This window comes from Chiloscyllium plagiosum, unplaced genomic scaffold, assembly GCF_037043375.1.
Source record: "Chiloscyllium plagiosum isolate Xiang-an unplaced genomic scaffold, Cpla_swu_hap1 HiC_scaffold_10, whole genome shotgun sequence".
NCBI classification, from domain to species: Eukaryota; Metazoa; Chordata; class Chondrichthyes; order Orectolobiformes; family Hemiscylliidae; genus Chiloscyllium; species Chiloscyllium plagiosum.
In genome coordinates, this window is record NW_028270148.1 from 98548078 (window position 1) to 98761468 (window position 213391).

Here is a 213391-nt window from a genome sequence, read left to right on the forward strand (position 1 = left end):
AGGATTGATACTGGCTAAAATGTTATGAAAAGAAATGTGCGCAAATGTCCATGCCTGAAAGAATTACATCAGCGAATCATAAAATTGTTACAGCACAGAGGAGGCCATTTAGCCCACTGTGTCTATGCTAGCTCTCTGCAAGAACAATACATTTAATGCCACTTTTTTCCTCTTCCCCATACCCATACAAGTTTCCTCCCCTTCAGTTAGTGATCACAGTTTCTTTTGATAGTCACCATTGAATCTGAATCCACCAACACATTCTGGCAGTATTTTTCAAATCCAATTGATGCACTGAATGAACAATTAAGTCTGCCTCCTCTACTTCTTGATCCTTCCATCAATGGGAATAGATTTTTGCTATCGCCTTTGTCCAGACTTGGAGAAGAAATGGTTGAGAAGAGATTTTCTGAGGAGAAAAAGCCCCGGCTTCTACAATCTAGCTATAAAACACAAGTTCTTCATCTCTCGAACCATTCTCATGAATCTTTCCTCAATCGTCTATAAAGCCTTCATAACACTGTGAAAATGCAGTGCCCAGAACTGGATGCAGTATGCCACTTGAAGCTAAAGAGTTTTTACAGTCCAGAAAGCAGCTCTTTGCCCATTGTATGCATTAGTCATCAAGCATCTATCCTCACCCCATTTTCCAGCACTTAGCCATGTATAATGTGGCAGTTCAAGTACTCATTTAAATGCTACTAAAATATTTTGGGGGTTCTTACTCCTAACACCTTTTGAGCAATGAGTTCCAAATGTCCAATACCCACCACCCTCTAGATGAAAAGATTGTTCCTTAAATCCCCTCTAAACCTCCTACTTCCTACCTTAAATCTATGCTCCCTGGTTATTGATCCCTCTCTGAAGGGGAAATATTTCTCCACATTTACCTTGTCCATGCACTGCAGAACTTCGTAAACCTCAATCAGATTCCCTTTCAGCCTTCTCGAAGGAAAACAATTTCAGACTATCTAGAATAAAACAAAATTACAGTGGATACTGGAAATTTGAAAGAATCACAGATTCCCTCCACTGTGGAAGCAGGCCATTCAGCCTATACTGACCCTCAGAACAGCATCCCACCCAGACCCACCTCTCTGCTCTATCCCTGTAACCCTGTATGTCCCATGGCTAGTCCAATTATCCTGCACATCCCTGAATGGGCAACTTAGCATGGCCAGTCTACCCAACCTGTACTCTTTGGACTGTGGGAGGAGATCCACGCAGACATGGGGAGAATGTACAAACTGCACACACAGTGACCCAAGGCTGGGATTGAACTCGTGTTCCAAGTACTGAGAGGTAGCAGCGCTAACCACAGAGCCACTACGCTGAAACAATCCTGGCCTGTCTGTTGACTCTTCATAGTTGAACCGCTCCAGCCCAAGCAACATCCTTGTGAATCTTCTCTGCAATCTAGGGAAATTGCATCCTTCCCATAGTGAGGTTAACAGAACTGCACACAGTACTCCAGCTGTACCCTAACTAATGTTATGTACAAGTCTCTTATAACCTCAAATAAAGAGAAATTTCTGGTAAAACGCAGCAGGTCAGGCAGCATCTCTAGGGAGAAAGCAGAGTTAACATTTTGAGTGTCCATCAGAATTGCCTGTAGTTTGGTTAATGCTGAAGACGAGGTTGGAGGAGGAGTGCTTTATAAAATAATGGGGGATATTGATAGAATTAATGCAAAGAGGGAGGTGAGTGCATAGGTGGTGTCCATTGTGAAGGACGAAATTTCTAACTACTTGGAAATGCATGGTAAAATAGGACAAAAGTCGGCATGGTTTCATCAAGGGGAGGTCATGCTTGACAAATCTTTTAGAATTCTTTGAGGAGGTAATGAGCAGGTTAGACCAAGAGGAGTCAATGGCTGTTATCTATATGGACTTCCAGAACGCCTTTGATAAAGTGCCGCACAGGAAGCTGCTGAGTAAGATGAGGGCTCATGGTGTGAGAGGCAAGGTACTAGCATGGATAGAAGATTGGTTGTTTGGCAGAAACCTGAGAGTAGGGATAAAAGATTCTTTCTCAGGATGGAAGCTGGGTGACTGGTGGTGTTCCACAAGGGGCAGTGTTGGGACCACAACTTTTTACTTTATACATTAATGATCTGGATGAAGGAACTGAGGCATTCTGGCTTAGTTTGCAAATGATACAAAGATAGGTGAAGAAACAAGTAGTATTGAAGAGATGGGGAGGTTGCAGAAAGATTTGGACAGGTTAAGAAAGTGGCAGATGACATACAGTATGGGAAAGCGTGAGGTCATACACTGAGAGAAAGAATAGAGGCATGGACTATTTTCTAAATTCAGAAATCTGAAGTGTAAAGGGAGTTGGGAATCCTAGACTAGGTTTCTCTTAAGGTTTCTCAGAGGCTTTAAAAGGCTCTGGTCAGACCATATTTAGAGTATTGTGAGCAACTTTGGGCCCCATGCTTCACAAAGGATGTAATGTCCCTGGAGTCAGTCCAGAGAGGGTTCATGAGAATGGACCCAAGAATGAAAGGCTTTACATATGAGGAACATTTGAGGACTCTGGGGACTATACTCAATGGAGTTTAGAAGGATAAGGGGGGATCTGATTGAAACTTACAGAATACTGAATAGCCTGACAGAGTGGACATTGGGAAGATGTTCTCACTGGCAGGAGAGATGAGGACCTGAGGGCACAGCCTTAGAGTAAAGGGAAGACCTTTTGGAATGGAGATAAGGAGAAACTTCTTTAGTCAGAGATTGGTGAATCTCTGGAATTAATTGCCACAGAAGGCTGTGAAGGCTAGCTTATTGAGTATATTTAAAACAGAGCTCTTGATTACCAAGGAGATCAAAGGTTACAGGGAGAAAGTAGGAAAATGGGGTTGAAAAACCTATCAGCTATGATCAAATAGCGGATCAGATTCAATGGGCTGAATGGCCTAATTTCTGCTCCTATGTCTTATGGTGTTATACTTCACAGAGAGGGAGAGATTTGAAAGGTGTAGGTAAATGAGGGGATTATGGATGGCAGGCCAGGGCAGAATAGAAGCTGAATAAATGATAATGAGATCTGAGGTAGCAGAAAATGGGTAGTCTCTGCTGAAAGCAGACCATGTCATAACAGGACGAGATGTGGGATGGATAAAAAAAAATGAGAAGACAGAATCAGTTTCTAAAGTTATTGAACTCCGTGTTGAGTCCTAGAGGCTGCAGGGTTCCCAAGCAGAACATGAGGCATTGTTCTTTGAGATTGCGCTGAGCTTTGCTGGAACATTGCAACAGGTCTGTGGCAGATGTTGGCATGGAACGCAGTAGTGTGTTGAAGTGGCAAGCAACTACAAGCTAAGAGTCGTTATTGTGGACAGGACATAGGTGTTTTGTAAAGCAGTCACCTAGACTGCATTTTATTTCCCCAATGTAGAGGAGACCACATTGTGAACAGTGAATATTTTGGACTAGGTTGAGTGAAGGGCAGGTAAATTGCTGCTTCACCCTGAAAGGTGTGTTTGGGGCCTTAGATAGTGAGGAGGAAGAATTAAATGGGCAGGTGTTACCTTTTCTGCAATTGCATGGAAACCTGTTGTGGGGCTCCGGGGAGGTGTTGAGAATTGAGGAGGAGTGGAGTAGAGTTTCGCAGAGGGAATGGTCCCTGCAGAATATTGACAAATGAAGGTAAGGGGATGTGTGTTTGTTCGCGGCATCATGTTGGAGGTGAAGGCAATGGCAGATTCCAATCCTTTGGATGTGGAGGCTGGTGGAATGGTCAGTGAGGACCAGGGAGGGATCGAAAAGCAGGAGATGGGATGGACATGGTAGTAGGGAATCTTTGGCTGAGGAAAAAGGTGGACTTTTCTGTGCGCAACCTCACCACCATCACTGCAGAAAATGGTATCATTGGAACAATTACTATGAAGGTGGAGAAGCTGGGAGAAAGAAATAGTGTCTTTTCAGGAAACGTTGTGAGCGTGGATAGTCAAGGTAATTGTGGGAGTCAGCAGGTTTGTAATGGATATTGGTGTTGAGATACCAGTGTCGGACTGGGGTGGACAAAATCAGAAGTCACATGACAGCAGGTTGTAGTCCAACAGGTTTATTTAAAATCACAAACTTTCAGAGCACTGTTTCTTCGTCAGGTGAAGTTGAGGGAGGCACAGAATATATACACAGAGAAAATGGCAAGATAATTCCAGGTAATGGATCCAGTGTGAATAGTTTGTCAACAGTCTGAATAACAAGGGAAGGGAAGTTAAATAAACTTATTGGACAATAACCTGGTGTCGTGTGACTTATAGATATTGGGGACCAGCCTAATCTCAGAAATGGAAACAGATGTCAAGGAAGGGAAGGGAGGAGTTGAAAGTGGACCAAGTAAAGGTGAGGGCAAGGTGGAAATTGGAATTGAAATTGATAAACTTTACCAGTTCAGAACAAGAGGGGGAGGTGGCACCGATATCATCAGTATACCAGAGGAAGTGTTATGGGTGGGGACTGGAGTAGGACTGGAATAAGGAATGTTCCATACATCCCACAAAGAGACAGGCATTAACAGGAGCCCATGTGGGTACCCATGGCCACCCCTTTGACCTGAAGAAAGTGAGGGGAGTTAAAGGAGCAGACTGGGTGACTGCTTTGCAGAACACCTCTGGTCTGTGCACAAGCAGGACTCAGTCAGTCATTTTAACACCGCATTCTTCTCGCTTGCCCCACATGTCTGTCTTTGGCATCGTGCAGTGAGTCACAGCGCAAACTGGAGGAACAATATCTTATCTTCAAACTAGGCACTTTACAGCCTTCTAGACTTAATATTGAGTTCAATACCTTTAAATTTCTCCCCCTTCTTTTACCTTATCATGTCGGGGAGAAAGTGAGGTCTGCAGATGCTGGAGATCAGAGCTGGAAATGTGTTGCTGGAAAAGCGCAGCAGGTCAGGCAGCATCCAGGGAACAGGAGAATCGACGTTTCGGGCATAAGCCCTTCTTCATTCCTGAAGAAGGGCTTATGCCCGAAACGTCGATTCTCCTGTTCCCTGGATGCTGCCTGACCTGCTGCGCTTTTCCAGCAACACATTTCCAGCTCTACCTTATCATGTCGTCCCCTCCCCCTCATCCCGCTTACTGTCCTTTCAAGTCTGGCAGGAGACACACCATTGTTCTGCCATTCTCACATTCTGATCACTTAATCTACACTATCAACAGCTTTTCTTCACTGGCACCCTACACTCACTAACACCAGCAACATGCCCCCACAACCCTACAATCGCATAAATACTGTCTCCTCCATACACTCTCTCCATGGGTGCTGCCTGACCTACTGTGATCGCCATCAGTTGTTTTTAGTGCAGATTCTAGCATCTACAGTAATATGTTCCCATCTGTTATGACATAACTCCCCCTCCCAATCCCCAAGGACATGCAAGTCCTGGGCTGCCTCCATCGCCAAATCAAAGCCACTGCCAACTGGAAGAAGAACACTTCATCTTCTGCCTCAGGACCCTACACCATACAGCATCAACATCAACTTCACCAATTACCAAACCTCCCCTCCCTCCACCTCATCCCAGGTCCAACACTCCAACTCAGCACTCCTGTCTTACCTGTCCATCTTCCTTCCCACCTATCTGCTCTACCCTCCCCACCGATTTATTGCAATTACCTCCCTCCTGCATCCGCCTATCACCATCCTACCTATCTCCCCCCACCCCCACCTCTGTTTATCTCTTAGACCCCTTCCCACTCCACATTCCTGATGAAGGGCTTATGTCTGAAGCATTGACTCTCCTGCTTCTCAGATGCTGCCTTTAGAAACATCGATTTTCCTGCTCGTCAGATGCTGCCTGACCTGCTGTGCTTTTTCAGCACCACTCTAGACTCTGGTTTTCAGCATCTGCAGTCCTTGTTTTTAACTCTGATGCTGCCTGACTTTTTTTTGCTTTTCCAGCACCACACTTTTTGACTATGAGTTTGTCTTAGCATGGCAACCCATTTTGATCCACTTTCAGGTCTATTATCAGATTACATAGAATAAAAAAGTTTAAGAATTGCAGATGCTGAAAGTGAGAAACAAAACGCCAAAATTGCTTAGGAAATGGCCCTTGCAGAGGAAGGACTAAAGAGAGAACTTTTGAATTTCAGAAGTTGGAACTGAAAAGTAAAGGTTTTCTTAAAATGAGGGAGTTTAAACATTCACATCCAGAAGTTGAGAGAGCTTGTGTGCAAGATTCGCACCTGAATTGGCAGATATTCATGAGTTAGTTCATAAATCAAAGTTTGGCTTCTGACATTAATTTCAGTCTGTGAAGGATAGAAATTGGGGAAAAGAGAAATTCTCAGATGGTACAAGAAAAGGATATCTCATTGTAGATAGTAATAATAGTTTACCACAGATCATAAAAGAAGTCCATGAGGGGGAGAAGAGAAGTGTAAAAGACCCCAGGTGTTCTCACTGTAATAAAGTAAAACACATGAAGTTGCAGTGCTGGTGGTTTAAAAAATGGCACTGGGAAGATTGGTGTGGGAAAACAGGAGAAGCCAGAGACTTTTGTTGAAGTTGTAAAGGAATGCACAGTGGAAGCTAAAAAGCTGTGCCAGAATGTCAGGAGTTGGTTGAGAAGAAAGAACTCATTAAAGAATTTACTTGTATGGGTAAGGTTTATTCATGTGCGCCAGGAGGAGCAGTTAAAGAAATTAAGATTATAAGAAATACAGGAGCAAGTCAATCTTTGATGATGAAAGACGAGGAGATATGTAATTCAGAAGGAATATTACCAGAAAAGATGTTACTGGAATTCATGGTGAGAAGAGCAATGTTCCATTAAATAATGTAAGGCTGGAGAGTCCTTTGAAAAGAGTGCAGGTGAATAGTTCCTTGGAAGTAGAGTCGAGGGTAGATAGGATAGTGAAGAAAGCGTTTGGTATGCTTTCCTTTATTGGTCAGAGTATTGAGAATAGGAGTTGGGAGGTCAAGCTGTGGCTGTACAGGACATTGGTTAGGCTATTTTCGGAACATTGTATGCAATTCTGGTCTCCTTCCTATCGGAAGGATGTTGTGAAACTTGAATGTGTTCAGAAAAGATTTTCAAGGAAGTTGCCAGAATTGGAGGATTTGAGCGAAAGGGAGAGGCTGAATAGGCTGGGGCTGTTTTCCCTGGAGGCTGAGGGATGACTCTATAGAGGCTTATAAAATCTTGAGAGGCATGGATAGGGTAAATAGACAAAGTCTTTTATCCTGTGGTGGGGAGTCCAGAACTAGAGGGCATAGGCTTAGGGTGACAGGAGAAAGATATAAAAGAGACCTAAGAGGCAACTTTTTCACACACAGGCTGGTGTATGTTGGGAATGAGCTACCAGAGGAAGTGATGGATGCTGGTACATTTGCAGCATTTAAAAGGCATCTGGATCGGATGAATAGGAACGGTTTAGAGGGATATGGACCAGGTGCTGGCAAACGGGACTAGATTAGGTTAGGATATCTGGTCGGCATGGACGAGTTGGACCAAAGGGTCTGTTTCTGTGCTGTACATCTCTATGACTCTGTGAAGAGTGGTGAAGTAGTGGTAGCAGTAATAGAGAAATTTTCTGTTCCAGAGATACAGCATATCCTCAGTCATGATGTAGCTGGATCACAGTGGAAGTGATGCCTACTGTGGTTGAAAAACCATTGGAAAATTCAAACAATTGAGGTGTTACCGGAAGTATATACTGGGATTTTTCTGACTTTCTGTTAACAAGGTCTCAAAGCAATTGGTTGAAGCAGGAGGAGAAATCAAGGAGTAAAGATAAGAAAGATTGAAGACTAATTATCGGAAACTATGTTTGATTAAATGTTTGAGAAAAACAAGAACAGGTGAAGGACAAAGTGGATATATTTAATTCAGAGAAGTTGGCTTAATTGCAACAGAAAGATGATAAAATGAAGCAGTTGTATCCCAGAATCTTTCTAAAAAATGAAGCCTTCATGAGGAAATGGAGACCATTGTGTATTCAGGCAGATTAGAAACGGGCAGATGTTCATCAAATTGTATTACTGGTGGGTTATAGAAAGGAGGTGTTGCAGGTAGCACATGAATTACCAATAGGATAATTGGGAATAAGGAAAGCTCAAGCCAAATTACAACAACATTTTTGTTGGCCTAGACCGCATAAAAAGCAGTTGAATTTTGCCAGGTATCATTCATGTCAGGCAATAAGAAAACTTCAGGCATTGATAAAACTAGCATCCTTAATATCCACTCCAGCATTTGAGGATTTTGTTTTTACAAGAGTCTTAATTGATTGCACAGGACCTTTCATTGAAAGAGGCCATTACATTTTGCAATATCATGGCTAAAATGATTGTAGAAGAGTTATTCAAGCTTTTTAGTAGAAACGGAAAGAAGTTGGGACGTTATGTTGCAGCTGTATAGGATATTGGTGAGGCCACTTTTAGAATACTGCATTCAATTCTGGTCTCACTGCTATAGTAAAAATGTTGTGAAACTTGAAAGGATTCAGAAAAGATTTACAAGGACGTTGCTGGGATTGGAAGATTTGAAGTACAGGGAGAGGCTAAACAGACTGGGTATTTTCCCCTGGAGCATCGGAGGCTGAAGGGTGACCTTATGGAAGCCTATATTATAAAATCATGAGGGTCATGGATTGTCTAGGTCTTTTCCGCAGGGTTGGTGAGTCCAAAGCTAGAGGGCATACGTTTAAGGTGAGAGGGGAAAGATTTAAAAGGGGCCTAAGGGGCAACCTTTTCATGCAAACAGTGGTGCGTGTAAGGAACAAACTGCCAAAGGAGGTGGTGGAGGCTGGTACAGTTACAACATTTAAAAGGCATTTGGACTGGTTCATGATTAGGAAGGGTTTAGAGGAAAATGGATCAATTGCTGGCAAATGGGACTAGATCAGTTTCGGATATCTGGTTGGCACAGATGAGTTGGAACAAAGGGTCGACTTCCATACTGTAAACTCTATGAGGAGAAAGTGAGGACTGCAGATGCAGGGGATCAGAGCTTAAAAATGTATTGCTGGAAAAGCGCAGCAGGTCAGGCAGCATCAAAGGAGAAGGAGAATCGACATTTTGGGCATAAGCCCTTCTTCAGGAATGAGGAGGGTGTGCCAAGCAGGCTAAGATAAAAGGTAGGGAGGAAGGACTTGGGGGAGGGGCGTTGGGAATGCGATAGGTGGAAGGAGGTTAAGGTGAGGGTGATAGGCCGGAGAGGGGGTGGGGGCGGAGAGGTCGGGAAGAAGATTGCAGGTCAAGAAGGCGGTGCTTTGCTTATGTTTATGTGATCCTGCAATATTGGAACAGTTGATGAGTAGTACTTTGTTAAGTATTTTGAAAGATTTTAAATTATGCTAATTTTTAAAAGTTGTATTTTATCTGTTGTGTCAGAATAAAGTGTGCTTGCTTATGCCTCATAGTTTGATCAATCGAGTTGCACCTGGAACATAACGCCTCACACTTGCCACTAAATAAGTTCACTGGCACAGCTGGAGCTGCAGAGGGTGCTGTTTCTGGAGGACTGGTTATTGTTGCTGTGGTGAAGCTGGAGCTGCAGAGGGCATGAGAAACAAAACCAGAAATTACTGAAAAAAATTCAGTAGTTCTGGCACCATCTGTGGAGAGGAATTAGAGTTGATGTTTTGGGACTGCAATGTTGAATGAGCCAGAGAACCAAGTGGAACTGGGGGGGGAAGTAGGGCTGCTCTGAGCCACCGTGAGGTGGTGCTAAGGGAGAGAGAGTTGAGAGTGTGCAAATGGCAATACATGGCACTGTGTGTGGATCTTAGGACACAGTGAGAACAGCTGTCTGAGGAACATTGCACATCACAGAGATGCTTGTGATCCTGGATTCAAAACACGAAGGATGAAACTTGAGTTAGAATCCATGTGGATGAGTCTATATTGGAGGTAGTCACTGAGGAATTTGATGTGGTTGTGAAAACAGGTTTTGGTAAATATCTTGTCAAACATCAGGAGCAACAGCAAAATTAATGATGGTGAACAAGAAAAATGGTTGGAATGGAAGCCCTGTCAGAGAGAGGAGCAGAACTTTTTCAATGTGGGCCTATCTGGAAGAGATTTGGTAGTGAGTAAACACTAAACAAAATTTCCACATTGTAGGGAATCTAATCTAATCGAAAGACTGGGGTGGCACAGTGGCTAGCACTGCTGCCTCACAGTGCCAGGGACCTGGGTTTGATTCCAGCCTTGGGTGAGTCTGTTTGGAGTGTGCACGTTCTCACTGTGTTTGCGTAGGTTTCCTCCAGGTGCTCCAGTTTCCTCCCACAATCCAAAGATGTGCCGATCAGGTGAATTGGCTATGCTAAATTGCCCATAGTGTTTGGTGCATCTGTCAGAGGGGAATGGGTCTCAGTGGGTTTCTCTTCAGAGGGTCGGTGTGGACTCGTTGGGCCAGAGGGCCTGTTTCCACACTGTAGGGAACCTCATCTAAACTAAAAAAGTGACCCTTCTTCAGGAGACAAAAATAGAGATTGCTACTAAGGCTCAACAGGTCTAGCAGCATCTGTGGAGAGAAATCAGAGTTTACATTTCCTGGAACTCAGCTGTGAGGAAGGGTCACTATCATGATATTCTAAGAGATGAAAGGCTTAACAATCAATTTATCAATGTATCATTTCAGTTACATCACACTGTAAATTTTTGCTATAAATTATGTATTAGGATTGAGCCCTCCACTACCATCTGATGAAGGAGCGTCGCTCCGAAAGCTAGTGTGCTTCCAATTAAACCTATTGGACTATCACCTGGTGTCGTGTGATTTTTAATTTTGTACACCCCAGTCCAACACCGGCATCTCCAAGTCGAATTTGCAGAGGGCACTGTTTCTGGAGAACTGGCCGTTGTTGCTGTGGCGGAGCTGGCGCTGCAGAGGGCACTGTTTCTGGAGGACTGGCCGTTGTTGCTATGGCGGAGCCGGCGCTGCAGAGGGCACTGTTTCTGGAGGACTGGCCGTTGTTGCTATGGCGGAGCCGGCGCTGCAGAGGGCACTGTTTCTGGAGGACTGGCCGTTGTTGCTATGGCGGAGCCGGCGCTGCAGAGGCTACTGTTTATGGAGGACTGGTTGCTGTGGTGGAGCCGGCGCTGCAGAGGGCACTATTTCTGGAGGACTGGTTGCTGTGGTGGAGCCGGCGCTGCAGAGGGCACAGTGTCTGGAGGACTGGTTGCTGTGGCGGAGCCGGCGCTGCAGAGGGCACTGTGTCTGGAGGACTGGTTGCTATGGTGGAGCCGGCGCTGCAGAGGGCACTATTTCTGGAGGACTGGTTGCTGTGGTGGAGCCGGCGCTGCAGAGGGCACAGTGTCTGGAGGACTGGTTGCTGTGGTGGAGCCGGCGCTGCAGAGGGCACAGTGTCTGGAGGACTTGTTGCTGTGGCGGAGCCGGCGCTGCAGAGGGCACTGTTTCTGGAGGACTGATTGCTGTGGCGGAGCCGGCGCTGCAGAGGGCACTGTTTTTGGAGGACTGGTTGCTGTGGCGGAGCCGGCGCTGCAGAGGGCACAGTGTCTGGAGGACTGGTTGCTGTGGCGGAGCCGGCGCTGCAGAGGGCACTGTTTCTGGAGGACTGGTTGCTGTGGCGGAGCCGACGCTGCAGACGGCACTGTTTCTGGAGGACTGGTTGCTGTGGTGGAGCCGGCGCTGCAGAGGGCACTGTGTCTGGAGGACCGGTTGCTGTGGCGGAGCCGGCGCTGCAGAGGGCACTGTGTCTGGAGGACCGGTTGCTGTGGCGGAGCCGGCGCTGCAGAGGGCACTGTTTCTGGAGGACTGGTTGCTGTGTCGGAGCCGGCGCTGCAGAGGGCACTGTTTTTGGAGGACTGGCCGCTGTTGCTGTGGCGGAGCTGAAGCGTGTTGCCTGTCAGATCAAGCAGAGGCTCTAACGGACGTGTGGTGACTGCGGTGGCAGAGCGGGTGCCCGATGGGCGGTGGATCGGTGTGGGTGAGGCAGCTAAGGATGGTTCTGAGGAGGCTCATCAAGTGCTCTCTCCGGGATTACGGTTTCTGCCTGGCTTCGTTGCTGTTGTTGAGTTTAGCCTCGCTGTGTTACCAGCTGAACGGTGGGGCTCCGGCCCTGCTGCTGGAACTCCGCAAGTTTCTGGGTAGGTGCCACGCCGGAGGACCTCCGCATCTCTGCCTCTGCCAGACAAAGCCTGAGGACCGCGGCTTTGTCTGGCCTGCTTTCCTCAGAGGGACCTTGGAGAAGAGTGAGGGACGGGAGGTGGGTGAGGGACAGACAGATAGGGATGGGGAGATGAGGGCTGGTGGGGGGGGGGGGGGGGGTTGAGAGACAGAGGGGTGGGGATGGGGGTGAGGGACAGAGCAGGGGTGGAGATGAGGGCTTGGGGGGGTGAGGATCAGAGGAGTTGGTGGTAGGGATGAGGGTTGGGGGGGTGAGGGACAGAAGGGTAGGTGGGGGTGTGAGGGATTGGGTTGAGGGAGAGGGGTGGGTGAGCGGCAAGGTGTTAAGAGATGGAGGGTCAGGAAGACATGAAGGACAAACAGTCAAGGGGCAGGGAGTGTATGTGTGAGGGTTTGAAGGATGAGGACGTGTGAGGGACATGTCTGACAAATTAGACAGTATAAGGGATGGGGCTGCATGATGGACACGGGTCTGAAGGACAGGGACGACAGGCAGCTGGGAGGAGGGGGATCTGAGGGAGGGGTATGGATATGAGGGGCGGGTAAGAGATGGGGGTGGGTTTTGTGTGAGAGATGGCGGTTCTGTACAACTAGGAGAATGTGAAGGGAGTATGTTGGGAAGGCATGAGGTGTGTGTATGGGGGGGGGTTGTGAGAATAGTGCAGGGGGATTGAGACTACTGTGGTTGGGAATGGGTCATAGAATATTTGGCAGAGAGAGTTAGATGTATCAGAGTGTGAGGGAGAGGGGTGATTTACTGGATACTATGTTTCATTTACTTGTATTTAGTGTGAAGCTCAGTGTTCTTTTAGGAAATGTCGCATTCTTCCTTTTAGCTTAGGAATTTCCAACTGTACTATGTCTAAAGTTTGGAAAGTGATGTTTAAACAACCTCAAACTTAGTTTCCAACTTTAGAGGTGATGTGGAGGGTGGGAAATCATCTCGGAAGCTGAGGAATGGGCTAAAAAACAGTCTGAAAAGATATTAATGGAATCCTTGAGAGAAATGCTGGAAGTGAAAGTAGAAATTAACAATGTGCATCAGTTAGAAACATGAACATGCACATATAGGGGAGAACAGGTAAATTAAAATCACTAACTTTTCATCCCAATGGGCTGTGAAATGTCCTTGCTGATATTTTTAGGACCGGTTGGATTTTGGTCATGTTCCAAATGATTGGCAAATAACATGGATCAATTATAGTCCTACAGCATTGAAGCAGACCCGTCCATCCAATCAGTCTGTGCTGACCATTATCACAAATTAAACTGGTCCCATCTGCTTGCACCTGGCCTATATCCCTCCAAATGTTTCATGGACTTATCCAAATGTCTTTTTAACATTCGAAGTGTACCTGTATCCACCACTTCTGGAAGTTCATTCCACATGTGAACCACTGTTTTAAAAAAAAAATCCTCCTCATGTCTTTTTTAAATCTTGCTCTTCTTATGTTAAAAATCGGCCCCCTGGTCTTGAAATTTCATACCCTCAGGAAAAGACACTAGCCATTCATCTTATCTGTATCCCTCATCATTTTATAAACCTCTATAAAGTCACCTCTCAACCTCCTAACCAGTGGAGCAAGTCCCAGCCTATCCAGCCTCTCCTTATAACTCAGACCTTCCATTTCCAACAACATCCAGGTTAATCTTTTTTGAACCCTGTCCAGTTTAATAATATCCTTCCTATTACAGGGTGACAAGAACTAGACACACTACTCCAGAAGAGGCCTCACCAATGTCTTGTACAACTAAACGCCTCCTTAACAACCCTGTCTACATGTGATGCAAACTTCGAAGAACTATGTATCTGAACCTCTAAGTCTCTGTGTTCTACAGCACTACTGAAGGAGAAAGTGAGGACTGCAGACACTGGACATTAGAGTCAAAAAGTGTGGTGCTGTAAAAGCAAAGCCAATCAGGCAGCATCCAAGGAGCAGAAGAGTTAGCATTTCCAGCTTAAGCTCTTCATCGCGTTGACTCTCCTGCTCCTTGGATGCTGCCTGACCAGTTGTGCTTTTCTACCGTCACACCTTTTACACTACTGAAGGCCCTATTTTTATTTTATAAGTCCTGCCCTTGTTTGTTTTACTAAGATGCAATACCGTGCATTTATCCAAATTAAACTCCATCTGCCATTCCTCAGCCCATTCACTCAATTGATCAAGATCTCTTTGTAATCTTAGATAACCTCTTTAACTGTCCACTATACCACCAATTTTGGTGTCATCTGCAAACTTACTAAGCATACCTTTTATATCCTTACCTAAATCATTTATGTAAATAATAAACAGGAGTATACCCATATCCGATCCCTATGGAGCACCGCTGGTAACAGGCCTCCAGTCTGAAAAAACAACTCTCCACTATCATTCTGTCTCCTGCTGTTAAGCCAATTTATATTCAATTGGAAAGCTCACCCTGAATCCCATGTGATCCAATTTTACCAATTAGTCTATGTGGAACTTTGTCAAAGGCTTTGCTAAAGTCCACGTGAACACATCTACTGCTCTGCTCTTACCAAGCTTCTAGGTTACTTCCTCAAAAAGCTCAAATCAAGTTTGTGAGACATGATTTCCTTCACACAAAACCATGTTGACTATCACTAATCCTTCCTTGACACTCTAAATGCACACAAGTCCTATCTTTTAGAGTCACCTTCGACAACTTCCTTGACACTCTAAATGCACACAAGTCCTATCTTTTAGAGTCACCTTCGACAACTTACCCACCACTGAAATCAGAGTTCATAGTTCTGAGGCTTTTGCAATCCCTTCCTAAACAACAGCACAATATGAGCTAGTCTCCAGTCTTCCGGCACCTCTAAACATCGATTTCAATAAAGGCATTTTGGTAAAGGATTTTGTTGAAGTTCAACAAGAAGCCAAAACATAGAAATCACAAACTGCTTGGAAGATGAAAAACTAAATGTTCATGTTTCAGGTCATGAGCACTGAATGAAGGGCTGGCAAATAACCAATGAATACTCCAGTCATAATAAGTGAATTAATGTGATGAATGACCTGCACATCATTAGAAGAAGAAGGCTGAAATTGAACCAGACCCAGTGTGGAATGTGTTGGAGACAAAGTGTTGGGATAACACAAAATTGACTCAAAAAATGGGGCTGGGACAGATTCAGGGTTGTACTTTGATTAGATTAGAAATCATGGTCAGCACTCTATTCAGGCCATCATATCTGTGTTAACTCTCCAAGATCTACTTAGTGGATCCAATCTCTTACTCTTCTGTTTTTCAATTATTTCTCCATTTCCTTTTTTAAAAATATTTATGGTTTTCCTTTCACTTGTATTTTTGGTAGGGCTTGGCTATCTACTAAGGACACTCTGCTATAACAAATCTCTTGACCTCTACAATGTTCTTTTGACTTTAAATGAATGCTCGCCATTTAGAAACTCATCAGTGAGGGGACTGATTTTGCATTATCAAACTCAGGATTTGGAACATCTCTGTTAAATCCCTCATTCGTTATCCTTACTGAGACCAAACTCGTGCTCCTGACTAACCCTTCATACCCTCCTATTTGGAGTGAAAATTGTCTGAACCCTGACTGATGTGACATTTTCTAAAATAAGGATGGAAAATGAATCTCAGTATTCAAAATGTGTTGAAATCAATTATCATTGAACATTACTGTCACTTTTGTTTTTGTAGGCAGTTGAGAAACCCATTTCTTTAAGTATAAGACCTTGTTCTTTCAACGCTTTGTGCATGAACTCTGAAATCTTGAGTCATTTTCAAATTTTATGTTTCATATACAATTCCTTTTTCTTTGCAGAACGTATCAGTTCATATCTGTTTGTTCAATACTTCATCTAATACCTGTCTACACCATGCAAGTAGTCTGTTAACATTCTCTGTCATCATCATGATTAATTGCTCTGCTTGTTTTTATTTTGTCTGACTGTTGGTTTTATGCTTCCTGTAACTGCATCCTGCTCATTTGTAAATATATAAAAGTACATTTGGTACTTATCAATTGCGATAGTGTGCACATGATTTGGACATTATGTTCATTGATCACTAGAACATGGCAGCACTAATATATATTTGTAGATGCCTGAATCACGACCTGAACTCCAAACTGATTGATCCTATACCTGACTAAGGACTGATTGACGTGAAAAAGGGAAGCTTAGCCAGATAGTGAACAGTGAGACTTCAAAATCTGAATTGCAGCATGCAGGTTCTTCACTAGGGCAGAGGAACTGAATTACTTAATTAATATAACAAAACAAAGAACTGTTGATTCTGGAAATGTGAAACAAAAAACAAAATTGCTGGAGAAAATCAGCAGATCTGGCAACATCTGTGGAAAGCAACCAGAGTTAATGTTTCAAGTACAGTAATTCTTCTACAGAACTGTTCTGACAAAGCTGACACTACTTGACACAGCTTCTGTTCCTCATTATGTTTGCTAGATTATATTCAGAGTCTCCTCGTTCAGTAACCTGAAGAAGGGCCTGTGCCCGAAACGTCGAATCTCCTGTTCCCTGGATGCTGCCTGACCTGCTGTGCTGTTCCAGCAATAAAGTTTCAATTTTGATCTCCAGCATCTGCAGACCTCACTTTCTCCTCGTTCAGTAACCTGTCAGGGCTCCATGTCTTTTTAAAATGTTGAGTTCATCATTATTTCCAGTACAACTTCGTGATATACATTTTAAAATAAGAATTATGGGATATGGGTCTTGCTGGAAAAGCCATCATTTATTGTTTTGAGAAGGTGGCAGTGAGCTGTCTGTATGAACTACAGGCAATGATGGTTACAGTTTGGAGGAGAGTGCCGACATTGGCAAAGGTTGTAACTTTGGAAGGTGTTGCCAGGGAGACCTAGTAGGTTGCTACAGTGCATCTTGTGGGTGGAACACACAAACCACTTTTCATTGACGGTGAACTTAGTGAACGTTGGAAGTGTCAGATAGTGGTTTTTTTGGACATTTTTGGAGTTGGACTCAAACCACGCATTTGGAGAGTATTCCATCACAATTTTAACCTGTACCTTGTAGGTGGTGGACAGCCTCGGATAACCAGGAGATGATTGACTTCATAGCCACAGTGTTTGTTTGGCTGGTTTACTTCAGTATTTGGACAATGGTAACCCCCAGAATATTGATAGTGTGGGATTCAGCATTGGAGATGATCATTTTCTGACACGTGTGGCATTAATGTCACTTGCCACTTCATCAGCTCAAGTCGGAATGTTGTCAATGAGCTTGCTGCACTTGGACATTGATTGCTTATGTATCTGAGGAGTCATTAATGAAGTGAACATTATGCAATCATCAGCGAGCACCCTCATTTCTAACTTTATGATGGACGTTAAGTCATTGATGAAGCAACTGAAGATTGTTGGATCTTGGGCACTACCCCAAGGAACTCCTGCCAAGATGGGCTGGGCTGAGATGGTTGACCTCTGACAACCAATACCATCTTCCTTTATGTTAGACATGACTTTAACCAGCAGACCATTGCCCACCATATCTCTTTGATAGCCAATCATAAATTACCAGACCTGTTTGAAATCTGTTCCATTTAACACAGTACAGTATCCTTGCTGTGAAAATGGAACTTTGTCTCTATGAGGACTGTGCGTTCATCATACCTACAGATATTGTCATGAACAGATGTGGCTACTACAAATGCAGATAAGGTCAAGTAGATTTTTCCCACTTGTTAGTTCCTTCACATCTGTTGCAAGCTCCATCTAGTAGTTACGTCTTTCAGGATGCAGCTAGCCTGGTCAATCACGGTGCTACCATGACACTGTTGATGAATGTTGAAGTCCCCCATGAAGAGTATATTGTGTGCCCTTGCCACCTGAATGAGCCCTCCAAGTGGTGTTCATCATGGTCAAGTATTTATTCATCAGCTCAGCAGCACAGTGGGCGGCGGGGTGGCACAGTGGTTAGCACTGCTGCCTCACAGCGCCTGAGACCCGGGTTCAGTTCCCGCCTCAGGCGACTGACTGTGTGGAGTTTGCACGTTCTCCCCGTGTCTGCGTGGGTTTCCTCCGGGTGCTCCGGTTTCCTCCCACTGTCCAAAGATGTGCAGGTCAGGTGAATTGGCCATGCTAAATTGCCCATAGTGTTAGGTAAGGGGCAAATGTAGGGGTATGGGTGGGTTGCGCTTCGGCAGGTCGGTGTGGACTTGTTGGGCTGAAGGGCCTGTTTCCACACTGTAATGTAATCTAATCACAGTAGAATGTTTCCTTGCCCAAGTTTGACTTGATGCCATGAGACTTCACAGGATCCAAAGTCAGTGTTGAGGACTTTGAAGGCAACTTCCTTCCAACAGTACACCACTGTGCCACCACCTCTGCTCGGTGTTCTGGTGGTAGGACAGATGTACCTAGGAATTCTGATGTTGTCTGGAACATTGTAAGAATGACTGTGTCGGAGTGTTGCTTGACTAGTCCGTGGGACAACTCTCCTAATTTTGGCATAAGTCTTCAGGAGGAAAGGTCATCAGAGGTGTGTGTTGTCATTTCTGTTGTCTTGATTACGAGGCTAAGCAATGTCACAAAGAGCTAAGCACATTTTAGAAGCTATTTAAGGGTCAACTGTATTGCTGTGGATTTAGAGATCTACATTTGGCCCACACTAGTTGAGGATATTTCTAAGGGACATGAATGAACCAAATGGTCTATATGAACATTGACAGTGTTTTGAGTTCATCAGTAGAGTAGCTTTTAATTCCTGGTTGATAAATTAATTTCAGATTTCGCTGTCTATTTTATGGTATGTTTGGAGTCCACGTTCCCAGAGGTGTAACTGGATTACTAGTCTATTGATAATGCTATTACTCCATCACCTCCCCCTAGTTCTGGGCCTTAAATCTGCAGTATAACCAACAAGAATTTGTCAAGACCTGTGACCCTGGCTGTATACAGTGCCTTCTATAGTTTTATGGAATGAACCGTGTTGGCCAAAGACCAGCATTTTGCTGTGGGCCTCAGAAGGTGGTACGAGTGGATTATCTGCCCAGTACCTCTGCCTCACATGGTTGCAAATGCATCAGCTTTGTGAAGGAATGAGCTGGGCTCTCACATTATTGACTGTGAAGATGTTTGTGGAGCTACCCATACTGATTGCTTGTTTAATTGTTCACCATTCACCAGTGGAAGTTGCAGAATTTAGATGTGATTTGTTGGTTGTGACATTGCTTAGCTTTGTGTATGGCATACTGCTTCTGAAGAATTCAGCTATCCTGACTGGATTGCTGTCTTCAAAAGTGCACAAATTGGTGCAATTGACAGATTACGTTTAATGCAGAGAAATGGGAAATAATTCATTTTAGTAGGAAGAGGATAGAGACTTAGGATAAATAGACAAAGTCTTTTTCCTGGGGTCAGGGAATCCAGAACGAGAGGGCATAGGTTTAGGGTGAGAGGGGAAAGATATAAAAGAGACCTAAGGGGCAACGTTTTCACGCAGAGGGTGGTGCGTGTATGGAATGAGCTGCCAGAGGAAGTGGTGGAGGCTGGTACAATTGCAACATTTAAAAGGCATCTGGATGGGTATATGAATAGGAAGGGTTTGGAGGGATATGGCTGGGTGTTGGCAGGTGGGACTAGATTGGTTTGGGATATCTGGTCGGCATGGATGAGTTGGACCAAAGAGTTTGTTTCCATGCTGTACATCTCTATGACTCTATGGCAATAAAGAATATAATTCTAAAGGGGATGCAGGAGCAAAGGGAACTGGGGGTATGTGTGTACCAATTATTGAAGGCAGGGGGACAGAGCTAGAGAAAATACAAATAAAGCATAGCAGCATGGGATTATAATTAAAGGCACAATGTACAAAAGCAAGCAAGTTTTGGTGAGTATTTAGAAAACGCTAGTCATTCTTCATCTGGAGTATTGAGCTGTATTCTGGGCATCACACTTTAGGAGCGATGTGAAGGTACTGCGAGAGGTGCAAGAAAGATTCATTGCGATAATTCCAGGCAAAATTCAGGCCATGAGTAGATTGGTGTAGTTTGGATTGTTCTCCTTAGACAGGGGAGTGTTGAGAAATGCTCTGACGGACTTATGCAAAATTATGAAACACTTAGACAGCATGGATAGACAAAAACTTCTCACCAGTGAAAGGGTTAGCATGGATAGACAAAAACTTCTCACCAGTGAAAGGGTTAATTAAAATTTTGAGCAATTGCCAAACATGAAACAAAACCTTTTTATCGCAGTGAGTGGGCTGGAACTGTTTTCCCTGGAGCGTCAGAGGCTGAGGGGTGACCTTATCGAGGTTTACAAAATTATGAGGGGCATGGATAGGCAAAGTCTTTTCCCTGGGGTCGGGGAGTCCAGAACTAGAGGGCATAGGTTTAGGGTGAGAGGGGAAAGATATAAGAGAGACCTACGGGGCAACCTTTTCACACAGAGGGTGGTACGTGTATGGAATGAGCTGCCAGAGGAAGTGGTGGAGGCTGGTACAATTGCAGGATTTAAGAGGCATTTGGATGGGTAAATGAAAAAGAAGGGTTTGGGAGGATTTGGGCCGGGTGTTGGCAGGTGGGACGAGATTGGGTTTGGGATATCTGGTCGGCATGGATGGGTTGGACCGAAGGGTCTGTTTCCATGCTGTACATCTCTGTGACTCTCTGATTAGGATATAGAATACACTAAGTGTGAGTTTGGGCAGACTGAATTATGGCTTTCAAGAGGGAATTCAATCATTAACTGAGGAAAAAAAAATGCAGGACGACAGGGATTAGTCATAGAGTCATAGAGAAGTACAGCACAGAAACAGACCCTTCAGTCCAACTCATCCATGCTGACCAGATATCCTAACTTACTTTAGTTTTAAATTCCATCTGCCACTCCTCAGCCCATTCACTCAATTGATCAAGATCTCTTTGTAATCTTAGATAACCTCCTTAACTGTCCACTACACCCACCTTTTTGGTGTCATCTGCAAACTTACGAACCATATCTTCTATATTCTCATCTAAATCATTTATATAAATGGTAAACAGGAGTAGAATTAGAGGGAGTCAATTTAAAATGGAAATGAGACATTTCTTCAGCCAGAGAATGGTGAGCCTGTGGAATTCATTGCCGCAGAGCGCAGTGGAGACCGGGACGTTAAATGTCTTCAAGGCAGAGATTGATAAATTCTTAATCTCGCAAGGAATTAAGAGCTATGGGAAGAGGGTGGGTAAGTGGCATCGAAATGCCCATTAGCCATGATTGAATGGCAGAGTGGACTCGATGGGCCGAATGGCTTTACCTCTACTCCTATGTCTTATGGTCTTATTTACCAGCACTTGGCCCATGTATCTCTAGACCTTTTTCTATTCATACACCCATTCAGATGTCTTTTAAATGTTGCAATTGTACTAGCCACTACCACTTCCTCTGGTAGTTCATTCCATACGTGTACCACCACCCTCTGCATGAAACAGTTGCCCCTTAGGTCCCTTTTATATCTTTCCCCTCTCACCCTAAACCTATGCCCTCCAGTTCTGGACTCCCCCCACCCCAGGGAAAATATCTTGTCTATTTACCCTATCCATGCCCCTCATGATTTTATAAACCTCTATAAGGTCACCCCTCACCCTCTGAAACTCTAGGGAGAACAGCCCAGCCTCTTCCTATAGCTCAAATCCTGCAATCATGGCAACATTCTTGTTCATCTTTTCTGAGCCCTTTCAAATTTCACAACATCTTTCCGAGAGGAAGGGATCAGAATTGCATACAATATTCCAAAAGTGGCCAAACCAATGTTCTGTACAGCCGCAATATGACCTCCCAATTCCTATACTCCATGTTCTAACCAATAAAGAAAAACATACCAAACGCTGCCTTCACTATCCTATCTACCTGCGACTCCACTTTCAAGGAAGTATGAACCGAAAGTAAGAACCTGAACTCCAAGGCCTCTTTGTTCAGCAACACTCCCTAGGACCTTACTGCTAAGGGTATAAGTCCTGCTAAGATTTGCTTTTCCAAAATGCAACACCTCACATTTATCTGAATTAAACTCCATCCGCCACTCCTCAGCCCATTGGCCCATCTGATCAAGATCCTGTTGTATTCTGAGGTAACCTTCTTTGCTGTCCACTACACCTCTGATTTTGGTGTCATCTGCAAACTTACTAACAATCCCTCCAATGTTCACATCCAAATCTTTTATATAAATGATGAAAAGTGTTGAACCCAGCACCGATCCTTATGCCATTTTATTGGTCATGGGCTTCCAGTCTAAAATGCAACCCTCCTCCACCACCACCCCCTGTCTTCTACCTTTGAGCTAGTTCTGTATCCAAATGGCTAATTTTCCCTGTACAGTTCTGTATCCAAATGGCTAGTTCTCCCTGTATTTCATGAAATCTAACCTTGCTAATCAGTCTTCCTTGTCGACACCTTACTGAAGTCCATATAGATCATGTCCACGCCTCTGCCCTCATCAATTACCTTTGTTACTTCTTCAAAAAACTCAATCAAATTTGTGAGACATGTTTCTAACACACAAAGCCATGCTGACCATCCCTAATCAGTCTTTGTCTTTCCAAATACATGTAAATCCTGTCCCTCAGGATTACCTCCAACAACTTGTCCACTACTGATGTCAGGCTCACTGGTCTATAGCTCTCCAGCTTTTCTTTACCACCTTTCTTAAATAGTGGCACCACGTTAGCCAACTTTGTCTTCCGGCACCTCACCTGTGACTATCAGTGATCTCAGCAAGAGGCCCAGCAATCAGTTCCCTATCTTCCCACAGAATTCTAGGGTATACCTGATCAGGTCCTGGGGATTTAGTCACTTTTATGCGTTTCAAGACATCCAGCACCACCATCTCTGTAATATGGACATTTTTCATGCTGTCACCATCTATTCCCCACATTCTATATCTTTCATGTCCTTCTCAACAATAGGGTGATCATCCCTTCGTTATTTCTCAGTTCCACCCAAATAACCTCCCTGAATGTATTCCCAGGAATATCCTCCCTAAGAACAGCAGTAATGCTATCCCTTATCAAACCCCCCCCCCCCCCATCCTTCCTGTAGCATTTGTATTCTGGAACATTAAGCTGCTAGTCCTGTCCATCTCTGAGACATGTTTCTTTAATTGCTATGATATCCCAGTCCCATGTTCTTAACCATGCCGAATTCATTTGCCTTCCCTGTTAGGCCTCCAGCATTGAAGTTAATGCAGTTTGATTTATCAGTCCTACCTTGTTCCTTCCCTCCCCGACTGTTTGACTTGCTCTCTTTCCCAGCTGTTCCAGTCTCAGATTGATCTCTTTCCACACTATTTCTCTGGGTCCACGCCCTCCTACCGTACTAGTTTAAATCCTCCCGGCAATCCTAGCAAATCTCCCTACCAGTATATTAGTCCCCTTTCAATTCAGGCGTAATTCTTCCTCCTTGTACAGGTCACTTCTACCCCAGAAGAGATTCCAGTGATCTAAAAATATGAACCCTTCTCCTAGGCACCAACTCCTCAGCCACGCATTCATCTGCTGTATCCTCCTATTTCTACCCTCACTAGTTCATAGCACTAGGAGTAATCCAGATATTACTACCCTTAAGGACCTCCTTTTAAAATTCATGTCTAGCTTTTCATATTCTCCCTTCAGAAACTCGTCCTTTTCCCTCCCTACATCATTGGTACCAATGTGTACAATGACCTCCCGCTGGTCCCTCTCCCCTTTGAGAATATTCTGCACCCTCTTTGAGAAATCCTTGATCTTGGCACCAGAGAGGCAACATACCATTCTGTTCTCTCACTGCTAGCTGCAGAAACGGCTGTCTGTGCCTCTGACTAGAGAGTCCTCTATCACAGTCGATCGATCGGAACCTGACATGCCCTTCATTACATTATGGCCCATCTGGATATCAGAAGCTTGGCTGTTCATCTAACATTCCTCTGAGAGTCCATCACCCCCTTCATTTTCCAAAGCAGCATACTTGTTTGAAATGGAGATAGCCACAGAAGACTCCTGTACTACCTGCCTACCTCTTACCTTTCCTGGAGTTAACCCATCTATGTGACTTTATCTGTGGCTTTTCTCCCTTCCTCTAACTGCCTCACTCATGTAAATTCCTCATTGCCTCTAATTTTCACTCCAGTCAATCCATGCAATCTGATAGGATTCGCCACCAAAGACGCTTCCTGCAGACATAATTGTCATTAACATGTAATATGTCCCTAAATTCTTACATGTGACAAGAAGAGCATTATCACTCTACTAAAGGCCATCTTTGCTCCTTCACAATCTACAGACATAGAAAATAGCACCATCTTTTTGCTCTTCAACAGTGCTCCAGGTTAACTTACTACTTGTGGTTTATATTTTTAAAATTTAATCCAGAGACAGATTTCAATAAAATATATAATCAAGAAAGAATCCACTTTACTCACTACTGTAGACTTACAGCGAAGTTAGCGGAAGAGTCATATTCAATAAACTACTCTTTCAGAGCGTCACCACAGACACAACTTTTTGAATGCCTTCCTATCCTGCAGCCGTCTCTTTATTCCATGAATCCCCATTCATGCCCTTCTGGACTGAACCAGACACAATTCTGATTTGGTATCTGGCTACCTTATATCACCTTATCATGCTTGAGATGTTTTACACCAGAAAGAATTGGAAAAGAGGTCTTTAATTATTGTATTTTAAAGCATTTTGTATTTTTTTTCAAAAGGGACAGTGTACGAATGGGTAGTTTCTGAATTAATAAAAGCTGTTTTCTCTAAAGACTTTACAGGGAGCCTACAGCAATAGATCTTTATCAGTGTTTGTGCTCCACTCAAGCCTCCACCTATCATATTATTTCATCTATTAGTTTCAGTACGTCTGTTTATTCCTTTCTAACTTAGATGCTTGAGGTCACATTGATGTATAGCTAAGTGTTCAGGTCAGGGTAGGATTTAGTATCAGTGTTACTGTAAGCATCCGGGTGATTATGGTTAGAGTTCCTGCATTAACTGTGAAAGTAAACAACTTGAAACAGGTCAATAGAAATGTGCCTTGACGATCTTCGAGCAGTCATTGTGGGAAATCTCTTGTTGCTTCTCACTGCCTGGAATAACTTTAGGAAATAGGATGTATCAAAAATAAATAGTTAATGGGCTATATTTAGGTTATACGTATCTGATCTTGGTAAGGCAGTAATTTTTACCCCAAGCAGTAACACTAATCTTTTTTATGCTCCACATGCAGCATCGAGTGCCAAGCACTCAAAAGTATCGTTACCATTTACCATGAAAGGCTGGCAGTTTATAACTCAGCAAGTTAAATTCAACTATTGAATTTTTCATCTGCCAGGCATGTGGGGACTTTCCATGTAAATATGTTTTTGAAATAAATTTGAATGGTTGCCAATAGCAGCCGTGAAAACAGGCTTAACATTTCCAACATCAATAAGTACTTTTTATAGTTGTACAGTGCCCAGAAGACAATTTGCAACAGCACATGTCCAACATTATTGCAGTGTTCCTCATGCTGTAGGCACAGGGAGAAGGAGGTAACATACTACTATAAATATAAATATCTAAAATAGGAGCAAAAGTAGAACATTTGCCCACCCAAACCTGCTCTATCATTCAATAAGATCATGGCTGATCTGTTTCAGGTTTGAATTCCACACTCTCATTTACCACTTTGATTTCCCAGTCTAACAAGAATCTATTCAGCTCTGATTTAAAAAAAAATTGATGAACCAATCTCCACCACCACCTCAGACAGAGAATTCCAAAGTCTCTCAAATCTCTGGAATGTAGTGCAGCAAGGTATGAAATTGTTCACTTTGGCAGGAAGAATGAAAAGGCATGGAGAACAACTGATTAGGGATAGTCAGCATGGCTTTGTGTGTGTGAAATCATGTCTCACGAACTTGATTGGGTTTTTTGAAGAAGTAACAAAGAGGATTGATGAGGGTAGAGTGGTGGGTTGATCTAAATGGACTTCAGTAAGGCGTTTGACAAGCTTCCTCATGGGAGACTGATTAGCAAGGTTAGATCACATGGAATACAGGGAGAACTAGCCAGTTAGGTACAGAACTGGCTCAAAGGTAAAAGTCAGAGGCTGATGGTAGAGGGTTGTGTTTCAGACTGGAGGCCTGTGTGTTATGAAGTTGAAGGCATGAACTGTACCTTTGAGAGTGAAAACAGAAAAGCTGGCAGGCAACTGTCATGTGACTGACTACAAGCACAAAGTTTACGAGACAGTTTGAAGATGTAATATTTTGCTGTGATCTAGATATCAGTTGTTTTCACAGTAGTTTGAATTTAACCAGTTTAAATTATGCACCAACATACTAAAACCCAATCAAATTTGAATTTTACTGTTTTGACAACATTGAACCAATGAGATGATCCAATGTTTTGGGGTATAAAAAGCTAGCATTTTGGACAGTTAGCCAGAGAAAGAGCACCTTCTGCCATCGAACAACTGCTATTCAAAACACTCTCTAAAAGGTATCTTTTTATATGAAACATTTTTGCAGGAGAAGACTGAAAACGACCCAGGAGGATCGACATTGCTGTCCGGTTTTTGAAAATCGATTTGCTGTAAATTTATTAGGGGCTTTATCCGATCAGTATATTGTTACAGAGTGGGAGGTAGATAACAAATTTTGAAGAGAAAGGGGACGTGGAGTTTTAAATAGTTGTTGTTTAGTATCCTCTTTTAGAGTTAAAGAATAAATTGTTACTTTTTTCTTTAAATAATGGAATTGGGTAGTTTTCTGTCACTCATACTTTAACAGATTACGAGGCGGGGTGAGCTTTTCTGTGTTTGGTTTAATTAGCAGAAGGGTTCACTGCCGTGTTGTAACATGTGGCAGTCCACTGGTCACAAGGATCGGTGCTGGGTCCACTACTTTTCATCATTTATATAAATGATTTGCATGTGAACATAGGAGGTATAATCAGTAAGTTTGCAGATGACACTAAAATCAGTAGTGGACAGCAAAGAAGGTTACCTGACCTTACAACGGGATCTTGATCAGATAGGCCAATGGGCTGAGGAGTAGCAGATGGAGTTTAATTTAGATAAATATGAGGTGCTGCATTTTGGAAAAGCAAATCAGAGCAGGACTTATACACTTAATGGTAAGGTCCTAGGGAGTGTGGCTGAACAAAGAGACCTCAAAGTGCAGGTATATAGTTCTTTGCAAGTAAAGTTGCAGATAGATAGGATAGTGAAGAAGGCTTTTGGTATGCTTTCCTTTATTGGTCAGAGCATTAAGTATAGGGGTTGGGAGGTTATATTGCGGCTGTACAGGACATTGGTTTGGCCACTTTTGGAATATTGCGTGCGATCCTGGTCTCCTTGCTATCAGCAGGATGTTGTGAAACTTGAAAGGGTTCAGAAAAGATTTACAAGGATGTTGCCAGGGTTGGAGGATTTGAGCTATAGGGAGAGGCTGAATAGGCTGGGGATATTTTCTAACCTGGAGCGTCACAGGCGGTGGGGTGACCTCATAGAGGTTTATAAAATCATGAGGGGCATGGATAGGATAAATAGACAAGGTCGTTTCCCTGGGGTGAGGGAGTCCAGAACTAGAGGGCGTGGGTTTAGAGTGAGAGGGAAAAGATATAAAAGAGACCTAAGGAGCAACTGTTTCATACGGAGGGTGGTGTGTGTATGGAATGAGTTGCCAGAGGAAGTGGTGGAGGCTAGTACAATTGCAACATTTAAAAGGCATCTGAATGGGTATATGAATAGGAAGAGTTTAGAGGGATATGGGCCATGTGCTGGCAAATGGGACTAGATTGGGTTGGGATATCTGGTTGGCATGGACAAGTTGGACCAAAGAGTCTGTTTCTGTGCTGGACTTCTTTGACTCAAACTGCATGGTTCCCAAGTGCAAAAGTCAGTGTATGGATCGCAACTTTCAATCTCAATGACTTCGACAAAATAACTGAGTTTGTTCCCAATATAAAACTAATTGGAAATATAAGCTGTGAGGAGAACACAGGCAAGACAAGTGAAGTAAGTGGGCAACATGATAGGGAAGTATAAAGTTATTCACTGAGTAATAAGAATAGAAACATTTTTTTAAAATGGCTTGTAATTTATAAATATTGATGCTGAGAGAAACTTAGATATATTCATACAAGAAAAATGTTAACGTGGACACAAGCAAGGGAAATGACATTTTGATCTTATTGCAAAGAAATTAATGTACAAGAAGAGGGATGCCTCGGTACAGTTAATATAAGGATTTGGTGAAGCCTTATGTGTACTGTGCAGTTTGATCTCTAAACATGGAAAGAAATATTTGCATTGGAGATATTACAGTGGTGGTGAATCTGAGAAAATTGGGCTGTATCCTTCTGAGTTTAGAAGAATGAGACATTCCCAGCCATCGCAAGTTTGTAGTTTAGGGCGGCATGGTGGCACAGTGGTTAGCACTGCCTCCTCACAGCGCCAGAGATCCTGGTTCAGTTCCTGCCTCAGGCAACTGTCTGTGTTGAGTTTACACGTTCTCCCCATGTCTGCGTGGGTTTCCTCCGGGTGCTCCGGTTTCCTCCCACAGTCCAAAGATGTGCAGGTTAGGTGAATTGGCCATGCTAAATTGCCCGTAGTGTTACGTGAAGGGATAAATGTGGGGGAATGGGTCTGGGTAGGTTGCTCTTCGGAGGGCCAGTGTGGACTTGTTGGGCCGAAGTGCCTGTTTCCAGAGTGTAAATAACCTAATCTAATCTAATCATGATCACATTGAAACATAAAAATTTGCTGCAGTTAACAGGGACACCCATTAAGGAATTGTTTCCCCTTGTTGGGTAATGTAGAAAGTTAAGGCACTGTTTCATAGAGTACAGGTTGATCATTTATTACGGAGATGGAGAGAAATTTCTTCCCTTGGACAGTTGTGAATCTTTGGAATTTTCTACTCTAGACGGCTGTGGATGCATGCTTATTGAATATATTGAAGGCTGGGATTAATTTCTGGCCTGACAGAAAAGAAATGGGCGGCACGGTGGCACAGTGGTTAGCACTGCTGCCTTGCAGTGTCAGAGACCCGGGTTCAATTCCCGCTTCAGGCGACGGACTGTGTAGAGTTTGCACGTTCTCCCTGTGTCTGCGTGGGTTTCCTCCGGGTACTCCGGTTTCCTCCCACAGTCCAAAGATGTGCAGGTTAGGTGGATTGGCCATGCGGTAAAAGATTAACAATGATTGCATGAATGGTAGAGCTTGCTTAGGGAACTATATGATTCACTCCTATTTCTTATGCAGTTAGGCCAATGTATTCTGCTCCCACAGTGTTAGTTTCTGGATGAAAATAGTTACACTCAATTAACAAGTAGTGCACAGCAAGGTTGCTTCTGCAAGATGCTGTTTATATTTACTTATTGCCCTCCTAGCTCAGGTAATTTCCAAAATTATGGCAATGTAAGTCATATCCTCCTTCCCTGTATCTCAGCTGGAAAACTGAAAAAAGAGAGTTATTAAAAGAATTAAATAACAAACCTAGACACAGGCATCTGACTTAAATTACTATTGCTGCACATGCGCAATATGTCCAATCAAGCCTGCTCAACCTTGTCTGATTTTCCACCTTAGGTCGACTTTCATACCCTAGTCACAACTTGGAGGAAAAAAATTATCCTGTGCTCAATCCCAAGTGGCTGACTCCTGACTGAAAAGTTGTTCTGTGCTTTAAGAACCTATGCTTCTGGATAGCAGCCTCTCAGCATTTCCCCTGTCAAACCTCAAGAATTTTATACCTTAACCTCAAGTTTTAATGAAATCTCCTCTTGTGCCTCTCAATACCAGAAAATTTTATTTGATCTCTCCTCACTTGATGACTCTCTCATCCTGGGAATTAATCTAGCAAAACCTTTGTTCCTCCTCTTGTCATCCCGTTCCCGTTCTTAACGTTGTTAACTGGATTCATACAATGAAAACTTTTCCCCTTGTTAGCTGACCTTGCATACTGAATGCTTCCAATATTGTTAAGTGGCTTTACATAATGACTGCTTTTCCACCTTGTTAACCCATTACCCTTGCCTCCAACACCCCATTGTTAACTGAAATTCTTACTTGATCTGAGTCAGCTGAACCTTTTGTTTCATAAAACTCAACTTAACTTTGCCTGCCTGCTTATACCCTATACACATTCTCATTCTAAGGTAAGTATAAAGATGACTTGAGTCTTTAATATGGTAAAATATCCCAAGGTGCTTCACCAGGATTATTATCCCTCAAAATTTTGACATTTATCTTTGCTTGGCTAAGGAGATCAAAATTGCACATGGTATTCCAAAGTCCAACAATTATAGCAAAACCTCCTTATTCCAACCTTCATTCAGTAAAGGCCAGCATAACATTTGCTTTCCTAATTGCTTATTGTATTGCATGATAACTTGTTGTAGGTTTTGTGCAGGGGTTCACAAGTTATTTGAATATCAACCATTATTAGTGTCATATTATTTTACTATTTTCCAGTTCATTCCTATCAAAGTAGATAATTAAATATTTTCTCACATTGGTCTGTTTCCATGCTGTACATCTCTGTGACACTGACTAGTCTCCATTTGTCCTCTCTTCATCCCAGACGGCTGCAGTTCTTTGCAGGCTTTGTACCTTCCTCACAGTTTACTTCCCCACTTAGCATTCTATTATCAGCAAATCTGGATACATTACATTCCTTCCTCCTCATCTAAGCTATCAATATAAGTTGTAAATTACTGAAATCCAATCTCTGATCCTTGCAGCATTCCACCAATTATAATCTGCCAACATAGAAAATTGTTTATTCCTGCATTCTGTTTTCTATCTGTTGGTCAGTGCTCAGTGCATACCAATATATCTCTAATTCCATGAACCATTGTCTTGTGTAGCAACCTCTTGTGCTACAGTGTATCAGTGATTCCTGAAGAAGGGTTTATGCCCGAAATGTCGATTCTCCTGCTCCTTGGATGCTGCCTGACCTGCTGCGCTTTTCCAGTAACACATTTTTCAGTGTATCAAATACCTGTGTAAAAATCCTATCTATGTTGACCTTCCTTATCTACCCTCCTAATTATACCCCTCAAAATTGATAGATTTATTAAGTACTATTCCCTTTCATAAAACAATTTGATTATAGCAAAATAAGGAGGTTTTGCTATAATTGTTGGACTTTGGAATACCATGTGCAATTTTGATTTCCTTAGCCAAGCAAAGATAAATGTCAAAATTTTGAGGGATAATAATCCTGGTGAATATGATTCTTGAAGTGATCTGTTAACATGTTCCTCATGGCAGATTGTAGTGATTCCCAACTATTGATGTCAAACCAACTAACTATAATTCCCTTTTTACTTGCTTCCTCCTTTCCTGAACAGCGAAGATATGTTTGCTATCTTCTAATACGTGAAGAGGACTGTTCTTGAAAACGAATAGATCGCTGTAGGTGCCTTCCAGGGATTTGTCAGTTTTAGGTCCATTAATATTTTAGAGCTGATATTAATTTTATGTCCCTCATGCACAGTAGACCCTTGATTTCCTCACTAGTTCTAGGATGTTGTTTACATAGAACATTACAGCGTAGTACAGGCCCTTCGGCCCTCGATGTTGCGCCGCCCTATCTTACTAATCTGAAGCCCATCCCACCTACACTATTCCATTTACATCCATATGCCTATCCAATGAAGACTTAAATGAACTTAAACTTGGCGAATCTACTACCATTGCAGGCAATGCATTCCATATCCTTACTACTCTCTGAGTAAAGAAACTACCTCTGACATCTGTCTTATACCTATCTCCCCTCACTTTAAAGCTGTGTCCCCTCGTGTTTGCCTTCCCCATGCTTGGAAAAAGGCTCTCCCTGTCCACTCTATCTAACCCTCTGATTATCTTGTACGTCTCTATTAAGTCACCTCTTAACCTTCTTTTCTCTAGCAAGAACAGCCTCAAGGCCCTCAGCCTTTCCTTGTAAGACATTCCCTCCATACCAGGCAACATCCTAGTAAATCTCCTCTGCACCCTATCCAAAGCTTCAACATCCTTCTTATAATGCGGTGACCAGAACTGTACACAATACTCCAAGTGTGGCCGCACGAGAGATTTGTACAGCTGCAGCATAACCTCCTGGTTCCAAAACTCTATCCCTCTATTAATAAAGGCCAAAACACTGTATGCCTTCTTAACAACCCTTGAGGAGAAAGTGAGGTCTGCAGACGCTGGAGATCAAAGCTGAAACTTTATTGCTGGAACAGCACAGCAGGTCAGGCAGCATCTAGGGAACAGAAGATTCGACGTTTCGGGCACATGCCCTTCTTCAGGAATGAGCAGAGAGTGTGACGTTTCGGGCACATGCCCTTCTTCAGGAATGTTCTGAAGAAGGGCATGTGCCCGAAACGTCGAATCTTCTGTTCCCTAGATGTTGCCTGACCTGCTGTGCTGTTCCAGCAATAAAGTTTCAGCCAGTTCTTAACAACCCTGTCAATCTGGGTGGCAACTTTCAGGGATCTGTGTACATGGACACCGAGATCCCTCTGCTCATCCGCCCTCCCTAGAATCCTCCCATTAGCCCAGTACTCTGCATTCCGATTACTCCGTCCAACCTCACACGTGTCCACATTAAATTCCATTTGCCACCTCTCAGCCCAGCTCTGCATCCTATCTATGTCTCTCTGCAACCTACTACATCTTTTATCACTATCCACCTCCTTAGTGTCGTCTGCGAATTTGCTAACCCACCCTTCTATGCCCTCATCCAAGTCATTTATAAAAATGACGAACAGCAGTGGACCTAACACTGACCCTTGTGATATGTCGCTAGTAACTGGACACCAAGATGAACATGTTCCATCAACTACAACCCTCTGTTTTCTTTCAGTAAGCCAATTACTTATCCAAACTGCTATGTCTCCCACAATCCCATTCCTCCGCATTTTGTATAATAGCCTACTGTGGGGAACCTTATCGAATGCCTTGTTGAAATCCATATACACCACATCAACCGGTTTACTCTCATCTACCTGTTTGGTCACTTTGTCAAAAAACTCAATAAGATTCGTTAGGCACGACCTACCCTTCACAAAACCGTGCTGACTGTCCCAGATCAGATTATTCTTTTGTAGATGGTTATAAATCCTATCTCTTATAACCTTTTCCAACACTTTACCAACAACTGAAGTGAGACTCACTGGTCTGTAATTACCAGCGTTGTCTCTACTACCCTTTTTGAACAGGGGAACCACATTTGCTATCCTCCAGTCCTCAGGCACTATTCCTGCAGACAATGATGATTTGAAGATCAATGCCAAAGGCTCGGCAATCTCTTTCCTTGCTTCCCAGAGGATCCTAGGATAGATCCCATCTGGTTAAAATCTTCAAGGAGAAAATGAGGACTGCAGATGCTGGAGATCAGAGCTGAAAATGTGTTGCTGGAAAAGCGCAGCAGGTCAGGCAGCATCCAAAGAACAGGTGAATCGACGTTTCGGGCATAATCCTGAAGAAGGGCTTATGCCCGAAACGTCGATTCTCCTGATCCTTGGATGCTGCCTGACCTGCGCTTTTCCAGCAACACATTTTCAGCTCTGGATCCCATCTGGCCCAGGGGACTTGTCTATCTTCACATTCTGTAATAATTCCAATACCTCTTCCTTATGAACCTCAATCTCTTCTAGTCTAGATGAAAGTATCTCTGTATCTTCCTCGCCAACATTGTCATTTTCTATGTTGAACACTGTTGAAAAATATTTATTTAGTGTTTCCCCTATCTTCTCTGCCTCCACACACAACTTCCCACTACTATCCTTGATTGGCCCTAATTTAATTCTCGTCATTCTTTTATTCCTGACATACCTATGGAAAGCCTTAGGATTAACCCTGATCCTATCTGCCAACAACATCTCATGTCTCCTCCTGGCTCTTCTGAGCTCTCTTTTTAGGTCTTTCCTGGCTTCCTTGTAACCCTCAAGCGCCCTATCTGAGTTTTCACATTTTGCCCTATCATAAGCCGCCTTCTTCTTGACCATAGATTCCACTTTCTTAGTAAACCACGGCTCATGCGTTCTATAACATCTGCCCTATCTAACAGGTACATACTTATCTGGGACACACTGGAGCTTTTCCTTGAATAAGCTCCACATTTTTAATGTGCTCATCCCCTGCAGTTTTCTCCCCCAATCTACGCTTCCTAAATCTTTCCTAATTGCATCATAGTTTCCGTTCCCCCAGCTGTAACTCCTGCTTGGTGGATTATGCCTATCCCTTTCCATCACTAAAGTAAACTTGACAGAATTGTGATCGCTGTCTCCAAAGTGCTCGCCTACTTCCACATCTAACACCTGGCCAGGCTCGTTACCCAGTACTAAATCTAAAGTGGCTTCGCCCCTTGTAGGCCTGTCTATATATACTGTGTCAGGAAGCCCTCCTGCACACAATGGACAAAAACTGACTCATCTATAGTACTCTCGTTCTGTAGTGTTCCCGGTCAATATTTGGATAGTTGAAGTCCCCCATGACAGCTACCTTGCCTCTCTTACTCCTATCGAGAATCATCTTTGCAATCCTTTCCTCTACATCTCTGGGACTATTCGGAGGCCTATAGAAAACTCCCAGCATGATGACTTCTCCTTTCCTGTTTCTAACCTCAGCCCATAGTACCTCAATTGATGAGTCCCCAAACGTCCTTTCTACAACTGTAATATTGTCCCTGATCAATAATGCCATACCTCCCCCTCTTTTACCATCTTCTCTGTTCTTACTGAAATATCTGAATCCTGGAACCTGCAACACCCATTCCTGCCCCTGCTCTATCCGTGTCTCTGTAATGGCCACAACATCGAAGTCGCAGGTACCAACCCACGCTGCCAGTTCACCCACTTTATTTCGGATGCTCCTCGCGTTGAAGTATACACACTTCAAACCAGGTTCATACTTGCCAGTGTCAGGTAAATGATTTTGTAACTCCCTACTCTCATCCTCTTCTGCACCTGTCCTACAATTTTGGTTCCCATCCCCCTGCTGTATTTAAATCCACCTGAATAGCTTTAGCGAATTTCCCACCCAGGATATTGGTACCCCTTTCGTTTAGATGAAGACCATCTTGCTTGTAGAGGTCCCACCTACCCCAGAAAGAGCTCCAGTTATCCAAAAACCCGAAACCCTCCCTACTGCACCATCCCTGTAGCCATGTGTTCACCTCCTTTCTCTCCCTATTCCTCACCTCACTAGCACATGGCACGGGCAGCAAACCAGAGAAAACAACTCTGTTTGTCCTAGCTCTAAGCTTCCATCCTAGCTCCCTGAATTTCTGTCTCAAGTCCCCATCTCTCTTCCGACCTATGTCGTTGGTGCCAATGTGGACCACGACTTGGGGCTGCTCCCCCCTCCCCCTGAAGGATCCCAAGAACACAATCAGAGACATCACGGACCCTGGCATCCGGGAGGCAACACACCAACCGTGAATCTCTCTCATCCCCACAGAACCCCCTATCTGTCCCCCTAATTCTCTAGTCCCCAATGACTACTGCTCTGTTCCTTTTCCCCCTTCCCTTCTGAGCAGCAGGTGCCCCACTGCTTTCCCCTGGTAAGTCATCCCCCCCCCCACAGTATCCAAAACGGTATACTTATTGTTGAGGGGAATGGTCACAGGGGATCCCTGCACTCCCTGCCAGTTCCCTTTCTGTCCCCGAACTATCACCCATCTATCTTTTTCTTTTATCTGGGGAGTGACTACCTCTCTAAGTCCTGTCAATAACTCCCTCTGCCTCCCGAATGATCTTTGTGTCTTCCATTGTGAATGTATCTGATCAGAAAGCATATCAAATGTATGGTCCAGGAGAAGATGCAAGTCAGCGCAAATGAGATAGGATCTTATGTAGCATTTTGCATGTGAACATTTATTTGTAGGATATTCTAGTTACCCAATGTCCTTTCTTTTTCCACTTTGCTGATGAGTATGGTAAATCTGACTTCTGAGTCATAGGGTTGTGGGTCAAATGCCATTGTAGTGCCTTAACACAAAGTCTGGGCTGACGCACATCTGCGCGGTCAGAGGTTCCCTTTTTTGGATGAGTTTTAAAGCCAAAACTGTGCCATCCCTGTCAAGTGATTTTTGAACAATCAATGTAACTGTTTTGAAGAAGAGTGTATTCTCCCTACGTCTTGACTGATTTATCCCTTGATCAGCAATCAAAACAGATTATCTGATTATTGTTAAATGTTTTCTGGTCCTTACTGTGTACAGTTTGGTTGTCACATTTCCCATTTCACAATAGTCATTGCACTTCAAAAGAAATATTGATGATAATACGCTTTGGGGTTCCTGAGATTATGAAACCACAAGATAAAATCAAGTTTTTTTAAAAAAAATTGAATTGTACTCTGCAAGTACTAATTAATAGATATTAACAGAGTTATGATTTCTACTGATTTTATTTTCTTAAAATCCTTAAATAAGCATGCAGGTGAAAAGCCTCCTTCCTTGCATGGGCTACACTAATCCAGTTCTGGGCTTAGTCATGGTACACGGTGGCATGAAAAAACATGCAATTTAATCAGCAAATGGGACTAGAATAGTTTAGGATGTCTGGGCAGCATGGACGAGTTGGACTAATCAGCACACCCATTACTAGATTACTAGGTCTAAGAACTAAGGCTAAGAAAAGGAAGTGTAAAATATGAATTTAAGGATAAGAAATGGTTTTATCTCCGGTCTTGGACATGAATTTCTACTTTTATTTCTGAGTTGTATTCTGGGAAATTTTCAGATTCTTTATTTTGTTCTGATAAAGTGACAAAAATAGATGAATGTAAGACGGAAGTGTGGATTGTGCTGTAGTTCTTTTGAAGCAAAAATGATTAATTCTGGAGTGACTGATTCTGGGAAAGTATATACAGTACTTAGAAAATTTGTTTTCACAGTCAAATACTGAATCATCTTACACTTTAAAATGCTAGGAAATGGCAAAGAAACTGATGCAATGTTAAGTATATATCCCGCTTAAGTAATAGCAAGTTCTTGCCTGATTGAATTTCCATATATTATTTTCATCTGTCCTAGGTGAGAGGATGGGGTGTTTCAGTTCATATGAAGGCAAACTGAAGTTTGCAATTTGATCCCAAAGAGAAGAACTCCTGAAATGCAATGCAATAAATGAAAGAATTTAGCTTATCCATTTTACTGAAATTAGTAGCTTGAGGAATAAGGAATTGGCAGCAAAGACATTTGAAATAGAGTTTGGTGTAAGATTGGAAGAGTTAATGAGTTCTTACATCTTTGTTATCACTAGAAGCATGAGGATCATGTATAGGCCATTCAATTCTTTGAAGCCTATTCCTAAGTTTTTGGGGTTCTTGTGGTGCAATGGTAGTGTCCCAACCTCAGACAAGATATCTGGGTTCAATTCCCACCAGCTCCAGAGGTGTGTCATAATAAATCTGAACAGGTTGATTTAAAAGAAACTTCCCAAGTTCTACATAATTTGAGTTGCATGCCTGATATTGTGCTCGCTTTTGTTTACCACATTTTCTGATTCTTACTGAATGTTGACTCCTTTAAGAATTCGTGGAGAAAGTGAGGGCTGCAGATGCTGGAGATCAGAGCTGAAAATGTGTTGCTGGAAAAGCGCAGTAGGTCAGGCAGCATCCAAGGAACAGGAGAATCGACGTTTCGGGCATAATCCTGAAGAAGGGCTTATGCCCGAAACATCGATTCTCCTGTACCTTGGATGCTGCCTGACCTGCTGCGCTTTTCCAGCAACACATTTTCAGCTCCTTTAAGAATTCCCTTACTTTATTTGATACCAGTTTTCATGCTCACAATTTTATTATATTTATGTTTTGGTCAACATTTGCAACCGATTTATGATCATTTTGTTTTGTTTTGTCTTTCAGGAAATTCGTCTTTTCTGGATGGGTATCATCATGAACCCACTAAGGTAAATAGGATTATTGGGATAGAAGGTTCAGCTGCTACTTGTGGGGCAAATAGAAAATATTCCTCCTGAGTGTCCTATGTGTCTTTAAATATGCCCTTCCGTCTTTTCAGCTTAGAATATCATATGCGATCAATTCAGGTCACTAGTGAAACTGAAAGGCAACCATTAATTATCTTCAATTGACTTCTCTGTTTGCATTCATGATTAAATTGTTATTGAGTGTTAGACTATCAGTGAGTAGTGTTAATTTTTGTCAATGACAGTAGAGTAGAAGTTAATCACTCTTACTGGTATTAATTAAGAATTTGAGGACTTGTATTAATATAGCACCTTTCACATCCTCAGAGCATCCCAAGGCACTTGACAATCAAAGTACATTGGAATTTTCTTATCATATTGCTGCATGATTAATAAATACTGCAGCTAATTTACACGCAAGTTTCCACCGGTATTCATGAGATGAAATAAAACACTAATAAAAACAAGGGAGTGGAAGCTAATGCAGCAGTTACATAATTTAAGGTTATATCCAAAGTGGGACAGTGTTCAGTTCTCTACTGTACATTGAGAAAGATATATTGAATATGCAAGGCCTTAGTGCAGATTTAGCAGAATATTACCAGAGTTGTTAAAATGTAAAGTATAAATTTGCTCTGGCAGTATTTTGCTTTTAGAATTTTGAGGAATAAGCTCATTAAAATGATCAAATGTTAAAAGAACTTGAAACAGATAAGTCAAGAGAAACAATTTCCTCTGGGGATTTACAATCAAGGGTGAGATTATGCAGGTGAGATTAATGTGACAAAGCGCATCTGTATGAAAATGACAATGGAAATCTGGAATTCTAACTACCTCCATATTTCTCCCTGCCCCTCAGATTTTTGATAAACCAGGTTAGTAAGGACTACAGAAATGAAGTTAAAATGCTGGTGCCATTAAATGGAAGAACTGGCTCAATCAATTGATTGGGCTACTCTCCATGTTCCTGAGGAATTCTGCTCCAGCATCACTTGCATGGCAAAATTTCTCTTAATCTTAATTTTGCAGTGATTACTCATCACTGACTTCCAAATTAAAGGACATAGTCTTTACGTACTCACTCTGTCAAGACACTTGCTAATTTTAAAAATCAAGTCTCCTTATGGCAAATTTAGGATGTGTTGACAAAATATCCATGTTGTTCAGAGGAAATTTATGACATACAGTCATGCACTAAAAGATATCAGTATTCTGGGCGGAGAGAAAAACTGGAAAGGCAGTTCAGTGGTCTCTGTCATCAGAGTTTGCTGAGATGACCGTTTTGTTGATCAGAAAACTGATCAGCAAATCTCAGTTCCTTCTCCTGGTTCTTAGAATTGTTTGCAAGAGACCAGGATGATTAGTTCACCCTTATGTTTAATAAATAAGTCTCTGACTTATTAATTAAACATATTAGCTTATAGTAACCGATGAGAGGAAATAAAATGGCTGTCATCAAGCTTTTACTGCAGATAACAACAGCTCCTTTCCTTCGAGGTCAAATAGCTTCTGACCCAAGCATTCACAGCTACAGGCTTTTAAGCTAGCTAGGAGCCAATCCCATAGTTGTTGGCAGGCTGGAGGTTTTTTTCCTGGGCTTTTAAAATTATCCTCCCTTTTCAATCCACAATCAAAAATGTTTAAAAAAAAAGATACAATAGCTGTCTTGGTCGATCATTCTGGCTGACGCAGTAACTCCACCCATGACAGTTATTTTCATACATTCACCACCATCAGCCTAAAGAATCTGAATCAAAATTGCCTTTGTTGTCCCTTTAGGTTTAAAGTTGTCTGCTGTTGTTAATGAGATTATTTTAACATATTGGGGTGTATCTCCTGTTGGGATGTTATAATAGTAGTGGAAACTCTGGTTGTACATGTACTTTGTTTTCGGCGCAAAGTTAGTGCAGCAGATAAAGTTCGAAAGGACGTTATCTTATTTATGCTAATCTTGTATCAGAGATCAAAATACTTCCTTTTGTGGCTGCCCTCGTTGAGGCTGTTTTTTTTGGGGGGGGTTGGGGTGGGGAGGGGAGACTATATTTGGGTTTCAGGAGCTCATTTTTAATTTTCAATATCTCACTTCTTATGTGATGCAGTCAGACAATAGCAATACCTTCTAAATTTATGTTGACATATTGAGTATTTGGACTCTCGCAGAAGCAGGATTAGAAGAATTAATTAATATTCTCAAAAATGACCAACACTTCAATAAAATAAGAGCCAATGCACACAAGTAAAGTATTGATTTCCCAACTGCAGCAATACTTAACTTGACACTAGAAAATGTGCACAATTCAACAATGAGTTTTATTTTTCAAAATAACTGAAATCTTCTACACACAATCATCACTCAAGCACACTTTCTGCAAACTGATGAGGTCACAGCTAATACAGGTACTGTATACAGAGGAACCTTGATTATCCGAACGTCAGTTATCCGAATTTCAGATTATCCGAACAAGATCGCAGGGTCCCGATGCTTGGCTAAACTATGTTGTCTGGCATTCAGATAATCAGGGTTCCTCTATATATTTAGAACATCTCAAATCTCAATCTTAGTTTTAAGTTGAAAATTTGAGTTCATCACAACAGCGACTACTATAATTTTCCCCGTGTACGGATAAATTGTGATTATGAAGTTGTCAGCCATTGACAGAATAGGAAATCCAATTGAAGAAGTAAGTAACTGTGATAAACAAAAATTCTGGTCTGGTAACTCCAATTTAATCAAGCATATGCATGTGTGTCATATAATTGCGCCAACCAATTGGGACAGAGTTGGGTGCAAAAAGACAGGCAAGTCATCATTTGATATTGAGATCTCTCTGTGAAGGGATGTTCATACCCTGCAACTACTGCTCAAGTTGAGGAAATGAAAAGTGCTGTCAACAAGTGATAGAGATAAATTTATGCAGCAAGTGGAAAGCAGTGGTGCAAACAAAAAAGCAGGCATCCCTTACGGGTGCTAAATTCCAGATTTGAATTTTTCCATTATTTTGAAACATAAGGCGAACGTTTTGAATAGTTTAACCAGCAGGTGTTCTCTCCAACAAGGGAGAGGGTGAAAATGGCTGCTGACGTTAAAGAAGCGCTGCTAATGCGGTTTAAGGCAAGTTAAGCAGAGAATGTTCCCATCTCCAGTCCAATCCTACTTGTAAGTGGTGATCAATCTGGAAAAGACATTGGATCACAACGCGTGCATCTGCAGCTGCACTGATTCAGGATGAGACATGGCATCATCTTCCATGTGATGAAAGTGCAACAGTTACAGCAGAAATGACATCATTGACTGCATGATGGTCTCTTTCTGTCTGTCTCTCACCCCCCTCTCTGTTTCTCCCCCCCCCCCACCCGTTTCTCCTTGTCTCTAAGCCCCCCGTCTCTCTCCCCATCCCATCTCTCACGCTCTCTCACTCTTTCTGCCCCCCCGTCTCTCTCTGCCCCCCCCGTCTCTCTCTGCCCCCCCCGTCTCTCTCTGCACCCCCCGTCTCTCTCTGCCCCCCCCGTCTCTCTCTGCCCCCCCCGTCTCTCTCTGCCCCCCCCTCGTCTCTCTCTGCCCCCCCGTCTCTCTCTGCCCCCCCGTCTCTCTCTGCCCCCCCGTCTCTCTCTGCCCCCCCCCGTCTCTCTCTGCCCCCCCCGTCTCTCTCTGCCCCCCCCGTCTCTCTCTGCCCCCCGTCTCTCTCTGCCCCCCCGTCTCTCTCTGCCTCCCCCGTCTCTCTCTGCCCCCCCCCGTCTCTCTCTGCCCCCCGTCTCTCTCTGCCCCCCGTCTCTCTCTGCTCCCCCCGTCTCTCTCTGCCCCCCCCACCCCCCGTCTCTCTGCCTGTCTCTCTCTGCTCCCCCCACCCCGTCTCTCTGAACCCCACCGTCTGTCTGCTCGTCTCTTTCTGCTCTCCCCACCCCATCTCTCTCTCTGCTCCCCCGTCTCTCTGCCCTCCACCCTCCTGTTCATCCTGTCTCTCTCTCTCTATGAGTAAGAACTTTTAAAAAAGTGCTGACAACTATTAATCTCTCCAATTATTGACTACATTGATAATGTGCCTGATCACTTTAAGTCTGGTGAATGAACATCTGCCTGTTTCCTTAGCTGAAGTTGTAAAGGCCACAGAGATGTTCCAAGATTTCTCACTGCTTCTTGACAACATGTTTGACTGCATTGACAACATGGCAGCCTGCTGCATTCATCTGAAGGCATCATGCCTAGCAGAAAAAACATTGAAAATGTGAATGCATTTAAAAAATAGACATGTTTCACAGTTACTGCTTCATTCCCTTAATTTTTTATTGACATAAAACATGTTTGTAAACAAATTGGATTACATAGCAGTTTACTTGCCTGTCTCAAAGCTCCACATAACAGGGTGGATAATGCCTCTCATTTGATCTACCTTGATTCTATTGTAGTAACTTCTGTATGTATATAGCCCTAAGATATAGATTCTCCATTCAAGAGATCAGATTACCTGAGCAGTCTCGAGTTTCTCTGTTTCCCAGCTGCTTGAGAATTCAGCTGACAGGTTTAAAACTATTCACCGCACAAGCACAACAGAAGTGTAAAGTGTCTTAATGACCAAAAATAGCTGATTTGTTTCCATACATTAATTAGAACAGAAAAATACTTTGAAGCTTTTTTTAGAAAGTCAAAAATAATGTATCTTACAGGCTTACTTATTCTGGCAAACTGGTTACCAACTGAGCTACTATGTCAATTAACTATATCCCCCTTAATCCCAAACACTCATTCATACACAGACAAGATGTGATTTACACAGCTCTGCAGCACAATTTTGAGTGGGAAAAATAGGAGAAACTTTTTGTCAGTTCCATTTGTTGATGAGTTCATATTGTGCAATGATTGGAAATCTTCAGACCAGATTTCAGATTCAGTTGAGAAACAGTTCAGAGCCTAATAATTGAACCTTTATCAAGTGGATTTGTTTTAATCTATTTAGCTAAGGTATTAAAAGTTCTGCTTTCATCACAAAGATCTTACTCTTGCAGGCAAGAAAGACAGTACTACATCCTTACAAATTTCTACAGACAGCTGCCCAAAAGCTTCCATTGTACACTGAAAAAACATCTATTACTTCAGCCTAGAGGCTCTTGCTAGGTGACCGCAGCATAAATACATTCGGGTTTGTTTACTCAACAATTAAAGCAATAAAATTCCAGCCTTCTCTCTCTCTCTCTCAAAAGTCGTTGATCACTACTTTCCAAAGCCACGTTTTGTTTATAAATAGCAACTAGTTAGTCTCCTTTAACCTTCTGACTTTCCAGTTCCAGGCAATCACATAAATCATTTGCAACCCAATAATGCCTAAATGTCCATTTTCCAGTTCTCTTATCCATGAATATATGTTCACATCATGTCTCCATCCTTTGAAGATGAAACCCCCTTTTCAAATACCTTTGATTATGATATAACATGACTCATACAACAATAACAAAATTCTCGTTCACTCTTTAGACAAAATTTATACAATTTCCTGCCATCACTTAATCTCCAAGCTATTTTGACAATATTACATTTTTGATAACATGTCAGCAATTAATTAATATAGTGACATTGTTCGGCTGTTGCAGTAGGTTAATGTATCATAATGAGGTACACTCCTGAAAGCCTTGTTTATTCATCTTGAAATGAAACTGAAGTGTTTTTAAATTGAATAACATGACTTAACGTTGATGCAACCCAGTTGGTGTGAACAAAAAGCTGATATCTCTTCAGTTTTTAATGTCTTTGGTCCTTGCCAAAACCCTTTCAATACATGAATCTTAGTAAGAAACAATACACTGCCAACAATGCAATCTTTTAATCAAGGAATTGGTTACAAATTCATTTGTATTACTACATTTGCTTTTCTGTAATCAGTGCATAATTTAGTTAATGCATTGGGTTTAGGAACTGATACAACTGGTAGATTTCATCTGCTATGCCTCTGTTTATTCAAGTCACTTTCTAACTTGTACCAAATCTCTGTTTTCACCTGAGTTTATGTTCCCCAGCCAAAATTATGAATGTTGTTGTACTGGCGCTGTTTCCCTTTTAACCACATCTGTGTGTATCTCTACAGATTTCTTAGAACTCAGTGAGTCACTACGCTTGATCTTTATTTTGCTCTTCGTCCAACGAGGAAAATATGGTGTCTAATTGTCCCAGTATTTCAGCATTGGCTAATCTGAAGTGGGAGTCATGTTGTGATTGCCTGCATCTCCTTATACCTCACCATTATTATGTCTGTCGTCCTTTACTATTCCCACCACCTAACTCATTTGATCCTTAGCTCCTCCATCCAATATTATTTTAATATATTTGTGACCATTTATTCTGAGAGCTGCATACATGGCACATTTGTTTCATCCTTTCAAATTCTTTGCAGGTCAGCACAGGCTGTTTCCATAAGTTTTAAAACATTTGGCTGTATGTTTCAGGAGCCAACTCATATGCACCATGAATAGCCTTTTCTTTAACTGCCTCATGATCTGCTTCATTGATGCCTCTTCTGACAGTGAGGCATACATTTCTTTTGTTCCATCCATCAACCTTTTCTGCGTGGGCTGTGTCCCATTTTCCTTCAGCCGCTTCATTTGTTTTGCTGTGTCTTTTTCATACGATATAATGCCTGCATATCCTTTACGTTAAATTTCATAACAGCCTGTGGACATTTAAACATTCCTTACTGGATTTTAGCTTATGGCTAGATTTTTTTTCTTATCAAAACCTTCCTATGCATGAAATATGTTCTTTTTTTTAAAGACTCCAATTTCTACTTGAACTTCCTCTACTTCTCTCTGTTCTGAAACTTCAATTTTAGCCATTTGCATTTCTTAAGTTTTCTGCTTTTAGCTGAAGTTCAAGTATTTTAAGTTCCATTTCCCATTTGTGCTTTAATTTCCTTTTCTGGTTCAAGCGACTTCATCATTAACTTCAGTGATTTACCACTTTGTGTACATGGTCACTCTTGTATTTTCACCAATTCCAAATGCTGTGCCAGTGTGTTAATAATCTCTGCCTTCCTACCCTTTGCAGAAAATTCTATCGTTATCACCTCCCTTTCTTGCCTTCGTTAAATCTTCGAAATTCATCAGAGAAGCTGCTGCCATATTTTTTAAAAACTGCTTCGCAAGCCAGTTTTTTTAAATATGAAAGACTTGATATCCGTACTTTTAACTAATTGCCATTTGTCCATATCCAATTTCACAATGTCCATGTCCAAACAATCCTACACTAGTACCTCGAGCTTATTCTTGACTCCGGCAGGAGGAGTACACTGGAAATCAAGCCCCGTAATGCCACATCAAAAGTGAAAACGTCTTATTCAATTATCAGGTGACAATGGGGACTGCAGTTGCTGGAGAAATCAGAGTTGATAAAGCACAGCGCTGGAAAAGGCACAGCAGGTCAGATATCATCTGAGGACCAAGCGAGTCAACATTTCGGGCAGTCCTGAAGAAGGGTCCTGCCTGAAAGGAATGCTGCCTGACCTGCTGTACCTTTTCCAGCGCCACACTTAATTAACTCCTCTTCAATCACCTTCAATAAAAACCCCCAAAAAAACTGTGACTGTTGGAAATCAGAAACAAAAAACAGGAATTGTTAGACAAGCTCTGCAGGTCTGACAGCATCTGTGGAGAGAAGTCAGAGTTAATGTTTCGGTCCTGTGACCCTCAGACTGAAGTAAACGCTGCTTCAAATGTGGTCAGTTTGTTTCCCTACATTACTGTTGATTAGAACAGAAGAGGCTTTCAATGGTCTTTTAAATCAACTCAAAAATAGCACATTTTACAGGCAGAAGTATTCTTCAAATAAGTGGCAAACTGATTATAAACTGTGCAGATTAAAAAAAACAGGAAGTGCCTCGGTTGCAAATGGGTCCTGTTCTTGAGTCTGTTCCAAGTTGATGTATATGGAAGTTGGAGCATAATACAGAACAAGATTAAATAGCCGCTTGCCAGCATGAGTTTCACATGTCGGATCTTTAAAATTAATGCACCCCAGTATGGGATTACATTCATAACTACATGCTCTAATTACTCTGCAGAACTTTGTGGGTATATTTCATTCTATCGGTGCATGACTGTACGTGCGTTTGGAATTAAAAGGAAATACACGGGCAGTTCCCAGTTTATCCCACCTCATTTTCTAGGACCAGCTCCTGCAATATCTCCATCCGCAGTCTACTGAGAACATGTTAGTGTAGAAAATTATCCAAAACCTACTTTAGAATCACTTTTCCCTCTCTGTCTGTTGCACCGTACTATTCCCAGGCTGTGCTCTGAGAACTGAAATCCCATATTGTGAATACTTTTTGGTTTTTGCCCCTCTGTAATTTCCTTGCAAGTTTATCTCTCTATATAATTCCCACTAGCTGGAGGTCTTTCAAGTGCACCAAGTAATGTCATTATGTCTTTATTGTTCCTTAGCTCAAACCAAATCTGTTTTGTCTTTGACCTCTGTATGTTTACCTCTCTCTCAGGCACTGTCATTATCTTTGAGTATCTCTGTACATCGTTTCCTTTCCTTGATTCCGTTGCATCCATGAATACTTAGTACCCAATCCTGCTTTATTTTTGAGCCAGGTTTCCTTTTGCCAAATCATACTCCCCTGTGGCTGCCTGCACGTGCAGGTGGCCAACTTTATTTGCCATCCTCTATTTATTCAGTCATCTTATTTCATTGTCTCCTATTCCAGTCTCACTCAATGACTTGCTATTTCTCACCAGTTTTACATATTGTTTTTCCCCTCTAATGTTACCTCCTAGCTTTTGGCCCCCTAACAAGTAGGTTTAAACATTCTCCTCTGGCAATTACAAATACCCTGAAAGCATATTGGTCCAGGTGTAATCCCTCTAGCCCTTTTACAGAGTCCTTCTTCTTCCCCCAAACTGGTCTCAAAATCCCAGCACTCCCTCTGCAATATCTCTGCAGCATACACTCTCCTTTATTCTCATTAATGTGTAGCATTAAATAATCTAATTTCTGTGATGTGCATTAGGATTATGCAATTTGGGACACTGGGGTGAATTCCTCAGTTCTTCGAATAGCGAGAGTCATAGACATGTACAGCATGGAAACAGACCCTTCAGTCCAATTCGTCCATGCCGACCAGATATCCAGAATTAATCTAGTCCCACTTGCCAGCATTTGGTCAACATTCCTCTAAACCCTTCCTATTCATATACCAATCTGGATGCCTTTTAAATGTTGTAATTATATCAAACTCCTCCACTTCCTCTTGCAGCTCATTCCATACACACACCACCCTTTGTGAGAAAAGGTTGCTGTTTAGGTCCCTTGTAAATCTTTTTCCTCTCACCCTGAAGCTATGCCCTCTAGTTCTAGACTCCCCCACCTCAAAGAAAAGACCTTGTCTATTTACCCTATCCATGGCCCTCATGATTTTATAAACCTCTATAAGGTCACCCCTCAGCCTCTGACACACCAGGGAAAACAGTCCCAGCCTATTCAGCCTCTCCCTGTAACTCAAACCTTCCAACCCTGGCAATCTCCTTGTAAATCTTTTCTGAACCCTTTCAAATTCCACAACATCTTTCTATAGCAGGGAGACCAGAATTGAATGCAGTACAGTCATTTCTGATGTAATGTAATAGTTCTGTTCTCGCGCAATCTCGCATTATAAGAAATTGTATAATAGTCGCACTATTAAAACTAATGGGGATAGCATTGTGTTATAGCCAGTACAGGTAAGGAAAGTTCACTATCTACAAATAATGATCTAAATTCTTCAATCGTGTTAAAGCCAATTCGTGTTGAAGAAACACATGTTATAGCAGAATGGACTGTATTCCAAAATTGGCCTAACCAATGCCCTGTACAACTTCCTATGACCTCCCAACTCCTGTAATGAATGCACTGACTACTAAAGGCCAGCATACTAAACACTGCCTTCACTATCCTGTCTACTTGTGACTTCACTTTCAAGGAACTATGAACCTGCACTCCAAGGTCTTGTTGTTCAACAACACTCCCCAGGACCTTACCATTAAATGTATAAGTCCTGCTCTGATTTGCCTTCCCAAAATGCAGCACGTCACATTTATCTAAATTAAACTCCATCTGCCATTCCTCAATCTATTGACTCGTCTGAATAAAGGTCTCATTAAACTCTGAGGTAACCTTCTTCCTTGTCCTCTACACTACCAATGTTGGTGTCATCTGCAAACTTACTAACCATACCTTCTACATTCGCATCCAAATCATTTATGTAAATGATGAAAGGCCTTGGGTGCAGCACCAATTCTTGTGGCATACCACTGGTCACAGGCCTCCAGTCTGAAAAGCAACTCTCCATCACCACCCTCTGTCGGCTACCTTTGAGCCAGTTCTGTATCCAAATGGCTACTCTCCCTGTGCTCCATGTGATCTAACCTCGGTAACCAGTTTACAGTGTGGAACTTTGTCGAATGCCTTCCTGAAGTCTGTGTGGAGTTCAGTGGATTTTTTTTCGTTCACTGAGATGTCAGATGGAGACCTTGATTTAATGATTCACCTGACAGATAGCAATTCTACTAGTGCAGCACTCCCTCTGTACTGTACTTATTTAGCCAAAATACAGAAAAGCTATAGAGATTGATGAATATTTATACTGGAAAAATACGCCAGAGAAGTAGGAGAGTTTGCTGAAGTTTTCCAAGTTTTTATAACGAGTCTGTAAGGAACAGACTGGCCATGGGCACCAGTTCAAGATAGGACTATGTAAATATTGGTAAAGAAAGCAAATGAGCACAGAAGATAGAGCAGTATGGAATGCTTCTACTTCTGGATCAGCCTGAAGGACTCCTATGGCATTTTCTGTTGGTGTACCCTCCAGGATTCCTTATAAATATTATGAATTAAAGACTGATTGATATAAGCCAAAGGGCAAAAGCAAAATGCATTGAAAGGAAAAGACCAGATGTCCAGAAAATGAATGAAACAGCAAGGCTAAAAAAATTCCTAAAGAAGGAAGGGCAGACTATTTACATTAACATCATGTTAACATTTTCTCTAGAACAAAGAATTGTTTGTTAAAGCATGTTTTCTGATATTATTCTGTATTAGAAGTTGGTGAAAATTATGCCTTTGTGTCACAGTCAGTAGGATTTTCTTTATTATTGTAGTAAATAAAGAATTCATTTCTAGGGCAAAAAGAGTACTAAGTTTATAGTACTGACCAAAGAGAAAATTCGCAGTCTTGCTCCCTTCAGCCTCAGGTGAGTTAGATACTGTGCAGAATGTGACTCTGTCCATAAATACCGTCTTTTGTGACCTCAATAAGCTCTTGCCTTTTCTGCAGACACTGGTTTAGCTTTTTTAAATTAGCATAGTTGAAACTTTGTTTGTCTGCTGGTTCTCAGTTCAAATAAAGACCTTCATTTAGCCTCTGCCATGAATGCAGCATAGTGGTTCTGGAAACATCAGGTATGCAAACTCCAGCCCCAGATTAGAACAGAGACGCAGTGTTTAGTAAGCAGACTGGTTTGACGTACACGTTAGGTTAGTTATGGAACTGTGGCTCTCTGTGTCTACATCAAATAGTCGAGCCACAGAAGTGACACAGTAATCTTCTGTAGTATTAATAGTATTGGTTTTGAATCAACTCACTGTAGGCTGCTTGTATAAACTTCAAAAACTGAATGGCTTCTAAAATAAATCTCATGAGCATATTGTGAGGAAGGGGATTTGGTTGTGTGGAAATTACATTTCCTGAGGGGGAAGAGAGCATTATGAAACAGCTTCTCCAGTGGATTGTTTTCTTCCTCGAGTTTAGAAGTGCATTTAATTGTTATTGCATTTTACAATTGTCAGTTGATCTCTGGTGAATCCAAGAAGTGAGAGCTAGCTGACATTGGGTCGAGGGTTTGTCTGAGAGGCTGAGTGGAAGATAAACATTACGAGGCTAGTTTTGTACCCAGTGTTCAACAGGAACCAGCTAATGGAGATCAAGTTTATTGATCAAGTGGTAATTAGACTAACTTTGTTTTTCACTTGCTCAGCAATATTAATCCACTATTTCACCTCTCTCTTGCAAACATGGTTCAGCTGTGTTTGAGTTGATGAGGTAGTCTAACTTGATGCAGAATAAATATCTGTAAACTATTAGTTATCGTGGTCTTAGAAAATCTTTGTATAACTTCATGTCCTACTTTCTCAGGTCTAGGCTCACAGCAGTTTTGTCATTTAACTGTATTCAAAGTATTCTTAAATACACAGCATCAAGTGGTATTTTGATTCTCTCTTTTGACCCAGCTGTAGTGCTAAATTGAACAACTCTTGAGTAATTTGGAATAAAACTGTTCAGCCTGGTCCAAGTTGTGGATAATGGAATTTTGAAGCCATAACTATCTCTCTTTCATTGTGTTGTCAAACTAGAGTGGGTAATGTGATTAGTAACACATGCAAGGTAAGAAAATAATCTGATATCTGGAATTTGAGAGTATAAGATTCTGAAATTGAGTGCCAGACATAAATTTAGTTCAAATAATATAAAGAAAATAGTACACTGCAAGTCTGTTTATTGTATCAGAAGTAACTCTCAAGGTGATTCGAATTTTGCAGAATTACACTTTATTGGTTCATACATTCTGAAGAACCATATGCCGTCCATGCATGAAGAAGCTATAGGGAGAGGCTGAACAGGTTGGGGTCGTTTCCCCTGGACCGTCGGAGGCTGAGGGGTGACCTTATAAAGGTCTACAAAATTATGAGGGGCATGGATAGAATAAATAGACAAAGTCTTTTCCCTGGGGTCGGGGAGTCCAGAACTGGAGGGTATAGGTTTAGGGTGAGAGGGGAAAGATATGAAAGAGACCTAAGGGGCAACGTTTTCACGCAGAGGGTGGTAAGTGTATGGAATGAGCTGCCAGAGGAAGTGGTGGAGACTGGTACAATTGCAACAATCAAGAGGCATTTGGATGGGTATATGAATAGGGAGGGTTTAGAGGGATATGGGCCGAGTGTTGGCAGGTGGGACTAGATTGAATTGGGATAGCTGGTCGGCATGGACATGTTGGACCGAAGAGTCTGTTTCCATGCTGTACATCTCTATGACTATAAGATACCATGATACTTTTTTATTCGCTTATGGGCAATGAACATCAATGACAAGCCAGCATTTATGACTTGTCCCTATTGTCCTTGAGAAACTGTTGAAAGCACTATAGGTATCTCCAAAATGTTATTTGTGTAGCATTTTGGTATAACTCAGTAGCTTGCTCAGCTTTTTTCAGAGGAAAATTAGAAATATGGTAAACTCTTGATGTATAGTCTATTATATAACCTTGAAAGATAATGACTGGAACAGTTGAGAGGCCATAAGGTCACTTAAATATGAAGACTGACGGGGAGTAGAAATTCACCCGTAGTGCAGAGTGCCTAAATATTTCTCTCAGTATCACCACAATTGCGATGCCTTTACAGCTATTTAACGTGCTGTTTTCTTTCCGTTCTGAACAGGTTCTGCCATTCCCCAGCCAGCTGGTTTACAACAGAGTTGGAAAATGTGGAAGCCGAACTGTCGTGCAGCTATTGAGAGTATTGACGGAGAGAAATCATTTCAATCTTATTAATTCAGACATTCACAATAAAACCAGATTAAATAGGATTGAGCAGGTTAGCATCCCACGACTCCTGTTTTTAGAATAAAAGCTTAATCTCCTTCATTGTTCCAAATAGCTTTGAATTTGGATACCCAGGATAAACTTCACTACACTACACACCTCTGCAGTATTTTAATGACGGTGAATGTAGAGGTGATTAGAACTGCACACAGCACTCTAGATGGAATCAAGCTAGCTGCATTTCAGCCTCTCCACAATTGTTAGCCTGTGCCTTTTTCTCAGTACCAAGCGAATATTGTGATGATTTCAAGATTTAATCAACCATAATCATTTCCTTTCTTACCTAATTGGCATATTCCATTAAAAAGATATTCCTTCCTTGCTTCAGCTATGATTTTATGTTTGTCAGTATTGATCTGATTCTGTCATCTATTGCTCGTAATGTTGGAGGATTCTAGGCCTGCTTACACAAGCATCCAGAGACTGAGTTACTAAATAGCCTGCAGCAGTTAACTATCACCTTCTGAAAGGCGCTTAGGGATAAGCAATAAATTAATGGCCGAGCCAACACAGCCTAATATACCTTGAGTTAATGTTCTTTAAAAAATGATGAGCATTTGGATTTATGATGTGCTGCAGAACAAATTTTCCACTTGTTCTCATTTATTGTTTGATGACCAACTCGTGGCTGTGCCTGAAGAAGAGAGGTCCTTTTCGGGATCAAGCTGGCTCTGTGGTGCTAAACTCTATTGCCAGACTGAGTAAACCGATCCTTGGCTGGACAGGATGGCAGTAGTGCTGAGCAGTTTCCATGATTGGTCAGCCTGTCTGGTCCAATAAATGAAGGTTATATGGGATTTTTATTTCAACTCTGCTTCTGATAACCCCCATTGCCCTCATTGGATAGTGCTGTGATTGAGCAAGCTGTGGGGAAAAAAATGCAAGGAATTAAATGACATCTGTTTTTAATACACATCGCCTCTCTGTCCTTTCTCCTCTTACAGATGGAATTAATAAATAATATCAGTCTAGCTGACCAACCTTATTTGTACACGCGACATGTCCATTTCCTTAACTTCACAAGGTAATATGCATTTTTGCATCATTTTTGCATTTGCATAATTGCATTATCCTTCTATAATATAGTACTGAATTTGTTTTGAATTAAATGTTTGGCACTGTTAGCACTGTTGCCTCACAGCACTTGGGATCTGGTTTTGATTCCACCTTCGGGTGACAGTGTCGAGTTAGCATATTCTCCCCTTGTCTGCGTGGGTTTCCTCTGGGTGCTCCAGTTTTGCTCCACAGTCCAAAGATGTACCGGTAAGGTGGATTGACCATGATAAATTGCCCACGACATCCAGGGATGTGCAGGCTAGGAGGATTATCCATGGGAAATGCATGGTGGGGTGGGGTTTGGGTGAGATGCTCTTCAGAGGGGTTGGTGTGAACCTGATGGGCTGAAGAACTTCACCTGACAAAGGAGTAGCGCTCTGAAAGCTCATGATTTCAAATAAACCCTTTGGGCTATAACCTTATGTCATATGAGTTCTGACCATTTTTGTACAAGTGGTAGAAAAGACAAAGATTTAGCATGGGACATGGGCAGTAGTGGGTGGAATGATAGGCAAAGCTGGACCACCAATATTTTTTTCTCTTCAGTTGGAATTCAAATTCAAATTCCAACTCCAGAGGAGGAACAAAGAACATTTGGCTTCTGTTGGGTCAGGTGGGACTATGCCTATGGAAAGTAGTTCTGCAACCTAGGGTTTAGGGGTGTTGGTGATAGGGGTGAGAGGTTGGAAAAGCTTTACATTTGTGGGGAGAGGGAGTTTTGTTCTGATTGAATAGGAAATTATTTATAGAAGGTTGTGAAGCAGCATTTATATAGAACCAGAAACAGGCCATTCAACCTAGCATTTGAAAGATTGGTGTTCCACAAATCGTCATCTTCATCTCACTCTGTCCATAAATCCATGCTATTCACCTTAATTATTTGTGCTAGCGAGTCTCACATTCTGCTTTATCCATATGATTAAGCCCTAATGTATGCTTCTCTTTCAAGTTTATTTAGTTTTCTTTTGATGCATGCCCTTTTATAAAAGGTGGAGTGTAGGTTAATTATTAACTGGTGCTAGCATATTGAAAGAGTCCCAGTTTCAGTAGGCTGTTTTGTTCTGAATGGTTTTGAGCTTCTTGAGCATTGGAGCAGCACATATACAGGTAAAGGCTATGAAACATCTATGAATGTTTGCTTTGAATTTTTATCCTACTGCTTCCTGAAATATTGTCCCAAATAATTTTGACTTTCAAAAACTGTAGTTTACATTTTATTTATTGCAGGCCACATACATATCGACACTCGGTGCTTAAATGGTTCCTTTGTGTTGTTTTAAACATACTGTGTCTCAAAGACTGTGCAGAGATATGAACAGCAGTCATTTCAAAGTCATCCTCCTCCCATTTACTGCTTTGTTGAATCTGAAGTTTATCATGAACAACCTCCGACAAAAACATTTTCTAAGGCAATTGCCAGAAATCGGTGAGAGATGAAAATTTTCTTTTCAATGTTGCAGTGCTCTGGAATGTGCTGCCTGACAGGGTGATCAAAACAAAATTCAGGGTAACAAACAAAAAGGAATTGGTTAAATAATTTCATATAATTTACAACATTATGGAGGGAATTGGGATGAATTGGAAGCTTAAAAACATCAAGGTATGATTGGCTGAATGGTATCCTGTGGTACATGATTCTTGAAATCTTAGCATTTTGTGATGTTTGAATTGGTGTGATGCTGTTTCTGTAAATATATCTTCAGACAGTGGTATGGTATAAACACTGTTTTATTCAAACGTAGGTTCGAGGTTACCACTGAGGAAAATTCTAAGCTTGATCTTAATTCCTCCTGATAAGATAGTTGCTGTTCATTGAAATCAGTTCCCCCAATTAGTTGGTTATGAACTGACGTGACGAGATCTCGTAGAAACCAGAGCTATTAAGGTCTCCGTTGTGGTGAAACAAAAGCAGTGGCTCCTCCAAGTGGTCATCAGAGCAACTGTATAAATTGGATTTATGCATGATACAACACTGAACAAGAACTTAGAGTTATAGAGATGTACAGAACAAAAACAGACCCTTCAGTTCAACCCATCCATGCCGACCAGATATCCTAAATTAATCTAATCCCATTTGCCAGCGCTTGGCCATATCCCTCTAAACACTTCCTATTCATATACCCACCCAGATGCATTTTAAATATTGCAATTGTACCATCCTCCACCACTTCCTCTGGAAGCTCATTCTATACACGCACCACCTTCTGCGTGAAAAAGTTGCCCCTTTACGTCCCTTTTAAATCTTTGCCCCTCTCAACCTAAACCTATGCCCTCTAGTTCTGGACTCCCCCACCCAAAGGAAAAGACCTTGTCTATTTACCTTATCCATGCCCCTCATGATTTTATAAACCTCTATAAGGTCACCCTTCAGCCTCCGACACTCCAGAGAAAACAGCCTCAGCCTATTCAGCCTCTCCCTATAGCTCAAACCCTCTAACCCTGGCAATATCCTTGTAAATCTTTTCTAACTCTTTCAAGTTTCACAACATCCTTCCTATAAGGATCTGTAATTGAGTGGTTTGGCTGCAATTTTGTGTATCTGAGAATTGTGATGTACCATTGGTAGCGTTCTATAACATTTGATGGGTTGTAGTTAATTTTTAAAAAAATATTTCTCCACTTAGGTTTGGATTGGAGCAGCCAGTTTACATCAATATAATCAGGGATCCAATTAATCGATTTGTATCAAACTACTTTTTCCGACGTTTTGGGGACTGGCGGTCTGAACAGAATCATCAAATCCGAACACCAGGGATGAAAGATGAGGAGCGCTACCTTGTAAGTTTGATTTGTGCAAATTAAACAAAACAAAAGGGGCCTCTCTCCCTTCAGTTCAAATGCTGGTGAAAGTGGGCATTTCTTGCACTTGCCCAATTCTGTTCACTTTTGAGAAGGTGATAGTGAGTTCCTTTTTGTATTGCTGCATATCATGTGGTATAGGCATACCCACAGCACTGATAGACAATGGGTGCAGGAGTAGGCATTCAGCCCTTCAAGCCAGCACCACCATTCATTATGATCATGGCGGATCATCCACCATTAGTATCCTGTTCCTGTCCTATCCCCATAACCCTTGATTCCACTATCTTTAAGAGCTCTATCCATCTCTTTCTTGAAAGTATCCAGAGACTTGGCCTCCACTGCCTTCTGGGGCAGAGCATTCCATATATCCACCACTCGCTGGGTGAAGAAGTTTCTCCTCTGTTCTAAATGGCCTACTCCTTGCTTTTAAAATGTGTCCTCTGGTTCTGGACTCACCTATCAGCAGAAACCAGAATACCTCCAGAACCTCCAATCCTTTAATAATCTTATACGTCTCAATCAGATCCCCTCTCATCCTCCTAAACTCAAGTGTATACAAGCCCAGCCGCTCCAATCTTTCAACATTAATCAGATAAGTTAATTGTAGTTTTAAGTCTGTCCAAGAGAAAGGCTGCAGTAGTGAGTATAGTGGATTCTTTCTTGATTATATGTTTTTGGAGATAAGTCTCTTAATTAAACTTAAAATATAAGCCATAGCTATTAATTTAACCTGGGTCAGTGTTTGTAGAGGAATAAGACGGTGTTTATTTTCTGGGTCTGTAGATTGTGAAGGAGCAAAAATGGCCTTTGCAGTGATATGTACTTCTTGTCAGATGTGGGAGTTTAAAGAGAGTTTAAGGGTTACTGCGGATTATATCTGCCATAAATGCTGTTGGATGCGAATCTTATCAGTTGGATAAGATAGATTAGTTGGAGAGACAGATAGAAGCAATGAGGAATTTGCAACAGCAACAGTATGTGATGGATGGCAGATATAGGAAGGGGGGAAAGTCTCAGACACAGTCACATAGATGGGTTAGCTCCAGGAAGGGTAAGAGAGGTAGGCAGCTAGTGCAGGAATCTTTTGTGGATGTACGCATTTCAAACAGGATGCTGTTTTGGAAAATGTAGGGGGTGATGGATTTTCAGGGGAACGTAGCACGAACAGCCAAGTTTCTGGTGTTGAGACGAGGGGTACATCGGCTTCCAATTGTGTTAGGGAATTCTGTCGCCAGAGGTACAGACAGACATTTCTGTGGCCAGCAGAGAAAAAGCATAATGGTGTGTTGTTTCCCTGGTGCCAGGATCAAGGATGTCTCCAAGATGGTGCAGAATGTTCTCACAGGGGAGAGGGGCCAGCAAGTGCTCATTGTCCACATTGGAACCAACGACATTGGAAGGGAAAAGGTTGAGATTCTGAAGGGAGATTACAGAGAGTTAGGCAGAAATTTAAAAAGGAGGTCCTCAGGGGTAGTAATATCTGGATTACTCCCAGTGCTACGAGCTAGTGAGGGGCAGGAAATAGGAGGATAGAGCAGATGAATGCATGGCTGAGGAGCTGGTGTATGGGAGAAGGATTCACATTTTTGGATCATTGGAATCTCATTTGGGGTAGAAGTGACCTGTACAAGAAGGACGGATTGCACCTAAATTGGAAGGGGACTAATATACTGGCAGGGAAATTTGCTAGAACTGCTTGGGAGGATTTAAACCCAGGGATATAGTGAGGAAAGAGATCAATCTGAGACGGGTACAGTTGAGAACAGAAGTGAGTCAAACAGTCAGGGTAGGCAGGGACAAGGTAGGACTAATAAATTGAACTGCATTTATTTCAATGCAAGGGGCCTAACAGGGAAGGCAGATGAACTCAGGGCATGGTTAGGAACATGGGACTGGGATATCATAGCAATTATGGAAACATGGCTCAGAGATGGGCAGGACTAGCAGCTTAATGTTCCAGGATACAAATGCTACAGGAAGGATAGAAAGGGAGGCAAGAGAGGAAGGGGAGTGGCATTTTTGAAAAGGGATAGCATTACAGCTGTGCTGAGGGAGGATATTCCTGGAAATACATCCAGGGAAGTTATTTGGGTGGAACTGAGAAATAAAAAAGGGATGATCACCTTATTGGGATTGTATTATAGACCCCCGAATAGTCAGAGGGAAATTGAGAAACAAACTTGTAAGGAGATCTCAGCTATCTGCAAGAAAAATAGGGTACTTATGGTAGGGGATTTTAAATTTCCAAACATCGACTGGGACTGCCATTGTGTTAAAGGTTTAGATGGAGAGGAATTTCCTAAGTGTGTATAAGACAATTTTCTGATTCAGTATGTGGATATACCTACGAGAGAAGGTGCAAAACTTGACATACTCTTGGGAAATAAGGCAGGGCAGGTGACTGAGGTGTCAGTGGGGGAGCACTTTGGGGCCAGCAACCATAATTCTATTTGTTTTAAAATAGTGATTGAAAAGGATAGACCAGATCTAAAAGTTGAAGTTCTAAATTGGAGAAAGGCCAATTTTGACAGTATTAGGCAAGAACATTCGAAAGCTGATTGGAGGCAGATGTTCGCAGGTAAAGGGATGGCTGGAAAATGGGAAGCCTTCAGAAATAAGATAACAAGAATCCAGATAAAGTATGTTCCTATCAGGGTGAAAGGGAAGGCTGGTAGGTATAGGGAATGCCGGATGACTAAAGAAATTGAGGGTTTGGTTAAGAAAAAGAAGGAAGCATATGTCTGGTATAGACAGGATAGATTGAGTGAATCCTTAGAAGAGTATAAAGAAAGTAGGAGTACACTTAAGAGGGAAATCAGGATGTCAAAACAGGGACATGAGATAGCGTTGGCAAATACAATTAAGGAGAATCCAAAGGGTTTTTACAAATATATTAAGGACAAAAGGGTAACTAGGGAGAGAATAGGGCCCCTCAAAGATCAGCAAGGCGGCTTTTGTGTGGAGCCACAGAAAATATGGGAGATACTAAATGAAATTTTACATCAGTATTTACTGTGGAAAAGGATATGGAAGATATAGACTGTAGGAAAGTAGATGGTGACATCTTGCAAAATGTCCAGATTACAGAGGAGGAATTGCTGGATGTCTTGAAACGGTTAAAGGTGGATAAATCCCCAGGACCTGATCAGGTGTACCCGAGAACTCTGTGGGAAGCTAGAGAAGTGATTGCTGGGCTTCTTGATGAGATATTTGTATCATCGATATTCACAGGTGTGGTGCCGGAAGACTGGAGGTTGGCAAACTTGGTGCCACTGTTTAAGAAGGATGGTAAAGACAAGCCAGGGAACTATAGATCGGTGAGCCTGATCTCGGTGGTGGGCAAGTTGTTGGAGGGAATCCTGAGGGACAGGATGTACATGTATTTGGAAAAGCAAGGACTGATTCGAGATAGTCAACATGGCTTTGTGCGTGGGAAATCATGTCTTACAAACTTGATTGAGTTTTTTGAAGAAGTCACAAAGAAGATTGATGAGGGCAGAGCAGTAGATGTGATCTATATGGACTTCAGTAAGGCGTTCGACAAGGTTCCCCATTGGAGACTGATTAGCAAGGTTAGATCTCATGGAATACAGGGAGAACTAGCCATTTGGATAAGAACTGTTCAAAGGTAGAAGACAGAGGGTGGTGGTGGTGGAGGGTTGTTTTTCAAACTGGAGGCCTGTGACCAGTGGAGTGCCACAAGGATTGGTGCTGGGCCCTCTACTTTTTGTCATTTACATAAATGGTTTGGATGCGAGCATAAGAGGTATAGTTAGTAAGTTTGCAGATGACACCAAAATTGGAGGTGTAGTGGACAGCGAAGAGGGTTACCTCAGATTACAACAGGATCTGGACCAGATGGACCAATGGACTAAGAAGTGGCAGATGGAGTTTAATTCAGATAAATGCAGGGTGTTGCATTTTTGGAAAGAAAATCTTAGCAGGACTTATACACTTCATGGTAAGGTCGTAGGGAGTGTTGCTGAACAAAGAGACCTTGGAGTGCAGGTTCATAGCTCCTTGAAAGTGGAGTCGCAGGTAGATAGGATAGTGAAGAAGGCGTTTGGTATGCCTTTCTTTATTGGTCAGAGTATTGAGTACAGGAGTTGGGAGGTCATGTTGTGGCTGTACAGGACATTGGTTAGGCCACTGTTGGAATATTGCGTACGTTTCTGGTCTCCTTCCTATCGGAAAGATGTTGTGAAACTTGAAAGGTTTCAGAAAAGATTTACAAGGATGTTGCCAGGGTTGGAGGATCTGAGCTACAGGGAGTGGCTGAACAGGCTGGCGTTGTTTTCCCTGGAGTGTCGGAGGCTGAGGGGTGATCTTATAGAGGTTTACAAAATTATGAGGGGCATGGATAGGATAAATAGACAAAGTCTTTTCCCTGGGGTCGGGAAGTCCAGAACTAGAGGGCATAGGTTTAGGGTGAGAGGGGAAAGATATAAAAGAGACCTAAGAGGCAGCTTTTTCACGCAGAGGGTGGTACGTGTATGGAATGAGCTGCCAGAGGATGTGGTGGAGGCTGGTACAATTGCAACATTTAAGTGGCATTTGGATGGGTGTACGAATAGGAAGGGTTTGGAGGGATATTGACCAGGTGCTGGCAGGTGGGACTAGATTGGGTTGGGATGGACTGGTTGGACTGAAGGGTCTGTTTCCATGCTGTACATCTCTATGACTCTATATGTTAGTCCTGCCATGCTGGGAATTGACCTCGTAAACCTACACTGCACTCCCTCAATAGCCAGAATATCCTTCCTCAAATTTGGAGACGGAAACTGCACACAGTACTCTAGGTGCAGTCTCACCAGGGTCCTGTACAGCTGCAGAAGGACTTCTTTGCTCCTATACCCAATTCCTCTTGTTATGAAGGCCAGCATGCTTTCTTCACTGCCTGCTGTACCTGCATGCTTGCTTTCATTGACTGATGTACAAGAACACCTAGATCTCGTTGTACTTCCCCTTTACCTCACTTGACTCCATTTAGATAGTAATCTGCCTTCCTGCTCTTGTCACCAAAGTAGATAACCACATATTTTTCCACATTAATCTGCATCTGTCAACTCACCTAGCCTATCCAAGTCACCCTGTATTCTCATAACATCCTCCTCACATTTCACCCTGTCATTCAGCTTTGTGTCATCAGCAAATTTGCCAAAATTGCTTTCAATACCTTCATGTATATACTTAATGTATATTGTAAACAGCTGCGGTCCCAGCACCGAACCTTGTGGTACCCCATTGGTCACCTCGTGCCATTCCAAAAGGGACCCTTTTATCACTACTCTTTCCTTCCTGTCAGCCTGCCAATTTTCAATCCAAGTCAGTATTTTGCGTCCCCATACCATGTGCCCTAACTTTGCTCACTAATCTCTTAGGTGGGACTTTATCAAAGGCTTTCTGAAAGTGCAGGTACACTACATCCATGGGCTCTCCCTTGTCCATCTTCATAGTTACATTCACAAAAAATTCCAGAAGATTAGTTAAGCACAATTTCCCCTTTGTAAATCCATGCTGAATCTGACCCATCCTGTCACTGTTATCCAAATGAGTCGTCATTTCATCTTTTATAATTGACTCCAGCATCTTTCCCACCACTGATGTCAGGCTAACTGGTCTATATTTCCCTGTTTTCTCTCTCCCCTCTTGAAATATGGGACAACATTAGCCACCCTCCAATCCACAGGAACTGATCCTGAATCGATAGAACATTGGAAAATGATTACCAATGTGTCCACGATTTCTAGAGCCACCTCCTTAAGTATCCTGGGATGCAGACCATCAGGTCCCAGGGACTTATCAGCCTTTAGTTCTGAAAATCTATCCAACACCATTTCCTGCCTAATATAAATTCCCTTCAGTTCATCCATTACCCTAGGTCCCTCAGCCACTATTACATCTGGGAAATTGCTTGTGTCTTCCCCAGTGAAGACAGATCCAAAGTATCTATTCAACTCTCCTGCCATTTCCTTTTTACCTATAATAAATTCATCCGTTTCTGTCTTCAAGGGCCCAATTTTAGTCTTAACCATTTTTTTTTTCCTTTTCACATACCTAAAAAAGCTTTTACTATCCTCCTTTATATTTCTGGCCAGTTTGCCTTCGTACCTCATTTTTCTCTCTGCATATTGCATTTTTAATTACCCTCTGTCGCTCTTTAAAAGTTTCCCAGTACTCCGGCTTCCCGTTCATCTTTGCTATGTTATACGTCTTCTCTTTTATCTTTATACAGTCCTGAACTTCCCTCATCAGCAACGGCTGCCCCTGCCTCCCCTTAGGATCTTTCTTGCTCTTTGGAATGAACTGATCCTGTACCTTCTGCATTATACCCAGAAATACCTGCCATTGTTGTTCCACTGCCATCCATCTAGGGTATTGAACCATTGAACTTTGGCCAGCTCCTCCCTCATAGTTCCATAGTTCCCTTTGTTCAACTGCAATACTGACACTTCCGATTCTCCCTTCTCCCTCTCAAATTGCAGATTAAAACTTATCATATTATGGTCACTACCTCCTAATGGCTCCTTTACTTCGAGGTCCCTGATCAAATCCAGTTCATTGCACAACACCAGATCCAGAATTGCCTTCTCCCTGGTAGGCTCCAGTACAAGCTGTTCTAAGAATCCATCTTGGAGGCACTCCACAAACTCCCTTTCTTGGGATCCATCTCCCAGTCTACCTGCAGGTTGAAATCCCCCATAACAACTGTAGTAATACCTTTGTGACAGGCCAATTTCAACTCCTGATTCAACTTACACCCTACATCCAGACTACTGTTTGGAACCTGGAGATAACTCCCATTAGGGTCTTTCTACCCTTAGAATTTCTCAGCTCTATCCATACTGACTCTACATCTCCTGATTCGATGTTCCCCCTCACAAGTGACTGAATATCATTCCTCACCAAAAGGGCCATCCCACCCCCTCTGCCTGTCGGTCTGTCCTTTCAATGGCACGTATTGCCTTGAATATTCATTTCCCAGGCACTGTCCACTTGAAGCCACGTCTCAGTTGGCCCCACAACATCGTACCTGTCAATTTCCAACTGAGCCTCAAGCTCATCCACCTTATTTCTTATGCTTTGTTCATTCATATATAATATTTTTAATTTGTTACTCCCCTCACCCTTCCTATCAATCCCTATTTCACTTGAATGTACTGTATGATCCCTTCTTGAGTTTACTGCTCCGTTGATTCTGTTGTCTTTCTTAACTTCTCTTATTCTCACTTTCCCTTTAACTTCCTCCTTAAATTTCCAGTTTGACCCCTCCGTCCCCACCCCCCACCCCGTCCCCACTACTTAGTTTAAACACACCTGTATTGCAGTGGCAAGCCTGTCTGCCAGAATGCTGGTTCCCCCACCTATTAAGGTGCAACCCAGCCCTCTTGTATAATTTATTCACACCGCAAAACATATCCCAGTGATCCAAGAATTGAGATCCTTGCTTTCCGCAGCCACGCATTCAAGTCCATTATCTCCCTGTTCCTGCCCTCTGCAGCCCGAGGAACTGGAAGCAAGCCGGAGATAACCACCCTGGAAGTCCTGCTTTTCAGCTTTCTTCCGAGTTCTCTGATGTTCGCTATAGAATGCCCCTCCTCTTCTTTCCAATGTCATTTGTGCCGACATGCATCACCACCTCTGGCTCTTCACCTTCACCCTTGAGTATTCTCTGCACTTTGTTGGTGACGTCCTGAATCCTGGCATCAGGAAGGAAACACAGTATCCTCAAATCCTGCCTGTTGCCGCAGGAACCCCTTTCAGTCCCTCTCACTATGGAGTCCCCTATTACCAGGGCTCTGCATGATGTCTGATTCCTCGGCTCTGCCTCCATGCTAATTTTCAATTGTTCCAGGATTTTTGACTCAAAATTGGTGACGGTATGATGATACACTTGGAAATCAGGATGGTTTAGGACTTGAAAGGGAACCTGCAGATTGTGGTGTTGTCATGCATCTGCTTTGTCCTCCTGGGTAATGTAAGTCACAGGATTTGAAAGAGGCTTGACAAACTATATAATAGTTTGTGGTGCGTATTATTGCCACTGCACTGCTGGTGGGAGGATGCACTCAGTAGACTGCTTTTCCCTTAATGGTGTTTAGCTTCTTGAACATTGGAGCAGCACAGATCTAGGTAAGTGGAGAGTATTCCATAACAAGTATTCCATTCCCCAAAGCCTGCCCTGGAGATGGCAGGCAGGTTTTGGGACAGACATAAGTGAGTTATTTGCTGCAGAATTCCTTCAGAATTGTATTGAAGGTGAGAGGTCTCAAGATGATAAATGAGCTAGAGAGAGTAGGAAAGATGGTAATGGAAAAGAGAAAGGTTGAAAGTGAAGATACAATTTAGATGAGCATTTTGAAACCTTTAGAAGCATGAGCATGCGTATAACAAGAACCAGGAACATTTAGAACTCTGGAACTTTTCATTCCAGGATACTGTGAAGACCCCTTCCTGATTTCTTTTCCCCCCAGGAACTGGCTAGGTTTTAGTCATAAACTATAGAATTGCCAAGTAAGAGATGGATGAATTGGAAACATTGATTGTGATGAATTCCTTAGCAACGTAGTGAGGGATTGTGATGAATTACAATATTTAATTTGTAAAACAGAAAATCTTGAATTATAAAAGTTTTCTTGTAAAGAGAAAAAGAATGACAGGTTTCTGATTAGGACCAAGAGCACTGGAAAATAAATGTCTTCAGATTAGGCTAAAAGAATAAGGGCAATCATATAAATATTCCAAGCAAGTTGGTAGGTTGAATAACCTCCAAATCATTAGAAAAACACCAGACTGAAATTGAGTAGGAACCAGGACAAAAGGTGTTGGAGGCAATTGGCAGGAAGGAGAGCACAAAATTGACTCAAAGAAATTTGGATATCCAATTATCTGTCTAGATTTAATATAACTTCTACATTAGTATTCTCTACCTTAATTTCTACACTTTAATATAGGCCCTCCTACTTGTTAAGTTCTTTGCATTTGCACCCCTGAATTTTAAGTTCTTTTCAAGTTTTACAGTTAGTATGTGTCTACTGTCTTTGCAGAATAAAAATATATATGTTCACAAATCTCTGCAATACTTTCCATATAATACCTAACTCTATTCTTCTCCAGCCATCATCTGTACAGCTAACTGCACTGCCTGTTTTTGGTTTCATCTGCCTGTTGACTTTACGTTTCCTACAACTGCACCATACTCGTTTGTTCATTTATTTAAAAGGACATTACATTACAGTTCCTATCGATTACAGTTGGTACATTGGTATGAGCAGGATTTAACCATTCTACATGCTGATCACCATAAACTGGCAGTGTTAAGCACAGCTGCCTGAACCACAATCTGAACTAACCTCTAAATTTACAGACTGTATGCCTGACCAAGGTCTGGCTGACTTTCAGTCCCTCTCACTTTGTTGGCTCACATGGGAAGCATTGTTCAATAAGGAATACTTCATAATTTGAATCACACAGGGCAGGGCAGGGGCAGAGGAACGAAATTACATTATTAGCAGCCATCAGATTAGAAACCTCCATCAGTGGAGGTTTCTTACGATTTTTTGGGCTAATTCAATTTCTAAGATACTTCAAGTCTGAAATGCTTGCCTCTGTTTTATAGATAAATCTATTTTAAAATTGGAAAAAAATGACATTTCAATGTATAATTCATGTGTTCAACATCTCAAACAGTTGTTTTCACTCCAAATATAAACAGAAACTAAGACATAACAAGCAACTTAGAAACTTTAACTATTTGCACGAATACCAGTTTAATTGCTGATTTGTATTTTAATTAAGATACACAACTGTCTGTTTTAAACGTGAACATTGGAAGTAATAGAGCTTGAAACATAGAGAGGGAAGTGCCATGATCCCAAAAGTGACGCCACTGTTTATAAGCACCCTTCTTTGGTTATAGCTACATTTCTCTGCTTCAGTTCTTCAGCTGACTTCTAATCTGTGACACTAAATTCCCATTAATGCAAACCAACATTATATATTTCATTTATATAACAACCTTTAACATGGTAAAAATTTCTCAAGGCACCTTTACAGGAGAGTTATCACAAAATTGTCAAATTATCAATCAAGCAACATAAGACAGGGAAATTGTTAGTTATGAGGATGTTTCAAAGGAACAGAGAGGCAGAGGCTTGGGGAAAGGATTCCTAGGTGTTATTATTTGCAGAGGTAATGTGCCAGAATTCGAGTCTCAGTATTTCCAGATTTGTCACGAAAGTTGAAGCTTTGTAAAGTATGCAAAGTTCCTGTGGTTACCTCACTTTCAGACCTATTTTGATAGAAGGCACGGACCAAGTTTCTTTACTGAACAAGAATGACTATTACAAGTCTCTCTCTTTCTCTCTTCCATCCCTCTCTTTCTCTATCCCTCCCAAACCTCCCTCTCTATCCCTCCGAAACCTTCCTCTCTCTCTGTCACTCCCATCCCCTCCCTCCCTCTCTCTCCCCTCCCCTCCTGCAACTCAAACTTCGATTACTGCTTGGTCACGCATTTTTACTTTTTATTTTTTACACAGTGGCTAGTGTAGATGCCAAATTACTTACTTTCAAATGTAAGCTGTCCTTATAAGCTCCGGTTTTAAAACAGCTCTTTCTAATTTTACTCAATAAATAAAAAGATGTTGTTCTCATGAAAGCCTGGGGATTTGATCACTGAAGGGTCCACCACCGTCTGACACAGTTACAAAGTTTCTCAATCCTTGGAGAAAACAAATCTCAATTCTGTCCTGAAAGATTACCCTGCTTTTAAACCTGAGCCACTTAGTTCTGGATAGACCTACAAGTGGAAACATAATTTCTATGTCCTCCTGTGAAGACCATTCAGGATCTGATTCACATAACTCAAATCGCCCATAATTCTTCTAAACTTCAATGGTATCATCCCTGAATTTAACGATTGTGACTTTGCTTCCCTAATTTAATTTATTTATTTAACTTGTAAAAAGTTGAGACCCCTACAGGACTCTGCTTGCCACATCCTACCAATCCAGTAATTACCCATTTTGTGCATACCGTCTGCTTTCTGCCAGCTAATCAATCTTCTGACCATCCTCATGTTATCCCTTACACTTGACCTTTTCTTTTCCGCAATAGCCTTTGACATGGCACCTTATCAAATGTCTTCTAGAAACCATGTATAGTATATCTATAGGTTCTCCTTTATCCATAGCAAAGAACTCCAATAAATTCAGCAAACATGATTTGACAAAACTACACTGACACTTTGATTACCTTGGGTTTTTCCCAATCATTCATTTCTCTTTAATCTCTTTAATGATTGATTCTAACACATCCCTGACAGATGTTTAGCTAAATTAATAATTTCCTGTGTTTGGCCTCCAAACCTTGAATGGAGGTGTTATATTTGTTAGTTTCCAGTCTGCTACAACCTTTCCTAAATCTAGAAACTGTAATCCTAGATTTATGTGCTCACATCTCTGTTGAGGCACACAAACACTCAACTTTGTGGCTGAGAGTTGTACCAATTGATCTGCAGCTGGCATTGTAGTGCTAGCTCAGAGAGTCTTAACAAATATCATGACATTTCAACTCTGAATAGCATCATGACTCCATTGCACAGCTCGACAATTCTTTTGGTAGGGCAGTATCATATTGTAGATTAGTATTTATAGAACAAAAATCAGATTAGTTTGCCCAGTGGTGCTCAGCACAGGTTTATTCTTCTGAGGAAGGGTCACTGAGGCATTAACTCTGCTTTCTCTGCACAGGTGCTGCCAAACCTGCTGAGCTTTTCCAACAATTTCTGTTTTTTGTTTCTGGTTTCCAGCATCTGCAGTTCTTTTAGTTTTTACAAAGTTGTCCATCTCATTCCCATCGAATATCCTTTATTTCTGTCTTGTGTGTTTATCTGGCATCCCTTAAATGATAGTTACCCTGCCTCTTTATGACTTTAATCAGTCTTTGGGCAAAGAAGGTTTTTGTGAATTTCCCATTGAATGACCATCTTACACTGTCCGCATAAGTGTGTGTGTCTCTTAATGTAAATAGGAAACAGCAATTCTCTTGGCATTGATGCTTGGGAAACAAGATTTCCAATCTTATCAGTATGAGTAAATATCATTAAACAGTACTGTTTGTTTTTTGTACCCAGTTTGCTATCCTTCTATTTGGTTGCCTGATTCAACTCAGTCTTGCCTTACCCAAGGTCTTTTAAAAATTCAATATATTATGCTTACTACATTGCCCTAAAATGCCTATTTTGTTCATTCTTCAAATAATTCAGTAAGGTTATCTTCACAGTGGCTCATGAACAGTAAATTGATATAGCTCATTTAATCCCCTTTTACTCTTTTGTATTTTTTAATCTATTTTCTAATCAACCTGTTCAGAAATGCTATTACACAACTGTGGAACAGATAGGGCTTGAACCTGGGCAACCTGGCTCAAGATTAAGGGAACAATCAATGCACATCAAGAGTGTCTCTTTTTACTCTTTTGAATATTTTAATTTAAAAGAACCAGCTGCATAGCATTATGCTTTAAACACAGCATAAATTAATTATGCGACTGTCGCTGAAAGTCACTAGTTTAAAAAAAAGATACTGTTATTTGTTAAAAATAAAGATAAAAAGATTAAAATTTGATAGGAACAAAAAACAGTTAATAAAGATGAAATTAGGATCAGTCTTTGTTATTGTTGCAGGCTTCGATTGCTTGAAAGGTTTTTTTTGTCCAAAGATGAAGGGTTTGAAAATTTGAAGTCAGCAGCTGCAATGGCTTCTGTGGTTGAATAGTTGGCGATCCTCCTAAGGGTGGACTGAGTAGGACCGTTCTGGAGGGAGTAAAGGCTCCTCTATTTTACTTTTGTGTCACTGCAGGTTATGGCCCTTGGTAGCCTGTTAAGCACTGCAGTCCTTTCGCTGGTTTACTTTCCTCTATCTTCTTTTGAGAACACTTCTCTTCAGTGGTGTCACTGCAAATTCGTCTTGGAATTCTGTCCACACTGGTAGCTCTCAGTCTCTCTCATCACAACCAGAGCAAAAATGGCTGCCACGTTAATATTGAGTCTCATTTTTTCACCAGGCAAAAAAGGGTAGTTACTCTGGGATGTCTTGGAGTGCTCTTCCAATCTTGTGTTCTTCCAGAAATTTTGAATTCTTATTCCTTTAGAAGAACTCATTGTATTGTCCAAGTGTTGATCCAGTTCTCAATGTCTCCTCGGCAGTTGATATGGAGATTACATATCAGTCTGTCTGCTTTTGGCAGTCATGAATCAACAGAAGCAGCCAAATGACTTCTGGGAGCCATCTTGTAAGATTCTCAAACAGCAATTGCTGGCAAAACTCAGCATGTCTGGCAGCATCTATGGGGCGAAAGCAGAGTAAATGTTTCTGGTCCGTGACCTTTCTTCACAAGAATTCTGGTGAATAGTCACCTGATTCAAAACTCTGCTCTCTCCCCACAGATGCTGCCAGATCTTCTGAGTTGCACCAGCAATTCTCCAGCATCCGTACTTCTTTGTTTTATATTATTATAAGATTCTGAGTGCATTTTCAGTGGCATTGCTACTTTATTTAACTACGCTGTTAATTTACATCATACCTTTTAAAAAAATGCTTCTGGTTGCAGATGAACTGGCATATTGGAGCCAGGGGTATTGTCTCAGCATTGTTGGGATGGTGTTAGGGTTAAGGAAGGACAAGAGAGTACTGAAAACAACAAATGCTGGAGATCACAGCAGGTCAGATAGCATTGTTTTCATTACAGATACCACCATCTGCAGTAATTTGCTCCTACAAGGATAAGAGAGTAATAAGAGTGCTCTGGATGTCATGTATTAGGGCACTGGGAGGTGGTTGTTCAACCATGTGAGAATGGTCACAACATAGATATGACGGAGGTCAGAGTTTAAGAGCTTGAGGTGTTTGGGACAGGAAGGATGGTGAAAGGTAATGGGATTTCTAGATCTGGATGTTCAGATAAAGAAAGCCCAAAGATGGTAGCAGTGGAAAAAGGAATATAATTTGAATTTAAAGAACACATTTTAAAATCTTTGAATACTTCAAAAGCAATCAAGTGCAGTCATTCTTATAATATAGGAAATAAGGCAGCCAACACTGTAACAGCCAGATTTCAAAAAGAACAATTTACTCACCAGATAATCTGTTGTAATCATGCTGTTTTGAGGGCTAAATATGATCTAAGATGCCAGGATTGCTCCTCTGCTTTGCTTGTGCCATGGGATCTTGTACATTCATGTAATTGGGCAGGTATAACTCCTGTTGGTGATACAATTTGCAGTTATTTTGCATTTCCTGAAACTCCTTTTCAATAATCTTCATTGATCAAAATGCTGAGTCTTTTAATTATTTGTCCTCATTGAATTAGCCTTTTTCTTTTCCCTTCCTCATGACATTACTTGACTGCTGACAGAGTGGTGCTTTATGGGGAGTCATATTTCATTGTTTCAACATGACATGGGATATCCTCAATGGTCTTTCTCTGTCTTTTAAATATAGTTTTGTTTCTTTACCTATTTCCTGAGCTTGTGCAGATCTTAAACATTTCAATTATTAATCATTTCTATTTGCCTCAAATAAAGAACAAAGAACATTTACAGCCCAGAAACAGGCCCTTCAGCCCTCCAAGCCTAGAGCGAACTATACTGTAAATGGAAGAGTCTTGGGAAAAATTGATGAGCAGAGAGATCTGGGTATTCAGGTCCATTGTACCCTGAAGGTGACTGCACAGGTGGATAGAGTGGTCAAGAAGGCATGTGGTATGCTTGCCTTCATCGGATTGGGTATTGAGTATAAGAGCTGGCAGGTCATGTTAAAATCGTACAAGACTTTGGTTCGGCCGCATTTAGAACGTTCTGCAGCCGATCGGTGGCATCCCTGACCTGAGCACCTGGGAGGCAACATGCCATCCGGGAGTCTTGTTTTCCAGTCACAGAACCCGATTACCTACTCCCCTTAGAATAGAATCTCCTATGACTATGGCCCTATGAGTCTTTGTCCCACCCTTCTGAACAGTAGAGCTCGCCATGGTGCCATGATCCTGGCAACTGCTGTCCTCCACTGATGAGCCATCTCCCCCAACAGTATCCAAAATGGTGTACCTGTTTTGGAGGGAGATGACCGCAGGGGACACCTGCACTGCCTTCCTACTCTTTCTCTGCCTTTTGGTCACCCATTCACTGTCTCCCTCAGCAATTCTAATCTGCGGTGTGACTAATTCACTAAACGTGCTATCCACGACCTCCTCAGCATCGCAGATGCTCCATAGTGAGTCCATCATAGTTCCAGAGCCGTCATACGGTCAAACAAGAGCTGCAATTGGACACACTTCTTGCAAATGTAAGAGTCAGGGACATCAGCCACGTCTCTGAGCTCCCACATCAAGCAAGAGGCACATCCCACAGATCTGAGGTCCCCTGACATTGTAAGCCTTAGCTTTAACTCAACTAACTAAAACCAAACAATGCACTTAAATATATAAAAGAAAAGAAAAAACTTTACTGTACAGAATCCTTCTGGTTAGAGGAGGCGGTGGGAGGGAGATAGTATCTCGGGTTTAGCTGCGCAAAATTCAGGACTGTAGTAAGTTCAGTATTGATGAGAAGATGGAACTTGCAATGACATGAAATAGATACTGGAATAAATAAATGTAAGGAAAGTTCAATAAATATGAGAAAGAAAGGATCGGGAAGATATAATTATGTTAGGTTAAATAAGACGGAATGAAGCTTGTGTGGAATTTGATCATGAGCCCAAACCTGTTGAACAAATGGCCTGTTTCTCTGTACAACCCTATGTAACATAGCTCCATCAAATCATTCCTGTTCATTGTTTTGGAAAGTGGTTACTTCAGATTGAAGCTTGCTTTCATTTATTGCTGGATTTCAACCTATGCTTTGGTGGCAGCATTTTCCTCAGCTACATAATAATTGGATTTTGCGCATACCTTTCTTGAGCATTTCTTCACTTCTCTATTAAAAAGTATGCTGGATTTCATTTCCACCGCTATTACTGGTAGGGTATTCCTTTCCTAACAACGTTTGCATGACAGATTTGTCACGGCACGGAAGGAGGCCATTCAGCCTATCACCTGCACTGGTTCTATTACCTAGTGCCAAATGTATGCTTTTCTCCATACTCTACACATTATTTATACTCAAATAATCATTCAATGCCTCTTGAATGCCTCAATCGAACCTGCCTCCAGCATATTTCCAGGCAGTGCATTCCATACCCTAACTATTTGTGCGAAAAAGTTATTTTCTCATATCACTTTTCATTCGTTCGCACATCGCATTAAATCTATGTCTTTTGTTCCTTTTTTCTTGTGTGAGCAGGAACAGTTCTCCCTTATCTGCTCTATCTAGCCCATTCATGGTTTCGAAAACCTCTATCAAATCTCTTCTCAGCCTTCTTTTCAAGGAGAGCAGTCCCAACTTCACTCTATTTTCATACCTGAAGTTTCTCTTTCCTGGAACCATTCTTATAAATCACTTCTGCAGTCTCTCTAATGCATTCACTTCTTTTTTGTAATGTGGCATTTGCGACTTGTCCACATTATTTCAGCTGAGATCTTAACAAGTGTCTTGTACAAGTTCAATATTATCTCCTTGCTCTTGTACTCTGTTTTATCAATAAGCCAAGAAGATTGTATGTTTTATGAAATGCTCTCTCCACTTGTCCTGCTGTCTCTGCACATATACACGCAGGTCTCTCTGCTTCTGATATTTCTGTAGAAAAGTACCCCCTATATTATATTGTCTTTCAATGTTCTTCTGACAAACGTGCATCACCTCCCACTTCTCTACATTGAACCTCATCTGCCAGCCATTCGCACGCTCCACCAACTTGTCATTGTTGTTTTGGAGTTCTATACGATCCATTAAAAAACCATCTGATTTCCTCATTTTTATGTGGAGGTGCCTGTGTTGGACTGGAGTAGAAAACGTCAGAAGTCTAATGACGCCAAGTTATAGTCCAACAGGTTTATTTGAAATCACAAGCTTTCAAAGTGCTGCTTTGTCGTCAAGATTTCACCTGAGAAGGACTATAACCTGGTGTCATGCCCCTATTTGGTCATCTTAAAGATGACCCCATTTTAATTATTTATCAATCAGTAGAAATAATTTGATCAATTAATTTATCAAAATCCTGATAAGTATGAACTCTTATCAGATCTGCTCCTGATGAAAGGAACCTTAGTTTCTCTTCTTTTCCGTATACATTATGAAGTCTCTCATTTGTGTGTTTTTGTTATATATTCATGGGAAGTACATTTGCTGATGATTAAGATCCATCGCCCATCTTGTATTTTTCCTTGAGAAGTTTATTGGGAGCTGCCTCCTTGATCTGCAGCAGCCCATGCATTGGAAATGCATATTGTGTAATTCAGGAGGAAATTCCAGTATTGTAGCTGAACAAAAGTGAAACCGGATTAATGTGCGAGTTAGAGGAATTTGCAAGTGGCGGTGCTCCCACACATCTGCCAGTGCTTTTCCAGGTGGTAAAACTGGTTGGAAGGTGCTGTCAAAGGATGTGTTGTTGGAATGCATTGTATACTGCATTGACTGCCACTGTGTGCCAATGTGGTGGAGGAATTGAATGTTTAGTAGTAGTTGGGGTGTCAGTCAAGTTAGCTGCTTTGTCCTTGAAATTGTTGAGATTCTTGAGTGTTGTTGGAACTCACATGATGGAATCTGTGGTTTCAAAGCATATGTGTTTAGAGACAGACTCTGATGAGGGGAACTGAGAAATTGAACTTACCCATCCAATTTCTTTTGAATCCAATTGGAAACCAAAAATCCTGATGAGACTGAATATGGTTGAAACCATATAAAAGGGTATAAAGCCATCAGAGCTCAGATGATGAACCCAGTGGTGCAATGCAGGTAAATGAAGAAAATGGCAACAAGATCCAGAAGCTGAGAATAGGCAGATTAGATAAATCAGATTAGAATTTCTGCAGCTCTTTCTTTTACTTAAAGGTAACAATGGTGGATCTAAACCATTCAGACTCTAGTAAGCAGAGTTGACATTATGCAAACCTGCTATGTTTACTGAAAGACATGTCTATAGATCTCTAGTTGGTTATGCACTACTGCATTACCGTTGGCTGGGATTTAGCCTAAATGCTAGGAGGGGAGCTGAAATTGTTTGTGAAAAAAGTTTTGGAGATTTTGTGATTGAGATTGACACACAATTCATAAAAGATCTGTCTTAGTTTATCTGCCATTTATTATTTATAATTGATCAAAATTTTCCTGTTAATTCATGTTTAAGATTAGATTCCCTACAGTGTGGAAACAGGCCCTTCGGCCCAACAAGTCCACACCAACCCTCCGAAGAGTAACCCACCTAGACCCATTCCCCTATATTTAACCCTGACTAATGCACTTAACACGACAGGCAATTTAGCTTGGCCAATTCACCTAACCTGCACAAGTTTGAACTGTGGGAGGAAACCGGAGCACCCGGAGGAAACGCATGCAGACATGGGGAGAATGTGCAAACTCCACACAGACAGTTGTCCGAGATCGGAATTGAACTCTGGCCCCTGGCGCTGTGAGGCAGCAGTGCTAACCACTGCGCCACCCCTTGTGTGCATGGTGTGTTTGAGTAAGGGTAGTTAGCTAAGATAGTACCTCGTGTTTGCTTTGTTTGGTAGGCATGCTTTTGGGTGAGTTACTTGCTGCAGAATTCCCAGCCTTTTGTAGTCACACAATTTTTGCGGCTGGTTCAGTTAACTACTTGGCCAATATTGATTACTGTTGTACAGTGCTGATGGTAGGACTGTTTATTTCACCACCTTGTTTACTGAGAGGAGGTTAATGGGGCAATAATTAGAAGAGATCTGTCATCCGTTTTGTACACAAGACATAATTGGATAATTTTGCACATTGCTGGCCACATACCAGTTTTGGAGTTGTACTAAAACAGCTTGGCAATAGACCATGGTTAGTTCTGAAGCACAACTCTTCAGCACTGCAACCAGGATGTTGTTGAGGCCTATAGCCTTTGCTGCAGCCAATATGCTGAAATATTTTTTGGTATCACATGGAGTGAATTGAATTGGCTGAAGCTTGGCATCTGATGCTCGAGATTTTAGGAGGAGGTTGGATCATATGTTGAGCACTTGAGGTCAAGATGATTGCATGTTCTTCAGTCTGGTCTTTGGCTCTGATTTGTTGGTCTTTCCTATTATTGCAGACAGTACTGTCTCTCTTTCTGTTCTTTTTAAAATATTAGTTTAATCTAAATTATATCTCCTTTTCATTCCTTCTGAAATAAGACCATAAGACATTGGAGTAGAAGTAAGCCATTTGGCGTATCGACTCTCCTCTGCCACTCAATGAGATCATGGCTGATTTGATAACCTTCAACTTCACTTTCTTACCTTACCTCCATAACTTTTGATTCCCTTACTGATTAACAATCTATCTCAGTTTTGAATATACTTAATGACTCCGCCTCTACAGTCTTCGGCAATAAATAATTCCACAGATGACTACCCTCCGAGCAAAAAAAATCCTCCTCATCTGTCATAAATAGGTGACTCTTTGATATTATGCCCTTTGTTCCTAGACCCGCTTCCAAGAGCTTGCCACCTCTCTGCATCTAGCTTGTAAGGTCCCCGAATAATATAGTGTTTCAATAAGGTCGTTTTGACTGGCAAGCTCATTCTGCTTGGGGTCTTACAGATATAGAATTACATCATTTACCTGCAACCGTAACTGCAGTACAAAGATGATTCATCATGTAAAGTATTGCTGGACAATCCTTTTGTATTAGAATAACAAAACTAAAAGAGGAGTTTCTGGAAATCCAAAGGACAGAGAGACAGCTGGACAACTCAACACATCTCCATTGACACAATGCCTCCTCCAAAAACATCTGCCTTTACAACTTCTCACTCTGCAGCCAATCATTCCACGGCCTAACCTTCCCAATCTCATAAAACCCACTGAGTTCTCTGCATTCTCCCAGTGCCAGCCTCTTGCCCACCCCAGATATTTATCCTCCACGATCTGCAGCTAACTAAACTCTGGGATTCTATCCCTAAACTTCTCAGATTCTCTCCTTGCCTTTCAGTATCCACAGACTTTGGTCCCTGGGCCTAATATATTAAATGAATATGAAAACTGTAGCAAACATATACATTGCAAGATCTTACAATAGGACTGAGATAATAACTTGATTATAAATTTCAGCAATGTTGCTGCTGTGTCTGAACTGTTTCTGAAGTTTTTAATTGCTTTGTAAAATCCGAGCTTTGATCATTCCATACACTGCTGACTGTGAAAAGGAAGCTTGTAGCATTTAGGGATCATTTTACTTAGAAAATATTTTTGGCTTTGTAAAGTACTTTTTTTTTGGCCAGCTACAGCAAAATGTATTCTTACTGGCCTCAGCTGGAGCATTGTGTTCAATTATGGGCATCTTACTTTAAGGAGGGATGTCAAAGTCTTGCTGAGTCCAGAAAGGAGATTTACAGAAATAGTACTAAAGCCTGAGAGTCTTGAACTGTGTGAAAAGACTGGAGAACCTAGGGTTAATTTTCACGAAGAAACGTTTAACAGGATATTTGACAGAGGCATTCAAAATCATTAATAATCTTAATGGAGTAAAGAAGGGAAAACTGTTTCCAGTTTGAGAAGGGTCAGTAACCAGATGACTTAGTTTTAAGGTCATTGACGTAAGAACTAAAGGTGAAATGAAGAAACATACTTTATTAAATATGGAGCATTGTTGTGATGTGGGATCCAATATCTGGTGGCTGGTGACCAAAAAAAAGTCCATTAGAAATAAAATTAGATAAATAATTGAAAAGAAAACCATTACATGGCTGTGTTGAAAGAGCAAAAATATAGAATTAATTAGATAGCTCTAGAAATGTAGAAGGTAGAGTGTGTGGTGCTGGAAAAGCACAGCAGGTTCGGCAACATTGGAGGAGCAGGCGAATTGATGGTACGGGCATAAGCCCTTCATCAGGAATCTGATGCTGCCTGACCTGTTATGCTTTTCCAGTACCATACACTTGACTTTGATCTCCAGCATCTCCTCGAAAAGTGGAGGCATTATAATCCAAATGTTCTACTCTTGTGCTGTATCATTCTACATTCTTTTATCTTAATGGTTTCCCTTGTTCTACAGGATATCAGTGATTGCATATTAGAAAATTACCCAGAATGCAACAATCCCCGGGTGTTCTACATTATTCCATACTTCTGTGGGCAGCATCCCAAATGCAGGTGAGAGAAATTAGCCAGTTATTTCTCTTTCTAATTTAATATGATGCATTCTTAAACAAACAGCCTTCATCTTGTAAGTGACATCAGAATACTAAAATGATCGGTATCGTGGACTAAAACTTAGATAAGAATTAACTGAAACAAAATAAGTAATCAACATAGTGAGGCAGTTATTTTGTTTTAGGGGATGTACTGAGTAGAATATTCTAGGAATCAGCGTTAGGAGATATACGGAGTCGAAAGATCCAAGGATAGGTTCTTGTGTAAAATGTAAAAGATTAAGGCTAATGGAACGCTGGAGTAAAAGGTATGTTACATCTAAACAAAACCATGCATAAATCACAACTGGAATGTGATCAGTTCTGGGCATTGCACCTGAGGAAAGATGCAGTGACCTTGGAGAGAGTGTGTATCAGTTAGCCAGAATGACATTTGTACTCCAAACTTTAAATGATCCAACTTGGGTTGTAGTTGCTGAAATTTAAAAGATTAAAGAATACTTGATTGAAATTTTCAAGATATTAAAGGTAACAGAGAAGATAGAACATATTTCTGCTGGTTAGGAAATGTGGGACTGGGAACATAGTTCAAAAATTAGAATTTTCAAGAGTGAAGTTAGGAAACAGTTTGAAACTCAAATGTTGCTAGAAATTTGAAGCACACTTTCACAAAGGGCAGATGATGTGGATCATTTGTTAATTTTAACTCTGGTAATGACAGATTTCTGACCAAAGGCATTAAAGAATATGGAGCAAACGTTCGCATATGAAGTTAAGTCACATGTCAACCATGATCTCACTTGGTGATAGAACAGGCTTGAGAGAGTGCATGACCAACTCTTGATCTGCTCAAAGTCAGCAGAATCTGAGGAGTTATAGAAATAACTGAAAATGTGTTGCTGGAAAAGCGCAGCAGGTCAGGCAGCATCCCAGGAACAGGAGAATCGATGTTTCGGGCATAAGCCCTTCTTCAGGGGAAATGATGTCATATTAGCTAGAGGAGCAGGTGGAGACCTAATGAAAATGATCGTAGAAATAACACATGTCAGGACATGGTGGAGAAGCAATCAGCAAAGCAAACAGAATGCTGAACAATTCCACTGGTACAGTACAAGTCTGCAGTCAGCTGAGGCTGTTCAATACTCTGGTCAGACAACACTCTGAATACTATTTGCTGCTGGTCACAGAGGCACAAAGACAATCTCCCAGCTCTGGTAAAGGTGCTGATGCTTTGTGTCGGGGGATTGAATTAAAGAGGAAAAGTTCAAAGACAGATGACTCTTTGCTCTTTCTAGGAGATGATATGGGAGTAGAAAAGTAAAAGTTGTTCCTGAGCTTGATTTCAAATTGAGTTTGGATTTAGGATATGACAAGAAACTGAGTAAAGGCAAGCTCAGGTCTGATGCCAGGAAACACTGAGTGATCAATAGCAACAATGAACTCTGGGTTAGTAAGTGGCACCAAAACCTGAATCATTCAAGAGGCTGGTAAATGTTGAATTGGAAGATGAGGAAATTTTAGATTACTTTAGAAGGTGGACTAAGAAAAACAGAATGTCCTCCATCTTCTGTTCTGATCTAAAATTTCTGTTTTGTCGTGAATTTCCTAGAAAACGGGGGGAAAAGTATTATCTTTTTGTTCATGCATGCAGTGTGGGTATCACTGGCTAGGTGAGTGTTTATTTCCAATTCCTAATTGACCTTGAGTAGGTGGTGGTGAACTCCTGCAGCCTTTGGGGTATAGGGACTGTTAGGGGCAGACTTCCAGGATTTTGATCAAGTGAAAGAATGATGATTTAATTCTAAGTCAAGATGGTTTATGGTTTAGAGAGAAGCTTGCAAGTGGTGAGTTTCTTGTTGCCCTTGGCCTTCAAGATGCTGGAGATCACAGGTTTAGAAGGTGCTGTTGGAGGATCCTCAGTCAGTTACTGCAGTATGTCCTGTAGTGCATTTTTTAACACTTTCATCATGTTGGTGACATTGGGCTACATAGCCTGACTAACTTTATTATCTATTTAATGCTAAATAATTATGATTTTCACAACAGATTTCCTCTGTATTACTTAGCCGTTACATGTTCAAGCTAAGAAAGTAACTAGATAGTAATCATAAATTGCAACTTTTAATGGTACGATTTGTACCTTGATTCAAACTTCTCACTTGTTTTGAAGGGACCCAGGGGAGTGGGCTCTGCAGAGAGCTAAAGAGAACCTGAATAGGAATTACCTGCTTGTGGGAATTCTAGAAGAATTGGAAGATGTGCTGCTTTTACTGGAACGACTTTTACCTCATTACTTCAAAGATGCTAGTGCTGTGTATCATAGTTCAGGTAATTTTGCCACTGTTTCTGTTTTGTAAAACCATTGGAGCATTATAATTACATCTTACACAATTGTTTATTTAAAAGTTGCAACTAATGCAGAACTAGTACCTGGTTTGATTTCTTCAAATTTAACAATTACTGACATTTTATCTGAGCTTTACTTGTCATTTACCTTAATTGGACTTCTCACTGATCTCCTAGAAAATCATGAATAAATTGTTGGCTTGTTTGTTGGGATGATTTTTGGTAAGAAAGATTATTACAGGCATAGCATGTTATATATACGTGGGAAGAAGTTAATATGAACTTAGATTAAAGTCATATGTATGTCATGGTAATGTGGTTAAGGAACAGAGGAAAAATGAAGCCATCTTTTCATATTGATGGTTCATTTTTTTCTTAAGGGGGGAGGTGTGAAGGTATAGGTGTTACTGTACCTTTAAGAGAGAGTGGAAGCTGGCCTAGAGAGAGAATGTGACGAAAAATTTTAAAATGTAACATTTGGTTGTGAAACAAATAGCTGGTGCTGCGTTGCAATGTTACATAACAAATTCGAATTCAGCCAATCAGTTTAAATTATGCCCCAAGATACCAAAATCCAATCAAATTTGAATTTTACTGTTTTGGATGACATCAAACCAATGAAATGGTCCAGTGTTTTGGGGTATATAAAATTGGACATTTTGAACAGTTAGCAAGAGTGGCAAAGAGCACCAACGAAAATATGGCCTGTAGATCCTCTCTCTGAAAGATACCTTTTAGAGTTGTGAAGCAGAAGACCAAAGAAAAGACCCAGGAAAGAAAAGACAAAGATACCAAGGGAAAAGCAACAACTGGCTGGTTTTAAAATTTGATTTTGATTTGTTAAACTTAATCGGGCTGGGGGGCATGTTTATCAGATCAGTATATTGTTATAGAATAAGACGTTGATAGATTGATCAGACAAAGGAGGATTGCAGTTGAGATAGTTGGTGTTTAACGTTCTTGTGTTTCTTGGAGTTAAAGAATAAATTATATTTTTTCTTTACATAGAAGGGTTTTTGTAGTTCTTTATCACTCATACTTTTAACAGATTACGAGGCGAGGTGAGCTTTTCTGTGGATCTGGTTCAAATTAGCAGAAGGGTTTATCCCATGTCGTAACAGTAACAACTGTGTGAGGTACCTGCATTAAATGGTTTTCAACACTGAAATGTTGGGCTATGTAAACTAACTTGCATTTGATGATCTGCATCCTAGGGTATGTAAGAAGTAGCTATAGAATAGTGATGCCTTGGTTGTAATCTTCCATAATTACTAGATTTGGAACAGTTATAGCAGATTGAGAAAGTGCATTATTACACAAGAAAGGAAGGAGACAGAAGGAAGCTTAAAGATCAGTTAATCTAAGATTTGTCATTGTGAAATGCTGTAATCCATTGTTAAAGTAGGAGTAGGACATTAGAAAGTTGTAGCATAGTAAAGCAAAACTAATACAATTTTATGAAAGAAAAACTGATAAATCCATTAATGCTGTTTGAGAATGTAAGAAGCAGATGGACAAAGAAGGAACCCATAGGTGTAGTGTATTTGGATTCTCAAAAGGTATTTATAGGAATCACATAAAAATGTTACGACACAAGATGAGAGTATTTGGTGTGAAGGTGATATATTAGAGTCATAGAGATGTACAGCACGGAAACAGACCCTTCGGTCCAACTCATCCACGCCGACCAGATATCCCAACCTAATCTAGTCCCCTTGCCAGGACCTGGCCCTTATCCCTCCAAACCCTTCCTATTCATATATCCATTCAGATGCCTTTTAAATGTTGCAATTGTACTAGCCTCCACTACTTTCTCTGGCAGCTCATTCCACACTCGCACCAACCTCTGTGTGGAAAAAGTTGCCCCTTAGGTCTCTTTTATATCTTTCCCCTCTCACCCTAAACCTATGCCGTCTAGTTCTGGAGTCCCCCACCCCAGGGAAAAGACTTTGTCTATTTACCCTATTCATGCCCTTATGATTTTATATATTTCTATAAGGTCACCCCTCAGCCACCGATGCTTCAGGGAAAACAGCCCCCAGTCTATTTAGCCTCTCCCTATAGCTCAAATCCTCCAACCCTGGCAACATCCTTGTAAATCTTTTCTGAATCCTTTCAAGTTTCACAACATCCTTCCGATAGGAAGGAGACGGGAATTGCATGCAATATTCCAAAAGTGGCCTAACCAATGTCCTGTACAGCCGCAACATGATCTCCCAACTACTGCACTCAATACTCTGACCAATAAAGAAAAGCATACTGAATGACGACTCTCACTATCCTTTCTACCTGCGACTCTACTTTCAAGGAGCTATGAACCTGCACTCCTTAGGATAAGGAGTGTATAAGTCCTGGGCATGTAAAGGAGATTAGCAAGCTAACAGGAAATAGTAAAAGAATAAATGGGTCATTTTTAAAAAATATTTTTATTGAAAAATAGATTTGTTGATGTTACAACAAATACAAAACAATACAATTCAAAACAGTAAAAAGAAAAAACAAAAAAAGTATAAATCTACATATAAAAAACCCAACTAAATACATAAATAACTAATAACTAACAGCTGACTAACAAATAATAATAGTACAGCTCAGTAAGACAAAACACTAGGTCTTGACTATCAAGAGCATTAGTTTACACATATTCACGTGTTCGCAGTTCCCCCTGTTTGGGTATTAGACCCGTAGAATGCAATCATTACGGCTATATAAAAGCCCTTATTAGTGTGGCAGACAGAAATGTGTCCAGGTAGTCCAAAAACAGCCGCCGTGTCTTATAAAAATTCTCAGTTTTATGGTGCACAATACTTGTAAGAAAATCCAAAGAGATACGCTCCATAACAACCTTATGCCAACGTGACAAACCCAGAGGATTTTCACACACCCAACCTAACAGAATATTCTTTCTTGCACAAAAAGGATGTTGAAAAGTTTTTTCTTATGCGCATTTACAGGCAGGCCAAGAAGAAGAGAAATCGGGTCTGTCTCCAACCTTGTCCCCAAGATCCTCTCTTTTGCACCTGTCACAGCGGTCCAGTTTGTTCGGAGCCTGCAGCAGGACCAGAGGCAATGAGTAAGAGTGCCCGTACTTGCTTTGCACTTGGGACATGTTGAAGATGCTCCTGGTTTAAATTTTGATAAACTATCTGGAGCCAAATTGACCCTGTCGGGAATCTTCAACTGTAAAGCATGGGTCCTATTGCAAAGCAAGATCTTTCTCACATTTTCCCAAATGTCTGCCCAATGCCCTAATCTAATGCCCAACTCTCGCCCACACCCTGTAAAGCTGTTTGATCTCATCCAAGGGGCGGCCCCCCCCCAACAGGCAATAAAGTGTGTTCTTAGTACGGAGCACCCTCATCTCCATGTCAGTTCTTTAGTGATCGGTTAAAAGTGTAGTCCTTTTTTGAATGAAATCCCTAATTTAAAAAAAAAGAAATCCCTGCTAAATAGTTCATATTTCCGAGCTAACTGGTCAAAATACATCATTGTGTCCCCCTCAAATAAATCACCCATGCAAGAGACACCCCTAGCTGCCCAAAGTTTAAATCCTGAATCCATCATCCCCAGTTGAAAACCCGGCATGCCAGTTATAGGTGTAAAAAAGATGTTTTGGCAATATTGCCTTCACTCTGCCGACTGCCTTCCATGCTTTAACAGTATTGATAACTATTGGGTTGTGGCAATATTCCTTAACTGTCCTCATTTTGTCCAGAAACAGCCAGCTAGTAAGGGGGCACCTTGCCTGAGAGGTTTCAGTATCTAACCATATTGAAAGTGGGCACCCACAAGCCCAGTCACACTCATAAGATAAAAGCCAGTTTGGTTGATGGTTTTTAATGTCTGGGTTATCCACTCCTCCTAGTCTGTGAGGCAATTGCAATTTAGCTAATTTATTAAGGGGCCATTTACGATGCCAGATAAAAGAGCTGATCTAACCGTTCAGTCTCCTGAATGTTTGCCTAGTGAAAATCAAGGGGAGCATTCGCATAGGGTACAATAGACAGGGGCGAATATTCATTTTAATGAGGGCTATCCAACCTAACCAAGAAACTGGAAGCACCTCCCATCTTTGGAAATGATGTTTGATTTTTGTCAAATAAATGAGCAAAATTAGCTTTAAACACCCGAAAAGGTGCCAAGGGATTTGGTGCATTGTATCAGATGAGGCACCAAAACTGGTGGGTTTGACAAAAAGATGAGGACATCATCTGAGTATAACGAAATCTCGTGTGATTTTGACTCCACTTCAGGAGCTGATATATTAGGATCCCTACGAATGGTGTCCACCAGCAGCTTGATTACTAATCTGCATCTAGAGAGATCACCAATCCCTCTACAGACTGTTGTTGACACGCTTGAATTACATTAAGTAACCTCCTAACATTATTGGAAGATCTGCGGCCCTTTATAAAGCCTGTCTGGTCCTCTTTAATAGTAGAAGACAATACAGTTCACAGCCTTAACGCACGAGTCTTCAAAAGGATTTTAAAATCAATGGGCCTATAAGAAGTACAGTCCTCTGGGGCTTTCCCTTTTTTAAGAATAAGAGAGATATTGGCCTTTATTAGAGAAGGCAGGAGGCGATCATCACTATATGAGTTGTTAAACATGTTGAGCATCTGGTCTGACAATATGCTTATAAGTTCCTTATAAAATTCACTGGGAGGTCAATCAGGACCAAAAGCCTTTCCACTCTGAAGCTGCTTCACGGACTCCTGCTCCTCTTACACTGATAAGGGGGCATTGAGAAAAGACTCTTGTTTGAAGGTTATACCCAGAAGCTCCAGATTCTTAAAAAAGATTCCATCCTAGCCTGACCATCCTCACAACTTTCAGACTGATATAATTCAGAGTAAAATCTCCAAAATGCCACATGCATCGTTTTAGCATTACACATTAGGTTTCTAGCAGCTTCCGTGATCGACATAATGGATTGAGGGGTACTCTTTTGCCTGGCAATATACACTAAGTAATTGCCTGATTTGTCTCCATGCTCAGCCCTTTTTTGGAAAAGTAAGCTCCTTCTTTGCTGTCTGCATGAGCATAGAGTTCAATGCGGACCGAAGCGCTGTGATCCTCTGTTGCTTATGTAACGAGGGTCTGTCAAAGTAAGCCTTCCTGGCTGCCTTCAACTGTGCTTCAAGCAGACATTGCTGCTAACCCTTCTGCTGCTTCCTACTGGCAGAGTAGGAAATAACTAATCCACTGGTATAAGCTTCGGCAGTTTCCCAAAGACGAGCTACTAGCCGAACCTGAATTAATGTCTAGGAACACCCCAAATTCTTTAGAGAAGTACTCTACAAACTTATTATCCTTAAGAATAAAGGGATCCATTCGCCAGTGTCACAGACCCCCTATAGCGTCCTTAATCTTAACCAAAGTACAATGGAGCATGATCAGAGATGGCAATATTACCAATCGTACAAGATGCCATCAAGTCCAGCGTTGCCACGGGTGTCAAAAAAAAATCAATTTTAGTGTGGCATCTGTGTGGATTGGAAAAAAAACATAAAATCCCTGCCTATAGGGTGTAAATGCCTCCAGACATCCTCCAACCCTAACTCCACACACAAATCCATTAATTGCTTGATTTATAAAGAAGGTATCGGGGAGGCCTTCAGGCAACCTGTCTACTGTGGGATCCAAAAGACAAATAAAATCTCCCCTTATGATGATATGCCAAGATTCAAGACTAATCAATTTAGAGAACACATGTACCAGAAATGTGAGGGGAAGGGCTGGGGACAATAGACATTTAAAATATCATATTCTTCCCCATTTATCATGAATTTAAGAATTACGAACCTCCTGTGTGTGTCTTTGACACACTCTAGTAACTTAAATGGGAGATTCCGCCTAACCAATATGGCCACTCCCCTACTCCTAGTATTAAAAGATGAAAAGTGAACCCAATCAAAGCTATTCCGCTGCAATTTCAAATCTTCCCTATCATCCAAGTGTGTCTCCTGCAATAAAGCAATATCCACCTTTTCCTTTCCAAGACTCGTGAGTCCCTTTTTCCTCTTAATTGGCAAGTGACTCCCCTTGATGTTCCAGGTACACCATTTAAACAAGTCTATCGCCATAACCTTCTGCAGTAACATTTAGACTCCAGAGAGGAAGAATTCAAATTACAAAATGCTGAGCCTTAATAAAAGAAAATCCACAGGACGTAAAAACAACACAAACTAAAACCACTACAGTTAACAAACCTACGCAACAATCAAAGACAATAGAAAGTGAGGACTGCAGATGTTGGAGATCAGAGTTGATTGTGGTGCTGGAAACACAGCAGATCAGCAGCATCTGAGGAGCAGAAGATCAATGTTTCGGGGAAAAGCATTAAAGGCACGGATAGCTTTAGGCTAAAGGAGAACCAGAGCAAACTTGTAAAAGGATTAATCATCATTGACTAATTGTGTTTATTTTATTTTCCAGTTCTGAGGAAGGGTCACTGGACCCGAAACATTAACTCTGCTTTTTCTCTACAGATGCTGCCAGACCTGCTGAGTTTTTCCCGCAATTTCTGACTTTGATCGTAATTGTGTTTAGGATGAATTAGCAGAAAAGGCTGATCATTGGAATGCCACTGGTCTGGTAGTCCGAGATCCAGGCTAATACACTGGGGGTAATGGGTTTAAATCCCAGCAAAAAGGCAGCTGGTGAAATTTAAATTAATAATAAAACATGGACTTGGACTTGAAAGCTAGTCTCAGTAATGGTGTCCATGAAACTACCATTGATGGTTGTAAAAACCCAACTGGTTCATTACTGTTGTTTATCAAAGTCAATCTTCCATCCTTACCTGATTTGGCTTGCATGTGACTCCAGTCCCACAGCAATATGGTTGGCTCTTAACCACTCTCTGAAATGATGTGGCAAGCCATTCAGTTGATGGGCAACAATGCTGGTCTTGCTAATAACACCCACATGCTGTATACTGCAAGGTAAATATTTTTGAACAGAATCCAAGTCCATACCTTTTGTGAGAACTTTATTTCTGTTAACAACACTCTGTGTAAAATAAGCATCACTGATTTATGCAATCAATTCACATCCAGTTAGCCATTAATTAATATCAATCACCTGTTACCTAATTCTATGAAGTCACAGGCATCCCTTTAGACTACATTAGATGATAAGATTACCTCTTTATTCCCTTTTTAGTTTCAAATGAATCAATATATATATAAAAAACAAACAAAATAAAGTCAACAAAGGAACACTTTATTTCACAAATGTACAACAGATTGTAAGAGCTTGTTTATACATTTGAAACATTCAGCCTGTCGGATTTTTTCCACATGTTTCTCCATAAACCATCTAGTCAAATACCAGTCCCTTTGCACGTCAACATTTCTATTTTCTCAGAACTTTTACAAGAATTTATGTATTCTGCTGAAATAGCCATTTGTGGCAAAGGATTCTAAATACTAACCAGCCATTTAATTCTTTTTTCATATTTCCGGTTTACCAAGGCACAAGGGAAAACCTCTGAGCAGTGGAGGCGATGCAGAGAAGGGCCACAAGGCTGATCCCTGGTGTCAGAGGACTAAGTTGTAAGGAAACATTAGAAACCTTGGACCCTTTAGTATTTGAAAGTAGGTAAATGTGAGGATAAGTTATCTAAACATAGGAGACATCAAGTGCAATAGAAAGTGTTGGTCCTGACCACTTTCACCACGACTCGAGAATAAAAGGACTCTGGTACAATTGATAAAAGGACGAATATCAAAATCACTTTGCATGTATAGAGATTTGAAATGGTTTGTGGCAGTTCAAGTGGCAATGGAAGTTCAAGAGCTGGTCAGGCTGTACTTAGATGTTGAGGTGGAATGAAATGTAGGATATTTCGGAAGCACGATGTAGATTGAACAATGGTCTCACTTGGTAATTAATCTTTCTCAGCACAGTTGGCAAGAACTTGTATTCATACACGATACTCCTTTCACAAGCTCAGACTTGAAAATGTTTGACAAATCATTAAGTTTTTTTTTAGAAAGGTAGTCAATGCCTTTATGTGGACCAACATGGCAGTCAGTTTGCAAGGTGAGGTAAAGGACCAGTTAATCAGTCTGGTTTTTGAGTGAGGAATGAGTATCAATCAAGACTTTCTTTGCAAAATGCTTTTGGCATCTCCAATAATTCCATAATCCCTCAGTATTGCATAGAAATGTCACCCAGATTATATACTGCAACTAAACCACAGTTGTCTTACTCAAAAGACATAAGTACGAGAAATTAGAGTTGGTCTTTATGCAATAGTGGGAGCATCAAAACGCCATCACTATGGCATCCATACATTGTTTTCCATGCCCCAACATGTAATCCTTTGCAACTAGCAGGCTCTTGAGCAGTCTGGTCACTTTGTGTGCCTATTAAGTGTGGGATCTTCCAAATATTATAATAGAATGCACAGGAAAAGGACTTTATGGAAGGGTGGAATTGAGAAATATGTCTAAATCCTGCTGTCAGTGTAATGACAGTCCAGAGCTAGTCTATACGACTTCAAATCACTGAAATTGTTGTCACAAACATTTTGGTGCTTGTGTACATACCATATTTGTATGCTAACTGGAATATTACATTCCATTAAGAATCATCATTGCTGTCTTCACACAATGTGAATTTCACCATAATAAATACATGTTAGAATTTAGGCATATTACCAACAGAAAGCAAATCCAGTAGTTTGGACATTCAAAGAGACTGCTTTCAGTGCTTGCCTGTTATTTGATTTCATGGATTTAGAGCAGAAGAGTTGTTACAGATATGAACTGACACCAAAAGCAGACTATTTGTATCAGTTATTACATTATCCATTGTATCTGTACAAACCTAAGAATCGCTGCCAAGCAGTGGTTGCACACTTTCTTGACAAACCCAGGTTTAGATAGATAAACAATTACAAACTGTCTGCTTGAGAAAAACCTGCAGAAAGCCATTAATAAAACAGTGAAGCTGCTGGTAGCTTTCAAAATAACTATGTTCTTTCCTTTCATGTCTCCATGTTTTTTGGTTTAGTGTTCACAATGTAAGATAATGGAGACTCTATAATGGTGCAGAACACTATAATAGATCACCAAGATCACTATGCTAGAACATACTGATCACTACAAGAGATCAAGTAGGAACAAAGCCCTACAGTAGAGGCTGTGGTTTACTGGAAAATGACCCCACAGATCACCAGAGAAGAACACACAGATCACTTGATCAGAGGTCTGTAACAGAGAGCACTAATCACCACAATAACAGTTCACAATAGCCTGATGGAACAACACAGCTATAACATAGCTCAGTTTGCTGAGAATGTTGAGATAGTTGGAGCAAAGACCTATCACAAAATATACAGATTACAATTATTAGCCTATAGATCACTGGAACAGAGAATACATCATTAAAATTTTATATTGGGTGGTGTAGAGATTTTCAAAATTAGTGAATGATTATGAAATCATGTTGAGTGGATCACTAAGAAGGGGATGTGGACTCAGGTCTTAGATTTTCACCCTTTTGTTTAGTCTAAGTAGCGTTTTAGAACATGGAATATTACATGGACATAAATTATAGTTTAAAAAGGAATTAGATGTAAAATGAAGTATAAAGAAGAATGTTAGACGTTAAGGAATTGCACTAATGTAGATAGCTTCATTTGAAAGGTCAAGACAAAATGTAAGTGTGGTGAACTAAATTGCCTCGTGTAATTCCTACAAATTTTTAAAAATTATTACCTGCCTCTGGAACAACAACTTAAAACTTTTGTCAATAAAACGCATCAAGGTGGGTAAATCAGGCAGAAATCGTAGAGCCAAAGGTGGAGACATTAGGACAGGTATACAAAACTGAATGAGGAGAGTCTTGTTGAAGGGGTTTAGGAAGGGATTGACAGAGCTTGGGGCATTAGACTGCTAAAGACACAGCTGTCAATGGTGTCTTGAAGGAAATGGAATAATGTAAGTTGCCAATCGGCTCAAACAGCTTTTAAACTGAAACTGACTGTGAAACTCTTAATGAGAACTGGGAAAACTTTTTGGGCTACTATCATTGTAGACAGTTATTACACTGTTATTTAATATGTACCTTTGTGGTAAAGAAAAAGGAAATAACTTTTGGTACAAATTGAAATGGATAACCTGTAGGTTCCCTCTGTATTTGAAATTTCCACCTACATTCACTTCAGCACTTTAACTTATTGTATGACCATTCGTGTTATACATAGGTTGGAATTTTAGAATCTTACAGAACAAGAACCTATTTGGCTCATTTCACTTGTTGGTTTTTAGAGGGAGCTATCCACTTTAGTCCCATGCTCAACGTTTTGCCTATAATCAAAGAGGGGGTTGCCTGTTGAAAGTCTGTTGCTTTTTGAACATTCCGAAGGAATCGGATTCTAATACCCTTTCAAGAAGTTTATTCAAGCTGTTAACAAGCCTCTGTGAAAAATAATTTTTGTTTCAAGGTGGATTGAAAGGTTTTAATCAGAGCTTCCGCTATAGATGCCCTAGTTACACTTGGCAACCTAGAATACATTCTACATGGACCTGTTGAATTATTAACTGAATGATGCTAACCTACTTAATACCTCTGTTTATTTTTATCCCATGCAATAGTTCCATTCTCTCGTCCTTTACTATGACATTAACTTTATCAACTTTTGTGCAGAGATGCAAAATACTCATTTAGTTGTCATCTGCCTTCACAAGATGATTTCCTCTTTCAGTTCCAACCTCTCTTTTACTTTTAATGTATTTACAAAATAGGTTTTCTTTTATGTTGTTTATTACTATTTTCTCAGTACCTCTCTTCGCCCTTCATATATCCTTTTTCTGTATCCTTGGTTGTTTTCTGTTGCTGACATTTGTCATAAAATGTTTTGTTTTATTTTAACTGTTATTTCCTTTCTTACCAGGGAGCTCTAGCTCTAGTTCCACTACCTTTCCTCTTTATATGAGTATGTTTGGTTTGTACACATCTGTCTGAGGTGAAGATATGACATTTCTCATTTATGCTCTTCTTGGTCATTTATTGTTTTTAGTGTGTTGTGTTGTATCTACTCAAGTTGGAGATTTTCAGCTTTGATTTTTTTTTCCAGTCCTTCCTAGTACTTAGGTTTTATACAAGTGAAACACTCTGCTCATCCTTTTAAATCCCTGGGAATAAACTGACTGTTGTTGCTTCCTTATTGGGCTTGAAACACTTTGATTAATAAAGTTCAACTATGCAATTTTAGGAATTGTTTTATCCTTCTGGCCTTTTATTCATTTTTTTCTGTGTACCAGCTGGAGCTTTTGGATAGTTAATCCTTTCACATTTGCTACTGGATCACTTCTTATTGCCGCCTTCTACTACATTTTTTTTACCCCTAATGACTGCTTTCCTTTGCATGTCATTTTTTATTTTTTTCCTCTGTTATTCCTCCCTTTTCTTTGCCACTGTGCCACGTTCAGTAAATCCTATGTTGCCGTGTGTTTCTGCAGGTGGTATATTGTTTCTTACCCATAGTGTTGCTATGATTTTCACCTAATATTCAGATGTTTCAATGACCTTGGCTCTCCCTATCTTCATACCTTCCTACAGAACTATGTGCATGCAGTTTTGGCTTCTTCTGCACACATTATTTTCATTGCCCAACCATTGACAGCAAACCTTAAGTACTGGAAGTTATTCCCTAAATCCCTTAATTTCTTTTGATTAAAGTGCTCCTTTATCAAGATTTTGCTTAATTGTACTCTTGTGTGGCACTGTCCATTTTTGTTTGATTAACCTTCTGCACAGCATCATATGATTGCATCATGTTAAAGGTACTACATAAATGTAAGTATTTGTATCATGGATGTGGTTGTCGCCCTCCTGGGATTTGTTTGAAAGTTGGTTCATGTTCACCCTACACGGACTGCTATAGTGGTGCTTTTTACCAAGTCATGTTTTGGTTTCTTCAATGACCCCCCCCCCATACCTCATTATGTCCCAGCTGACAACCCATGTCAAGCTTCTTCCATAGTTTGCCCTATCTAATGACTCCACAAGGCTGGGATCACTCTTTCTTTCTTATTCTACTGGAAAAGCACAGCAGGTCAGGCATCATCCAAGAAGCAGGATAATCGACGTTTCATCCTGATTGAAGGGCTTATGCCCGAAATGTCGATTCTCCTGCTCCTCGGATGCTGTCTGACCTGCTATGCTTTTCCAGCACCACACTCTCGACTCTGATCTCCAGCATCTGCAGACTTCACTTTCTCCTTTCTTATTCTGGATTAGTGGTTCTGGAAGAGCACAGCAGTTCAGGCAGCATCCGAGGAGCAGTACTCAGATGCTGCCTGAACTGCTGTGCTCTTCCAGCAACACTAATCCAGAATCTGGTTTCCAGCATCTGCAGTCATTGTTTTTACCTAGTTTTTTCTCCTTTCTTACTCTACTGTCAACCACCTTTTCAAGCCTCTCTCTCCTACCCTGATCAACAACTAAAAAGATATCATTGAGATTTTTTTCCCAAAATAAAATAATCCACACAGTTGTCTATTCTGCTTACCTGTCCCTTGTCCAAGTTAAACCCCTCTGTCATTACTTTCAATTTCAGTTCCCCACATACACCGTTTGACCTCATTTTGTCAACGGACCCCATTACATGCTCACTTGGTACCACTGCAACTAACTAACCAATCAACTTCCTTTTCTCATCCCCCTTTTGTAGTGTCCCACACTTTTCAACATACCATTATCATTCTTGCAGTAAAAGCTGCCTTAGACTCTTCTGTTCCTACAAACTAGTGCTTCATTTCCTGCCTCTCTTTCCTCCCCAAAGTCCTTAAACTCATGATCTCCCAGGATCACATGTATCATTTCTGCAATTCCCACTTTTGAATTCCTTCCATCACATTTCAATTCTCTGCATTGCTGAAATATTTCAACCCAAAACATTATCCTTTCTTTTCCTCTCTGCATCTTTTAATACCATCCTCTTATAATTCATTGTTCAGTTCATGGATCTGTCCTTCCATAGATCCACTCTAGAATCCAATTAAAAGCCAAAGGATTTCCTATAATAATCTGAAGAATCCCTCCAAGATCCCTTTTTATTCATTCTCAGAATGTGGGTCTTACTGGTTTATTGTACATCCATTATAACCTGCAAGAAGCTGATAGAGTTACCTCCTTGAACCCCTATCGTATGCTTAGTTGGATAAGGTCCACCAAAGTACCGTTAGATTAGGAGATCCAGGATTTTAACCCAGTGATGGGGGGGCAATGATATATTTGTAAATCAGTGTGTGGCCTGGGATGATGGTGTACCCTTGTATCTGCTATCCCTGTCCTTCAAGGTGCGCAAGAGTTTGAAACCAAGCTTACTGAGTTGCAGCTCTGCATCTGTGTGCCAGTTGTGGAGGGAATGAAATTTTAAGGTAGTAGATAAGGTGCCAATTGAGCCTTTTGAGTGTTGGAGTAGCAATTACCAATCATTGAGACATATAGAGAGTATTCTATCCCACTCGTGACTTAAGACACGTAGGTGACAGAAACACTTTGTGGAATCAGAAGGAGCCACTATAACAACAGTTCTTCAGCACTGACACTTCCTTGAATTCACATTGGATTGGCAATTCATTTAACTTTCAGGTTAGTTGTAACCACCAGGATGTTGATGGTAGAATATCAAATTGAATGCAAGCAGGAATTTTGTTGGAGATGACCATTGGACTTGGTGTAAGTACTAGATACAAGTTAGCAACCCAGATTTTGGGTGTTTTCCAGGTTTTCTTGTATGTCGGAATAAACTAAATCATTATCTGAGGTACTGCAAATGGAGCAATCATATGTAAACATTCCCCATCCTGACTTTATAATGAAAGGAAAATCATTGATAGAATGGACCCAGAGTTTAAAAGCTTGGTCTCCAACAACCACAGCCACCTTCATTTATGTTAGGTATTATTCTGGCCATTGGAGAACTTTCCCCCAATTTTTATTTACTTCCATTTTACTCAGTCTCCATAGTGCCAAACTCAGTCAAATGCTATGTTGATGTCTGGGCCAGTCATTTGCACCTCACCTCTAGAATTCAACTTTTTCACCATGTTTGGAACAATGTTTTAAGCAAATGAGAATGTGCAAACTCCACACAGAGTCACCTGAGGCGGGAATTGAACCCGTCAAATCTTAAACCTGAAGTCAAATTGACCATCAGTGAGCAGGTTATTGGTGGGTACGCTACCCCTTGATAGAAATGCCAATGACCATCATTTTGCTGTTAATTGCGAATAAACTAATGGAGCAGTATTTGATAGATAAGATTTGCTTTGCTTTTTGTAGATGAGACATCCGTGTGCAATTTTTCACATGTGAATGCTAGTGTTTATAGTTGGAAAAGCTTGACGAGAGTTTGCTATTTATGGAGCAATTCACTAAAGCTGGAACATTGTCTGAGTCCATTGTATTCCACAGTACTTTCAAGTACTTCTATTGTATGTATACACTCAGTGGTTTGATTATCATATGGAATGAATTGATTTAGCTGAAGACTAGCACCAGCAATGCCAAGAACCTGAGAAGACAGCAAGCTGAATCATCCAGTTGGCTCTTCCATCTGAAGTTTATCATAAATGCCTCTGCCTTGACTTTTGAATTGTGTACAAGGTTGTGTTATTATTGAGGATGTTCAGGGAGTGTGCTTCCATCAGTTGTTTAAATATTCTTTGCTGTGACAGGACTGTACAATTTGATCTGATCTGTTCGTTGTGGCTCAGTTCATTTGATTGCATGTTGTTTCCACAGTTAGCATTAGTATATTACTATTTTATAGCTTCTCTAGGTTGGCACTTCATTTTCAAGTATTCTGGTTGCACACTCGGCAATGCTTTTCTGCACTCCTCATTGAACTATGCTTGATGGTAGTCGAAGAGAGGGGATATGCAGAATCACTAGGTTACAGGTTCAGTAGGATATATATTTTTGTTGCTGCTTTTTAATCCAATATATGTACATTGACCTGCTAGTTCTGTTCTTAATCTGTCCTATTCAATACGATGGTATCTTCCAATACTAGGATAAGCTCCATTGAAAATATCACATCTTGTCTTCATTAGGAATTTGTTGGTTTTGTCTACCAGTACTGCATTTGCACCTGATAGAGGTTGGTCAGTAGGATAAGATCCAAGTACAGTTTTCCCTGTGGTTTTCTGAGCATTTTTCTTCTATGCTTCAGGACCTGGCCAACTTAGTAATGACGCTACTGAGGCACTCTTAGTGATGGATGTTTAAATCCCCACCCAGAATGTATTCAGTACTACTTCCATGGCGTATTTAACATGAAGGAGTATTGATTCATCAACTGGGAGAAGACATTAGGTGGTAACCAACAACAGATTTCCTTCCTAATGTTGTTCATGATGCCTTGAGATCTCACATTGATTGGAATGAACATGGAGGACACTCAAAGCCACTTCCTTCTGACTGTAGTGATGACTGGTGGGCAGGATATATCCAGGGATGATTATGGAGGAATCTGGCATGTTGGCTGAAATGTTGAAGTATTGTTGATGAGTATAGGTATTCTGTCTCAAATACAGCCATCTGAAAACTGGAGATGTTCCAAAATGGACATTTTGTAAGCTGTCATGCATGAATTTTAATTCATTCTGAGCAAAATAACTTGCTGGCTTGCAATGTGCTGCATTGATGTAGTAGCACACAGACTATTTATTGGCTTTATGTTAAGTTTTTCCCCATGCAGTAAGTGGTCTAAGCAACATTTGATACACCTGACCCAGTTATTTTAGAACTGCAGCCTAGCCGCAAGAGCTAATAAAATGGATAAGTCTTGGTAGTGATGATACTATAATATACCAATGAAGTTACAGCAATTGTGTCAAAAAGACCAGTTTAACACCTATGGGTAATCATGTAAGGGAAACACACTTTATCATCTGTAACCAAGAAATGGCCATGACTGTTGTCAGGCTGTTGTCTGATTAGTCTGTAGGACAGCTCTCCAAAGAACTTTTAAACTTTTGATTAAGTTGAATGTGCCTTTGTCATGTTCCAGTAGTAGATACCAAGGGTCCAACTGACTTTATTGTTGATGTTATTATTTATTAGTGATTAGTGGTTTTAAACATCATAACTGGCTTGCTAGGCCATTTCAGAGGGCGGTCCACCCCATTGCTGGAGTTATGCATTGGCCAAATCCAGATATGGGCAGCAGATTTCCATCCCGAAACGTCAAAATTGAAATGGTGTTTTCTTTCAATAATCCTGTAACTCTATAGTCTTTTACTTTCTAGGTTAAATTAATCAGCTAAATTCAAGTTCTCAACTTCTAAAATGGAATCCTGGATTGCTCATTTGTATCTCTAGATTGCTAGCCCACTTTATATTCTGTGAAACTGAAATTTATCCCTTAATGGACAATCTACAGACCCAGGGTTAGCTTTCACGTGTATAGTGACAGTACCTCCCACTACACCTCTTAAATATCTCCATTGGTTTTTGTGCAGTCTGGCTGCTTATTCCAAGATCCACTCTCTGAAGATTAACGTTTTTCTCCAACTAAATATTAACAAGACCAAAGTTGCTGCCTTTAATTTCCACCATTTTTGTCCCCTTGCCACTGACTCCATTCCCTTGTCTGATCACTGATGCAGATTGTTGGCAAATTTCATGTCCCTTTTGACCTTAAGTTGAATTTCTAACTCCATAACCCCTCCAAGGCAAAGACTAATGACATCAACCTCTGTAACATTGCCTATCTCTACCTCTGTGTTAATTCATCTTTCACAATCTCCAACCGGACTGTCAGCTTTATGATCGAAGGGCCGATAGCTTTTATTCTTAAAGTAGACAGAATAAAGCCACAAGATTCCATAGTTTTGAAGAAGGTAAACTTTACTATACAACATCAGAAAAGTAATATAATATATAGTATATGTACAAATTATGTTATATCACCCCAAATTAACATATGGTTCATATGGGTAACAGACTGGGATAAAACACTCCTTAGCACACTTCATAGATAATATGTGATCAAGACAGATCCATGAATTTCTCAGAATTTCATTTAACTTCACAAAGGATTGCAATTCTTCACTTTGGCTCCTCTGGCTTTGAAAGCCATACACTAGCTGCTTCAACAGCTGCTCCCATTCTGGTTGATTACCCTCCTTTTCTAGGTCAACACATCCCAAGACTCCAAAACTGCACTCCATTACTCATCCATAAGTACAACACTAGTTCTTCATTGACAGTGAGCCACATTTAGCCAGTTCTGTCCCTGCATGTTTTCCTAAGTTCCAATCATGCTCAGTTAGATAAATAGTGCTTTTAAGATTTTCATCCCCCACTTTATTGAAGTCTTAATGCATGCAGGCTTCCTCAAGCCTTTCACGGTTTCCCCAACAGAACCAGTGGCCTTTCCACTTTCTCAGCTTTTCAGGACTATGATTCCTGACTCCAACACTTAACCATCTATTAATTGTCAGAACTTCTTTCTAAGTTCTAACAGGACCGAGCTACTCAATTGCTGTTGATTCCTCACTGACTCCTCTACACACAATCTGTGTACTTGACCTTATTTACCAGTAGTACAGCTAATTGCTCCTAAGATGAGTTGACATCTGTCTTTCTCTTTTCCCTACTGGCATGTAACATTTGGACTTTTCTTCCATGATGACTGAACAGTCCTGAATGGCCCTACCTAGCAATTATCTGTTCCATAAATGTTGCCAGTCATAGATTACTGGTTTGCTCAGGACAAAGATAGTGGTTAAAATTAAAGGATTTCCACTAACACACTAATCTATGCGTTTTCCATCTTCTGTTTTGATTACTATAGCATCTCTCACCCCTCACTTCAACCTAGCCAAACTCTATAGTTCCTATTTGTCATGACCGAAGCTCAACTCACCATTCTTCTTGCCAATCAACAATGCCCCTCAGTCCTTTAAAACCTCAAATTTTAAGTTTGCATTTGTATTCAAATCTATTCCTGCTTTTGTTGGTCTCTAATTCTGTAACCCTTTCGGCCCTAAAAACTGTTTCAAAGTCTGTTTTTCCCTGCCCGAATGATTCCCCCACATAGAGTTGTGGAGACGTACAGCATGGAAACAGACCCTTCGGTCCAACATGTCCATGCTGATCAGATATCCCAACCCAGTCTAGTCCCACCCGCCAGCACCCGGCCCATATCCCTCCAAACGCTTACTATTCATATACCCATCCAAATGCCTCTTAAATGTTGCAATTGTACCAGCCTCTATCACATCCACTGGCACTTCATTCCGTACACCTACCACCCTCTGCGTGAAAAAGTTGCCCCTCTCACCCTAAACCTATGCCCTCAAGTTCTGGACTCCCCTACCCCAGGGAAAAGACTTTGTCTATTTATCCTATCCATGCCCCTCATAATTTTGTAAACCTCTGTAAGGTCACCCCTCAGCCTCCGACGCTCCAGGGAAAACAGCCACAGCCTGTTCAGCCTCTCCCTGTAGCTCAAATCCTCCAACCCTGGCAACATCCTTGTAAATACTTTCTGAACCCTTTTAAGTTTCACAACATCTTTCCGATAGGAAGGAGACCAGAATTGCACGCAGTATTCCAACAGTGGCCTAACCAGTGTCCTGTACAGCCACAACATAACCTCCCAACTACTATACTCAATACTCTGACCAATAAAGGAAAGCATACCAAATGCCTTCTTCACTATCCTATCTACCTGTGACTCCACTTTCAAGGAGCTATGAACCTGCACTCCAAGGTCTCTGTGTTCAGCAACCCTCCCTACGACCTTACCATTAAGTGTATAAGTCCTGCTAAGATTTGCTTTCCCAAAATGCAGCCACTTGCATTTATCTGAATTAAATTCCATCTGCCACTTCTCAGCCCATTGGCCCACCTGGTCAAGATCCTGTTGTAATCTGAGGTAACCCTCTTCGCTGTCCACTACACCTCCAATTTTGGTGTCATCTGCAAACTTACTATCTGTACCTCTTATGCTCGCATCCAAATCATTTATGTAAATGACAAAAAGTAGTGGACCCAGCACCGATCCTTGTGGCATTCCACTGGTCACAGGCCTCCAGTCTGAAAAACATCCCTCCACCACCATCCTTTGTCTTCTACTTTTGAGCCAGTTCTGTATCCAAATGGCTAGTTCTCCCTGTATTCCATGAGATCTAACCTTGCTAATCGGTCTCCCATGGGGAACCTTGTCGAACGCCTTACTGAAATCCATATAGATCACATCTACTGCTCTGCCGTCATCAATCTTCTTTGTTACTTCTTCAAAAAACCGTGTTGACGCAAAGCCATGTTGACTATCCCTAATCAGTCCTTGCTTTTCCAAATGCATGTACATCCTGTCCTTCAGGATTCCCTCCAACAACTTGCCCGCCACTGAGGTCAGGCTCACCGGTCTATAGTTCCCTGGCTTCTCTTTACCGCCCTTCTTAAACAGTGGCACCACGTTTGCCAACCTCCAGTCTTCCGGCACCTCACCTGTGACTATCAATCATAAAAATATCTTAGCAAGAGGCCCAGCAATCACTTCTCTAGCTTCCCACAGAGTTCTCGGGTACACCTGATCAGGTCCTGGGGATTTATCCACCTTTAACCGTTACAAGACATCCAGCAATTCCTCCTCTGTAATCTAGACATTTTGCAAGATGTCACCATCTATTTCCCTACAGTCTATATCTTTCATATCCTTTTCCACAGTAAGTACTGATGTAGTATCTCCCCCATTTTCTGTGGCTCCACACAAAGGCTGCCTTGCTGATCTTTGAGGGACTCTATTCTCTCCCTAGTTACCCTTTTGTCCTTAATATATTGTAAAAACCCTTTGGATTCTCCTTAATTGTATTTGCCAATGCTACCTCATGTCCCTGTTTTGACATCCTGATTTCCCTCTTAAGTATACTCCTACTTTCTTTATACTCTTCTAAGGATTCACTCGATCTATCCTGTCTATACCTGACATATGCTTCCTTCTTTTTCTTAACCAAACCCTCAATTTCTTTAGTCATCCAGCATTCTCTATACCTACCAGCCTTCCCTTTCACCCTGACAGGAATATACTTTCTCTGGATTCTTATTATCTCATTTCTGAAGGTTTTCCATTTTCCAGCCGTCCCTATACCTGCGAACATCTGCCTCCAATCAGCTTTCAAATGTTCTTGCCTAATACTGTCAAAATTGGCCTTTCTCCAATTTAGAACTTCAACTTTTAGATCTGGTCTATCCTTTTCCATCACTATTTTAAAACGAATAGAATTATGGTCGCTGGCCCCAAAGTGCTCCCCCACTGACACCTGAGTCACCTGCCCTGCCTTATTTCCCAAGAGTATGTCAAGTTTTGCACTTTCTCTAGTATGTCCATCCACATACTGAATCAGAAAATTGTCTTGTACGCAATTAAAAAATTCCTCTCCATCTAAACCTTTAACACTATGGCAGTCCCAGTCGATGTTTGGAAAGTTAAAATCCCCTACCATAACTACCCTATTATTCTTACAGATAGCTGAGATCTCCTTACAAGTTATTTTCTCAATTTCCCTCTCACTATTAGGGGGTCTATAATACAATCCCAATAAGGTGATCATCCCTTTCTTATTTCTCAGTTCCACCCAAATAACTTCTCTGGATGTATTCCTGGAATATCCTCCCTCAGCACAGCTGTAATGCTATCCCTTATCAAAAATGCCACTCCCCCTCCTCTCTTGCCTCCCTTTCTATCCTTCCTGTAGCATTTGTATCCTGGAACATTAAGCTGCCAGTCCTGCCCATCCCTGAGCCATGTTTCTGTAATTGCTATGATATCCCAGTCCCATGTTCCTAACCATGCCCTGACTGTTCGGAATCTGCCTTCCCTGTTAGGCCCCTTGCATTGAAATAAATGCAGTTTAATTTATTAGTCCTACCTTGTCCCTGCCTGCCCTGACTGTTTGACTCACTTCTGTTCTCAACTGTACCAGTCTCAGATTGATCACTTTCCTCACTATCTCCCTGGGTCCCAACCCCCTCACCTTACTACTTTAAATCCTCCCAAGCAGTTCTAGCAAATTTCCCTGCCAGTATGTTAGTCCCCTTCCAATTTAGGTGCAATCCGTCCTCCTTGTACAGGTCACTTCTACCCCAAAAGAGATTCCAATTATCCAAAAATGTGAATCCTTCTCCCATACACCAGCTCCTGAGCCATGCATTCATCTGCTCTATCCTCCTATTTCTGCCCTCACTAGCTCGTAGCACTGGGAGAAATCCAGATATTACTACCCTAGAGGACCACCTTTTTAAATTTCTGCCTAACTCTCTCTAATCTCCCTTCAGAATCTCAATCTTTTTCCCTTCCTATATCGTTGGTTCCAATGTGGACAATGACCTCTTGCTGACCCCTCTCCCCTGTGAGAACATTCTGCACCTTCTCTGAGACATCCTTTATCCTGGCACTAGGAAAGCAACACACTATTCTGCTTTTTCTCTGCTGGCCACAGAAATGTCTGTCTGTACCTCGGACTACAGAATCTCCTAACACAATTGATCTCTTGGAAGCCGACATACCCCTCGTTGCATTAGAGCCAGTCTCAAAACCAGAAACTTGTGCTCTTATACCCTCAAACACTGCTGCCCTCCTTCCAAACCTCCTCCATCTCACCATTGGCAATAATGCTTTCAGCCATCTGCTGTGGAATTCTCTCCCTAAAACTCTGCCTTTCAACTTCTGCCTTCTCTTTTTCAGGACTTAGTTAAACACATTTTTCTTGTTCTTCTATATCTGCACATTCTTCATCTGTTGCTGCTACATCCCTTCATTTCTGTCATTCCTGTTTTCTCTTATTTTACATTATCTGTTGTCATGTATATTTTGTGGTATTGTTTATTGTGTATTATCTGATAATGATCCCATGGTGGAAACAAATCCAACTATGGTCAAGAAAGTGAGGACTGCAGATGCTGGAGATCAGAGTCGAGTGTGTGGTGCAGGGAATCAACGTTTCGGGCATGAACCCTTCATCAGGAATGAGGCCTCATTCCTGGTGAAGGATTCATGCCTGAAACGTCGGTACCCCTGCTCCTCGGATGCTATCTGACCTGCTGTGCTTTTCCAGCACCATACCCTCGACTCTTAACTATGGAAAGACCACCAAAATGGTCTGAAATCTATTTTGCTTCAACTTAAAAAAAAAAGTGAAAGTGTAGTTTGTCACTTAGATTTTTCTCACAAAATTTTATGTAGCAAACGTTTTATTAACCAGCATCTATGGGACCAGAAGTACTCTGGTTGATCAAGAGGTCCACATAATCAATGTAAAGAGACATTAAGTAATAGAAACATAATGCAGTGTGTATACACATCACTGTTATACTTTATTTACAGCATAAATCATTTCAATAATAATTCAACTTTGGCTTAAATGATATTCAACAGGGAGCCTTTTCATTTGCACCCTGAACTGATTAGTCAGACTTCACAGAGATTGCAATAACACAGTAAACTTCCGGTATTTGAGGTATACAATTTTTGACAGTTTACCAAGAGTGGTAGTTCATAAGTTGCTGGTTAAAATAAAGTTTGCATTTCCTTGGGAAATTCATAAATATTTGTTAAATAATTTGTTGTGATCATTCTCTTGTGTATAACATATTGAGTTCTCAATGTCTGACAATGCTTTTCTTTCCTTTCAGAGTATAAAAAACTTGGAAATGGGACGAACACTATGAAGAAACAGGTTCCCTCCCCAGAAGCGCTAAAGGTGCTATTTCAACGAATGCGTTACGAATACAACTTTTATAACTATGTCAAGGATCAGTTCCATTTATTGAAACAGAAGTTTGGCTTGAAGACTCGGGCTAGTGCTCCAAATAAAAAGTATGAGATTGCATCTCAGGTAGAAAGTCCTGGGCCCAGCCATGATGATGATGACAATGCATGGTTGCAAGATATTTATCGATGATAACAGCGAGCCACATTTTGAGGACTTAAATGTGTTCTTTGCATTCACAAGGAACTGCAATTTGGTCAGGACATACTGCGGTGTTCTTGAGATTAGATTAACACATTCACAATTGCAATCAATCTTTGCAAGGCAGCTGTTTGTAACTTACACTTTTCATGCTATTGCATGATTTTTATTTTTTTTATTTCTAATGTTTCTTTACCAACTGCTGTACCAGCAGGTGAGACACTTTCAACTATTATCTGCATTTTAAAATATATATTGAATGAATGATTTATTTAGTTACTTGTTTAAAAAATGTAAAGAGGGTAATGCATTATGTAAGTCTGAGAAATGTACTAATCAAGTTAGATACTAGCTCATTTTCCAAAATGCTGCATCTTCAAATGGGAGGCACCATCCAAGGAAATAAAATTGGACTGGGGATTTAAGAGAGTGGATCTTGTAGGGTTGGCAGCACTGTACTCAGATTTGTCAGAAAATAAACAATTTTAAAGCATATCAGACATAATTCAAGATCATGTGTTAGTTACATTATCTTTTCTTTCCCGCTTACCTAATTGAAAACATTTTCAGTTGACAATTTTAGGTCTAATTGGATGCATTTTCGTAGAATCACACAGCATCTATATGGCATAGACAGTAGCAAGTCAGTCAGGGAGGCGCCACCCAATCATTTTCTCAAAATTAGTGATATGATGATGAATGTAAATGCTGAAGAAGTTCACATACCAAGAGCAAATAAAAAAATACACCATAGAAACAGACGACACATCTCAGCCAGGCTATGCCTGCATTTATTCTCCACTTTAGAATCTTATCTGTCATCATCTAACTCCATCAATGTAGTCTTTCATCCCCTTCCTCTTTATATTTTTTTTAAGGTTCTTAAATCCATCTGTACTACTTCCCTCAATTATTCTCAATGATAACATCTTTCATATTCTCATCAGTCTCTCTCTGAGTAAGTTTCTTCAGAATTCCCAGTTGAATTCTTGGTGATCCTCTTACATAGATGGCCTCTTTTAATTCTATCCCCACAACCAGAACACATACCAGAACTCTCTGAAAACTATCTTCGGTCAACTCAGCCATCTGCTTTTAAGAGAACGACAACCCAGGCTGTTCCACCTTTTCTGACATATATGAATCTTTTACGTCGCTACCTCTGTGGTTCAGATAGTTTTCGGACAAGTCAAATTCCAGAGTGAAACCTGGTTTAATAGACCATAAGTTTTAATTTTGTAGTTTGGTTACCCTGGTCAGTCAATAAGTATGTTGTGGTTCTGTTCGCCAAGCTGGAAATTTTTGTTGCAAACGTTTCGTCCCCTGTCTAGATGACATCCTCAGTGCTTGGGAGCCTCCTGTGAAGCGCTTCTGTGGTGTTTCCTCCGGCATTTATAGTGGCCTGTCCCTGCCGCTTCCGGTTGTCAGTTTCAGCTGTCCGCTGTAGTGGCCGGTATATTGGGTCCAGGTCGATGTGTTTGTTGATGGAGTTTGTGGATGAATGCCATGCTTCTAGGAATTTCCTGGCTGTTCTCTGTTTGGCTTGCCCTATAATGGTAGTGTTGTTCCAGTCGAATTCATGTTGCTTGTCGTCTGCGTGTGTGGCTACTAAGGATAGCTGGTCGTGTTGTTTACTTGTAATGAAAGCACATAACTCTATTACATATGTACATAGTTTTAGAAGATTTTTTTAAAAATCTATATGGAATGATGTTATCATGAACAAGGAAAAAGAAAAATCAGGATGATACGTTCCATCCCTGGTACCAATAACGTAAGTAGAAAAATGGATGATGTCCTGAAAGCAGAATTTAGGGACTTAGGAAGTAGATTAAGAAACAGGACCCAAAAAGTAATAATATCTGGGTTACTTCCGGTGAGTAAAGAATAGGAAGTCAGTCCAGATGAATGCATAGCTGGAGAGATGGTGCAGGAGGGAGGGCTTTAGATTTCTGGAATATTAGGGCAGATTTTAGGAGAAGTAGGACCTGTACAATGCAGACGAGTTATACACGAACTGGAATGGGACCAACATCCTTACGGGAGGCTTTGCTACGGATGTTAGAGAAGATTTAAACTAACTTAGCAGGATTTGAGATTCTGAGAGAGAGGTCAGTAGGGGAAGATAAATGCCAAAATTAGAAGAGACAGCAAGTGAGTTAGGAAAGCATAGAAATTAACTGTGTCAGTTAAGGCAAAAGGAAGTTTAGCATTGTTTATTAGTATTTATTTTAATGCAAGGATTCTGATGGACAAGACATGGGAGTGTGATGTCATTGCTGTCACTGAGACAGGGTTTAGTGGGGACAATGTTGGCAGCTCAATATTCCAGGCTATAGAGCCTTCAGGTAAGGGAGGGAAGTAAGTAGATCAGGAGGGGGTGCAAAATTTATCAGGGAATTAATTACAACAGTAAATTGAGATAACAGTCATACTGCATTGAAGAGTCCCTTTGCTCTTTGAGTCAGTACCAACCTATGTTAATCCCACTTTCCAGCATTTGGCCCAGAGCCTTAAGTGTTATGACGAAGATTTCAAATGCATATCTGCATACCTTTTTAAAGGTTGTGAGGTTTCCCACTTCAACTACCCTCCCAGGCAGTTCATTGTAGATTCCCACTACCCTCTGGGTGAAAATAATTTTCCTGAAATCCCCTTTAAACCTCCTGCCCTTTACCTCAAAATTATGGCCCCTTGTAACTGACCCTTTAAATAAGGGGAACAGCACTTCCTATCCACCCTGTCCATGCCCCTCAACCAGGTTCCCCCCCTCAGCATTCTCGTTTAAACAAAACAACTCAAGCTATCCAGTAACTTTTCATAGCTAAAATGCTCTGAACCCAGGCAACATCCTTGTAAATCTTCTCTGCACTCCCTCCAGTGATTTAAAATTTCCTATAGCGTGGCAACCAAAACTCAGTACTCCAACTGTGATCTAATCAAAATTTTGTACAGCTCCAACATAACCTCCCTGCTTTTGTTATCTATGTCTGATAAAGGCAGGTATTTCATATGTCGCCTTAACCATACTATTAACCCATCCTTCTCCCTTTGTTCCTCTGAGCTTCTTCATCTTGGGTGACTGTCTGTGTGGAGTTTGCATATTCTCCCCGTGTCGGCATGGGTTTCCTCCGGGTGCTCTGGTTTCCTCCCACAGTCCAAAGATGTGCAGGTCAGGTGAACTGGCCATGCTAAATTGCCCATAGTGTTAGGTGGATTAGTCAGAGGGAAATGGATCTGGGTGGGTTACTCTTCGGAGGGTCGGTGTGGACTGGTTGGGCCAAAGGGCCTGTATCCACACTGTAGGGAATCTAATCTAATCTAATCTCCTATCATTCACTGAATACCCCATTGTCTTGTTTCTTTTTCCAGATTCACACTTTTTCCAGTGGTAAATTCAATCTGCAATGATCTGCCTAACTGACTAACCTTATTGTAACCTAAGACCTTCTTCCTCACTATTCACAATTTAGCCAATCTTGCCATCCGTAAATTAACTTATCATCTCCTCCCATGTTTATTATGTCACAAACAAAAAGGTACCCAGCATTGATTCCTGTGTTACACCACTTGATACCAGCCTCAAGTCATACAGCCTTCTACCGCTACCTTTTGTCACAAAGCCAATTTTGGATCCATCTTGCCAAGTTATCTTGGATCCCATGTGCTTTTGCCTTCTTGGTAAGATGGCAACAGCAGCAGAGTAGGAAGTGTTCGGGCACTGTGCCCATACACTCCCACTCAGCTAGCTGGCCATATTCTTGGATTTTTTTTTATTTATTTCTTTTCTCTTTTGTATCAAAATTCACTCTTCTATGGTGAAGGAAGGTTGTGGCAGCAGTTTTGTGGATTCAGATGTCTCTTCCTCGTGGCTATGGCTTTTATCAAAGGCTTCATCATAAGTGGATCTTGCCTGTTTATTCTCGAGCTGGTGTGGCACTTTTAGTGGTGGTGGCATAGTGGTTCATTCCTCATGGCTATGACGGCAGTGTGATGGCTTCAGAGTGTGATGGCTTAGGTGTCAGTGACTTGGGTTCGGTCTTTCCCTCCTTGTTATGGTGGTAAGTAGTGGCTTTGGTGTCTGCTTTGGCGGTGGCAGTGTGGTGGGTCTGGTCGAGAAATCCTTGCTTTTGCAGCATCAGGAGCAGCTTTGGCAGCGAAATCCCATAGCCACTTCATGAACTCCAACTGCCACAGAGGGAACAAAAAATAAACTTTGTCCTAACTTTGCTTCAATTATTTATTTTTATAATTTCTGTAATTAAAATGGCACTGAATTGTCGTGACTTATACACACCTGTGTATTTTCATAAATATAACTGACAATAAATTGCTATTCTATGTCAGTGTCCCATGTGGGACCTTGTCAAAGGCTTTGCTAAAATCCATATAAACAAATGCATCTGTACACTTGATCACCACCTTGAAAAATTCAATCAGATTTGTTGATCTCCCTCTGACAAAACCATGATGACTATCCTTGAGATTAATTCTCCAATAGTTTGCCTACCACTGGAATGAGACTCACTGGTTTATCCCTAAATGACTGTTGTAAAATGGAGCCACATTAGCTGCCCTCTGGTCCTCTAGCACCTTCTCTGTGGCCACAGATTTTTCAGCTTTAATAGCCTAAGGACTTCCACAAACTAAAAACTGCCCTTCTGTTCAAATGAGTGTTTTCTTCTGAACCCAATCTGCTTGTGGTTCTTGATCATCTGTCTTTTTACTGTGGATCATAAAAACTCAACCAACAAATAGCACCTATTATCTCAGATTGTTAAGTCTTTCAGCTTGTCAAATGATTCCCGGAAAGTTGATTTTTAGCTCAGTATTCAAATTATTTTCTGACCCTTCTAAAAGAATTAGAACTTCACAGTATTGAAAACCAAAATCCCATTTACCTATACTTTAGAATCCCAAGTTCCTCAGAAGTAATAATATAAATGTTAATCGCACTTTATAAAATAAGGAACCAGAACAGTGGTTAATGCTCCACATGCACTCAACTTGTATTGATACCTTTTTAGCCTTGAATTGCATGCACATTATATTGAAGTAAAGGTAAACTCACCATAATCCAGCTCTGTCTTTAGAGAGAGAGGGAGAGATACGAACACACAACTGATGGTACTTTAACCTGTGGGCCACCACACTCTGGTAAGGAGAGAGGTTGAAAAGAACAGTCCTTCATGGTAACCTCAGCAAGTGGCAATTGAACCAATGTTGTTGGCCTTATTCTTTATCACAGAGTAGCCATCCAGCTGACTGACTCCCTAATATCAAAGTCCCGTGTTACAGCATACATTTAATACAGAGAATAAGTGCCTTTGTAATTCCCAGTGCAGACATATGATGAGTTTACTCATTTTACCTCAATATGATTTAGTTTCTATTTCCAAACCATCCATTCTGCTTAAAAATAATTGATAATTTAGGATCATTATGGTGCAGTTTTGTATTATTATCCTTATGTGCTAGCATTTGGATGAGGAAACTGAGTGGACATAGGTTCATTTTATCATTTTCATTGGGTTTAAATCCAAATTCCTTAGCAACCTCCAAATTGTCATTTTTTTCACAGTTAAGATATCAGATCCAGCTCGCAAAAAAAAGCTACCTTTTCATAATTTCATATGTGGAATTATTCACACCTCTTATAGACATAGCTTAAGCTGTAGCTCTCCAGTTGTTTTCTCCCATTATTTCACAATACAAACTGCTCCTTAGCATAGAAACGGTGCTTTCCAACTCTTCCATTTTGCTATTTTCATGGGATGTTCTTAGTCTGGTGGAATGTCTTAGTGGTCTGGGGTTAGAAACCCCTTAAGTTTCGTTGCTGTGCCTATGTTACATCATTATATTCACTACATTGAACATCACCTTCTTTAATTCCTTGTATCATCTACTCTGTCTCCTTTTCAAAGGTCTCAAGACCATGGACTTCACTCTGACTTCCTTTCCTTTGATCTGTGGGCTTTTAAAATAGAAGTTTTCATGTAACCACATATTTGTCATAAATAGCAGTGTCAGATAAGTGCCACTTCTGATTTTTCTACTGTTAATCGTTTTAATTTTGGATCTTGACCCACCCTGATTTTTCTTTTCAATGCTGATTTGTATCACAATCTGGTTAACATATTTTGGATTAAATACACAATTCACTCGCAGCTGTAGCAAGTGGGCCCTGGATGTTTCAATTTGTGAGATTAATTCCATTTGTCTGGAATATGGGAGCAGGGCTGGGAGTTCTGACAGACATCATCAAAACATTATTTTCATGCATTCATGTGACCTGTGTCCAAAGGCAAGTCCTTGACTGACTGCTGTTGCATCATCCAGAGCTGTTTCCTTAGCTGTTTTCTTCTGTGTCACTGCGTTCCACTCTCAGGTGCAGGGTAAAAAGGCTGATCCCATGTTTACCTCATCCAAAACAGGAGTCAAACCAATGTCGAACCACACACACTAGTCCGGTAGCAAACTGAGGTATTGGCCCTCTGTTCATGTAGCATATAGAAGACATCAAATTATTAAGTATCTAAGAGAAAGCTGAAGATCCAACAGCCACAATTACAGTAGTTAATAGCTCAAATGGTACAAATGAAAAAAAGGCTTACCACCAAGATCAGAAGGAACTCATAAAACAACTGTGGATACTGAAAATCTGAAACAGTCAAAAACAGAAATTCTGCAGAACTCCATAGTTCTGACATCTATGGACAAAAAAGTTAAATGTTTCAAGTTCAGTGACCTTGGGGTTTCGTTTTGTTTTAAGAATAGAATATCCTTTAGTGTCACGTACTAGAGTACAGGGGTACAATAAAAGCTTTACAATGTTGCCTCTTATGGCACCATTTTCTGTACAACTACCTAGGTACAAATCTTAGATATATAGAGGAATAAAAAGAAAAGTAGTTGTATTACTTTACAGTGTTTAAAGAATAAGAAATAAGACATAGTCAAAGGATTGACATTACAGTCAGATAAAAAAAGGTCAAATAAACACTACATTGCAGCAGCTCAGCACAGGGGCTTCCACACATGGTCCGACCGCCCGCGCCAGACCCCAGTCCCGGCCCCACTCTACTCCAAGCCTCCAGTCTGCTCTGTACTGGCTTTCAGCTGCTCCAAGTTCCAGGACACCTTCCCCTGTATCGGCTGCTGCTCTGGGACTGCTTCCCCCACGTTTTTGCTGGTATATTATGCCGAACACTACCCTCTGCTTTAATCTTCACTTACTGCCAGTGGATGCGATAGATAAACATTTCTTTCCAGCCATCACTCGTGATACTTCCAATTTTATGTGATCCATCTGAAGTAGAATGAAACCAAGTTCCCAGTGGAAAGGATTTAGAAACGATTGTAAATTAATAAGATGAGAGTGGGAGAGTACTGAATGAAGTATGTTCAAAAGCTGAGCCTGGCAAAAAAGTCCTGGATAACAGTCAAATGTCTGCAGCTGTTAGCAGAGCACCAGTGAGGAAAGCAGATGAACCATAAAGAGTTGATGTCAAAGATGTTTACATGAAAATGGTTACACAGCAGCCAGAAGGACATGGCTGAAAGAAAAGGCAAAGGCAGAAGGTACAGTTTTGTAAAGGACAGTCTAAAGTATAAATAGTTATTATAGCTCTGTTGGAAGGAAAGTCGTGCATTGGTATAAAAGGGGCAGATGAATGAGTGGATTGCCTTATTCTGAAAAGCTAGAAAGGCGAGGCCTGTAACTTCTGAAGTTTAGAAAAGTTAGAGGTGACTTAATTGAAACATATAAGATCTTGAGGACACTTGACAGCATGGATGTTGAAAAGATACTTCTTATGGAAGAATCTAAAACTAAGGGACATAATTTAAAAGCAAGAAGGTGCGGCATTTAAAACAGACAAGGAAACATTTTATTCTCCGAGTGTTGTGAGTCTTTGGAATTCTCTTCCTCAAAAGGCAGTAGATGCAGAATCTTTAAATATTGTTATAGCAGCATTCGGTAGATCCTTGATTACCAAGAGGATGAGAGATTATCAGGAGTATGTAAGAATGAGATTAAAATCAGATCAGATATGATCTTATTGAATGGCTTAGCAGGTTCAAGGGCCAATTGGCCTAGTCTTGTTGCTTTTCCATTTGTTCAGATCTTGTGATCTATGAGGTGATCAGATAAAGAAACTGTAGCAGCAGTATTGCACCTGACTTAATGGATCAGATCCAAATGCATCAAGTACACACCCTGTAGTTTGTGAAGAGATGGAACCAGAAATACTGATTAGTGAATAAACATGCAATTAAGAAGCTGGAGAAGGCCAAAATGGTAAGGAAAGACAATAAGGCTGCTGAAGCTGAAAAGATTGGAGAAGCAGTGCAGCCAAAACTAGGAAATAAATTGTTGATCTGATCTGGAGAAGTGAAATTTGCACAGATGATTGGCTAGTTTCAGAAGTGGTGATATTGCCAACAATTCTTGACGCCCAAAACTAAACAAAGCATAGAACAATTAATCCGACAGTCAATGAAAGAGAAGTGCTCCTAAAGATTTAAGGGCTTTCATATTTCATCACAACAGAAATTGTCAGGGAACTGTTCAGTGATACTACGTGCAAAGGGACTTGCAGATACCATTCTAGTGTTGCACAATATAATTGAGAAGTGTAGACAAAAGTGAGTGCTGGAGATCAGAGTCAAGATTAGAATGGTGCTGGAAAAGCACAGCAGGTCAGGGAGCATCTGAGGAGCAGGAAAATCGATGTTTCAGGCAAAAACCCTTCATCAGGAATCATTGAGAAGTGTGTCAAGCAGGTAAAATAAAGATGGAGTCGTAGATTCATATAGCACGGAAACAGACCCTTCGCTCCAACTCATCCCCGCCGACTATAAATCCCAATCAGACCTAATCCTATTTGCCAGCATTTGATTCATATCCCTTCCTATTCATATACCCATCTAGATGACTTTAAATGTTGTAATTATACCACTAATTCCACTGGCAGCTCTTTTATACACACACTATCCTCTGCGTGAAAATGTTATCTCTCAGGTCTTTTTTATATTTTTCCCCTCTCACCTTAAACCTATGCTTTCTAGTTTTAGACTCCTCCACCCTGGAAAAAAGGCCTTTACTATTCACCCTATACGTGTCCCCCGTGATTTTACAAATCTCTATAAAGTCAGCCCTCAGCCTCTGACCTTCCAGGGAAAAAGGCCCCAGCCTAATCAGCCTCTCCCTAAAGCTCAAACCTGCCAGTCCCTGCAATTTCTTGTAAATATTTTCTGCACTCTCAACTTTAACAACATCCCTCCTATAGAAGTGCAACCAGAATTGTACACAGTATTCTAAAAGTGGCCTCACCTACGTGCTTTACTGCTGTAACATGACAGCTCAACTCCTATACTCAATCTTCTGACCAATGAAGGCAAGCATCCCAATGCCGCCTTCACTGCTGTCCATCTGCAACTCCAGTTTCAAGGAACTATGCACCTGCACCCCTAGGTCACTTTGTTCTGCAACACTCACCAGTGCCCTTCTGTTAACTGTATAAATCCTGCCATGGTTTGCCTTTCCAAAATGCACCATCTCAGATTTATCTAAATTAAACTCCATCTGCCACTTCTCAGCCCATTGGCCCATCTGATCAAGGTCCCATTGTGATCTGTGGTAATCTTCACTGTCCACCCTCAATTTTGGCCATCTGCAAACCTACTAACCATGCCTCCTATATTCACATCCAAATCATTTTTATAAATGACAAAAAGCAGTGGACCCAGCACTGATCCTCATGGCACACTAGTGGCAACAGGCCTCCAAGCCAAAAAGCAACCCTCTACCATCACCCTCTCTCTCCTACCTTCAAACCATTTTGTATCCATAGAATTCCCCCTGGATTCCATGTGTTCTAACCTTGCTAACCAGTCTACCATGCAGAACCTTGTTCATTGCTTTGCTAAAGTACATATAGACATCTACTGCTCTGCCTTCATCAATCTTCTTTGTCACCTCTTCAAAAATCTCAATCAAATTTGCGAGCTTGTTCAAGTTAGTGAACAAAATGTTGGTATTCTTTGTACAGTATGCAAAGGCTTTTGATTCAGTCTATCATGTAGAGTCATGGAAAAGTTTCAGTGAATTTGGATACCAAATCACTTAACCTGGCTCATTCTGAGACTTTACGAACAGACAACAATTGTGCACTGGTTGGAGGTAAAACAGAACCATTCAGTTTTGACAAAAATTGACAAGGATGTTTGCTTTCACCAATACATTTCAATGCCATAGCAGAAACGATCATGAGAGATATCAGCTCTGCTTTCCCAGAAAAAGTCAAAACAACAGCAGTTTAAAAGGGAGAAGATCAGACAAAGGAAGCACATGGTGAGGACAGTGCAGGAGAGAGAGAGAGAGAGAAAACCTGCATAGTTACCGCCTTTGCTGTTTGAATTCGTGTATAGCTGGACATCGGAGTGCATCTGGGAAAATTAACAAACAGTGAAATTCACAACTAATCTTGGAGGAACTGTTGGGCGAACTTCACAGCACAGAATCAGATAAGTTAATTGTTGTTTTAAGTCTGTCCAAGAGAAAGGCTGCACTAGTGGGTACGGTGGATTCTTTCTTGATTATATGTTTTTGGAGATAAGTCTCTTGATTAAGCTTAAAATATAAGCCATAGCTATTAATTTAACCTGGGGCAGTGTTTGAAGAGGAATAAGATGGTGTTATTTTCTGGGTCTGTAGATTGTGACGGAGCAAAAATGGCCTTTGCAGTGATATGTACTTCTTGTCAGATGTGGGAGTGTAAAGAGAGTTTAAGGGTTACTGCGGATTATATCTGCCACAAATGCTGTTGGATGCGAATCTTATCAGATCGAGTGGATTGGTTGGAGAGACAGATAGAAGCGATGAGGAATTTGCAACAGCAACAGTATGTGATGGATGGCAGTTATAGAAAGGGGGGAAAGTCTCAGACACAGTCACGTAGATGGATTAATTCCAGGAAGGGTAAGAGAGGTAGGCAGCTAGAGCAGGAGTCTTTTGTGGATATACCCATTTCAAACAGATATGCTGTTTTGGAAAGTGTAGGGGTTGATGGATTCTCAGGGGAACGTAGCACAAACAGCCAAGTTTCTGGTATTGAGACTGGCTATAATGCAACGAGGGGTACGTCGGCTTCCAAGACATCAAATGTATTAGGGGATTCTGTAGTCAGAGGTACAGTCAGACATTTCTGTGGCCAGCAGAGAAAAAGCAGAATGGTGTGTTGTTTCCCTGGTGCCAGGATCAAGGATGTCTCAGAGAAGGTGCAGAATGTTCTCACAGGGGAGAGGGGCCAGCAGGTGCTCATTGTCCACATTGGAAGGGAAAAGGTTGAGACTCTGAAGGGAGATTACAGAGAGTTAGGCAGAAATTTAAAAAGGAGGTCCTCAAGGGTAGTAATATCTGGATTACTCCCAATGCTACGAGCTAGTGAGGGCAGGAATAGGAGGGTAGAGCAGTTGAATGCATGGCTCAGGAGCTGGTGTGTGGGAGAAGGATTCACATTTTTGGATCATTGGAATCTCTTTTGGGGTAGAAGTGACCTGTACAAGAAGGACGGATTGCACCTAAATTGGAAGGGGACTAATATACTGGCAGGGAAATTTGCTAGAACTGCTTGGGAGGATTTAAACTAGTAAAGTGGGGGGGTGGGACCAAGGGAGATAGTGAGGAAAGTGATCAATCTGAGACGGGTACAGCTGAGAACAGAAGTGAGTCAAACAGTCAGGGCAGGCAGGGACAAGGTAGGACTAATAAATTAAACTGCATTTATTTCAATGCAAGGGGCCTAACAGGGAAGGCAGATAAACTCAGGGCATGGTTAGGAACATGGGACTGGGATATCATAGCAATTACAGAAACATGGCTCAGGGATGGGCAGGACTGGCAGCTGAATGTTCCACGATACAAATGCTACAGGAAGGATAGAAAGGGAGGCAAAAGAGGAGGGAGAGTAGCATTTTTGATAAGGGATAGCATTACAGCTGTGCTGAGGGATGATATTCCCGGAAATACATCCAGGGAAGTTATTTGGGTGGAACTGAGAAATAAGAAAGGGATGATCACCTTATTGGGATTGTATTATAGACTCCCCAATAGTCAGAGGGAAATTGAGAAAATAACTTGTAAGGAGATCTCAGCTATCTGTAAGAATAATAGGGTAGTTATGGGAGGGGATTTTAACTTTCCAAACATCAACTGGGACTACCATAGTGTTAAAGGTTTAGATGGAGAGGAATTTTCTGATTCAGTATGTGGATGGACCTACTAGAGAAGGTGCAAAACTTGACCTACTCTTGGGAAATAAGGCAGGGCAAGTGACTGAGGTGTCAGTGAGGGAGCACTTTGGATCAGCGACCATGATTCTATTCGTTTTAAAATAGTGATGGAAAAGGATAGACCAGATCTAAAAGCTGAAGTTCTAAATTGGAGAAAGGCCAATTTTGACAGTATTAGGCAAGAACTTTCAAAAGCTGATTGGAGGCAGACGTTCGCAGGTAAAGGGACGGCTGGAAAATGGGAAACCTTCAGAAATGAGATAATAAGAATCCAGAGAAAGTATATTCCTGTCAGGGTGAAAGGGAAGGCTGGTAGGTATAGGGAATGCTGGATGACTAAAGAAATGAGGGTTTGGTTAAGAAAAAGAAGGAAGCATATGTCAGGTACAGAGAGGATAGATCGAGTGAATCCTTAGAAGAGTATAAAGAAAGTAGGAGTATACTTAAGAGGGAAATCAGGAGGGCAAATCGGGGACATGAGATAGCTTTGGCAAATAGAATTAAGGAGAATCCAAAGGGTATTTACAATATATTAAGGACAAAAGGGTAACTAGGGAGAGAATAGGGCCCCTCAAAGATCAGCAAGGCAGCCTTTGTGTGGACCCACAGAAAATGGGGGAGATACTAAATGAATATTTTGCATCAGTATTTACTGTGGAAAAGGATATGGAAGATATAGACTGTAGGGAAATAGATGGTGACATCTTGCAAAATGTCCAGATTACAGAGAAGGAAGTGCTGGATGTCTTGAAACGGTTCAAGGTGGATAAATCCCCAGGACCTGATCAGGTGTACCCGAGAACTCTATGGGAAGCTAGAGAAGTGATTTCTGGGCCTCTTGCTGAGATATTTGTATCATCGATAGTCACAGGTGAGGTGCCGGAAGACTGGAGGTTGGCAAACGTGGTGCCACTGTTTAAGAAGGGCGGTAAAGACAAGCCAAGGAACTATAGACCGGTGAGCCTGACCTCGGTGGTGGGCAAGTTGTTGGAGGGAATCCTGAGGGACAGGATGTACACGTATTTGGAAAGGCAAGGACTGATTCGGGATAGTCAACATGGCTTTGTGGTGGGAGATCACGTCTCACAAACTTGATTGAGTTTTTTGAAGAAGTATAAAAGAAGATTTGATGAGGGCAGGGCAGTAGATGTGATCTATATGGACTTCCGTAAGGCGTTCGACAAGGTTCCCCATGGGAGACTGATTAGCAAGGTTAGATCTCACGGAATACAGGGAGAACTAGCCATTTGGATACATAACTGGCTCAAAGGTAGAAGAGAGAGGGTGGCGGTGGAGGGTTGTTTTTCAGACTGGAGACCTGTGACCAGTGGAGTGCCACAAGGATCGGTGCTGGGTCCTCTACTTTTGTCATTTACATAAATGATTTGGATGCGAGTTGGACCATGCTGTACATCTCTATGACTCTAAGATTCTGAAGCCAGTATTGATGGTCACAATATCTGGTAAAATCGTCTATGCCAATGACAATACTCTAAGAGCCAAAGACAATCAAGAACTCTCCATAAAAGCTCAAGAATTGAGAAAATTGAAACTCACGTTTGTGTTAAGATCAGCTATAATACAGGCTCAACTGAATTCATGGTGAGAGCAGTGTCAATTCAGACTGCAATCATTGTGAAGTGTACATTTAATTTCAATTTCTGGAATGAAAAGGGATCACAAATGGGGAGAACAGAACTGAAATCAACACAAAGATAGTAACTGATTGCTCTACAACTTGTCAGTTGTGTACAGTGCATCAAGTATTGACCAGCAATGAAGAACACTGCACTCTATAGATACGGGGGCTGAATATATGGTTTCCTTAATATAAGGTTTATAAGAAGATATGTTACAACTTTTAAAATTTGGCTATGGCAAATCAGCTAGAAAGAGCATAGAACCAGTTATTTTTTCAAGAGGAAAATCAAAGTCCTGGTACCTCACTGTCTTTTAGTTGAAATTAAATGGGAATTAATAAAGTATAACTAACAAAAAAGGCAAGGTAGGGTCTATCACTGAAGACATAAAATGTGAGAAAAGAACAGGACAGGTCAGAGAAGGATTGGTAGGTGGACAACATCAGACACTGGATGGAGAGAGATTGAAAGTGGTGAGCAGAACTGCAGGAAAGAAGCAGAAATGCATACAGCCCCTCATGGACTGTGCCTAATTATGATATGGACAGTGGGGACTTAGTCAAAATAGCATAAGCCTGAAGATGAAAGGCATAGCAGTTGCGATTAAAGATCATACCAAACTATGGAATAAGGATGGTTTACTTTAATACTTGCAGAACAATAAGTATAAAATGACTATTAAACTGATTAGAAGTTATCTAAAATAAATCAATTGTCCTTCAAAAAGTCTTGGGCATTGGACCCCACCATTATTGCAAACTTTCATCACATTTCCAATCTCCCATCTCATTCCAAAGTCCTTGAACATGTTTTCACCTCTCAAATCTGTTCCCTGCATTCCCAGAACTTTATACTTGAACCTAATCTACGATGGGTAAGTTAGTTGAGAAGATTCTGAGATAAGCTATACATACATTTAGAAAGTCAGGGTTTGATTAGGAGTAGTCAGCATGGCTTTGTGAGTGAAGGTTCATGCCTCACAAATTCGTTAGAGTTCTTTGATGAAATGACCAGAAAAGGTTGATGAGGGCAGGGCGGGTCGATATAGTCTATATGAATTTCAGTAAGACCTTTGATAAGGTTCCAAATGCTGCTCTGGAAGGTTAGATTGAATGGAATACAGGGTGATTTGGAAAACTGGATACAAAATTGGCTTGATGGTAGGAAGCAAACGGTAATAATGGAAGGAGGCTTGTTGGACTGGAGGCCTCAGGAGTCGGTGCTGGGCCCATTGCTATTTATTATCTACATCAATGACTTGGATGAGAATGTACAAGGCATGACTAGTAAATTTTAGATTAGATTAGATTACAGAGTGGAAACAGGCCCTTTGCCCCAACAAGTCCACACCGACCCGCCGAAGCGAAACCCACCCATACCCCTACATTTACCTCTTACCTAACACTACAGGCAATTTAGTATGGCCAATTCACCAATTTAGTTTGCTGATAATACTAAAATAGGTGGTATCTTTGGACAGTGAGGAAAGTTATCGGAAATTGCAATACGACCTTGATCAGCTGAAAAAATGGGTCGAGAAATGACAAATGGGGTTTAATATAGTTAAGTGTGGAGTCTTGCATTTTGGAAAGTCAAATCAAGCTAGGAGTTTCATGGTGAATGGTAGGGCCTTAAGGAGTGTAGTGGAACAAAGGGATCTTGGAACCCAGGTTCCAGTTCTCTAAACATGGAGACACAGTTCGACAAGGCAGTGAAGGCTTTTGGAACACTGGCCTTCATCATTCACGGCACTGAGTATAGAAGTTGGGAAGTTTTGTTGCATTTGTACAGGATGTTGGTGAGGTCGCACTTGGAGTACTGTGTTCAGTTTTGGTCACCTTGTTATAAGAAGGATGTTATTAAACTGGAAAGAATGCAGATGAAATTTATAAGCATGTTGCCTGGACTCAACGGCCTGACTTATAGGGAGAGCTATAAGTTGGACAAGCTTGGACTTTTTCTTTTGAGCATAGGAGACTGAAGGGAGATCTTATAGAGGTGTATAAGATCATGAGAGGCATGGATAGGGTGAATGAACTCAGTCTTTTTCCCAGGATTGGGGAATCAAGGACTAGAGGGCATCAGTTTAAGATTAGACAGGAACCTGAGGGGGATCTTTTTTAGTGGAATGAGCTGCCAGTGAAAGTGGTTGAGACCGGTACATTAATAACATTTAAAAGGCATTTGGATAAAGACATGAATAGGAAAGGATTAGAAGGACATGGGCCAAATGTGGGGAAATGGGGTTAGCGTGGACAGACATTTTCATTGGCATGGACCAGTTTGGGCCAAAGGGCCTGTCTCTATGCTGTAGGTTTCAATGACTCTCTGACTCTCTTGTTAAGTTTCCACTTCTGCCACTGTATAGAAGTAGCTTTTACTAAAGACACAAATTATATCCTATATGATCATGACATTGACATACTTTTCATCCGCATCATTCTCACTCTGTCTGCAGCGTTTCTCACAGATGACCACACCATCCACCTCCAACCCTCTCCATTGTCATCCCACTGGGGAGGATCACTCTCGCCTGGTTCCATTCTTATCTATTTAATGGTTTCTCTTAAAAACTTTCTTCTTCTCCTACACCTCATTTTTGGCATGCCTCATGCTGCTCCTGTCATGACTTCTTGCAAACTTTATTGAACCAGAGTTGAGTCCCCGATTGGATAGTAGAGTAGGGGATATGCTGGGACATAAGGTTGTACAATGATTCTGTTGCTGATGATGGCCAACAGTGCCTCATGGATACCCAGTCTTGAGTTGCTAGGCTTGTTCAAAGCCTATCCCAGCATGGTGATAGTGCCACCCAACACAATCTGAAGTGTTCTCAATGTGAATGTGGGAATTAGTCTACTCAAGAACTATGCAGTGATCACTCTTACTAATACAGTCATGATCAAATGCATCTGTGGAGACAGATTGGTGAAAAGAAAGTCAAACATTTTTTTCATCCTTAGGGTCGCTCACTACCTGCCATACCATCTAGTAGCACAGTCTTTTCAGACCTCACCAGCTCCATCAGTAGTGCTGCCAATGAACCACTCGGTCGTGGACACTGAAATCCTCACCCAGAGTACATTCACTGCGCTACCACACTCAGTGCTTCTTCCAAGTGTTGTTCAAGAATGGAAGAGCATAATGTCATTAACTGGGGGAGGACAGAATGTGGTAATCAGCAGGAGCCCATGTCTGAGAGTCTAGAGTCAATGATGAGACTTCCAAGACAATTCCTGTATACCGCTGCCTCTCCTGCTAGTAGGACAGGACATATTCAGGGATGATGGTGTCTAGACATTGCCAATAAGGTCTCAATCCATGAATACGACAATGTCAGGCATCTGATTGGAGTCACATGTAGGCCAGACCAGGTAAGGTTAGCAGATTTCCTTCCCTGAAGAACATTAGCAAACCAGATGGGCTTTTATGACAATCGACAGTGGTTTCAGTAGTCACTGTTAATTCCAGATATTTATTGTATTCAGCATCTGCTGTGGCAAAATTCAAACCTGGGTTCCCAGAACATTTCCTGAGTTTCTGGATTAATAGTCTAATGATAATACCACTTGGCCATCGCCTCCCCATGTATTCGATTCTGGTCACCAAACCTCAAGAATTATGTCAAGATCTTGGAAGAAGTATGGAAATAATTTATTAAGATGATATCAAGAAAGAGGGACTTCAGTTACAATGGAGTGACTTGAGAAGCTGAACTTGTTCCTTTGTGCCAAATAAAGAGTAAAAAGAGTTTGCTAAAGGTGTTCATTATTGTGATTTGTTCAGTATAAATGAGGAGAAGCTACTTCCAGTGGACACAAACTTCAACCGAGTGGCAAAGAACCAGAGGCTACATGAGGAAATATTTTGTTTACAATGAGTTTCTTTGATCTAGAATCCACGGCATAAGGAGATGGAAAAGCCTACTCAATAGTAAAATCAAAACAAAAAAGACCGTGTAAGTACTTGAAAGGAACAAATCAGAACGCGACAAGGAAAGAGCTCTATGAAAGAGCTGACAGAGGCATTTCACTGAATGGCCTTCTTCTCTGGTGTATCTTTTTTTTATTTCTATGAAAGGACTCCCAGTAAAGATTTATTATCTTCAGTCTCCAAGTTGTGTCTGAAAATGTTTGTGGTTCCTGGTCCAGCTTCAGGAGAAGTAAGGCAGCATGCCTGAATTTCCAATTAGATCTCCATCCTTCAAGTCAACCAAACATTGAATTTTCCAGCCTACCCACTGTGTTTGTAGATGTTTAAGGTTACTAACTAAGTCTTTATTCCCTGCAACTTAATTTCAAACCCAAAAACCATCTGGAACTTCACTGTATCCATTAATGGAAATACTAGATGCTGAATTTGCATTACCCAAATTATGTAGCATCAAATGGTACAAATGATATTAGCATTTACATTACACTGTTGACTTCCTATGAGGAGACACAAGATACTGAGAAAATTAACATCTTGCTGAAGAGAAACAGAACATCAAGCCATGGTATCATGATCATAATTTCTTCTTAGTTAACACATTTAAATAATATTAAGAGTTTGTTCCTTCAGTTTACAGGAGTTCATAAAATTGCATCTTGCTGAACTGGAAGTTGAAACATTTGTTGTCATCTTTCTTTCTGGGCTCTTGCGATTGCTGCACAAATATTGGCCTAGCAAATCTCAAAGTTTTCCTTCCGTTTTCTGATGTTTGATGTTCAAAATCAGTTTTGCTGCTTTTCCGGGTAACTTTTACAGGCAAATGACTCACTAAATTATTTGTCTAGCAAATAGGAGTCAGCGTTCAGCCCAAAGCATGTTTCATCATTTAATTAGATCACATCCAATCTTTACTTACATTGAAACCTTGGATACATACATCCTCAAAATAAAATCACAAATAGAACAGAATTGCAAGATACATGGCTAATTACTAGCACCCAGGATTGGCTGCACACTGATAGGCTCCTTTGATCTGCAACTTAAAGACATAAAGTTTTGCTTGAAACACAAGGCAAAAATCACAAGGTACTAGCTGCTTTGAAGATCACACTAAACGTCACCGCAGACAACAAGTACCTTGTGGATCAGAAAAGGTGAAACCACAAGGTTCAAAATTGGAACCTGTTCTATCCCATGACCAGTTCCATGCAGAAGGACAAGTGCACCAGATATATGGGAACACCACTACCTACCTGCAAGTTCTCCTCCAAGTCACTCAGCATCCTGACTTGGAAATATAAGCACCATTCCTTCATTGTTGCTAGGTTAAAATCCTGGAATTCTCTCCCTAATTGCAATGTGGGTCTACCTACAACACATGGACTACAGCAGTTCACCACCACTTTCTCAAAGGCAATAAATGCTAAACCAGTCATTAACACACGCATCCCACAATTAATAACTTAGGTCAATGGTAAGACACACCATAAGCATTTCTCTCTCTCTCTTTCTTTTTCACACTAGTTTCTTTTAAAGAGATGCAGTGATTATATCGTTTGAGGCGTATCAACCCACATCAAGCATGGACAAGGTCAAGTATCAAGCATCATTACAAAGTCTCAGTAAAGAAATGAAACCAGACAAACCAGCTGACAATAACCTAGGCACCGAAAAAGACATAATAGAAACAGTCCTGTCAACCCTACAAACCTCCTTACTAACACCTGGGGACTAGTGTCAAAATTGGGAGAGTTGTTTCACAGCCTAGTCAAGCGTCAGCCTGACACAGTCACACTCACAGAATCATTGCTAACAGACAATGTCCCAGACACCAGCATCACCATCCCTAGATATGCCCTGTCTCACAAGCAGGAAGGGTCCTGCAGAGGTGGTGGCACAGTGGTGTACGGTCGGAGTGAGTTATCCTGGAAGTAATCAACATTGACCCTGGGATCCCATGAAGTCTTATAGCTTCAGGTTAAACATGGGCAAGGCAGCCTCCTGCTGATTACCATGTACTGTCCTCCCTCATTTGATTAATTTGTACTCGAGGAAGTAATAAGCAGGATAGATAAAGAAGAAGCATTGGCGTAACAGTTTTGGATTTTCAGAAGGTGTGATTAGGTACCACATATTAGATTACTTAATAAGAATGCATGGCGTTACAGGTAATATATATTAACGTGGCTAAATTAATAGAAAACGAAGAGTTGTGATAAGGAAGCCATTTTCAGGATAGTAATTAATGGAGTGCCACAGAGATTAGTGGTAGAGCCACAATTATTTACATTGTATATTAATGACTCAGATAAAACAGTTCATATACTATAACTGAGTTTGCAGATGATACAAACTAGATGGGAAGGCAAGTGCTGAGGATGACATGAACAGTCTGCAGAGAGATACAGACAGGTTAATTGAGTGTAAAAATCTGGAAGATGGAACATAATATGAAGTAATGTGAGGTTATGTACTTTGGCAGGAAGAATAGAGGAACTGAACATTACTTAAATGGAGAAAGACTGCAGAAAGCTACAGAAAAAAGGGATTTGGGATTCTTCATCCATGAATTCAAAAATCCAGCATCTAAATTCAGCAGGTAATATGGGAAGGCCTATATTTCAACGGGAATGGAATATAAAAGTGGGTTGGTTTTGCTAAATCTATTCAATGCATTAATCAGACCACAGCTGGAATACTGTAAGCAGTTTTGGACCCTTATCTAAGGAAAGATATACTGGCAGTGGAAGCAGTCCAGATAAGGTTCACTACCCTGATAGCAACACTGTCTTATGAGAAGAGGTTGAATTGGTTGGGCTTGTACTCACTGGAATATAGATTAATGAGGAACAACCTTATCAAAGCATGCAAGATTCTGTGGGGACTTTACAAATGCGGAAAGGTTGTTTCCCCTTGTGGGAGAGTCTAGAACGAGACGGCATAATCTCAGAATAAGGGGTTGCATATTTAAAATAGAGGAGGAATTTCTCTTCTCAGAGAATAATGAGTCTTTGGAATTCTTTTCTGCAGAGGGCTGTCGTGGCTGGATTATTAAGTACATTCAAGGCTGAGATAGACAGATTTTTAATCAGTAAGGGAATAACAATAAGTTATAGGGAAAGAGCAGCAAAATGGAGCCAAAATCTCATTGAATAGTTTAGCAGATTCAATAGGCTGAATGGCCTCTTTCTGCTTCTATAGCTTTCTCCTATATTTTTCTAATCAACTTGTTCAGAGATGTTACTACATACATATGAAACAGGTTGAACCCAGGTCTCTCAGACCAGGATAGGGTCACAAGAGGGCCGTCTCCTTCTGCTTCTTTGGCTTATGGCCTTAAATGGGGATCAGAAGACAGCACTCTGTGGAAAACAGTAACTCACCTATAAATTTCCCTAAAATGATCAATTAAAAGCCAGAGCACAACTTTGTCAATCAATTAAAGATATCAGATAGGCTTGAAGCTTGAGGTCCAATTAGGGGCCTCTCCACTTGAAGGATGCAGCAGGATCCCACAGCAGGTGAGAAACAGGGAGCAGCCTAAACCAGAGCCCTTCTAAATTTGAAACTATGTCTGTGGTGCACAGAATAGTCAATAAGTAGCCCACACTTGCATGCATTTGACCACTTGTGTGTTTTGTTTCACAAAAACAAAAACATTCAGAGTACAATTACTTATTATTGATGGTAAGTTACTTGGTAATTACTTATTGTTGGTAGTGGAAAGCCACAAACAACAGATTGGTGAGCCTGATATCAGTGGTGGATAAGTTATTGGAGGGTATTCTGAGGGACAGAATTTACATTTATTTGGAAAGGCAAGGACTAGTTAGGGATGGGAAATCTTGACTTATATAATATTATTATTTATATTACATTACATATTATATAATTTTTTATATTTATTTTATATTTATTATATTACATTACAGTGTGGAAACAGGCCCTTCGGCCCGCACCGACCCACAACCCACCCATACCCCTACCCCTACATTTACCCCTTACCTAACACTACGGGCAATTTAGCATGGCTAATTCACCTGACCTGCACATCTTTGTGACTGTGGGAGGAAACCGGAGCACCCGGAGGAAACCCACGCAGACACGGGGAGAAAGTGCAAACTCCACACATTCAGTCGCCTGAGGCGGGAATTGAACCCGGGTCTCAGGCACTGAGAGGCAGCAGTGCTAACCACTGTGCCACCGTGCCGCCCACTTGATTGAGTTATTTAAGCAAGTGACAAAGAAGATTGATGTGCTGTAAGGATTGGTGCTGAGTACACTGCTTTTTGTCATTTATATAAATTATTTGGATGTGCATATAGATGGAATGGTTATAAAGTATGTAGATGATACAAGTGGTGGTGTAGTGCACAGTGAAGAGCCCTTGATCAGTTGGGTTGATGGACCAAGGAGTTCCAGATGGTACAACAAATCAGGGCAAGACTTATACACTTAATGGTAAGGTCCTGGGGAGTGTTGCTGAACAAAGAGACCTTGGGATGCAGGTTCCTTCAAAGTGGAGTCACAAGTAGACAGGATAGCGAAGAAGGTGTTTGGTATGCTTTCTTTTATTGGTCAGTACAAGGAGTATAGAAGTTGGGTGTTATGTTGCAACTGTCCAGGACATTGGTTAGGCCACTTTTGGAATACTGCGTTCAGTTCTGGTCTCCCTGCTTTGGAAAGATGTTGTGAAACTTGAAAGGGCGCAATAAAGCTTTACAAGGATGTTGCTGGGTTTGAGATATAGAGAGGCTGAGGCTATTTTCCCTGGACCATTGGAGGCTGAGGAGTGACCTTACAGAGGTTTATAAAATCATGAGGGGCATGGATAGGGTGGATACCCAAGGAATTTTTTTCAGGATAATGGAGTTTAAAACTATAGGGCATAGGTTTAAGGTGGAGGGAGTGATTTAAAAGGGACCCAAGGGGCAACAGTTTCATGCAGAGTGTGTTGCGTGTATGGAATGAGCTGCCAGAAGAAGTGGTGGAGGCTGGTACAAATATAACACTTAAAAGGCATCTGGATGGGTATATGAATAGGAAGGGTTTAGAGGGATATGGGCCAAATGCTGCCAAACGGGCCGAAATTAATTTAGGATATCTGGTCAGCATGGATGAGTTGGACCGAAGGGTCTGTTTCGGTGCTGTACAACTCTATGACTCAACTTTGTGCTTTTTGTCTAAAGATGTTCAGTACTGACACAATGGGTAATTGAAAAATGGGCTGTACTTATACTCCGAGCTATCTGCTCATTCACAGCTACTGAAGAGTCCTTTTTCAAAAGCCTGAATTGCTTATGTAGGTCATCGTTAAAAAGAGGTCTTCTGAATTTACCATCATGGGAAGAAACTATTTAATATTCTTGCATACTATGCATGGAAGAATATTCTGATGAATTGGGTGTCCGAGAACCTGCCGGGTTTGCTGGGATGGCAGAAATTAATTATGAAGCACATTCCCTCGGACGCGTTTACAAACAGGGTGCATCACGTAACAGATCGTTCTTATAAGACATAGCAACCCTACTTGAGTTAGTTGGATATAGATTTGTCAGCTATCGTAACGAAGGTGTTTGTTTAACCAAGATGGTTAGGTTTATCAAGCCCTGGACCTTGGAGGGGATCTCCTGAGTTAGTACGGGTATATATACAATGCTTCCGTTCCTTTGTTTGAGAGCTTTGTGCCGAGCATAGCTGTTCTGTATTCTGTGCTTTTTTTTTTGATCTATTAGATATTTACTTATTTATTGGTGTTGCTTTGAACAGTGTTAGGGTTTGTTTTGTATTATAGGGTAGGTTAGTAGTTAGACAGTTGTATTGTAATTTGTTTTTTTTTCTTTTATTATACTGATATTTGTTATTGATTGTATTTTTCAATAATTTTATATGTTTGTAAAGTTAAAAAAATTTGCTAATAAATATATTTCCAAAAAAACAGAATTGTGCACATTTTTGTGACATTTCTATAATGAACTGACTACACATTACAGGTTTACAATCATTTGTTCCTGGCACTAATTCAGATTGTCACAGCAACTGCCACCTACACCACCTAATGTAAACCTTACCACTTGACGTATGTCATAGTTTACGCAATCAGATTTTGTTGCATACATTAATTTCAAACCGTGTTTCTGCTTGCTATGCCTTGTTATTCTTTGATGTTTGAAATAATCACACTTTTTAATACATGCTAGAGCTTAGTTTAAATGTTCAAAGTTTGTGCGAAGATTTGTAGCTCGGGTGCTCGTTGCTGTGGTTCTGTTCGCCGAGCTGGAAGTTTTTGTTGCAAACGTTTCGTCCCCTGGCTAGGCGACATCATCAGTGCTTGGGAGCCTCCTGCGAAGCGCTTCTTTGATGTTTCCTCCAGTGTTTATAGTGGTCTGTCCCTACCGCTTCCGGTTGTCAGTTTCAGTTGTCCGCTGTAGTGGTTGGTATATTGGGTCCAGGTCGATGTGTTTGTTGATGGAGTTTGTGGATGAATGCCATGCCTCTCGAGGCATAGCATTCATCCACAAACTCCATCAACAAACACATCGACCTGGACCCAATATACCAACCACCTAGAGGCATGGCATTCATCCACAAACTCCATCAACAAATACATCGACCTGGACCCAATATACCAACCAACTAGAGGCATGGCATTTATCCACAAACTCCATCAACAAACACATCGACCTGGACCCAATATACCAACCAACTAGAGGCATGGCATTCATCCACAAACTCCATCAACAAACACATCGATCTGGACCCAATGTACCCACCACTCCTAGAGGCATGGCATTCATCCACAAACTCCATCAACAAACACATCGACCTGGACCCAATATACCAACCACTACAGCGGACAGCTGAAACTGACAACCGGAGGTGGCAGGGACAGACCACTATAAACACCGGAGGAAACATCAAAGAAGCACTTCGCAGGAGGCTCCCAAGCACTGATGATGTCGCCAAGCCAGGGGACGAAACATTTGCAACAAAAACTTAGTTTAAATGTATTTTTCACTTCTCTCCACTAGTGTAGTAATGAGTGATGCAGTATTGTGTATATACATACTTTTGATAATAGAGTTCCTAAGTTGTCTCCTTTCATAAGAACATAGGAAATTGGAGCAGGAGTAGAATATTCAGCCCCTCAAGCCTGCTGTCTCGCACCTTAAAGATCCTGGCTGATCTGCTCAGAACTCAAGTCCTCTTTCATGTCAATTCCACGCAGCCAGCCACTAGTCCACATTTCAAAAATCTACCTATCTTTTCAAGTTATTTCCATAAATCTCTGGGGTACAGAATTCAAGACATTCACTACTTTCTGAGAAAAGAGATTCCTTTGCTTCTTAAATGTGTGTTCCTTCTTCCTGTATCTATATCTATTAGTTTGAGTTTCCACATCTTCTCAACATTTACCCTCTCAAATCCTCTGAGAACAATGTATGTTTCAATACGCCCCCCAAAAAACTCTGGTCCACCATCCTTTACTCTGGCATTCCTGCCTTGTTTGCATAACTTTCCTCTCAACAGAGCTCTCCTATTGTATTTTACACCAATCAATTTTGCACCTACATTATTCGTTTGCTACAATTAGCAGTCCTTCTTTGTTTTGCACTGGGCATCCTCCCTGTTCACGAAGACCATTAAAAACGATTATTGTCCACTCCTCCGTTCAGTTCTGAAGAAGTCACTGGCCTCGGAAAAAAAGGTTAACACTATTTATCTCTCCACAGACGCTCTTGGTTTCTGGATTTTTTTCAATGCTCAGGGGACATGGCAACTGGAAGAATTCAAATAAATAAACTGGATTTTTAAGAAACAAAATACTACTATCATCGATTGTTGTAAATGGAAATCCATCTCCTTCATTTTAGGGAAAGGAATCTGTCTTTCTTACCTGTATCTGGCCTACAAAGTGACTCCATAGAAAAACACTGACACTTAGCTATCCTCTGAGGCCCCGTAGGCAGCAAGCCAACAAATGCTGATCTTATAATGACACTCGGATCCCATGAAATAATTGTTTTAAAATTATACGTTTCACGCAGTGAGAGTAATTTGAAAGGCCTCTCTTTGATGGGACATGTTTACACCTGAAAGGAGTCCACCTGCCCCTTATCTCGCGCATGTTGCCCAGTCACCTCTCGCGAGAAGCCGCTGCTCTCGCGAGGCCTGGCGCCTGCCCCGCCATGTTGTGCTGGTATTTTGGTTTCGCTTGGATCGGTGACGGCCGCGGGTAGGAGCGGCCCGGCCGAGTGGGTGGAGCCGGCCGCTATCCGATTGGAGACGCGGGGGAGGAGCGGCGGTGACGGTAAGAGAGGGGGGAGGGGGGTTAACAAAAAAAACCGGGGTTGATGGTGTGGCACCGCATCCCGCGCAACCCGGAGCGGTCGCCCGAGGAGGCGGGCCGGAGACCGACCCCCTGCAGCGGGGCCCTGGAATCCGGGACTGTCCGAGCGGAGGAACCTGGCTGTCAGAGGGTGGTCAGCTCTCACTGGGTTATTGCTGCCACCACCAGGTATAGGCCCTCGTGCTCCCTTTAATGTCGGTCAGCTCCAAGGCCCCCTCAAACAGTGTGGTCAGCTCCAGGCCCCCTGAGCAGTATGGTCAGCTCTGGGTCCCTGACAGTTTGATCTGGATGTACAGCACCAGATCTTTGTCACTGTGGCCTGAGGAATCTGCCCTTGGTCTACTGTCACTGTTGCCTGTAGGTCCTGCCCCAGGTCCCCTGTTAGTGTGGCTCGAGGGTCTGACCCTGGATCCATGTTAACTGTGGCCTGAGGGTCCTGCTCCATGTCCACCCTCTCCCCAACATTGGTCTGAACATCATGCCCCATGCCCTGCAATGTGGTCTGGACTTCCAGTTGATGTGGTCTGAGCCCCCTCCTTGGACCCCTGTTGGTATGGTTCGAGCACCCTATCCCAACTCACTTGTCATTTTAGACCAATGTTCTGCCCCTGGTGTGAGTCGTGCACTGTGGGCCTTGCCACAGGCATTATTAATGAGTATCTTGAGTTGTCATGATGACAGGCTTTGGATTGTTCTTAGGATTGGGTGGGTGCAATTTGTAATTATTTGTACTTGAGATAGATCAAAATTCTCTTGTCTAACAATATTACTTTACTACATAAGAACTGACAAATTTCCAATCTCATTACTTCATTGCTTGAAAACTACTGTTGATTAATTTCCATTTTCAGTATCGCAATTATTGATCATTTTGTTTGCCAACCAAAACTTTTTCTTACTTTTGTTTTGGTCCCTGTGTCTCTTATCTTTGAATATGTACTATAATTGCTGTAGCCTTTGTAGGTATTTCCATGTTGGTAATGATGAAGAATATGGTGAATGATAACTTGTGTTTAAGCCATGTTGATTGCCAACCCATTTCAGCACTTTGTTTTGTTGTATTTACTTAGAATTTAGTGATATTTAAAAACAAAATTCAACAAAAAGCTTGTATCTATATAACACATCTATATCTGCATGTTCCAAAGCGCTTAACCAATGATGCACTTTTGGAATGTGATCACTGTTGTAGAAAATGTGGTAGTTAAGGTGCATGTGGCATGTTCCCTCAAATGCTATTGATTGATAAGAAAACACATATTTTCTAGAAACTTAATTGAGAGAGAAATATTGGCTAGGCCACCAGGGATAACTCCCCAATTCATCTTTGAAATAGTTCTTGGGATTTTTTTATCCATCTGAGAGGACAGATTAAGCCATGGTCTAAAATCTCATTTGAAAAGTGACACTCCCAGCAGTGTTGCACTGCATTGGAGTGTCTTCCAGGATTCAGTGCTGAAGTGTCTGGACTTCAAGAGTAATGTGCTAATGCTGAGCATAAGCAGCATTTGGCTAGACTGTTCTTTCTGTGAACCTTAAACCTAATCTCAGTGTGAGGGGGCCAGTAGCCCTGGCATTTTAAGAGAGGTGAACCTTGGAAGTACATATGTGCCGTGTTTTGTAAAATTGTTTTTTGGCCAGATTATTTTGGGAAATTATTCCTGCATGTTGCAAACAAGTAAACATGTTTCTGACATTAGTCTTTTGGTTTATCATAGAATGTTTGAAATAACAACTGAGTATTCAACCCTTGGAATATGTTGCACTGACTTGTTCCACAGTGAACCACCTAGAACAATCCCACTGTCCTTTCTCAGACTTCTTTTTGTTTTTCCTTTATCAGCAATTGTCTAATTTGATTTTTTTCTTTAAGACAATTTGATCACAGTTTAGAGTTATAGAGATGCACAATATGGAAACAAACCCTTCAGTCCAATTCGTCCATGTCGGCCAGACATCCTAAATTAATCTAGTCCCATTTGCCAGCATTTGGCCCAATTCTCGTTAAGCTCTTCTTATTCATATACTCATCCGGATGCCTTTTAAAAGTTGTAATTGTACCAGCTGCCTCCATTTCCTTTGGCAGCTCGTTTCATACACAGACCACCCTCTGCACAAAAACATTGCCCCTTTGGTCCCTGTCTTTCCCCTCTCATCTTAAATCTATGCTGACTAGTTTTGGACTCCCTTATCCTGGGAAAAAGACCTTGACTGTTCACCTTTTCCATGCCCTTCATGATTTTATAAACTTAAGATCATTCCTCAGGCTCTGACGCTAGAGGGAAAATAGCCCCAGCCTATTCAGCCTTTCCCTATAGCACAAACCCTCCAACCCTGGCAACATCCTTGTAACTCTTTTCTGAACCCTTTCAAGTTTTGTAATATCCTTCCTATAGCTGGGAGATCAGGATTAAACACAGTATTCCAAAAGTGGACTAACCAATGTCCTGTACAGCCATCACATGACCTCCCAACCCCTGTGCTCCATGCACTGATCAATGAAGGCAAGCGTACCAAATGCTGCCTTCACTATCTTGTCTACCTGTGACTGCACTTTCAAGAAACTATGAATCTGCACTCCCAAGGTCTCTTTATTCGACAACACTCCTCAGGACCTTGCCATAAAGTGTATAAGTCTTGTCCTGATTTACCTTACCAACATGCAGCATCCCACATTTATCTAAATTAAATTCCATCTGCCGCCCATTGGCCCATCTGGTTGTGCTCGGAGGTAACCTTCTTCACAGACCACCAATTTAGGTGTCATCTGTAAATTTACTAACCATACCTCCTATATTCACATCCAGATCATTGATATAAATGACAAAAAGCAGTGGGCCCAGCACCAATCCTTGTGGCACACCCTGGTCACAGTCTGGAAAGCAACCCTCCACGACCACCCTCTGCCTCCTGCATTCAAGCCAGTTACCTGTCGAAATGGCATATCTCTCTTCCATGTGATCTAACCTTGTTAACCAGTCTACCATGCAGAATCTTGTCAAATGTTTTTCTGAAGTCCATATGGATCACGGCCACTGCTCTGCCTTAACCAATCCTCTTCTTCAATTCCTCAAAAACCCAATCAAGTTAGTGAGACACGATTTCCCACACACAAAGCCACGTTGATTATCCCTAATCAGTCATTGTCTTTCCAAATGCATGTAAATCCCATCCCTCAAATACCCCCTGTAACTTGCCCACCACCGATATCAGGTTCAGACCTATAGTTCCCTGTTTTTCCTTACCATCTTTCTTAAATAATGGCACCACATTAGCCAACCTCCAGTCTTCCAGCATCTCACCTGTGGCCATCGATGATACAAAAATATCAGCAAGGGCCAGCGATCAGTTCCCCAGCTTCCCACACAGTTCTTGGGTACACATGATCCAGTCCCAGGGATTTATCCACCTTTATGCATTTTAAGATATCCAGCATCACCACTTCTGTATATGGAAACTTTTCAAGATATTGCTATTTATCCCCCCAAATTCTCAAGTTTTTATATCCTTCTCCACAGTAAACACTGATGCAAAATACTTGTTTACTATCTCACCCATCTCCTGCCGTTCCACAGTAAATGGTCTTGTTAATCTTTAAGGGGCGAGAGTGTGGTGCTGGAAAAGCACAGCAAGTCAGGCAGCATTCAAGGAGCAGGAGAATCGGCGTTTCGAGCATAGGTCCTTCATCAGGATTCCTAATGAAGGGCTTATGCCCGAAATTTCGATTCTCCTGCTCCTCGGATGCTGCCTGACCTGCTGTGCTTTTCCATCACCACGCTCGCAACTCTGATCTCCAGTATCTGCAGTCCTCACTTTCTCCTAATCATTAAGGGGCCCTATTCTCTCCCTAGTTACCCTTTTGCCCTTAATGTATTTGTAGAACCCCTTTGGATTCTCCTTAACCCTAGTTGCCAAAGGTATCTCATGTCCCTTTTTTTTGTCCTCTTGAGTTATTATCGAAAGAATGAAGGGCAGATAATTCAGTTTCCATGTTAAATTTTTTTTTCTCATCTCCCTTTTTAATTATCTCTGTGGGTACTTAGTGCTGTATTGATGTTGTCACTGGATTAGTAATCCAAAGGCCTAACATTGCTCCAAATCCCATTATAGAGTTGGTGATTGAAAGTTCAATTCCAGTTAAATAAATTGATTTAATAAAAGTTCTGGATGGAAAGCTAGTTTTGTTTCATGCACCATTATCATTGAGTAGATCTGTGCTGTCTTCACCTAATAACACCTTTTTGTGACCCTGGACTTTTCAGACTACTATTTATCTTCTGAAATGGACAAGCAAACTACCCAGGTTTAGCAAAATGTTACAGAAGAGTCAAAAAGAATTCATGCTAGACAGGCCACTCATTACTGCATCAGAAGCAATTATGGAAAACCCGGCCTTGTCAACCTTGCAAAGTCTTCCCTATTGACATTTGGGGACCTGTTCCAAAACTGGGAGAATTGTCTTTCAGACTACTCGAACAACAACCAGACATAGTCTGGACAACCATAAGACATTGTGGGCTGTCAGAGGAAACAACCTCAACATATAAACTTGTGGCTCGGCATATCCCTTGCACTGCCATTCCCATCAGCCCAGGAGGTCAACCCTGCTTCAATGAAGAGTGAAGGGCAGGATACCGGGAGTAACACCAGGCATACCTAGAAATGAAGTGTCAGTCTGGTGAAGCTACAACATATTACAACTTGCATGTCAAACAGGCTATAGACAGAGCTAAGTGATCCCAACAGATCATATCAGAGCTTTGTGGTTCTTCCACGTTTGATCCCGAATGGTGATGGACAATGAAAGAACTCGCAGGAAGAGGAAGCTGCACAGATATCATGATCATCAGTGATATGGTGGCCCAGCCCACCAGTGCAGTAGACAAGGCAGAAGCTTTGCAGCTATCATCAGCTCGATGTGTAGAGTTTTGCTCTTGTCCTGAGGTTCACAGATGTCATTTTTAAGCCAATTTAATTCATCGTATGTTATCAAGAAACAGCTGAAGGTATTGGATACTTTGAAGCTATGGTCCTGGCAACATAACAAGTTGTGCTTCAGGATGAGTTGAGCCTCTCATTAAGCTATCTCAGTATGGCTACAAAACTGGTGTCTGCTTGGTGATGTGGAATATTGCCCATGTATATCCTGTTCCTATAAAGCAGAGTAAATCCAATGTGGACAATTAATGCATTGTCAGTTTCCCCTCAGTCTTCAGCAAAATGATGCAAGCTGACATCAACTGTGCTGACAAATGGCTCTTGCACTTCAATAATCTGCTCACATGATGCTCAGTTTGGGTTCTATCAGAACCATCCAGCTCTTGACCACATCACAGCCTTGGTCCCAATAGGGACAAAAGAACGAATTCGAGAGCTGAAGTGAGAGGGAATGCAGGATAGCATTTGATCAAGTGTGGTAACAAACTTAATCCTCTGTCACTGAATGAACAGTCCAGAGCCATACTAATTTTTTTTTTGGATATGGATTTGAATCACTCCATGGCATTTTGATAAATTTGAATACAATAAATATTTGGAATTATTTTAAACTGCTATTCCACTGACAACCATTAACAGTTGTTGTAAAATCCCATCTGGTTCATTAATGTCCTTTTAGGGAAGCAAATCTGGCTTCGTCTGGTCAACATGTGACTCTAAACTCTCAGCAATGTGATTAACTGTTAAGTACCCTATGAAATGGCTGATAAAACCACAACAAAATCTTTAAAAAAGGAATAAAACTGGATGAACTACACAGCATCTGCCTTGGCATCAGAAGCATTAATGGCAGATACAGCCATGTTGATTCTGTGAAGTCTTCTTACCCACATCTGGGAGTTTGTCAAAGTTAGGAGAGTTGACCTACAGTCTAATAAAACAAACACCTCACGTGGTCGTACTCATAGAACCATACTTTACAGACACTGTCCCTAACACAATTATCACCATCCCTGGGTTTCATGTCTCACTGGTGGGTCAGACCCACTAGAGTTAACAGCGCCCTGGTATATGGTTGGAAAGGAAATTCACTGGGAGTCCTCAACATTGACTCCATTTTCTGTGAAATCCTATGGCATCAGGTCTTTGGCAAATAGAATTAAGAATCCAAAGAGTTTCTACAAATATGTTAAGGACAAAAGGGTAACTAGGGAGAGAATAGGGCCCTTCAAAGATCAGCAAGGCGATCTTTGTGTGGAACCGCAGAAAATGGCGGAGATACTAAACAAGTATTTTGCATCAGTATTTACTGTGGAAAAGGATATGGAAGATATAGACTGTAGGGAAATAGATGGTGACATTTTGCAAAATGTCCAGATTACAGAGGAGGAAGTGCTGGATGTCTTGAAATGGGTAAAGGTGGATAAATCCCCAGGACCTGATCAGGTGTACCCTAGAACTCTGTGGGAAGCTAGAGAAGTGATTGCTGGGCCTCTTGCTGAGATATTTGTATCATCGATAGTCACAGGTGAGGTGCCGGAAGACTGGAGGTTGGGTAATGTGGTGCCACTGTTTAAGAAGGGTGGTAAGGACAAGCCAGGGAACTATAGACCAGCGAGCCTGAGGTCGGTGGTGGGCAAGTTGTTGGAGGGAATCCTGAGGAACAGGATGTACATGTATTTAGAAAGGCAAGGGCTGATTAGGGATAGTCAACATGGCTTTGTGCGTGGGAAATCATATCTCACAAACTTGATTGAGTTTTTTGAAGAAGTAACAAAGAGGATTGATGAGGACAGAGCGGTAGATGTGATCTATATGGACTTGAGTAAGGCGTTCGACAAGTTTTCCCATGGGAGACTGATTAGCAAGGTTAGATCTCACGGAATACAGGGAAAACTAGCTGTTTGGATACAGCTCAAAGGTAGAAGACAGAGGGTGGTGGTGGTGGAGGGTTGTTTTTCATACTGGAGGCCTGTGACCAGTGGAGTGCCACAAGGATTGGTGCTGGGTCCTCTACTTTTTGTGATTTGGATGCGAGCATAAGAGGTACAGCTCGTAAGTTTGCAAATAACACCAAAATTGGAGGTGTAATATACAGCGATGAGGGTTACCTCCGATTACAATAGGATCTTGACCAGATGGGCCAATGGGCTGAGAAGTGGCAGATGGAATTTAATTCAGGTAATTGCGAGGTGCTGCATTTTGGAAAAGCAAATCTTAGAAGGATTTATACACTTAACGGTAAGGTCCTAGGGAGTGTTGCTGAACAAAGAGACCTTGGAGTGTAGGTTCATAACTCTTGAAAGTGGAGTCTCAGGTAGGTAGAATAGTGAAGAAGGCATTTAGTATGCTTTCCTTTATTGGTCAGAGTATTGAGTATAGTAGTTGGGAGGTTATGTTGCAGCTGTACAGGACATTGGTTAGGCCACTTGGAATATTGCGTGCAATTCCGGTCTCCTTCCTATCAGAAAGATGTTGTGAAACTTGAAAGGGTTCAGAAAAGATTTACAAGGATGTTGCCAGGGTTGGAGGATTTGAGCTATAGCGGGAGGCTGAACAGGCTGGGGCTGACCTTATAGAGGTTTACAAAATTATGAGGGGCATGGATAGGATAAATAGGCAAAGTCTTTTCCCTGGGATCGGGTAATCCAAAACTAGAAGGCATAGATTTAGGATGAGAGGGGGAAGATATAAAAGAAACCTCAGGGGCAACTTTTTCACGCAGAGGGTGGTACGTGTATGGAATGAGCTGCCAGAGGAAGTGGTGGAGGCTGGTACAGTTGCAACATTTAAAAGGCATTTGGATGGGTATATGAATAGGAAGGGTTTGGGGGAATGTGGGCCGGGTGCTGGCAGGTGGGACTAGATTGGGTTGGGATATCTGGTGGGCATGGACGGGTTGGGCCGAAGGGTCTGTTTCCATGCTGTACGTCTCTATGACTCTTTGTCAAACATAGATAAAGAAACCACTTCTGCATTCCCGTCAGCTAATAAATCAATACACTCCTCCATGTTGAACATCACTTGAAAGAAGTATTGAGGATTGCAAAGGTGCAAAATGTCCTCTGGTTCGGGATCTCCTATATCCATTACCAAGACTGGCTCACTGGCACCACTACTAACTGAGATGGATGTATCCTAAATAACATAGCTTCTAGTCTGAAGCTGTGATGAGGGAACCAACGGGAGGGAAAAATGTACTTTATCTTTTTCTCACCAATCTACCAGTCTCTGATGCATTTGTACATTATGGTATCCGTGGGAGTGACCACCGCACAACCCTTGTGGAAACTCTCCCACCTTTGAGGATATCCTGCATTGCATTACGTGGCACTCCCTATTACTAAATGGGGCAGACTTCAAAAGGTGTAACAGTTCAAAATTGGTTATCTATGAGCTGCTGTAGGCCATCTGCAGCAGCAGCAGCAGAACTGTATTTAGTCTTTAACCTCATGGCCTGATATTCTCCTGCCAACCATTACTGACTAGGTCAAATTAAATTAAATTTTGCTGGTAGAGTTAGGGAAAAACTGCAACCAGAGGGCACAGATTTTAGGTAAGTTTTTTTTTAAATTGTATTCATTTACAGGAAGAGGGTGCTACTGGCTGAGCCAGCATTATTGCCCACATCTAATTGCCATAAAGCAGTTAAGTGTAAACCACATTGCTGTACATCTGGAGACACATTTAGGCCAAATAAAGTAAGAATGGCAGCTCCCTTCCCTAAAGGACCCTAGTAAAACATGGGTTTTTCTGACAATTGGCAATGGATTTATGCTCATCATTAGACTCTTAATTCCAGGTTTTTATAGAATTCAAATCCACTTTCTGTCATGGCATGATTCGAACCCAGGTCCCCAGCACATCATCTAGATCCCTGGACTGTACCAGCAATAGTACCAGGCCATCATCTTCTATGAAGAAAGGAAAAGTAATGGAACTAGTTGATTAGCTCTTTTCAAAGAGCCCAAACAGGCACAGTGGGCAAGATAGATGTCTACTTTGATGTCAAATTCCCTTTGCATGCTAAACTCCACTGAAGAAGCCTGGACTTCCTAAGTTCCTTCCAATCTAAATCCCTTTACAGGTATTGCTGTCACTATGTACTAATATTTCCTCTCTTGTCTGATAACACTTCCATTGGAGTTCCTTTTTCATTCAGATGCAAACCCAAGAATTTCATTCCAAAACAAAAAGAGCAGAGTAGGGGTCAGCGTTAATTTTCTGTAGGTTTTAGTTTTGTATTTTAAGTATGTACTGAGTTTCTAGCAAACAGAAACATTTCCTTCATGCAAAGGTTAGTTGAAATTTTATTTATTAGCAATGAGTTCAAAACACATTTTAACTGAAGGACTTCTAACAATGAGTTGGACTTCTGATGTACCCAAAACTGAAAAGAGGGGACCGTTTTGAACACACCTCCAGAGTTAAGAATATTAGATCCAGGAAAGTTCTGTGAGAAAGTGAGGGCTGCAGATTATGGAGATCAGAATCGAAAGTGTGGTGCTGGAAAAGGATTCCTGATACAGGGCTTATGCCCGAAACATCGATCCTCCTTCTTCTCGGATGCTGACTGACCTGCTGTGCTTTTCCAGCACCATACCCTTGACCAGGTGATTTCTGGCCTGTTTAAGATGCTAAAGCGTCTGCGCTGAGGATGGTTGGAGGACGTTTGAAGGGCCAACCTTAATGGAAGTAAAGGGAAGACCCAAGAAATCTCAGCCCTTAGGTGAATCTTTTGAATACTGTTCTCTGACAAAGTAGTTAATCTTCCAATTTCAGCTAAGTATTTGGCTTGCATTGATTAGGATGCACGTCTAATGAGTATGGAAGGCAAGTGGATCTAAACAGTCCAGCTTGATATTATGTGAAAGTAAAATTACCAAAGTCTTACCAGACAATAGGGCTGTTCTCTCATTAAAGAGAGATAACTGTGGTAGTTTACGCACCTCAGGCGAGGAGAGAGGTTAAAGAGAGTTCTTCCATGCACATGGTAGCCTCAGCTGGTGCGGGAATTGAACCCACACTGTTGGCTTCTCTGTGGATCGCAAACCAACCAGCCAGCCAATTGAGTTAATTAGATTATAAGTAACTGAGTTCAATGTACTTTTAATATGTTTGATATAATTCTGTTTATAACAGTGCAGGTATGAGGATTCATGATCGTTAATTTTTAGTGTATTGAGGTAGTATACTACTATTTTGCATAGTAAAATTATATGAATTTAAACCATGAATGTTGTACTTTCATTCTTCTAGTAATTACTTGAGTATTTTGATTCTTAAAAAAAAATTAGTTACTGATCTCCATCAAGATCATAACACTACTGTATTTGGACATCAATATTTCTTTTTTCTTCAAACCCCTTTTAAAATCTTAGTGTTTCAATTTTATTTCTTTTCCTTCTTGCTTTCAAAGTGTATGAAACTTTTTCTATCTTGAACTGCAGCTGTCACCTGTCTGCTTATGCTGCCTCTCTATCTTTCATATTTCAAGATCCCCAAGGCTATACCTCCTCATTCTAAGACATCAGCAAATATAAATGCTGATGCCTCAATTTGTTAGTCCAGATTAGTTATTATTGGGTAATATGAGCAATTCCAACATACAATGAAGTGTTCCACAGAGGTATATCTTTCACTACCCAGGTTTTTCAGTAAATTCCTGATTCTCTTTATTTTCAAGTGACTAAATATTTCCTATGAGTCTCTTCGAGATCATATTCCACAAGCAGTTTTTTTAACCAATGTACCACATTCACAGCATTTCTGTTCAATTCTTTTGTTATTTCTTCAAATATTTCTAAGGTTGACCAAGTATGACCTACCTTTTGGACTTTTGTGCTGACTAGTTTTGGATTAGCTCATTTTTTGCTATGACCTTAATTTTTTCATATATTCCGGATCCAGTAATTTGGCAGCAACTAAACTGGCACATGTTTCCTTTCCACAGAATTTTGGAAAATTATATTTATAACCTCCTCAATCAGGATCCTACAATTTAAACCATCAGGTCCCTGCAATTGTCTCATCGTTCTTTGAAAATGCTCTCAACTAATTACCCCTACCTGAATAGCGTACGTTTTTGCTATGAATGACCTAAAGTCTCATTATTGCATTCTGATTGAAATGAATCTTCTCATATTTGTAATTTTGTAATATTTTGCTGTGTCCTGGCTTTCTCCAATGTTTGCCCTTTAAGCGTGAGCGCCACAGAAGTTTGCAGCACACAAGGAAGCTATTTGCCTCTGTGTCTGTCTTGGCTCTTTTAGAACAATCTTAAAAACATTCCAGCTATTGTATACGCTCCCAAATTGCATACTTTGCTTTGCTTCAAATATCAAATTTTAGCTTTTGAGTGGCCCCTGTCTCAAGCACTTAGCATGGCTAAGTATTCCTTCACACAATGGTGCTAGTATCTACTAACATCTCTCTTGTAACATTGATCTTATCTACTCCCCCTACACCCCCTTCAAACTAGAGGAAATTGTCTTTTACTGTGTACCATATCAAAACTTTCTTTTCAACAAACAACCTGAATGAAATCTCCTGGCCTTTTCTACTCGAGTAGAAGCAATTCCAGCCCCTTGAGTATTTTTCATAGCTGTAGGTTCTTTTTCCCCATTGGCTTATTGGCAAATATATGCTCTCTCTGGCACCAATGTCCCTTTCTCACAGGATTCCAAAACTGAAATGTTGACTTGTGCATATTTATTATGATGTTGGGAATGAGGAGGGGATTTAGAATAAGGTTGTCCAAAAGGATCCTATCCAGCAAGTAGACCAATGTTAAAAATTATAGGGAAGCGAAAATGATTGATCCTGCAATGAGCCAGTCCTCCAAATACAGGCTGGTTCTCTGCATGGTTTGCTTCTGGTTGATGTACTAAGAAGAAAAGTGTTTCATTTGCAGGTGAAATTGTGGGGAATAAGCTGCCACTTCAGGAGAGAGGAAGAAGCTGCTGGCTAGGATGGGGAGAGGGTGCAGAGAAATGTGTCTATCGAGTGAAATGGGGCTGAAAAGGCTCTTAGTGACTTTAGGCAAGACGGGAAAGTGCAATCTAAAAGGCAGCATACTTCCGGTCCCATTTACATGAATTCCTAGCTAAGGTGACCACAGTGTGATTGTTAGTTAAATCCAACATCTTTGCTAGGCCCTTTCCCTCCTTTAGTGATCAGAATCTACAGTCTAGTTTGACTCTCTCTGATTCTGCTTATTAAGTGAAAAGGCAATAAAAGGTTTTTTTTGTTAGCTGTATTGTTTGATACTTTTCAATGGTCGTGTTTGTTAATTACACTTTTAAATTATAAATTTATTGCTTTGACATTTTTCTTCATGTTTTATGTTTTCTTCATATTTCCACTTTTTAAAAAAATTCATATTGACTACTATGCTAACCCTAATGTTTCTGGAATTTGCTTATCAGCCCTTTGCATGAGCAGAAAAAAAAATCAAATGTGGCCCATCACATGAAAAGGTTACGCACCCCTAATTTAGAAATTGAAAGTAGCAAGAATGAGGAGTTGGCTTTTTTGCTGTGTTACCCACTTAGTAATGTAAGAGGATAAATATGATTTTTGCTGAATATGAGTTTAATGGGCATTGTTGAGTTGAATCACTGATTGGAAAACTGTTCATCCAATGTTTTTTCTCTGATCAGATCTTAATTTTATTAAGTGGCCTCTTACTCGTGGTTCTCTAAAAGTGAAGGTTGGAATATTGTGGAATTGAGAGGTTCAATAAAACTCTTAGTGTTGGAGACCGCATAAAGCTGCTTAAATCATGGACATAGTTGAATTATACGAAGACTCAGTAGATTCTGTGGAAAGACCAGGCTGAGAAATGATGTAAAGATAGGTGTGTACATTATTTTTGTCAAACCTAACAATTGATTGTACAGATAGGAAATTGTAAGTAAAAGATAGTGAGGTGTTTAAGGTGGCAGTTCTGGAGATGAGTTTCCAGTCTTTAAGGGGAATGGAGCTGTGAGTGAGATGCTGTTGTCCAGTCATCCTAGGTGAATAATGTGATAGGCTTGCTATAATTTGCTTCAGCATTTTAGCATGGACAATATTCTGTTAATGGTTTTGTATGCTTCATAAGAGTGAATCATTCAGAAAGGTATAGAGTGCTTGTTTTGTTTTAAGCTTTTCTGTCTTTAAATTGTAATGGGAAATTCTGAAAGAAGTTGAGAAAAATATTTTTTTAAATAGATTTAAGGTTTTTAAGATTAATTTATAAATTTTAAAACAAGTTTGAGGAAATGGTGTGATTTTCATATTTGAATTCTTCAGGGCAATGGCAGCAATGAGAAGATGAGAAGGAAAGTCAGTTAAATATTTTTGTAAATGTATACTGTATATATAAAAAGCACAAATTAATCTGACTTAATATATTTCCTCATTCCCCTCTTGATTATCTATGTAGACAGATTTCTTCTGAATCTGGGCGATGCGGTTGAGAGGGCCAAGAGCAGAAGTCAGTAGCCTGAGAAGAATGAATCAATCTGAGGTAAATAAAGATGAAAGACAGACTTGCACTTAAAACATCTTTCACAACTTGGAACATTCCAAAAGCTGTACAGCCATTAAAGTGCTTTTGAACTGTAGCCATTATTGTAATGAGAAATGCAGCAAGCATTATACATGCACAGCAAGCTCCTACAAACAAAAATGTGAAATTGATTATATTGTCAATTTTATTGATTTTGATTGAGCATTGGCCAGCTCACTTGGGAACTTCTCAAAATAGCATGATGGGATCTTTCATGTTCTCTGCAGAGGGCAGACTGAACCTCTGACAATGCAGCATTCCCTCAGTTCTGCGCTGGAGTGAGTCATCGATTATGTTCTAAAATTCCTGTAGACTGTCAAGCTAAAAGTAGTGATATTAAGCATGATAGAAAATGTGACAGAGTTGCGAAACATTAATAAAGGTTTGCAAAATTTTCAGGATACAAGTGTTATACTTTTAGGAGAGTCATAAAGTCTGCAAGACATTTCATATATATGAAAACAGCACACGGACTTGATTTTGGTTCACTGTTTGTGTCATGCTTCCCTTCTACACCTTGGGTCATGCTGCAAAAGCAAGATTGAATTTCCTGCAGTTGATATTGAGATTTAGTAATTGTGATCCACTCAAAGGGTAATTAATGCAAATAAATGAGAAATTTGAAATAGAATGAAAGTGAGTGGTTATTTCTTTCCATTTCAACCCACTGACTACAGGAACAAAATAAACTTTCTCGTAAATTTCAAAAAAACAAATTTAGCAAGAACAATTTAATTCATATTTTATGTTCAAAGCCTCAGCCTTTGTCATAAGCTTGTGATGCATTCCTGTAAGATCTATCTTTTGTTGAAAGTATTGGTTGCATTATGTATTGCTTTTCATCCTGCATTGCAGGTATTCTCTTGAGTAAAAATGAAAGGCTGGTGTCCCCTCATGCAAGTTCAGATATGTCAGTTTATGGGAAAAAAAGAAGCATGCAGAAATATGACTAGACAAAGCAAATTTCTAGACAACATTGATATTTAGTGTGCTGTTTTTTGTTCCGTTTAATATGCAATGCTTAGTTTTACGTCTGGTCAATATTTAACACTCAGCCAAGTAAACAAATTAAACTGTTTTAGTTACATTGCTGAACACAGGACCTTATGAAAAATTGATGACCACACTTGCTACATTACAATATGATTGTATTTCAAAATTACTTTGTCAGCAGTGAAGCAGTTTGGCCCTGTATATCCAAATCTTTCTTTCTGATTTAGTCAGAGAGAGGGAGAAACAGATGGATGATTCACAGCAATTGGGTTTATTTTCACTCACCATTTAATTATGGAACACTGATTGCAAAAATTGTATTTATTGCAATTTATTTTTCTTAGTGGAATAATTGTCTCTGAGCTCATGATTTCAGGGTTTCTCCCCCGGCCCCAAAATAATTTTAAACTTAGTTGGAAGAGACATTTGAATCTCTGAGAAAAATATTTTGCGGGGTGTATTTTCACCTAAGCTTTTAGTTTCTGCCAATTGATTGGCGCGTGCCCACATTAATCATGGCAAAACTCCAATCCTCAGGCATTGAACTGGAAAAAACTGAAATATTTGAGTTATGATCTGTAATGTACTACTTACAAAGGTTCGGGAACCAGGTTCAGTAGTAATAGATTCAAAACAGAATGTCTATCAGGAGGGAAATAGTGCATAGGGAATGAGCAGGTATCTCGGACTAAATAAATAACTTTTTCAAATAGTCACCACAGGCTATTGGACAAATTGGTGGCTTCTTCTGCAGTAATGATTTGGAGATGCCGGTGTTGGATTGGGGTGTACAAAGTTAAAAATCACGCAACACCAGGTTATAGTACAACAGGTTTAATTGGAAGCACTAGCTTTCAGAGCACTGCTCCTTCAGGTGGTTGTGGAGTACACCACCTGATGAAGGAGCAGTGCTCCGAAAGTTAAACCTGTTGGACTATAACCTGGTGTTGTGTGATTTTTTTTAACTCTTCTGCAGTAAGGTACTTTGGGTGAGATTACTGAATTCTTCTTGACTGAAACCTAAAAACAGTGTAAACCATAAGCTTTGGTACTTTTATCTAAGGTGTATAATCTTATCTGTGCTTGATATAACCAACATAGGAACAAATTATTGTAAATGCTGGAATCTACTGAAAACAACAAATGCTGTAGATCACAGCGAATTAGACAGCATCCACAGAGAGGAAGAGCAAGCTAACATTTTGAGTCTAGATGACTTTTCAGAGCTAAAGTGAAGTGTGGAGGGGACAGAAGTTTGAGAGGGGTGGGGGTAGTGGGTGTAGGGTGCTGGTGGAGAAAAAATGTTGATAGTTCAGATGTGAGAATGGCAGAACAATGATGTGCCTGTAAGTGTAGACTGGGTGACTGCTTTGCGGAACACTTCTGGTCTATGCGCAAGCAGGACAAATGCAGACTGGTGACTGCTTTGTGGAACACCTCCAGTCTTTGTGCAAGCAGACTTTCCTGCAGCCGATCATTTTAACACAGCATCCTGCTCGAATGCCCATGTGTCTGTACTCGGCATTCTGCAATGTTCCAGTGAATCACAGTGCAAACATCTCAACATCTCAACATCTCATCTTCAAACCTTACAGCCTTCTGGACTTAATATTAGTTCAACACCTTTAAATTGTGAACCACCTCCCATTTCTTCTATTTCTTTTAGCTTGCTATCATGGCCCCACCCCCATTCCACTTTCAAGTCTGGCAGGAAGCACATCTTTGCTCTACCATTCTCGCATTCAGATCACTTGATCTCCATTATTAACCTTTTTTCCTCCATCGGCATCCTACACCCTCTACCCACCTTCACTCCTCCCAAACTGTATCATAAATGCTGTCCCCTCTGCACTTCACTTCAGCTCTGGTAAAGAGTCATCTAGACTTGAAACATTAGCTTGCTCTTTCTTTCTGACTGATATTATGATTATAGAATTGATGATAAGGCAAGCCATTCAGAGAATTTGCCACTGAAATTTCTAGGCATTGAGCTACTTTCAAAGTAGCCTAAAAAGTGCTGACTGAGTGAAGCAGTTTTGATCTTTTAAGATAGGGTCAGTTTTGATGTTGGTGAAAAATTGACCGCAACAGTAATGTGATGGTCAGGACATGGCGTATTCAGCCCTGCTCTTAGCTTTTTATTAGTTTCATTAATTGAAGTCCAGCAAAGGAATAGTTTGGAATTTTGCATTTAAATTCAACAAACAAGCATTGAAAATAAACATTGTTTTAACCCCTCGTTTACAGTCTCAATTGCAGAACTTTCTCATTTCTATTCATTTTTGCACCTTATGCACATAAAAATACGCACATAATCTCACTAACTATTTCACTTTTTCTTTTTCACATTGCTCACAATTACTGCAGAGTCATTAGTTCTTCCACAGCATTCACTCACAATGGAAAAAGTATTTTAGTTTGCCCTTAAAAATGTTTTAAAAATTCAGAACAAAGTATTATTCAGGCTCCAACATTTGGAAGACTGGCTTGTGATTATTGCCGTAAAAGAACAAATCGTAAAATGTTTGCAGCTCAGACAAGCGTACATTTGGCCCTTTAATCTCCTGTGAGCTCTCTGCCAGAATAGTTTAGCTAGTTTCACTCCTGGCCCTCTTCCTGTAGCCCTGTAAATTTTTTGAAAGCCAAGATTTAATCTGCTTCTACCAACATTTCAAGGAATGTATTTTGGACCCTAACCACTCACTGCATTTGAAACTAAGTGTTTCGTCATGTCATCTTTTTGGCTTCTTTTGTTTTATACCCCTATCCTGTGGCTATTGATCTTTCCAATGATGGAAAGAGTTCCTTTCTATCTACTCTGTCTAGGTCCTTCATCATTTTGAACACCTCTAGTAAATCTCATCTCAACTTACTCTTCTCTGAGGAGATTAAACCAGCTCCTTCAGTATATCTACAAAAATGGGTAATTTTTCATTCTTGTTATTCTTGTAATTTTTTTCCTGATTTTTCCCATAAACCCTTTTTAAAGCTAAAATCACAGAATTGACACACTACTCCAATTGAGGACAACCAATGTTTAATAAAAGTTCTTCATAACTTTTTTTGGGTGGGGTGCAGAGTGGTAATGACATATGGCAAACTTTGTTTTAACCAGCACCTTATCAACCGACATACTTGATAAACTAGCAAAAATCTATATACATCAAATACCATGATGTCTGAGTATTTGTGCTGTGTGTATACCCACAGCATTACATTTTGATTTCTTACTGTGTTTTAATGTTGATTTTTAGGAGGTGTGTTGATGTGTTTACATAGATTTTTTTTGAGGGATGTTGATGTTTCAAAGGTTTGCTTTACTATGATTGTGTACCTCTTGATTATTTGGACTATTAAGTCAACCAGCATATTCCTGGTTCCATAGGTGCTGGTTCATAAAAGCTTTACTGTATTTGTATTATTTCTTTCAGTTTGGATTTTAGAATAGTGGCATATGAGGTTAGTTGCTTTTGTGAAGCATTTTTATTTTGAAAGCTAGTTTAAACAGTCGTTCTGGAACAGTGATGGAATATAATATGTTGTCAAAGAGCAGAGACTGTCTGAGTGCTAATGGAAGAATGTTTGTGCTGTGGAGTGTAAAAACATTCAGGGCCATTGGCTTGTTTATAGATTCAGAATAATCAAATCCTGATTTTAGTTTAAAAAACCTAGAGATAAATTTGAGCAACTCAGAACAGACCTGACTGGGGTCAGAAGTAAAAATAATTCTCTCTTTTCAAATAAAAAAGTATTTAGAACAGTTCTGTAAAAGCACAGTTGCCTCAGTAGAAAAGTTTAGTTTGTGCAACTTCCAGAACAGGACTGTTTGGTTAGAAATCCGCAGTTTATGTAAAAGCTAAGAGAGTCTCTACTCTCAGTTTTGTACAAATTCACATCAGCAATATACTTCGCAGTACACAGGACAGAACTGGGACAAATCAGCTATGTTACTATTTGAAGCTAAGGAATTGCTAGAAATGAGAAAGAAAAGAACAAAACTAGCAAATAGAAAAGAAACCAGATGCATGAGAGATTAGGATCTAAAATAGTGGAATTCTGCATTGATTTGAGGGCTGAACGGTGCATAGTGGAAGGATGATGTGCAGTTCCTAGAGCTTCCATTGAACTTCCTTTGTGCCTTCTAAAAGGGCAATCCAGAAGGAAAGATAGAGAATTGAAAAGACAAGCAGCTCAAGGAAACTCTGTCATGAGCAATGAATACAGTATATTAAATAAAAGGATAAGTAAGTCAATATTTTGCCTGGAAGGAGTATTTGGGGTCTTAAGTTATTGGAAGAAGGTATCAGGCAAGTGTTGTGTCTGAAGTGCTTGTGTAGAAAAAAGCTACAGGAAGGGAATTGGTGTTGGCAATGATTTAAAGAGTAGACCAGGGAGGGAATTGTCTTGTTGGAATACTGGAAAGGGAGGGAAAATGTGTTTGGTGGCATCACAGTGCAGGTGGTGGAAATGACATGAGATGATCCATTGAATAATGAACCTCATGCTCATTTAATATCACCGCTATGCTATCTACTTGTATGTACACACATCCTTTTTGGTTCCTAATTATTCCCAAGCACCCTCTTATTATCTTGGGTTCACTTTTATGTGTGCTGCCATTCCTTTTCTCAATTGCTTTCTTTGTCTTTTTAACCTTTTCCCCTATTAACTTCATATAGTCAGCTTAGTTCTCCTTTGTATTAACAATGTGATATGAATCTAACAGCAGCCGCTCTTCCTGCTTCATCTTACTCAATCTCTTTTGCTAATCAGTGAACTCTGGCTTTGAGTTGCCTTTTCATTCTCTTCTCTCTCTTTACCCCCTTCCCCCCCCCCCCCATAGAAGCACAGAACCTAATTTTACCCAAACTATTTCTTCTTTAAAGATGATCCAGTATGGTATGGCTTACCAAGCTTTGATTCCAGTTTATCCATCTCCTTAAATTTGTCTCAATAGCTTCTTCTTATCTGTAAATGATGTAAACTATATGGTACATGGGAGTAGTGGAGTTTGGTGTTTGTTGGTAGGCATAGACATGGTGGACTGAAGGACCTGTTTCTATGCTGTATAATGCTTATGATCCCTGACCCCCAAGTGTTCACAAGTAATGCTTGTTTCAGTTCACCAAATTCATTTCCTAGTACCAGATCCAGAAACATCTTCCTTATTGGGTCAGAAATGTAGTGCTAAAGAAAATTCTCCTAAACATGCTTCACCAGCACATTTACTGCCTGTACATCATACTATTATTGCCTCCATTATCACCAATCTTTGGCTTTTGCAATGCTCTGTAATTTCCTTGCATATTTGCACATGCATTTTTCCCATTAGTCACTGGCCTGCAAAATATATCCATTAATGTAATAACACTTCTATTCCACCTTAGCTGTAACATCAGATCTGCCCTTGAATCCTGCAGGGCATTCGCTCTCTTTAGTTTCCATTAACTGCACAATAAAAGACTTGCACATACTTCCTGTTATGTAATACTTACTTCCTATTGGGTGATGTTTTGTTGATTGGTCTAAAGTAAAACAGTTGCAACTCAGAACTGATTAGCTCGTGGATTTTGAATTGGGTATGCCATTGATACAGACTGAGTAAGTATTGAGGAACGACCAGTCAGGAGAACCAAATACAGCACAAAAAGCAAAATAACTGCAGATGCCAGAAATATTCAGAAGGTCAAGCAATCCCTTTATTATAGGAGTTTTAATACTTCAGATATAGAATTGACCTCTAAAAGGATCCAAAAAAATTCAACCTTTTTAAATGACTAAGCGTCCTTTGTTAGTTATTCCTTCAGCAACTGAAATTTTTATGTGCAAAGTAAGGTTTGTAACAAAGACTTCTTAAAATGTGCACACTTCATATGAAAACTATATTACAAATTATTTTTGCACCTTTTTGTATAAATTCAAATATTTATAATTTATGCTTTTTTTATTTGATGTTTTTGTTAAAGTAAGGAGTAGGAGCAGGAGTAAGCCATTCAACACTTTGGAACTTGTTCTGCCATTTAGTAAGATTTACCTCAGACAAACATTCCTGCATTTTCTCATATTCCTTAATCCCCTTAGTATCCAATAACGAATCCATGTATTTAAAATACACAACAACTTAGCATCTGCAGCTGTCTGGGCAGAGATTTCCAAAGGTTCATTATCTTGCAAATGAAGTTTTTCCTCATCTCAGTTCTAAATGATGGGGTGTAATTACAATGTTTAAAAGACATTTAGATACATGAATAGGAAAGGTTTGAAGGGAAATGTGTCAGGAGCAGGCAGGTGGGACTAGTTTGGGATTACGTTCGACATGGACTGGTTGGACCAAAGAGTCTGTTTCTGTGCTGTATGACTGTTATGCCTCCGTGAGGAGCATGTATAGGATAAATAGACTAGGTCTTTTAGAGTTGTTGAAAAGATTTGTAGCTTTGGCTTTGGATGGTCATCCACAGACAAGGTATTTTTCCCCGGGGTGGGAGAGTGCACAACTAGAGGGCATAGGTTTAAGGTGAGAGGGGAAAGATTTAAAAGGGACATAAGGGGCACCTTTATCACAGAGGGGTGGTGTGTGAATGTAATGACCTGCTAGGGGGAGTGAAGGAGGCTGGTACAATTACAACAGTTAAAAGGAATATGGATGGGTATATGAATGGGAAGGGCTTTGAGGGATATGGGCCAAATGCTGGCAAATGGGACTAGATTAATTTAGGATATCTGGTCAGCATGGACAAGTTGGACTGAAGGGTTCTGTTTCTGTGCTGTATATTTTTATGACTTAATGACTGTCATAACATTCTAGCTTGGGGCAACATCCTCACACCATCTACTCTGTCAAGGTCTTGAAAAATTTTATATCCATAAATGAGATCTATCTTCGTTCTCGTAACCTCCCTGTGCTACTCTTGGCTTTGGCTTTATTCTGATGCTTCACTCCAATTTCAGTCTTGCCATTTTGTTGAAAGGTTGGTATGAATATTAAAGGAAGGGGTTTATATCATTTCCAAAATTGTACTTGGAGACTTCACACACCCTCAAACTTGAATTTGAATTTTATACATTTAACCAATTTGCATGTATGCTGTGGTAAATGTTTTTAGGAATTTTTCTGTTAGTTTGTGCAAGAGTGTCTCTACATGCTGTAACACTATCTGTTTGGTTGTTTTCAAAATAACTTGAAGAAAATATAAAGACCAGATTGCAGAAACTCTATTTTGCATCAAGTGCTTTTTAAGAGTATCTGCATCCCCCTTGCAACTTGACAGACAGCAATGATCACATACTCGTCTGGTTTTATTTATATTTAGATTACAAAGAATCTATTTTCCTCAGTGGAAAAATTAAATAGTATCTCTCTCTACAACAATATTTTTGTTTGTGTCTTTTTGTAATAATTTTCAATTGAAACCAGACAATGAATTTGAATAGGTTTTCAGATCCACTTCAAAACATTTCATTCTTTTTAACTTCAGAAAGCAAGTCAAGCTGAGAGAGAGAGCTGCAGAGACAGACATTCAAATTGTTCACATTTACTGTTTGGAAACAGTGATTTGTTTTCATAAGATTTGTTTAACCAGCTGCGGTGGGTGAGTGAAACATCAATTATCAGTTGAATGAAAAACCACAGATGCCTTATGAGGTAATTCATTTTTTTGTATATTAACTTGATGAGGGGGAAAGAGGTATTGTGAGTACTTGGGGAAGTTGGTTGGTCAGGAATCAAGCTGGAGTTGAAATTTGGGTGATACTGATATTAAGAAGTTCAGATGGTGACTAATAAATATTGAGTTCCTATGTATTTGGGGCAAGTGGAAAGTTGTTGAAATTAAGAGTTGGAACGTTGGCATTAAAATCTGGAGAGGTGGGTTTTTAAATTAGAGTTACAGAGCAGCAGGCAAAACTATCTCATTTTATAATTTTTTAAGGACTTGACATTTCTTATTTGCATCATAATTGTTTTATTGTCAGGTTTTAAAATTAGGCGAAAGTAAGGACTGCAGATGCTGGAGATCAGAGTGAAAACCTGTGGTGCTGGAAAAGCACAGCAGGTCAGGTAGCATCCGAGGGAACAGGAGAATCAATGTTTTGGGCATAAGCCCTTTCAGGGGTTTATGCCCGAAACATTGACTCTCCTGCTCCTCGGATGCTGCCTGACCTGCTGTGATTTCCTAGCGCCATAGGTTTTAAAATTAGATGACTAATGTGGAGAAATAGATTTGGGGAGCTGCAAAAGTTTAAGAACTGGGCAGGCTTCTTGGAGGAGATATTGAAGAACTATGTAAGTGCAGACCCGGGAATTTGGCTCTGGCAAAAGTGTTTATCATCACTGATCCCTAAATGAACTGTTAAATTTAATCATGGCTAAATTTAATGATACTTCAAATCAACTTCACTCAATCTGAGTGAATACTTACCCTAGCATTCGGAAGGTAGCAGATCATGTGTTTCTGGCTGCAGTTGGGGGAACAGCTTTCAATCCTTTAACAGCACACTTGACCACACTACCCCACACATTCCTATTAACCCTTTTTCTGTGGTTCTCTAGCTTTTGAGCCCCTCAGAGTTGCTATTTGTGTCTGTACAATTAGGTATCCAGTACAGCACATCCGTCAGGTAGCATAATACCCTGAAGGAGGCTTTTACTACAAATCATCTTCCTCTGCCACCACAATGCACCCCCCTCCCCACCCCCCCCCCCCCCCCCCCACCCCCCACCCCCCCCGAATCTGCAGCTCATTATGTAGTTATTACTTGCCCTACTTTGCTAACTATGTCTTTCTTGGTGTAAAGTAACCATCTCATTTAAGGTGTGTTCCTGAGATTATTCTGAGATCACCCACACTCACTTCCTGGTATGGTGGTGCAGTAGCTCCAATTATACTCCAAATCACAGCATCTTGAACTAGATGAGTTTATCTCCTCATTTTACAGCTTTGGTAGTCCCAGACAGTCATGTTTCAAGACCTCTTAGCTTGCAGTTTTTGTCCAACATCATAATAAGAAGCAAAGATTTAGCTCAAGGTTGTAATTCAATTTGAGATTTACCTTTCTTATCTACTAATCTGTTATGAAAATTTCAATTGACCTCAACCTCAACATTTTTTTTGGATGGAGAGAGCTGTGGTTAGGTGGGTGATGGTCGACAGAGGACCTGATTTATATTGAAAGCAAACCTGCTGCAAATCACAGTGGGGTCAGGCAGCATCTGTGGAGAGAGAGCAAGCTAACATTTCAAGTCTAGATGACTCTGCAGAGCTCTGATAATCTGAATAATTTGCTCTTGATTTAAGCTGTTCTATATGTGAACTCCATGTGCCTTTCTACTGCAATAATGTACGTGTAATAAGCTAAGTAGCGTTCTATATTGCTGTTAATCCATGAAGTTTACACAGATTCATGATGGTCTAAATTACTAGCTTAAACTGTCAAAGGTGAGTTCACATGTTTCTAGTATTTAGAAACTAATAAAACCACTTTCTTTTAGAAAATGCCTGATGGGACACGAGAGCTTTGCTGTGATTAAGGCTTGCACCTTTGAGCCAACGCAGTGCCACACTTGACAAGGCAGAATACGAATGGCCCAGGCAAGTCAACAAATTGATATTCAGGTTCTGCATGACCTGCGGCAAAAGTTCCCTGAAGTACCAGAGTGTGTTGTCTCCCACTGTATCCTGCAGGTAAGATGCTGTAAAATCAAAAACACTGATTTCCATAATCTTATAATTGTAGTTATTGATCAATGATGTGAGACCTTGGGGAGACAGGCCGCCTACTTGCGGAACGTTTCAGGGAACACCTCTGGGACACCCACACCAACCAACCCAACCGCCCCGTGGCTGAACACTTTTTAGCTCCCCCTCTCACTCCCACCAATGACATGCAGGTCCTTGGCCGCCTCCATCGCCAGACCCTGGCCACACGACGCCTGGAGGAAGAGTGCCTCATCTTCCGCCTCGGAACCCTCCAACCACACAGGATGAATGTAGATTTCTCCAGCTTCCTCATTTCCCCTCCCCTCACCTTATCTCAGTCCCAACCCTCAGATTAAGCACCGTCCTCTTGACCTGCAATCATCTTCCCGACCTCTCCGCCCCTACCCCCTCTCCGGCCTATCACCCTCACCTCCTTCCACCTATCGTATTTCCAGCGCCCCTCCCCCAAATTCCCTCCCACCTACCTTTTTTATCTCAGCCCACTTGGCACACCAGCCTCAATCCTGAAGAAGGGCTTATGCCCGAAACGTCGATTCTCCTGCTCCTCGGATGCTGCCTGGCCTACTGTGTTTTTCCAGCACCACATTTTTCAACGGTGATGTGAGAACCAATGCATTTTATTTGCAGACCCTAATAAACCTTATTCATCATGGCAATGTTTGTAAAACTCCAGCAGGTTTACTCACAATACACTCTCACACCACTTCTAAGATTGCCCTAAACTCCTTTCTCTCCCTCATATCCCATCATTTCCATCTTCACCCCACGTTGCCTGACGTACACCCACTCTCCACCTCAATCCTGCCTCTCTCTCCTTCTTCCCCTTCCCTTGTTCCTCCCCTCACTCCCCCTGTCTCCCTGCTTCTCACCACCTCTCTCTTCCCCTGGTCCCATGCTCACCTCTCTTCATTTCCCCTTATACAGCCTCTTCTTTCACTTGAACTCTCCTAATTACCTCACTCTCCCATCAATCCACTTGCCCCAACCTATCCTGTCTCTTCTATCCTTTCTACCCCCACCTCTCTTTCCTCCTATCCCTCCTTCCCTTTTGTTCTTCCTTCAGACCCCCCCAACTCCCTTCCTCTTTCACCCACCCTAACTCTCTCCGTCCTCACTTCCCTTCTTCGTCTGTGACCCCCATCCCTTATTATGAACTGTACACATATTCACTACCGCTAACCTAACATCATCAGGTGAATTGACGTTTGGAAAGCCGAAGGGTGAAATTGATAGCTGAAATTTTGAAGTAGTTTGAACAATGTGTTTTTTTTTCCTTCTTTCGGAATTTAAATAAATTATTAGCCAAGAATTTAAATAACTGTATTCATATTTAAATGAACAAATTTGCATTTTCCCACATTATAATTCTATTCTACTTTAATATGAAGTAGCAAAAAGTTGGGGAAATAGAATTATAATATGGGAAAATGCAAATTTGTTTATTTGGAAAGGGGAACAAAAGAACAGAATATTATTTAAATGGAGAAAAACTGCAGAAAGCTGCAACATAAAGGGACTTGGAGGTACCTCTGCGCAGAACACAAAGGTAGCACAGAAGTGTAGCAGGTAATCTGAAAGGCTAATGGAATGTTGGCCCTTATTTCAAGTGATTTAAAATATGAGTAGAAAAGTCTTACTGCAACTGTACAAGGTGCTGATTAGACCAGATCTGGAGTACTGTGAGCCGCTCTGATCCCCTCATTGGAGGAAAGATATCATTTTATTGGAGGCAGTTCAGAGAAGGTTTACTACGCTGATCCTTACTATGGAGCAAGTGAGGACTGCAGATGCTGGAGGTCAGAGTCGAGAAGTGTGGCGCTGGAAAAGCACAGCAGGTCAGGCAGCATCCAAGGAGCAGGAGAATCGATGTTACAGGCATAAGCCCTTCATCAGGAATGAGAGAATGGGTGGGAGGGGATTGTGGGCGGGAAGGAAGCTGAGAGATAAATAGGATGGTGGGGTTGGGGCTGGGGAAGGTCGCTGGGATGGCAATAAGTAGGTGGAGGTGGGGGGTGATGGTGATAGGGTGGAGCAGCTAGGTAGGAAGGAAGATAGACAGATAGGACAGTTCAAGAGGGCAATGCTGAGGTGGAGGGAGGGGAGATGAGGAAACTGGTGAAATCAACATTAATGCCGTGAGGTTGGAGGGTCCCTAGGCGGAAGATGAGGCATTCTTCCTCCAGGTATCGAGTGGCTAGGATTTGGTGGTGGAGGAGGCCCAGGACTTGCATGCCCTTGGCGAAGTGGGAGGGTGAGTTGAAGTGGTTGGCCACAGGATGATGGGGTTGTTTGGTGCATGTGTCCCAGAGATCTTCCCTCAAATGTTCTGCGAGTTGACGTCCTGGCTCCCCAATGTAGAGGAGACCACATCGATAGTAATGGACACCATAGATAAGGTGTTTCGATGTGCAGGAAAATCTCTGCCGGATGTGGAACCAAATGGCATCAATATCGATTTCACTAGTTTCCTCATCTCCCCTCCCCCCACGTCATTCTGGATCCAACTCTGCACCACCCTCTTGAACTGTTCATCTTCCTTCCTACCTATCCACTTCACCCTCTCCTACAATCTATCACCGTCACCTTTCCCCACCTCCACCCTCCTATTTATCTCTCGGCTCCCCCGTCACCATCCCTGATGAAAGGCTTATGCCCAAAACCCCAATTCTCCTGCTCCTCGGATGTGGCCTGATCTGCTGTGCTTTTCCAGTGCCACACTTTTCGACGCTGATCCTTGCTATGGAGGGATTGTCTTATGAGGAAAGACTAAACAGGTTGAGACTCTACTCACTGGAGTTTAGAAGAATGAGGGGTGATCTCATTAAGAGATATAGAATTCTTAAAGGGCTTGACAGGGTAAATGCTGAGAGGATGGTTCTCCTCACAGTAAAGTCTATGAACAAAGGGCATGGTCCTCATAATAAACAGACACAAATTTAGGCTGAGATGAGGAGGAATTTCTTCTCTAAAAGTGCTATGAGTCTTTGCAATTCTGCCACAGAAAGCTGTGGGGAACAGATTCTTTGTGTATATTTAAGGCTGAGAGAGATTCTTGATCAGTAGGGAAATCAAGAGTTATGGGGAAAGGGCAGGAGAGTGGGTTTGAGGAATGTTGGACAGTGATGATTCTATTGAACAGCAGAGCAGGCTCGAGCAGCCAAACAGCCTGCTCCTGTTCCAATTTCTTGTGGTCTTACTAAGTGGCTGCATTAATTTGTTTCCTAATTTTCTGTTGCTGTTTTGTTTTCTAGAACGGTAACAATTTGGATGCTTGCTGTAAGTTCTTATCTCAAGAAAGCACCAAATATCTTTATGGAGAAGGGGACCTGAATTTTTTGGATGAGTCCAGCATTTCTGGGCTTCACAATCACATGTCTGAACTAAATCTAGATGTCCAGTCCCAGAATGTGTATCAGCATTGGAAGGAAAGGAGTCAATTGAATGGAAACAGAACTGTGCCTCATGGTGTCAGTGATGGAGCGCTTCCAACTGCTCTAACTAGCTATGAGCCTACACAGCAACCACAGGTAACGCCAACACAGTTGGCTGCAGGCTTGAATATGTTTGGAACTATGGACATGAGTCGCAGCCCTTCTTCAACGCAGCAACTTGGACTTCTTCAGCCATTGGGCTCCAAGGGAATATCGAGTACAGCCCAACAAATGCCCAGGTTCAACCCAATTACTGTCACTCTAGCTCCCAACCTTCAGACTGGCCATAACACTCCTACATCTTTGCACATACGAGGTGTGCCTCCACCTGTACTTAATAGCCCCCAAGGTAATTCTATCTACATTAGGCCTTACGTGACAACACAAAGCAGTTCAAACCGCCAGATGTCACAGCAGCCTGGCTGGATAGCTGGGCAAAATACCAGCACTCCTCAGTACAGTCATAATCAACAACAGCAGCTTTTCCAAGCCCCACAGTACTCACAACCGCAGCAGATGGAACAAGTGGCAGGCTTCTGTGCTCCTGTTACTTCACAATGTGGTTCAGCATATACCTCATCCCAACAGTCTGTGTACCCAGGCCAACAAAACCACCAGACGTCTCATGTGTACATGCCTATCAGCTCCCCCACAACGTCTCAAGTTCCTCCTTATCAGTCCTCAAATAATGCACATCCTTCAATTTACAGTCAATATAACATTCAGAACATCTCAACAGGGTCACGGAAAAACCAAATTGAGATCAAACTTGAATCACCACAGAGGAGTAATGCAACAATGCTGCGTCCCTCCAACTCTCGCACAGCCCCTTCACCTTCCATTAGCAGCCAGTCGGGAGGCAGGAGTCAACCCACAGTTTACATTTCTGCAAGCCCCCCATCATGTGAGGAGATAGTTGGACGCAACCAGCCGAAGCTCTATATCTCGGCAAATTCTACATCCGGTGATGAGCCGGGTCTGCGAAATCAGCCCACTGTGTATATATCAGCAAACCCAGGTTCAGCATCTTCCTCCCGAAGTGCTGCAGGACAAATTAGCATGGGTCCACAGCAGGGTGCTTTCATTCAACCCGCCTACATCCGTCATCACCCACCCAAGAGTCGGAGTGCAGGCAATTGCAACACTGCCACTTCTCCGAGAGTGGTGGTCACCCAACCCAATACCAAGTACACTTTTAAGATTACAGTTTCACCAAATAAGCCACCTGCCATTTCCCCTGGGGTTGCATCACCAACATTTGAACCTTCTAATCTCTTAAGCCTACCCGATCATTATGTGGAGCCTGAACCTGTCCAGCATTTGCAACTAGCAACTGATCCTGCTTCAACTCGTGACAATCGAATCAGTGAGATGCGAAGGATGAGTGCAGGATCTGATGATGCTGCCTATACAGAAGGTACTGAGAATTTTAGAAGTTTGTCTTTTTCAAGTTTTAATTCTTCTTTCAGCCAGTGTCTATCACAATGGGTTTCTTTTCAATAGGTTAAAACTGAAAGGCAATAGATTGCATGCTGATGCTATTGTATTCCTTGCAAGGGGCAATAGATTTCTGCAAGGACTTGATGAATGGAAAATTGTCCTGTACCTTTGGAGTATGGTAAAATCTGCTTTGGTCTTTTTGGGTGAAAATGTTGATGAGTATCTCCTCACGACTTTATATAGTTTTTTTTGCCATACTGTCTTGCCTTGCCAGCTGTACAGTGGGACAGCAAAGTTACTGAAATATACTGAGTATGAAAAGTACAAACTTAAAGCTAATTCAAGTTTTTTAAGAAAAATTGCTGTACTAAGTGTTTTATTTACGGTACAGTATTGAAGCTTGATGTGATGCTCTACTGTAATCCTGCTGTACACCAAGATTATATGGCTACTCCTGTTAATATTGCAGCATGCCTACTGAACACCTTCTGTCACCTAATTTTGCAGAAGTCCCTCCGTTCTCCATATTGTAATGGCATAATTATGCTTCTTCTCATAATATTTTGAGTACTGAAATCCCTGCACTGCATATTCTATCACTGCTACAGATTGGCTTTAGGATTGATTGGTTAATATGTGAAGATAATAGTTCAAACTTCAGAGTTTAGGTTTAATGATTCAGAATGTGATATAGTTGCTGTAAAGATTGTGACTTAAAGTTGAATCGTACATAAAAGTAAGGCATTAATGTTAATCTAAATATACTAGAAAAGGCAAAGAGCCCTGGCTCATTTGAATGAATTGACATGTAAAGTTGAAAATGGCAAAGGTTTGCTGCTACTATTAACATTTACATGATGTGCACAACAACATTTTATACTTTTGAAATCATTTTTATTGTACCAGTTTGTCTTTAGCTACACTTTTTCTCCTCAAAATAATGGTAATTTGAAAGAAACTAATACCAAGTATTGGATGTACATTAAGATAAACCTATTGATTTGAAGTAATTAAAAACCAAGAAAAGTCTGACCAAATAAAAAGGATTTTTAAAAATTTTGCGCTTGGTTCATTATGTTGTGCAGAATTATATTTTGTCCGCTACCCAGTGGTCTGTAAGTTGATTTGCTGATATGCTTTTCAGCTTTACTAGTGCATCAGAAGGCCAGAATGGATCGACTCCGTCGAGAACTTGAGCTGGAGAAAAGAAAGCTAGACAAACTGAAAAGTGAAGTTAATCAGATGGAAAGTGACCTTACCCAAAGACGCATGAAACGATCAAATTCGGCCTCCCAAATCCCATCGGTACGATTAACGATTCAATAATGCTTTCCAAATTTACTTGCCTTCGTTTAAATCTGAGCTGTTCACATTGGTTTATGTAATACAAAATAACATTTTAAATAATTTTGTTTTAAGTTCATGCTGTAAAGGTGTCACTTGTTCAATCTTACAGTTGTATTCGGTGCTGAAAATTCCTGAAAAATGGGGGACCATAATTTGGTAAACACAAATTTTAATTAAAGTTAGTAGGGACCTTAACAATCATTGGATTCCCTTGGTAAATGTTCAACTCAGCCATCAGTGGATAGTAAAATAGTGACATTTCAAACTTTGTTTCTGCCTTATAAAACTGCAAGTATGCAGTAATTTGAATTAAGTACCGTAAATGATCTAAGACATTAAAACTATAATCTGATTTCATAGATATTTGTTGTCTTTGAAGTTGCTGAGATAATGCACCTTGGTCTTTCAGTTAGAGGAAATGCAGCAACTGAGAAGCAGCAACCGCCAGCTGCAGATCGATATAGACTGCATAACAAAAGAGATTGACCTGTTTCAAGCTAAAGGTATGTATAATTTCAAATAAATTGAAGCCATTAATCTGGTGTGCTAACCAGTTTTCTTTATAAATAGCTTAATTATATTTTTTCATAAATGTCCACTAGCCTGTAAGCAACATCTTGTTCTCGCCGTCTCCTGAAAGGCTCTGTTTGCTGGATGTTCAGGGACTGACTTTCCTCACATTTTTGTCTTTTTCTTTAATGTCCTTTTATTCAGACTGTTGACTTCTCCTTTCAGTAAAGGATGAAGAGGGTGAGCTGCACAAGAGGCAAGAGGTAGAAGGATGTCATTTTCCCGAAGTGGTGGAGGGTGGACTTTTAAGGAAATCATGAGATTAGGAATCAGCCAGAAAAATGGAGTTGCATTTAAAGAATAGTAGAGCAGGTTGGAGAAGGAGGTGATGGTTTAATGCTGTTATAGCAAGATTACTAATCCAGAAACCCAAGTTTCATGAGATTCCAGACCAACAACATGGTTGAATCATAACTGCCTTCTGGGCAATTGGGGTTGACCTTGTCAGTGGCATCCATATCCCATGAATGATTTTCTTTTACAAAAATCACTCCTTATCCTGTCTTGCTACCTTTCAGTGATTTATGCACCTCCAAGCTTGATTCCTGCACCCCTTTTATAATATCATTTATTTTGTTATTTTTCTGCAGTCTTTCTACCAAAATGAATCACTTCACATTTCTTTGCATTAGGTTTCATTAGCCACTTCTCTATCCATTCCACCAGCTTGTCAGAGCTTTTGAAGATCTCCCCAGGATTCACAAAAGTTCTGTATCATATGCCAAATTTGAAATTGTAGTCTGTACACTAAGGGCTAGATATATATTAGTATATATTAGGAAGAGTAGGAGTCCACCATCAATCCCTGGGGAACTCCACTATAATCCTTCCCCTCATCTGAAAAAAGCTGTTTATTCACTGTCAACAGGGGTGGTACCAGGGGACTGGAGAGTGGTGAATGTTGTGCCCCTGTTCAAAAAAGGGAATAGGGATAACCCCGGGAATTACAGGCCAGTTAGTCTTACTTCAGTGGTAGACAAATTAATGGAAAGGGTACTGAGGGATAGGATTTATGAGTATCTGGAAAGACACTGCTTGATTAGGGACAGCCAACACGGATTTGTGAGGGGTAGGTCTTGCCTTACAAGTCTTATTGAATTCTTTGAGGAGGTGACCAAGCATGTGGATGAGGGTAGAGCAGTGGATGTAGTGTACATGGATTTTAGTAAGGCATTTGAAAAGTCAGGAGGCATGGGATAGTGGGAAATTTGGCCAGTTGGATAGAGAACTGGCTAACCGGTCGAAGTCAGAGAGTGGTGGTAGATGGTAAATATTCAGCCTGGAGCCCAGTTACAAGTGGAGTTCTGCAGGGATCAGTTCTGGGTCCTCTGCTATTTGTAATTTTTATTAATGACTTGGAAGAGGGAGTCGAAGGGTCGGTCAGTAAATTTTCAGACGATACGAAGATTGGTGGAGTTGTGGATAGTGAGGAGGGCTGTTGTTGGCTGCAAAGGGACTTAGATATGATGCAGAGCTGGGCTGAGGAGTGGCAGATGGAGTTCAACCCTGTCAAGTGTAAGGTTGTCCATTTTGGAAGGACAGAGCTGAAAATGTGTTGCTGGAAAAGCGCAGCAGGTCAGCAGCATCCAAGGAACAGGAGAATCGACGTTTCGAGCATAAGCCCTTCTTCAGGCTTATGCCCGAAACGTCGATTCTCCTGTTCCTTGCATGCTGCCTGACCTGCTGCGCTTTTCCAGCAACACATTTTCAGCTCTGATCTTCAGCATCTGCAGTCCTCACTTTCTCCATTTTGGAAGGACAATAAAGAATGCGGAATACAGGGTTAACGGTAGGGTTTTTAGTAAGGTGGAGGAGCAGAGGGATCTTGGGGTCTATGTTCATAGCTCTTTGAAAGTTGCCACTCAGGTGGATAGAGCTTGTAAGAAGGCCGATAGTGTATTAGCGTTCATTAGCAGAGGGATTGAATTCAAGAGTCGTGAGATGATGTTGCAGCTGTACAGGACCTTGGTAAGGCCACATTTGGAGTACTGTGTGCAGTTCTGGTCGCCTCACTTTAGGAAAGATGTGGAAGCTTTGGAGAGGGTGCAGAGGAGATTTACCAGGATGTTGCCTGGAATGGAGAATAGGTCATACGAGGATAGGTTGAGAGTGCTAGGCCTTTTCTCATTGGAACGGCGAAGGATGAGGGGGATTTGATAGAGGTTTATAAGATGATCAGGGGAATAGATAGAGTAGACAGTCAGAGACTTTTTCAAGGGGACATAAATTTAAGGTGAAGGGTGGAAGGTATAGGGTGGATGTCAGGGGTAGGTTCTTTACCCAGAGAATGGTGGGGGCATGGAATGCACTGCCTGTGGGAGTGGCAGAGTCAGAATCATTGGTGACCTTTAAGCGGCAATTGGATAGGTACATGGATAGGTGCTTAAGCTAGGACAAATGTTCGGCACAACATCATGGGCTGAAGGGCCTGTTCTGTGCTGTATTGTTTTATGTTCTATGTTCTTTGCTTCTTTTGACAGCCAAGTTTATATCACTATTGTCACTTTGTTTTTATTCCAAGTACTTTATCTTTGTTCTCTTTGTTATTGTGCATTGTTGTCGGCAATCACTTGCTAATGAGTATGAATGTCCACTGAGGAAATTCTGTATCACTGATCATAGGTGCTGTGGATCCTTGTGTGGCTGATGAGTTTGATTCTAGATCCATATCAGGTATTTGCAGGTGTTTCCTGGAAGTGAGATTGGAGGTTGCTGTTTCAAAGTAGCTGTTGTAAAATACCTTATCTGATGCTGTTTTGGAAGTCCTTGTAAAGTATTAACTACATTAACCTTGTCTGATACCGCAACCTGCATTTGCTCAAGTGAGTCTCAATTTATTTCCCAAATTATTTTTCCAGAAGCTTCCCTACCACTGAGGCTCAATTGACTGGCCTGTAGTTGATGGGCTTATCTTTACACTGTTATTCTCAATAGGTATAACATTTGCAGTTCTCAAGATTGCTAGTACTACCCTGAAGGAAAATTACAAATTGCCTCCACAATTTCCACTTTCACTTTTTTCTCTTGAAGGCATTTCATTCAGTCCTTAAACCTTATTAACTTTAAGTACAGGTAGTTCTTGAATAACGTGCATTCTGGCAGAGCAATTTGCTTATAACCTCGCTGAGGAACTAAGGAATGGTATTTTCAAGCAGTCTTACCTTTTGTTTGCAATCGCGATTCCAGCAGTGATTGTTTCCTGTATTTTGTTCTGTGCACGGGCTGATCTCCGCACATTTCTGCACATGCACTGATGTCAGCTGCCAACAGAGCAGCTTTCTGTGAGAGATGCTGTGCAGAGAGAGCTTTCTGAGAGAGATACATTGAGCAGCTTCCTATAAAAGGTACACAACTCCTAGATTACCCCTTTTTTTGAAAAAATGGAAGGGTCTAAGATAAGCATGTTACCAAGAAGCATCCTAGTGATAAAGTTGTGGGTGGTGAACACAAAAAGGTTATAACACTGGAAGAGAAGCTAGATATTATGAAGTGTTTTGAGTGTAAGGAGAGAATATGTGACATCAGAATGGGGGAGTAAACCTATGTACCATGATGACCCTCTGTCCCTGCATTAACTATATATTTTAAATGTACTATTAATTTTACTTTTGTTAAATATGATGTATACCTTCATTCAGGCTACTATAGTTTGTTAGACATTTGGGTGATTTTTGAGCAATTGTAAGTGATATATTTTGCTGGTTTTCCCATAGCTTTTCCTACTTTTCCCATAGGCCTCAGTATTTATATTAAGCGAGTTTTGCTGGAACGCAACTATGGCGTTATAGGAGAACTAGCTTTAGAAGCAGTCTAATATCACCTCTGTATCAACTTCAAACCCTTCTTGTATCTGAACTAACTCCTCTTCTTTCAGTATGAGCTGAACAGTGTCTTCCTTAATTAAGAGAAATGCACAGTATTACTTTATTACCAAAATCGTGTCCCTGTCCCAGCACAAATCCCCTTTTCAGTCCCTAATTGGCCGCCCTCTTATTGCATTTGCACTGTATGTCTTTAGAACATTTTCAATTCTCTTTGTAAGCTACCAGTATAATTTCTTTCTTGGCCTGCTGTTTCTTGTATTATCCACCTGACATTATCTTAAGCACATTATTTTTGCTGTACCCCTCCCCTTAATGGGAATATGCTTTGACTGTTTTCAACTGTACCTTTAAAGGCAGCCCATTGTTCAGTTAGTTTTTAAGCTGCTAAGTTTTTATTCCCAATTTATCTGAGCCAGATTCGTTCATCATGATACTTGGGTAATTGAATATTTAATTCTGTTCCTAGATGTTCCAACTTGAAGCACTGTGTGATATAACCCATTATCTCTCTTCGCAGGACCACACTTTAACCCCAGTGCTATCCACAACTTTTACGATAACATGGGATTTCGAGGTCCTGTGCCACCTAAACCGAAAGGTAGGAGAGCCACTCTAAATGAACTTAGTGGAACTTGCATTATGAAAGGACTTTGTCAACTATTCTCAAAATCACCCTTTTTGACTAAGCTTTTGGTCACCCTTAATCATTCTGTCATATTTGAGATTTTAAAAAAATGTTTGTTTCACAGGAAGGATAATTGAGACTTTCTTGTGTTGAATTTTTTAAGAAGTGCATTCAAACAAGTTTTTAGAAGAATGACAGGGTGCTGACCACCAAAACCAGTAAAACCTGGAGATGAGCTAAGTCAAGTGGTGATTATAATTTGATTGGGTAGGGGAGGGATTGATATGATTAAATCATTTTTAAATTCTCAACTAATTTTCTTGCATTAATCCATTAAATTAATCAAATTTGAGAAAGTTGGGGAACCATTATTTTCAACACCATTTAACATTTTTGTTTCCAACAGAGCAGAAACCTGCAGCTAAACCATCAAAACCAATAATTGATCCAGAGGAGGATGAAGGGGCTCAATGGAACTGTAGCACCTGTACCTTCCTGAACCATCCAGCCCTGATTCGCTGTGAACAGTGTGAGATGCCCAAGCATTTCTGAGCCATAACGCTCCCAGTGAAAGAACGAATGCCTCAACAGATGCTGGGATAAAGGAATTGTTTACAAAGACTGTAGTAACTAGCAGATACAATGCTGGAAAGAATTTTAGTATGGACCAGGTGGTCTTTTTCGTGGAGATTATAATTTCAGCACAATGGTTTTTGGGATTGAACGCACAGCTTCAAGATTCAGCAGTCGAGTGCTGGGACCTGAGCTAATACCAGGTTTGCCCATACCAGATACACCTTCACCAAGCAAAAAAGAAGTTTTTCACAAAGCCACATCTGTATGAACTGCTGTGGGTCTTATTGTCTCTTCTGACCTATCTTCCACAATTTCCTCCCAAGATGCATTTTTAAAGAGAAAACATGTAACAAATCTCAGGACGCTACAGATGGAAATGATTAATACATTTGATAAGTAAAAGCAACTAAATGAGCTGTAAGAACAGCAGAGGGCTTTTGTATAGCTAGACTTAGAGGAGCACCTGAGAGTGGGTGGAACAGAATGTGTGCATCACTAATAAACCTCACTGCTCTGATCACCTTTCTGCTCCAAAACTTTCATAAAATTCAGCTTTGGGATGACCAAATGCTCCAATGTATCCTACAATGTATACAGTCTACTCTTCAAGCTTACTGTACTGAGCCCTACAGATCCGGGAAGTTCCAGGTTGACTCCTACCTGTGTGCTCAGTTAGCTCAGGTCAGTAGGGATGCTGCATGTACAAGAGATGGTGAAGAAAACATCAACAATTGCTGCTCCTAATTCCTATCTGTTAACCCTTCTGCTGGAAAGAGAGAATGCATACTCACCTGGTGAGAGCAGGTTAGGGTTTGGTTATGATGACTGGCCAACTAGCATTCACATGAAGAATGGGTAATCAGGTGGACTGGCACTGGTGAAACCATGTGTGCTGTTACCATACCTTAGAGGAGGTGGGGAGAAATTTGGGGAGAAACGTTTCTTCTCTTTTCCTCTGTTCCCGAGTTTCCTGTATTACCTGTATGTATCATGCTTTAGACATTGGTAGATAACTTCATTGAGCGGTTTTTAGTAAAATCTTTTTGTCTCAATCACCTTGATACCTATGAGAAGTGAAGCCTTAAATTAACTTAAGAAAAACAAAGCTATGTATAAAGCAGCTTTCAGTGGCCTTTCTGTACAGCATTTCTATAAATTATGCTCTTGAAGAGACCTACAAATGCAGTTTCCAAGACAACGGTGTGATGTTCTTGTGAGAAATATATATATATATATTTTTAAAAATGATATGCAGTGCTTGATCAAGACTCTCCTGGCACTGTATAATGATATAGTGCTTAAGTACAGCTTTCAAAAGAGGAAAGAAGAATTAGGTCAACAGCTGAGGTTTTTAATAGACCAGGTACACTCAGTTGCTGTATCATGCACTCTTTGCATCTAAATTACCTGCTATTTTCAATTTTTGTAAGCACCAGCTTCCTATTTTGTTCTGTTGTTTATGTTGTTGAATTGGCCTCACTTGATAATTCTAAAAGTTTTAGTACAAAAAAAGTGTTTTACAGTACGATTAGAGTATATATAAAAACATATTGTCACACAGTGGTCTGAGCTTCATCTGCAGGTCTAAATGAAAATTGATTGGTTTTACGTTTTATTAATAAAACATAATGGGATATCTTAAGTTGATTTTTCCATTTTAATTAGGTACATCGTCTTTTTGGCACAAAAGCCATTTATCAAAGAAGGAGAATTTGAAATTTTACTTGAATATCACTGAGTTTGTATAGGCATTTGTGAGAGAGATTCCCCATTTATGATGATCTTCTAGTATGATGGAGAGAGATCACCATAACTCAATGCTCCAGGATCTTGAATGGTGTTTGTGGCAGAGAGTGCCCATTATGTATCTGATGTAACATCTCAAGTACTCTAGATGGCAAAGGAATCTCCTTATATCTCAATTTAGTGATATTGCTGGTACTAGGTTTAAGCTCAGCACAGACTACAGGAATAAGATGTTCCTCTTTGATATATGCATATGTATTGAGAGGAAATAACAATGAAAAAATAAAATCAAAGGGCTTATCCCTTTCGAGAGCTATTCAAATTCATACATTTTGTTTTTCTTTGAAAATGCCAGGCACTACCCAGATAATTCAGTATAATACAGCAGATCTGCAAAAACATGAGCACTTTTGGATCTTGGAGGTAAGCATGTGACTTTTTAAATCAGAGAATCCAGTGACTAAATATGAAATTGGTCTTCAGTTTTTTTTTTAAGGGTTGCGGAAGCATTTATCATCTGAGACCACAAAACACTTTTTCACATTTTGAATGTAGTTTTTACATTTGTAATGTACGCATTATTATTAAATAATTGCATATTTTAAATATAAATTATTCCACATATAGGGAGTCAAAATTAGGATTCATAAATATGAGATAGCCATGAATGAATTCAAAAAATAATTTAGGAGGGAGTACTTAGAATGCTGAGCATGCTGTTTGATTGAGTGTTTGGAGTAAAATATAAATGCCATTAGGATTAGATGAGTAAGAGAGGGAAGAGGTTTGTGTTGCAGCCTTCACACCAATGTTGTCTGACTGGGCAAATTACATAGATTTTCATGCTGTAAATTCAAAATCCTGACGCTGATAAAAAAAAAAAATTCCCAAGCTTTCATGTTATAATTTCTGAAGAAACGAATAACATTTCTGACATCCCAATGAAGCTAATGAATGAAGGACACATGAGGATTGAGATAATCTGTTGGCATGGATTGAGAATTGATAGGACAACGGTCCCAAATTCTTCAATCTATCTTCATAACTAAAAGCTTCTCACCCCTGGAACCGTTCTCATGAAACCTCTTTGACAATCTTTCCAATCTGCTCACATTTTTCCAGAAGAACTGTGCCCAGAACTCTACACAGCATGCTAGTTGAGATCCAACCTGTATATCCTACAGGTTCAGCATAACCTTCCTACTCTTGGACTATGTCTCAACAAACAAAGCCTAACCGTTATACTCTCCAACTGATCTGTCCCCTTTAATGACTTACGAGTGTAAAACCCAGGTCTCTGTGTTGCAGCACATCATCCAGAGTGGTGTCCTTTATTTTAGATTCACTCTACCTTTATAACAAATGTATCGCCTTGCACTTCTATGCATTGAACCTCATCTGTCCAGTCCCCCAATTGTCAATTTCCTTTTGAAACTCTGTGCTCTCCTCCTCATAGTTTACCATATTCCCAAGTTTTGTATCATGCAAACTTTGAATTTGTACTGTGCACACTATATCAAGAAAAGCATGAGTCCAAATACTGGCCCTTAGAGAATGCTCCTACAAACTTTTCTCAAAGCTCAAAATATCCATTAATTATTGCTTTCTGTTTCCTAACTCAGCCAGTTTTTTTTTAATCCACATTACTAAGTCCCTTTTGTTCCATGAGATCTAACTTTTCTCACAAGTCAGTTTTGCGGTTCTGTATCAAATGCCTTTTTTAGAAGTACATGTACACCACGTCAACAGTATTACCCTTATCAACCCTCCCTGGTCCATCTGTTCCAGCTCAACTGGACATGACTTTCCCTTTATAAAACCATGCTGACTCTCCTTAGTTAACTTTTATTTGTCCATATGTATCCTGAATTATTGTTTCTAATTGCTTCTCCATTACCAAAGTTAAATTGGCTGGTTTGCAAAGTCTGGCACTTCTCCTGAGTCTTAAGTGTGAAAATTTATGGCCACTCACTTACTTCCCTGAGTGTGTCTGATCCACCTTTTTGAAGGTAACCAATTGTTCAGCTGTAGATTTCCCCACCATCCTTTGGCATCAGTCTATCCAACCCAGTTCCAATTTTGGCCCAGAAGTTTGCTCTCCCCAGTTAATCAATCTAATTCTGAATTGTTAATTGTTCTTTTCCAGAATGAGCCTAAACCTTACATTGCTACAGTCACTGTCCTCAACTGATACCTAATCTATTTGGCCCACCTCATTCCCAAGAATCAGCCTGGCAGTGCTTATTTTCTCATTAGACTGGACACATACGCTGTTGAAAGTTCTCCTGAACACAGTCTAGAAATCCTTGCCCTTCTCTGCCATTTACACTACTACAATCTCGCTAGACATTTGGATAATTAAGGTGCATCACTATAACTGCAATGTTTGCACCTCTCTGTATTTTCCATGTAGATTTCTTCCTCTACATTCACCCTATTAGTAGATAGCCCATACATTACACTGAGCAATGTACTTATACCTTTCTTGTTCCTTGACTCTAGCCAAATTGACTGTATACTTCAACCCTCTGGGACACGCTTTCTCCAGCACTGCAATACTCTCCTTAATGCCACCCCTCCTTTTTTTCCTTTCCTATCTTTACTGAAACCTTGTATCCAGAAAGATTTAAACCCTGGTCCTATTCTTTCTTGAGCCAGTATTATAGCCACAACACCATAATTCCACATGGCAACCCATGCCTATCAATCTTATTTACAGTCCTTGTCTCCTTCTAATCGGAAAGGTGCTGTGAAACTTGAAAGGGTTCAGAAAAGATGTACAAGGATGTTGCCAGGGTTGGAGGATTTGAGATATAGGGAGAGGCTGAACAGGCTGGGGCTGTTTTCCTTGGAGCATCGGAGGCTGAGGGGTGACCTTATAGAGGTCTACAAAATTATGAGAGGCATAGATAGGATAAATAGACTTGGTCTTTTCCTGAGGTCGGGGAGACCAGAACTAGAGGGCAAAGGTTTAGGATGATAGTGAAAATATATAAAAGAGACCTAAGGGGCAACTTTTTCATTCAGAGGGTGGTATGTGTATAGAATGAGTTGCCAGAGGAAGTGGTGGGAGGCTGGTACAATTGCAACATTTAAGAGGCATTTGGATGGCTATATGAATAGGAAGGGTTTGGAGGGATATGGGCCAGGTGCTGGCAGGTGGGACTAGATTGGGTTGGGATATGTGGTTGGCATGGACGGGTTGGACCGAAGGGTCTGTTTCCATGCTGTACATCTCTATGGCTCTATACTCTGTGCATTCACATAAATGCACTGTAACCATAGTTTAAACATTTTATTTTATCTCTTTTTCTGACTCCACCCATTAATTTAGAGATTTATTCAGTGTTGTCTCCTTCAGTACTTTGTGCACCCTGGTATTTCTTCTGATAGAGTTCCCTGGCACCCCCATCTCTACCAATTTAATTTAAACCCTCCCTAACAGCACTAGCAAAGCACCTCTCAAGGATCTCAGTCCCAGCTCTGTTCAGATGGAAACCGTCTGGCTTACAAAAGTGCCCTCTTATGCAGAGCTAGTCCCAATGTGCCAGTAATTTAAATCTTTCCTTCCACATTTTCATGTCTTATCTTCCTATTTGTACCTACTTGCACTTGCATTAGGAATACTACGGAGATTGCTATTTTTAGACTTATGTTTGCTCATTTTCTATCCTTAAATTCTGAGAGTTGGACCACATTCCTCTTCCTATGTATGCTAGCAGTATGAACATGGCCCACAATCTCTGGCTACTCACCCACCCTGCTGAAGAATATCCTGCAACTGCTCTGTGACATAATTAACCCTGGCCCTAGTGAGGCAACGCATCATCCTGGGCCACAGAAACTCCTAAGAGTTCTAACTGACAACTTCTATCACTACTACTCTTCCAATCTTCCTCCTCCTCTCTTGTACAGCTTAGGCATTTGCAATATACCAAGCTCAGCTCTTGCTGCGCTCCTCGGAGGAACAATTCCCTTTACCAATAACTAGAGCAGGAAACTGGTTAGTGAGTAAAATTGTCTCAAGTAACATTGTCTCTGCCTCGTGGACATACCACTGTGACTCCGACCATCACTTTAACTCCAAATTTATGCAGCTCGTGCCATTTTCTGCACATTTTCTCGTCTATGTTATGTGAAGTGACTATGACTCCCCATGTACCAGAAGCTGGACATTCTGCATGGCCAAGCTCCTCTGGCATATCTTAAGCTTGCTTTTAAACTATGTACTTTAACCAGATTTGACAGTAGAAAGTAGAATTCCTCCCCTTTCCAGTTAACTCCTTTTCCTGTGCCTATAGGTTGTATACTTAACAGTAAGAAGCAATTCCTAGAGTGGAAAAAGGTGAAACAAAAAATGCAAAGGGAGTACTTCCTACCTCTCCTTCCCTGAATCCCTCAACTTGCCAAAATCCCAGCTGCATGTTCAAGTTGCACTCAATGCTATGCCACACTGAGACGCAGTATTTATGTTTTAAAGCTAAAATGTTAAGTTAGCCCCCCTACAGAAATAAGAGTTTCAATTAACTTCCTTCTTTACTAATTACACTGTTCCACTGTAGATGGTTTGTATGCACCTGCTCCCAAAATTTAAACAGTAACTTTCAGTTAAATGTAAATAAATTTAGATTTCAGGAAGCAAATAAGATTTTCCCACCTCTCAGAACTTCCAGTTCTCCATTCAAACCACATACAGTGCTAAGTTGCATCTCCTAATTTTTGTTTCTGATTCATAAGGCATGTTTAGACTTTTAAAAATTGAAGTTGCATATATCAGGAACTTCTAATAAAAGTTTATGTTCTTTCAATGTCAAGCCTGCAACAAATCAGAGGTGTTTCCTTGACTCACCTTAGTATTCCTGAAACCTGCCTCGAATGCTGACAAAACTTTCCCCAGGTCGTAATATCCTAGCGCCAGTACGTTCATCAGAGTCAAAAAGTTGTGGGATTGTTTTCTCTAGAGATTTGAGTTTATAATCCAGGCAGCTATTTGCAGTTCATTTCTGACTGAGTGCTCTTAGCCAATTAGAGATGGGCAATGAAAAATGCTGGCCAGCCGTGCCATATCCCATGCATGAATAAAAAGAGACTGCCTTTTTCAGATGAGATGTTAAACTGAGGGGTCTCGAGTGAATTTAAAATATTCCCAGCACAAATTCAGAGAAGGGCAGGGTGGTATGCATTCTCCCTCAACCAACACCACTATAGAAACATAGAGTCATAGAGATAGTTAGCACAAAAACAGACCCTTTGGTCCAACTCATCCTTGCCAACCAGATATGTTTAAATTAATTTAGTCCAGCACTTGGCCCATATTCCTCTAAACCTGTCCTATTCATATTCTCATCCAGATGACTTTTTAAATGTTGTAATTGTAGCAGCCTCTGCGACTTCCTCTGGCAGTTCATTCTATGTATGCACCATTGTCTGTGTGAAAAAGTTGCCCCTTAGGTCCATTTTAAATATTTCTCCTCTCACTTTAAACCTCTGCCCTCTAGTTTTGGTCTCCCCCACCCTGCGGAAAAGACTTTGTCCATTTACTCTATCCATGCCCCTTGTGATTTTATAAACCTCTGTAAGGTCACCCCTCAGCCTCCAGTGCTCCAGAGAAAACAGCCTGGCCTATTCAGTCTCTCCCTTTAGCTCAAATCCTCCAAACCTGGCAACATCCTTCTAAATCGCTTCTGAACTCTTTTTGCTATAAAGCACTTTGGGAGCTCTAGAGGTCATCATGAAAGGTGCAATGTAAATGTGCTTTCATTAACTAGCAGCAAAAGTGACATTAAGTTGCTGTTGCTTTGATTACTGTAATTATGATATAACTTTGTGGTGCATGATGAAAGTGATCTTATTTGGCATTTAATTCTCCACCTGTAAATTACATGTCTTTGGATAAACTGGATAATTTAGTATTAATTATATCAAGAGGTTTATAAAATCACAATGAGCATGGATAGAGGAAGAGACAAGGGTTGTATCCTAGGGGTATGGGGAGGAGTCCAAAACTAGAGGGCATAGGTTTAAGATGAGAGGGGAAAGATTTGAAAGTGACCTAAGGGATAACTTGTTAACACAGAGGATGGTGTATGTATGAAACAAGCTGCCAGAGGAGACTGGTACAATTACAACGTTTAAAAGACATCTGGATGGGAAATGAACAGGAAGAGTTTAGAGGGTTTTGGGCCAAATGTTGGCAAATGGGACTAGGTCAATTTGGGATGTCTAGTCAGCTCACAAGTTGGACTGAAGGGTCTGTTTACTGCTGTGACTTGTATGCTCAGTATGTTCACACTATTATTTCCCTAGGTGGCAGTGTAGGCTTGCTTTTGGTATACTTTCGATAATGTTTGTGTTTTTTTCAGTGGCTATAATAAATTAGATTATTGTTATTCACAGAACCTTGTGAATTAGGTGCTTTGTTGCTTCCACATTTGGGATCATTCAATCTTCGATTGTCTATTCCTGTTTTTCTTGTTGTGAGCTGCTACCTTGAATTGTTGCAGTCATTGTAGAGAACATGCTCCCACCATGCTGTTTGGGTCATTCCAGCAATACTTCATAATGTTCAGCTTATCTAAAACTCAGTTGTGTTTATCCTAACTTAAAATGACTCCACATATTAATATAGTGGCAAGTGAAAACCTGATGAATGGTATGCCCCCAGAAAACAGAGGATCAGAGGGACTTATGTACTTGGAGAAAGTGAGGACTTACGTACGTGTCCACAGGTCACTTTAAAGGTATTGGGTTTAAGAGCAGGAAGGTTATCCTGAGATTACGTGAAATGTTGGTTGGCCATAGCTAGAGTAATGTGTGGAGAAGGTACAGAGAAGATTTACCATTTAGTTATGAAAAGAGATTGAAGAGAGTATTTTGAAAAGGCATGGAATTTGTAAATGTCGATTTTCAGAGACATTTGCTCATAAAAGGAGACCAGGTTACCTTGCAAGTACAGAAAGCAATTAGGAAGGCCAATTGCACATGGGCCTTAATTACGAAGTGATGGGAATACAAAAATGAAGTTGCTCCCCAGTTGTACAGGGCTTTGGTGAGACTGCACCTGGAGTACTGTGTGAAGTTTTATTTTCCATATCACTTGCAAATGTAGGTTCAGTAAATTATTTCTTGGGATGAGAGAGTTTTCCTATTACTGGCTGAGTAAATTGGGCTTATTTTTTTTGAGTTTAGAAAAATTCAAGATTCTGAAAGGACTTAGTAGACTAGACTGGGGCATCTGGAACACAATACACAATTTCAGCATGATTTGGGCAAAGAGAAAAATTTATATAAGTACTATGAATCTTAGGAGTTCTAAACCTCTGAAGGTAGTTTATTCAATACATTTAAGGTTGAAATCGACAGATTTTTGTTTTCCCAGGGAATCTTGGGATTTGAGACAGCAAGAAGTGGAGGCAGGAGGTCAGCCAGCTATGATTGATTTACTCATATTTCTTATGATCCTGGATGGCTGTTTGTCCCATTCTGAAAGGTATTGGATATTTCAATGACCACAGACCCTAACGATCATTCAAGCGCTTAGCCAAGCTGCAACACTGGTCTCTACCTTACAGTATGGAAAGTTGACCAGGAATGTCCACTTCACAAAGCAGAGGCCAAATAAAAAATGGCTAATACTGCCACATCAGTCTACTTGCAATCATCAGCACAGTGTGAGCTGCCATCGATAGTGGGCTATCAAGTGGCAACAACTGAAAATAACCTAAGTTTGGATTCCACCAGTGTCACTTAGCTTCTGACCTCATTACAGCACTTGGTCCATATACAGACTAAATAACTAAACTCCAGAGATGAGATGAGAATGACTACTCTTGATATCAAGGCAGCATTTGACGGAGTACAGCATCAAGGAGCCCTTGTAGAACTGCGTTAGTGAGATTTGGGGTAAAGCATTCTACTGTTGTGCAGTCATGCTACCACAAATGGTGTTTGTAGGAGATCAACCATCTCAGTCATAGAACATCACTGGAGGAGTTTCTCAGGTCTATGCTATTAGCTAAGTTTCTTCAGCCATTTCTTCAGTGAGTATTACTCCATCTTAAGGTTAGAAGTAGGATGTTCACTGATATTTTCAAAATATTCAGCATCTCATATGACTAACTCAAAAGACGCTAATGCTTCTGAACTGGACCAACAATATAAGCACTGTCTACAAGATTATTAGGTCATAGGCTGGAAATTCTGTAGTCAGTAACTCACCTCTTGACTCGCTGAAGCCCATCCACGAACACAGAGAATCCTGGAGAAACTCAGCAGGTCTGGTAGCATTTGTGGAGAGAGAAACGGTAAATGTTTTGATTCTGGTATGACACTTCTGCAGAACATGATGACTATCTCTAATTTATCTGTACCTCTTCAAGTAACAGTTAACCCTATCCCTCATTCTGTTTTTACACACTTTTTAAAAATCGTAATGATCTGAAATTTCACTTCCCAGCATTGCCTTCTCCATTTATTCTTCTTCCTCCTCATATGCTGGGTTTTATTCTCTGATTTCTTTCTTTCTGCTGCTTCTTCCCTCACATGTATTCCATTATCTCTAATCCTGCTTGACCTGAAATATTCAAACTTGTCTTTAAAAGCATGTAGGTAGGATGAGGGTGTGGGCTTCAGGTAGATAACAGCAATCGTGAGGAGTTCTTGACAAATGGGAGGCATTGCATTCATTGGACTGCCAGAGCAGCTGTGCATTGACTCCAGCTGAGTAAGATAGGGGGCTGCTCGAGACATCAGTCCAGTCTAGTATCTATGCACTGTTTGGTCTCAAACAGTAGGGGGTGCTGTAGCCATTGGTCTACTCCAAAACCAGTTACTTGGCTGCCAGAAAGGAAGATGTGTCACAGGATTAGATGGAGCAGAAAGGTTCAAATGAGCAATGGCAGTAGCTTGGAACTTGCTTCCATCCTTACAGCCCACTGGCTTTCTATTAAGGAAAACTCTATTAAGGAATACTGCAGATGAATATAATCTTAAGATATAACAGGTAGTAGACTCCACACAAATTTGCCCTGCCTGCTGTCTAGTTATCTCCAGAGCCCACTGTCTCCTTCTCCAGTCCCTCACTCTCCCTTTCAATCAACCAAGATTGTGCTCAGGTTCTTGGATTCTAAAGAAAAGGGTCAACTCTGTAGTCCAATGGTCATAGCATGAATCTAGAGACAATAAGCTCAACAGAAAGTAGGGCAGAAGGTAACAGGCTGGGCACAGTAGTCTGAGAGATCTATTTTCCTTGACTCAGGGTGCTGAACTGTGGAATGAACAATGTGAATTGTCAAAAGTAATTTACGATAATTTCACTATCAGTAGTCTTAAATTGAGATATGTACATAGTCTGCATTCTGTAGATTTTCTGTAAAACACATGAGAAATGTCCTGTTTGTCCTAACTACAGTTAATACAAACAAAGGGTTGGAATGTAGTCCAAACCGTTCCTCAGTTTTTATTTTTATTCAGAGATTGTTCTTGTTAAGCATTGAAGGATCCTGAAACTTTTATTTGGATCTGATTTTTTTTTTCAGCAACTCAAGCCTCTCCCATAACCATATGAAGGTAAAACAATCCAACTATTTTTGGATTGGTTTTCAGGAAGACCTTTTTTCATTTTGAAGAATGCCCCGCTGTAAGCACAGATCTGGTTGATGTGACAAATTGACAACATCATATACATGTTTCATCATGATATAACTGTATTCCTCACCTTCATTAGCCAATTTATCTTGAATGAGACTGAGAGAGTTTGAGCACAGAAAAAGGAGGAGGTCATTCAGCACTCAGAAACATCGAAAACAGAGCAGGAGTGGCCATTTGGCTCCTTGAGCATGTTCTGCCATTCAGTATGTTCATGACTGATCATCCAACTTGATACTTTGTTCATCCTTTCTCCCCAAACCCTTTGATCCCTTTAGCACTAAGAACTATGTCTAACTCATTCTTTACAACATTCTGTTTTGGTCTCAACAGCTTAGTGTGGCAGAAAATTCCACAGGATCGCCATTCTGGCCACGTCTTGATGCATTTTTTACTTTCCCAATCTATAACTATTCAGATAATCTGCCTTCCTGTTTTTACCGCCAAAGTTGATAATCTCACATTTATCTACATCATACTTCATCTGCTATGCGTTTGCCCACTCACTCAACTCATCCAAATCTCTCGAGCATCTCTGCATCCTCCTCAACACTTCAACCTCCACCCAGCTTTGTATAATCTGCAAAAGTGTATGGAATAACTTCAAAGAAGTTGGTATCCTATCACCAAGTTGTCTTTTATTTATACGTGCAGAATACTTGAACCTGATCTAGCTCCCTCAGAACCAGCTCTCAGAGCGAATAGGATGTCTAGCACTCCTTATCTGTTAGACAGGGCTCCCTGATAGGACCAGTTCCAATCAGGGAGCTCCTTATGAGGTCCTCTTGGCTGACCTTGATACAGTCACTACATCCCTCCTCCTCGGAGTCTGAGGAGATAGGCCAGTTCTTTTTTTGTTTTGTAGCTCCTGGAGTGTTTTAGCAGTGGGTCAGATTCTTCCAATTCTGCCTCTGATATGGGCAGCATGTAATGTGCAATTTCTTGCCTCTTGTGCCTGGAGAGTCTTGGAAGAAATCCATTCTCTTCTTCAGGCGGCAAAGGTGTTGAGGTGGCGACATCCATGTCCATCTCAGATTCTGAGGTATCTTCAACGCTTGACAGAGAAGGAGAACCCACAGGTTCCAGAACAGTCAGAAAGGCTGTCAAGATGTCAGGCACATTTTACTCTTGCACAGTTCGTGAGTTTGCAGCTTTTATATGTTCCACGTACTTGTTCAGGACCATCACATCCACCCAAACTTTATATGTTATTGGATCTGACCTTGTATCAACCATGCCTTTTATCCATGCACAGGGCATTCCTGTGGTGCCTCCATCAAACTTTGTCCTCTGAAGTAAATTGTCTCTCTCACTTAGTGGAGTCTTGCATTCTTGATGTGTTTTCCACCCCCTCCCCCTCACCCAATACATCCAGGAAGATCCAATTTAACCCGGTGTGGAGTGTTCTCCCCATTAGCAATTCTGCTGGAGCTATCCCTGTAGTTGCATGAGGGGTAAGCCCAATAATCAAATAGGAACCAGGACAGTTTGGTACCTATTGAAGCTGTAGGTTGTTTCTTTAAGCTTGCCTTCAAAATTTGGACTGCCCTTTCTGCCAGGCCATTGGACAATGGATGGTGTGGAAAGGGAGGTGATTGAGGAGAGTTTGTCTATTGAGTCAGTATGGGTGGAAGTCAGAAACAGGAAAGTAGCAGATACTTTATTGGGAGTTTTCTACAGAGTTGCCAAGAGCAAAAGTGATACGGAGGAGCAGATTGAGAGGCAGATTTTGGAAAGGTGCAGAAGTAACAGGGCTGTTGTCATAGGTGACTTCAACTTCCCTAATATCGATTGGAACATCCTCAGTGCAAATAGTTTGGATGGAGCAAACTTTGTCAGGAGTGTCCAGGAAGGATCCCTGACTCAAGGGGATGACTAGAGGGGAGGCCATATTGGATTTAACGCTTGGCAACAAATCAGGCCAGGTGTCACATCTCTCACTGAGACAGCATTTCGGTGATAGTGATCACAACTATAGTCATGGAGAGGGATAGGAGCAGACGATATGGGAAAGTAATAATTTGGGGAGGGGAATTACAACACTATTAGGCAGGAACATTGGAGCATAAATGAGAACAGATGTTCTTAGGGAAACGCACATCAAAAATGTGGAGGTTGTTTAGGCAGTACTTGCTGCAAGTGCTAGGTAGGTTTGTCCCACTGAGGCAAGGAAAGAATGGTAGGGAGAAAGAGCCTTGGGTGCTGGAGATTAGAGTCAAGATTAGAGTGGTGCCGAAAATGCACAGCAAGTCTGGCAGTATCCGAGGAGCAAGAAATCCTGATGAAGTGCTCCTGCCCGAAACATCGATTTTCCTGCTCCTTGGATGCTGCCTGACCTGCTTGCTGTGCATTTCCAGCACCACTCTAATCTTTATTAATTTTCTCCCCATTTAGAAAATAGTCTATGCCTCTTTTCTTCCACCAAGCTTCATGACCTCACAGTTTGCCGTGCTGTACTCCATCTACCACTTCTTTGCCCACCCTCTTAACCTGTCCAAATCCTTCTGCAGTCTCCTTGCTGCCTGAATGCTACCTGTCCGTCTACCTATCTTTGTATCATCTGCAAACTTAGCCAGAATGCCCTCCGTTCCTTCATCTAGATCGTTAATGAAAAACTGTGGTCCCAATACTGAGTCTTGCAGAACACCACTTGTCATTGGCTGCCACCCTGAGAAGAACACTTTTATCCCCACTGTCTGCTTTCAGTCAGACAGCCAGGCTTCTATCTATGCTAGCACCTTGCCTCTGACACTGTTCTTCCTGACCTCTCCGCCCCCACCCCAGTCTGACCTATCACCCTCACCTTGACCTCTTTCCACCTATCACATTTCCGACGCCCCTCCCCCAAGTCCCTCCTCCCTACCTTTTATCTTAGCCTGCTGGACAAACTTTCCTCATTCCTGAAGAAGGGCTTATGCCCGAAACGTCGATTCTCCTGTTCCCTGGATGCTGCCTGACCTGCTGCGCTTTTCCAGCAACACATTTTCAGCTCTGATCTCCGCATCTGCAGACCTCATTTTCACCACACTCAGTAGCCTCATGTGTGGTATCTTGTCAAAGGCCTTCTTGAAGTCCAGATAGATAACGTCCATTGGTTCTCCTTAGTCTAATCTGCTCGTTACTTCCTTAAAGAATTCTAGCAAATTTGTCAGGCATGACCTACCCTTGATAAAACCATGCTAACTCTGCCCTTTTTTTACCATACACTTGCAAGTATTCTGGAATCTCCTCCTTCATGATGGATTCCAGGATCTTACCCATGACCAATGTTAGACTAATTGGTCTGTAATTTCTTTGTCTTCTGCCTTACTCCCTTTTTAAACAGGGTGTTACATTAGCGATTTTCCAGCCCTCTGATTCTAGTGATTCCTGAAAGATTACGCCTTCACTATCTCTTCAGCTATCACTCTTAGAATTGTAGAGTGTAATCCTTTTGGTCCATGTGATTTATCCACCTTCAGGCCATTCAGTTTTTCTAGCACCTTCTCCTTGGTGATGGCCACCATACTCAGCTCTTCCCCCCCACGCTCTTGAAGTTTTGGGAAATTACTCGCGTCTTCCATTGTGAAGACTGATGCAAAGTAATTATTCAGTTCCTCAGCCATTTCTTTGTTCCTCAGTACTATCTCCCCTACATCACTTTCCAGCAGCCCAATCTTCACTTTTCCCTCTCTTTTGCCCCTTATATTTCTAAAGAAACTCTTACAGTCTTTCTTTATATTACTGGCTAACTTACCCTCCTATTTAATCTGCCTCCTTATTTCTTTTTTTGTTGCCCTTTGTTGATTGTTGTAAGCTTCCCAATCCTCTGGTTTCCCACTTTACTTTCTTCTCTACTTTATCTGCTATCCCTGACTTCCCTAATCAGTCATGGTTGCCTCATCCTCCCTGTGCCATGCTCCTTTTTCCTCGGGATGAATCTCTGCTGTGTCTCCTGAATTGCCCCCAACAACTCCTGCCATTTCTGTTGCACTGTCTTTCCCGCTAGGCTCCTCTCCCAGTCAATTCTACCCAGCTCCTCCCTCGTGCCTCTATAGTTACTTGTATTCAGCTGAAATACTGTTACCTTGGATTCTATCTTCTCTCTCTCAAATTGCAGAGTAAATTCGATCATGTTATGATCACTGCTTCCTAAGGGTTCCTTCATCTTAAGTTCCCTTATCAAGTTTGCCTCATTACACAACAGTAAATCCAGTATTGCCTGTTCCCTAGTGGGCTTCATCACAAGCTGTTCCAAAAGCCATCTCGTACATATTCCACAAATTCCTTTACTTGCGAACTAATTCCAACCTGATTTTTCCCAGTCCTTCTGCATATTGAAATCCTTCATGATCACTGTAACTTTGCCTTTCATACACATCTTTTCTACCTCTTGATGTACCTTGCTCCCCAACTCCTGACTACTGTTTGGAGGCCTATACATGACTCCAACAATGGCATTTTTACCTTTGCAGTTCCTCAATTCTACCCACACAGATTCTACACCATCTGACCCTACTTCATTTCTTACTATTGATTTACTACTAATAGGGCAACACCACCCCCTTTGCCCACCTGCCTATCTTTTCAATAGGATCTATATCCTTGAATATTCAGCTCCCATTCCTGATCCCCTTGCAGCCATGGTCTCTGTGATGCCCACTATATCATACCTGCCGATTTTGATCTGCACCACAACCTCATTTACCTTCAGATGTAAGACTGTTAGTCCTGTATTAACCATCCCTCTTCTCGTTGTCCAGTGTGCTTGAAGTTTGATTGCTAACTGTTTCTGGATATTCTGTCCTATTTGTGTATGTGCTGGAGATTTTAATAACTTCTCCTAAGTTCTGCACTCTTACCTCCTTTTAATTTTGAGTTTTCTAATTTCCCCTAAAACTGAACCCTCCACCATCCACCCCCCAAAATTCCCCATCCACTATTTAGTTTAAAGCCCTATCTACAGCCCTAGTTATGTGATTCACCAGGACTCTGGTCCCAGCAGGCTCAGATGAAGACTGTCCCATTGGAACAGATCCCTTCTTCCCCATTAGTGGTATCAATGTCCCATGAATTCGAACCCATTTCTCCCATACCAGTCTTTGAGCTACACATTTACCTACTTAATCTTATCAACCCTGTGCCAATTAGGTCGTGTATCAGGTAAGTAATCCAGAGATTATTACCCTTTTGGTTCTGCTTTTTAATTTAGCTCCTAGCTGTTCATACTCCCTCAGCAGAATCTCGGCCCTAGTTTATCCATGTCATTGGTACCTAAGTGGATTACAACCACAAGATTCAATTTAGCACAGATTCAAATTTAGCAGATCCCTTATGAGCCAATCAAATCACAGCCCTCCTGTGACATCACCTGATAGTGCCTCAGAGTTAAAGGAGGCTTGGGGTTGTAAAATTCCTTAACTAAATTTGTCCACTCTTGAAAAGTTTTAGTATCTGGTGCCTCAGGGAAAGTCAGGCTCCTAATAACCAAAAAAGCTGCAGGTCCACAGCTGTCAGAAGAATTACTCATTGATTTTCATCTGCCCCAATGTCATTTGCCCATTTTAAAAAAAAGGATTCTTTCCACAAACAGTTCCCAATCTTTAGCAGAATTGAACAAGTTTACCAAATAATGGCATGATTCCAGAACTGCCTTGTTTCTGACTGTATACACCTACATTTTGTCTTCACTAATCCTGTTGTCTTCAAATATCTATAGTAGCTTTTGCTTATTTTCTCTGCAAGCCTGCTCGCGGACTGTCTTTTCCCCCTTTGTCAATCAATCCCTTTGATATCCTTTGCTGAAATCTAAATTTCTTCAAATCTTCAGTTCTGTTGCCTTTTTGGCCAATTTATATGCCCTGTCCTTGGATCTAATATGATCCCTAATTTCCCTTGTTACCCATGTCTGGATTACCTTTTCCATTTTGACTGGTGCCAGACAGAAATGAACAATTGTTGCAGGTCGTCCATACACTCTTTAAAGGTCTGCCATTGTCTATTCGCCATCATCCCATTAAGTAACATTCCCCAATTTATCATAGGCAGTTTAGGCCTCATACCATTGTAGTTTCTGTTATTTTGATTTCAGACACCTTAGGCTCTTAGTCTTAGAATCAACTACATCATTCTCCATCTTAATGAAGAATTCTATCATATTATGGTCATGTTCCCAAGAAACCTTGCAAAGCTAGGTGGCAATTATTTCTTTCTCATTACGCAGTACGGAGTTTAGGATGGTCTATTCTCTAATTGGTTTATTAATGTATTGACCCAGAAAACCATCTTGTAGACATTCCAGGAATTCGTCCTGTATGGTATTATTGATTTGATTTTTCCAATCTCTATTGAAGTTTGAGCTATATAATTCCATACTCCTATAATTATGGCTTGCATCTCTAATTTCCAGTTTAATGCCTTCCCCAGCATTCCACTACAGTTTTAGTGTCTATATACAATTCCCCATTATCATTTTCTGCCCATTGGTGCTTCTATGTTTTACCCATATAGCTTCCATTTCACTGGAGGTAACATCCTTTCTCACAATTGCATTAAACACTCTTTACCCAAAAATGCTACCCCATCTCCTTTTCATTTTTGAAGAAAGTGAGGACTTCAGATGCTGGAAAGTCAGAGTCGAAAAGTGTGGTCCTGGAAAAGCACAGCGGGTCAGGCAGAATCCGATGAGCAGGAGAATCAATGTTTCAGGCATAAGCCCTTCCTCAGGATTGTGGGGACGGAGGAGATGATCTGGCGGGTGCAGTGGAAGATAGACTCCTTGTGGAGGGTGGAGGAGAACCTCTTCAAGGTGGGCATCCTTAGAAGAGGCTTTGCAGTGAGAAATTGAGGACTGCAGTTGCAAGAGAATCAGAGTCGAAAAGTATGGTGCTGGAAAAGCACAGCAGGTCACGCAGCATCCGAGGAGCATGAGAATTGACGTTTCATGCGTAAGCCTTTCATCAGGAGTATGGGGGCATTGTTTGTTAAAGAGGAATTAATGCAATTGTGAGGAAGAATGCTACCCTCAATGACATGGAATCTATATGGGTAGAGCATAGAATCACATTCCTGATGAAGGGCTTATACCTGAACATTGACTCTCCTTCCCTTGAATGCTGCCTGACCTGCTGTGCTTTTCCAGTGCCACATTTTTTGACTTCCTTTCACTTTTGTCTGTCCTTCCTAAAAAAAAAGAACTGAATGCCCCTGAATATTCATTTCCCATCACCTGGTCACTCTGCAGCTATGTCTCAGTGATTCCCAACTATATATACCTAGTTATGTCTATTTGCACAACTAATACATCCACTGTATTATTAATTTCCATGCGTAAACTTACAAGGCTTTTTAACATTCTTAGTCCTATTCACATTATTTGCAAAGTGACCCTCTTTGACTCTTGACCTTGAGTTCTCTGCCCATCACTTCTTATTTCTGGTTCTATGTTTTGTTTTTGTCCTTGTTTTTCTCTCTCTTCTGTCTCCCTATAGATTCCTATCCCCCTGTTATTTTAATTTAAACCGTCCCCAATTGCACCAGCAAATGAAGTGAGCTATTTCAGGGAACTAAACCCTTCTCATGTAAATAAAAAACAAAGTATTGCGGATAGTAAAAATCTTAAAATAAAGTGCTGGAAAAATCTCAGCAGTTTCGACAGCATCTGTATACAAAGAGAATGAAGTAAAAATTGGCAGTTTTCTGATCGTAAAGGTAATCAGCTAAGTATATTGCATCAGACCTCCACAACCACCAACCATTACAATAAAGCTGGAATTCAGATTGGTGAATTGATCAGATTACTTTCTTGTCCTCAGTGCAACAGGACATGGACTCAGAGTCATACAGCACAGAAATAAACTTTCCTGTCCAACTAGTCCACGCTGAGCATGTTCCCAAACTAAACTCGTTCCATCTGCCTGCATTTGGCCTATCTCCCTCCAAACCTGTCCTTTCCATGTACTTATCCAAATGTCTTTTAAATGTTGTAACTACCTCCATCTGCCTCTTTCTCTGAAGTTCATTCTATACACTGTGTGAAAGAAAAAGTTGCCCCTCATTCTTTTAAAATCTTTCTCCTCTCAGCCTAAAAATATGTCCCCTAGTTTTGAACTCACCCACCTAAGGGAAAAGATTTTGGTATTCACCTTATCAATGCTGCTCATAATTTTATAAACCTCTATAAGGTTTCCAGTTAACTTCCTACGTTCCATTGAAAATGTCCCAGCCTATTTTTATAACTGAAACCCTCTGTTCTTAGGTAACATCCTGGTAATTTTTTCTGAACCCTCTTCAGTTTAATAATATTCTTCGTCTAACAGGGCAACCAGAACTGCATTCACTTCCCCAGAAGAGGCCTCATCAATGTCCTGCATAACCTCAATATGATGTCCCAACTCCTATACTCAAAGCAATGAAGGCAAGTGTGCTAAAAGCCACCTTAACAACCCTATCAACATATGATGCAAGTTTCAAAGAATAATGTACCTGAATCCCTAGGTGTCCATTTTCTACAACACCACTCAGGGCTCTACCATTAATTGTACAAGTCCTGCCCTTGTTTGTTTTACCAAAATACAATAACTCTCATATCCTTTAATGTCCTTTATGCAAATTATACTCCATCTGCCATTCCTCAGCCATTGACCAAATTGATCAAGATCTCCTTGTAATTTGGATAATCTTCACTGTCCACTATACCACCAATTTTGATGTCATCTGTAAATTTACTGACCATGGCTCCTGTATTGTCATCCAAATTATTTATATAAATGATAAAACAAAATGAACCCAATACCAGTCCCTGTGAACACTGCTGCTCACAGGCCTCCATTCTGAAAAACAACCCTCCACCTGTCTCCTACCATAAAGCCAATTTTGTATCCAATGGGCAAGCTCACCCTGAATCCCAGGTGACCTAACTTTCCTAATTAGTCTACCATGCAGAATCTTCTCAAAAGTTTTAATAAAGACCAAGTAAACAAACATCTACCGCTCTGCCTTCATCAATCTTGTTGGTTAGTTCATCAAAGTACTCAATCAAATTTGTGAGACATAATTTCCCCCACATGAAACGATGCTGACTGTCCTTAATCATTCTTTGCCTCAAGGTTGGATGCAAAAATGTACTTTGCCAATCCCAAACTATATCCCCAGCAATGAATGTCAACAATTATATGAAGCAGATAACTATGTCTTTATTGCAGATTTATAGTAAACAAAAAAAATCTGTTCTACTTATAAAGCACCTTGACAACTGTTTCAATGAAGGTTGTCAAATGAAACTACAAATAGGATGGGTTGAACTGTCTCCAGTAGATCCCATCTACCATTGAGCAAGTTTTTGAAAATCAGTGATTCTGAAGAAAATATCTTGATTTCCTGGATTCTGAACTGTGGTTTATGTTTCTTCCCCACTTGTTTTAATTATATATTAGATGTTGGCTGTGGTTCAGTGGGTAGCATTCTTGCTTCTGAGTCAGGCAGTTGTGGGTTTGAGTAACATTCTAAGAAACATGATCACAAAATGCAGACTGACAGGATAGTACTGGAGGAATATGGCACTGTTGAAGATGATGTATTTCAGATGAGACTATTTTGATGAATGTAATGAACTCACATCATGATTTCAAAAGAATAGCAGAGTTTTCCCTCAGTCAACATCATGGGAACTGATTATTTGATCATTCCTTTATTGTTCCTGTGTTCAAATTGGCTGCTGTGTTTCTGTAAGAATGACAATCATAGTCTAACTTGGGAGCTGTTTCTGTTCCTGATCTTCAAAAGGCTCTCCAGCATCAGACCTATATTTCCACAATTAAAGCTAAGCTCATCAAGTTAAACAAAACACTACACCAGCCTTACTCATGTGGAAATCCAGTAGCGTCAGTATATAATGGTCTGAAGATTTCTTTCTGTGTAAGAATATTTAAGAATTAACTGCTGTGAAAATAACAAAGTCTATAATTGTTATATGTATGTCATTTTGTGTGATTGTATGTAGGGACCTTTTCGTTTCCAGTGAAAGGCCTCCTACCTTTCCCTTTAACTGACAGCTATTATTGCACCCTTTCAGCTTCAGTGGGCATGAGGCATTTTTTGTTTACTGCAAATGATAACAAAAACTGCTTATTGTTACGATGCTGGGACAACATTTTCCATAAGCACATCAAATGTCTGAAAACTTGCTTGAAAATTACTAATACTTTCCAAGGAAAGATGGCCAATAAAATCCTAAATGTGAACTTGTCGGATCTTTCACATCCATCTCAGAGAACAAGTGGGGCCTGAGTTTAATATGTCAACAGCATCTCTGACAGTATAGAACTGCTTCGGGTCTGGAGTGCAATTTGTACCAAGAACCTTGTATCATTTGTTTAATTCCACTGATGCATAACAGCAGTTCTACAATTACATAAAGCTGATTATGTACTCCACTCTCAATGAAAATGTGTAATGTTTTTCCATCATAGCATGAGATTGGTCCTACAACTTGACAGCATCTAAAGTCATTGGACTGCCTTCCACTCGCATTGGCAAGGTGATTGTTATGATGTACCTAGATGATAGGAAATGTTTACAATGGCCTATACACATTTGACAACTTTGCTTCCATTATAGGTTATCAAGTCCAACAAAAACCACTTGATCATATCGCACACCATATTGAATGCTTGATAATGGCTTGCCAAGATCCAAAATTTGAATATTATGTCATCAAAATATTAATGTAGTTGTGGCTTTCACATCTAAAGGACGTTGCATTAGGCAGAGGTTATCTATTGATAAGGCTTGAGTAGGTGGCGTTGTTCCTTGATAGCCACACTTGTACAGCAAAGGCTTCTCTGACACAGCCTAATAGGATTATTTGCCATGGCTCAGTGATAACACATTGACACTGCTGAATCATGAAAGTCATGTGTTCAGGTCTATCTCCAGAGCCTCACGTGCCTATTCTATGCTGGCCCTCCAGTGCAATTAATGGTGTTGTCTTTCTGATGAAACATTAAACCAAGGCCCCATCTATCCTGCCTTGGTGGATGTGAAAGAACCCATGGCACTATTTCACACAAGAGGAAGGGAGAGCTGCCCACCATTGGCCCCATTATTTACCCCTCCATCTAAAACAGATTCTCTGGTCATTGCTATTTATAGAAGCTTGTTGTACACAAATTCACTGCTGCATTTCCAACAGAAGAGCTGTGATTACATTTCAGAAGTATTTTTTTGACATGAGATTCTTTAGATTGCCATGAAAGTGCTGTATAAATACAAGCTGTTCTATCCGGAATGTTAGCAATGGCAGAAGTGGTTCCTTCCCAGGGGGTTGGCAGCGGTGGGTTCCTTTACTGAAATGGTAGTCCCAGGAGATGGCAGCAACAGCAGCAGCAATGTAAGCCAGAATGAGGCACCGGTTACTTCAACATTGTGGGCCCAGCATCCAATTTGAGGCCAGGCAGCTTCAGCAGTGGTTGCATTGCTGAGATCGAACCAGCGCAGATGCATGAAAGCAACACTGTTGGTGGAGGCAAGAGGCGCTGAAAAATAGTGACATGGTTCCAGCAGCGGTGGACCAGCTTCAGGACATGAATAGGCTCAGGTACCCAACATGGAGGCAGTGACATTCTGACTGTTTCAGTAAGTGGGTACTCAGAGCACCTGAGTGTTTGCAGACTTAGGGATGGACTTTGTGACTTTGTTTTTCTTCTGGACGTTTCCTTTTCTTTTGATTGTTTCTTTGATTTCTGCTTCCTGTTTTTAATCTTGTCTTTTGTATATTTCGATGGTGGCAGAGAATGGCAACATTGTACATGTTTCACTGCACTCCTGTACTCAAATAAACATGTTAATAAAAATCTAAATCCAGAATGTATAACCTGGTGCTGCCTCTATGTCTGAGGTGTGGTTGCACCTCCCTGGTTCATGACCTCATGAATGGGTCTCATAACTCCAATAAAATTAGAGGTAAATAGCAACAAGGAAATCATGCAGCCAAAGCACGCTGTTAAAATGCATAGTCAAAACAAAAAAGAAACACTCAGACTAATACTGAGGAGTCCCAACATGCTTTTAAGAAAGGCTAAGGCAGTCAAACAGATATGCCTATATTACACAATGGGGAGATGGCAGTGGGCAAAGAGCAAACAAAGGTTCATTTGATGTACAATCTCATGGATTGGAAAGTGCAATACGGTTAAATTGGATGTCAGTGTAGTCTTGAAATACATTTCTAATATTGCATCTACCAGTTTGGAGTATTGACTCTCAAGTATGCTGATCTGTGTTTCTCGATTGAAAGTTTCCCACAGTTATCCAGCTATGATCAGAACTGCGTGTTAATACTTCACGTAAAACTTTTTCCATCCTTTATTTTCCCCTATCTTTATTGTACAATCTCTAGTTGAACAAACCAATCATAATCAGTAAAAATGTGTACCTCTAAATGTCACCAGATGGATTCAACAGATTTACTGATTTACTGTCAGAAACATTCCTGAAGAAGGGCTCATGCCCGAAACGTCGATTCTCCTGCTCCTTGGATGCTGCCTGACCTGCTGCGCTTTTCCAGCAACACATTTTCAGCTCTGATCTCCAGCACCTGCAGTCCTCACCTTCTCCATTGAGTATAGGCCTAGAGTCCTCAAACATTCCTCATATGTTAAGACTTTCATTCTTGGGATCATTCTTGTGAACTTCTTCTGGATATGGATTCCAAAATTACTCACAATATTCTTAGCCTCATTACTTCCCTGCTGTTATATTCTTGTCCTCTCGAAATAAATGCCAGCGTTGTATTTGCCTTCTTAACTACCAATTCAACTTGCAAGTTAACCTTAAGAGGATCCTGGACTAAGACTTCCAAGTCCCTTTGCATTTCAGATTTCTGAATTTTCTCCCTATTTAGAAAAAATTCTATGCCTCTATTCTTCCTACCAAAGTGCATGGCCTCACACTTTCCTATGTTGTATTCCATTTGCCACTTCTTTGCCCATTGTCCTAACCTGTATTCTGCAGCCTCCCAGCCTCCTCAATATTACCTATCCCTCCACCTATCTTTTGCATTATCTGCAAACTTAATCAGAATGCCCTCAGTTCCTTCATCGATATCAGTAACGTATGAAGTGAGAAGTTGTGGTCCCAATTTAGGGCGGCATGGTAGCTCAGTGGTTAGCACTGCTGCCTGACAGGGTCCCAGATTCGATTCCAGCCTCGGGCAACTATCTGTGTGGAGTTTGCACATTCTCCTCATGTCGGCGTGGGTTTCCTCTGGGTGCTCCGATTTCCTCCGAAAGTCCAAAGATGTGCAGGCCAAGTGAATTGACCATGTTAAATTGCCCATAGTGTTAGGTGCATTAGTCAGAGGGAAATGAGTCTGGGTGGGTTACTCTTCGGAGGGTCGGTGTGGACTTGTTGGGCCAAAGGGCCTGTTTCCACACTGTAGGGAATCTAATCTAATAAAAATCAATACTGACACTTGCAGAATACCATTAGTCACCAGCTGTGATCCTGAGGAGGATACTTTTATCCCACTCTCTGCTTTCTGCCTGACATTCAATCTTGTGTCCATTCTAGTACCTTGCCTCTAACACCAAGGGCTCTTATCTTATTCAGCAGCATCCCACCCGGCACCTTATCAAAGCCTTCTGGAAGTCCAGATAGAATAACATCAAGTGGCTCAACTTGGTCTAACCTGCTCATTACCTCTTCAAAGAATTCTAAAATATTTGTTAGGCATGACCTCCCCTTGATGAAATCATGCTGACTTTTCCCTATTTTATCAACCACTTCCAAGTATTTGGAAATCTCATCCTTCACAATAGACTCCAAAATCTTACCAACATCTGAGGTCAGGCTAATCCAGCTGTAATTTCCTGTTTTTTGCCTTACTCCCCTCTTAAACAGGTCAGTTACATTAGCAATTTGCAAGTCCTCAGGAACCCTCCCTGACTCCAGTGATTCCTGAAAGATTACAAATAGCCCCTCCACTATCTCTTCAGCTATCTCCTTCAAAACTCTGGGTGAAGTCCCTCTGGTCCAGGTGATTCTTCCACCTTCAGATTTTCTTAGCGCCTTCTCCGAGTTGATGGCCACCACACTCCCCTCTGCCCCTCGACTCTCTTGAATTTTCGGGATGTTACTCCTGTCAGGTTGTAAGTTTGCTTGCTGAGCTAGTAGATTTGTTCTCAGACATTTGGTCACCATGCTGGGTAATATCAGTGAGCCTCCGATGAAGTGCTGGTGTTCTGTCCGCTAGCTATTTATCTATCTTGGTCTGTTGTGGTGGATTGTATCATTTCCGGTTCTTTTTCTGAGAGGTTGGTAAATGGGGTCCAAATCAATATGTTTGTTAATGGAATTTTGATATGAATGCCAGGCCTCTAGGAATTCCCGTGCATGTCTTTGTTTAGCCTGTCCCAAGATGGTCATATTGTCCCAGTCGAGCTGGTGTCCCTCTTTGTCTGTGTGTATAGATACTAGTGATAGTTGGTCATGTGTTTTGGTAGCTAGTTGGTGCTCATGTATCCTAGTGGCTAGTTGCCTGCCCATCTGTCCAATGTAATGTTTGTTGCAGTCCTTGCAGGGTATTTTATATATGACATTCATTCTGTTGGTTGTTGGTACGGGGTCCTTTAAATTCATCAGGAGCTGTTTCACTGTGGTCGTAGGTTTCTGGGCTACCATGATGCTTAGAGGCCGGAGTTGTCTACAGCACTGGAACCCACCCTGAAAGACAATGGACTTATAGAAGAAATCCAACAGGCCATCAGACAGACAGTTGCATCAACACTAAGCAGAAAGAAAGAAAGGAACACCATCAACACACTGAAAAGGAAAGCCCCGGAAGGACTCAGAAAAGACAGAAATATCGTAATCCTGCCGGCAGACAAGGGGCACATAACCATCATCCTGAACAAAACACAATACATTGAAAGAGCAAACACACAATACTCACAGATACCAATACCTACCAACAGAAAACCTTACTACAGCATAATCTGAGGAAACTTCACAAGATGGGTGAAATTAATCAGACAGACCTCAAAAGGATGAAACCTGAAGGATCCAACACACACCATTTCTATGGATTACCAAAGGTTCATAAACAAAGGACCCCCCTCAGACCCATAGTCTCACTTCCCAATACACTGACATACAGATTAGCAAAGGAACTGCAACACAAACTGAAATACCTAGTAGAAGATTCAAGCCACTCCATCCACTCCACCCAGGAATTCCTTAACCTCAAAGGTACCAAGGTAGAGGCCGAAGAGGTCATGGTTTCCTTTGACGTGATGGCCCTATTCACATCAGTGAACATCACCCTATCCAGAGAAACACTGGCCTCACTGCTAGACTAACCAAGGACACAAACACCTTATAGCACAATTCCATCAGCAAGGACTGCATTCTTAAACTAGTGGACCTATGCCTCACAACCCACTTCACCTTCAATGACAAGATCTACAAAAAAATCAATGGGACACCTCTGGGATCACTAACATCAGGACTCTTAGCAGAAGCAGTTATGCAGAGGTTAGAATGGACAGCCCTTCTCATGATCCAGCCTAAGCTTTAGGTCCGCTATGCAGATGACACCTTTGGCATCATGAAACGCAACAGATTAGAAGAAACCCACAAACACATAAACAACAGCCTTACTGGTATAAAGTTCACCAAAGGAGAAGAGAACAATAACAGACTCCTCTTCCTAGATGTCATAGTAGAATGCAAAGCCAATGGAGAGCTACAGACCAGCGTTTACAGGAAAGCCACACACACTGACCAGATACTCAACTACAGGAGCAATTATCCCAACACCCACAAACAGAGCTGCATCAGGACATTATTTAAACAAGCCACAACACACTGCAGTACCCAGGAACAAAGAGAAGCCAAGGAAAAACATTTGTACAATGTATTCAGGAATAATGGGTAACCAATAAGAACAGTCCACTGTTTCCGACACAACAGACCTAAACAGGGAGACACAACATGCCCAGAAACTAGCCACACTGCCATACATTAAAGACATCTTGGAGATGATGACCAGACTACTCTGGTCCTAGGCATCATGGTAGCCCACAAACCTACCACCACACTGAAACAGCTCTTGATGAATTTAAAAGGACCCCATACCAACAACCAGCAGTACGAATGTCATGTACAAAATACCCTGCAAGTGCGACAAACATTACATTGGAAGACGGGCAGCAAACTAGCCACCAGGGTATATGAGCACCAATTAGCCACCAAAAAGACATGACCAACTATCACTAGTATCGATACACAGACGAAGAGGGACACCAGTTCGCATGGGACAATACCTCCATCCTGGGACAATATGTCTATCCTGGGACAGACTAAACAAAGACATGCACAGGAATTCCTAAAGGCCTGGCATTCAAACCAGAACTCCATTAACAAATATATCGATTTGGACTCCATTTACCAAACTCTCAGAAACAGAACCGGAAATGATATCACCCACCACAACATACCAAGACAAATAAAAAGCAAGTGGGACAGAACACCAGTGCTTCATCGGAGGCTCACTGATGATGTTATCCAGCATAGACCAAACGTCTGAGAACAAATCTACCAGCTCAGCGAGCAAACTCACAACCTGACCCACAATCTGAGCTACAAATCTTCTCGAAAATGTTACTCATATCTTCCATTGTGAAGACTGATGGAAAGTACTTGTTCAGTTCCTCCATTATTTCTTTGTTCCCCATTACTACTTCTCCAGCATCATTTTCTAGCAGCCCACTGTCCACTTTTGCCCTTTATATATCTAAATAAATTCTTGCAACTTCCTTTATATTGTTGGCTAGCTTAGATATTTAATCTTCTCTCTCCTTATTCCTTTTTTAGTAGTCCTCTGTTGATCTTTGTAGGCTTCCCAATCCCCTGGCTTCCAATTGCCCTTCGCCGCACTTTCTCTTTTGTTTTTCTGCTGTCAGCTGTGGTTGTCTCATCCTCCCTCTAGTATGCTTCTTTTCCCTTGGGATAATTTTTTGCTGTGTCTCCTGAATTACTCCCAGAAACCCCTACCATTGCTGTTGCACTGTCCTACCTGCTGGGCTCCTCTCCCAGTCAATTCTGGCCAGCTCCTCCTTCATGTCTCTGTAGTTGAGTTTCAGATATCCTGCATCTGTAGTATTTTGCATTTGTACCTGGGAAAAAAATGTTCATTAGTTTCATTGCTGTTTGCAAAATGGGTGGCCTCTACATTTTATTTAAAACAATACTTCATTGGTTGGAAAGCATTTAGTGCTGAGGTTGTGAAAATTACTACATTAATGAAAATATTTGATTTTAAATACTTGAGTTTGTTTATTGAGTTCCCTTATATTTTGAGTTCTCCCTTTTGACTGTAATTCAATGCTGATGTGGAGGTGAGGAAGTTGGGATATCTACTGTTTTCCTGCCAAGCTGTTTATCTTGCTGCAGCTCCTTTCGAGCACTCATGTAATCTTTTCTGCTATGTGACTCTTTGTGTGAGTCAGATGGGAAACGAGTAAATGGGACCTTGTGATAACATATGGTGAGGAAAAGGAAACAGCTGAGCATCTTACTATGACGGTTATTATTCTAAATATGTGTATGGAGTCTGAATGAATTGCACTTCCCTTGATCCCTTTTACTTGTCACGGAGCTCTCCATAAGTATTTCTATCTTCATAAGTCCTTTTTGTCTGAGTCAATTCTGCTACCATCACGTTCACTCGGGATGATTGATTAGGCAGTGTGGTTTTTTTGTTTTCTCTTGGTCATCGCTTTCTTCATTGTTACTCATTCTCTAGACACAATTGCTGTGAATGGGAGGGAACTGAGACCTGGCCCTCACTTTGCGTGTGACTGAAGCAGTCATTCACTGTGACATAAATCAGGTTTGGAGTATGGAACAAGAGTTTGGGAGGGGTGAAAAAAAGGAAGCATCTGGCTTTCACTCAGCGCCAAATTGAGAAAAGCAAGCCATCCATGAACTGAGAAAAGAATAGGTAATTGTTCTGGGGTAGATTGATATTTGAAAGCTAGAGCAGCCTTAAGCAAGGAGCCTTTCACAAAACAAGTCCCCTCAAGATGAATATCAGTAAACTCACTTCTGTGCTATAAGTAAGTTTTCTTCCAAAACACATTTACTATTCTAATCAAATATCAATTGTTTCACTCTTGCTGATTCCTGCGGCTAAAGGCAGGGGCTAAGAACCTTTGTTCTGTACTGCTGATTAAAATTTTCCTCTTTTGTAGAAATAATAGTCCCAAAGTGTTGTTTCCAATCTTACATTCAGATTTACCAAAGCATAGTTTAATCTAACCTGAAGGATGTTGATAGAATAGATGGGGAGAAACTTTCTCCACAGGTTGGAGGGTTGGTAACCAGAGAATATTAAATTAAACTAAAAGCAGAAGGGAGATTAAGAATTGTTATGGTCTGAAATGCACTGACAAAGCGTGATAAAAGCAGATTTAATTGTATCTTTGAAAAGGGAATGGGATGAATACTTTAAAAGGAAAAATATAATGGCTGTGGGAAGTGACAACAGAGGGTGAAGGGCTAACTTGTATCTTCACAAAGGAATACAAATAACATACAGGTCAAATGGGAAGAAGGAATTGAAGGAAATTAATATTAGTGGGGAAATTATATTGGGGAAACTCATAGGATTAAAGGCATATAAATCCCCAGGGCCAAATAGTTTTGATTGCAGGCTAGTTCAGGAAGTGACCACAGAAATAGCAATTGCACGAGTGATCATCTTCCAAAATTGTATAAATTCTAGAACAGTTCGCAGAAAAGCACACCAGCTCAGCGAACGAATCCACTACTTCACAGTTCTTATAGTTTGAAAGATAACTAATGTAACCCAACTATTTGAAAAGGGAAGCAGACAGAAAAGAATGAATTGTAGACTGGTTAACTTGATGTTGGAGGTAGGAAAAGTTTGAGTCCATTATAAAAGATGTAATAAGCAGAGCACCTGGAAGAAACTGACAGGATCAGACAGAATCAGCATCAAACAGTACAGCACAGTACAGGCCCTTTGATATTGTGCCAGCCTTTTATCCTATTTATCCTATTCTAAGATCAGATTAACCTACATTGTACTATCTTCCATGTGCCTATCCAAGAGTTGCTTTAATGTCCCTAACTTATCTGACTCTACACCACTGTTGGCAGTGCATTCCATACATCCAACACTCTTTGTGTAAAGAACCTACCTCTGACAGCTCCCCTAAATCTTGTTCCAATTACCTTAGCATTATGCTCCCTCGTGATAGACATTTCCTCCATGGGAAAAGGTCTCTGGCTCTCCATTCTATCTATGCCTCTCAACATCTTGTACACTTCTACCAAGTCACCACTCATCCTTCTTCGTTCCATTGAGAAAAGCCCTAGCTCCCTCAACCTTTCTTCATAAGACATGCCCTCCAGTCCAGGCAGCATCCTGGTAAATCTCCTCTGCACCTTCAAAAGTTTCCACATCTTTTCTGTAATGAGGCAACCAGAACTGAACACAATATTCCAAGTGTAGTCTAACCATGCACAGATTTACAAAGGACAAGTCACACTTGACAAAGCTGCTATAGTTTTTGAGGATGTAAACAATATAGTGGATAAAGGGGCGCCAGTGGATGTGGTTTACTTTTCAGAAGGCTTTCAATAAGATCCCACATAAGAGATCAGCATGCAAAATGAAAGCACATGGGATTGGAGATCATGTGCTGAAATGGATTAAGAATTGGTTGGCTGATTGGAAACAAAGAGTAGGAATAAATGACTCTTTTTCCAAGTCGCAAGCAGTAACTAATGGGCTACTGCAGCAATCAGAGCTTGGACATTAGCTATTCACAATATATATTGATGATTTTCATAAGGAAACTACATGTTGTATTGATGACACAAAACTGGGTGGGAAGGTGTGCTGTGGGGACGATGCAGAGATGTTTCATTATGATTTGAACAAATTGAGTGAGTGAGCAAATACAAGGCAGATGCAGTATATTGTGGATAAATGTGAAGTTATCCATTTTGATAGCAAAAGCAAGCAGGGAGATTATTATCTGAATGGAAATAGATTGGGAAAAGGGATGGTGCAATGAGACCTCATCTATACCGGTTGCTGAAGGCAAGTGTGGCAGATGGTGAAGAAGGCAGATGGGTTTGTTAGTGTCAGGATTAAAGGAAACAAACAACAAGATTAAACTACAAGAACAGGGATAACGAGCTGCAACTTTACAGGATTCTGGTAAGACTGGAGCATTGTGTGCAAATTAACTGATCTGAGGAAAGATGTTCTGGCTATTGAGGAAGGATGTTCTAGCTATTGAGGAAAGCACAAAGAAGGTTTACCAGACTGCTTCCTAGGATGGAGAGATTGTCATACAGGGAGAGACTGGATTGGTTAGGACAATATTCATTGGAATCTAGAAGAATGACAGAGGAATCTCATAGAAACCTATAATATTCTCACAGGATTAAAGAGGGTAGATGCAGGATCAATGTTCTTGATGAATAGGGTGTCACAGTCTAACAATAAAGGCTAGGCCTTTTAGAACAGAGATGAGACGAAATTTCTTCACTTAGCGTAGCGAGCTTGTGGAATCCTCTGCCACAGGAAACTGTTGAGGCCAAACCATTCAAGACTTTCAAGAAAAATGTGGACATAGTTCTTAGGACTAAGGGGAATCAAAGGGAGAAAACAGGAATAGGGTACTAATTTGGAAGATCAGCCATGATCATATTGAATGGAAATCAGGCTGAAAGGGCCAAATGGCCTATTTCTGCTCCTACTTTCTATGTTTTGATAATTGGAATTTTTTTCAAAGAGACAGCACAAGTCAAATGACTTCCTTCTGTACTTATCATTCTAATCTGATGAATGCAGGCCAAGGGTGTGATGGTGATCAAGTTGGCACTGTGTAGAAAGTAAAGAGAATATTAACATAAGAAATGTGTTAACTGTTGTCAAAGGATGGTGCTGGGAAATTTAACATCAATAAATACAATCATGTAGCTAGCTGCACATTGTACTGAATGAGAATCATTGCCCTTTGTCTTGAAACTCCCACAACTGAACCTGGGTCTTAACTGATATGCATGAAAATGGACTGGCTGTTGCCATTGCTACTGCTGTTCTGGTTCTCCCCAGTAATAGAGAAAGTTGAATATCAAATTCAAGAGTTGCCTTTGGGCCAGGGGAATAATAGATATTTGAGCTGACAACCTTGGCCTTCCCTCGCCCTTATTCTTAACTCTATTTGTTTTCTTTAGCAACTTGGGCCCGATTTATTTGCCCCCACAGATGTGTTTTTCAGCAGGGGTCATATACAATATGGTGGGTGGTCAGTCTATCAACCCCAAAGCTCATTCTGCCATTTGACTGCCAGCCAAATTAGAAAAAAATAATTAAGGATCAGTTGAGCTTTTCCTCCAAGCCAATTGCCCTCAACAATACACTTCCTTTCTTTAATAGGAGTGACCTGGCCTTTTTATCAATTTTGTTTGAAGGGTGGAGAAGAAAATATAGGATATTGTCTTTGGCAAGGTGCCCATAATGTTTAGGAGGCACTGCTCTGAAGATTTCCTCACTTCCTTCTGACCTGCTTGATCTCCAAAGCCCACCCAATGCATATCCTCCCAAAATTTGCCAAATCATCTCTGCCCAATATCCTGACTTGCTTGACTCCATGGATTCATTGGACCTCCTTTGTTCTCCTGGAAAAATTAAGTTGCTTTTCTTAGCTTTTGGTCATGTCTCACAAATTTGATTGCATTTTTTGAGGAAGTGACAAAGACAATTGACAGCAGGACTTTAACAAGGCCTTTGACAAGGTCCCTCATGGCAGACTGATAAAGAAGGTGAAGTCACATGGGGTCTGCATTGAGCTGGTAAGATGGATACAGGAATGGTTTGGTCATAGAAGACAAAGTAGCAGGGAAAAATGGAGATCTGTGACCAGTGGTGTTCTGCAGTGATCAGAGATGGGAGTCCTCTTGTTTTCATTTAGGTTGGCTGATAAATAAGTTTGTGGTGACATGAAGATTGGGGAGCTGCAGATAGTGAGGAGGACACTGCAGGATAAAGATAGGCTGTAGATCTAGGTGGAGAAAAAGCAGATAGAATTTAAATCCGGACAAATGCGAGGTAATGCATTTTGGAAAATCTAATGCAAGAGGGAAGTATACATTAAAAGGCAGAAACCTAAGAGACATTAACATGCATAGGATTCTAGGCATGCAGATCCGCAGTTCCCTTTAAATGTTAACACAAGTGGATAAGGTAGTCAAGAAGGCTCATGGCATGCTGGCCTTCACCATTCAAGGCATAGAGAATAAAATTTGCAAGTCATGTTGCAGCTGTATAGAACTTTAGTTAGGTCACTTTTGGCATATTATGTACAGTTTCAGTCGCCACACTACCAGAAGAATGTGGAGGCTTTAGAAAAGATTTACCAGGGTGTTGCCTGATTTGGAGGGTATTAACTATGAGGAGAGATTGGACAAACTTGTTTTCTCTCGAACATTGGAGTCTGAAGGGCGACCTGATAGAAGTTTACAAAATTATGAGGAGCATGGATAGGATGAATAGTTGGAGTCTATTTCCCCAGGCTAGAAACATCAATTATTAGGGGACATAGGTTTAAGTTAATAGGGGGAAAGTTTAATTGAGAGGTGAGAAGCAGTGGTAAGTTCATGGAATGTGCTGCGAGAGGACTCAGTAGAAGCAGATACAATAGCAACATTTAAAAGGCATCTTGACAGATGAATAGGCAGGAAATGGAGGGGTATGGACCACATTGCAGCAAAAGGATTTTAGTTTAGAAACGCATCTTGTAATGGTGTAGGCTTGGTGAGTCAAAAGACCTGTTCCTGTGCTGTACTGTTCATTTTGGTGTTAACCATTCTAATTCAGTTGGTACTTTTGAACCAGAACATTCTGGTTTGGAGTCCAGGATTTAAGATTATGAAGGAGGAGGTTGAGAGATAACTTTATGTAGAGGTTTATAAAATCATGAGGGGTATAGGTAGGGTTAATGGGTGATACCTTTTCCCTAGGATGGGGGAATTTCAAGACTAGGAGATATATTTTCCAGTGAGAGGATTAAGATTTTAAAGAAGACAAGAGAGGCATTTTTTTTTAAAATCACATGGTGGTTTGCATGTGGAATGAACCTCCTGAGGAAGCGATGAATGTGAGCACAGTCGCATTATTTAAAAGACATTTGGATAAATACATGAATAAGAAAGGTTTGGAGGGATATGGGCCAGGAGCAGGCAGGTGGGAGTAGTATAGTATGGAATTATGTTCGGCATGGACTGATTGGACTGAAGGGTCTGTTGCTGTGTTGTATAACTCACTGATGTTAAGAAGGTTGATGTTTGAGTGAAGTACCAACGGAGTGCTACAGCACTGCTAGAGATGCTGTCATTTAATAGGAATGTAAAAATAGCACATACCTGCAGCAGCTTCCAAACCCATGATCTTCACCACCCGAAAGGGCATAGAAAGCAGTTGGACAGAAATGCCATCATTTCATGCTGGCTTCTAAATCTAAAGCCGTCCTAATTTTGACATATCATCATCTCTTCAATATTATTATGTCAAAATCCTGATCCCTCCAATCTAGCAATAACCTGCTTACTTATGACCAGTTTGGCAATTCAGCTCCTGACCTCATTACAACCTGAGTTCAAATAGATAAAGTCTTTTCCCTGGGGTGGGGGAGTCCAGAACTAAAGGACATAGGTTTAGGGTGAAAGGGGCAAAATTTAAAAGGAACCTAAGGGCAGCTTTTTCACACAGGGGGTGGTACATGTAGGAATGAGCTGCCAGAGGAAGTAGTGGAGGCCGGTACAATTACAACACTTAAAAGACATTTGGATGGGTATATGAATAGGAAGGGTTTAGAGGGATATGGGCAAAGTGCTGGCAAATAGACCTAGAGTAGGTTAGGATATCTGGTTGACATGGATGAATTGGACTAAAAGGTCTGTTTGCGTGTTGTACATCTCTATGACTCTAAATGCAGAAAAAAGAACTGAACTTCAGAGGTGAAGTGAGAGTGTTTACCCTTGACATCAAGGCCACATTTGACAGAGGATGACATTGATGTGACCTAGCAAAACTGGAGTCCAGAGAATCCCTACAGTGTGGAAAATGGCCATTTGACCCAACATGTCTACACTGACTCACCCCCCACCCTATCCCTTTAACCCTGTGTTTTCTATGGCTTATCCACCTAACCTACACATCCCTGGACATTATGCACAATTTAGCATGGCCACTCCACCTAACCTGCACGTCTTTGGACTGTGAGGGGAAATCGCAACACCTGGAGGAACCAGAGCCACTAGTCTTGGTTGTTGAAGGTCAGCCATCTAAGTTCCTGTACATCTCTACAGGAGTTCATCAGGGTAGTGTCCTTGGCACAACCATCTTTAGCTGCTTCATCACAATCTTCCCTCCAATTAAGGTCAGAAGTGGGGATGATCAGTGATTGTAAAATGATCAGCACCATTAATGACTGCTCAGATGCTGAAGCAGTTCATGAACAAATGCAGCAGGGCCTAGACAATGTCCAGGCTTGGATTGAAAAATTGCAAGTAACACTTGCGCTACACAAATTCCAGGCAATGGCCATCTCCAGCAAGAGAATCTAACCATTGTTCCTTGGCATTCAATGGCATAACCATTGCTTTATGTCCCACGATCAACATCCTGGGTTTGCCACTGACCAGAATCTGGGTGAGCCACATAAATACTGTGGATACAATAGCAGATCAGATTCTAGGTATCCTGCTATGTGTAACTCTCCACCTAAATTTCTAAATCCTGTACACCACACAGAAGGCACAAGTTGGGAGTGTGATGGAATAGTCCCCTCTTCCCTGGATTAGATCAGCTCCAACAACACTGAAGAAGCTTGACAGCATGCAAGACAAAGCAGCCCACTGAATGGGACCATATCCATCCACCACCAATCCTTAGTAGCAGCTGTGTCCATCATTTATAAGCTGTACTGCAGATAGTCATCACTTCCATCTAGAAGGACAGTGCAACAAATACATGGGGACATCACCAACTACAAGTTCCTGTTCATGCAACTCACCATCCTGAATTGGAAATAAATTGTCATTCCTTCGGTGTTACGGGGGCAAAATATTGGAAATCCCTCCCTAACAGCATTGAGAGTCTACCTAGAGCTCATGGACTACAGCAATTCAAGATGGCAGCTCATCACCACTTTCTCAAGGACATTTAGTCACAGGTAATCCTTGGTGACACACACACCTCCCATGACTGAATAATAAAAAAATAAGATTAACAACAGTATGGGTGTTTCTTCAGCACATTGCAGCAGTTCAAAACAAGAGAACAAGCAACAAATGCCAACTTCACTAGTAATTCATTTAATATTAATTTAATAATAAATCTTTTGAAAAAAAATCAAAAGCATTTATTTGGAATTTTCAGGTTACAAGTAATCAGTAGCTGCTGCGCATAATTCCTTGCTGGAAAATTGCCAAGTGGACAACCAAACAAACTTTCTTGCCAAAATTACCATTCCTGTTTATGACAAACAAACAGTCAGTGGCGTTACCATAAATTGGAAGACTTGTATATATCAGTATTGATCTAAAATTGCTCCAGCTTGTGATTTGTAATATATACTGTCTTCAATTAGTTTGGCTTCCAGATTGGTCACTCTTAGTTATCCACTTTGATGCTATAGTCATGTCTAGAGAAGCTGATATTAGTCTCAAACTATGTTAAGTTGAGAAGGTATTTTTAAACAAACTTACATTTCAACAGCATAATTTACACAATGGGGCATTGCAAAGCACCATGAGATTAATTCTGTGCTTTTCAACTGTTGCCACTATTATAATGTAAAGAACATAGCAGCCAGTTTGTATACAAGTTGGCAGACAGCAATGCATAATGTCTGATAATCTGTTTCAATATGTTGATGCTGATATAAATATTGGCCAGAACACTGGAAAGAGCTGCAATTCTGAAATAACTTTGCTCCTTTTCCTGGTTCTGCATGGTAATGAAAGTGCTAAGGCCAAACTTCATTTTCTCTTTGGTAAAGAAGTAACCCAGATCCACATGGTGACTTCATACTTCCACTGGTCATAAAACTCACTTTCTGAAAATGGGTGAGTAATCACACCCCAAAATTTTAACTTTTGACTCAACCATCCTCTACTACCACAATATAGGAAAATATTAGGTCAGGGAAAATAGGGGACCTGGATATCATTTAGATGAAGAAAAACTGCAGAAAGCTACTGCGCGGAGGGAATTGGGGATCCTCATGCATTCATCATATAAAGTTGGCATCATAGTTCAGCAAATGTTAGGGAAAACTAGTGGAATGTTGCCCTTTATTTCAATGGGAATGGAATATAAACATGGGGAAATCTTGCTAAAATTACACAAGGCACTAGTCAGACCATACTTAGAAAACTGAGCAGTTTTGATCCCCTTATCTAAGGAAAAATATACACACATTGGAGGTAGTTCATTAAGGTTCACTAGGTTGATTCCGGGTACGAAGAGACCCTGTTATGATGAGAGGTTGAGTAGGTTGAACCTTTACTCGTTGGAGTAGGCAGCATGAAAGGCAACCTTTGGAAACAAAAAGGATTCTTACCCTTGACAGGGTAAATGGGAAGAAGTTATTTTTTCTTGTGGAAGCCAGTGACCAAAGGGCATAATCTCAGGGTAAGGGGTAGCCAGTTTAAAACAGAGGAGAAATTTTCTCAGAAGGTAATGAATCTGAAATTCTTTACTGCAGAGGATTGTCAAGGCTATTGATTAAGAATAACTAAATCTGTGATAGACAGATTTTTAATCATTAATGGATTCAAAGGGCAGCAGGAAAAGAGGTGAGGATTACCAGATCAGCTATGATCTCATTGAATGGCTGAGCAAACTCAGTGGGCCAAACAAAGAGAGCTCATGCATACTCTTTATACCACCAAGAAAATGATGTTTATACAATTTGCAGCCTCTTGTATAAGCAGATTAAAGCTCAGTTGATAATGAAAAGAGCAATTCTGTAATTGCTCAGAAACCTAAGTGACTCCAGAGATCGATCAAAATATAATGTGGGCTATTTAAACATCATGGATAATACATTTTTTGATCATTTCAAAGAAATTCAATCCTATTTATTGCAATGAACAACTTGGTCGTAGCTTAGTGATACAGGAATGGTTCATGTTGCAATTTAGCTTGATTTGAAGAATCTAAATGGAACAACCTAGTTTTTGGAAATGTTGACATTGTTTTAAAATGGTAGTTTACCTGCTAACGAGTTAAAAATACCCATGAACGATGCTTCTTAGCTACAGTAAGGAGCTGGGAAGTCTGTTATGTGAACACCTTCCGGTGCTGCTGCTTCTTAGATGCAGGAGCATTAACAGGATGTAGCTTTTCCGGTTCCCTTAAATACTTGTGGCCCTAATTCACATCCTTGAACACTTTGTCAAAGCTGAGTTGTCAGACAACCTTGACTCTGGTACCAATGATAAGGCTAAATATTTGATCAGTGATGTTGTTGGGCAATTGTACTAAAATGACTAGAATTCTTTTACTAGTCTTTCTGACTGAAGCTAACGTGCACTTTTACATAATGTATTATGCTTGCCAGTTGGCAACAGTATGACATTCCCACAAAGCAACATCCTTATAAACCAATGCACGTGTAGTCATTTCTGTATATTAATGTTCTGTTCATTATTATAGTCCTTCTGCCAGGGATTACATATTTCTATCTTACCTTGAAAAGGAAGTTCATTCCTTGAATTTTCTGAAATCCCAGACGTAAATAACAATACCATCAAATCTCTCCACATTGTGTAAGTTTTTAGAGTCTGGAATGCACTCTCAGAAGCAGTGCTAGAAGCAGATTCAATAATGATTATCAAATAGAAATTGGATATATAGTTGAAAAGGAAAGATTTGCTGACTGTGTTGGTGAAAGATCAGTGTAAATTTCACAGAATTTCACCAATTTACTACGTTCTGAGAAGAAAGTCCTCCTCATCTACATCTTTAATCTTTTAGTGATTCATGCATGAGGATCCCCAAATCCCTTTGTGTTGCAGTCTTTGCCTATTTAAATAACATTCAGCTGTTCTATGATAAGATCCTAGGGAGTGTTGCTGAACAAAGCGACCTTGGAGCGCAGGTTCATAGCTCCTTGAAAGTGGAGTCGCAGGTAGATAGGATAGTGAAGAAGGTGTTTGGTATGCTTTCCGTTATTAGTCAGAGTATTGAGTATAGGAGTTGGGAGGTCATGGTGCGGCTGTACAGGACATTGGTTAGGCCACTGTTGGAATATTGTGTGCAATTCTGGTCTCCTTCCTATCGGAAAGATGTTGTGAAACTTGAAAGGGTTCAGAAAAGATTTACAAGGATGTTGCCAGGGTTGGAGGATTTGAGATATAGGGAGAGGCTGAACAGGCTGGGGCTTTTTTTCCTGGAATGTCGGAGGCAGAGGGGTGACCTTATAGAGGTTTACAAAATTATGAGGGGCATGGATAGGATAAGTAGACAAAGTCTTTTCCCTGGGGTGGGGGAGTCCAGAACTAGAGGGCATAGGTTTAGGGTGAGAGGGGGAAGATATAAAAGAGACCTAAGGGGCAACTTTTTCATGCAGAGGGTGGTATGTGTATGGAATGAGCTGCCAGAGGAAGTGGTGGAGGCTGGTAAAATTGCAACGTTTAAAAGGCATTTGGATGGGTATATGAATAGGAAGGGTTTGGAGGGAAATGGGCTGGGTGCTGGCAGGAGGGACTAGATTGGGTTGGGATATCTGGTCAACATGGTTGGACTGAAGGGTCTGGTTCCATGCTGTACATCTCTATGACTGTAAGTGCCAAATTTTTACCCATACATTTAACCTATATCATTCTGTAGTTTGTCTCATGCTACCACTTGCCTTCCACCTATTTTGGCAAAACTTGGTAATAGTACATTCATTTCCATCATCTAAGACATTAGTAACAGTGCCCCAGCACTGATCCCTGTGATACAATCTGCTTGATTGTATTTCCAAATGCTCTCCTATTGCATTCCTTATAATGGACTCTAGCATTTTTCCAGTGATAGATGTTAAGCTAATTGGCTTTGAGTTACCTTTTTGTTTGTTTTTCTTGTTTCTCTCTCTTTTGGAAAAGGGTGTTACATTGGCAGTTTTCTAATCCTCTTGGGCTTGTCCAAGGATTCTTGAAAGATTACTGTCAGTCTATCCACTATCCTTGTAACTACTTTCTTTAAAATTCTAGGATGCAACCCATCAGGTCCAGAGAATTATTCAGCTTTTAGCCCTTTTACTTTTCCTCATAATATTTCTTTAATTACAGTTATTGTGTTTATTTCTTCCTGCCCCTTCCTACCACAATCTGTGTATCATTACCAAAATAGTTGTCCTGCAACATTGCTATATCCTTTAGCTTTGTAAGCCTATGTATTCCCCGTCCCAAACCACTCCACCCTGCCCTCAATTATTTAAAGCCCTCAATACAGTTCTAGTTAATCGATTACCAGGACACTGGTCCCAGCATGTTTCAAGTGAAGTCTATCTAACTGGAACAACTGCCTTCTACCTCAGTACTTGTGCCAGTGCCCCATTCATTGAAACACATTCCTCGCACAACTATCTTTAAGCCATGCATTTAACTCCATGATTTTGTTTATGCTGTGCCAACTTGCAAGTGGCACAGATAGTAATCCTATGACTATTACCCCGGAGATTCTACTTTTTAATTGTTTTGACTTTTTCAGCAAAAACCTCCTTTCAATTCTGTCAGTTTGTGAGGACCAACATCAGCAATGACAACTGAATCCCTTACCCTCCCTCTGAGGATGGAGATTCCGGACAGCAACACTGCCTTCAGGACTCTCGCACAGCTGCAGAAAACAATATCTATACCCTAATTATTCTGTTCCCTACCACTACAGCGTTCACATGTCTTACTCCAACTTAAATGGCTCCCTGTACAATAGTGCTGTGGTCAGTTCACTCATCATACCTGTAGTCCCTGCTGTTGACCTTGAAAGAACCTTGCAACTGTTGGACAATTGGAGAAATAGAGTGTCCACAAAAGCAGCCCCTTGCATCACATACCTGCCTCATCTACAATTACACCCTTCTTCCTTGATCACAGACCAAGTTTGCACTTCCTAAAGTAAAAAGTATGACTGCCACATGAATCCAAGTGTCGAGTTAAATTTTACCCTCCCTGATGTGGCACAAAGTCTGCATTTCAGACTTCAGCTCTTTAGTTGGCGTCCAAAATTGCTCAAGTTGCAAACTCTGGATACAAATGTGTCACTGTGGATCACCCTGGTATGCAACAGCTCTCACATGCTGAAGCTGCAGCACACCATCTGACCTGCCATCTTTATCATAACTTAAATAAAATGTTAACTACATTACTTGAGAATCTCTGTTGCTTACATTTGAAGAATCCCCACTCTGAATGATTCATCTTTCCTCCCTTTTATTAATACACTAGTCTCAATCCTATGCTAAAACCCAGTTTTAATAATAAGAAAAAAGAAAGGCTAGAGACATAAACACAAACTAAAGACCTTTCTTTTTTAAAGATAGAAATACTCTCAAATTCTACACACCAACCAGCTGGTTTGTTTAGGCAAAAGCAACCAAACACCCTTCTCCTTCCTCTGCTGAGCTCCTTGAAATTTAACTCTAGTACTTTTTTGTGTAAATTGCATTCTCAAATGTCAAGTCACACTAAGTTGACTTACTAATTGATGCTTTTAAAACATACAAAGCCTAGCTGAATCAATTAATCAGGATTCATTTTCAGCCGGTTCTTAATTAGGCAGCTCCTTCCACACACTCCTTGAAAATAAGCCTGCTCACAGCTCACAATTACACAATTTTAATCTGCAGATTTCACTTCAATACCAATTCCAATTACAATCTAAATCAAGCTAAATTAAGTTTGCATAAATAAAGATTTAAATAGTTTCTTACTCAGGAAATGCATGCACTCAGTTCAAGGCTGAACTAAATTTGCTAGTTAAATTTCTATGCTCCCAAAACAAAGGGCTGAGCTCACTCAGGTATTAAGGATCCGTTTTTGATGGTTCTTAATTAGGCTGGTCTTTCAGCGCACCCTGAGAAAATAAACTTGTTCAAAGCTCTCAATGATAGAATTTTAACCTGCAGATTTTGCTTTAATGCCAAGTACAAATCGTCATCTAAATTAAGATCGATTAAGTTTCCACGAATTAAAGATTCAGACACTTTCTTACCCAGCAAATGCACAAACTCAGTCCCAACTTTATTTCCCTACTATAGCCCACGTCAGCACACCAACAACAGTTTTACATAACTTTTAGGATTTTGACCCAGCAGTAATAAAGTGATGTTGATGTATTTCCAAGTCAAGAATGTGTATAACTTGGAGAGAAGTTAGCAGTTGGTGATATTCCCTTCAGCGTGCTCCTCTTGTGTTTCTTTGTGATAGAGGTTAGACATTTGGAAAATGTTGATGTTGAGGTTTTAATGAGTTGCTGCAGTGCATCTTCGAGATGGTACACACTGCTATTATTGTGCTCCATTGCTGGCAGAAGTGAATATAACGTGTGGATAAGGATCCAATGATGTCATGTAGGAGTGTGAAAGAAATTCCATCAGCAATGCTTCTGTCATATCCTCTTTGTACCAGGATGACATTGTCTTCTTGCGTATTGTGCCATTTCCCCTGTGCCCAATTATTGCCAATTTTAGCAATTGCCAATGGTACTGAGCATCATGCAATCTTCAGTTACCATCCTTACTTTGACATTTTAATGGAGGGAATCTATAAGACCATTTGAAACAGGTCAGGGGTAGGCCTTCGATCCCTCAGGACTGCTCCATCATTCAATAAGATCGTAGCTGACCCAACAACCTTCACATCTACTTTCTTTCCCTTTCCCCATAACCCTTGATTCCCCTAATGACCAAGAATCTATCTCAGCCTTAACTATACACAAGGACACTGCTCCAACAGCACTGTATATGGCAAGGAATTCCAAAGATTCTCAACCATCTCAGAGAAGAAATTCCTCCTATCTCAGTCTTAAATTGGTGTCCCTTAATTGTGAGACTATGCCATCTCATCCTAGATGAGAGGAAACATTATCTCAGTATTTACCCTGTCAAGCCAAGAATCCCATATGTTTCAATGAGATCACCTCTCATTCTGCTAAATTCCAATGAGACCAGCCTCTTTAACCTTTGCACATAAGACTATTCCTCCATACCATGGATCATCCTTGCAAACCTTCTATGAACTTTCTCCAATTGAATAATACCTCTTAAGTAAGGAGACCAAAACCTTTCACAGCATTCCAGATGTAGCCTCATCAGCACATTGTACAGTTTCAGTAAGGCTCCTGTACCCTCATTAATGAAGCAGCTGAAATTGTTCCAGAATATTACACTATCCTGAGGAAATCTGCAGTAATGTGGCCTCAAACAAACAACTTATTTTAGGGTAGGCATGACTCTAGCCAGTGGAGAGCTTTCTCTCACGATTTCAATTGACTTAAATTTTACTATCGTTTTGTCAAGTGCTGCCTTGAAGCCAAGGCCAATCACTTTCACTTTACTTCTGGAATTCAGCTCTTTTATCTATGTTTGGCTTTAGACTGTAATAAGACATAGCACTGAATGACCCAAACTGCTGATTATCAAAATCACACTTATTGTATTGTTATTGATTACATTGCATTTATCCTCCTTTTTGTAGAAAAGGTACACAGCAATTTTTCACATTGCTACATAAATGCCAATAGTGTAATGGTACTGAAACAACTTGACTAGAGCATGGTTATTGCTACAATCAAGCCTTTCAGCATTGTCACTGGAATGTTGTTGGGACCCATAATGTTACTATCTCCCAGGCATTTATTGATTTTTTGTGATGTGCAGTGAATTAAATTGGCATCTGTGATAGCAAGAATGTCAGGAGCAGACTGAGATGATCATCCATCACCACCTCTAGCTGAAGATGGTTACAAATCCTTTAGTGTTGCCTTTTGCACTAATGTCCCATTGATGAAAGTGGGAATATTTGTGGAGCCTCTTCTGGTTAGCTTTGTTTAATCATTCACAACTGAATGTGATGAGACTGGTGAGCATTAATCTGATTTGTTGGCTGTAGAATTGCTTTCTTTATATATAGCATGCTCCTTTCATCGCATCTCATGCATACCATCCTGTGTTGTAGGTACACTTGGTTGGGATCTTGTTTGCAGGTGTGTATTATGTTGCTCCTGGAATGTACTTCTTTGCTCCTCTGAGCCAGGAGTATGAATTTGGCTTGGCAGTAATTGATATTGTGTTGGAAATGCTGGGCCATGACATTACAGATTGTATTCGAATACAGTTCTGCTGCTGCTGAAGATCCAGGTTTGAACTCCTTGAGTTGTTCTCAGTCTATCCCCTATAACATGATAGTAGTAACTGAGAATACTATGGAGATTTATCCTCAGTGTCAATACAGAATTTTGTCTCCTTAAGGCCTTCATAGTGGACACTTCTACAATACTGTCGTGAATAGATGTATTAGCAAATGTAGATTGGTGAGGATGAGGTCAAGTAGGCATTGGTTATCTCACCAGCTGCCACAGGTACAATATAGCAGATCAAGACTACGATTCAGCCAACTCATTTACAAGTAGCACTGCTGAGGTCCTCCTAGTTTTCGATGTTGAAGACCTCATTCAAAGTATATTTTGTGTCCTTACTACTCTCTCAGTGTTTCTTCCAAGGAATGTTCAAACGCAAGACTAGTAGTAGGTGATAATCAGCAGGGGTTTCCTTGTGCATGTTTGACTTGATGTCTTGAGAATTCATGGGGTCCAGATTTAATGCTGTGGACAGGTTTGTATGCTGTTTGCATTGTTTTGGAACTTCGCACAAAGAAAGTCAAAACAACAGCACTTTTGAAAGTGAGAAAAACAGACAAAAGGAAGCGAGCACATGGTCAATGAGGGAGAGAGAGAAAGAAACCTACACTGCTAACTGACAGAGCAGTGAATCTGCACAGTTACTGCCTTTGCTGTTTGAGTTCATGTATCTCTGGACAGCAGAGTGCGTCTCGGAAAAATCAACGAACAATGAAATTCACTGCTGACCTGGGTGGAACCTGTGTGGGAGAGTTCACAGTACTGAAAGAGATAAGTGCATAATTTTTAATATGTGACCTAGCTGTAAGTCTACAGTTGTGAGTAGAGCGGGTTCTTTCTTGATTATGTGTTTTATTGAAATCTGTCTCTTGATTAAATTTAAAAAATAGAAACCATAAGTACTAAGTTAGCCTGGAGCACTTTTTTAACAGCAAAAAGATGGTGCAATTTGCTGGGTCTGCACATTGTGAAGGAACAAAGATGGCCTTTAGTAGAGTGATTTGCTCTTCCTGTTGGATGTGGGAGTTTAGTGAGAATTTCCATGTTATTGATGATTATATCTGCAGGAAGTGTCTTTAGTTGCGAATCTGATCATATTGCATGGATCAATAGGACCAGCAGGTAGTGCAGGAGTCTTCTGTGGCTATCCTCATTTCAAACAAGTGTGCTGCATTAGAAAATGTAGGGGTTGATGGACTCTGAAGGAAATGTAGCATGAACAGCCAAGTTTCTGGTATCAAGACAGGCTCTAATCTAATGAGGGTTTATGTCAGGTCCCATGCAATTGATTGTGATAGGGGACTCTCTTGTCAGAGGCACAGACAGATGTTTCTTTGGTGAGCAGCAAGAAATCAGAATGGTGTGTTGCCTCCCTGGTGCAAGAATCAAAGATATCTCAGAGAGTGTGCAGAATGTTCTCAAAGGGCAGAGGGACCAGCAGGAGGGTAATGTACATAAAGGAAGGAAAAGGGATGAGATTCTGAAGGGAGAATATAGAAAGTTAGGCAGGAATTTAAAAAGGAGATCCTCGAGGGTAATAGAGTCATAGAGATGTACAATGTGGAAACAGACCCTTCGGTCCAACCCGACCAGATATCCCAACCCAATCTAGATCCATCTGCAAGCATCTGGCCCATATCTCTCTGAATCCTTCCTATTCATTTACCCATCCAGATGCCTTTTAAATATTGTAATTGTACCAGCCTCCACCACTTCCTTTAGCAGTTCATTCTATACATGTACCACCCTCTGCATTAAAAAGTTGCCCCTTAGGTCTCTTTTATATCTTTCCCCTCTCACCCTAAATCTATGCCCTGTAGTTCTGGACTCCCCCACCCCAGGGAAGAGACTTTGTCTATTTATCCTATCCATTGCCCTTATGATTTTGTAAGCCTCTATAAAGTCACCCCTCAGCTTCTGAGGCTCCAGGGAAAACAGCCCCAGCCTATTCAACCACTCCCTATAGCTCAAATCCTCTAACCCTGGCAACATCTTTGTCAATCTTTTCTGAGCCCTTTCAAATTTCACAACATCCTTCCAATAGGAAGGAGGCCAGAATTGCACGCAATATTCCAGAAGTGGCCTAACCAATGTCCTGTACAGTCGCAACATGACCTCCCAACTCCTGTACTCAATACTCTGACCAATAAAGAAAAGCATACCAAACCCCTCCTTCACTATTCCATATACTTTCTATTCAACTTTCAAGGAGCTGTGAACCTGCACTCCAAGGTCTCTTTGTTCAGCAACACTCCCAAGGACCTTACCATTAAGTGTATAAGTCCTGCTAAGATTTACTTTCCAGAAATGCAACACCTCGCATTTATCTAAATTAAACTCCATCTGCCATTTCTCAGCCCATTGACCCATTTGATCAAGATCCCATTGTAATCTGAGGTAACCTTCTACCCTGTCCACTACACCTCCAATTTTGGTGTCATCTGCAAAATTACTAACTCTACCTCTTATGCTCACATCCACATCATTTATATAAATGACAAAAAGTAGAGGACTCAGCACCGATCCTTGTACTGGATTACACCCAGTGCTACAAGTTAGTGAGGGGAAGACTAGGAGAATTGAGCAGGTGAATGCATGGCTGAGGAGCTGGTGCAGGGGTGAAGGGTTCCCAGTTTTGGATCATTGGAATCTCTTCTGGGGTAGAAGTGACCTGCACAAGCAGGACAGGGTGCACCTGAATTGGAAGGGGACTAATATACTGGCACAGAGATTTGCTAGAGCTGCTTGGGAGGATTTAAACTAGTTAGATTGGAGACCAGGGAAATAGTAAGGAAAGAGATCAATTTGAGACTGGTACAGTTGGGAAAGGGGGCAAGTGAAACAGTCAGGGCAGGCAGGAACAAAGCAGAGAACAAGGTAGGAAGACAAATTAAACTGCATTTATTTCAATGCAAGAGGCCTAACAGGGAAGGCAGATGAACTCAGGGCATGGTTAAGAATATGGGACTGGGATATCATAGCAATTACAGAAACATGGCTCAGGGTGGACAAAACTGGCAGCTTAATGTTCCAGGATACAAATGCTACAGGAAGGATAGAAAAGGGGCAAGAGAGGAGGGGAGTGGTTTTTTGATGAAGGATAGCATTACTGCTGTACTTAGGGAGAATATTCCTGAGAATACATCAAGGGAGGTTATTTGGGTGGAACTGAGAAATAAGAAAGGGATGATGTTGGGATTATATTATAGACCCCCTAATCGTCAATGGGAAATTGAGAAAAAAATTTGTAAGGACATCTCAGTTATCTGTAAGAAGAATAGGGTGGTTATGGTAGGGGATTTTAACTTTCTAAACATAGACTGGGACTGCCTTGTGTTAAGGGTTTAGTTGGAGAGGAATTCGTTAAGTGTGTAAAAGAAAATTTTCTGATTCAGTATGTGGATGTACCTACTAGAGAAGGTGCAAAACTTGACCTACTCTTGGGAAATAAGGCAGGGCAGATGACTGATGTGTCAGTGGGGGAGCACTTTGGGGCCAGCGACCATGTCTATTAGTTTGAAAATAGTGATGGAAAAGGATTGACCAGATCTAGAAGTTGAAGTTCTAAATTGGAGGAATGCTAATTTTGACGGTATCAGGCATGAACTTTCAAAAGCTGAATTTGGGCAGATGTTCGCAGGTAAGGGGATGGCTTGAAAATGGGAAACCTTCAGAAATGAGATAACGAGAGTCCAGAGACAGTGTATTCCTGTTAGGGTGAAAGGAAAGGCTGGTAGCTGTAGGGAATGCTGGATAACTAAAGAAATTGAGGTTTGGTTAAGAAAATAAGGAAGCATATGTAAGGTATAGACAGGAGAGATCAAATGAATCCTTAGAAGAGTATAAAGGCAGCAGGAGTATACTTAAGAGGGAAATCAGGAGGGCAAAAAAGGGACATGAGATAGCTTTGGCAAATAGGGTTAAGGAGTATCCAAATGTTTTTTATAAGTACATTAAGGACAAAAGGGTAACTAGAGAGAGAATAGGGCCCCTCAAAGATCAGCAAGGCAACCTTTGTGTGGAGCCACAGGAGATGGGGGAGATACTAAACGAATATTTTGCATCAGTGTTTACTGTGGAGCAGGACATGGAAGATATAGAAAGTGGGGAAATAGATGGTGACATCTTGAAAAATATCCGTATTACAGAGTAGGAGGAGCTGGATGTCTTGAAACACACAAAAGTGGATAAATCCCCAGGACCTGATCAGGTGTACCCTAGAGCTCTGTGGGAAGCTAGGGGAATGATTGCTGGGCCCCTTGCTGAGATATCACAGATGAGGTGTTGGAAGAATGGAACCTGGCTAACGTTGTGTCACTA

At 41.0% G+C, this 213391-nt stretch overlaps 2 protein-coding genes and 1 long non-coding RNA gene across 10 annotated transcripts; 2 read left to right on the plus strand and 1 right to left on the minus strand.

Annotated features, from left to right (window-relative positions):
• Positions 1–11829: 11829 nt before the first annotated feature.
• Positions 11830–102512, plus strand: usta (uronyl 2-sulfotransferase a). Its single transcript, XM_043696484.2, has 8 exons — positions 11830–12074; positions 37933–37976; positions 51451–51606; positions 52559–52638; positions 55295–55448; positions 76625–76722; positions 78892–79049; positions 101742–102512. Exons 1-8 carry the CDS (start codon positions 11894–11896, stop codon positions 102008–102010), a joined length of 1140 nt encoding a protein of 379 aa, XP_043552419.1. The 5' UTR covers positions 11830–11893; the 3' UTR covers positions 102011–102512.
• A 280-nt stretch (positions 102513–102792) lies between these two features.
• LOC122553037 (uncharacterized) lies at positions 102793–127989 on the minus strand. Its single transcript, XR_015758511.1, has 2 exons — positions 127784–127989; positions 102793–103653 (listed from the first exon to the last, which is right to left on the minus strand). It is a non-coding gene; the product is annotated as an uncharacterized LOC122553037 (long non-coding RNA).
• An 81-nt stretch (positions 127990–128070) lies between these two features.
• Positions 128071–166322, plus strand: tab2 (TGF-beta activated kinase 1 (MAP3K7) binding protein 2). 8 transcript variants are annotated; one of them, XM_043696478.2, is made up of 9 exons: positions 128071–128197; positions 141603–141686; positions 150197–150363; positions 152209–152401; positions 155689–157285; positions 158453–158613; positions 159065–159158; positions 163567–163647; positions 164081–166322. In XM_043696478.2, exons 4-9 carry the CDS (start codon positions 152300–152302, stop codon positions 164224–164226), a joined length of 2181 nt encoding a protein of 726 aa, XP_043552413.2. In that variant the 5' UTR covers positions 128071–128197; positions 141603–141686; positions 150197–150363; positions 152209–152299; the 3' UTR covers positions 164227–166322. The 8 variants fall into 8 exon arrangements, 7 of the variants coding, with proteins under 7 accessions (XP_043552413.2, XP_043552417.2, XP_043552418.2 ...); XM_043696482.2 differs by having other exon boundaries at positions 150197–150310; XM_043696481.2 differs by having other exon boundaries at positions 128113–128197; positions 141607–141686.
• The last annotated feature ends 47069 nt before the right edge of the window (positions 166323–213391 follow it).

What these genes read in the sequence shown, in the direction of transcription:
- usta (XM_043696484.2), top strand. Translation starts at nt 11,894, where the DNA reads ATGGGCGGTGGATCGGTGTGGGTGAGGCAGCTAAGGATGGTTCTGAGG. An exon ending in AAGATGAGGAGCGCTACCTT is followed by an intron (nt 55,449 to 76,624) that starts GTAAGTTTGATT and finishes CTTGTTCTACAG; the next exon opens with GATATCAGTGATTGCATATT. An exon ending in TGCTGTGTATCATAGTTCAG is followed by an intron (nt 79,050 to 101,741) that starts GTAATTTTGCCA and finishes CTTTCCTTTCAG; the next exon opens with AGTATAAAAAACTTGGAAAT.
- tab2 (XM_043696478.2), top strand. Translation starts at nt 152,300, where the DNA reads ATGGCCCAGGCAAGTCAACAAATTGATATTCAGGTTCTGCATGACCTG. An exon ending in TGATGCTGCCTATACAGAAG is followed by an intron (nt 157,286 to 158,452) that starts GTACTGAGAATT and finishes TATGCTTTTCAG; the next exon opens with CTTTACTAGTGCATCAGAAG. An exon ending in TGACCTGTTTCAAGCTAAAG is followed by an intron (nt 159,159 to 163,566) that starts GTATGTATAATT and finishes CTCTCTTCGCAG; the next exon opens with GACCACACTTTAACCCCAGT.